This window comes from Astyanax mexicanus, chromosome 18, assembly GCF_023375975.1.
Source record: "Astyanax mexicanus isolate ESR-SI-001 chromosome 18, AstMex3_surface, whole genome shotgun sequence".
In the NCBI taxonomy this organism is placed as follows: domain Eukaryota; kingdom Metazoa; phylum Chordata; class Actinopteri; order Characiformes; family Acestrorhamphidae; genus Astyanax; species Astyanax mexicanus.
Window position 1 is genome coordinate 40,339,985 of NC_064425.1, and position 270,158 is coordinate 40,610,142.

The following is a 270,158-nucleotide window of genomic DNA, read 5'->3' on the forward strand; positions in this document are numbered from 1 at the left end:
CTCTTTCTCTCTCTGACTCACACCCGCCCAGTTTAAAATGATTCTTACGCATGCTTGGTGCAATTATCCATTCTCATCCAAAACTCACATGCTTTTGCTATAAACACCATAAAAAAAATCTATCTATCTGTCGTTTTCTGTAAATCAGTTGAAACTGAGATAGAAATCAAAAATCGTATGCTCTAATTCTCTGAGCTGTTTGGATGCTCCCTTATTGTGACGTCACAATAAGGTAAAGAACTGTATAGCACTGTATAGCGGCACCCTGGCACCACCCCTCACTCGCAGACCTCAACCTCGACCAGAGCCCCACCCACTAGATCAATTAAACATCTGCCATTTAAATCATTTTGTTTAAAAACCTCAGACAGTACACAGCAGGATTATATAGCAGACTTTGTCTGAAGGAGGGATCTGTACCTACTGTCTGTGGCAACTCTAGTGGAAAAAAAAGTAGATTAAAGTATACTAAACATTATTATTCTATAGTGTACTAAAGTGTACTTGTAGCCTAATTTTTAATCAGTATATTTAAATAGTGCTAAAATTGAACTTTTTTGTACTTATTATACTTTAATTGTATAAAAATAGTACAAAAATCTTACTTAAATGGAAACTATTTAAAAATATATACTTCAGTAACATTTAAACCTACTACTTCATGTATGTAACCCCATATTTTAAATATGCTTACAGTAAAATTATAGTACATTTAATGAGTATTAAAACTGTATCACTATTATACACAGAGTATATTAGAAATTGATGTTAAATATATGTAATCTATTTACAACAGAGTACAAATATGCTTTTTGTTCCTGTCTTTTGTAAACAGCACAATTTTTTGCATGTTACAAATTTACTTTAAACACTAAAAAGTTACATGATACATTGTACTTTAAGTGAATTACTGTAACAGTTGTTTTTAACACACTTTGCTAAAAAAAATTACAAAAGTATATTTGGAGATAAGTATTTTAGAAGTATACTGAATTACATTAAACTAAAAGTGTACTTCATAGTTGTCTATTTATTTAAACTACACTTTATTGATAATATATTAAATATGGTAAAAGATAAAAATCCATAATATTAATGTACTTTTAATATATTTTAGGTAAGTACCTAAATATGTTAGTATATTTACAGCATACTTATACATTTCAATTAAGACAAGTTCATTAAGTATATTTTTTTCATCAGGGAAGTCAGAAGATAAAGATAAAGATGCTTTTATCGCAGTTTAGCATGAACTAGCTTGTTTGTGTTTTGCTAACGCTATCATGAGGTAAATGCATAGCGCTAAGCATAGTGGGGCTCAGCAACAGCTTATTTGCATAAAAGTGACAGAGCCCTTTAAACGGCTCATTTTTTTAAAGAGACTAAAACGGGCAAGAATAGAGTTTATAAGATTTATCACTCTCTTTTTATGTGAGAGTGATATTGTGCAAAGAACTTCATGAACATGTTTTGTATTAAAGCCCATAGACCTTTTTTTCTAACTTGTGTAAAAATAGATATATAATATGCCCCCTTTAAATGAAATGAATGCAAATTTGTTTAGATGATTACAGATGTGGTCTATTTAGACAAGAGGGCGTTAAAGAGCTTCCTCCGCTCCCCTAAAAAAAGCTCTCAGAGGCTACTATTTTGGTAGAGATCTCTTGATGAGAGGTTGCTGACTGCTGGACGTGCCTCTATGATGCACTCAAATGCAAATTTTACCAAGTTGACAGACTTTGAAAGTGGGAACACCATTGTACTGAGAGAATTAGGATGGTCATTTAAAAAAATTTACCCGCCTAAAGGTCACACTGCAAACTCATTCTTCTTAGCAAGTGAAATTATCTCATCTCAAGGCAATAAATTGTATTATTTTTTCTCTGATAATAATTTTTTGTCTTACTAAGCATCGTAAGTGTAAGATTGTTTAGGAATAAGATCTTATTCAGACTCACTTAAAATGTTCACCTTATTTTAAGTAATTTGAATCCAAAATAAGCACAAAACGTCAAGTTAGTCAAGTTATTCTGATTCTTCTGTACAAATTTAAGCCAAGAAAATAAGGGATTTTTGATTGATTTAAGCTTATTTCACTCATTTTAATATTCTGTGATTGTTTATTTTAAAAAAATCTTACTAAACAAAATTAGCTCATCCCATTGGCAGATTTGTTTTTCCTTAATTTAAGCACAGGTGAATCCAATTATGAGAAAGGATTAAGGAGCCAATTGTAAGTTTTCTCCTCTTCGCATCTTCTCTGAAGAGCGGCAACATGGAAGCCTCAAAACAAAAAACTCTCAAATAACCTGAAAACAAAGATTGATTAACATCATGGTTTAAAGGAAGGATACAAAAAGCTCAAATCTCAGAGATTTCAGCTGCAGTTTCCACTGTGAGGAACAGAGTGAGGAAATGGAAGAACCACAGACACAGTTCTAGTTAAGATCTGAAGTAGCAGAACAAGAAAAATCTCAGATAATCAGAGGAGAAGGATGGAGAGAACAGTCATAGTCAACCTACAGACCTCCAGAGCTCCAAACACCTACATCCAACCATTACCCTGCTGCAGATGGAGTCACTGTGCATTGTTCACTATTCACTATTCAGTGCACTTTACGCAAGGAGAGGCTGTATGGGAGAGAAATGCAGAAGAAGCCTTTTCTGAGCACACGCCACAAACAGAGTCGCTTGAGGTATGCTAAAGCTAAAGCACATTTGAACAAACCAGCTTCATTTTGGAATAAGATTCTGTGGACTGATGAAACTAAAATTGAGTTATTTGGAGGGGGGTATTTATGCATGGAGGAAAAAGAACACAGCATTCCAACACAAACACTTTACTGCTCCCCACAGTAAAATGTGGTGGTGGTTCATCATGCTGTGGGGCTGTGTGATCAGTGCAGGTACTGGGAATCTTGTTAAAGTTGAGGGTCACATGGATTTCAGTCAATATCAGCAGATTCTTCAGAACAATGTTGAAGAATCAGTGAGAAAGTTGAAGTTAAAGCGCCGGGGCTGGATACTTCAACAAGACAACGACCCTAAACACTAAACACTAAACACTAAACACTGCTCATAATCTACTAAAACATTCATGCAGAGGAACAAGTACAACATTCTGGAATGATCATCTCAGATCATCTCAGTCCCCAGACCTGAATATTATTATAAATCTGTGGTGTGATTTAAAGCGGCTGTTCATGATCAGAAACCATCAAACCTGACTGAACTGGAGATGATTAGTAAAGAAGAATGATACGAAATACCTTCAACCAGAAGCAAAAACAGACACTCAGTGGAAGCTGTAGGAAGAGTTTAGAGGCTGGTCTAGTAAATATTGATGTCATTTTTCTGTTGAGGTTCTCAAATTTATCCACACACCTAATTTAGTTTATAGAATTATTGCACACTTTCTGTAAATCCTATAAACTTCATTTCACTTCTCAAATATCACTGTGTTCTTCTGCTATATGATATATTTAACTGAAATTACTGACCTGAACAACCAATGATTTATAAAGGTAAATCATGAAAAATACCACTGTATTACACAACCCTGTTTACAGGAATCACTGGAATCAGATCATTAGTGCAGTTCAGCTGTCAGTGGTCTTATTGTTATGGATGACTGGTACAGCAAGGTCTATAGATAATGAAAAAAACTTCTGTAATTATGATCAATTATATTATAAACAGCAGTAGATCCAGCATGAATTTCAGAAGTAACTTCACAAACTGCAGGGCAGATATTTTACCACGAGGGGGAGCACACACTCCATCTAAAACTACTGAGAAGTTGTAAGATGCAGCGCGCGCACACACACACACACACACACACACATACACACACAGACACATACACACACAGACACTTAAATGCAGCTCTGGAATTTTATTTTATTTTGTTTGTTTAATTTTTTATAATTTTACCAAATTTTGCACCAGGAGTGGCATAAAATTATCCAAAAGCAGTGTGTAAGACTGATGGAGGAGAAAATGCCAAGATGCATGAAAACTGTGATTAAAAACCAGGGTTTTTCCACCAAATATTGATTTCTGAACTCTTAACTGGACAACTGAGAAAAACACATACATGGTCGTCCCGGACGGGAATAAAAACACAGAGGACCCCCATAAAAGAGAAAATTACCCCAGGACCCCCTGAGAAACTAATCCCGTCCAGATAGGGCTATACTTACATTTTTCAGATTATCAAATACATTTCAATACTAGACTAACATTACCTTATTAAATATAAAAGCAGTTTATAGTCATGTTATTGTGATTGTTTCCTAATTTAAACCAATAAATCTAAAAAATTTTGCTTGCTTTAAGTCCTTAAATCTAATTTTGACATTTTTAGGATTGCTTCTTGTAAGAAATCCATCTAAGAAGAAATGTATTCTCTTATTGGCAGTTTTGTCCCTAATAAAAGCATATACGTGTCCATTTACATATATATACATATATATACATACATATATATATATATATACAGTATATAGCCAATGGATTTTCTTTGATGTGGGCTAAAATCACAAACTGATGACCTGGCATTCTCCTTTAGGATTTTCTGGTAAAAGGCAGAATACCTGCTTCTATCAATTACAGCAAGTTGTCCAGAACCTAAAGAAACAAAGCAGCCCCAGACCATCACACTACCACCACCATGTTATACATTCAGTATGATGTTCTTTTTCTGAAATTATGTTTCAGATGTTTGTTGGTATATGTGAGATGAGCTGTTGAGTTTTTTTTTTTTTTTTTTTTTGTCCAGCAGTGATTATCTTGGAACTCTCCCATGGGGACCATTTTCATCCAGTCTCTCTTAATATAGAATCATTAACACTGAGCTTAACTGAGGCGAGTGAGACTTGCAGTTCTTTAAATGTTGTCCTGGATGAGTTGTTCATGCCCTTTTGGAATAATTCCAATATGCTGGTCTCCTGTAGGAAGGTTTAGCTGTGGATCAACACCAGCAGATGACATGTCTCTCCAAACCATCACTGATCATCAGTAAATTTTACATTTCATTTGTGAATCAAGGGAGCAGAGTCTGGAGGAAGAGTGGAGAAACACACGGTCCAAACTGCTCGAGGTCTAGTGTGAAGTTTCCACCAATCAGTGATGGCTTGGAGAGACATGTCATCTGCTGGTGTTGATCCACTGTGTTTTATTATCAAGTCTAAAGTCATTGCAGTTTTGTTTTCCCACAAAATCTTACAGCATTTCATGCTTCCCTCTGCTACTGACAACTTTTATGGAGATGCGGATTTCATTTTCCAGCAGGACTTGGCACAATGCCCACTGGTTTTTGGGTTTTCATTGGCTGTAAGCCATAATCATCAATAATAAAAGAAGTAAATGCTTGAAATAGATCACTCTGTGTGTAATACACCTATATAATATAGGAGTTTTACATTTTGAACTGAATTACTGAAATAAAGTACCTTTTCAATTATTCGAATTATTGAGAAAAAAAAAAAACACAAAAAGTGAATTTTATAATTGTTTATGCTCTTTATTTGGGGGCTCACAACTCCAAAAAATATATATATAAAAAAAAAAAATACAGGGAGATACAAAAAATGGTCCCTAAAAATGGGTGTGGCTACCAAGGTGTTTAAAAGAGCATGAATCAAATTCTTCAAAACAAAAAATAATAAATTAAAAAATACAATAAAATACAAAAAACTAGCAGTTCCTCAGGAAAGCTGTGAGGAGAACATTTCTGCACAGTTAACAGAGTCTTACTGTAAGACAACGACAATCCAAACATCTGCTGAAAGACTGTGGCAAATTCATATCGTCCAATCAGAGCGTCCGGTTCTGCGACTCTCCACCAGTCAAGCTGGGATCACTTTCACACAGGCCAGCGCTCTCGCGCTCACATTCACGATCTCACACTTTCATTCATAATGAGAGAAATGCAAAATGATGCATCAAACACTGCTTAAAACATCCAAACATCTGAAACGTGAGAACGTAAAGCATCGTTCTGATTAAAAAATAAATAGTAAAAAAAAAAGAAAAAAAAAGATAACCTTACATTCTTTCACGTTCATCAGCTCAACACAGAGAACCATTTAAAAACAAATAATAAAAGAAATCAAATTTTAACACTCTAATAATAACAACAAGCAGCAGCGTGGAAAACAGCGCCCCCTACGCTGAACACAGGCAGTTTAATAAAGCTGAGCTTTGGCTTTAGAACCCACTTTCCCTCAGAACTGTCCTCAAACACTTTAAACAAGACTGAAGAAGAGCCTACAGGGTTTAAAGGTCTACACTGTACTGCAGTAACACGGTTTATCTCCCATTCAGTACATTACATTCATCTTTACTCTTCTTTCTTTAGTGTTGAGCTTCGAGGAATCAGAGCCAATTCACAGTTCTTGCAGGTCTTGGTTTAATCACAGCATTAACCCTGTTCTCCTGTGTGTTTCTGTAACATCTGCTTTACAGCTGAGAGATAAGACTTCCAGGTTTACATCACATACACAATCTAATATACCCTCAATGAGTCTTCAATGAGTTTTTAGAAGGAGTGACCAACATTAAACTGGATTAATATTAAATTACTGTATTATAATACGCTGGAAACATTTGCAGTTCAGACTGAAGTCTGTGTCGAGTTTGAATATTGTCTGGTTGGATCATTAGCTCTTTAGCTTTGAGTGTAAAAGTAAAGAGTAGCACACATACCTATAGACCAATATGTCCTCACTGAGCCAGTCTGCCAAATAACTCAATACTCAAACTCTCAATACTCTTCTTTGTCAATACAGTTCTTTGTCTGAACACGGTGTTTTAGACTGGTTTTAAAACTAGTCACCAACATAAACTTGAAAAAATATTGAGTTATTGTATTAGAATGTTGGAAAGATCTGCTTTTTAGACTGAAGTCTGTGTCGAGTTTAAGGATTGCTTGGTTAGATCTTTAGCTTTGAGTCTAAAAGTAAAGAGCCAATACCCTCACTGAGACAGCCTGCTCAATAATTCAATACTCAAACTCTCAGCATGGTTCTCTAGTGTTTAAACAAAGAACTGACACTGCGTTTCTGTGCATTTGAAGAGAGTTTTCGACTGTTTAAAAGTAGTGATCTGGATAAACTGGATTTAACATTACTGTATTATAATACGCTGGAAACATCGGCTGTTCAGGCAAATAATTCAATAAAACAACTTTAATTATTTGCAGTTCTTAGTTTAAACCCAGCATTAATATTGTTCTCCTGTATTTTTACAAGCCTTAAATAGTTTTAGACTTTTGTAAATAAATAATTTGATGTTAAACTGAATAAAATTAAGTGTATTTGTGTTTAAACCTGAAAACATTTGCAGTTCTGATTAAAGTCTGGGTTGAGTTTGAAGTTTGCTTGGTTAGATCTTTAGCTTTGAGTCTAAAAGTAAAGAGCCAATATCCTCCCTGAGACGGTCTGCTCAATAATTTAATACTCAAACTCTCAACACGCTCAGATCATTGTTTAAACACTGGAGAACAAAGCAAACACTGTATTTCTGTGCATTTGAAGAGTTTGACTGTTTTTAAAAGTAGTGATCTGGATAAACTGGATTCAATATTAAGTATTACTGTATTATAATATGTTGGAAACATTTGCCATTCAGACTGAAGTCTGTCTGGAGTTTGAAGTTTGCTTACAGTGGAATACTTTTTACGGAGCCAGTCTGTGAAATTATTCAATACTTAAACTTTCAACACTTGCGGTTCTTGGTTTAACCTCTTGGTTTAACTCTAGTGATAGAGCCAATATTCCAAACCCACACACTATTGGTAAGTATTAGTTTAGTATTGTGTAGTCCCACAGGTCTCCATTTTAGGACTGAAAGTTATATGATGACTAATATACTGTAGTTATTATTGTAAAAGAAAAAAAAATGAATTTATCCAGTTTAACAACTGAAAATGTGGATGTCTGTTAAGGCTGTTAAAAGTAGAGACAAACCTCTCACACTAAACAACTGTCTTAGCTGACTGACTACTTTTAACAACAGTAAAAACAAACAAATTAATACTTGTTTTTTTTTTTTAGGGATATTTTTTCTTTTAAACTCCACATAAACTTTGACCGCACTGTTCTGAAGTGATCATTTAACTGGTTCACATAGTGATTCTGAAGCCAGTCAGTGGTTTGTGGGAAACTGGTGTCCAACAAGAGTCTCTTACTTGTTCTTAGCCTTCAGCACATCTGAGAATGAGCTTCAATCTGAACACCCTTGAATCCATCAGGGAACTGCAAGTAGAGAACCTGAATACTGGCTTCTGTTGTGGGTCTCTGAAAGCAGACTGAATTAAAGAGCTTAAAACCAGAATTTGAGCCTTTTGTACTTCAAAATTGTACAAAATATTGCATAAACAACTAACTTTTTGTGGTACCTCTTATGATGCTTTGAGGAACATTTTTAATATGCTTGGAAGAACTTTCAGGAACCATTTTCCTCTTAAAATCCTTTGTCCTGAAGATTCTCCAAAGCACCTTAGTGGGTTCTGCTACAGTTTTACACTAAAAAAACCCTAAAAGAATCTTTACAAACAGAATTTTAGAAGAAAAATATATTCCTCAAAGCAGCATAAGGGGTTCCAAAGTTTCAAACTGAAGAACCCCTAAAAGTTCCTTAAGAAACTTAAAGCATTTAACAGTGTGCAGTGAACAAACCAACACTGTGGTCAGACAGACCCTGTTCTAAATAACAGACAAACCTGGTATCTGTATCAGTCAGAGGTTGCATAAACACAACAGCGCTCATCCCAGCGAGTCCAGCAAGGCAAAAATCATGAGGTTATTAATCCTGCTGAACTGAACATCCACCTGAAACGCTGCAGTGGGGTCAGCTGACTGCACCAGCAAGCAGCACTACAGGAGTCCCTTTGGTTTTTCTCAGTTCTTCAGTTTTTTTTGCCTGTAAATCGATTCCCAAAGTCCAGAAGAACCAATCCTGCGATCATTAAAGACAGTCGCTTCTCAAGAACTCCCTTCAAAAACACGGAACTTCCGGGAGATCTGAGGTTTTAATGCGTTTTTTTTTCTTGGTAAGTGCTACAGCAGGACATCCAGACCCCTCCAGCAGAACTGCTCCCAAACGGTTGTGAATTTAGCACAGCGTCCATCTGGAGGTCCAGTAAGATCTACTGTAGGAGAAACTCCGAGATATGCTGCTGCACTGAACAGAGAGGCGCACTGAACTTGCTTGATTTAAATGTGTACAATCATTTTTAAATAAATCAAGAAAATATTGATGCATCAAAACATTAACTTTTTTTTTTTATGTGATAAAATATAATTACATTACAAATTAATCATAGCAAATTAACATAACACTAACTTAACATAATATGAAGATTAGTTTGGAAGTAGTTTGAGAGATTTGTGTTGTTGCTGTAGTGAAATGAACATTTATTACATTTATTATGCAACTATAATAAATAATTATTTATATAATATTAATAAATTGTACATAAAATTCATATTAAGTGAATTAAACATTATTTTGGAATGTCAGTCTTATTAATATAGTTTAATTTAAGGTAATAGACTTATGTTTTACTGTATTAATAAATATTTCATAGCTTTGGTGATATTTTGTGCTGATGTAATGTGTAATATACACATTTAAATCAAGTATATTCAATGCATTGCCTTTTCTTCACCGTATACGCATGCGTAAGTGTCTATGCGCGTGAGTATTCGCGTGTATGCGCGTGTGCAGGTTCATGCGCAGTCTCCCACCACCACCAGCGGGGAGAGTAGCTGGCAGAGTTCGGACGCGCACACCGGGCCGCGGTTCTGGCTGCTGGTGCGGCGGCGCTGTGCGAGGCGGGAGCGGGTGAGGGGAGAGAGGCTGGCGTGGAGGAGCAGTGAAGAGGAAGAAAAGCCGTCCTCATCCTCTTCCTCCTCAAAGTGCAGCTGCTGGAGCTGCTCCGCACTCTCGTCCTGCTCCGCCAGCTGCCTGTTCATCGCCACCGCCCGGCCCGCAAACACCGTCAGGTCCTGAGCACTACCACCCCTGAGAGAGAGAGAGCGAGACAGAGAGCGAGACAGAGAGAGAGACAGAGAGAGAGACTAATTTATTAGTACATACAGATACACATAAAATAAAAACAAGTTATTTTAAACAGCAAGTTAATTTTATACAAATTTATTTATTGGCAGACAAATCAGGTAAACACAGGCACAATAAACATGATCTTGTTCCATCTTAACAATATCACTCTAAATCCTTTCTGCCTCCCCCCCCCCCCAATGAAGTTGCCCATGAAGTACGTATACATAAAAACAAATAGCCAAAAATAATAAATAAATAAAATAAAAGAATAAATCTACCATACCGCTTGTATTACTGGAAAAAAAATTCTAATCTAAATGCTGTAGTCCTTTAAAGTTATGCAGTTAAGACAGAAAAAGGTGAGAGGAACCAACACTTGGGGATACTGGTGAGTCTATTTTATTCCAAAGGAAGTACTTAAATGTCTGAGAAATAAGTTAGGAAGGGAATTTTAAGTTTGATAAAAATTGACTTGCTATTAAATATTCAGTTATATATATAGTGGGTCAGTTAAAAGAGTATATGTATATTGTAGAAAACTGGGTTTTAAAAATTTAAGAAATATATTTGTTTATTTTAATTTCTCATTTTACCAGTTTACTTCCCAAATTGGAAGGTAAAAAAAAAAAGAAATAAAATAAAAAAATCTAAATGGGGAAAAAAAACATTTTCTTTCAAAGTCAATTGAGCACTTGGTGTTAATCTACACAGATTTTTCTTCCTGAAAACTGTTTATTTGGCTGAGTAAAGTGCTTCCGTTTATTTGCAGTAAGCTTAGATTTCCAAAATTTTAACACTGTTAGCAGCGCTCAGTGCTAGCTGCAGTTAGCAGTGCTTAGCGCTTGTTAACGCCACCCAACAGAGCTACACTGAGGAACCCTGAGTGTTCCAGTAACCCCAGGCACCCTCAGCTAGCAGTATGTCCCACATAGCTTGTTTTAACAGGGTAAACACACAGACTACAGTCTAGTATACTCCCCTCTCACATTAGGCTAACTGACGATTTTTGGGAAAATTAAAGGATTTTAAGTTCGACTTATAGTGCAAAAAAAACCCTATATATTTAGAATCTGCCAAACCTGTTATCACTATAACTCTCCACTTCCAGCTTTATTATACAATAAAGAATGCACTACCACCATTACCTCACTGATTCACTAACACTTATCACGTCTAAAAGAATAAACATCTCATGCATATCTGATTATAAGGCTGATTATAAGTGTGTTTATCGTGGTTTGTGTCTGGTTTGCTTTAGTAATCTTATTCAGTTTAAACTGAACTGAACTGACAGAGAGGAAAGATAACAGACAGACAGGATGTCAGACAGCAACTAGATATGAGAAATGTATAAAAGATTTGAATCAAGGTCAGTTCTGCACCACTTCAGCCAAAAATGACCATCCGAACGAGACACTGAAGGTCAATAAACACCACTGGCCTTCCTTACAAGCATGTTATCTAAAGTTCAAACAGAGGCTGAACTAGTTTACACTCAATTACAGATCGGAAGCTGTGACCAATGTAAAAAACAGACTGGAACTCACCTCTGGTTTAGTATAGATGTGGTCACAGTGTTTGGAGCACACTATAAAAAAAGAGAGTGAGGGATTCATTAATAACGTGGAAAAAAAAAATACATCTCTGGAAAAAAAAAATAAGAGACCACTGAAAAATAAAGAGTTTTTGATTTTACCAAACTGAAAACCTCCAGAATATAATCAAGAGGAAGAAGGATGATCACAAGCCATCAAACCAAACTGAACTGCTTAAATTTTTGGACCAGGAGTAAAGCAGCATAAAGTTATCCAAAAGCAGTGTGTAAGACTGGTGGAGGAAAACATGATGCCAAGATGCATAAAAACAGTAATTAAAAAACATTATTCAGTTATTCCACCAAATATTGATTTCTGAACTCTATGAATAAAACTTTATGAATATGAACTTGTTTTCTTTGCATTATTTAAGGTCTGAAAGCTCTGCATCTTTTGTTATTTCAGCCCCATTCCTTTCCATTTTCTGCAAATAAGTGCTCTAAATCAGTTTTTTTCTAAATCTAAATAGTTTATAGAATACCTATAAATAGCAAAAAACAGAAACCGATTCTATATAGTATAAGAAACATTCCAATAATAAAACATTCTAGAAGGTAAATATACTATATAACAAAATGTAAACCTGTATGAAATCCAAAACTAAGCGTTGGAACTGCTACACAAATTCCAGTGCTCAATAGATTTAAATTAGCATAATATAATATTGTATATTTTGTACTGTATTATCTTACTATAAGTTGATGCACCATCAAATACTGTTGGGCTTTTTACTATACAATTTAAAGCTCTGCTATCTGTGGAACAGGAGATTTTCAGTGATTATAGACTGTCCCTCAGGTGTATACTGAAGCAGACGTACCCCTCGCACCCACGGGTGCTGCAGCACCTGCGCTGCACTGAGGCGGCTTTTGGCGTCCCGCACCAGCAGCTTGGAGATGAGGTCTTTGGCGGCGGGGGAGATGTGCGCCCAGTCTTTCTCTGGAAACTCATACTTTCCCTCATGAATGCTCTCAAACAGCATGTTCTGCACAGAACACAACCACAGCCATAGGTTACACGTACTGTAGAGGGAGCCCAGGGGCAAAAAATACCAAATCTCTAATATCCAAAAATAAAAGTAAATAGACACCTGGCAGGCGTGACAGGGTTCTCCCCAGTCCCAGCCACAGTCCGTCCCGCAGCGGCCCACAAACGGAGGGTATCCACTGAGCAGGATGTACAGGATGACCCCGAGGCTCCACAGGTCACAGCGCTTGTCGTAGATGCTGGCTTCTTCACTGAAGGCCTCCACCACCTCCGGAGCCATGTACTCTGCTGAGCCACACTGCAGAAACACACACAAGCAGAATCAGCATTAATGGATTTAAATGTAAATTAAAAGAAAGAAACATGAAGCAACTGTGTGAGTGAGAGAGAGTAAGTGTAAGTGAGAAAGGAAGAAAGCACGAGAGCGAGAGAGAGAGAGACAGACAGACAGAGAGAGTAAAACCAAGTCAATATGACAAGTTAAGCAATCCTAAAAGTGGATTGAAACAGATTTATACAATAAAATAAATTAAAACATGAAATAAAAATACAGCTTACTGTAATTCTGGGGCAAAAAAAAAAAGGGGTCACCCTCTTCAACCAGGCAAACTGCCTCCCCAAAGCACCATATTAACATAAAAGCATCCAGGTCGTTCATGCCTTTATAATAGTTAAAATTAATTTTTATCCTAGCCTTAACCATCCTCAGGAAGATTGGCACAGCATCACAGTCTACATTTTGCTCAATCTTGTTCTTCCTGCTCATGTTAATAGCCATCTTCGCTTGTCCAAGGATAAAATTGATCAGTTGGCACTTGTACCTTTGGCTCCTGGCATACTTAAAACCAAGTATAAAACTCAGGGGCATAAAATTCACATTAGAATTCATAAGAACAGTCTGTAAAAGCACAAAAGGTGGCTGGAGTCTAAAACAGTGCATGAAAGCATGGAAGACAGAAAGGAGAGAGAATGAAGAGAGAATGTAGGTGCAAGAAATTGAGTGTTAGGAGATTTAATCCACATTTTAACATGAATATGTATGTATATATATACGTATATATATATATACGTATATATATATATATATATATATATATATATATATATATACACACACACACCTTCTGAATGAAAACTCAGTTTACATCCTGATCTCACCTCAAAAGGATTATTCCATCCAATGAGAGGCTTTAATACCCCTCTAGCCCACACCTAATATTAGAAATTGTGCTAATAAGTTAATGTTTGTCTGCTTCAGATGGTCCTATTGTTTTGGCAGAATGTTGGAAATCCATTTGCTTATCTGTGTCTCCTTCAGATCACCGCTCTATCATCCCTCTCCTCCAGTCTCCACAGAGGACCGGTCCTGCTCTTTGTTTGCAGTCTAAGCTGTGTGGTCTGATCGGGTTCAGCAGCTACAGAGCCACAGAGTCGGCGCCAACTGTTCCAGCAGGACCCGCAGACTGCTGCTGCCCGACCTGCTGCCTGCGTCATGTGGAAACTAGGCCAAAAGGCTGCTGCTAGATTTGATCTACTGTGAGGAGCTAAACAAGCGTCAGCCTGGGCAGAGAGGTTATATAACCCAGCCGAGCACACGCTCATCCACCCGGAACAGCATGTTAATACTTACAAAACACTGGAAAAACAAAATATACTGCCTTAGGGGGCAGAGCGAGAGGGTCAGCAGTTCAGCAGGCCAGCGGGCACAGCCAGACCCAGATCCAGACCCAGTGATGCTGTAACTCAGCGATGATCGGGCTGAAATCATTTCTCTATGTTACACAACCACATCAACTAAAACACAACAGAGCTGCACTACACTCAAAATCCAGATTTAACAGCATTTTATGTGGCGTCAATTTTGGTGGAAATCTTCAGACAGTACACAGCAGGATAAGCCAGCAGACTTCGTCTGAAGGAGGGATCTGTACCTACTGTCTGTGGAAGGTCAGCAGATGAGGGAGAATTAAATACTTTCAAATAATGGGTTTTGTGCTCTATTACAGTTAAGCATAAACTTGCTCATTCGTGTTTAAGCATTTACCACATGTAAGTGTTAGCATGTGCTAAATGGCTAAACATATACAAGGCTAGCAAAAGTGACAGGTACAGCCCCTTAAAATCTATGATTAAACCAATACACCAATGCAAGTATTTATATTTATATGAGTGGTGTCAATGGCTAAAACAATAACTGTATTAAACACAATTGTAAAAGTAATTTTTTAAGTATTTCTGTGAGTATAATGTTAATTCAGTATGGTGTGCCTGACACAGGCTAGTCTTTTTCTCCTGTATTATGTAAGTAAGTATGTAATGAATTATGTAATAAGTAATTCAGAAGCTTTTAAATTAGAATATTTTAATGAGCTAAGTAAAATTTTAACAACAGATGCCAAATTATTGAGCTAGTAAAATCTGAGATATAATCCATATTTCAGCATGATAAAAAAACTTGGTAATGGGATTAATCTGCATTAAACATTCACGTGTTATGAATCACATACTTAAAAAAAACAGCAATATACCAGATTTCTCCTGATGATGGCCCAGAATTCCAGTATTAACATGACTGCAGAAATGTTTAACTACTCTGCAAGATGTTAAGAGACAGGGCTGTTGGTTGTGGTGTGTTTATCAGCTTATACACATCCACAGAACAGTCTGTACCCTGTGCTCTGATATATTTGTGCATATATAAAAATCCTGAGATAACACGCAGACACTGGCCTTCCAGAGTGCTCTCTGTGTTCCTCCAGACTGTTCAAGGAGATAATGATAACTGACCAATAGGATGAGTTGAACCACTGAACTTTTTGTCTTTAGGGAGGTCTCAATCCATTTTTAGTGCCCTAGATCTGAATCACTGTACCAAGTTTACAAAGTTTACATTCTTTTAAAATGTTCTGAACTGTAGATTAATACTCCAAGTCATCCAAACTATGGCAATATGAAAAAATACGGAATTATTTTGTAACCAGAATATATTTTATATTTTACGTTCATACTTTACTCAAGCAGCACCTCTTGCTTAGATTAGATAGTTTTGCACATCTTGGCTGGATTTTCTCAGTCAGTTTTATAAGGTAGAGTCACCTGGAATTCAAGCTTTCAGTTAACATCGGCTATGTTTAATATCTTAGGACAATTAAATATCTTAAATATCATAAATAGTTATCTAGACACTGGTGTGGTTCCTGCAGTTTTTAAACATGCTGTAGTTACTAAACTTGATGCTACAATAGTTAATAACTATCACTTAATCTCCGAATTGCCATTTTTAAAAAGCTAAACTACTTGAAAAGGTTGTGAACTCAGCTTTTTCTATTTTTAAGCTACAATAGTGTTTTTGAGACTTTATTCAGTCTGTTTTTAAGGCTCTGCACAGCACTGAATCTGCACTCCTTAAGTTGAGCAATGACCTCTTACTAACTGTCGATTCAGGAAATGGCGCCATCCTTATGTTATTGAATCTAAACTCTGCATTTGATGAAGTCGATCATAACATACTTACTGGTCACTTAAGAGTGGGTGGGGCTACAGGGTGTTGCCCTGAGGTGGTTTAAATCCTACTTTGAAGATATAGGACTTTTCCAGTAAATAGGGGAAACGGCTATTCCTCTTCTGCTGACGTGAGGTGTGGTGTTCCACAAGGATCCATTCTAGGACCCATCCTCTTTTCACCATACATGCTACCGTTAGGTCAAATGATTAGAAATGGCTCCTATATGTCACTCAAGAAAGCAAAACAGAGCTCATTATTTTTGGTATTTCTCCTCTCTGTAACGATGTTTCTAATAACCTTGATCACATGTCATCATATGTTAAGTCTTCAGTTAGAAATCTGGGTGTTGTTTTTGACAGACCTCAGATTTGAATAATAATTCAACTGTGGTAAAAAGTAGTTTCCTCCAGCTCAGAAACGTCGCAAAACTGAACTTTTTCTGACATTGAGAAAGTTATTCATGCTAGACTACTAAGAGAAGATATAACTCCAGTTCTCGCCTCACTTCATTGGCTACCAGTTTAATACAGAATACAGTTTAAAGTGCTTTTAGTTGTTTTTAAAGATTTAAATGGTCTGGCAGCTTCTTATATTGTAGATTTGTTCACCTCCTCAGTCTCACAGCTCTCTGAGATGAGCACAGAATCTGTGGGTTATTCCTAGAGTTTGTTTAAAACTTAAATGTGGTTGTACATTTTTGGTGTACTCCCAAAGACAATAGCCTGCCGCCCGCTATTCACCAAGATACCTCTGTTTCAGTTTTTAAATCAGGGTTTAAAAAAAAAAAAAAAAAAAAAAAAAAAAAAAAAAAAAAAAAAAAACTTATACAAACTTGCTTTTTAACAGTTGAAAGAGTTACTGGGTGATTTAGTGGTTTATCAATTTATCCTACATTTCTTATGCATTTTAGTTTATTTGCGTTTTAGCAGTTTTTTTATTTATCTTCTCTCTGTTTTATGTTGGGCTACTTATTTTAATATGTTATTTAATTGATTTATTTTACCTATATTTATGTGACGTCATTAGACTTTTTATGTACAGCACTTTGGTCAGTGTAGGCTGTGTAAAGAGTGCTTTATAAATAAAGATTACTTACTTAATTACTATTTAACTCACATATTTAGCTTATAGAACAATAAGAAAATCACAGTTGGTGGAGTGTTTAATGTAATTATGTTATGAATCACACATTTAATATATTAATAATCTGATTGCTGCTTTTTTCCTCTGTAACTGTTCTTTTCTGTTTTCTGATTTTCTGCTTTACACTGTTGCACTGCATTACCAGAATTAGCCAGTGCTTAAACTCATTAAACTCATGTTGCGTTAGCGTGGCGCTAACACTGTGCTAACATTGCTGTAATGTTATTTGAGAATTATATTAACATTTCATATTTAAACACATTGTACTGAGCGAGTCTCTGCTTCAGAACTCGTGACATCATCACCGGAACTTTAGCTAGGATTCCGTGGTGACATCACCAGCCCACAGTATATAAGCACTCGTCCCTCAGTATTCAAATCAGAGGGTGTGTCTACTATTATTCTAGCAGCACATCAGCGCCTTTTCTCCGTTTTGAGATGGATTTCGCACGAGAGGAGAAGTTTATTTTTCCTAAAATTGCGCCCTGGGTTCACGACCTTCCACTAATGAGGCGCAAGACTAGAGGTGAGCCGTGGTATCTCCACGTGCCCCTCCCACCACCAGCAAAACCTGCTGCCAGAAACACCAGCAGCAGGTTTCCCCCAATCAAAGGGCTGGAACAAGAATGGAGCGGGGTCTTAGGGGACTCCTCCTTTGGAGAGTTCACCTCAAGGCCCCTCCATTACCATCCAACTCCTCCACCAACTCCTCCGCCTGTCACTGCTACCCAGCCAGTGGTGGTGAATAAGCCCCCGGCCTACAATTCACCAGGTAAGTTCCAGTTTTGAGTGTTGAGCCTCGTTAATCCCTTACTAATTAATCCCTTACTAATTAATCCCTTACTAATTAATCAATCCCTCACTAAATCTCACTTTTTCGTTTATTATTGTTGATATAATTACAGGTAGCAGAATACCTATTCTGGACAGGCGGAGGAAGCTGAGGCCAGTCCAAGCTGTGGTGCAGCCCATTAACAATATGGCTGCCCACAGCATAATAACGGACAAACCAGCTCAGGTGGAGAGAGCAGTCAGGAAGAAGCCCAGTAAGATCAGGGCAGCTCCTCAGGCCGTTGGGAAAGGTCAGGGACTGGAGCAGCCACTGGTGCCACCATCCCTGACCAGTGAAAATCCCATCAACAGGCCTGAGGACGCTCTCGGCCAGGCACTAGGTCTGCTGCAGGATGAGGAATGGTAAGATTTCTACTACAATTCTAACGGATCAGTGATATTCCCTGTAAAATAAAGAGGCTCAGACTAGAGTTATAAAAGCTGAAGATTACTGAAAACATTCAAACTGAAAAACATCTTCCAGACATGCTCAATCTATAATTCTCTGAATGTTTCGGATGTGAAACAGGGAAAGGAAGATTGAGGGACTGAGGCTTGTGCGAGCTCTGGCTGAACATCACTCTGAGGTGGTGCTGCCAGAGCTCCACTACGTCTGCAAAGCAGTCATTGCGGAGGTAAGAGTTTATAACACTTCATACACACTCTACAGCAGCTTCTTCTGTGATCTGATACGATTCAGAAACTGATGGGGTTCAACAGGCCGAGGCTTAGTGTGCTGCTTCTGTTGTCTCCACTGTCTCAGGTGAAAAACCTCCGCTCTATTGTCTCTCGGGACGCCATCACCACAATGGCGTACCTTTTCACTCACCTGCAGCGCAACATGGACAGTGAGGTCGAGGGCGCTGCTCACACCCTCCTTCATAAGGCTGGGGAAACCAGTCTTTTTATAAGGCAGGGTGTGGAGCTAGCCCTCAGCACTATGGTGCACCACTGTTCGCCTGGCCGAGTCCTGCGAGGACTGCTGGATGGTGGATTCAGGTAAATATATATTCATGTTACTTATTCATTAATAGATTTGAAATGGAAACTAAATCAAGGAAGTGCCACCAGGTCATGTGATCATGTGTATCTGACTGACTGTGTTCGTTCACTCTCTTGTGTTCAGACACAGAAACCGGGTCTCCAGGGCCGCCACTGCATTGAGCCTGGTGAGGCTCCTGCAGGTGGTTGGAGTTTCTCGTGTGCTGACTGGCAGGAAGAATTTAGCGAGTGAATTCGTTCCTGCCGTCAGCACACTGGCGTTTGATGCAGACCAGGACGTCCGGTAAGAAACTTTAACTCCTGTTTTAATCAATCAGATGAAATCTGATGAAGAATCAGCACTGAATCCACTGTTATCTGTTTTCTTTCTCTACAGGGCCCACGCTCGTGCTGCACTGCGGTACCTGGGCAGCCACAAGGACGCAGAAAGGGCTGTAGAGAAATATGTCCAATTAAGGGACCAATCTCAAGTGAAGAAGTTGCTTCACAATTAATTAATGAATAATTGTTTAATTTATTGTCTGTAGTTGAGATGTTGTTCAGTGTTCAGCTGTTCAGACTGGGTTTGGTGTTGAACGCTCTGTTCTAGAGAAGTTTACAGACTCAGAGCTGTTCACAGTGGTGGAGAACAGGAACTACATCTGAAGAGGTGGATGAGGCAGCGGCTCCACCTTCCTCTTGCCAGAGGGAGGCGGGGTCTCTGCTTGGTGGGAAACGCGCCGGCCCCGTGGCATCAGGGCTTCCCAGTCAACCAGCTGGGAATGTCCCGCCCCCAAACAAGCCCTGCAAAGCTTGTGAGGGGTTCGCCCAGGGCCGGCCGGCGTCCCCCAGTCCACCCTTCAGACGTACGGGTCCCGTCTCAATCACTGTGATCAGCTCTGACTCTGTCGGCTTCTCTGGAACAAAGCATTTCACACCAAACCCACTCTGAACACCTGAACACCGAATAACATCTCAACCACACTGACTAAATTTAATTTCACATAAATTTATGTAACATTAAGTAACTTCATTAATTTACTTAAATTTATCATTCTTTTTTCATTGCAAAATAAAAATCCTTAAAAAAAAAACATTGTCTCTCTCATCATTACAAATAAGGGATATATAAATAATAAGCACAGACATAGACGGAGTTATAAACAGACAGACAGATAGTAAAGGTATTTAGAGATATAAAAATAATAACCACATACATAAACAGTTATAAACATCCTGTTGTGAAAATATTCTTCACAGACGTCCCCCTGAGAAGCTAATCCTGTCTGGATAGGACCTTAGTTAAAAGTAAAAAAAAAAGAATACGAAATTAAGGTCAGTCAATCTGAAACAGTTTAAGAACTTTGAAAGTATGTATCCTCAAGCGCAGCCACAAAGTCAACCAAACTTATGATTAAATTGGCTCTCATCATGATCAGTTCACCCTATAAGGATAAGTTCAACAGAGTTATCAGCCTCAGAAACTGAAAGTTATCAGCTCCCCAGATAAGAGCACCTAAATGCTTCAGAGTTTGGTTTGTTTACCATTTAAGTTTCTACATGATTCCTCATGAGTTGGTTTATAGTCTGGATGACAGAATGAATGAATTCCTGATCACACCAGCGTAGATCTGCACGCTGTTTATTATCCTGAGGTCAGCTCAGGTTGTGTACAGTCACTGTTAGTCATCGGCGTTCATTCCCTCAGCGGCAGCAGTATTTCAGTGTTGACGCTCTGCTGTATGGATGGAAATGAATGAATCACTGGTCGAGGCAGCGTCCCAACAGAAAGCTCAGCACCCAGCTGGATTTCTGTTCTGCATGACCGGCCTCTTACATAACCCTGGCTCTGAGCCGGGTAAGCTTCAGCCGCTCGAGACAGCGCCGTCTCTGACGTCCGTCCACGCCGGCCTCCTCCTGCTTCCTCAGGCTTACAGACACACAGCACCATATGTAGGGTGAACACCTGCTGGAGCTTTACCCCGGCAGAACGCTAATAACGCAGATAAAGCCATTAAATCTGAGGAGTTACTCTGAGCTGACTGAGCCTGAGTTAGGAGAAATCAGTCTACCATAGTGTTACTATTGAACATTTCATACTGGAATAATAATAAGAATAATAATAATAATAACAAAGTTAGTTGCTACAATGCTGGTATAGTTTGTGTAATATAGCAGGGCTTCCCCATGACCAACTAAAGTTCCTGCTTTTAGGGTTTTAGGGTCTGATTTAGTTAACAAGTTCAATATTTTAAAGAAAACATTCTCTCCGCTTATTGGTAAGTACCAGGGGTGTGCAATATTGCCCTAAAATTAGATCACGATAATTTACGGTATTTTTGCGATTACGATACTTTCGGTGATATGAGTAAAATTATTGTAATAAAAAAAAAAAACAATGTAAAGAATACACTACTGAAACAAAAGGAAAAATATTTTTTATCATTGCATGCGATATGATATGGCACACCCCTAACTAAGACATAAAAAAACTAGTATAAAAGAATTTTATCAGATTTGTAACACAAGTCAATGATCTAGAACGTCATGATACTAATAAATCAGGCAGGAGTAAACACGAGGTAACGCATCGCCTTCATCCACATGGTTGGGCACGTGCTTGTAAACATGGGCATGTGTTGAAAGCTGTGCACCTCAGTCCAGCACAGTTTTTTGTGGCACAGATATATCCAGTTACAGCTGAATTCACGCTTTTAATCTCAGAAAAACGCTCTTCTTATTTACCTTTTAAAAAGCCATTTAAATGCCTGATTAAAGGGGCGATACCTGTCTCAGCTCTTGATCGGTCCTGACGCAAGACAGAACGCGGGTGAGGGCGGGGATGGTGACGTTAAAGGGGCCCTTAATTGTTTAATACTGTGATATATATAGTCAAAAAAAAAACTTTTGCAATGTAAATTTTTCTCCAATATCATGCTGCCCAACAATGTACCAATGATTCAAATACACTTGCATTGCTCAACCGTCAGCATCAGGTAGCACACATCTAGCAACCACACTGCAACACCATAGCTAGCAAAACTATGAAAACCACAGCATACCAGTGGAATACTAGAGTACGGTTACAAAGGCTAATCAATCAAAGACAGAACGTTATAAACTTGGTCAGCCTGAACAATCATACAGTACAGGCCAAAAGTTTGGACACACCTTCTCTTTTTTAATGCGTTTTCTTTATTTTCATGACTATTTACATTGTAGATTCTCACTGAAGCATCAAAACTATGAATGAACACATGTGGAGTTTTATGTACTTAACAAAAAATGAGCTGAACCTCCACAGTCACCGGACCTGAACCCAATCCAGATGGTTTGGGGTGAGCTGGAGCACAGAGTGAAGAAGGCAAAGGAGCAACAAGTGCTAATAAACACCTCTGGGAACTCCTTACTTCAAGACTGTTGGAAAACTTTTCATTTCAGGTGGCCACCTCTTGAAGCTCATTGAGAGAATGATGCCAAGAGTGTGCAAAGCAGTAATCAGAGCAAAGGGTGGCTATTTTGAAGAAACTAGAATATAATATATTTTTTGTTAAGTACATAAAACTCCACATGTGTTCATTCATAGTTTTGATGCTTCAGTGAGAATCTACAATGTAAATAGTCATGAAAATAAAGAAAACACATTGAAAAAGAGAAGGTGTGCCCAAACTTTTGGCCTGTACTGTACGATTCAGAAATAAGAAACAAGTAGGTCATGTGCTTTCACACCCAAAACACAGTCAACCTCCTCCCCCACAGTACAGACCAGTGAGCTGGTGGCTGCTATGGAGCAGAATCTTCATTACATAATACAGAGAGGATACTGTATTTACAAAACTGCAGTCAGGCCACGGTCAGCCTGTTTTTAGCAGCATCTGAAAATTCCAGGATATAGAGGAAGCAGCAGACCCAAGTCATGCACTTTACTGTGACCTGATATGAAAATTCAAACATAGCATTACTTTTAATGCATTCTTTGTGTCTAAATATTTGTGGACACTGCCTCTAATGAACTGCATGTATTGCTAACAGAAGTGCAATTGCACACTCACAGCTTGTCTAGTTTATGTATAATAAGCTGTATTCTGTATTCTAATATTTCGATCAAAAGATATTTGTTATGCTGCCATTTTGGGTCCTAATTCCTGTTTTTTCCAGTGGTCAGTAGTGAATGTTGGATAAAATTGGCATCTTACTTTAGTAGAAAAACACCATTACCTTGACAAAGCCCATAAAACAGGTGTTCCTAGATCTTGTGTTGATAGATATCTTGAATGATCATTCTGAAGCACATCTCACATGTTAGTTTTGATTAGTTTAGCTTTGCCTGTGTTTCCTCAGGTTCTACCAATCGTTATGTGTTACTCAGCAGCTCTGAGCATTCACACACAGTTTTTATATTTGTTTTGATAATTGTTTTCTCTAAAAAATATCAAGTATTAAAAAATTGTGTGTAAACACATTATGTCCTTAAAATGACAATATTGTTTATAGTAAGTAAATTTTATAATTTTTTTTTTTTTTATAGCACTCACCGGAGTCAGTAGTTCAGGAGTGGAGATGGGGGAGCTGTCACTGTTCAGCTTGATTCCACTGCCCAGGTCAAAATCACAGATCTTTACTGGAGAAATCTGCAGACAAGAAAAAGAAAACTTGCTTTATAAAGAATATATAACAGAAGCATTTATTTATTTTATTTATTTATTTTATTATTAGCATTTATTTATTTAAAAATGTCACTATGTCCAGTTTAGCTGCTCAGTGGTAAAATTATTTCTAATATTCTAAAATGCTAATTAGGAGTGGGCAATATGCCCCTTAAATAATATCACGATATTTCACGGTATTTTCTTGATAACTATACTTATATTATACTTAAATAAACTTAAATTTTACTATATTATTGCATATAATATATGGCACACCCTAACTGAGATAAAAAAAAAATCTTATATTAATTCTAATATTTATAATCAAAAAAGGATTGTTGAAAAAACAAAAGGGGATCCTTTACAGTCTATTTAAAAAGTCTAGATTTAACAAAATCGCAACTTAAACCATGCAGTTTATACTTTGATGTGCAGGTCACCACACTTTTACCACAATTTCAACACATGTAACATTGGTACAAAGTCATAACTAGTTTTTTTTTTGTTTTACTTTATTTATATTTTTTCATTCATTTAATACTTATTACATTTTCTCTGTAACTAATGTTTAAATTACAATAATTGCTTAAGTAACGTTTACAATAATACAGTCATTTTTTTATTGCTGTCAGAAGCAAAACAAAAATGTATAAGGCTGTGTATTCTCTGGTTTGGAAAAAAAAACCTAAAAGTTTAAGTAATTATTAAATATTAGGCACTTGTGTGGATGTACAGTTTGCTCCATGTTTATTTTTTTAATGAGTATGAGGATATAGAGCTCAACTCACCCTGTCACTGTGCTCACAGAGGATGTTCTCAGGCTTCAGGTCCCGATGTGCCATTCCTACAGACGAGAATCAAATACATTTAGTCTTTAAACAAACAAATATTACAAATTCTCAATAACTCTATTCACTTCCACAAGAAGAAACTTGGAAGAATGCACATATGGAAAAAGAACACCAAGCTTCTTTTGCCATTTAATAGCCATGGTATGCCCTTACAGCACAGTTTTACAAGTTTTAATGCTTGACATGTAGCCTTTAAAACAGGGTGAAAAATCACTTAGGCTACATTCACATTACAAGCCTCACTGCTCAAATCAGATTTTTGCTCAGATCGGCCTCACTTGCTTAAACTGATACGTGTATAAGCGTCTCCTTCTTCACCAACAACAAAAAAACATCATATTAGAGAGACTCGTAGCTTTATAAAGGGAAATGGATGAGTTAGCAGCTCATATGTGGAGCATCTTTTGCTGGAGTGGAGAAACAGTAAACAGCTGATCTGAAGTACATGCTCAGATCGAGGAGATGAAAAATAGAATATGAAATATATGAAAGTGACTCAAGCAGGGTTCATACACTTTTTAACCAATAAATCTCCATCATTTTTCCATATGCCTTCATATGCCTTTCTTTTTTTTCATGACCATACAATTTTTCATGACCAAAAGCATCAGTGCAGACCTGGACAATAAAGCAAAAAGCAACTAAAACTTTAATATAATCAATTATAGTAGGTCTAAAATGAATCTTATACAAAATGCTGACACACAATCTTTAATAATTAAATGTGTCAGATCCTGAAAGCTCCATTGTGTAGGGCTAAATTACTGAATTAACTCTAAGATGACATATTTGTAAACTTAGGCACAAAGACTCGTAGAACAAATTTCCATGGTCTTTTCCAAAACTTTCTGGGTATTTTTATTTTTCCAAAACTTATCCAGGGCTGAAAATTGCTATTGCCAAATTCCATGAGTTTATCAGGTTTTTCATGACCATATGAACCCCGTCAAGTATGAGTTGAAGGAAAAAAAAAAAAACGGATTTGGCACGTTCACACACCCATGAAAAAATCAGATCTGAGCCACACTGAGCAAAAAATATGATTTGAGTCACTTCAGCCTGGTAATGTGAACCCAAGACTAGGTTTGATGCTTTTCTTTTTCCTGTTCTCTTTCAAATCTCACCAATCAAACCCATCAATGTATACACAAGAATCATCAATTGTACCAATTATAAAGTGAAGGAAGAGATTTCTTGACGTGCATGGAAGTCTATGTAAAATTTTATTTTATTTTAAAGCATTTCTATTGGTCCTTTCATCATGGAATTCTGTGTCATTTTGTACAATATAAAGGAACAGCTAATGCATTATGAAGAACAGGGAAAATTGTAAAAGTGATGTAGCTACTCTAAACTCCAGTTGTTCAGTGGAAAGAAGTAGGTATTAAACTGGGACCAGTCCTATCCCAGTAGCGTGTACTGAGGGACAGGGCAGATTTACCTTTGCTGTGCAGGAAGTCCAGAGCACTGGCGATTTCCTGCACCACAATGCTGGCTTCCTGTTCACTAAAGTGCTGTCTTCTGTGGATGTGAGCCAACACTGATCCTACAGACAAACACACACGCAGGAATTAACACCACAGACAGAAAAGTCGGGCTGGAAGATTAGTCTGATATAAGGATAAAGGAAGCTCCGCCCACCTCCTCTCAGCTTTTCAAACACCAAGTAGAACTTCTCCTCCTCTTCAAAGAATTCCACCAGATCCAGAATATTCCTACAGATAAAGAGTGAGATCAGTGTCAATCGATCATCACAATGCTTATACACTTATAATACATTTATCAATACTGCAATACTGATTTAATCAACAGCCATAAACAACAATAAAATAAATAAATGCTTAAAATTGATCATAGTGTGTGTAATACATCTATATAATACAGAAGTTTCACATTAGGAACTGAATTACTGAAATAAAGTAACTTTTCAATGATATTCTATTTTTTATATATATTTTTAGATGAATCTGTATACTGTTTTGACCAAAAAATGAAGTATATCATGATAAAATGCCCTACTAGGGGATTAGTGCGGGGCGATACGGGAAAAAAATCATATATCACGATATGGATTTTGTTTTTATATCACGATAATGATATACATCATGATATACCACATTTGAGTATGTTTTCAGTTATTCTTCAAAAAATATGACAAAATAATATCATTGCTTACTTTTTTTTTCAACTTTATTTCAAAGTGAAGTTAACCAAAACTTTCACAAATGAGAATAATATATATATATATATATATATATATATATATATATATATATATATATATATATATATATATATATATATATATATATATATATATATCAAATGAAAACAGATGAGGTAGATGCAATAGCTAATTTTTTCAAAATTATACAGGTATTTAAAATGAGTTATCAAAATAAACTCAATTAACTTTTTTTAAAGTGTCCGTCAAATAACGTAAAGCAGCGTCATGTCGCAAAACCACATTATGAAGCTTTTTTGCGAAGATTACTTTATTATCACTTATCTAAACAGAGTTTAAGCAAAGTGACCAAGCCAATACATTTTATCGTAGCCTACTTTATATATTTGCATTAATAATTTATTAAATTACTGTAGAAACGATAGGATAGGGACGATAGAAGGTAAGTAGCACGATAGACACTTTTCTATCGTCCCAACGATATTTATCGTCATATCACAGCACTATAGGGGATCACAACCAGGTTTGCTTGAAAATGATATTTTTTTTGTAAAAGTAAAAGTATGCAGAAAATCCAAAAACTTGAGACTAAGATGGGGTTGCACAGTGAAAAAGGAGTAAACACAAGGTCACCGCATGGCCTCCATCCACATGGTTGGGCACGTGCTTGTAAACGCAAATGTCTAAAGCTGTGCACCTCAGTCCAGCACAGTTTTGTGCAGATATTTCCCTTTTTTAAAAAGCCATTTAAATACCCAATTAAAGGGACGATTATTGTTTTGCTGTTTTCCTCAGGTTTTGAGAGCTCAGCGCTGACTCAGCTCTCGACAGACCTTAACCTTTAACCCTGCAGAGCTGAAGTGTGTGCTGCACGTGGCGTACCTGTGCCCCTGACACTGATACAGCATCTCCACCTCCCTGAAGACTCTGCTCCGGCTGTGGCCTGGCCTCTTCTCAATGATCTGGAAAAAACAGACAAAATAAAGCCCACATCAGGAGAGTTTATACAGGTCAAGAGCTTCAGTTCAGGGCCAGAACACACTGCCTCTGTTATCATGGTCAAAAATAGCTCTTCTATAAACACACTGCTGCTTCCTCATCACACACCAGACATTCCCCCCAGTGTTAGACTCTGGCTGTTTGAAGGACAGGGCCACAAAATTAAAAAGGGTTCTGATGCTCAACAATGGGCAAAAAAACGCTATAAAAATGTACCATGTCTGATAAAAACAGCCCCAGCATCTGAATGTTCTGTTTTAGCCACACCTCCTCTAGAATAATTTAATTGAATAGTTGTACAATCTTTGCTAAATATACATATATTTTTGTTTTACAATATAGCTATCCAAATCCATATTGTCATAAACGGGCTGCTGTTTTGAAGGCAGTCTATTCTGGGTTTGTTTTGTTATTTACCAGTACTGTGAAGCTTTAAAAGTATTGTGTATAACTGTATGCTTTTTAAATGCATGCACTATATATTCTGCATTTTGGTACTGTGGTAGATATTTATATTATAATATTTTACTTATTTTATATAAAACCATTCATTTAAATTTTATACTTTGTTTGTACTAAACAGTGAATATATATTATATTACATTAATTTTGTTGCAGTAGATTTTTTTAATTAATGCAATGTCATCACTAAAACACACTGAAATATTCTCATAATTAAGGCAGTTCAAATTCACATTATAATTAATTGCAATTGACTATTACACTCTAGAGGGCACTTTAAAGGATCATTTTACAGGATTATGGATACATGGTTTCCAGCATACCACCCTTTTAGTTTGCCAGTGGGTCCTGTAGACTAGAAAACCTCCACTAGAGTACAGCCTGTCCTAAACATCTCACACAGTGTGTGTGTGTCCCTTCATTGTGCAGGGCTCAGTGAGGGCCCAATGTAAGCGAGGGGATTAGCAGACAGACATCGCGCCATCGCTCACCCATAACAACCCTACAGACCACTGAGTCAGCAGTTTATGACAAAAACATCAGGTCTGTCTGTCAGAACGGCCAACACAAGACACTGAGCACCAGCAGCACCAACAGCACCACCCAGCCCGAGCTGCACCACCCAGCCCATTCGTAACAACTCTACAGTGAAGAGTTCACGGTAGTAAGAGGGTTTCCACATGAAGGTATACTAGTGCATCCCACAAAAATGAGAATATCATTGTAAAGTTACTGTATTTTAGTAATTCAGTTAAAAAAAAAAAAAAAAACTCATATAGATGTATTACACACAAACGGATCTATTTAAAGTGTTTATTTCTTTTATTGTTGATTATGGCTTAGACAATAAAACCCCAAAAATTGGTACTTTTTGGCAGTGTGCCAAGTCCTGCTGGAAAATGAAATCCGCATCTCCATAAAAGTTTTCAGTAGCAGAGGGAAGCGTGAAGTGCTGTAAGATTTTGTGGGAAAACAAAACTGCACTGACTTTAGACTTGATAATAAAACACAGTGGATCAACACCAGCAGATGACATGTCTCTCCAAACCATCCCTGATTGTAGAAACTCAGATTCTGCTCCCTTGATTTACAAATGAAATGTAAAATTTACTGATGATCAGTGATGGTTTGGAGAGACATGTCATCTTCTGGTGTTGATCCACTGTGTTTTATTATCAAGTCTAAAGTCAGTGCAGTTTTGTTTTCCCACAAAATCTTACAGCACTTCATGCTTCACTCTGCTACTGACAAAAAGTACCAATTGTTCTTATACAATGTATTATTCTGCTGAAACAGAATGCCCAGTAGGGATGGGCAATATTATATTGTATACAATATATCGTGACACAGAAATATCATGATATTAAAAATCCATATCGTGATAATAGGGCTGTTCTGTCTTAAAAGTAGTCTATTATTTACTGTGAAGCTTTAGGTGTATTTATTGTATAATTGTTTTAGTTTGCAGTTTATATGCATGCACTAAATATTCTGCAATATTATTTGCTGCATTATATTATTTTATGCTATATTATTTATTTTGCCACATTATGATTATTCTGTTATACTATTATACTATATTCCTGAAATGAATGAATTATTTTAGTTTTCCTATATCGGCAAGTATATCGTTATCGCAAAAATACCCTGAAATATCGTGATATTATTTTAGAGCCATATCGCCCACCCCTAATGCCCAGCACCACTTATTTTATTTAACCTGGTCAATCTGAGCTGACCGATGCTCAGCAGGACAGAACAGACAGCACACTAACACTCAAGAGACCAGACAACACAAATCTGGGCCAAGAGCAAATGAAACCACAATCAGCAGGGCTTACATAATCGGTTACATAAAACAGATTCTCTGCTCTTGAAAAAGAAACACAGGAATGCAATACATACTTTTTTTAACATTCTTTAAATTTGATATATCATACATATAAAATGTAAATAGAAATGTGTAGTGTAATGTACAGCTATTCTTTATTATGGCTGCAACTAACACCTTTTTCAGTAGTCGACTAATCTGACAATAATTTTTTAGATTAATCATGATTATTTTTTGCCATGCACTCCATTTACAATTTATAGTGGTGAGGCTCCTGATTCAATGCATATGTTTCTGCACATTCACTGTTAAACATTTAGGGTCCAAGACCATCTGTACAGTACATTTTGGATAAATTTATGCCTTTACTCCCGGTGCAAAACTTTGAACAGTTCAGCTTGGGTTGATGGCTCCTGATCATTCATCTTCCTTTTGACTATATTCCTGAGATATTCAAAGAACAAATTAAAGAAACTAATTCTCTTATTAAGTCTCTTATTTTTCTCCAGAGCTGTATATTATATAGTTACTATAACAATTCTAATATAGTGTACAGAATACAGTATTTCCTTAACACTTAGCCAGCTACTCTATCTAGCGTTAGTTATGTTAATGAAGGAGTTAATCCTGTTTAAACCTAAACCTTATCAAGCTTTCTGCAGTAGTTTAACCCACCACAAGTCAGTCAGTGTTTAAACTGTGCAGTGAGCAGAACTGTCGTTATTTCACCAGATTTAGACTAGAGCAGGGGTGTCCAAACTTTTTTTTGTTGGGGGCCAGAAGGAGAAATATTTAAAGTCACAGGCCACAGACTCTGTAATAAAAAAAAATAATGAAATATACCACTTTAAATAATACTTTTTTCCTGATTATTTTATTTACACACCATTTTACTTGACTTACTATCTTTATCTTTGACAGTGTTGTGTAAAGTAAGATTTTTCAAATTAATGTTTAATTTCATGATGTCTCTTAATATTAAACTCCTTAATTACGCCAACTTTTGGACTCTTTGGCCCGTTTTTCTGCGCTAGAAATGCGCACCCTCTCCGCCTTTAGACTCTTTGGCCCGTTTTACTGCGCTAGAAATGCGCACTCTCTCCGCTTTTAGACTCTTTGCCTCGTTTTTCTGCGCTAGAAATGCGCATCCTCTCCGCTTTTAGACTCTTTGGCCCGTTTTTCTGCGCTAGAAATGCGCACTCTCTCCGCTTTTAGACTCTTTGGCCCGTTTCTGACACCTAGCGTTCAAACTTTGAACTCACATTATAAAAACCTGCTTAACAGCGGGCCAACTTTCATTCTATTTCTAAAATACCGTAGTTTGGACACCCCTGGACTAGAGTATTGAGGAGGTAGTATTGAGGAGTCAGCATGTAGAATTGAAAATTTGATTCCTGACAAAGTTCTTACGTGTGAAAAAAAATCAGACATAATGAGCTACTCCACCAAACCAGCTCCACACTTCCATATTACTATTGTGAATGCTTTGTTTATCTAAATTAGATTGATATTGCTGAGTTTGTGTGTTTGCACCAGTACTGATAAATTTGCCACTACTGGAAATTCCACAGACAGGGCGAAAACAGACTGAGCACGGCCTCTGTGTTCTGACCCGCCAGCCAGCCAGATAGAACCTGTCAACAACCCACAGAGGAAGCTTCTCTGCTGATCAGGCAGTGCAGGGTTTAAAAAGTGGAGCCACAGTACAGAGGAGAGCCATTACAGCACAGAACTGACCAACACACAAAGAACTGATCATTATCTCAGCTTAACCTAACCTAACCCAACCCAACCCAACTCATATTAAACTCTGTATATAAAAAGAACTCCTGCTTTCTTCAAGCTCCACCTAAACATTATGCAACAGGCTTCAGTAAGAGTTGTATCCAGCCAGAAGTGACATCATTCAGCTATTTTCTGTAACACACAGCCACACCAGCACACGTCCAGCTGCACAGAATCCTAAAACCAGTAACTTTTGAGGAAATTCATCCAGAACAGCAACAGACTGGTGTTGACTAGGCATATTCACACTCCTGAATAAATTAATCAACATCCAGGATCAATTACTGGCTCGAATGGGGGAGGGGTTTATTATTGGTGGTTTGTTTTCACAGACAAGAACTTTTTCTAAATTTACAGCTTCTTAAAGCTTTGTCCGTTTGCTGCTTTTTTATTATTTGGAATTTGTATATGTATCCTCCTGAGTCACGGACTTTTTAATTTTATATATATTTTTCCTAGCTAATATCTCCTAGCTACTTGTAATTAGTAAGACTTAAACATATCCTTTTTTGGGGACAAGATTTTTTTTTTTGTATCCTTCTAGTATTTGCTAAAATGGGTTTAAAATACATTCCATATGAAGATAAAACATAAAATTCAATAAGAATTTTTACCTGGCCCATGTTTATTATTGGGCTGGCTGTAGAAACTTTTGCCTGGGATTGCCACCATCTTTTTTATGACCACTAGTATGGATGGTATGGGCAGTGTTCTCCATATGAAGACAAAGTGTCAAAGTTTCAAAATTTTATTAAGTATCATGATGCAGGGTCTTAAGAGTATATAGAAAGGGAGCACCAGGAGCGAGTAACCCCACACACAGCACAGGGAGCAGATAGCTTCCACACCTGCAGTGGAACACACTACACCAGTCCTCAGACTAGACATCAGTACTCTGGACCATTCTCTGATGCAAAAGCAGCTTTTACACTACATCAAACCTAACATACTCCGAGAGAAAGTGCACTTGGGTCTGAATAAAAGGCAAGTGTGAATACACTTTTACAACCAGCATCTACAGTACTTTGAAACTGTAAAAGAACAGGTGAAAGTAGGTGGTGTTAGAGTATACACAGCTCTGCTCACCTTTACTGCATATTCTTTATGAGTGATCAGATTGATGCAGGTCTGCACAACTGCATACGCTCCCTCTCCCAGCACCTCATCCTGCAGCCTGTAGACATCTGCACAACATTTATAGAAAATACTTTATTAATTAACTGCAAGCCCAAAACAAGTCACTAAAAGATTACTACTAACCGCAGTAAGGCTAACTGTTAAACATTTAATTAATGCCTTATTTTAACATTTCCCCACCAAATATGTTGCATTTATTGAAGAAAGTTGTATAGCAAAGTGTGTAGAATTTTGTCTCATAAAAACAATAACGATATGCAGTTGTTTCAGAAGTGGCTAAAACTTTGACATATGACAGTTTAAATATATCTATTTACATTAAGACGATCAGACTGTTCAAGAGTCTTTGTAATAACTGGATCTGATTAACAACTATATCACAAATCAATAAAAAGACACACATGTTGATATAAAAATCTATAATCCAATATGTGCAGCTCTTTACTTCTTCGCATTTCAACAATAAAAGCTTGACAGGTAAATCAAATGACATTTTATGACAAATATTTCATTTTTCATGAAATGTTCACTAAAAATCACTGAAAAAATGTGTACATAAACTCCTTCCCTGAAAAGCATATGACTGACTAGTAAGGCTTTACAATATTGTATTGTACACAATAATACTGCCTTAAATATTTAAATTTCTTATGCTATTTGTATGTTACATAATTTATTTTTCTTTTTTTTTTTTAAAAGTTGATTTAAAAAAATAAAAATAACGTTAATGATTTGTTTCTACTTTTTATTTTTAATGTTTAAATCTGTTATACTCTAAACATCTAACATTAGTTTGTAGCAGTAGTATATTCTTGTAATGAATACAAATATTCATAATATTATTACTTTAGGTCCACATCTAGCACACCCCTGCTGGCTACAGCCCCTTAAACTCCAGTAAACAGAGATAAAGCAGACGCAGCTTGCCTTCAAAGCGTCCGGTGAAGCTGTCTGTGGCTCTGCATCGTTTCTTCTTCTTGTTCCTCTTCTTGGCGTCTGGGATGTCGATGGGTTTGCTGGACGGCATGTCTAAAAGAGACAGTAAAGCAGAAGTTTGAGGCTCTGGAGCCGTGCATGCTGCAAATACAACTAATAAAAACAGCTGGACTAGCTTAAACTCCACCTGTCTAGTATCACTGACCTCTGCCCAACACTGATAAACTGATAAACTGTCACACATTACCCTGTGGGAAAGCTTACAGTAGGGAGGATCTCTGAACTCTGCATTTATAGAATGTTAAATATACTAGTGCATCTCAAAATATAATTGAAAAGTTACTTTATTTCAGTAATTAGTTAAAAATGCAAAACTCATATTATATAGATGTATTACACACAGTGATCTATTTCAGGCGTTGATTTATTTTATTGTTGATGATTATGGCTTACAGCCAATGAAATCCAAGTTAATATCTCAGAAAATTGGATTATTATGTAAGACCAATTGGTACTTTAGGCAGTGTGGGCAGTGTGCCAAGTCCTGTTGGAAAATGAAATCTGCATCTTCATAAAAGTTGTCAGCAGAGGGAAGCATGAAGAGCTGTAAGATTTTGCAGAAAAACAAAACTGCACTGATTTTAGACTTGATAATAAAACACAGTGGATCAACACCAGCAGATGACATGTCTCTCCAAACCAGCACTGATCATCAGTAAATTTTACATTTCATTTGTAAATCAAGGGAGCAGAGTCTGGAGGAAGAGTGGAGACACACACAGTCCAAACTGCTTGAGGACTAGTGTGAAGTTTCCACCAATCAGTGATGAGAAACAACAGGAAAACAACCAAATCTCACCGGGTCTCTGGTGGTGATCCAGATCAAACGGTAGTTCCAGAGGATGAGATTCTCTTCTGGCGAATCGATCTTTCTCATAACTGTTTTCACCCTGGAAGAGACAGAAATGTAAAAAATTAGGGACTGTGCTCTTTAATTCTTCATATATCAGCTGTTCAGTGTGGCTGAACTTCAGCCGACAGGGACTAACCTTGTAGGAGCAGTGGTATCCCATGACATCTGTGTTTTTGTTTTGCACCATTTTAAATGGACTGAGATGGGCGTTTGAGTTCGGCTGGGTGACTGAACTGCAGGGCAGTAGCTCCGCTCAGATTCAGCAGTGATGTCAGCAGACTCTATACTGGACAAAAGATCAACACAGGATTCATTAAAAAGCATGAATACCCAACATGGATGCAAAAATAAAGAAAATTTGGTTTTAGTGAAAACATGCATGTTAAGTTTAGGGATGCACCAAATATTTCCCAACCAAAATCAATTACCTCAAAAAGGCACTCAAACTGTTCTAATATTTATTACTGAGCAATGAGTATTTGAATTTTTACACATTCAAATGTTTTATTTTTTAAATACACCCAAATATAATCTAGTGGTATTTCAGTTAAGGAAAATACCAGAAGAATCTGAAAAGCACTGCTGCAGAGATTGAGAGTACACAGTGGATCATAATTGGGTTGCAGTAATTATATTTTGATTAACATTTTAATCAAGGACGCACTAAAATTAAAAGTTTGGTTAGAAATTAAAACTAACAAACATGTAACATTTGGCCAAATGGTTATCAATTTTGCCACTTTAAAAACCATCGTGTGTATATATATATTACATAGCATAAATTTGTGTTTTCTTTTGTTACTCTTGTTAAAGCAAATGCAATTACAAGAATTAAGTATAATTTAAAAATATTTATTAACCACTTAACATTTTTAACATCCCAGCAAACAAACATTAACATTGAAAATTGCAACTATAACTTGCAATAAATTAGTAAGGAAAATTTTACATTTAAAATGAATGAATGAATGAATGAATGAATTTCCCCCCTCTTTTTTTTTACATTGGTTTTGGTTGTAAAATATTTGGTGCATCCCTAATTTTATCACACATGTTTTCACTAATGCCTATTTTTTCCTTTCCTTTCAGGAAAAGTGTACAATATGGAAATCACAGGCACACATAATATATATGTAATGCTGATTATTTGAACAAGGCAAAAAAAAAAAAAATATATATATATATATATATATATATATATATATATATATATATATATATATTTTTTTTTTTTTTTTTTTTTTTTTTTTTTACATATGCTTGCTCATTTACACATTTTTTTATTCATAACACACTTACTGCATTATATGCCATGTAACATTATTTACAGATAGCCAGACAGACAGACAAACATATAAATCCAGTATCTATTGATATCTATCAATATGTTAGAAGGTAGGGTATTTTATGGACAGGGGGTTTGCATATTATGTGCTTGTATATGTTGGTATACAGGTTTTAGAGTCTCACAGTACAAAATAAACCAGCATAAACTATAAACACTTTTTTTAAATTATAGTTTAAAATTTTAACTCAAGTAAGAGAGTTATAATCAGCACTGACATTAATTAGAAGGCTGGAAATGACCTACAAAGCAAAAAGGGTTAATTTGAGGTAAAATATATTTAAGTTTAGGCACAGGAAAGATTTAACTAAAACATAACCAATTAGCTACACAACAAGCTAAATAATAAGCTAGCTAGCTGGCTATGTAATTAACTAGCTAGCTAACTAGGTTAGCTACCATATCTGCAGCAGATAACGTTAATTAATTGGGTTAATTTTAATTTAACAGTCATTTAATCTGAGTTAGAGCAAAAACCTTTAACAGAATTAATGCCAACCCAGCAAAACAGCTGCTAAACAAGACAAAAAAGCGGATATCTCACCCCGTTCACTGTTACAGTTCGTGATAATCCAGTTTTTAGTCGTTTTCTGCAACAAAAGGCCTGTATACTAACTGCACCCTCACGCTGCTGCGCTTATAATCAGATCTACTGCTGAACTGCAACGGCTCAGCATTTAAAAACTCCCAGCCCATAGTTCCGCCCATTTTCACCGCGCACAGCCAATCAGCTGGGAGAAAACAGACGCTCGCTTGTGAACTTGGCTGTTCGGCGTTCTGACTCGCAGCTGATCCACAGAGGCTGGAGTCAGTTCAGTTCAGTTCAGTACGAGTCATATTATTGATTCATATCACAAATGATTCTTTATGTATCTCTTTATTTTAATATTCTTATCTCCTTTATATAAAATAAATGAGTAGTGAGCCGTGAGGATAAATTAGAAAATATAAAATTGTGCGCAAAAACATTTTTTTTTCAGTAAAGAACAAATTTATTTCCGGCCCTTCGAAAACAATAAAAATTAATTTCAGGAAAAAAGAAAAGAATAATTTTGCTTGTTTTTCTCATTTTCATTTTTTTATTTAAATTTTTTTATCAGAAAATAAAGTACATATATAAAACATCAGATTTGGTTACAAATTTAAAAATGGAAAAATAAGAAAGCTGATTAAAAATCTTTTTAATTAATATTTTTTATGAGGGGACAAAATAAAACTAGAAAACTGAAAAAAGAACATTTTTTCTTTACAGAATGAAATAATGAAGTTTTGGATCCAATTTTCTTTTTTTTCTTTTCAATTTAGCACAAACTAATCAGACACTTGTGACCATGTGTGAATATTTCAGCTTAATATGCTGAGGAAAAACAGCAAATATAAACAGATATTTGAATAATTTCATACAATTTTATATATTATATTTCATTATTATTATTATTATATATATAATAGATTATATACTATATAAGTTATTCATGTACTGAACCCATTATTACGTATCTATTTCATTTAAAGTAGAAATAATAAATTAGTAAATGTGACGGATTTTACACATTTTAAATAAAAAACTAAACAACAACAAATGCAGTTTAGTTTAGTTTAGTCAAGTTTAGTTCAACTTAAAACTGACTTAACAGACTCGTTCTCAACTGAGTCATATAACTGATTCACAAAAGCATCAAAACAGATATTCCTCTCTTTTTTATATAAATCAGCAATTTAAGTGAGACTAACTACGTCCACTTAATACTATTCATGACCACAAACAAACAACAAAAAAGTTTGTGAAGCTGTATGTAAAATATTTAAAATAAATTGTAAAATAAAAGCTTATTATATAATGTAATTCCTATAAATGGTGATTGTTACATTGGTGAGCTTTGTGTAGAAAGCACACAAAACACAAAATGTAAAAAAAAAAAAAAAGGCATGAATCAATTCGAAGGAAAAATTGATTCAAAAGAATCGATTCGTTATGAGACGGGCATTGCCAGTGCCAAGTGTAGTAAGTTTAGCAGCACGCACGCGCGCGCTGTTCCTCGTGAGGTTCACTTAAAACGAAGTGTACGTGCAGTAGAGCTGTACTCGAGTGTAGCAGATACACTGGCACCTCCCAGCACAGCACTATAATAACATCTAACCTGTTTATCATCTAGAAGAGGATAAAAAAGAACTGTCTGTCTCTCTCAGACTGGTTAATCTTGTTGATCAGCATATATGGTTCATTTTTAATGGATTTGTTGATCTACTACAATGGCTCACTCAACGAAGCTTATCAACAAATATTACCAAGGTGGTGGACTATCATGACCATGCTGGTTTAATCAATCAGTAGCACCAAGCTGGTTGGCAACCATGACCAGGCTAGTTAACAATTGTGACCATGACCAGTCTAATCAATCAGTAGGGCCAAGCTACTTGGCCAAGCCAAGTTCACTAGCAGCATGGGCAGCAGGGTGGCTTAGTGGTTAGCACTTTCTTCTAGGTTCAAGTCCCTATCTGGGTGGAGTTTCCATGTTCTCCCCATGTCTAAGTGAGTTTCCTCTGGGGACCGAAAGTCCAAAACATAGAGATCAGGCAAAATTGAATATTATAATGAAAATGTATTTTATATGCCCAGATATGGATTGGCACTCTGTGCTGAGTCAACTCCTCAGTGCCCGATGCAGTCCTCCAGATGGATGGTTGTTACGGTTAAGAGAATGCTGTGCGCAATTGGCTGCCACTTTGTTAAGTGGAATGCAATTGTAAGCATCCAGAAAGGCGCTATAAAAGTGTAATTGTAAGTAAGTTTACCATTGTGACCATGCTGGTTAACTATCATCAATCAATCAATATGACCACGCTGGTTTAGCCCCATGACTAAGACCAGACTAAACAATCAGTAGGACCAAACTGGTTGACCAACATGACCATTACCAGTCTAATCATAAATAGGACCAAGCTGGTTGACCAACATGACCATGACCAGCCTAATCAATCAGTAGGACCAAACTGGTTGACCAACATGACCATGACCAGTCTAATTAATCAGTAGAACCAAGCTGGTTGACCAACATGACCATGACCAGCCTAATCAATCAGTAGGACCAAGCTGGTTGACCAACATGAACATGACCAGTCTAATCATAAGTAGGACCAAGCTGAGTGACCACCACGACCTTAACCAGTCTAATCATAAGTAGGACCAAGCTGGTTGACCAACATGACCATGACCAGTGTAATCAATCAGTAGCTGGTTGATCAGCAATACTAAGCTGGTTTACTGCCATGACCAGGCTTGTCAACCAGTATGACCAAGCAGATTGTGCAAGGTTACCAAGGTAATTCACCAGCATGACCAGACTAATCAACCACTATGCCACTAGAACACAATGGCCATCATGTCTTTACTGGTTGACCATCATGGCCAAGCTGGAACAAGCTTCATAAATGTGAATAAAATGGTAATATTTCTATTTCAACAAAATTTCACACTAAACATTCACTCTGAATGAGTTTGTTTATCTCCTCCTCTGAATTATGCAGATGTATTTATGAAATGGTGAGGTCATGTGATTAACCCTGAATCACTGCCAGGTCTCGTGCCCAGCACACGCCACCTGCAGATTGAGGTGTTATTAATTCCAGCACATGGCCTGGATTAGCTATCAGAAACTCTGCGCATCATCACGCAGAGCTGTTCTGGAAACTGCAACACACTGTAGTGCAGAATGGACCTGCCCAACCAGCCCATCACACAGGATTAATCTAACCTGAGGGTTTTTTTTACTGGTCCTACCTATTTAGTCTAAATTCTAGCAGGGTCCTGAGCATCTGTACAACACTTGTGTATTGTAATAACTCCATTTCTAAAATTGTTTCTGTTTTTTTATGTAAAATTTTACTTTTTCCAAATGCTTCCTAATCAAATTATCTACTAAAACTAATTTATTATAATCTCAATTTCCTAGTGATTTAGGCTGTCAAAATATTCTTTTTAATAATATTAATTAGGAATGTGCCATTTTGTGTCGTACACAATAACATTGTCCAAAATTCTAACCCTGATAAAAAATTCTATATAGTGATATTATTGAAAACAAGAATATTTACTGTATTTACTTTTAAATGTTTGTTTGTTGTTTATGTGCATGCACAAAATATGCTACAATACTTTCATTGTAGATTTTTGTTGCTATATTACTTTAATTTTGTTTGAATTTTTTCCTTTACGATACTCGTATTACATTACAATATATTCAAATAATACATTAATAAATCTTTCGTGTTATTTTGTTGCAGTATTCTTTAAAAAGTTTTTGTCATATCGCTAAAATACCCTAAAATATTGTAATACAATAATAATATATAATATTATTTTAGGGTCATATCACTCACCCCTAATAATGATAATATAATAATCTTTAATAATAAATAATAAAACAATGTTACTGTCTGTGTATATTTCTTGCAGTTTATATTTTAGTTTTATTTATTTTGGCTATATTTTTATATTTTATCTTATCTTATTTAATACCGACCTACAGTTCATTTAAAGCTATTCCTGTGAACTCATGCAGTAAGCCTAAATAATATACTGTACTTTATGAAACATATTTGGAAATGCATTAAAATGACCTGAAATGTGTTATTGATTTAGGAACTGAACTAAAAATATATATTTGATTTGATTAATTTGTATTTCAAACATTTATACTTACCCATAAATATATTTTCTGTAAGGGAATATGCTTAAGACATTTTGAGAATTACCGATTTAAAAACCATGTACATCTAATCCAATCTTAATCCTAATCCAATAAAGCTAAGACTGAAGTATTTTAACCCTTTCAGACCTGAATTATCTCCAGTGATGGAAAAAAATGTAAGAATGCTGCTTTCTACTATATAATCTTTATAGCAAATAAATCCAATTAACTTAATAATATTTAATAATATTTAATTTTATTTCCATCGCATTTTAAGCCTGTGTGTAGTATTTTATATTTTTAAGTTGACCTTATAATTAATAAATAATCCCTAAACAGTAAAAACAGATGTTTTGTAAAAAAAAAAAAAAAAAAGTGTTGTAAATCACATTAAATTCGTAAAAATCAGTCGTTATTTTGCCTCAGTGGCTCTAGTAGTACTGTTTTCCAGTGTAGTGGGCATCTGGGGGCCAATTTACTGTTTCATTGGTCTATTTTGATGGACAACAGCTCTGAAATAGTGTTATGTGCAACAAATTATTTAAAAATATAGAAAATACATGATGTCCATTGTAATTGATGCAGAGTCTGAAAGGGTTAATGTGTATTTAAATTAAATTAGCTCAGAATTACCCTTTAAATTGAACATTTGTCATGTTTATGAAACTGTTAATAAAAGTTTTTTTTAAAAAGTATCTTCTATATTTATTGTCTTTTACTGCTGTGAGATTATTCTCGCTAACTGAATGAGGACTTGGAAGAGGGATCTGGCAACCCTGGTGTACCGCTGCCCTCCATTCATACATGTGGTGTACAGCACGTATCAGGCAGCACTCACACACACAGATGGAGAGAGAGAGAGAGAGGGGGAGGGAGAGAGAGAACAGCATGCTGATGCTGTGTTGTGTTTCTTTCTCGCCAGTCTTGAGTCTTAATTTGGTCAAAAGTTTGTGGACACTGCTCCTCCACAATTTCTCTGAAATGAAATGCCTTTTATTTTCATTTTTACAATTAGCTTTTTCATTTTAGATTTGACTGTAAAATAGTGGTTGTGAAAATGAAATGGCCATTTTTAATTGCAAATGTTTTAATTTTTGTCATATTTTTACACATGTTTGGAAAAAGAAAGTGCAAAACGGTATTTTCATATTTTCAAATAGGGTTTTAATTTCAGTTTTATTTTTGGCAGGATTTAAGTCTCGTATTAAACACTAGTCTATAGTCCACATGATTAACAGCCTCTACTCATGTAGGAACATTACTGACTAACTGACATTAGATTTTGGATCATTACTGATTTATATATATGTGCAATATATGCATAAAAGTATTGGAAAAGCTGCTTATTAATTGTTTCTTCTGAAATCCAGGCTATTGAAAAGAGTGTATCCTGCTTTTGGATAATAGAGAATCATTTACTTTCACCTATCAGTTTAATTGCATTTAATAGACATGCAGTTGAATGTTAGTTGAATATCAGTTGAGCAACAGTGAGGCCATCAAATGGACCATCTAAATAAAGTGTGTTTTTTAATATATATATAACATTTTATTTCTATATTTTTTTTTACATTTTCTCCCCAATTTACATGGCCAATTACCCAACCCACTCTTTAGGACTCCCCTTATCAGTAATGATGCCCCAACACACCAGGAGGGTGAAGACTAGCACATTCCTCCTCCGACACATGAAGAGTTATCCACCACCTCTTTTTGAACTGCTGCTGATGCAGCATTGCTGAGTAGCATCACAGCGCTAACGCTCGGAGGAAAGCGCAGCGATTCGGTTCTGATACATCAGCTCAAAGACGCAGCCTTGTGCTGGTCGACATCACCCTAGGAGTGATGTGGGGAGAGAGCACCATCTACTGTACCCACCCAGAGAGAGCAAGACCAATTGTGCTCTCTCAGGGCTCCGGTAGTAAACAGGATTCAAAACGGCAATCTCCTGATCATAGATGCAGCGCTTTGCCCCCTCTAAGTAAAGTGTTACCAATACTTTTACTTACAAATGCCAGTTGTTTAATTTTCTGGTACCACTTGCATGAAGAGTGTTCTGCTAGAACTTTCTGGGCTTTATCATTTATGACTGGCAAAATGGTAACCATAAAAAAAATGAATAAGGGGGCGCCGAGTGCCCCAGTCCACTCTTAAACTGAAGCCCAAGCAGTTAGAACTACATTTTCTTCAAAATACTATGAATTTATTCTCGTAATATTATGTAATATTAGGCACGACCTAAACTTTTGTTCATAATGGTATTTTTTTCATTTTATTTTTATTTTATACTTTAAATCATTTTGAAACCAGTACTTTTACACTTTTACTTAAAGAGTAAAAAGCTTGATTTTCTACTTCAACTTCTACAATACTACTTTAAAACACTAGTATCTATCTTTCTACCAACAGAGTAATGAATAGAAATACTTTTCACCTTTGATTTTTTTCTGAACAGTATAAGGTCAATATCAGCTTATAAACTCACATCCATTCCTGCATTTCAGGACGTGTTCACATCTTAAAGTCAGGACCAAGGTTCATGTCTTTGTTACACTGCAAATATTTGAATTCCCAGTCTAAGTATTTGTTTTCATATCAAGCGGACTTAGATTTGGGCACAACGCCTACTCTTATTCCCCTTATTTGTTTGAAGAATGCCGGCATAGTTCTCCCTCTACAGCCCATAATATCGTAAAACTATTCAAGGAATCAGGAGGAATTTCAGTGTGTAAAGAGTAAGAGCACAAGAACAATCTGAACACCAGTATCTCCAATCCCTCAGATGCACTGGATCAAGAACCATCATCCAACAACAGCTGATAAAACAACATAAACAATAGATTACTGTACTCTACACCTTTATCACCAACAACAAGCTCTACAATACAGTTACTATATTCACTAATACCACTTACAGCTTTACTACTGTACACAACACAAGCCTTATGATCACCCTGACCTTTATCACCAACAACAAGCTCTACAATACAGAGTTACTATATTCACTAATACCACTCACAACTTTACTACTGTACACAACACAAGCCTTATGATCACCCTGACCTTTATCACCAACAACAAGCTCTACAATACAGAGTTACTATATTCACTAATACCACTTACAGCTTTACTGTACACAACACAAGCCTTATATTCACCATGACCTTTATCACCAACAACAAGCTCTACAATACAGAGTTACTATATTCACTAATACCACTTACAACTTTACTACTCTACACAACACAAGCCTTACGTTCACCATGACAAAGCCGCTAAGTTGGCAACACTGCCGATAAAACTCGCCTCTGAGCAGTGAAAGAGCGAGCACTTAGCACGGTTAGCGGCTATTGCTAATACTGCTCCAGCTTGGGTGCTGGAGAAACTTTACTGAAACTCCTGTATGTCACTGTACTTTAGCAGAGTGGCTTTACTGCTTCTTACAACCTGATTCTTATAATTCATACATAAGACTTACTGACGATTTCTGAGAAAAGAAAAGTTTGCTTTATAGTGCGAAAAATATGGTATTTAATGTTCCGAGATTGTGCTGTTTTTTTTTTCTTCTTCTTTTTTTAGTGTTATTGTTTGTTTCTTTTTTGCAAAAAAAAAATCCAACACTAATATTTGCATATGTAAATGGTTCTTTATTAAACCTTTTCATTCAGCTGGTTTACATCTAAACGAAAGAGTGCACACTTACAATATTGAAAATATAAATGAAATACATTTTAAATCAGAAAAAAATCAATCAAAATCATACAGAGGCACAGAGAGGTGTGTCCTATTATTATTATATTAATAATAGCATCTTACATTCTATTATTGCCATTTTAGAAGATTTTTAAGCGTTTAAATGATTTTTGCAATGAAATTAAAATATATATATGTTTTTTAATAATAATAACAACAAAAGCAATCATTTATATATTAATATCACAAACCACATTCCACATCGTTATCATAAGTGCATTAAAGCTTAAAGGAAACATTCAACTGTCTGGGTAGATTGGGTAGGGTTTGTGTGAACAGACAAGTGACTATGTAAACTTGTCTGTTAGTATGTAAGTTAGTATGTGAGTATGTAAAATCAGTATGTATTGCACGCAATACAATTGAACATTTCGAAAAATGCAAAAGTGGAGATACAAGGTTTTGGCACGACAGCAACGATGATCATGTAAACATAACTGTAGTGTTGCACCGAGGTGCCTAAAGCTTGGAGTGTTAAACGTCTGTTTTATAGTGATGAGATGATAATTATTCTTTCCAGGACAGGAAGTAGAGCTTCCCCAGCGCATCTCCACACACCAGCCTGCAGGGGTCCGCGGGGTCCACCTCCATCACCTCCACCGCAGCAGCACACACAAACAGACCCACCTACAGAACAACAGTGAGAGAGAGAGAGAGAGAGAGAGTCAGGACGACTCAGCACCAATAGAAACATTATCAAAATGTTCTAAAAAACATAAACTACACGGATATGCCAGAAGTCATGGGACAACCGTTTTTTTTTAAATGATCACAAGTGATACGTCAATTGATACCTCAGGGGACGACTTGGTAAAAGCCACACCCGTTTAAGTTGTAAGGTGTTATCTTGTGAGTGAGGCCAGTATGCTCATGGTAAGGCCAGGTGAATTATGGGAGTTGTAGTGAGGTGTCATAGGTGGTGCAGATGGATGATTGGACATTCATTTCTGAAGTGAAAGTGTGGGTATTTAACATTCCTCCAGCCACAGTATTGTGTGTACCGGTAATAAACAATAGAAGGCTAATATTACCACACACAGTGGACCGCAAATGCAATATGTGTGGTAATGATGGTGACCGGTGGTGTCTGGCTAGAACTGTCCATATAAACAGATAAGCAATTCTGGCAGAAATCTATCCATCTATCCTCCCCATTTCTTTCTATCATCTATTCTCCCCCTTTCTATCTATCTATCTATCTATCTATCTATCTATCTATCTATCCTCCCCTTTCTATCTATTCTCCCGCATTCCAGCTATCCATCCTCCCCATTTCTTTCTATCTATCTATCCTCCCCATTTCTTTCCATCTATCTATCCTCCCCATTTCTTTCCATCTATCTATCCTCCCCATTTCTTTCCATCTATCTATCCTCCCCATTTCTTTCCATCTATCTATCCTCCCCATTTCTTTCCATCTATCTTTCCTCCACATTTCTTTCTTTTTATCCTGCCCTTTCTGTCTATTCTCCCGCATTCCAGCTATCCATCCTCCCCATTTCTATCTATCTATCTATCTATCTATCTATCTATCTATCTATCTATCTATCTATCTATCTATCTATCTATCTATCTATCTATCTATCTATCTATCTATCTATCTATCTATCTATCTATCTATCCTCCTTATATCTTTCTTTCTATCTATCTGTTCTCCTCTCCCCCTTTCCAGCTATCTATCCTCCCCCTTCCTGTATTTCTATATATCCAGGTCAGTGCAGCATTATCTTATCCTTATCTTTCATGGGACAAAAGTCATGGCACACAATCTTAGTTTCTGTTCCAACACACGTGGCATGTCTGTGTGCAGTGCATTAACTGTAGTAGTAATGCAGGCACCTGTTTGTTGGTGGTTCTGTCCCACAGTTTGACGGTTCTGTCGTGAGAGGCGGAGATTATAGTGCTGTCCGTCAGCCGCAGAACACTGATCCTGTCACTGTGAACCTAAAGAGAAAACACAGCACATTAACAGCACTCACATACACACAGACTTTTTAACATTTTAATCCAAAATACTATCACGCAATGCTTTAAAATACACCAGATCATCTAAACATATGGACACCTGCTCTTTCACTGAGTCACGGATTCCAACCCAGTGAACATTATTTAAATGACATCGTAAAACACTGCTCTTTGGTCAAGCATATAACTGACTATATGTTTAACTATTTGTTTATAGTACCTAATCTATCATTTTCCACTAGATTTTAATTACTAATTCTTATTTCTAATTCTGGGGACTTATGCCCCTCTAGCCCACACCTAGTATTGGGCATCTGCTCTATGGAGAACACTTACGGGTCTTCTTGGGCTCCAGCTGTCCGTGTTCGACACATTGTTGAACCACATATTGCCTTTAGAGTCTCCACACACGATAAAATCTGCAGATAAAGAGAAAAACAACTTTAAAAAAACTCAAATCTTATATTAATTGAGTTATCTAACAATATATTTAAACCAGAGACTGTAAAAAAAGATGGACGCCGTGTCGCCGTTCCCTTTCATTCAATGAAAATGAAGCCAAAATCTTCCACCATGTTGGCGATCCTGAAACCCGAGTCTGTAGAGCGCAGTAGAGACCAGAGGAGGGAGAAAGACTGTGGAGTGACAGCCTACTCATTTAAATAACCCCGCCCCTGAGGGCTGCCTCGAGGTCACAGGCTGCAGAGCTGAGCGGAGCTGACGGTCTGTTATTGGTTCCGCCCATAACCAGCCCTTTTACAATAACCACACCTTTTTTGAATAGAGCTGAACAACGTTTTAAAAAATGAATTCTGTGGAGATATAAAACTTTAACAATATAAGCAGAGGTTACACTAGCTGCTGCATTTAAATAATGGAGGTAAAATAAAAGTATATTGGAAAAAACTTAATTGAAAGTTGTCTGTTTTGCCATTGAAACCTATGGGGATGGGTGGGGCTATACACAGTCTATGATTGACACAATATACTGTTTTAAAGTTTGGAAGTTTGGAGCTGAACAGCTGCAATGCTAACAGTTGGCCTCAGCAGAGCTGGAGCCAAAATGTGAAAGATGTGGTCTAAAATGTATCCATGTTACAACTTGTAGACAAACATCAGGCTAGAAAAAGTAAGTGAACCCTTACATTAAACAACCCACAGCTTAAAATCACCTACACCAAATGTTTCCTGTAGCTGAAAATAAACTTTTTGCCCAAATGTTTTAAGAAATAAAGAAAGAAACAGCAAAGACTGGGTATTACAATCCTTTTGTCCATGTCGTGTGTAAATGTGAATAACAGTAATGATAATAACAGAAATGTGAATAACGCACTGTTGTGCATGGTAGCAGCTGTAATGGTGAAAGTCTGCTCTTTCTCCGTGTCCTTCTCATCTTCATCATCACTGTCCTTGTCCCCTCCCACTTTCGCACTCACAGTCGTTGAATTTGAGGTCAGTTCCGCACTGGCACAGAGCTGCAGGAACATCACTCAAAAGGTCAAAGTCCATATCATACTTAAATGTAAAAAAGCAGCTTTTAAATGATAATTTCATTTATTTAGGAACAAAATCTATCCAAACCAATCTGGCCCTTTGTAAAAAAAAGTGTTTAGCCCCTAAAGCTAAAAGCTCAGCAACAACTGCAACCAAGCTTCACTGATAATGATGTCAATGAGGCTTTTACATCCCTGTGGAGGAATTTTATTCCACTCTTTTTTTACAGAAATGTTTTAATTCAGCTACATTGAAAGATTTTCCAGCATACACATCCTGTTTAAGATCATCCACAGCATCTCAATCAGGTTTTAATAGGCCACTTTTTTTTAAGCCATCAGAGGTGGACTCGTTTTTGTGCTTTGGGTCATTGTCCTGCTGCAGAACCCAAGTACTCCTGAGCTTGAGGTCACAAACAGACAGGACATTCTCCTTAGGGATTTCTATAAAGTTCCATCTATTACAGTAAGTTGTCCAGATCCTGAAGCAGCAAAGCAGCCCCAGATCATCACACTACCACCACCATGTTTTTCGTTCAGTATGATGCGCTTTTTCTGAAAATATGTGTTTATTTTATGCTAAATGTAACGGGACACACACCTTCCAAAAACTTCCACTTTTGTCTCGTCAGTTCAAAGAATATTTACCCAAAGTCCTGGGGATCAACAAGATGTTTGTTGGTAAATGTGAGACGGGTGGTTCTGTTGTTTTTTGCCAGCAGTGTTTTTTTTTATCTCTTTCTTATTATTGAATCATTAATAAGTTGTTTAGATGCTGTTCAGAGTTATTTTGTGACCTCCTGGATGAGTTTTTCATGCCCTTTTGGAGTAATTTCGGTCGGCCGAAATTCCTGGGAAGGTTCACCAGTGTTTCATGTTTTCTCCATTAGTGAATAATAGCTCTCACTGTGGTTTTCTGGAGTCCCAAAGCTTTAGAAAAGACTGCTAGATGATCAATGACTTTATTTTCTCATCTGTTTTTTTTTTTTATTTCTTCAGATTGGGGTATAATTTGTTGCTTTTTGAGATCTTTTATCTGCTTCAAGTTGTCAGAAAGGTTTTATTTAAGTGATTTCTTGATTCTACAGGTCTGACTGTAATCAGGCCTGGTTGTGGTTAGTAGTGGAATTGAATTGAAACTGTAATTAATCACATTTCATTCATGTGAGGCAAATACTTTTTTACAGTACCCGGTTGGTTTAGATAAGCATTTAAAGCATTTAAAAAGTGTTTTTTTTTTAATAATTATTCAGTTTTTTGTTGTCTGATATTATTTAAGTAGACATTCAGTATGTGTTTTATGAACAAACCAGGTATGAAAGGTGGATGTTGTCGTTTTCCTCTCCCAGCAGCCACAGGCTGTTTACATCACTCTTGAAAACGCCCATAGTCCGCATGGTGTACTGCCACCTGAAACACCACATACATTACCATTTAAACCAAGCAAGTGTTAAATAAAGCTAAATACTCTGTGAAGCATTTAGGTGCTCTTATCTGGGAAGCTGTTCACTTGCTGTTTCTGAGGCTGGAAATTCTGATAAACTTATCCTGTACAACAGAGGTAACTCCTGCTCTTCCTCTCCTGGGGCGGTCCTGATGAGTTTCTACTAGCAACTAGTTTCACTTGATGATAATTTTTTGAGTTCTTGAATTTTTGAATATTCAAATTCAAAATTTTGAATTTTGAAATACCTTCATTTATTAAAAGTATTTTTTTTTCTTTACTTAGTTGAGTAGTTCTTGTTTCTCATAATCTGGATTAGAACTTTACTCAAATATTCACTATTCACTGTATACCTGTAACTCTACCTCTTCACTACTTTACAACTGATGCTCTCAAACACATTAAGAGACAAGAAATTCAAGTAATTAACTCTTGAGCTGAGTAAGAAAATCCAGCCACGATGTGCAAAGCTGTCATCTAAACTACAGGTGCTACTTTGAAGAATCTAAAATATAAAACATATTCTGGTTTGTTTAACCCTTTTTTAAAAATAATTCCATATGTTTGGATGACTTTAGTAATAATTAAATAATGAAAAAACACTGAATTTAAGGTGTGTCCAAACTTATAGAAACATTAGCCCTATATCAAGGGTGTCCAAGGGTGTTTTCTTGTTGGGGCCAGAAGTAGAAATATATGTGCAGTCACAGGCCACAGACTATGTATCTTGATTACTATCATTTACACACCATTTAAAGCCCCACTAGGAAGGATTTCCTTGTTTTTTTATCTTTTTAAAAAAGTAAAATTACAGCTTGAAACTCACTGCAGTGCTGCGTTGAGGTGTATTAGGAGGAATAGCGGTGCTCTCGTGTCTGTGCCGGAGCTCCTCTGAGCTCAAACCAGACTCTGTAAGTTTTCCGAGGCAGCCGCGACCAACGCTCGCAAGAACTGCGACCTGCTTTCCGACCTTTAGTTCTAATCAAACATTTATTACACTCTGCAACTGTAGGGGGAGCCCACAAGCACAAAATCTTAATCCTACCTAGTGGAGCTTTAATTTGATTTACTTTCTTTATCTGTTTTTGACAGTGTAACGTAAACTAAGAGTTTTCAAATTGATAATTCGCTTCAAATTGTCTCTTAATATTATACTTCTTAATTATGGCAAGTGATTCCTGACGAATTAAACAGATTACACACTTCCCTCTGAAATAGTCATTTTCCCAACGTGCCAGAAATCTTCTGCATTCGCTGTCTATTTTTTGTTTCTTTGGAGTTGCCATGTTCTCCCAATAGCTCAGGAACATGAATGTAGGCGTAATGAAGGACGGAAAGGAGATGAGGATCTTTTTAGATTGGGTTTATGTGATAGCGACACCCAGTGTTCAAATTTTGGATCTCATTAAAAAAAACCTGCTTAATAGCAGGCCAACTTTCATTTTATTTCTAAATTACCTCGCCATTCCAAAAAAGTAAACGGGCTGCAAATGGCCTGCGGACCGTAGTTTGGACACCCCTGACCTTTATGATTGCTTATGTGTGTGTGTGCGCGTGTGTGTGAATGTATTTACGTGTCGATCATTCTTGTATTGTCGGTCACAGTGGAGAAGATGTCGATGACAGAACTGTCCACACACACTCCCATCAGAGTGTTACAGTAACACAGGAAATTCACACCCTTCTCCAAAGTGTACAACGATCCTTTAGTCAAACTGCAAAATAAATAAATAAAAATCACACCATAAACAAACCAATCCCACCATTACATTTTCATACAGAACCACTAACTGCTGAGACCAGACTGCGAATATGTGGGCGGGGTCTCCTGCATTGAATGTGGATGTGAACAATTTCTGCGGTCGCTTTTTAAGTTAAAAGTGTAAATATTATGTTTACACATAGTATTAATATATTAATATTAATTACCAGCTATTAATATTAATAGTAATATTTGCCTTTTACGGCGTATTCCCTTATCTTTGTTACTGAAGAGGATAAAATACTCCTAAATGAGTAAATATCAGGACATATTAAATATATTTATTGGTTTCAGTTTCACAGAATTTCACAACAAAATTCTTCACCACAGGTTAACCTATTCATTTGATTATAGCGCCACCATGTGGAGTAAGGAAGCAGCAACTTTAGTAAGTAATTTGAATGGTGTTTTGGGGGGTGAGTAAGATAAGATAAGATAAGATAAGATACTTTTGATTGTCATTGCACAGTGTACAACGAAATGTAGCAGCAAACCTTAAGGTGCCTGAACAAAAATAAAAAATAAAATAAAAACAGCTCTATGTACAAATACACAAAATTTACAGTGGATTTATGAAAATATATACAATATAAGTAACACATTTTCCAAATAATAAATACAGGAAGTGCACAGTGCGTTGAAAGTTCAGATATTAAGGTTTTTTGGTTTTATTTTTCAGTTCCTTGGTAGTGGTCTGAGAGAGTGTGTGTGTGTGTGTTTTGCAGTGTTCAGTTCCTGTACAGTACTGGGGTAAAACTGTTTTTTAGTAAGAAAATGACAATATTTGAGGCCAGTATTAACGTGTATATATGTATTGCACAAGAAAACAAGAATGATGTGCCTTAGCTTCGTTCTTGCACTAAAATCATCAATAATACAGGCAAATGGGTGATTAAAAACTCTGAACAGCACAGTTTTAAGGCAGTGCTGAAGTTGAAGTTATTGTCGTACCTGGCAGTGCAGTGCTGATGGTCTCTGGTCAGTTTAAAGACAGTCACAGTGTAATCACTGCAGCCCACAGCCAGGCTCTGATCCGGCATTCCGCTCACCGCTCGAATACGACTGTCGCTCACCTACAAACCAAAACCCATCAATATCAGAACATCAGTGGCTGATTACAAAATAATTCATTCTACTAAAACATACCAAAATATTTAAGATAATTCATGCTTTTAGATTTTTTTTTTTTTTGTAGGTATGTATACGTAAGTATAATATTAGGTATACAACATAAAGATATTATGTTGGGGTAAGGTGTCACGGATGACCCAGGCAGGGAGACGAGGAGACGGACGCAAGTGCAGGTAAGGGCGAAATAAATAATTTATTAAATAAATAACAAAGATAAACAAAGAAACAAGTAAACACGTAACAAAGATAATAAACCAAAATAAACGAGGGAGACTAGAGAACATAAACAAACTAGAGATAATAATAATAATAATAATAATAAACAAACAGGGAATATATACAAGGAGCTAAACTAGAAATAAACATAAAGCAGGGGTATATACAGGGAGCTAGGGAACACAGAGCTAATCAAGAAACTAGAAAAAAAAAAATATATATATATAAACAGAGGTAAACACGAAGCAAATAAACGACAAGAGCGAAGAGATACGAGGAAAGACAAAACAACAGGGGAAGGTGCAAAGACCGACGAGGGACAAGTGGCACAGGGGATCTATTTAAAGAAACAGGAAACACACTAGGATTGGAAACACCTGGGGAAGGGGCGGAGCTACAAATGAGACACGTGGTGGAAAACTACTGAGACAGGAGACACAGAGGAGCACAGGTCACGTTGGGAAAAAACACAGAGACATGAGACAAGGCCAGGACGTGACATAAGGTATAAAATAAGAATTTCATGCACTGCCAATTTTCAAGTTTTCCCATATAGAAAGAATGGAGACGTCTGTGATTTTTATTTTCACTTCAAATGTGGAAGACAGAATAAAAAAATCCCATGATGGGCCGTGGCTGGGTCTTCCAGCATGACAATGACCCAAAACATCATAAGAGGCACTTCATTGCTACAGTGTGGGCAAACTTGGTCAAGAACTACAGGAACGCTTGACCTCCAAATATGTTTCTGTTTTTCTACTGTATCAAATACTTATTTTGTGCAATAAAATGCTAATTGATTTTCTCTCAGTTTAGATTCTGTCTCTTACAGTTGAAGCGTACCTATGATAAAGATACAGACCTCTTCATTCATTTTAAGTGGGAAAACTTGCAAAATCATGTACTGTGTATTGCTTGGTCTAAATGGTATACATGTAAGATGTAAGGGTATATAAGGTGTGATTAGGTGTGGTTAGAAATTTCTGTATATAAGACATGGGTATAAGGATAGGGTTAAAAATACAGGCATATGGTCAGTTATAAAGAATGAGTTGAGTGTATAAGTTTAGCTATGTGAAATATTGATATATGGGATATATATGGTTTCCCAGAAAGGGATATTACCAAGTCAGAAAATACATTTTTGGTATTTGTATTGTGTAATCCAGGACCAGTAGCACCAGTATTTACCTTACTGGAGTAGATCTTTAAAGTGTTGTGCCATATCTCCAGTTTTCCTGAGTTATAACCACACACCAGCAGCTTCTCTGAATCCAGAAAACACACTGCACTCACACACTCTTCCTGAAAGGGAGGATTCTCTATTAACACAGAAACACAGAGAGACACACACTTTAATACAAGGTCAGACGGATTAAATTCAACTTACTGACAAAAAGAAAATGTATGAACCAAGAAGAAAACCCTTGCTGTGTGTGGGAGGCTTAGCTCTCTTCCCGCTAATGTTAGCTAGCTCTCCGCTAACATTAGTATATGCTTTCCCCATGGCACTAAACGCACAGTCTGAAAATGTAATGCCTACAGCAAATTTACAGTAAATTTTATGACAATTTAAGACCTTAATTATCCGGATTTTAATTCAAGACTTTTTAAGGACCCGCAGGAATCCTGTAAAAAATACTTATGATGTCATAAAATACGGAATTTTAAAGAAAGTCTCACTGTGTCTCAAAGTGAAATTCTTTTAATCTATTATCAGCAAAAAGGAGAAGGATTTTATTTCAAAGTTTGATGTTTGTATTGTATTGAAATGTATATTTTAATGTAATGTAAGATTTCTTGAAACAATCAATAAATCATAAATAAATCATATGCAGCTACACAGCTTGTACTCAGTAAAATATACAGCAGAACAAATGCAACGGTGGCTGGCTGATGGACGACCTAAAAAAAAAAAAAAAAAATTAATCAAAAAACAACATCCTTTATCTCTTAGTCCAGTGAGGTACCCCCTCTCAAAGTCTGTCAACTGGGTAAAATGTCTTTGAGTTCATTGTAGACTCATGTCTAACAGTCACTGATCTCTCACTAAGAGGTACACTACCTGTACGAACGCTCCAGGCTCGGAGAGAGCGGTCCTCAGACACCGTGAGGAACTGTGGACCTCGTCCACTCGCCAGCGCCTGGACAGCACCGCTGTGACCCAGCAGAGTGCTGCGGTGCTGAACCTGCAGAGAGCATGAGAGACAGACCAGAGTGTTAATCAATCTCTCTGTGTCATATATTTTTTAATTTCTTATATTTTTCTGTAAACATTTATTTATATAATCTTGTCTTTTTTTTTTTTTTTTTTTATCTCTTTCTTTCTTTTAGGGATTTCCAATATTCCAATATATCCAAATATATATTTACATCCTTAAATCTCTATCATTGTATATTTACATATTTTTTATTTATATTTTAGGGATATATATATATATATATATATATATAATTTTTTTTTTTTTTTTTTTTTTTTTTTTCTGGAGTGGTTCGCTTGTAATGAGAACGTGATCTGGTCTCAATCTGACCCTGATATCAAATATACAAATAAGATGGTATGTGCCATCTTCACTGCTTGCAATCGCGACTCCTGTTCTTTAAATGAGCGCCCCATTTCCGATTTATATCCCCTCTAACATACAAGTATATACTAGTATTTTAATTGACACCACTAATATAAATATAATTGCATTTTACATTTCTTACATTCATTCTTTTAATTACATGTAAATAATGATGGTTTGGAGAGTCATGTCATCTGCTGGTGTTGATCCACTGTGTTTTATTATCAAGTCTAAAGTCAGTGCAGTTTTGTTTTCCCACAAAATCTTACAGCACTTCATGCTTCCCTCTGCTACTGACAACTTTAATGGAGATGCAGATTTCATTTTCCAGCCGGACTTGGCACACTGCCCACACTGACAAAAGTAACAACTGGTCTTATATAATATTCAAATTTTCTGAGACACTGATTTTTGGGTTTTCATTGGCTGTAAATCATAATCATCAACAATAAAATAAATAAACGCATAAAATAGACCAGTCTGTGATCTATTTTAATACATCTAATATAATATACAAGTATCACATTTTAAAATGAATTACTGAAATAAAGTAATTTTTGATCAATGATATTCTCATTTTTTGAGATGCACTAGTAAATCTGGTAATGTTTTGGCAGTCTAGTGGTACTGAAGCCTACTGTATGAGCTACAAACCTGCAGAGGGAGCCAGACCTTCACAGTTCCATCATCAGACGCTGTGGCCACCACCAGCTCCTCCACCTTCTGCCCACCTACTGCAGTATGAGAAGAATAATAATAAAAAACCAGCAGATCAGGAGATTAATGTTTAATACTTTATTCTGTTTAGATCTAATGTCCAAAAATACGTCCTTTTACTTTCAACCAGTAGTTTTATCTAAAGGCTCTGGCATTTTTTAAAATGTATTTTTAACATTACAGTGTGTAAAATGTTCCTGCAATTGTAGAATGATCTAAATCAGGGGTGTCCAAACTACGGCCCGCGGGCCATTTGCGGCCCGTTTCCTTTTTTGGAGCGGCCCGCGAGGTATTTTAGAAATAGAATGAAAGTTGGCCCGCTGTTAAGCAGGTTTTTATAATTGAGATTGAGTGAGATTCAAAGTTTGAACGCTAGGTGTCAGAAACGGGCCAAAGAGTCGGAGAGGGTGCGCATTTCTAGCGCAGAAAAACGGGCCAAAGAGTCTAAAAGCGGAGAGAGTGCGCATTTCTAGCGCAGAAAAACAGGGCCAAAGAGTCTAAAAGTTGCCGTAATTAAGGAGTTTTATAATAAGAGACATCATGAAATTAAACATCAATGTGAAAAATCTTAGTTTACACAACACTGTCAAAGATAAAGATAGTAAGTCAAGTAAAATGGTGTGTAAATGAAATAATCAGGAAAATGTATTATTTAAAGTGGTATATTTCATTATTTGTTTTATTACAGAGTCTGTGGCCCGTGACTTCAAATATATTTCTCCTTCTGGCCCCCAACAAAAAAAGTTTGGACACCTCTGCTCTAAATGAACGTGTGATTTTACCAGGTGCAGTGATAATGGTGCTGTGGTGGACACGGGACTGGTGAGCATGGATCTCAGCGATAACTCCAATATCTGATTTCCACACCATCAGCAGACCATCAGCACAGCCCAGCATTACATAATCCTCCTGTTCAAACACCACACACACACACACCATCCTGAATACACACTCTTCAGAAACAGACACAGGTAAGCCAGTGCAGGGTTATTAGACTCACCCAGCAGCTCAGAGCGCTGAGAGATGAAGCAGCTGAAACTTCTCGGAGGCAGCGTCCCGTCTGCACGTCCCACAGTCTCAGCCTACAGTCACTCGAGCAGCTCAGCTACAGACAGACAGACACAGCACTACATACATATCCACTATGAACTATTCAGCATCCACTGTGAATTAATCAGTATCCACTATGAATTATTCAGTATCTACTATTAATCATTAAGTAAAGTGTTGACTATGAAGTATTCAGTAGCCGCAAAAAAAATGTAGAATCCAACATTAATCATTAAGTACCCACTATGAAATATTCAGTATCTACTATGAAATATTGAGTATCCAGTATTATTCATTAAGTATCTACTATGCATTATTCAGTTTCCACTATGAATCATTAAGTATCCACTATGAATTAATCAGTATCCACTATGAATTATTCAGTATCCACTATTAAATATTATTTAGAATCCAACATGAATCATTAAGAATCCACTATGATTTATTCAGTATCCACTATGAATTAATCAGTATCCACTATTAAACATTAAGTAAAGTGTTGACTATGAATTATTCAGTATCCACTATTAAATATTATTTAGTATCCAATATGAATCATTAAGTATCCACTATGAAATATTCAGTATCTACTACGAAATATTCAGTATCCAGTATAATTCATTAAGTATCTACTATGCATCATTGAGTATCCATTATAATTCATAAAATATCTACTATGCATTATTGAGTATCCAGTATAAGTCATGCTACTGTAATTATTACAGTATTAAGTGATATAGAGGTCTTTCATAAAATGGCAAAAAAGATTTAGTCATTTAATTAGTTAATAATTCAGTTATCATTAATCGGCTGTAGGTGTTGTATTTATAAATATTTCCCTCTATTCCCACAAACACAGAGAGTGGGGTTTCACACACTCACCAGAGCTGCTGGTGTCCACGCACAGTCTGTGATCCAGTCTCCGTGGCAGTGAGGAAGAGAGCGAGAGAGAACCGGAGGAGAGGAGTCCACCTTCCACACCATCAAAGCCTGAAACACATCATCATCATCATTATCATCATTATTATCATCATCATCATCATCATCATCATCATCATCATCATCTTCAGTCATAGAAATCTCTCCAATACTTTTGGATGGGATGAGTTAGGGAGCTGGGGATAAGTTGAGGTTGTGATCATCATCCAACTTTTCCCGACCTTATTAACACTGAGCTAAAATCTAAAATCTAGTTCGGACAGTAGAGACAGACTATGATTGGAAGATTGCTGGTTGGAATCTCAGTCATGCAGCTTGCTATCAGCTGCCAGAGTCCTGAGAGAGGACAACTGACCTTGATCTCTCTCGGTGGGTACAGTAGATGGCGCTCTTTCCCCTCATCACTCTTAAGGGTGATGTTGATCAGTACAAGGCTGCGTCTGTGAGCTAATGTATTAGAACCGTGTCGCTGCGCTTTACTCAGAGCGCACTGTGATGCTACTCGTCAATGCTGCATCAGCAGCAGTTTGAAAAGAGGCGGAGTCTGAATTTACATGTGTCGGAGGAGGCATGTGCTAGTCTTCACCCTCCTGGTGTTGGGGCATCACTAGTGATAGGGGTCCTAATGAGTGGGTTGGGTAATTTGCCTTGTGAATTGGGAAGAAAATAGGATAGAAATAGAAATGAATATAGACTGTTGTTCTGTAGTTCTGAAGTATTATTATTCTCCCTTCACCCTGTTCTTTAATACTCAGGACCCCCAAGAGAGACCATTTGTAGAAACAAGTAGCTAGTTCTAATGCCTGATTGGTGTATGTCAGTGTCTTAAATAGTCTACTCATACCTTGTCTTTGCCTCCAGACAGTAAATGGTCTCCGTCTGGACTGAAGGCCAGACACGTGACCCCTCCACTGTGACCCCTCAGTACACTAACCGCACTGGGCTGAACCCAGGGGTCAGAGGTCAGGTCACTCTTCAGCCACAGAGCGATGGTGAAGTCGTCTGAGATAAAAATCAAAAACACATCAGAACTCATTACTGACTACTGACTACTGATTATAATGAGCTAGAGGAACAGAAAACCCACCTGAAGCAGACGCCACGTACACAGAGCTCTGAGCCAATGAGAGGATCCCCCCCTTCTGTACCCCAAAAGCCCCCCTGAGGGTCATACCAGCCCCCTGCCTGCTCCACAGCCGGAGACCACTGTCTAAAGCTCCAGACAAAAGCAGATCCACCCCAGCAGCCTCCATCCATAGCAGGCACGGCACAGACACCCGCAGGTCCTCAGTGGACCACACCCTCTCACCTGCAGCAGGAGGGAGAGAGAGACAATTATCTATTGTGAAATTATGAAATTATTCAGTATCTACTTTGAAATATTTAGTATCTACTCTAAATTTTCAGTGTTCACTATGAATTATTCAGTAACTACTCTAAATTATTCAGTGTTCACAAGGAATTATTTAGTATTCACAAGGAATTTTTCAGTATCTTCTCTAAATTATTCAGTATATACTATGAATTGTTGTTCAGTATACACTCCAAAACATTAAGTATCCACTATTAATTATTCAGTATCCACTATGATTTTTGTATATTCTTTAAAGTGTTCAGTATTACCAATTACTTTTTAGGATATACTCTTAATTACTCAGTATCTACTTTAAATTATTTAGTATCCACAATGAATTATTCAGTATCCACTATGAATTATGTAGTATATACTATGAATTATTCAGTTTTCACTCAAAATTATTCAGTACCTCTTCTAAATTATTCAGCACCTAATTTTTTTCAGTATTCATTATGAATTATTATAATCTACTCTAAATGACTTAGTATCTTCTCAGAATTATTAAGTATACACTATGAGTAGTTGTTCAGTATACACTCCAAAACATTAAGCATCCACTATTAATTATTCAGTATCCACTATGATTTGTTTTAGTATCTCCTCTAAATGATTCAGTATTCCCAATTAATTATTAGGATCTACTCTAAATTACTTAGTGTCTACTTTAAATTATTTAGTGTCCACAATAATTAATTCAGTATCCACTATGAATTATTCAGTATTTACTATGAATTATGTAGTATCCACAATTAATTATTCAGTACTCACTATGAATTATGTAGTATCCACTATGAATTATTCAGTATTTACTATGAATTATGTAGTATCCACTATGAATTATTCAGTATCCACTCAAAAATATTCAGTACCTCTTTTAAATTATTCAGCATCTTCGTTATTTTTTTTAGTATCCATGATTAATTATTATAACCTACTCTAAATTACTCAGTATCTACTCTAAATAATTAAGTATACAATATTAATTATTTAGTATCTTCTCTAAATTTTTCAATATACACTATGGTTTTTTTAGTATATATTCTATTTTTCAGTATCCACTATGAATTACTTACTGTAACGCCACAGACGGGAGTCAGACGCTCGCGGTAAAAACAAAACGAGGCTTTATTACAAAAGCACGTAAGCTGATAGCGTAGTCTGATAACAGGCGTGGGTCAAAGCCAGAAAAACAACCAACCAAAACATCAGAGCCGAATCACAAACCGAAAACGAAACCATAAGACAGAAGCAGAGTTCAATAAACCAGAAAATCACAAACCAAACAGAACAAAAGGGTAAGGCAGAAACGTAGTCGAAAAAGAACAAAACAAAGGTCATACACGGGTAATATAGACGAAAGAAGAACGCTCAGTATATCGCTGGAAATACAGGGAAAACTAACAAAGAGCTAAACTAAACAGATAAGTACAAAACAGGGCTAGGGATATATATACAAAGGATAAATACGTAAATATGAACAAAACAAGGAATATAAACAAACAAGAGATATAAGCAAATAATACAAACTAAACAAAGAACTAGAAACGTGGCAAAACTAGAGCTAGGACGTGACGAGACAGACAACGTTGGAAGGTGCAAAGACCGACAGCAAACGTAGATTAACAGGTACTATATATACTAAACAAGAAACAATGAACACCTGGGGAGACAGGTAACGAGGGGCGGAGCTACAAATTAGACACACGTGACGGAAAATTACAGGAGAAACACAGGGGAACAGAGCGAGACCGTGACACTTACTATCTGCCCTAAAGTATTCAGTATACTCTACTTCCTAAAATTATTCAGAATTGACTATCAATTACTTAGTATACACTCTGTATTATTCAGTATCTAATTATAACTTATTCAGTATCCACTACGAATGAATTATTATCCAATATGAACTATATAATATTATTTAATCAGTATCTATCCCAACTATTAAATGCCTACTAAGAATTATTCAGAATCTAAACTGCTCAGTATCCACTAAGACTTATTACCTGTATGAAAATGAAAATAATGTTCTAACAGTTCTCCTTTTGAGGCATCTCTTTACCTGATTTCAGCTCAAACAGTCTGATACCATCTCCATGATATCCCACAGCAGCGTATCCATGAGCTCCAGCCACAGAGAGAGCGGCACTTTCAGAGACTGCTGCAGCTCTGGACACACTCGACTTCACCGCTTTCTGTAATGATGAGAAATCAGTCTCACCACCACCAACATTATTGTCAAAAAATTAATAAAGAGTTTAAAAACGTGTGTGTTTAATATATCACCGTTTCCTCTCCCAGCACAGAAACAGAGCACCCCAGACCTCCAGACCACAACTGAACCTGTTCACACAACACACAGATTTGATTAAAAACTACACACCAACATACTGATACATATCTGATCATCACTGATCACATTCTATATTCTAGTCTATATTCTGCTCAAGTGGCTTTAAGAATAATACAAATAAAGCAACATGCATTAAATAATAAATGGCTTTTTAGCATTTTGCCATCTTTGGCTGCTCTGAACAGTCTCCAAATTCAGGGGGGTCCATATGGAACTTTCATTTTACACGTAAATTACCATAAAAAGTACATTTATTGTAAATGAACTCTGAAGTCATCCAGACTATGAAGAAATACATAAGGAATCATGTAGTTACTTAAAAGTGTTAAACAAACCAAAATACTCTGTGAAGCATTTAGGAGCTCTTATCTGAGGAGCTGTTAAATTGTGGATTAATTTATCCTGTACAACAGAGATAACTCTTGCTCTTCCTTTCCTGAACCAGTCCTGATGAGAGCCAGTTTAATCATAACATTTTTGATGGTCTTTGCGGTGACTGCACTTTAGGATACTTTTAAAGTTCTCGAAATGTTTCAGATTGACTGACCTTCATTTCTTAAAGTATTTTTTTCTTTACTTAGTTGAGTAGTTCTTGCCATAATCTGGATTAGAATATTACTCAAATAGAGCTATTATTCACTGTATACCTGTAACTCTACCTCTTCACAACTTTACAACTGATGCTCTAAAACACTTTATTAAGAGACAAGAAATTCAAGTAATTAACTCTTTACTATTTCAGCACAGCTGTTAACTGAAAGCCTGAATTCCTCTACCTCATAAAGCTGACTGAGTAAATCCAGCCAAGATAAGCTAAACTGTCATCTAAACTTTAAATAATCTAAAATAAAGCATAATTTATTTATCTTGTTTGCTTAACAGTTTTTATTTACTAAATAATTCTATATGTTTTTTTCTTCATAGTCCAAAATTTGAATGACAGATTGCAATACACTACAGGAAAAGTAGGGGGCACTCTACAATATTCATATGCTCTGTTATTCTGACAGACTGTAATTTACCACATAAATAGTAGGGGGCACTCTATAATAGCCTATATTTCTCGTATGATCCACAGGCTCATTCTGACAGACTGTAATACACTAGATGAATATAGGGGGCGATATATACTGTATACAGGTTTATAGGTCTACAGGTTTCCTCACCATGCCATCGTGTCCAGCACTCAGCAGTGTTTCTCCTCCAGGCAGGAAACTCAGGGCCTCAGTAGAGCCACGGTGAGCCTGATAGCGCCCCACACAGGCCAAGCCAGAGGATGACCACAGAAGCACCTCACCATCCAGACTACCAGAGCACAGCAGAGAGGAGGAGGGAGAGAACGAGACACTGCGCACCGACGACTGATGACCTGAGAGAGTCTAAGAGACAGAGAGAGAGAGAGAGAGAGAGAGAGAGAGAAAAGAGAGAGTGAAATATAGCACAATTTATTAATTTTCTTCCATTAAAGCTTGTCTGGGCTTCCTCATGTTTGATGCTACAGCTCGCTTTTAAACTTTCACTCAACACATTAAAATATGATCTTTTAAAAAACATTAAATCTAGAAAAAAGGCCCAAATACAAGCATTTATACTTTTTAAATAATGACAGTTTAAAAACTAATACAATCATATTTTTCATTAAAATAAATACTTTTTTTATTTACATTTTTAGAGAAAATGTGTAATTAATCAGGATTTATCTGAATATATATATATATATATATATATATATATATATATATATATATATATATATATATATATATATATATATATGTTTTTTTTTATTGACTTTTTTTTTTTATTCATTTCCATTCCAACATTTGGCTCCTCCCTCACCGTCCATCTTTCCTGTTTGATCCAGTTCCACACTCGCACCGTTCTGTCCCAGCAGCCCACCGCCAGCATACCTCCCTCAGGGTCAAAGGTCACACAGTTTAGAGGGCAGGGGGTGAGCAGAGACACCACCTGCTTTCCCTTCTGAGACGACCACACCTGTACACACAACCATTATGACATATTACAACACTGCACAGCTAATACTAACAATTAATTCAATTACTCTTAATCAAAGTGTTATGTAACATTATATTTTAAATATTTTAAAAAGCACTGATATAGTAGGTATAATATAATATACACTGCCTGGCCCAAAAAAATATCACCACCTGTATTTAACTAAGCAAACAGACAGAAGCTTCCTATTGGAAAATTACTGCATGAGTATAATTATGTTTTATCTGGTTACATTATTTAATCCTAACTGATGCAGTGAGTAGCTTCTCATTTGTTAAACAACCGCGTGGAAAGACATTGTGATTATGTGATCATGGAAAAGATAAGTTGTTTTATTTCAGAAGGGTCAAATTAATGACATGCATCAAACAGAAAAAAATATCCACTGAGATCTAAGGTGAAACTACTAAAATTGAGTTAAGAACTGTCTAATGCATTATTACAAAGTGGATAGAAAGTGGGGAAACATCAGCGATCATTTAAACGTTTAGTAAAATGAAATCAAATAAAAAAATTCAGAGATATGTTTAATAGTGAAAGTAAGAGCATTTCAACATGCACAATGAGAACTATTCCAGCCTCTAAAAATCTGAAGAATCTAAAGTTTAAAACATATTTTGGTTTGTGTAATACTTTCTTCATTTACTACATAATTCTATTGGCATTAATTCATAGTTGTGATGTCTTCATTAATAAACAATGTAGAAAATAATAATCACTGAATGAAAAAGGGTGTGTCTGAACATTTGACTGGCATTGTACTTTACAGAATATACAGAATGTACTGTGTACGCAGGTGAATATATATATAGACTATCACACACTGAGTACAGAAGAGGAAAGTGGGTGTGGTCTGTATTCAGATGAAGTGGGGAATGGTATATACAGTATGTGCTCTGCTTGTGTAATGTGGGAATGTGTGCTCTTGCCTTCAGATTGGAGTCTAAAGAGACTGTGGCAAAGTGCTTCTTATCTGAGCTGACATCACATCCTGTGATCCTGTTGGAGTGGGCGTTCAGGTGGACAGTCCTTTAGGAAACAGAACAGAAACACTGGTTACTGGGCATTGAATTGTGTTTGGAAAAGGCGGGGTTACTGTCTGCAGGACCTCATTATTGTAATGTTGGGCTGTCAAAGTTTTTAGTTCATTTGTTTTTATTAAGGCCCTGGCAGATAAAGTGATATAAATAAAGGAAACAATGGAGGTGTTCTAAAACTTTTGACTGGTAGTGTATACAAGTTTTCATATGCTTTATCCTGCAGTGGATGTTTTTTGGATCCTCACCTGCTGCCACTGTTAATATCCCACACCTCCACCTGCCCATCATATGATGTGGTGCTTAGAAATCCGTCATCCAGAAACACACAGCTGGAGATGCCATCACAGTTACTGACCAGTGACTTCACTTCCTGTTTAGAGAGACAGACGTGAAGATGATCATCACACTCAATGCAAAAATGCAAAGATGCAAAGATGCAGATTTAACACCTCCAGAACTCAAGGGGGCGACAGAAGAGTCCTGAGTGTGCTACTGTACTGCTTTTTCATATTTTGTCATCTTACATCCACAACATTAAATCTATTTTATTGAGATTTTAAGTAAAAGCACAGAAATGTGAAGTGAAAATAAATGATTCAATACTTAGTACAGGGGTGTCGAAACTACGGCCCGCGGGCCATTTGCGGCCCGTTTCCTTTTTTGGAGCGGCCCGCGAAGTATTTTAGAAATAGAATGAAAGTTGGCCCGCTGTTAAGCAGGTTTTTATAATGTGAGTTTGAACGCTAGGTGTCAGAAACGGGCCAAAGAGTCTAAAAGCGGATAGAGTGCGCATTTCTAGCGCAGAAAAATGGGGCAAAAGAGTCTAAAAGCGGAGAGAGTGCGCATTTCTAGCGCGGAAAACGAGGCAAAGAGTCTAAAAGCGGAGAGAGTGCGCATTTCTAGCGCGGAAAACGGGCCAAAGAGACTAAAAGTTGCTGTAATTAAGGAGTTTTATATTAAGAGACATCATGAAATTAAACATCAATTTAAAAAATCTTACTTTACACAACACTGTCAAAGATAGATAGTAAGTCAAGTAAAATGGTGTGTAAATGAAAGTAATCAGGAAAAAAATATTATTTAAAGGGGTATATTTCATTATTTGTTTTATTACAGAGTCTGTGGCCCGTGACTTCTAATATATTTCTCCTTCTGGCCCCCAACAAAAAAAGTTTGGGCACCCCTGACTTAGTAGATTCAGCTTCTTTTAAGATTTGTCTCTACCAGATTTGCTCATCTAGAGACTGAGATTTTTGCTTATTCTTCTTTACAAAACAGCTGAAGCTCAGCCAGGTTGGATGGAGAGCTTCTGTGAACAGCAATTTTTATGTCTTGACACAGAAGCAAGTCAAGATTTTGATTGGGTCATTCTAACACATGAATATTCTTTGATCTAATCCATTCCACTGTAGCTCTGGCTGTATATTTAGGGTCATCGTCTTGCTGGAAGGTCAATCCCAGTTTCCTTCCCAGTCTCAAGTCTTTTGCAGCTTCCAACAGGTTTTCTTCCAGGATTGCCCTGTATTTATCTCCATCCATCTTCCCATTAACTCTGAGCAGCTTCTCTTTCCCTGCTGAATAAAAGCATCTTTACACCATGATGCTGCCACCACCATGTTGCACAGTGGGGATGGTGTTGTCACATAGCACTTTGCATTTAGCCCAAAACAGCACCTTCTTCCACATGTTTACTGTGTTCTCTACATGGCTTGTGGCTACAAACTGCAAATGACACTTCTTATGATTAGCAGAGTTCACGATTTACAGTATCCCGTGGACAGATTCTCCCACCTGAGCTGTGGATTTCTGCAGCTCCTCCAGAGTGACCATGGGTCTCTTGGCTGCTTCTCTGTCCAGTGCTCTCCTTGCTCGGTTAGTCAGTTTGGGTGGACCATGGCCATGTCTTGGTAGGTTTGTAGAAATAGTTTTTCAATTTTTGGATGATGGATTGTGGTACAGTGCTCATTGGGATGCTCAAAGCTTGGAATATGTTTTATAACCTCACCCTGCTTCCTGTCTGGTGCGTTCCTTGGTCTTTATGATGCTGTTTGTTCACTTCACAGAACAGCTGTATTTATACTGAGACTAAACTACACACAGTGTAATGTGTGTGTGTGTGCGAGATCAGATGGTGGTACCTGGTTGGTGTGTGTGTGGATGAAGTGTATGGTTCCCTGCTCCGTCCCCACAGCCACACACCCTCCCCCCGGACTCAGAGCCACACAGGACGGCTCGGCCTGGAAGGTGGACACCAGCTCTCTGCACCAATCAGAACCAGCAGTTACACACAACTGAGATACTATCAGACAATCACACACACACACACACACACACATATCTATATATATATTACCACACACAGAATGTCCTAATGAATTCATATCAGGTTAGTTTTACCCAGTTTCCAGCTGAGGGCCGTCGGTGTTGTTCAGGTTCCTGACTGCGTTCACTCCTCCCTCCTCCACCAGCGTGCGAGCCCAGGCGTGAGCAGACGAGCCGGCCGCTTCGTTCAGAGCCTGCTGCACAAACAGCCGCGGCCAGCAGGACAGGAGAGGGGCGTGGCGCTTCAGAAATGAGTGACAGGCCTGAAGCTCCTTTAGATCACCTGTGGAAGATTTACAGAGGGAGATGTGAATTGCTAAATGCAACTGAATTAGGGCTGCACAATACAAGCGCATCTCAAAAAAATTTGAATATCATTGTACAGTTACTTTATTTTAGTAATTCAGTTCAAAATGTGAAACTCTTTTAAATGTAAAATATTATTTTATTGTTGATGATTACGGCTTACAGCCAATGAAAACCCAAAAATCAGTGTCTCAGAAAATTAGAATATTATATAAAGACCAATTGCTACTTTTGGCAGTGTGGGCAGTGTGCCAGATCCTGCTGGAAAATGAAATCCACATCTTCATAAAAGTTGTCAGCAGAGGCAAAACAAAACTGCACTGACTTTAGACTAGATAATAAAACACAGTGGATCAACACCAGCAGATGACATGTCTCTCCAAACCATCACTGATCATCAGTAAATTTTACATTTCATTTGTAAATCAAGGGAGCAGAGTCTGGAGGAAGAGTGGAGAGACACACAGTCCAAACTGCTTGAGGTCTAGTGGGAAGTTTCCACCAATCAGTGATGGTTTGGAGAGACAAGTCATCTGCTGGGTAACATTATGACTCCCCTATGTGGACAATGAGAATTTCAATAAGTCACTACTTGTAAATGTATGTCACTGACTTTAAAACAATTTTCCAAAATCATCCAGATAGAATTTAAATAGATTTATGATGTAATAATATATTTTAACATTTAGTTTCTTTTTTTATAAAAAATTGAAAGATGAAAGCTGCCAACCTGATGTTTCAGTCCAGCTCTGCTGCTCAGCTTCAGTTCTCTTTGCTAATAGAATTAAAGAAGAGAAACAGATATGAAGAACGGCAAACTGTGCAGCAAACTATCTGAATTTATTAAGGACTACAATAAATTTGACAAAATGTATTGACAAATGGGACAAAAAATGTATATTTTTTAGGTAATTGTATTTATTTTGCGTCATTTATTAATAAATACAGGTTAAGCAATTTAAAGAATCTTGAGGCTCAAATTAAATTGTGGAAATTGCATATTAAAATATAAAAATAATATTTAAAAAAATATTAATCTTAATATAAAGACCTTCAAATGACCAGGGATGAATTTATTAAACTATTACTTTAATAGGGAGCACTTGTCTTATAAATATGCGAAAATAATTTAAAGCTTTAAAAAGTTATGAGGGTCAAAAAAAGGCACAGAATTCTCATAATCACCCAACAGAAAGATTCATTTAGGATAAAACACGTAATTATTCATTAATAATTATCCTACCAAACAGGATGTACGTCTCCAGTAGAGAGTGCAGGAGTCCATGGAGCACGTTGGCGAACAGGAAGTAGTAACTAGAGAGCAGTAGGAGCAGGGGCTGCCACTGAGAACTCTCCATCTGTAAATTATAACAACAAAATGATCAGATTTAAGCAGTTCATGATCCTAAAGGAGCTGAGGCTTTTAAATCATAAAGAAAAGAACTGACCAGATGAGCAGGAAGATGCAGCAGAGCATCTGCCTCACAGTGAAGAAATGTGTCGTTACCTAGAGGGTCCGACCGCACCCACAGGTGAGCTGCACAAAATATTATTACACAATTAGACCATTACACGCTTTTACACTGTATTACACTTTTACTTCTGTATCAGCAATAGGTCCAACTCAGGCTGTGTTCATACTGCTAAACCAAATCTGCCTTCAGGCATATCTAGATTACATCCAGTTTAATAGTCTGAATAGCCAAAAACACATAAAATCTGATTTTTTTTTACATACAGATTGATTTTTTTTTTTGTAAGTCTGTAGAGCCATAAAACACATTCAATATTATTTTTGGAACATCTAGATTATATCCAGATAGATGTTTAATAGTCTGAACAGTTAAAAAACACATAAAAACTGATATTTGGAATACCTAGATTATATTCAGATTGAGGTTTGATAGTCTGAACAAATAGAAAGCACAACAAATCAGATTTCTGTCACATTTAGATTATATCCAGATTGAAGTTTGATTTTTGCAAATCAAAGCTAATCTACATTTGGAGGTGGTTTGAAATTCAATAATAATAATAATTCCATGACTCACATGACTGATCACATGACACCTTCCAGAGCAGGGTATTTTACCTGTTCCTCTCACTGTGAATTCACTTTACTTACTTATGACTAATACTAGATTTTGGTTCCCATCTACTGTTTATTCTGTGTTTGACCCATTTAAGTAATTTTGATCACAATTTTGCCTTGTTTTTTATACTGCTTTTCTGTGTTATCGACCTGGACTGGCTCACCATTCCTTGTATTTTCTCTGCTCTTCATTTTTGTTTTCTGGTTTTGACTGTGCCTGTTTTTGACTACAATTTTGGATTACCCTTGTTTAATAAAACCCTTTGATTGTATTCACACTCTTATCCCTGTCTGGAGGAATTAAGTAATTAAGGAATTAATGTTTAGGTGGCAAAACTGAATGAAATTTATATTATTGTCGTCAATTGCTTAAAAAGTAATAGCAATAAATCACAATGGTCCATCACCACGCTCTGTAATCTCAGTCATGTGATTAATTTGTGATAATCGTATGTGTTAATATTGACAGGTCTGGTCATTACCTGCCAGTAATAGGTGTGCTCTGGCTCTGTCCTGATCAGTGGAGAGATACAGCTGCTCAAACGCCAGCTTCACATCCGGGTGGGTCAGGGTCAGGGGCTCGTCGGGCTCATGAGAGAGAGACGGACGGATCAAACTGAAGCGAACAAAGAGAAGAACAAGGGAACACTGTGGTTAAAGAGTGAAGCATATCATAGAAGCCATGCAGTGTTTGCAGGTGAGGCTACTGGGTGCCAGTGGAGCTCTACGCTACACGCTGAATGTGCAGCACACACCACTTACTGGAACTTTTTAGATGGACCTCTGGGCCCAATCCATGCTGTGAGATTAAACTTTCATCAATATGAAACCATCACCAGCATGCACCAGAGCAATGTTGATAACTGGTATCCATGGATTCATGGGATTTGCACCACAAAGGAAGTCACCTGACTGTAGCCAGACACCACTCATCACAATCATAACCCCTACTTCACATCTCCAATAATTCACATTACCCTGGTATGAGCACTGTGGCCAGTGTTCAGTCAGCCTCACTCACAAGAAAACACCTTATAACTTATACATAGAGGTGAACAGAAATGCTGAAGAATTTACATTTGTCTATTGATCATGAAACGTTGACATAATTTCGAACACTCATCATAATTATAATTATATTATATTTAGAATTTTCCCATTTTCTCCCCAATTTACAAGGCCAATTACTCAACACACTCATTAGGACTCCCCCTATCACTAGTGATGCCCCAACACACCAGGAGTGTGAAGACTAGCACATGCTTCCTTCGATACATGTGAAGTCAGCCACCGCTTCTTTTCGAGCTGCTACTGATGCAGCATTGCTGAGCAGCATCACAGCGCGCTCGGAGGAAAGCGCAGCGACTCGGTTCTGATACATCAGCTCACAGACGCCCTGTGCTGTGGACATCACCCTATGAGTGATGTGGGCAGAGAGCGCCATCTACCCACCCGGAGGGAGCAGGGCCAATTTTTGCTCCCTCTGAGCGCTGGCAGCTTGATGGCAAAGCTGCATGAGCGGGGGTTCGAACCTGCGACCTCCCGCTCATAGTGGCAGCGCTTTAGACCGCTGGACCACTCGACGGCCCCATCATAACTTTTTTGATAGGCTTTGGGACTGAACTTAAGGTCCAGTCAATCCAAAAAAAAATGTATTGCCATAATCTGGATTAGAACATTAATCAAATAGAGCTATTCACTGTATGCCTGTTACCAGTGGCGCAAAAAGGGGGTATGCAGCCTATGGGCGCATAGGGGCGCTGCAGTAGAGGGGGCGCCAAATGAAAGCCCCAAATAAATTCCCTCTCCGGAGAAACAGCCAATCAGCTTGCTGGTTTGCGGAGTGCGGTGGGAAAGGATGCTGATGATTTAAAAAAAACGTACCTCCACCCCCCCCCCTTGTGATTTTAAAACGAACACCCCCCCCCTGATCATTTTAAAACGTATCTCTCTCCACCCCCCCCACCCGATTTTAAAACGTATCTCCACCCTCGCTGATAAATCCCCCCCCCGATGATTTTAAAACAATTTCTCCTCCCCCCCGACGATTTTAAAACATATCTCTCCACCTGCCCAGCACCCCCCACCAGCTGCCGATTTTAAAACGTGGTTAAAGAATGAAGCATATCATAGAAGCCATGCAGTGTTTGCAGGTGAGGCTACCCCCCCCCCCCCCCCATGATTATAAAACGTTTCTCCCCCCCCCCAAACACCCCAACCCCCCCCCGATGATTATAAAACGTGTCTCTCCCCCCGGGGGCGCAGATACTACTAAGTATGTAGTTGTGCCCCTGCCTGAAACTCTACCTCTTCACTACTTTACAACTGATGCTCTCAAACACATTAAAAGATAAGAAATTCAGCACAGCTGTTAACTGCATCATAACTCAAGTTTTCTTTGCTATATGACATAACATATAACATAACTCACCCCTGTAAACCCTGTGCCAGCTGAGAGAACAGCGCCATGGGCACACGGCTCCTCGGGCTCCGGGCCGCTGTGAGCGCTCTGTTCCAGGTGAGCTGACCCTGTGTGGAGATCAGGTCACTGCAGAGGTTCAGCACAGCGTACAGATCTCTCTCCCTCAGACCTGCAGAGACAGTAGAGTGATGATATTTTAACTTCTGACCCATCACGGATTAGGGCATCTCCTAATATCACATTATCATCACCAGTTCTGTGATTCTGTGATATTTGATATATCACAAGACAATTCTCTACAATACTTTACAGGATCTGTGTTACTGAAGAGGATAAAATACTCCTAATTAATTAAAAACCAGGAATTCTGGCTTCACTGAATTTCGCAACCAATATTCTTTACTGCAGGTTTTCTCTATTAATTTATTACTGAGCGCTATTCATTTACTTAACTATATTCATTTAATTAGCGCCATCATGTGGAATAATAAAGCAGTACAATTTGTAAAATAAGTGTAATTGGGGCGAGTTTTAAAAAGTTTATAGCGCCTATTATAGGCCTGTCACAATAGGATTTTTTTGTGGACGATATATTGTCCCAAAAATTATTGCGATCCACGATATTTTTGTAATTTTAAGACTATTATATGCCACTGCCATAATGATAACAGAATAGCATATAAAAACAAATTATACAATTTTACTTAGAGACAACTACATTTTAATTAATCATTTAATTATATAAATAATAAGTTATATAAGTTATATACTTATTTCTTCTCATACTTTAGTCCACATTGTGAGTATGGATTATTACTCAGACAGTTATTGAAGCCTGATTGTCTAAAATACTGTTCACTGTTATATATGTGAACAAACATACAAATACAAAAACATACAATAGACGATATCACTATTATCAAAAATGATTGAGGTCATGTTCATTTAATGTGTGATAAATCAATATTGCAATTATTGTGACAGGCCCAGGCCTATGTTTCAATAAATATATCCAAAGTTGATGCCAAGTATCGATACGATATGATTGAAACAATGTGATATATCACAATATCGATAAATTGTCCCACCCCTATTACTGAATGTTAAAAAATAATACATACTTTGCATAAGACGCACATTTGTTGGATTTAAAATTGGGTAATTTTCAACTTAAAAACAACTTAAAAAAAACAAAACAAAACAAAAAAAAAACTGTATGTAACTTTTTGGATGCAAGTGTTTTGAATTATTTTTTTTTCTGTAATTCATTAATGCTATTTTTTTAATGTACTATATTTTATTGTTACGAATAGATATGATGCATTCATTATTTAATGTAATTGGTTATTAAATGATTAGACTGATGTTGCATTATCCAATGTTGCAAGTTTAAAAAAACATAAATATGTATATAATACACTTGGCTTTAATAATGCCGTTTTGGTGAGTTTAATGATGTTAAATCCGTTCCATGCTCCATGATGATGTTTAAAGTGTCAGTACCTGTAGAGCTGACGGTCAGCGCCGCCAGGGTCCAGTCCAGCCCCGCCGCCCCGTATTGAGACTGCAGCCTGAGCAGACTGTGCTGCACCAGCTCACACAGAGACGGAGGAAGAGTCTGCAGGTTCCTCTTCATCTGAAAAAAGAAAACATCATCATATTAATCGTCATCATCATCACCACAATCATCAATATCATTAATGTGCTTCTTTTTGAGCCACTACTTTGTTGCCTTGGCTGTATGTTTTGGGTCATTGTCATGCTGGAAGACCCAGCCACGACCCATTTTTTAATGCCCTGGTGGAGAAGAGGATTTTGTCACTCAGAATTTTATGGTACATGGCTCCAACCATTCTCCTACTGATGAGTTGAGTTAATGCCAAAGAGCTCAATTTTTCTCAATCATCTAGATTTTCATTGGCAAACTTCAAACAGGCCTGCACGTGTGCCTTCTTGAGCAGGGGGTTCCTGCAAGCACTGCAGGATTTTAATCCATTATGGCGTTATGTGTTACAAATGTTTTTTTCTTGGTGACTGTGGTCCCAGCTGCCTTGGGATCATTAACAACAAGTTCACCCGTGTAGTTTTAGGATGATCTCTCACCCCACAAGGTGAGATTTTGCATGGAGCTGCAGATCAACGTTGATTGACTGTCGTTTTCTTACTATTGCGCCAACAGTTGTCTCCTCCTTCTCACTCAGCGTCTTACTTTGGTTTTGTAGCCCATTGCAGAATTTTGCAGGTCTATGATCTAGTCCCTGTGATGTCTGTCTCGCGTCCAGACCGATTAAGAGGAAAACAGCAAAACTACAGTAATCAGCCCTTAAATCAGGCATTTAAATGGCTTTTTAAAAGGTGAATAAGAGCGTTTTTCTGGGATTAAAAGCGTGAATTCAGCTGTAACTGGAAATATCTGCACAAAACTGTGCTGGACTGAGGTGCACGTGCCCAACCATGTGGATGGAGGCTGTGGACAATCTCTTCCGTTGTCCTGCGGGTTCGTTGATACAAAGAAATTGAGACGACACGGAGAATGAGAGTGAACAGTGAAGTTCATATTTATTTCAGAATTCTGGGAAGAGCAGTACACCCATACAGCCTAGTATCCCCAAAACTCTTCAACCTCGCTCTCATCTGACTCAACTTTCATAGCCTGTTATGACGTACATCGGTTGCTATAGTGATTGTCTGGCATGCTGACTGACAGTTCCTGCTTTACATCTGCTTTTTCCAAACATAACTTTGAATTCATTAAAAGTGTTGTTTTCGAAACTATTGGGACCTAATCTTGACTCTATCAGCGTTTTCGAAACGAACGGGATCTAATCTTGTCGCGTCCAGCGTTTGACTTCTCGGAATTACGGTGTTGTTCTCGAAACTAGTAGCATCTAATCTTTGTCGCAATCAGCATTAGACTTTTTGAAAAGAGGAACTTCTCGCTGGAGCTCTGTAGATTAATCCTGTACTCTCTGATTAATATTTATTGCTGCCGAAGCGTGATCACGTTTATTAATGCATGATATATATTGATTAGTATGCATGATTAGTACGTGCTTATATTGATCAGTGCATGATATATATATATATATATATATATATATATATATATATATATATATATATATATATTAATTTTTTTTTTTTTGGCCTCATGCGAAAAGAGGAAGCAAGCCAAAAGTCTCCTGACCTCGAGTTGACTTGCAGGTCGTAAAAGTTCCCCTGAGGTTGAGCTAACTTGTGATCAAATTATTAAGTTCTAACAAACAATGAAATATATGAATATAATGATGATTATGCATGCTGCTTTTATCTATGGATTAATGCTTCGGTTATATGAATTAAAAGCAAATTAGGCTGTTGATTATATGTGTCTTAAAGCTATATATATATGTCTTAAGTAATTTAAGCTGTTTGATTATATGTATCTTAAAGCTAAATTCCAACAAGGCCATTCGGTTGCCTCGTGTTTACTCCTGCCTCCCCCTCGCACTTCTTGCACAGGCAGCAGCAGCCTGTCACTCACACAGACACAGAGACAGCGCTGTGTATCTACTTCTTGTGTCAAGTAACAAAACATTGCAAGATGACGTGTTTGATTTAACTGCCTTAAGTGACATCACACGTCCTGCGATGTGACTATTGCACATGCGCACATTGCAATGGTGATGCTTAAACAATATATCGTGCAGCACTCATCTGTGGACAGGAGTCTTTTATGGGTAGGAGGATCAAATCTGCAAAATGCAAATAAATTTATATAATTTATCCAATGTGATTTTCTGGATTTTATTTTTTAGATTCTATCTCTCACTGATAAAATGTCCCTACCCCTAAAATTATAGACTATTCTTGTCTTTGTAAGCGGGCAAACTAAAAAAAATGCTTAAAATTCATCATAGAAAGCATCATCAATATCTCCAGTGGACAGTGCAGTGGGTGGAAATGATCGTGATTGGCAACGTATGGCTGGAATGGTCAGTGAAAAATTAAAATAAAAAAAAATAAATAAAAAATTGACTTAATTTTTACCAGTTGTAATAATAGTATTTAAAGCAGTAGCACATGAAAAACCTCCACTATCATCATCATCATCATCATCAAGATCATCATCATCATCATCACCATCATCTCACCGTTTCGAAGGAGGCGTAGTTCCTCAGCTCCTCGCAGGTGAAGTGGAGGTAGAGTGGGCTGACGGCTCCTTTCTTCATCAGCAGCGTCTGAAGCTACAGAATAAAACAGCAGGACGGTCAGTTTCCTGTACTCTATCTGCACACGCTCATCCACCAATCAGAAGACAGATCCGAGTCTCACCTGGTTATTAAAGGCAGAGTCACTCAGCTTCTTCCCGTACACACTCAGCTCCTTCTGCACAATCTCCTTCCTGTCCGGCAGAGATAACTGACCCATCCCGAACACCACACACCCCTGCTTACCTGAGAGGGTGGTGCGGAGGGCGGAGCCTCTGGTGACACTCAGAACCAGACAGACACCCTGAGAGAAAGAGAATCAGGAGAAATACATTTATTTCTGTACAAAAGGGCCAAAATCTGGTCTGAACTAAAGAGATGGTTGCAGCCTAGATCAACTGAATCATGATCCGGTTTGTTCGTAGTGTGAATGGACTTTTCTGGCTGATTTAGAATTTTAAAGGACGTTTACAGAGGCACTAAACAATTGAGAAAGTGTACCCCTTTAAAATATTGCTCCCTTATAGAGTTTATAAAGGGTTTATAAAAGAGTTTATTATCGGCTATTAACTATGTTGTAAAACTATTAGTAAGCAGTTACAACTAGGGGTGTGCGATATGGCTCTAAAATAATATCACGATATTTCAGGGTATTTTTGCGATAATGATATACTTGGCGATATAGGAAAACTAAAATAATTTATTCATTTCAGGAATATAGTATAATAGTATAACAAAATAATCATAATGTGGCAAAATAAATAATATAGCATAAAATAATATAATGCAGCCAAAAATATTGCAGAATATTTAGTGCATGCATATAAACTGCAAACTAAAACAATTATACAATAAATACACCTAAAGCTTCACAGTAAATAATAGACTACTTTTAAGACAGAACAGCCCTATTATCACGATATGGATTTTTAATATCATGATATTTCTGTGTCACGATATTGTATACGATATAATATTGCCCACCCCTAGTTACAACCCATCAATAGATGGCCTGGATGCTTATCTTCCTTGGCTTTTCTACCAGTCAGCATTAATATACCTAATAAAATAATATAGAAATAATAGAAGTAATATGTTAGTATACACCACATTATGATTACTGGATAAATCTTAAATTTGGGTAGTTAAATAAATAAAGTTGTTAACATATATGTTAATGCTGATTGCTAAAAAAAAAAATTTACAGTATAAATAAATGTGGAATCAGTATTTGGCAAACAGGCCCTTTTTCCCCTTTCTATGTATTTTTTGTAACTGCGTATTAGTGGTTTTAAGGTATATACAATGTAATTAATGATCATTTATAGACTCATTTATAAATCGTTTATAAATCCTTTATAAAGTAGTCTTACTTTAAAGTGGTATTGAAAAAAAAAAGAATAAAAGAAGCAGTGTTGAGCTGAAACCAGACTTCCCTTGATGTAGTACGCTTACACACTCACGCACACACTCACGCACACACTCACGCACGCACACACGCACGCACACACACACTCACGCACACACACTCACGCACACACACTCACGCACACACACTCACGCACACACACTCACGCACACACACTCACGCACACACACTCACGCACACACACTCACGCACACACTCACGCACAGTATCTTACCTTGGGAATGTGTTGTGGTATCCATTCAGAAACAGCTTGTCCTCTGGGGTCGTGCACAACGTCCGCACCGTCCACCAGAATCACTAGAGGATTCCCTCTCTTCAGCTCAGATATCTGAACTAGGAACTCACACAGCAGCTCCCTGACACCAGACAGCAGCAGATATTTATTCATAATTTTATATATTTCTACGTTTTTATTGATTTATTTCTAAAACTACATGTGATTTCTCGATGACTGTTTGCTATTAGCAACATGGTAATATTAATAACACCTCACCTGTAAGGTGTGCTAGTGACTAACTCCTCCTCCTGTTGTTTCCTCCTCCTCAGCCATTGGATGAGGCAGCGTAGGAGGTGCTCTACGCCAGAAGCTGATTGGCTAGCCTCTGTGGAATAGGATATGACATCACAAACTGGCACTTTTCTGCGCTTATCTGGAGTTTGGAGCGCGTGAGCCAGACCAGCCTGAGAGAGAGAGAGAGAGAGAGAAGAGAGAGAAATAAAGCAAAAAAAGTAATTAGAAATATTAAATTAACTTTTATTTATTTTATTTTATTTTTATTTATTTTTTGTAATTTAATATATTTTATTTATCTAGTTCTTATGTCTAATGGGAGGTTGTATTATTAATAGTCCAAAATCATGGATACTCTTAATCCCTGATCTTGATTGATCTGGTGTGTGTGTGTGTGTGTGTAAGTGTGTGGCATGTATGTAAGTTTGTGTGTGTGTGTGTGTAAATGTGTGTATGACTGTGCCCAGATATGTATTGGCACTCTGTCCTGGGTAAATGCTGTAGTGCCCGATGCAGTCCTCCAGGTGGACGGTTGTTTCCGGTTGAGAGTACGCTGTTCACTATTGGCTGCCGCTTCTCACTGGTGTATGGATGAGTGCTGAGTATGAATAGTTGTGTGTAAAACGTGTAAATTGTAAAGCGTCCTTGGGTTTCTAGAAAGGAGATATAGAAGTTGAACTTCATTCATAATCCTGATTAAATGATTGTCAGTTTTTACCATAAAGGCGGTCTTGCCCTCTCCCTGAGCTCCCTCCACCAGCAGGATGCCTCCTTTCTGCTGGCACTCCTGAATTTTCTCTATTGCTGAGGAAACCAGTTTCTTCCGGCCGTAGAAATGCCGCTGCTGAGCGTCCTGATGAACCTCCTGTTCATTAATCTCCGACATCAGATCAGCCTCGTCTACTTCCTGTCCAGAGATAAAACATCAACTTATTAAATAAAGAGAGAAAAGAACAAAAAACTTTTTTTATTATGAGTATCACTTTTTACCAGCATAAGATTAGAAACAACAATAATAATAGTAGTAATAATAATAATATAATAATGTGCATAATCACAACATAATAATTAATAACACCCTTTCTTCTTCTTAAGATTAAACTTTTAATAGTGGATATTTAGATGGGAATAAAATAACCTATGTTAGATTTAGTATAGTATAGTATAGTATAGTATAGTATAGTATAGTATAGTATAGTATAGTATAGTATAGTATGATAGATAGATAGATAGATAGATAGATAGATAGATAGATAGATAGATAGATAGATAGATAGATAGATAGATAGATAGATAGATAGATAGATAGATAGATAGATAGATAGATAGATAGATAGATAGATAGATAGATAGATAGATAGATAGATAGATAGATAGATAGATAGATAGATAGATAGATAGATAGATAGATAGATAGATAGATAGATAGATAGATAGATAGATAGATAGATAGATAGATAGATAGATAGATAGATACTTTATTTAACCCAAAGGAAATTTAGGCATCAAGCAGCAACAACACAAAACAATAAGAAACATATTAAACATATTAGATGTTGCTAATAGTCATTAAATCATTAACAGAGCAAAGTGCAAGGTGCAATGACATTAATGATATAGAAATGTGTCATATAAAGATGGATATTTAATCATTTTTTTAGATAAGCAATAATAAAGAATAATAATAATAATAATAATAGTAACAATAATAAAGAATTTCTAACCTCCACAAAGAGTTTCTCCAGGGCTTCCCACAGATCCTCCAGAGCTGCTTTCGCAAAATCCTCCAGACCTTTCACATACGGCCTTCCGTCCACAGCCCCGCCCCACTCACACGGGTAACTGCACACACATACAAATACATGAAAAAGCACTACAGCATGACGACTTGAGTAGAAGCATGCACATAATGTGTGTATATAGAGCTGGACAATAATTCGATATTTATTTTTATTGCAATAACAATAACAGTGATATGATTATTTAATTATTATTATTATTTTTTTAAGATTCATTTCTAATTCTTTTCCATTTTTCTCATCAAATTTGGCTAAGCCAATTGTCACACCCATTCAGCTGCTATTTAGCAATAGATCTCCATCAGAGGAGATACCACAAGACAAGAAGCGTGAAGATTAGCACATGTCTCTTTTGGTGATACATGTGAAGTCAGTCGAGTAGCATCACAGCTCTAATGCTCGGAGGAAAGCGCAGCGACTCGGTTCCGATACATCAGCTCACAGACGCAGCCTTGCGCTGATCAACATCACCCTACGAGTGTTGAGGAGAAAGAGCGCCATCTACTTTACTCACCCAGAGAGAGCAAGGCCAACTGTGCTCTCTCAGGGCTCTGGCTGCTGATGACAAGCTGCATGACTGGAATTTGAACCAGCGATCTCCCGATCATAGTGGCAGTAGTGACGTTACTCTTTACGTTACTCTAATAAGCCTCAAATCTTCTGAAAATAACCTCTCATACCAAGAGTGTGCAGATCTGTCCTCAAAGATAAATGTGATACTTGGAAGAATCGGGACCCACATTTTTTCATGGTCGTTAGGTCACGACCCACTTTTCTAGAGTATAATCCTGATTAAATAAATCACTCTTACTCCTCTGTGACTCTGAACTGGTTGCTCCGGATCCATTCTTTCAGATCGCTCATTTTAGCTGCTGATTGGCTCGACTCGGACGTGAAGTCCTCTCTCCACTCCACAGGAACAGAACTGAGCCCAACACAAAAAAAACATCACAGCGGGTCAAATTAAAACAGATAGCAGGTCATTACTGATACTGTTAGAAAGGTGTCTGTAGTGGTACAGATATCAGAACTAAGGATGGCACAATATATCGTATTGTTTCGTATCGTCTCATAGCGACATGTGGGGTCAAATATCAGTATTTTTATTGAAACATCGATGCTCTAAACTCCCAAAAAACCCTGCATTTAAATGTACTTACTAAAGTTACCGCTTCATTATTCCACATGGTGGCATCTATATTTAAATCAATAGGGTAAACCTGCGGCGAAAAACATTTTAAAATTCTGACACCAATTAATCCATAATTCCTCTTATTTGATTATTTAGAAGTTTTTTTTTTATTATCTTCAGTAACACAGATAAAGTCATATGAAAAAGTTTGGGCACCCCTATTAATCTTAATCATTTTTAGTTCTAAATATTTGGGTGTTTGCAACAGCCATTTCAGTTTGATATATCTAATAACTGATGGACACAGTAATATTTCAGGATTAACAGAAAATGTGCAATATGCATTAAACCAAAATTTGAGCGGTGCAAAAGTATGGGCACCCTTATCATTTTATTGATTTGAATACTCCTAACTACTTTTTACTGACTTACTGAAGCACAACATTGGTTTGGTAACCTCATTAAGCTTTGAACTTCATAGCCAGGTGTATCCAATCATGAGAAAAGGTATTTAAGGTGGCCAATTGCAAGTTGTTCTCTTATTTGAATCTTCTCTGAAGAGTGGCATCATGGGCTCATCAAAACAACTCTCAAATGATCTAAAAACAAAGATTGTTCAACACAGTTGTTCAGGGGAAGGATCCAAAAAGTTGTCTCAGAGATTTAACCTGTCAGTTTCCACTGTGAGGAACATAGTAAGGAAATGGAAGACCACAGGGACAGTTCTTGTTAAGCCCTGAAGTGGCAGGCCAAGAAAAATATCAGAAAGGCAGAGAAGAAGAATGGTGAGAACAGTCAAGGACAATCCACAGACCACCTCCAAAGAGCTGCAGCATCATCTTGCTGCAGATGGTGTCACTGTGCATCGGTCAACAATACAGCGCACTTTGCACAAGGAGAAGCTGTATGGGAGAGTGATGCGAAAGAAGCCATTTCTGCAAGCACGCCACAAACAGAGTCGCCTGCGGTGTGCTTTTGTGCTGTTGCATACCTTTTTTTTACCTTTTGCAGAAATGGCTTCTTTCGCATCACTCTCCCATGTCCTGTGATTTACACCCCCCTTTATCAGAAACAAATGCTGCAATATCAGATGTACCTGGCCAGGTGAGGAGATCTGAAGTAGAAGAACATTCTGCCCTGGGCGGAGTCTGGATACACAGCCTGAAACTGACGAATCTCCATCTCTGTGATCGACATCCCATCAGGGGCCGAGTTCAGCTGGGAATGAGAGGAAAACATGATAATTAATACTAAGCACCTAATCCTAACCCTAAGAGAATTCTGATGGTGCCACCTTGTGGTGAATCATTGGTCCATTTAGTCCATGAGATGCTTCCCATTCAAAAACTTTAAATCCTAAACTGAAATAAAAAAGGTAAAAATCGATCTTATGGCGAGTTGTCAATAGTGCACTATGCAGCTTAATTTAGGTTGTGTCTGTGTGCCTTTTATATCATAACGACGGGAAAAGTACACCAGGTGTGCTCTGACTTTGGCGGATTGCTATGACAATGGCGCAGAGCTTCTGTGCTTCTCAGCAGAGGAAACTGACCTGCTCATTCACGCTGTAAAGGTGTGTGAGCAGGAAAGTTATGCAAACGGCAACATTATTTTACTTACTATTCTGATTATCGTTGACGTAAAAGTTGGGTTTGTGTGCTGCTGCACGTCCGTGTGTGTGTAACGAGTATGGGTGTACGCACATTGAGCGCACGGTGTGTCTGATTAGCCAAGAAAGGTATGGATATCTGAGGGATGACTGTTGTCAGGGTTTTAATCAGTCAGTGGTGCAACTGTGTTTTCCATTGTAAAGTTTTTACAAGTTTTTTTTTTTTACTTCGTTAAAATATATGATAGGAAATATTTATTTGACTAAAAGTCACAAAATGTGAAACTGCAGATCAATTTTTTTAATGAAAAATGTCGATGAATTTTACTCTGATTATAAATAATATATGATTTATCATATGCAGTAAATTACAAAACAGTATGTAAATGCTGCAGTTGTTTTTACCATAAACCAAACAACTTCTCTCTGTATGATCTCACATGAGTCTCTTTAGGATTATTCTCTTTAGAACTGTTGTCAGAATCCCCCTTGAGAGGTCTATACAGACCTGGCAACCTATGACTGAATCCCTACGTGTTGCTTCTGCGTGTGTTGACAATGTGGCATTGCTCTGCAGTTTAAACAGCGAAGTCGGGAATGTGTGGGTGGGAACATGGGGCTCAGTGGACCACGAGATTAACACAGGATCACAGCGGCTCACTTGAGCAAAGCAGAGCAGATATTTGTTTTGGTTACCTGTGTATTTTACACCCTACAAGAAATATTATTCTGGTTTAATTATTATACCCTATACATTCCTGTTATTTGCACCATTTATGATAAATCACCCTCACCCAGGTGTACTGAGGAAGCTCAGGAAGTGTAGGTCGAGGTGGCACCTGCCCGTATCTCTCTCCCAGAATGCTGAGCAGCAGCTGGCTGCGGCACACCTCGGACAGACAGAGCTGGATTGCCTGGTAAGACTCCTCCTCGGTTACGCCCCAGCGTAGTTCCACCTCCTGCAGGTAGAGGCAGTGTGGAGCTGCACGGCGCCGCAGCTCCGGAAACACGCTCCGCACCAGGACGTCCCGCTCAGCATGCATGTCCCTGAACGTAGAGGAGATAAAAACACGAACCCCTTGCCACCTGAGGAGACGAGGAGATGAGAAAGACAAGATAGTGTTTCCAGTGTTTCTATTCATCCCTGGTAGTTTTACAAGTATTTGTACAAGTGAATAAACGAAAGAAGTTTTACAATACAATAACTTTCAAAACATCCAAGGACGCTTTACAATTAACACTATACCGTATTTTTATTAATGATTGTCAAATTTCTGGTCTATTTTCATACATAAGGAGCACCGGATTATAATCATATTAAATTTATAAAAACAAGCTATAAGATCACATGCATGCTATGTGAAAAATACTATTTTACAAACTAGAGAGACTATTGCAAGATTTGTGTGTCCTAAAATGTTTTTGAATAAAGAGAGTGAAAAGCAGCCCTGGTTTCTGACTGATTCAATGGCCAAACAGTGGTCGTTACAGTTAGCAGCAGGCTTAAGCCCAATAATACTCACCTCTAAATGGCGAAATAGCTAGCGCTTAGCACGGCTAGCGGCTAATACTAATGCTGCTCCAGCAGTGCCAGCTGGGGTTAGCAGCAGGCTAAAGGCTGATAATACTTAACTCTGAACAGCGAATGAGCTAGCGGTTAGCACGGTTAGCAGCTAATGCTAATGCTGCTCCAGCCCTGGTGCTCGAGAACTAAAATGAAACTTCTGTAAAACACTGCACTTTAGTGGAGTGCTTTTACCGTTCCTTAATACCTGCCTGGTAGAATTCATACATAAGGAGCACTGACGACTTTGGGGAAAATTACAGGATTTTAAGTCCACCTTACAGTGCGAAAAATACGATATAAATTACACAATCCTCAGCAATTAGACTAACATACATCAGCCTATACACTTAAAAGGAAACAACCATCCAACTGGACATATACAATCATACACAAACTCAAAAAATGTGAACTTTTCTATATTTCTGCATAAATATGACCTAAAACATCATCAGATTTTCACACAAATCCTAAAGGTAGCTAAAAAAAAAAAAACCCACCTAAACAGATAAGACAACAAAAATATTATACTTGGTCTTTTATGTTGAAAAATGATCCAAAATTACATATGTATTTGTGAGTGGTAAAAGTATGTGAACCTTTGTTTTCAGTATCTGGTGTGTTTCTAGTCATGCTCTCTCATATGCAGCTGATCTCTGGTAATGAAGTTACCTGAGTTTAGGAGTGACGGGCAATGGGGTGATGTCGGCTGCTCTCTCAGGCTTGGTGGAGCCACCTGCTGGTGGGGGGATGTTGCGCAGCTTGTCGATGCTCTCTACATGATCCAAAAACCTGGAGGAGCCTCTTTCTGAAACAAACCTGCACACACACACGCGCACACACACACATACACACACACACACACACACTTCAAACCTATACTAAGAGTGTACTTACACATTAGCATGGTTTAATTAAATCATTGTGTGTATCTCTACTGTATTGTATCTATATTGTATCCTATCAATAGTGTACCTATATTGTATTGTATTGAGATTTGCGATATTGTATTATTTCATATTAATACTGATACTGCATCATATTTATATTTTGTATTGTATCTATATTGTTTTGCATTGTATTGTATCGTTATCGGATCATCTTTTATATATATTCTTTGCAATACTGCATAAATAAAAAAAAAAACAGATTGGTGCCAGACAGTGGTTTATTTAGTGCTGTAAACCACTGATCCCACTGTTCTAATAGGATAAAAAGTAAACTTTTTATGTGTAAAAATTGTTTTAAATAATAAGATTACATCACTGATGTAAGTTTACCAGTATAGGTTGTGTTATTTTTTTTCCACCTTTACCATCAAAGGCCAGTTTAGACCATCTGAAACCACTACTGGCTAAAACTGTGAAATATATCTATTCTTTAGTGCAACAAAAATGTTTGATTAAACTATTAAACACCATTATTAAAGATATTGATGAACTGTTCAGTAAGGCTGCAATGATTAGTCATTATAATCGATAATGTCGATTATTTAAATTTGTCGACTATAAATTTCATTGTCAACTAATCGTTCATTTTAAAAGTATCACATTACACAAACTGCCGGGGACAGAAGGGTAACGGGAGATGAGTAAATGGATCACTCTCACAGGTTACACTCAACACAACTGGTTACATATTTAATCACTAAATATCAGAACTTTCCACGTTCAAACAACATCCAGACATTTAAATGCCTTTTAAATCGCATGTTTAGCTGTTTCTATCATTTTTAGAGATGGAGGACATGGCAAAAATAATCGCTGACTAATCGACTAATCGAAAAAATAATCATCAGATAATAATTAATTATAAATAATCATAATGCAGCTCCATTGTTCAGAAACTCTTACCTGAGGATCTGCTCACTAAACCCACTCAGATACACACTTCTGGAGTCTCCACCCTCAGAATGACACTTATTCATCCTAAAAAAAAAAAAACACAATAAAGAGATCATCACTGTTCATACAGACTCCGCTGGTCACCATCATTACCACCCACTGCACTGCACTGTCCACTGTGGGCAGTAATGCCTTCCACATCTCACCTGGTTCTCATCATGATATTGACCAGTAGAGGATCACTGAGCGACTCCTTCCTGTACTTCTCCACAGCCTGATCTACTGTATAATACACACTCACATCATTCAGCAGGATTATATTATCCACCTGCAGAGAGAGAGACCAGTGTGGACAAAACCACACAGTATAAATTATTATAACCAATTTCTAATATTAATTATTTATTGCTTATTATTACACATTTATAAAGTCTCCACACTCTTATTTCCTTCTATTTGAATTATCATTCATAATAATTATAAGTGTTAATCCTATAAATAATAATAATGGGTTCTGATGTTGTAATTGTATGTATGTAATCTTCCTTTTTGTTAATTATTATTATTAGTTATTATTATTATTATTATTATTATTATTATTATTATTATTATTGTTTTTGTTTGTTTTCTGTTTTATGCTTTGGCAATAGTGTAGATTGTTACATTCATGCCAATAAAGCACTGTTTAACTGAACCGAACTAAGAGAACTAAGAGTCGTTCTCGGAGAAGAAGCTGAGACCATAACACTATCAGCCAAATACGTCTCAGCTCTACATCACCACAAAAATCAGCTTAATCAACAGACTAATCACAACTCTTCTTAAATAATTACAACATACAACACTGTTATTAATATCTTATTCATTTATTTTCATTTTTTAAATTATTTATTTATATTTACTTTTATATGTAAGATATGTTAATATATATATTTGTATATGTATTGTTATTTATTTATTTTTTATTTTTTTACCTTTTGTATATTAACTTCTTGTTTCATTGCTTTGGAAAAAAGTTGTTAATTGCAATTCATGCCAATAAAGCTTTTTTAAATTGAAAAAAAAAAAAAATGAATTGAGAGAGAGAGAGAGCCAGAGAAAGAGAAAGACAGAGAGAGAGACATACAGAGAGAGAGAAAGAGAGAGATCGAGAGACAGAGAGAGAGATAGAGAGAGAGAAAGAGAAAGAGAGAGAGCGAGAGACAGAGAGAGATACAGAGAGAAAGAGAGAGACAGAGAGACATACAGAGAGAGATACAGAGAGAGAGCGAGAGACAGAGAGAGAGCGAGAGACAGGGAGAGAGCGAGAGACAGGGAGAGAGAGATAGAGAGAGAGAGAGAGAGAGAGAGAGAGAGAGAGAGAGATACAGAGAGAGAGCGAGAGACAGAGAAAGAGAGAGAGGGGGGTTAAATGTTACTCAAATTATCCGTGGTGAAATTAAATGAATGAATCAGCAGAGATACAGAACCTTTGTTTTCTCTTCAGTCAGCCTGAAGAAGAAGCTTTCAAGCAGAATCTTTTCAGAAGAATCATTTATCTCCTGAAACAGAGAACAACAAATCATTATCATCATCATGAAATACCAAAACACATCACTTACTGTTATATACATATATTGTACACAATTACTTTATTACTATTATTATTATTTTATTTATTTTTTGGAAAAATTGCAAGTGCTGTCAATGTTAGCACATTAACACATGCAATTGATCTGGAAACTCTGACGTGTTTCCTCTCCTAAAGCTCTCCGTTAAACATTTACTCACCATGTACCATGTAGATATTATAATAAAATAATAAATATAATATTATAATTAAATTAAAAAGTCTGTACGCCATAATAATTTTTATTTATGTTTTTCTCACAAAAATACAGAAAGTACCAGAATTTATTACTTAAAATCATGACTAATATTTTTTAAGTGACTGAAAACACTAGTTTAAATATGATTAAATTTGGCCAATTTCACAAAATATTTTATGTGTAAATATTTAAATATCAATTTTTAAATGCTTACGTTAAAAAAAAGATTAATCACAATAAATCACAGAATATATTATGATTAATCCAATTAATATTCCTATTTAAAAAAAAATAAACAAAAAAAAAAACTTTTCCAAACACTGTGTACCACATATTATCTGTGTGACAGCTTAAAACATACATACTTTGGGAAAAGGGTAAAAAGACACACTGTGATATTTAACAATATTTAAAAAATATATATACAGTATTGATTATTCATAATAATTAGTTTCGATGTAAAGATTAGTGCCAGATTGTGCTTTATATTGTGTTGTGTTTAACCCCCCCCCCCCCAGTAGACAGCAGTATAGTAGTCTATTGTTAAATCCCACCGTTCTGCCTGGATAAAAAGCAATCTTTACTTTTATCAAGATTTAATAAATATGATTATGAGAGTTTTTCTATAGTATAAAGAATCAAATAAATTGCACCCCCCATAGTTTTCAAACTGCTGTTTTAGGAAATGTGTAGAGTAGGGGTGGGCGATATGGCTCTAAAATAATATCACGATATTTCAGGGTATTTTTGAGATAACAATATATTTGGCGATATAGGAAAACAGAAAAATAATTAATTAATTTCAGGAATATAGTGTAAGAGTATTACAGCATAATCATAATGTGGCAAAATAAATAATATAGCATACAATAATATAATGCAGCAAAAAATATTGCAGAATATTTATTGCATGCATATAAACTATAAACTAAAACAATTATACAATAAACACACCTAAAGCTTCACAGTAAATAATAGACTACTTTTAAGACAGAACAGCCCTATTATCACGATATGGATTTTTAATATCATGATATTTCTGTGTTATGATATATTGTATACGATATAATATTGCCCACCGCTAGTGTAGAGGCATGTCTGAGATATTTAAGAAATTTTACCGAGAGCTCCTTCATCACATGTTTCACATTCTCCAGGAAAACGTCGGATTTGAGCTTGACTTCATGTATGTTATCGAAGTCGTATATCAGAAACATCGGGTGCTCACAGCAGTGGCTGATCATCACGGCCAGCAGCACCGCCGCCTCCTCAAGCTGAAATACATTACATTACATTCATTACATTACATTACATTCATTACATTACATTCATTACATTACATTGCATTATATTCATTACATTACATTACATTACATTACATTACATTATATTCATTACATTACATTACATTACATTATATTCATTACATTACATTACATTACATTATATTCATTACATTACATTACATTACATTATATTCATTACATTACATTACATTACATTATATTTGGCAAACGCATTTGTCCAAAGCAACTTACAATAATGATATACATTTAGGAATAGAGGACATAGAAATTCAGGGTAAAAAAAAAAATAACATTTTTGCAGGGCCTAAAGGAGGCCAAAGGGAAATAGAAGTATAGAAGAATAAAAGAGGGGAAGAAGGAAATGAGGTTAGAAGTAGTTAGTTTGTTAGAGGTGTTATGAATGAGAGTAAGTGCTCTATAAAGAGCTCTGTCTTCAGGATTTTCTCAAAGATAAGTAACTAAAGATAACTAAAGACAAATACAGAAACACAGAAAAAAAAGCTAAAGCTAATTTAGCTCAGCTAACATTTCTATCCTAGCCCTGTACAACTCATATCTTTCAGCTGAAAAACAGACAGATTGTAAAGTGGTATTATTAGCTGGGTAGCTAAGCTGAAGAAATATCCCTACAACAAGTAAAAATATTTGTTAGTTTTCTGTGTAATTTCTCTGCTGGTGGAATGAACGCTAATGTGTTAGCTTGGTAGCTAGCTAGTTCTGTCCATTTCTGTAAACCAAATAAAAATGAATATAATTATCTATATAATTAATTATCTTTCAGCTGGAAAACAGACGGATTGTAAATTAGTAGTAAACTGATATCAAGTGTGATAAGTGATGCTGAATGCTTTATTTAAAAAAAAGCAGATATGTTATTTTTGGGGTCTCTCCTGGTGCAATGTGTGTGCTAATTTATTAGCTAGGTAGCTAAGCTGAGGAAATATCTCTACAACAAGCAAAAATATATATATTTTTTTTAGTTTTCTGTGTAATTTCTCTACTGGTGGAATGGACACTATTGTGTTAGCTTGGTAGCTAGGTAGTTTTGTCCATTTTTGTGGCCTAGATACAAAGAGAAGCAGAGAGATTTATATGAGTAGAGCACACAATGAACTTAAAAAAAGCAGATATGTTATTTTTGAGTTCTCTCCTGGTGGAATGTGTGCGGTAATGTATTAGCTAGGTAGCTAAGCTGAGGAAATATCTCTACAACAAACAAAAATATAAATATATTTTTAGTTTTCTGTGTAATTTCTCTATTGATGGAATGGGCACTAATGTGTTAGCTTGGTAGCTAGGTAGTTCTGTCTATTTTCGGGGCCTAGATACTTGAGTTAAAATACCGAGAACAAAGAGAAGAGAAGAAAATTTGCTCCACATTTTTTAATGAAAGAAGCACATACCATATCGGTTAGCACTGTGCTAACTGCATGCTACAGAATAGCTCATCACAGAACATTATTAAACTAAAATAAAAATGAATATAATTATTGTATAATCATATTATTTTATATTTTATTATATGATACTATATATTCAACCCCAAATTAGAAAAAGTTGTGACCGTATGATGATGATGATGCACTGTTGGCTATATCGTACTGTTTGTTCTATGTAGCATAATAGTTCCAGAGGAAAAAGCGTAAAGCACACTGATAAAAATACAAATGGAGTAAAAGAAGGGGTTTTTCATTCTTACTGAAGCTGACTGGCTGGTGTTGTCCGAGTCTTCTGAAGGGTCTGAAGGCACGCAGATGTCGTCAGCTCCTTTCCAGTTCGGGGCTGGCGCCCAGTCGCTCCTGAAGATGATGATGGTGCGTCCAGGCAGAGGAGGGATGTTGTACCTGCAGGAGATCTGAACAGCTTTCTCCAGAGCCTGACGATAACGCACCAGCAGCTCCGGAGTGTAATTCCTCACTCTATATATAAACAGAAAACACCGTCTTAGAGAGACACCAACCCTGTAGAGTATTTACACTATTTTAATTTTGATCTGTGATACATTGTGGCATCAAATATAAATATTTTTATTGATACATAGGCACTCTAAACTTTTTAAGAATCTCCCCCAGTTTGGCTTACTAAGGTTACTGATCCATGTGGTGGCACTAATCAAATAATTAGGGTTGACCTGCAGGGAAGAATATTATTAGTTCTGTGAAACTGACACCAATAAATTAACAATTTCTTGTATTTGACTATTACAGTATCATAGAATTTTTTCTTATGAAGTATCAAGTATCACAGAATCACAATATTACGATTTCATTGTTATCGTGGACAACCAGTGATGTCACTTAGGAACACGTTTCTTTAATCGGACCATTTTTTTCCCCAATTATTTACAATCCAGTAATCAGATTAAAGTGTGCATTACTTTTTTTCTGGCTCTTAAAGGGAATGGCAAGTGAAAAGTTGATTGGTTTATTTCATGTTATGCCCAAAACACACCCATGATAAATTAAGAGAATTAATACATGCCTGATACATGCCGTGTATCAAGCCTCACAAGGTGTACTTTTCCCATGGTTATGATAGCAAAGACACACTGACACATGCTAAATCAAGCTGCATACTGTGCAGTTGACGTCTTAAACTATAGATCCCTAACATAGGGCCCATAATGTGCAAAATATATAACAGTGACTGCTTCATTCCACCATCTGACTGCACTAATCGCTAACTATAAAATTTTGTATTGTACATATTTGTCATATTTGTCATGCGAAATATCAAGTACTGCAGAATCACGAGAGTGTGAAGTTTCTAGGGGGGCTTTTTAAGACTAATTGTACACACCTGGTAGCTGCACTGAACTTCTTCTGCTGCTTGAGCTTCATCTTGCACATGCCATAGATAACCGGAACCCCCAAAGTCTGCAGCAGCTTCTTCCGGCTGGCTGTGCTCCAGTCATTCCGCCGGTAGCGTCTGCACTTCGGAAGTTTCGTCACAATCTTCCGTAAAATGATGCACTTGCTGATCCCCTGCTGGGCAGGACCACTCACTGGAGAAGAACAATTATATACATTTACACCACGTCACTGCTGTCATGCACAAACTGTGTATCTCCATTTTTTCTGACTTTTGGACATAATTTTATCTGACAGCTGTTATTTACATTGGGTCCAGGAGGGTGTTCTAAATCTGTCCCACCAAGAAAAGAATACGTATTATTCACACTACAAGGCTCACTATCAATGAACGTGTATTTTCTGGTCTATTTTTATACATAAGGCGCACCAGTCTCTTACTACTATACTAGTAAGGAAAAGGGGTGTCGCCATGTTTTCCTATTAATTCAAAGAAGGACAGCTAAAGCTTAGCTAAATAAAAGCTAAGCTAAGTAAACAAAACAAAAGTAAAATGTAATTATTTTAATTGTAATGATTTTTCTCCTGAAAACTGTTTATTTGGGTGAGTAAAGGGCTTTCATTTCCTTACATTAAGCTTAGGATTAGCATTAGCGGCTAACCACTAGTGCTACAAAATGCCACCCAACAGCGCTAAACTGAGGTTTCCTAAGTGTTCTGTTAAGCCAGGGCAATATTAGCCTTTTTCAGCTTCAGCCAGTATGTTCTTATTTGATTTGGGTGGTATATAATAGTAACATGTGTGGGTTTTAGCCTGTCCAGTGCCGTTTCCTGGTCTAATTTCCACATCCCAGTTTGCCAGGTATGGAACACAATAGCTGCCAAATAGTGTGCTGCACCCATAGAAGCTAATTGTACACTTACCGAACTTGTTAAGCTCCATAATCACTTTATACGCAGACAGGAAGCGGAAAGGAAACTGCCTGCTCTGGATCACAGCATTCTGCAACAACAATGACCCTATTAGTTAAACAGGCACTTGTAAATACCTATATATACCTATATATATATATATATATATATATATATATACATAAATATATATACATATATATATATATACATATATATATATATATATATATATATATACATATATATATATATATATATATATATATATATATATATATATATATATATATATATATATATATATATATATATATTACAGTAAATATGGCAAAATTTTGGATATAAGATTGACAATTGTTAGATAACTGGGCACTGCACTGGTATGGGTTTAGAAAAGGTGTGTAAGAGTATTTCATTACTAAAAAAATGGGCATCTTACTACAGCTCTTGAAAAAATTAAGATACCACTTCAGTTTCTGAATCAGTTCCTCTGATTTTGTTATTTATAGGTTAATGTTTGAGTAAAATTAACATTATTGTTTTATTTTATAAACTATGGACAATATTTCTCCCGTATTTCAAATAAAAATATTGTAATTTAGAGCATGTATTTGCAGAAAATTAGAAATGGCTAAAAATAACAAAAAGACGCAGAGCTTTCAGACCTCAAATAATGCAAAGAAAACAAGTTCATATTCATAAAGTTTTAAGAGTTCAGAAAGTCAATATTTGGTGGAGTAACCCTGATTTTTAATCACTGTTTTCATGCATCTTGGCATGTTCGCCTCCACCAGTCTTACACACTGCTTTTGGAACTTCATGCCTATACTCCTGGTGCAAAAATTCAAACAGTTCAGTTTGGTTTGATGGCTTGTGATCATCCATCTTCCTCTTGGTTATATTCCAGAGGTTTCCAATTTGGCAAAATCAAAGAAACCCATCATTTTTAAGTGGTGTCTTATTTTTTTTCCAGAGCTGTATACATGGCAAAAAATGTGAATATATAAGTCAAAAAGACAATATAACTAAACCTGTGTTGTGCACAGGTAAAAAATGTGGCAATGGCCAGAAAACTGGAAATAAATTGGTATATATGGCTAAAAGGCTGATAGAGTCTTAGGGTATGTGCTGCGTATTAAATTTGTTTGTAAATCCTGTCTCTATTACATTTATCATTTGTAAACCATGTGAAAAAATAAAGTGAAAAAAAAATGAAATAATAAAATGAGAAGAAGCGTAGTGAAGAAGCGTAGCTCTTGGCTGGTCACCTTTGAGGTCAGTCGTTTCAGTATGCGTTCATGGTGCTGGTCGCTGATCCCTTGAGTGATCATGTTCCTCAGGTTCCTCAGCATGGCCATGAAGGGTAGAGAGTTATTGTCTGTAACATCCCAAAACATATATTTTTTTAGAAATGTATAGACACAATACATATTTGCATCTCATTTTGAAGCATTCTAAGCAGGGTTTGTACATGTATATTTACTCTTCAGTGGATCTTACACCCTGTGTATCTTACAGGCACGCTGCAATGCTCATTGATATCTTACACCCCGTGAAAAAGCCTTGTGGCTGCATTGTTTAAATAGAACAACGCTTATAAATATATCTACACTGATGGGCGTGGTGTCCCTGAACTGATTTAAACCCTGAAAACAACCCACACCCATATTGGCTACGCATTTGCGCCATGTGCGCCTCAACATGTGTACACCACCGTTCTTTACACAAACACATTACACACACTAGGGGTGTAACAGCAGAGAAAATTCACAGTTCGGTATACACCTTGGTATAAACACCACGATTCGGTAGGTTTTCAGAACGATTGATGGAAAAAATATCAGTGTTTGAGTTCTTTTTAAGAAGTATAAGCATTAGATTGTTAAAATTAAATTATATTAGTGTTGGCAATCACTTAAAAAAGAATTAAAATCATGATTCGAATATTAGTGCCCAACCCTGCGTTCACACTGGAAAGTGGCAGGCGACCATTAGTTTCCTATTGCAGCACAGCGACGATTGTGGACGTTTTCTGCTGTGTTCTCCAGCTTCCAGTCAGAGCTAAACTTCTCAGCGCAGGCTAAAAGTAGTGAGTTGCTAACAGCAACAGTGCTACAGCTACACTACCCGAGTTACGTTCATTGGTTCACAAAACATACACGTAGCGCTAAACCCCTGACGCACACTGTTCCCGTAAATTACCTGCTCACATTCACAGTGTGAATGAGCAAGACAGTTCCCTCTGCTAAGATGCGCAGAAGCAATGCGCTGTCAAAATAGCAATCCATCAAAGTCAGAGCACACCTGCCTAGAGAATGGCAAGTGTCAGTGAAAAATACATACATGGTCGTTCCGGACAGGAATAAAATCACAGAGGAAAAAAATTAAGAAACTAATCCCATCCAGATAGGGCTTTAGAGAGAGAGATAGGTTTAATTTAGACCTATGAGTTTCTCCCACACAGCCGCGTTGTTTCCCTCCAGACTGAGTTTGGTCTCCCAGGTGTCCGGCTGCTTCAGCTTCATACGCTGACCGGCTCGCTCGCTCTCCCACACACCACTTAAACCACTGCTCACAAACGCCCTCAGATCAGACGGGTACCTGCACAAAACAACACACACACACACAATAATTAGTGCCAACACAACACATGGACGATCAACTTTCCTTCACTTACTCTCCCTCATAATGGGTCACTCTATGGAAACTTCCCTAGCCTTAACAGACCTATTGTACCAGAAACAAAATAGAGGTTAAATTTATTTATGGAGGAATGTGGATAACTTTTATTTCACTCTTCTTTCCAGAATTTTGGAATTTTCTGGAGGATTTTTTTATTATTATTTTATTTATAATTTTTCCCATTTTCTTCCCAATTTAGCACAGCCAATTACCCAACCCACCCACTAGGACTCTCCCTATCACTAGTAATGCCCCAAACACACCAGGAGGGTGAAGACTAGCACATGCTTCCTCCAATACAGCGCTAACGCTCGGAAGAATAACACAGCGACTCGGTTCAGATACATCAGCTCACAGACGCCCTGTGCTGCAGACATCATCCTAGGAGTGATGTGGGGAGAGAGCGCCATCTACCCACCCGGAGGGAGCAGAGCCAATTGTGCTCCCTCTGAGCGCCGGCAGCTTGATGGCAAAGCTGCATGAGAGGGGGTTAGCTTTAGACCGTTGGACCACTCAGCCCCTTTGGAGGATTTTCAAGCATGAACCACCTTTTAAGGTCATGCCACAGAACCTCAATAGGATTCATGTCACGACTCTGACTAGGTCACATAGTATTTTTCAGTCCACAGAATATTTTCCTCAACAGCTTGGGGATCATCAAGAAGTTTTCTGGCAAAATTGAAACAAGCAGTTGTTTTCATCTTCTCAATGTTCCAGTCTCTTTCTTATGGTGGACTCATAAACCTTTTTTTTCTCCCTTAATAATAAAAACCTTCATTTAAAAAATGCATTTTGTGTTTGCTTGTGTCTTTGAGTATTATTTAAATTTGCTCAAAAATCTAAAACATTAAAATTATCCAAAACTTTGGAGATCTCCAGTGGGTTCGTATACAGGGGTTTTCCTTTTAAGCAACAACAGACTGATCTGTGACTCCTGAATCATCTGAGCTGAGTCTGAGTGCAGAATTACGCACCTCTTTCCCAGAATGCCCATCACAAACTCTGCAGGCTCTTTAATATGAAGGCGTTTTATCATCTTCTTCATGTTGAACTCGCTCTGCTTTTTATCCACTGCAGGACGCTCAGACATCTCCACCTGAAACACACCATCACACAAACAGGCAAATGAAGTGATTTACATACAGAGAGCAGAGATACAGGTAGACCGTCTCAGTGAGAGACGAGTGAAGCAGAGTAAAAACAGAAAAATCTACCATTTTCTTCATAACGTCAGACTCTACTTTCAGCATCTGTGCCCACTTCTCCCATTGCTCAGGGGTCGACTCCTGAAACAGACAGAAACACAAACTATAAAAAAAATATATATTTCTTTATGTTTTTATATAAGAATATATCATTATCCATGATATATTATCTGTACATTATTATTAAAAGTGTGTCATTATCAATAAGTGTGTATCAGTAGTGTGTTATTATCAGTAGTGTGTCATTATCAATAAGTGTGTCTTTATCAAAAAGTGCCATTATCAATGTCATTATCAGTGAAGCATCATTATCAATAGTGAGTCATTATTAGATTATCATTATCAGTAGTGAGTCATTATCAGTAGTGTGTCACTATCAAAAGTGAGTCAATCTCAGAAGTAAATTGTTATCAGTAGATCATCATTATCAGTAGATCATCATTATCAGTAGAGCATCATTATCAGTAGATCATCATTATCAGTAGAGCATCATTAAATCATCATTATCAGTAGAGCCTTATTTTCAGTAGAGTAATTATCAGTACATCATTATCAGTAGAGCATCATTATCAGTAGATCATCATTATCAGTAGATCATCATTATCAGTAGAGCATCATTATCAGTAGAGCATCATTATCAGTAGAGCATCATTATCAGTAGAGCATCATTATCAGTAGATCATCATTATCAGTAGAGCATCATTATCAGTAGAGCATCATTATCAGTAGATCATCATTATCAGTAGAGCATCATTATCAGTAGAGCATCATTATCAGTAGATCATCATTATCAGTAGATCATCATTATCAGTAGAGCATCATTATCAGTAGAGCATCATTATCAGTAGATCATCATTATCAGTAGAGCATCATTATCAGTAGAGCATCATTATCAGTAGATCATCATTATCAGTAGATCATCATTATCAGTAGAGCATCATTATCAGTAGATCATCATTATCAGTAGAGCATCATTAAATCATTATTATCAGTAGAGCCTTATTTTCAGTAGAGTAATTATCAGTACATCATTATCAGTAGTGTGTCATTATCAAAAGTAAGTCATTATCAGAAGTGAGTCATTATCAGTACAGCATCATCAATAGGGCATCATAATCAATAGTGAGTCATTATCAAGAGAGCATTATTATCAGAAGAGCGTTATTATCAGTAGTGAGTAATAATTACTACAGCATCATTATAAGTAGTGAGTCATTATCAGTAAAGTCTCATTTTCAGCAGAGTAATTATCAGTAGAGTAATTATCAGTAGAACATCATTATCAGTCATTATCAGTAGTAAGTCAATATCAGAAGAGTGTCATTATCAGTACAGTATCATTATTGGTAGATCATCCTTATCAGTAGTGATTAATTAACAGTAGATCATCATTATCAGTAGTGAGTCATTATCAGTAGTGCATCATTGTCAGTAGTGAGATTTACCTTGACTTCACGCTTCTTCTTGTTGTGTTTGCCGCGGAGTTTGCGGGTGTTGTACTTGGCCAGCTGATACTCGCTGAACTGCTTGAATTTGTCCACCAGGGCTTTTTTCAGGCATGCTGGGAGAGACGAGCTGAAACACTGACAGTGAACGAGGACACAATGAGCTACAGCTATAGTGATAAAAGTATAAGTTCTTTCATTTGTGGAGGAAACTATAGAGGAACCTTTTAATGTGCTTCACTGAACCTTTAAAATAAATATTTCTTCTAAAAATATTTTCTTAAAAGTTTCTAAAAGCACTGTGAGGGGTCCACCCATAGATATAAATAAAAGACCCCAAAGAGTTCTTCTCTTATACTTTTAACAGTTAAAACTTGCAGTAAGGTTTTAGGGGTTAAACATATAATAATAAATAAATTCAACTCAGTGTGTATGTAGTTACTGCTCTTGATGTTTTTTCACCTTTTATCCAGAGTTTGAGGGAGTTTTATCACTTGTGCTGAATAAAGGATTCTGTACCCAGGACCGATCTCGTCTGGGGGACGAGAGGAACTTTTTTTCTGAGCTGTGTTTTCTAAGTAAATAATTGCTGTTTGCTGTTGTTTTTCTATTTTACTCAGGTAAAAACAATCATACAGTGAGGAACAGCAGCAGGAGCTCCTCAGATAAAGCGCTGTTCTGATTTCTCTCCAGGTAGGACAGAGCGTGACGACCATTTGACGCCACAGAGCTGAGCTATCATTACTTCAGTGTGTTAGCTTTTTATGCTAACTTGCTAGCATTCTTTGGTTATTACAGAGCAACACATTTTAGCTATTAATGTTAATATGAATTAGAGTAGCTAATAATCTCCTGAAAATAACCTCTTGCATATGTGAATGTCTATTATAAGTTGGTTTCTATTTTTTATAATTTTATGTATTTTTATCTGTTGCTGACTGATGTTTATTTCAGGGAGCTTTGAAATATATAGCAGTTATTCATTCATTCATTTATTCATTTGCTCCATAGCTAAAATTGTATTGAATTGTACAGTTTCAAATACTTTGAAGATGAATGTGATTAAATGTGTTTAAGTAATCAGAGCTTGGAATTAATTTGATATATTTTTAATCACCTTATAAAACTATTAAAAACATTAAAATCCAGAAAAACAGAAAAAAATAATCAAATGTATTTCATAGGAATTCATATCCTACATTAGCAATGTTGGATAATGCCAGTAGGATTGTTGGAGGAGCCTGATTATGTAGATTTAACTCCCTAACAAATCCCCCAGCTTACCGTGCTGAATAGTCTGGTCACTTCCAGCCAATCAGAGGGCAGCTGCACCGCTGCACAGAAGTACCTCCTCAGGTGGGGTTTAGACTCTGGCAGGTAGGCCGCCAGGGCCAGCAGGAAGTTGGTGGTGATGCGGATGTTGAGCTCCTGCCTGGTGTAGACGGCCACCTGACGGAGGAGGAGGAGAAACAGCAGCACACAGATGAGACACTGCACGCTAGATTACACTGAAGCCCTGAACTGTGTATATAAATAAATGTTCAATTATACAATGTAATTTTACACTATAGAGACTAACAAAAGTATTCATTACATGTTGTCACCTTACAACCACAAACGCAAATGTATTATATTGAGATTTTTTCATTGATGGGCCAACACAAAGTAGCACATGCTGGTTTATACCCCTCTAGCCCACACCTGGCATTAGGCATGGTGCCAATAGGTTCTATTATCAGTACTCCTTATCTATAGGGCTGGAATAGCTGTGTGAGTCTGTGTTAGCAATGGGTGCAAATTAAAGTTTTATTTATTAAAAGGGATGTCCACAAATATTTAGACAGTTAGTGTATACAGTATAGTATGTTACCTTAAGGATGAACTCAGGGTCTCTGCGGGTGATCTCTGTGCCGAGGTCTTTTATCCGTGTCCAAACATTTTTCTTGCTGTCCCAGTCGTTCTGGTTCGGAGCACTGCTTTTATTCACCAGGGAGCAGCACACCACATTCAGCAGAATATACTGACAAAACACACACACACACACACACACGCACACACATTTTAAAATGCAAGTCTAGTTTTGCTGTGTAGATTTGTCAATGGCATTTCAACATTGGGGAATTTGGGACCAAAACATATCGCTAACACAGCAATGGCAATGTTTAACACTGGTAACCAGTGCCATAGCAAGGCCAGTAACTAGCGTGCTATCAGTGCAGTAACCATACTGGACGAGACTAGTGCTGCAGTAGTAATGTGAGATGAGGCCAGTAGCCGGTGCGCTAACAATGTGGTTGTTAGGTTGAGCCAACATGCTATTGCCACAGAGGCTTTGGCACACCTTGTCCCTTTTCACACTGTTGGATGAGCCTGGTGGTCATCAACGCACCATTACTGATGTTGGATGAGCTTGGTTGCCAGCATAGAAGCAATATTGGACAAGCCCGGTAGTTGATGCACTAGCACTGCAGTAGTGATGTAGGATGGTCATCAGCCGGTGTTTTGAGGCAGAGAGTCTTTGGCACAACTTGTCCCTGTTCACAACGTTGGATGAGCCCTGAGGTTGTCAATGCAAACTCATTTTTAGTGAAGTTGCATAAGCTTGGTTGCCAGCATTGCTAATTAACTTCTAGTAATGTTGAATGAGTAGGCTCACCATCATTGCTAACGAATTGTTAGCGATATTGGATGAGCCTTGCTGCCGGTGTGCCTGCGCTGTAGTAGTAATGTGGGATAAAGCCAATATTCAAAAATCACTGTTTGGCAAAATAGTGATCCATTACCCAAAAATATCTAGCCAATAGCTGCCATGAAGTAAAAAAAAAAAACTGACCAACGATAAAGGGCTAAATGAGTTCTAAAATCACTGTGTTACCTTCTTTTCCTTTAGTAACTCTACAGTACGGTCTGAGTCAGTGCTGGACACAGTGAACACCTCCCCAACATCCACTGTCTGCTTCTCCTCTTCATCACTCAGTCTCAGATCCAGCACAGGCAACTCTGTGTGCCCAGAGTCCATCTCTACCAGGTCCTCATTCTCTAAATCCTGTTCACACAAACAAACAAACAAACAAACAAACAGTTATAGCGGAGCCTGGTCAATAAAAAGACCTAAATATGTAAAGGTGGTAGAGAATATTCTAGCACATTAGAAGATGGTGGAGGATATTCTACAGAATTGTGAGTTGGTGGGGGGTATTCTAGAGCATTAGAAGGTGGCGGAGGATATTCTAGAGCATTAGAAGGTAGTGGAGGACATTCTAGAGAATTAGAAAGTGGTATAAAATACTCTAGAGCATTAGAAGGTGGTAGAGAATATTCTAAAGCATTAGAAGGTGGTGGAGGATATTCTAGAGCATTAGAAAATGGTGGAGGATATTCTAGAGCATTAGAAAATGGTGGAGGATATTCTAGAGCATTAGAAAGTGGTATAAAATACTCTAGAGCATTAGAAGATGGTGGAGGATATTCTAGAGCATTAGAAAATGGTGGAGGATATTCTAGAGCATTAGAAAGTGGTATAAAATACTCTAGAGCATTAGAAGATGGTGGAGGATATTCTAGAGCATTAGAAGGTGGTAGATAATATCCTAAAGCATTAGAAAGTGGTATAAAATACTCTAGAGCATTAGAAGATGGTGGAGGATATTCTAGAGCATTAGAAAGTGGTATAAAATACTCTAGAGCATTAGAAGATGGTGGAGGATATTCTAGAGCATTAGAAAGTGGTATAAAATACTCTAGAGCATTAGAAGGTGGTAGAGAATATTCTAAAGCATTAGAAGGTGATGAAGGATATTCTAGAGCATGAGAAGGTGGTGAGGTACATTATAGAGATGTTTCTTTTGGTGGAGTATATTCTAGAGAATTAGGAGTAGGTGGAGGATATTCTAGAGAATTAGGAGTAGGTGGAGGATATTCTGGAGCATTAGGAGTTGGTGAAGTACATTACAGAGCTATTTGTGTTGTTTCAGAATGTTCTAGAACAGTGTGAGTGGAGGAGAGATGTGCACAGGGCTGGTACCTCGTTCAGCTCCTCGATTTGTGATGTGGTGTAATCGTTGGAGCTCAGACTTTCCAGCTCGATTTTCCTCTTTTTTAAAGCCACACTCAGCTGCTCTGGCTGAGGAGGATCAGCTACAGCAGCAGAGAGAGATGTGCTGTGGAGCAGAGGGAGGGTGGAGGGAGGAGAGCAGAGAGAGGAGGACAGGGGATCCCGCTTCAGCTGGGTGTTCTTAGTGCTGAGCAGAGAGGAGGAGGAGAACACAGTGGAGGACAGGAGATGAGAGGAGGAGGAGATGGAGGAGGAGAGAAGAGGATGAGTGGTGGAGGTGGAGGAGAGCCAGGAGGGCTGCAGAGCAGAACAGGAGGAGATGGAGGGGGAAGGAGTCGCCCAGGATGGAGTTAAAGCAGAAGCGTGGGGCAGAAGTGAAGAGGCCTGGGCCAGGATCCTGTTCTCCATACCTACGGTATGAAAACATGTTTTTTTTTTAAATATATTAAAAATATCAAAAATATATATTTGTACATAGACTTCCATTCAAAGATATGATGAATAAAATGAGACAGCTGCAACATATACTGTATGACAAAAATGCAGAGGGTCCAACATCATAATTACAATATTACCACATTATCACTTCAGACAAATCAAAAAAAGTTCTGTAGTGTTTCTCCTAATTATACTACATTGAATGTGAAAAATAATGAAGTACAAGAAAATTGAAGTAAATGGAAAACCTTTCATCTCCATTTCTGACAAAATGTATATTTGGCAGTTGATTTGCATATTGTATCAGAATTTGATGATGAATGAACGAATAGAATAATTTATAGAAGTGGCTCAGTATATTAAGGGGCCTCAATATGGGGGATCCTAGGGCAGGGGTGTCCAAACTACGGCCCGCGGGCCATTTGCGGCCCGTTTCCTTTTTTGGAGCGGCCCGCGAGGAATTTTAGAAATAGAATGAAAGTTGGCCCGCTGTTAAGCAGGTTTTTATAATGTGAGATTCAACACATTCAAATGCGGAGAGGGTGCGCATTTCTAGTGCAGAAAAATGGGCCAAAGAGTCTAAAAGCGGAGAGGGTGCGCATTTCTAGCGCAGAAAAACGGGGCAAAAGAGTCTAAAAGCGGCGAGAGTGCGCATTTCTAGCGCAGAAAAACGGGGCAAAAGAGTCTAAAAGCGGAGAGGGTACGCATTTCTAGCGCAGAAAAATGGGCCAAAGAGTCTAAAAGCGGAGTGGGTGCGCATTTCTAGCGCAGAAAAACGGGGCAAAAGAGTCTAAAAGCGGAGAGAGTGCGCATTTCTAGCCCAGAAAAACGGGGCAAAGAGTCTAAAAGTTGCCGTAAGTAAGAAGTTTAATATTAAGAGACATCATGAAATTAAACATCAATTTGAAAAATCTTAGTTTTTAATCTTAATCTTAGTCCTTATGCTGCTTCTCCATCAGCAGCCAGAGTCTGAGAGAGTAGAATTAGTCATGCTCTCTTTGGGTGGGCAGGTGGTTATTGACTTTCACTGAAAAATAGGATGTTTTTGAGCAACAGCAAGAATTGATGTATATTTGTGCATATTTTAAGTTATTACCTTTTTGTAACAGCAGATTTGGGCCGCTGTTGCAAAAACCAAAGCCCTCTGGATTGACCTTGGGGTCGGAGTGGATCAGCGGATTGACCTTGGGGTCGGAGGGGATCAGGGTCGCCGCCTCCATTTCGGCGAACACTGGAGATAACCAGTCACTGTCCTTTCTGCTGTTGCTCTTTTAAAGATGATCTTTAGATTAAACCTGTAGATCAGAGAAAAATGGTGAAGAAAATTTACACATTTGATGTGAGAATAAAGTTAGAATACTAAACAGGTTGCCAGGAATGCTCTTCCACTCCTCCATGATGACATCATAGAGCTGGTGGAAGAGACCTTACTCTCCTACACCTTCCATTTGAGGATGCCCCACAGGTGTCCAATAGGGTTTATGTCTGGAGATATACTTGGCCCATCCAGCTTCTTTACCCTTAGTTTCATTAGCAAGGTAGTTGTCAGATTGAAGGTGTGTTTGGGGTCATTGTCACCTCTTCAAGCTCTGCAGAAATGCTGGCAGCACTCAGGAGTCTATTTTATGAACGTAACCTCTGTATATTACACTGAACACGTGGATTAAACTTCTTTGATCAACCCTGGGGAGGCCTGTTCTGAGTGGAACCTAACATAACCTAACATGTTAAACTGCTGTAGTGTCTTGGCCATTGTGTTACAGCTCCCTTTTATGGTGTCACCATTCTTTGAATACCCTTGGCCATCTTTATGTGGAGCAACAATTCTTTTTTTCAGATCCTCAGTTCTTTGCAATGAGGTGCCTTCTTGAACTTCCAGTGACCAGTATTTCTAAGTTTTCACTGACATTGGAACTGGCACTGTTCTGGTTCGCAAACCTTATTTTGAACTGGTTTGCTGTGTTTACACCAGAACCAGAAGCATTTGTTTGCAGCGGGAACCAAAGTATACTAGGTTCTTTAGCACGAACCGCAGTGACAGCTGTTTGTACAGGAGCACAGCCGCTGTGCAATGCCCTCTGTTGATGACATATAATGTTATGTTTTGACAGTTCCACTAAAACTGGTGGAAACGCAGCCTGGTTCACTAAAAAGCACCACAGTTCTTAGTAGCCCGAATGGAACTGGTTCAAGAACCAGAGTTCTTTTGGTGGAAACGCTTTATAAGAGGTGTACTCATTTTTGTTGACTCTGCTCTCATATTTAATTCTCTGAATGTCTATCATTTTTCTGCATATCCCAACACTTTATGTATGTCTCTTTGTCTTTACAATTCTCAATAAACTTACTTCTTTTAACAATGCTTTATATATAGTGGCTCAACTTGTGAAATTTCCATTACAGCTCTGTGTCTAATTTCCATCACAAAGGTCTGCAAATATTATTGAGTATATATATATATATATTATATATATATATATATATATATATATATATATATATATATATATATATATATATATATACATATATTATACTAATATAATAATAATATATGTATATATATGGTATGAAAAGTGGATAATATAATTATCGACTGCTCCATAGGCCTGAATGTGGGTGTACCCAAACTTTTGACAGGTCGTGTTTGCTCTGTGAGCTCTATATGAAAGAAAGGTGTGTCCTGTGAAGATTCCTGGCCTGAGAACAACAAACTGAGTGGATTAACACAGGCAGGGTGGAGCAAAGGTCTCTGAACATTATTGCTCAACCCACTGTTTACTTACCAAGCAATACATTAGAACTATCTTAACAAACCGCCTGATGAACAGATTCAATCAGTTTACCACCCCCACCCCACACCCCACCCACATCCAGCCTACACACGACTGAACACATGATATATTGTACTTCATAATATAGCACTGTGTCAGCACTGTTTAATTTTATATTATATTTAATAATACAGTAAATATTCTAGAGCTTCATATGACAATATATATTTTGCATTATTTTACTATTTTCATATGGAAAACACATGGAATTATTTTCATAAAAAAATTAAATAAACCAGAATATGTTTCATATTATAGATTCTTTAAAGTAGCACCTCGTGCTTCTCAGTCAGTTTTATGAGGTAGAGTCACCTGGAATTCAGGCTTTCAGTTAACAGCTGTGCTGAACTCATCAAGAGGTAATTATCTGAGTTTCTTGCCTGTTAACATGTTTGAGAGCATCAGTTGTAAAGTAGTGAAGAGGTAGAGTTACAGGTATACAGTGAGTAGTGAATATTTGAGTAATGTTCTAATCCATATTATGAGACGCAAGAACTACTCAACTAAATAAAGAAAAAAATACTTTAAGACATGAAGGTCAGTCAATCTAAAACATTTTAAAAACCTTGAAAGTATCCTCAAGTTCAGTCGCAAAGTTTTTCCAACAAAAGCTGTTATGATGAAACTGGCTCTCATCAAGAACACCCCAGGAAAGGAAAAGCAAGAGTTTCCTCTGTTGCATAGGATAAGTTCTTTAGAGTTACCAGTCTTAACCCCAGAATAGAGCACCTAAATGACTTTTTATGTGTTCCTTTATAATCTGGATGATTTAAGTATTCATTTACAATGTTTCACTGGTAATGTTTCTAAGGAAATATGCTAATTTGACCCATTTTTCACTATTGTCCATTGGCAAAGGCAGAAATAAGGTTCCAAATATGGCGATACAAAACCAAACACAAATTATATGACTAAAACATGAGAACAAAGCTAATCCTACTATTAAGAGTATAATCTCTGTGCCCTAAAATAGTGAAAAGTTCCAGTCAATTTTCCAGCCAGGTCAGCTTTCCTAACATCACACAATTACTCATGCACTATTTGCACGAACGAATGCATTCAGTTGCTCACACTGACCTGCCAAATGTCATGAGTCATGCAAGGGTCTCTTGCACGGAATGTGCACCCAATGCACTGATTTGTCCACTGTGGGTGGTAACTAATGCCGTCTATTGTATAATCCCGGAACACACGTAACAGTGTGGATCTGAGAACATTAAAGGGGACATATGGAAAACTCACTTTTTGCATGCGTTTGTATTTCTACTTGGGTCTTGACTTCCCCTATAAACACTCAAAGCACCAAAAAAAAATCTGTTTTCTGTGCTTCTATGAGCCGTTTGGATGGTTAGTTTCCTAAATGTGATGTCACAATAAGGAAACATGCACAGAACCACCATGGCATCATCCTTCACCAGAGCCCCATCCACTAAATCAGTTGAGGATCCACCATTTCTTTTTGCTGGCTGAGAACCTCAAAAAATACACAGTAGGATTAGGGATCTGTACCTACTGTGTGTGGTGAATCGGCAGATGAAAGAGATTTAAATACTTTCAGAAAATTTGTTTTGCAGCTAAGCATTAACTAGCATGTTTGTGTTTTGGTCAGCAACAGCTTATCTGCATGAAAGTGACAGAGCCCTTATTCTGAAAGGGAATAGAGCTGGTCAGATGCATCCTACTCTTTATGTGAGAGTGATTTTGTGCAAAGAACTTCATGAACATATTTTGTTTAGCCCATATACCTATTCTAACTTTATCTTCAGAAACAGAACTTCTCATCAATCTGCACTATTTGACCTCATTCCAACTCCCATAATTTACGTGGCCTTGCTATGAGCATGCAGTGTTTAATTAATCTCACTTCCAGTACTAGTCAATAGTTTGGACACACATTGTCATTAATACTTTTGTCTTTATTTGTATTATATACAACATTGTAGATTAATGTTGTATATACACATCAGCAATTATATTATCAATTTATCGTACAATAAAAAAGGTCATAACCTAAATAATATTTGATAATATTGATAGTCTATTACGTTTATTTGTATGTTTAGAAAAATGATGATGAGGTGTACAAAAAATGATGTATTTCCCAGACATTAATTAATTGCAGCGTTGTTGTCTTTAAAAGGGTATAATTGCTTTGTTATTTTATTCTATAATCAATATATTAGTGGAATTTGAATGGTCTTAAAATGGTCTATCGCAATAATTTCTGGGACGATATATCGTCCACAAAAGATTTTATTGTAACAGGTCTAAACCTGAGTCTAAACTCCTATAAGACAGTTGGAGATCCACCCTAGGTTCTACTTTATGAAGAGAATTATCCAAGAGTGGGCAAAGTTGGCATCAAAGCAAAAAGCAGTAAATTAACTGAACTATACTGGCCTATAGTTGGCCATACTATATACTGAAGAGTAACTGTTTATTATACCTTGGGTGTATTGACAAATATCTTTCAGTTATGATTACTTAACTTAGTATCTATAATTACATAATCATTGTGTGAAACCTTGTATTTTATATGCATTAACCAATACTCACATTGTATTTGATCATTTTTATTACTCACAGTGTATTTTACACGCATTTATATAGAAGATTAACCAATAATCACAATATATTCTTTACATATATAGTAAAACATTGTTTGATCAGGCATGTGACTAACACAGACTTTATTATGACAAATTAACCCACATGATACATAAGGCATTTACTAACACATAGGATTTATTGTATGGCGGACTAACCACGCGTTACTAACACATTAACATATAACATATGAAATCTATTGTGTGACTTGCGTAGCTCATGCTTGAAGCATTTCGTTCCCTGCATGACCCTAACTAACGGCCATCAATCATCGGCTGGTACACTCTGTGATTTCGACTGGTACGCTCGGTACGGGGCTAAATTGCTACAGAAGAGGCTCTTAGATCAAAGCGGCCTTTTGGTGAGTGAGTGCCTCCCTAAAAACCGCTGCTTCAAAGCGGGGGGTGATGCACACTCACACAGATAATGCCACGTTGTTCCATTCTGGAAGAACACAGTCAAGGTCAGACACTAGTGGTCCGGTCAGACACGTGAAACTTGAGTACTAACACGTGAAATTATGCATATTAACATGAGCTAATCGTTAGCAACGCCTCATCAGAAGGTTTCACGTCATTTGGGGTATAAAACATGGAGTCAGATCAGAGGGGGTCAGAACTTATACTGGGACGGCTGTTAGACGGTCTTTCATGTGTGGGTTCTCCTGAATATTCAGTACTTTGTAATAAATACTTGGTTTGCTTTCAACTTCACTCCACCTGTCTGCGACTCTCTATCAAACGAACACGTAGGGGAGTTGTACCCCGGATGAGGGGTGGGTGTAAACCCACCTTTCATTTCTTTTCTACAACAATACCCAGTAACTGAAAGTGATGGTATTGAAATACTGGTGTCAGTCATTCACAGCTACAGCTAGAGCTCTGAGCTTATATCATTATAATCATGTATAAGATTAATGTAATAAACAGCTGAATACCGTACGTGGCCTACCTGAGTGTGTTAGCGGTGCTGTCAGGCACTGGATCCGGTTCTGATCCCAGTTTCCAGTCCGGACTGATCAGTGATCACTGGTTTATAGGAGAATCCCTGCTTCCTGAATAACAACTTTTACCAGCTGAGCTGAGTCAATACCGTAATTACTACAATATGAGCGCAAATGGGCCAGTGTTCTGTCAAGTTCTGTTACCCATCTAAGTGTGCTACTTTATGTTCTGCGCATGTGTAGACCCAGAAACGTAAACTTTTTCATGTGTTTTCATGATATTTTAGGCTTTCTTGGGTGTCTTTTACAATTGTAACTAAATTGTTATTATTTATTCAGGTATTACAAAAGTGTAAATGGCGATTTTATGGCGAGTTTATTATATTTTTCACACCAGTTGTCTCATAAGTGATACAGGCCTCTAAATGATACAGTCATCGCATAAGAAATAGTGTACAAAATATTCACGTTTGCAATAAAAAAGAGCATTACATTCATTTTAAGGTAGTTTCAGGTACCTCAGAAATCAGTATTTAACTTATTTGCATAGTTTTAGATAGTTAGTTTCAGTAGCTTGCGCGTTATGATTGATTGTGAATGATTAGCTAACAATTGATCATTTGACTGTACAGTGTAATTGCTTGTTAACTGTGAATATGACTGTAAAACTCCTGAATCCTGAATCTTCTGCAGGGGGAATCGGGCGGCTCTATCTGGCAACCCTGCTGCGCAGTTGTCTGAAGGGGGCGGAAGGAATAAACACTGAGAGACAGCAGTGTGTGTGTGTGTGTGGTGTGAGTGTTAGTTATGTTTTATTTTTCATGTTTTAAACACTTTTATTAATTTTGCATTAACTTCTCCCACATCTCCAGTAAGTAAACGTGTGATATATTCCGTGCTAAGTCTATTTGAGGCGCTAAATACCCGCACAATTAGCAAAGACAGCTATGGCTCAGTCTTTGTTAGTAAGCTTTAGCTAACGTTAGCTTAGCCAACATAGCTAGCGTTAGTTAAATAGCTGTATTGGTAGCAGCTGCTGCCATTAAATTAGGATTTCTACCTAAAACAACATTATGGCATTTATTATTATGAGTTTTACTAACTGTTTATTCATAGTTCTTAATAAAATGACAGTCCGCGCGCTATATACGCTACAGAATAGCTATTAGCCTGGTAGCTTATTTGTTTTATCCACACTGTAATAATAAACTGATGTTAACGGACTAGTTAAATGTTTATGTTAAGCTACTAACAGTTTTATTATTATTACTGTTTGTTTCTGTGTTTCTCTCCTATAGTCTGTATTAAAAAGTCGAGAATCAGCTGGTCTGCAGGAGTTCTGCATCTAAAGCCCAGAATCTCATTTCTATCCTGCACTGAAAGCTGATCCACCATGCAGGGTATGATATATTTATTAATATACTCTACCAGTGTCTTAGATCTGATTTGGATTTTGAAGTTTTGTAGCTAAATTTCTGCAAATCTCTCTCTGTCTCTCTGTATATATATATATGTATATGTGTGTATATATATGTGCATATATATATATATATATATATATATATATATATATATATATATATATATGTGTGTGTATATATGTGTATATATGTATATATATATATATATATATGTATATGTGTATATATATGTATATATATATATATATATATATATATATATATATATATAATAAGTATCTTAGAAAATTAGTATTTTATATAAAACGGATTGGTACTTTTGGAAGTGTGTGTGTGAAGTGCTTTAAGATTTTCCGGAAAAACACTGCACTGACTTTAGACTCGATAATAAAACACAGTGGATCAACACCAGCAGATGGTCGTGGCTCTCCAAACCATATTTAGTGCATGCATATAAACTGCAAACGAAAACAATTATACAATAAATACACTTAAAGCTTCACAGTAAATAATAGACTACTTTTAAGACAGAACAGCCCTATTACCTATTATCACGATGTGGATTTTTAATATCACGATAATTCTGTGTCACGATATATTGTATACGATATAATATTGCCCACCCCTAGCTGTAAGCCATAATCATTAACAATTAAAGAAATGCTTAAAATAGATCACTATGTCTGTAATACATTCTGTGTGTAAAACATCTATATAAAATGGTTTTACATTTTGAAATTAGTTACTAATCTATAAATTTATATGTATATATATATATATATATGTATATATATATATATATATATATATATATATATATATATAAATGTATATATTAGTAACTCATTTTGTATTTATTGTGCAACATATAAAAAAGAACTTTGAACTTAAAAAGAGATATGATGACAATTTTAATATGTTATTCTGGAAGCCCAAACCATAACCTGTTACTTATTTATAAGAGGAACAGTCCATGTAAGGACCAATTAGATAAATAAATGTGAAACCAACAAAAATGTTAAAAATTACTTAGTAGATGCCTTTCATTCTATTGTTTGCATACAGTTGGTTAAAAACTAAAATGTAAGGCAACTAATTGTTTAATCTATTTCTAAAGTTATATATATATATATATATATATATATATATATATATATATATGAAACTCTTCTGCAATCTTCTTATGTATATGTATATATCTCTTTTATTATATATTTCCTTTTGACTACAGGCTGCCATCTGCCCTGTTCGCTGTATGGCTGCAGGCGGACCTACACTAAGCCTGAAGCGCTCGCCAGTCACCTGCAGGATCACCATCGGATCCCTGCGCAGTCTCTTCCTGGTACGCTCCTTTATTTATTCAGGATTTTAAACATTTCAGTTTAATGTCACTAACTGCAGATGTTCTGCATCTAAGGTTCACAAAGCTTAGAAGACTTTTGAGATAATGATTGTGGACCACACAAATATCCAATGCTCAATCTTTATTGCTATTAAATCTCACAGAGATGGTAATATTAGGGTGTACTCATTTTTTAGATCTTGTATAAAGTAATTTTGAATATGTTGATATTTATATTGCCCGGCCCTTGTCATTGTTTTTAAGGACATTAGTCACTGTAGTTTATGCAGTTCTTGTGGCAGCGATCACTCACTTTTTTATTTTCTCTCTTCTTTTCTCTCAGGGAAGTCCTTCCTGTGCTCCACAATTGGCTGTGAAGCCACCTTCTCCAGCATGCAGCAGCTGATGGATCATATGAGGCATCACCATAAGCCCAATTGCTTCTTTCTGTGAGTCCTGATAGATTTCTGATCTATAAAAGCTGCTTACATGGATATTTAAGATTTGCATCAGGGATGTTAAATGTTTAAAGTGTTCTACACTGGAGCAACAAGGCTAGCTAACACTAACTTAGCATTTTTATCAGCTCACTACATTTTTGGATGATCAGCAGCACTCCTCAAACTGCATGGAGGTGTTTGACCTCTAATAGATCTGCTAGTTAGGAATGCACTGAAATCCACAGTTTGGGCCGAAACTGATATCAATCAAAATGGAAACATTTGTCCAAAGACTGGTTACCAGTCAAAATGCTGGTCGAAACTTTGGTAAAAGAGTTAATTACTTGAATTTCTTGCCTCTTCATGTGTTTGAGTTGTAAAGAGGTAGATTTAGTATACAGTGAATAGCTCTATTTGAGTAATGTTCTAGCAGCAGTCTGACTCAGAATGGGACTTATAGAGTCAGTGGTGTGACAGTTTGAGTCTGAAACTGCTATTTTAATGGGAAATTGTTAAATAATGCTGCTCTTTGTTTTATTTCAGATGTGAAAGCTGTCGGGCAAAGCTACGCTCGTACCGCACCCTCCTTAAACACCTGCAGACGTGTGCTAAAGTGGCCAAGAAGGCTGCGAAGTTAGAGCCTGGAGCAGGTCCTGACATGGGTCCCTCTGGTGTCCCACTAGCCCCAATGGATATGGAGCTCTCTGGCCCCCTACAGGCCCCAGGTCAGCCTGAGCAGATGGAGATGCAGATGCAGGCTCTGCCCACACTGATGCCAAATTCAGCAGCATTAGTCCACCCCAATCAGCATGTCCAGCAACCTCCAACCAACGGTGCTTCACTAGACCCCGCCTCCTCCAGGCCTCTGTCAGAGTCCATGGCTTCTCTGGAGCCAAATCTACCCCAGAGTGTTTCGGGTCAACTAGAGGGCCCCTACAGCCCTTTCCCACCCAGTCTGTCTCCAATACCCCCACCCCCCCTGCCGGACCTGTCCCAGCCGGAGCAGCAGAACCAGTGGCCCCCCAGAATGGGCCAGCCTGTCCTGCCAGCTTCTCCACCTGGATCCAACGCAGTCTGGAGGAAGAACCAAGGTGAATGAGCTTCACAGGGCTGTGAGACGGCAGAGAGAGTGGTTTTAAACTGGGGCCTGACTGATAGAATACAGATACAGGTTTTAAAGGGCAGTTCCACCCAAATTTTACAGTTTTGGAGATTTAAATTCATCCTGAGTGTGTTTGGTGTGAAACAATCAACATGACTGCAACAGCAACATAGCTCTATATATTTATTATGGTTAAACATAATAAACTGTATTGTTATCCAATTAATATTTACCATTTTTGAGATAATGACGCATTCAGGGCTGTCACAATAACTTTACAAGATTACCATATTTTTTGCACTGGATTATAATGCATTAAGTGATACTGTGTGGTGGTGGGGTAGATTAACTAAGTTAGGTAAAGCTAAGCTAAGTAAACAAAACTGTAAATCTTAACTTTCTTTTAAAGAGCTTCCGTTTATTTACAGTAAACTTAGATTTTAACATTTCTCCAGCTCTAAGGCTGGAGCATTAGCTGCTAGCAGCCTGAGACCACTACACAGAGGATCCTTGAGTGTTCAGGTAAGCCAGAGCGATATTAGTTAGCGGTTCGTCACGCGTAGCTTGTTTTAACACAATAAACGCGCAGAATAAAGTCTGACAATGCCCACCTCTGAACAGTGAAAGAGCTAGCCTAATTTAGCAGCAGGCTACAGGCTGATAATACTCACCATTGAACTGCGAAATAGCTAGTGCGATTAGTAGCTTATGCTAATACTGTTCCAGCCTTAGTGCTCGGTTGCATTAACTTCACAGAAACTCCTGTATTATGCTGTACTTCAGTAGAGTGGCTTTACTACTCCTTAATACCTGACTGGTAGAATTCATACCAGATCATAAAGTGTACTGACGATTTCTAGGACAAGTTAAGGATTTTAGGTGAACCTTATAGTGCAGAAATTTTGTATATGATACATTTACTCACACATGGTTACATTGTTACGTAGAGGGTGTTTTATATAAAGAAAACGCGCAAGGAAACACAATGGTGTCAAGGTCAGCCAAAATTATTTAGGTTATGTCAATATATTATCGATATATTTCATTATCCTTCACAGACAAGACCTAGAGCTCGTATCAAACCAGTAAACCAGTTTCCTTTACTGCAGTCTGCATTACAGCCAGAACCTTTTCAAAATCCTCGTAAAACTATTATTAAAACTGTTTCACACCAAAACACTCCGTTTGTTTACATTCTAACCAACTAATTATGCAGAGATTTGCCTTATAAGGTGCTTAAGGTTCTTAAAATAATGATTGCTATTGCTATTGTAGAATAAGCCCATACAAAATTTTACCATGGCCAAAAAATAAATTAAAAAATCTATTTAAATTAAATGGTGCTTTACTGACTCATGTGACTTTACTATAATGTGGTATGATTTTATTAGTTTTCAGTTGTTTCTCATTTGTTGTTTCTTGAATTCTTGAATAAACATCAGAAACTCCAAAAAACAAATTAAACACTTCTGAGTTGTTTTTGTTTTATTTATTTGTCCCTCACTTTTCTTATGATATAGTAATATATTTCAGTCTTGGATGCATATAAAATATTATATAACACTTGTTCTTTAATCTGGACCTTAGTTTTAGCCGAACCTATCAATCAGTCGGGCCCTATTTTAAACCAGGTGTCCCAGTATAACTCATAATGCTGTATACAGCAGCTCTGGTCCTGTAGGTTGGTGATGTACTTGCTTCTAAGCACGCCTGATTCATGACAGCACATATCAGCTACTGTTATAATAACATTATATGCTTCCTATAGCATATTATAATGTGTTAGAAAGTGTGTATGGGTTAAATAAAAATTATAAAGTGCTCCCAACTCTTCCTGTAATATATTACAATCTGTCAGAAAGTGTGTATGAGCAATTATATAGTGCCCGCTACTCTTCTGTAGTGTATTATAGTCTGTTAGAATGAGCGTGTGGATCTTATGGTTGTTATAGAGCACCCCCAGAGTCCCTGTAGTGTATTACAGTCTGTCAGAATGAACGTGTGGGCCTTACAAGCATTATAGAGCATTATAGAACATTGTAGAGTGCTCCCTGCACCCCCTGTAGTGTATTGCAGTCTGTCAGAATGATTGTGTGGATCATATGAAGATTATAACGCACCCCATATGCTTCCTGTAGTGTATAAGTTTGTCACAATGATCTTGTGGGTCTTATGAGCATTATAGAGTGCCCCCTACACTCCCTGTAATGCATTACAGTCTGTCAGAATGAACATGTGGGTCTTATGAGCATTATAGAGCATTACAGAGCATCCCCTACACTCCCTGAAGTGTATTACAGTCTATCAGAATAAACATGTGGGTCTTATTAGCATTAAAGAGCATTAAAGAATGCCCCCTATGCTTCCTGAAGTGTATTACAGTCTGTCAGAATGAGCATGTGGGTCTTATGAGCATTATAGAGCATTACAGAGCATCCCCTACACTCCCTGAAGTGTATTACAGTCTATCAGAATAAACATGTGGGTCTTATTAGCATTAAAGAGCATTAAAGAATGCCCCCTATGCTTCCTGAAGTGTATTACAGTCTGTCAGAATGAGCATGTGGGTCTTAGAAGCATCATAGAGCATTACAGAGTGCCACATACACTTCCTGTAATGTATTACAGACTGTCAGAATGAGCGTATGGGTCTAATAAGCTTTATAACACATTATAGAGCATCCCCTACACTCCCTGTAGTGTATTACAATCTGTCAGAATTTTCTGTAATGTATTACAGTCTATCAGAATGAGCGTGTGAGTTTTATGAGCACTATAGAGTATCCCCTACTCGTTCGGTAGCGTATTACAGACTGTCAGAATGAACTTGTGGGTCTTATGAACATTATAGAGCATTACAGAGCATCACCTACTCTCCTTGAAGTGTATTACAGTCTATCAGAATTAACGTGTGGGTTTTAGAAGCATTATAAAGCATTATAGAGTACCTTCTACACTTTCTGTAGTGTCTTAAAGTCTTAAAGTCATGTCACTTACACGTCCTGTAGTCTATTATGGTCTGTCAGAAGGAGCGGGTGGGTCTTATAAGCATTAGAGAGCATTACTGAGCATCCCCTACACCTTCTGTAGTGTATTATAGTCTGTCAGAATGAGTGTTTGGGTCTTATTAGCGTTATAGAGCATTACAGAGTGAGCCCTACACTTTCTGTAGTGTATTACAGTCTGTCAGATTGAACATGTGGGTCTTATGAGCATTATAGTTTGCCCCATGCTTCCTGTAGTGTATTGCAATCTGCCAGGCAGTCTGTTGGTCCTATAAGCATTATAGAGCATAATAGAACACCTCCTACATGTTCTGCAGTTTCTTATAGTGTGTTTAAATGATCATGTGATTCTTATGAACATTGTACCTGGATCAGGTGTGTTGTGTTCAGGGTATACACTAAAATGTGCATGGGGCAAGATGTTTCTCCAGGACCAGGGTTGGTAACCAATGCCTTAGCTCACTTCAGCTCTTATCATGAATGTGTGTGTGTGCCCATTAAGAGTAAACTGACCCTAGTCCTGAAGGGAAAGTCTTCACGATTCTGAGTTCACTGTGTTTTGTCATGTTGCACTGTCCTGGCAGACCCGCCCGCGCCCATTTTGCACAGATGGAACTCTCCTCCGAGTCAGGCTCAGGCTTTAAGTAGAGAGAAAGTCCAGGTGAGGCACAGCAAAATCCACACACTCACACTGCCGGATGGAAAGATCCAATCAAATCTAATCAGATGTTTCCGCAAATTTGCTGCTGCTGCCTCCTTACCTGTCCCCGCTCCCTCTAACTATGCTGTACACTGTTTCCTTTGGGTGTGCTTTACTAGTCCAGTCATGTGCTTGTGAATCTCAGTTCATATAGCGGTACATTTTATTCTAGATACTGCGAACTTTGAATTTTTCCACATTTTTATATTTTACACCCACACACTTAAATGTATTTGAATGGGATTTTATGTGGTAGGCATGCGAAAAAAAACGAGCACTGTTCAATCAATCATCCAAAAATGAAAGGAGAATGGTACAACTGCAAACCTACCAAAACATGACCGTCCACCTGATATTACAGACCAGGCATGGAGAGCACTAAATAGAGAAGCAGCCAAGAAGCCCATGGTCACTCTGGAGGAGCTGCAGAGATCCACAGAAATCCACACTACTCTTCTCTAAAGGCCAGATTTGTGGAGTACATGATTAATAGTTGTCCTGTGGACAGATTCTGTGGACCTTTTTTTGTTTAGGTGCGCGGCCATGTCTTGGTAGGTTTGCAGTACTGCTAGAGGTGCTGTGGAGTGATGTGTACAACAGCACCACCAAAGAAGCAGATACAGCTTATCATAACAGGTTAACACACTGGAGTAATAGTAGATGACCTCTGTCAAACACTCTGTCCTGCCTGGAGAAAAATGAGAACACCTTTTCTGAGGAGCTCCTGCTGCTGCTCCTCACTGTTTTATTCGCATAAAATAGAAAAACAGCAAACAGTAATTATTCACTCAGAAAAGAGACGAACGAATGGACAAATTGTGCAATCGATCCACAGCTCAGAGAAAAGTATATTTCATCCCCCAGATGAGCCCAGCATCAGTCTTGGGTGCAGAATCATTTATTCATCACAGGTGATAAAACTCCCTAAAGATTTGGATATAAGGTGCAAATAAACTTCTCTATGTACTTTATATATGTGACTACAGCACTCTATCACATATAATCCCAATAAAATCCATTTTATTTTGTGGGTGTATACTGTCAGGTATAAATATTAGGACATTTTATAAAAACATTTGTCTTTTATATATTTATCAAATGAACATTTGTTTTTCATTTGAACAATGTTAGAATCTATGTTTAAATATGACTCAAAAGACAAGAGGTTGTCCTGGTGAGTCCTTAATTTTTTATATTACTGTATGCTTGCTGGCCACTTTATCAGAAACATCTATTTCTTTGTAGCTTCAGCTTGCTGGTGTAAAATTAGAGACTGTGTTTTTTTTTGTTGATGCACTGAATCAAATTGTGATATTCTAGCCAATGATTTACCCCTTCACAACTTACAGTACTTTAAGGATGGTGGTGGAAGGCAGGTGGTTTTAATGGTTTTAATGATCAGTGAATTTGCATATGGTGTTTCTGATAAATTGGCCAAAGCCTGGCGATACATGGTGGTGGTAAGTGTACCTAATAGACCGGTCTGCTTGGTGTACATCAGCTTGAGGGCTTTACTAACAGATTATACCATGGCATGCCAAAAGTCATGGGACAGGTATACAACTCCTATCGGTTCCCATGGTTTTTGCCATGTCTTATGATGTGATTGATTTATTGTCCTCTCTGAGGATGTGTGTGTGTGTGTGTGCATCACTCTGGCTGGTTGAGTTACACTGTTAAACTGGTTAAACTGGTCAGTTGTGTTTGTCTGTAATGTTCCTCTGCTCTGAACTGTCCCTCACAGGTCAGTCCTTCAGCTGCCGAATCCTATGGGAGCACACCAGGGGGCGCTACAGCTGCTTACAGTGCGGCCACTGCACCCCCGACCGCAAGGAGATGACTACACACATTGAGAGCCAGCACAAGAGCCCAAAACCAAACACAGACAACGGTGACTATATACAACACATGACTATATATGTGCTGTATATATACTATTGCATGTCAAAATATTTGAAAATCATTGAAAAGTTACTTAATTTTAGTAATTCAGTTCAAAATGTAAAACTTAAAATTGATATTATATAGATACACACAATGTGATGTATTTTAAGCAATGAAGTCCCAAAAATCAGTGTCTCAGAAAATTAGAATATTATATAAGACCAATTGGTACTTTTGGCAGTGTGGGCAGTGTGATAAATCCTGCTGGAAAATGAAAGCCACACCCCCATAAACGTTTTTTACTTTAAGAAATGAAAGTCCGACAACTTTTATGCAGATGCGGATTTCATTTTCCAGCAGGACTGGCACACTGCCTACACTGCCAAAAGTATCCATTGGACATGACAGATAAGAGACACCTAAATGCTTCACAGAGTATTTTGGTTGTAATATGAAAGTAAAAGGAAATGCAACAATTAAATGCAACAGTAACTGTTAATAACTGCTAATAACTTTTCATTTAATAAGTTTTACTATTTAAAAATTATTGCTAATACTTGTATTATTAATTTTTTAATACTTGTAGGAAAATTTAACAGCAGTGAAACACAAAATATAGAAAGTACAAAAATAACTGATGCATAAACAATACAGCTATTAAATAATACAACATAAAAAAACACTGCTGTACTGATATTAAATCCTGAGATAATCCATTCCATGCAGCTCAAATTTTCAAGCAGTTTCTGCAGATGGATAGAATCTTGGTAGCATGTCCAACAGCATCAGAGAAAGGTCTGGTAATGCAGCTGGCCATGACATAGTGTCTGTGTCTCTTGAGACGGCAGCAGCACTATGTGGACGAGCATTGTCTTGTAGGAATAGTGTACCAGTATGTGCGTTTATAAAAGGTAGGGCCACTGGCTGCAGGACCTTATTAACGTAACATTGGACTGTTAAAGGGGTTGTGATAAAGACCAAAAGTAATCAAGCTTTGTATTTTTTTGTTATTTTATTAAATTTAAGCACATAATGTTTACTTCTGTTTCTTTCTGTTTTCCCTGCATGTTTGTGTAAATGATTTCTGTGTTTATTAATAACCTGGAAACTTGTGTTTGTGTTCTCTTACAGACGCAGTGGTCAACTCACATTTACAGATGACTAAAAACCAGTCAGACTCAGAAAACTCCAGTTACACACAGCTCTAACTCTACCTTCAGTCCTGAAATAAGTCATTTACAGCCTGGGCACTTGTGTGATGTCTTAACTCAGATCTGTCTTAGTGTACAGTGTGATTGTGGAAAAGCCACACTTGACTGCATGCTGTTTATAGAGAGCTAGCAGCTCAGTGCCGTTTAAAGCTTGTGAAATATTAAAGACCTGTATTTACAGTTTGTGTTAATTGTTATAGCAGAAACATTTGTACACTAATTGCTGTTAGTTCATATTAAACCTATTCTTTTTAGTAAAACTGATGCATTTGTAACTGCAGGTATGATTAATAAGTATATTGTTCATTAATATGTATTAGTGTAATACAGTAATATCTTTTTAACAACAGTTTTTGCATTATAAGCAGATATTCTGGCATGTAGCAGTTTTTCAGTTAATATGTGCATTAATGTCAGTGTAATCATTGTGTCTTTATTTCTTTGTATTGTATTTTCATAATCAAAAAATAAATGTAAAAAATAGCACAAAATGACTCTTCAGCAACGTACAGTGCTGTGAAAGTATTTGACACCTACAGATTTATTTATTTATTTTATTATCATTTTTTATTTACATTTTGTAGATTAACAGACACATTTTAAAGAAAGATATAACCTGAGTAAATATAAAAAGCACTTTGTGCATGATAAGTTGCTTAAATTTTTATTTTTATTAAGAAAAAAATCTATTCAAAGCAACCTGATGATATTATAGTTTCAGAGATTTGATATTGAATCAACCTATGTAATGATATACAACATACACTATTATTATTATTATTATTATTTTATTAATGTTATTATTATTATTACTATTGTTGCTACTATTATAAAACAGTAGTAACAATAGTAATAATAATGATAAAAATAATATTAATGTTGTTAATAATAATAACAACAATGATAACTGTATAACTATGTATAATTATTATGTATTTGTATATTTTAAAACTTACAGGGTCATTAAATTTTAAATATATTAATAATAATAATTTTTATATTTAAAGACCATGTACGTTTTTTAATATTCTATATTTAAAGTAAGTTTTAAAATATACAAACAAATACATAATAATTGTTGTACATAGTTATTGTTATTATTGTTGTTATTATTATTATAACAATAACAATATATAACAATAATAAGGTTATAATTACTATTGTTACTACTATTTTTATTATTAATATTAATAATAATATTTTTTATTTAAAAACCCTGCAAGTTTTAAATTATACAAACAAATAATAATACAAATAATAATATTAATGATGATGATAATTATGATTATGATGATAATATTATTATTATTATTATTATTATTATTATTATTATTATTATTATTATTATTATTATTATATATTTGCTTGTATATTTTAAAGCCTTTAGGGTATTTAATAAAAAAAACAATATTTTTTTCTTGGTAAGTATTTTAAAGGGTTAACTAATTTAGATATTAAAAGTATTTAGTCGGGTTTTTTGTTCTGGTATAAATGATCCGGGACTTTTATTTTGAAGTGCTGTGAGACTCCCCCGCTGTGTGCGGGCTGAGCGGAGCCCCGGTGAGGATGCAGCTCCGCGCTCCAGCAGCAGCAGCAGCAGCAGCTCCTCAGTAAATAAAGCGGAGAGCCGGGGAGCAGCAGCATGGAGAACATGGTAACCGGGCTCCTCCGCTTTCTGCCGCGCTCTGCGGGTCTGTAGGGAGCAGACAGGGGCGGAACTGAGCCCAGAGGCAGGGCCCTGAGGACGGGCAGCAGGCCGCTGTGCTGCCGGGAGGTTTGGCAGGATGTTAGCTGTAGCAGGAGCAGCAGAGCCTGGCTCAGAAAAAGCTGAAATATGAGCAGAACCTGAGCTCTGAGGAGATAAATATAATCTCAGCAGAGCCTCTGTGTTCTTTAACATCACAATAACTAGCTAAAGCTATGAATATATTTTATATGTGTTGAGTTTTGGGTGAACTGTAGCTGTTGCTGTAGTGTCTAAAATATTTTATTATTTTTTTATATTATTATTTATATATTTTTAAGAAAGAATCAGACAGGACTTTTAACAAATATAGTTATCTAATACTCTCTTTGCCAAATATATATACAGCTCTGAAAAAAAATAATAAGAAACAACTTCATTTTCTGAATCAGTTTATCTGATTTTGCTATTTATAGGTAACTTATATGTTTAAGTAAAATGAACATTGTCTTTTTTTACTATAAACTACAGACAACATTTCTCTCAAATTCCAAACAAAAATATTTTAATTTACTGCATTTATTTGCAGAAAATAAGAAATGTCTGAAAAAAACAAAAAAGATGCAGAGCTTTCAGACCTCAAATAATGCAAATAAAACAAGTTCATATTCATACATTTTTAAGAGTTCAGAAATCAATATTTGGTGCAATAACGCTGGTTTTGAATCACAGTTTTCATGCATCTTGGCAGGTTTTTCTCCACCTGTCTTACACACTGATTTTGGATCATTTTATGTTACTCCTGGTGCAAAAATCCAAGCAGTTCATCTTGGTTTGATGGCTTGTGATCATCTGTATTCCTCTTAATTAAATTCCAGAGGATTTTAATTTGGTAAAATAAGTCATAACTCAAAAAAACTCATCATAACAGAGCGGGGTCAGCGGATGCTGAGGAACAGCATAGTGCACAGAGAAAGCAACTTATTGCAGAGTCACTACATTACTACACACCTCCAAACTTCATGTAGCTTCAGATTAGATCAAGAGCTGTAGAATGTAGAGTAGGGGTGGGCGATATGGCTCTAAAATAATATCACGATATTTCAGGGTATTTTTGCGATAACGATATACTTGGCGATGTAGGAAAACTAAAATAATTAATTCATTTAAGGAATATAGTGTAAGAGTATTACAGCATAATCATAATGTGGCAAAATAAATAATATAGCATAAAATAATATAATGCAGCAAATATAAAAAGATAAGATATAATATTGGGCATCAAGTTATACAGGTATGTATTCTGTATGACGTCCTGCAGTACATTTACTTACAGATGTTGCAGAAAGGCCTGTAGATCCTGCTCTAGACAGTCATAGGTTACTGAAGCTGGCCGTCAAGGAGGCCAAGGAAGGCTGCAGTCTTGCAGAGATTTTTTTGGGAAACCCAATTGAAAGCCCTCTATTGAGAAGTAGCAGGAAGTCCTGCACATATCGCTGAGTTGTCAGTGTCCCTCGTATAGCTACTAAGGGTAATCAACTGTCGTATGCGATGATGACTCCCCAGATCATCACAGCATCAGTTGGAGCAGTGTGTATCTCTACAGTAAGAGCACAAATGCTCACCACAAAGCCTTCATTCTCAAAAGCCAACCATCATCAAACATCGACAAACAGAATCTGTTTATACAGTTCCAGTTCTTAGCAATCCAGGTTGTTGTTTGCAACACAACTGCAAACTAAGTGAAGTGAAGTGACCTGACAGTGGCTGACTGATGGATGGTCTAGATGGTTGGCAGGTTGGTTTTTTTAAATGACCATCCTGTTCCTCTCAATCCAGTGATGCTCCGCATCTCAAAGCCAGTCAGCTGGACCAATTGTTTTCAAGTGTGTTGTATTACCATGTCTAGCACTGTTAGCAATCTCTCTCCAAGAGGTACACTACTCAAAAAAATACTGAGTACGGACTGTTTTTGCCAACAACACCCTGCTTGAATCCTTACACAGTTTTAATTCAAAATTGTAGATTTTAGAAAAATCTATGTATTCCCACATTAATGGTGTCTGTTAATATGAGTGCTACTGTTAATAACATGTTTATTACAGGTGGTACTACTTCATCTATTACAATACTGAAACCCTGCAGTTTAGGCAAAAAACTAGTAATTCCAGGATTTTTTAGAGTTTCACATTCCCAGTACGGCACTTGGGTTGGCTGCACTCATTTTTCCCATGATCATAAGTAGTTTGGTGCCTTTCTCTACCTCACCTACCTTACTTACTATACCTCACTCTGCCTTGCTCTACCTCACTCTTCCCCACTATACCTTGCTCTACCTATACCCAACCCCACCCCATCAACACCCCCATACCCACCCCCATATCCATACCCATACCCACCGCCATACCCAACCCCATATCCAAAACCAACCCCTTATCCATACCCAAACCCTTATCCATACCCAACCCCATATCCATACCCACCCCCATACCAAACCCATACCCAACCCAACACTCCAAAAAATACATATCCATACCTGTCCATCTTCATCCATTCCCACCTATACCCACACATATTATGTCACACTCACTCATACTCTAGCTATCTGAAAGCTTTAAAGGTTCCTGACCTTATTAAAGTATTTTGATTGGTGGTTGTATTGGATATATGTAGAACCTTGAAAAAAAAGATTTAAGCAGCACCTGAAAGATCTCAGAACCCCCTGCTCAGCACTGCCGAGAGATACATTAACCACCGAGTCAACACATGCTGGCCGTCCTATCAGCTTTACCTGCTGCTTTCCTAGAACCCCAATCAGCCAAACGTTCACGCTGAAGGTCACGCTCCGGTCTGCAGAGCTACACGACCCCAATCCATTAAAAACACAGGTCAGACACAGGTCTACAGCTCAGAGTAAAATGACTTAAAACTGTGATTCTGACATTTTGATGTTTTAAACATATAGGTACCGGTAATTGACCTTGATTAAACACACCTGATTAAATATATTCATTAAATGTGAGAACTAGAGTGAAGAGCAAGCAGAGGGTTGTGGTGTCTGTACCATCACTAGCTTAAAAAAAAGAAACCTGTTCAGTGTTTCCAAAATATTAACAATCTAATTAAAATGTAATACTTAAATTATACTTTTTATATGAAGTGGTCAGTTTCATTTGCCTTTTAGAAATTAATTTTAAATCGGGTTAACATTTAAAATATGTTTTAGGCTCCCTGCATGGGTCTCCTGCACCTAATGTTGCTTTTTTGTACGCATGGACAATTCTAGCCAGAGACTGCCAGTCACCATTATTACCAAACACTAAGTGCTGTCCACTGTGGGTGGTAATTTTATTCTTTTATGATGTATTCAGTTCATCTCACTGAATTGTGTCAGTACTGCCCAGTGCTGTGGTTTTGTGCTCCTCCTGAGTGGAGGAATGAATTTTTACCTGCTGTCTTTGCCTCTGTTGTGTTTAGTGCACGGTGCAGGTGAAGCTGGAGCTCGGCCACAGAGCCCAACTCCGGAAGAAAGCCACCACCGAGGGCTTCACTCACGACTGGATGGTGTTTGTTCGAGGCCCGGAGACGTGCGACATCCAGCACTTTGTGGAGAGGGTGGTGTTCAGACTGCACGAAAGCTTCCCCAAACCCAAACGAGGCACGTCTGAGTTCCTTAATCTCTGTAACTGAGACATAATGACACATTGCTGTGAGGATTTGATTACATTTAGTGATACCCTCTAGTCCACAACTGGCGAATAAGCATGGTGTTTATCCTCTCCAGAGAGTTTAGACCATTATTATTATTTATTTAATGCAATTAATTACACCACCAAGTTTTACCCAAACTTGCACAGAGAACGTGAATTGGTCTCTATCCAAACCAGCTATTAAATACACTTCTTTTTAATTGACTTAATCTGCTGATGAGGCACATTTTAATCTGATATATTAGCCAGATAATATACTGTTATGAGTTTAGGTTTATGCATGTGTGAAACCAAACCAACTACAGGTGTGAAAACGCTCTTTTATACTCAGCAAATTAAGTTCTAATTTAGAAATACTCACAACAAAGCTGAGATGTTTACCGTTAAGTAAAAAAAGTTTTGTCTATCTAATTTATCATTCATTTTTTAATCCAGCGCCCCATATTGGCTTTATCTTACCTCAAACACACAAGTATATACTAGTATTTTAATTTAAACCACTTACATAAATTTAAAATTGCATTTTACATTTTCTACATTTGTTTTTTTATTTACATTTAATTATCCACTATAAAAACTTGCATCTGTGTGTGTGTGTGTGTGTGTGTATGTATAGTGTGTAAAGAGCCTCCGTATAAGGTGGAAGAGTCTGGATATGCTGGATTCCTTATGCCCATAGAGGTCTACTTTAAAAACAAGGTAAATAAACTCTTAAAACGTATATATTTCACATCATTTCTGTCTTGCAAAAACAGCAACAGAAGTTTACAGAAAAGTTATCTTTATTAACTTTTAATGGAAGTCAATGTAAAAAGTGGGTCTATTTTCTACATTCTAGATTAATATTAAAGACACAGTAACAATTAAGGAACAATATGGAATTACCGTATTTTTCGGGCTATAAGGCGCACTTAAAATACTTATTTTTTCCCAAAAATCGTCATTGCGCCTTATAATGCAGTGCGCCTTGTGTATGGATTTTGCTTGTGTTTACTGACCTCGATTTTCATGTGGTACACGGCGCTCTGTTGTGCAGAATTCCTCACCCACGCCAGAAAAAGATCCCCCTCTTGGGCTAGCGCGCGGTTACCTTTGACTGCCGTACTGCCTCTCGGCTGTGGCTCAGGGTAGCTAGTTTCCACTGTAGCTCCGTGGCCAGAACAAGGTGCCGGTAAACTTTCCTTTCCACCCGTTCTGGGGTAATAGCACAAACTGTTTCTTTTTAGCGCCCACTTCTAAGTAAAGTTAACCTCTTAACACGCGCTGGCCCACCGGCGGGCCAGAAATATTTAATATTTCATAACTGGCTGTGTTTCTGAATAGTTATGAACAGTTACAGGTTCAATATAGACATCCAATATACCATTTTAAAGCTTAGAATCTCTGCTTTTGAGCTATTTAGCCTATTTAGCGGAATATCCTTTCAGAAAATAAACATTTAGGGCGAAATATGCCTTGGTTATGATTTTAATAATTCATAACTCTCATATTTGCGTTTATCGTTCGTCCATATTTCATCGAATGCGGTCATGTCATACACCATTCGAACCGTCTGGCTCTCCGGATTCCAGAACTGTGCTTTTACTGTAGGATGTATGTTTCATGAATTAGAGCTGCGTCAGAGCGCATGTTTCCAGTAATAAAAGGCTCTCCTTTTGTCCTGGGGTAACCTCCGGTCACTGCCGCCACCCCCCGAACACACACCCGCGCTCAGCCACAGGTCCTACCTTCAAAACGCGTCCAGACTAAAGAGAATCCATCAATCCAGTCTCCTGTAATCCACAGTTATATCCAAACAGCGCTGGAAATCACTTCATCCAGAAATGAAACTTATCCAATCTTTATCTCTGTTTTAAAACCGTTTTATTCACCGAATTCGGCACAACACGCTATTATAGTCAGAAGCCTCGCGGAGTAATGCGGTACTTGCTGTGCTTCAACATAATATTATGGTCTGTCGGAGCGTTGCGGCTACCGTTGTCAGGAGCGTCGCGGAGTAATACGTACTTGCTGTGCTTGTTGATTTATTGCTCAGAGATGTTGTTATTTTTCACAGATATTGTGAAGGATTTATTGCTCAGAGTTATTGTTACTGATATAAATAAAGTTTCATTTAGTGCGCCTTATAATCCAGTGCGCCTTGTGTATGGACTAACACTAAAAATAGACCGTTCACTCATCGTGCGCCTTATAATACGGTGCGCCTTATAGTCCGAAAAATACGGTATGTAGTAAACAGTAATAAAAAAAGGTGTTTATCCTCCACATTAATCCCCTGATCTAAACCTGATGACCTGAGATTGAGGTGATTTGAGGTGATTTAATTGGGATGAGCTGGAGCTTCACAGCAAAGTGAAGGAAAAGCATCAGCTATTGTTCAGCACCTCCAGGAACTCCTTCCTTCAAGACGCTGAGAAAACTATTCCAGGTGACTCTCCCTCATGAATACACTGAGATTAAAATCTCACCAAGATCTGTCCTCAAAGAGAAATGTAAAGTATAAAACATATTCTAGTTTGTTTAACACTTTTTATATACATAATAATTCAGCATGTGTTTTTGTATAGCTTTAATATAGTCTTCAATATTAAATTTACAATGTAAAAAAAAAAAATCATAAAAAGAAAGAAAACACACTGAATGAGAAGAGGTGTGTCCAAACATTTGACTGGTGCTGTATAAAGTGCTGTTTAAACTTTAATTAAAGTAAATATTGAGTGTGAAGATTCACACAGAGACCCTCAAGCTGGCTGCTTTTAGCTACAGGGGGGAAGCGGAAAGATAAGTCACGCTGCAGCCTGGTGAAGGTCAAAGGTCACGGTGTGGTTTTCCACTGAACTGCAGTATTTGCACTCTGGGGTGACAGACTGATGGTTTCTCAGACAGACAAACAGACGTAGTGTAGCAGGCAGAGCCTGTACTGTATGTGCTGCTGTACTGCTGCGTTTAGGAAAACTGAAAGCCGAGCTGAGAGGAATATGGTAAGAATTATTATTATATAATTATAAATCAGGAGCAGATTGTAGTAGATAGTAGAATCAGAGTGGATCATAATATACACTTGTATCTATTAGATTTATTTATTTTTTTAATTATTATTTTTATTATTATTGTTATTATTATTATTATTATTTATTTATTATATTTTTTTTGCTCTGCAGTTTGTAGTGTTGTCTTTGATTAAGGTACTAAAATATTGATTTTAGCTTAAACAAAAGTGAATATAAATACTCTCAGTGGTGCAATAATGAGAATATTTTGTTTTTTATCTAAAACAGGAGGAGCCTAAGAAAGTTTGCTTTAATTATGACCTCTTCCTGAACCTGGAAGGCAACCCCCCGGTCAATCACCTGCGCTGCGAGAAGCTCACGTTTAACAACCCCACGCACGAGTTCCGCCGCAAACTGGTGAAAGCTGGAGGGGTGAGTGGGTCTGATCAGGATGCTTGGAGTTTGGCTCTTCTGGTCAGTCAGTCAGTGGTTTACATGTTTTTACATGTTTTACTCTTCCTCTCAGGTGATGGTCGTCCCGGAGGGAGCGGAGATGATGCCGAGACCCAGTCCAGATTACCCCATGCTGCCCACCATCCCACTGTCTGCCTTCTCAGACCCTAAAAAGATCAAATCGTCTCATGGGATAAAGGTCAGTACCTAGATATGTACACAGCTGAGGCAGCGATAAAACATGCACTTGTTTAATATGTCTGCCTTGATATTATTGCTGTATATTAGCTGTAAAGATACTGTGTACAAATACAGGTGCATTTAAAAAAATAAGAATATAATTAAAAAGTTACTTTATTTCAGTAATTCAGTTAAAAATATGAAACTTATATATCATACAGATGTATTACACACAGAGTGATCTATTTTAAGTGTTTATTTCGTTTATTGTTGATGATTATGTCTTACAGCCAATGAAAACCCCAAAACGAGTGTCTCAGAAAATTAAACCATTATATAAGACCAATTGGTACACAGTGGATCAACACCAGCAGATGACATGTCTCTCCAAACATCACTGATTGTGGAAATTTTACACTAGACCTCAAGCAGTTTGGACTGTGTGCCTGCCTACACTGCTCAAAGTATTAATTTTCTGAGATACTCATTTTGGGGTTTTTATTGTCTGTAACACATAATCATAAACAATAAAAGAAATAAACAGTTAAACTAGATACACACTCTGTGTGTAATACATATATATGGTTTAAAATTTGAACTGAATTACTGAAGTAAAGTAACTTTTTTTTATGATATTCAAATTTTTTGAGATTTACCTGAAAGGAATCACAAAAAAATCTTATTTGGAAAGGTAGAAATTACAATACCATTGGTTTCTGTTGTGAGACTGTTTATATATATATATATATATATATATATATATATATATATATATATATATATATATATGCATTTTTATTTTCTCATCTTATCAAGTACTCTATAACTGCACTTAACCTGTCAGACCTCTATTTCTTCTTTTCACTCCTGAAACTCAGTCCAGTGTAAAGCTGACCTAAAAGCTACAGCTGTTGCCATGTGGGTCAGCCAGATGTCTTCCTGTAGCAGTTTTCTCCAGAGTCTTTTGAAGGTGTAGGAATCTGTACTCATCAGCTGTAATTTCTCTAAAGAAAATACTCATATGTGGTTACAGAGTTCTCTGTGTTTCTGTGTCTTTTTCTAGTTATTATGATGTAAGTGTGAATGTGCTGTGTGAATGTGCAGAGTTCACACGGTCATGAAAAATCTGGAAAAGTCATGTAGTTTGAAAATAACAATTTCCAGGCCTGGATAAGTTTTGGAAAAATAAAAATACAGTAGGGCCGGAACGATTAGTCGATTATGAAAAATTGTCAACTCCAAATGTTCAATGTCGACTAATCGGCAGTTACTCCCAATACACAAAGTACTGGGCACAGAAACACAACAAGAGAAGGGTACTGGGCTCACTCACACAGTTTACACTCAACTCAGCCTGCCTCTCCAAAAATGTGCCCAGCAGATTTAAATGATGTACTTTCCACGTTTAAAGGTCAATTGTCTGGACATTTAACAGCATTGTTTCTACTGTTTTGAAGTGATAGAGAAAACTAGAAACAGGAGATGTACCCACAGAAAGCAGAGATGGAGGGTGTGGCAGAAATAATCAATGATTAATTGACTAATCGGAAAAATAATCGTCAGATTAGTCGACTACCAATATAATCATTAGTTGCAGCCCTATAGAAAAGTAACAAATTTGTCAGCTCAGAGTTAATTCAGTTATTTAGCCCTTCACAATGGAGCTCTCAGGATCTGACACACATTTTGTTATTAAAGATTGTGTAAGATATATTTTAGACCTACTGTAGTCAATTTTAATTATACTTTTAGATGGTTTTTGTTTTTATTGTCCAAGTCTGCACTGATGTTTTAAAAATCCAATGGCCATGAAAGTTTGCCTTGAAGGCCTGGAAAAGTCATAAAATTTTTTTTTAAATCTATTCATTTAAAAGTGTATGAACCCTGTAAGTGTGTAAATGCTGCAGTAGAGAGTGCAGTAACACAGTCTGTTCCAGCCCTGCTTTACTACAGACCAAGGCTTTGTAAAATGACATATATAAACAGACATGCTGCACATGTTGTATATTGAATCACAGTACAGTCTGTTTATTTTGCCACAGTTTTAACTGTATAAACTCCTCCCCTCATCAGGAGCCAAGCAAAGATGGAGCAGGAGGAAGCAGTAAAGTCCCTAAACCACATAAGGCAACCAAAGAGCACAAAGAGCGAACAAGAAAAGACTCTGAGAGTAAAGCCTCATCCAGAGAGAGCGACCGCGACGGAGGAAAACCCGCTCGAGAACCGCTGTCCTCCTCCTCATCCTCCTCCTCCTCCAGGAAAACTACAGAGAACCGCGGGAAGGAGGAGAGCAGACCTGTTCCCAAAGCTGCTTTTAAAGAGCCCAAACTCACCCTGAGAGAACCCAAAACTGAGGGAGGAGGAGGAGGAACAACCACAACAACAGCATCAGGTGCAGGTGGAGGAGGAGGAGGAGGTGGAGGAGGAGGTGGAGGAGGAGGAGGAGGAGGTGGTGGAGGAGGAGGAGGAGGTGGAGGAGGTGGTGGAGGAGGAACAAATAAACGCCAGTCAACCACGACAGAGTCGCCCAAACTCAGCACCAAGAAACAGAAGAGGTTCGGCTGTGAGGGCACAAACGATTTATAACAATTCATAAATTCATCCATCATTTATCTGATGTAACACCTCAGCAAACACTTGGGTTATCTTAGAAACACTAATAACAATTTTACAGCAACCGCTTGGGGTACCATAGCATCTATCCTTTTGAACACTTTAGCATCCACTTAGAACTTCATTTATCTAGAATACCATAGCAACACCAGAGCAACCACCTAGGATTTCAATCACTTGGAATACCAGAACAACCACCTAGCAGTTAGAATTTTCTACCAGCCATGTACAGTAGAATACCACTACAACACCTTAGCAGCTACTTGGGCTACCATACCATGGCAAGCTCCTAGTAACTCCATAGCAACCTAGCAGCACCAGAGCACCCAACCACATGGGATACCATGGCAACCCCTAAAGCAACTGGAATCGTATGACATTTCCCTAGAATGCCACAGCAACACCATTGCTACCATCTATTAACACAACAACAATCAACTGGGATTCCATAGCAAACTAGTAACTGCATAGCAACTGCCATGCAACACCATAGCAACCACCTAGCTACTGCTAGCTAGTTATTAGCAGCTCACTAGAAACGGATGCGATTCTTTTAATATGTTAAATCTGAAAATCACATAATTAAAACATTTTATAATTACAGTGATAATATGAGATATTACTATTGTTTGCTCTGTCTGTCTCCTTCAGTATGAAAGGATCTGCTGGTGGAGGACTGAGCAGCAGCTCCCCCCGTATCTCCTCTACCCCCTCCACCTTCCCTGAGAAGAAAGCATCCAAAGAGAAGAGTCACTGGGCCAAGCTGAGGCCAGAGCTGCAGGAGGTGAAGAGACAGCCCGAGTCCGACGAGTCCAACTCAGAGGACGAGGCCTCGTCCAAATCTGAGGTAATGTTCTGATTAGTTCTTGCACCCCACTCTTTTTTATTAGTTGATGAATCTAATGGCTAATTCATTAATTATTCTAAAAAACAAAACTGTGTTTGCATGCTTGATTAACCCTTGTGTGGAGTTCGGTTCTGTGGGACCCGTTTTCATTTTTCATCAAATGATACAAAAAAAATATTTTTTCAAACTCAAACTCATTGGCATTGGCTCATTTTTTGTAAAAAACATATATCAAAATATATCACCACCCCCCCCCCCCCCCCACACACACACACACACACACATTTATATTACATACAGTATGTTTGGCCAAGGGCTAATAAACATTGCTTCATTTGTAAATTTGAAACTAAACAAATTTTCTACTCAAATCTTGAGTTTAATTCATTTTCTTTTACATTTTATTAAAAAACTAATAAAAAAAGAGTAGCACTTTTTGAAAGAAATGTAACATAAGAAAGGTAAAGGGCAAATATTAACCATGTAAGCTGTTTATATTGCTTGCAATTTAGGTGAAGCGAGCATGTGTAAAGCATTTTAATGTAAAATTGCTTAATTTTGCTGAATTAAATACAAGTAACAAAGTAAACGAGTAACAAAAATATGAACACCACACAAGGGTTAATTTATGTGGGTTCAAACACTCTTTCACAAAGGGCTAGACTGCGTTGGATAGTTTTTTCCCCTTAGTAAGTAAAATAATAATTAAAAAGTTATTTTTTTATTTACTCAGATTATGTTTGTCTAGTAAACTTTGTTTGATCATCTGAAAAATGTAACTGCCGATCATTTTAATGCAGATGAATTACTTCCTCGAGTTTGCTTTTTCACATCTGTGTCAGCAATGGATGCAACCTAAAATAGTTAATTGTGTTCATTAGAAACATTTAGAAATATAGTGTACGAGGTTAGTGAGCTGTATTTATTTAAATCTGCTGTATTTAACATTTCTGCTGCTCTGCAGTCTGAAAGAGAACTTTGTTTCGTTCTTCTGTTTATTTGTGTTGTGATGGAGGTGAAGCAAGCTGTTGGCTCGTCAGTACTGTTTGCTGGATGAGGTGGAGATGAGGTGATGTAGGTGGTGGAGGTGGATTGGGTTTATTTATAGGAGTTGTTTGTTTATTTTGTAATCAGTTTTAAACAGTACAGCAGGTGCGTGACCGCAGTGAACCAGGGAGCAAAAGGTTAGTGATCTCAAAGCCCCGTATTTTTAAGGAACAGTATCCGCTAAATGATTTTTGTCATTTTTATATACAGGTGCATCTAAAAAAAAATAATATTATTAAAAAGTTACTTTATTTCAGTAAATTCAGTTTAAAATGTGAAACTCATATTTTATATAGATATATTATACACAGAATTATCTATTTATCTATTATCTATGATCTATTATTTATTTTATTGTTGATGATTATGGCTTACAGCCAATGAAAATTAGAATATTATATAAGACCAATTGGTACTTTTAGCAGTGTGGGCAGTGTGCCAAGTCCTGCTGGAAAATGAAATCCACACCTCTATAAAAAGAATTGTCAGCAGAGGGAAGAAGCATGTAGTAATGCAAGATTTTGTGGGAAAACAAAACTGCACTGACTTTAGACTTGATAATAAAACACAGTGGATCAACACCAGCAGATATCAGACATGTCTCTTTAAACCATCACTGATTGTAGAAACGTCACACTAGACCTCAAGCAGTTTGGACTGTGTGTCTCTCCACTCTTCCTCCAGACTCTGATCTCTTGATTTACAAATGAAATGTAAAATGTACTGATGATCAGTGATGATTTAAAGAGACATGTCATCTGCTGGTGTTGATCCACTGTGTTTTATTATCAAGTCTAAAGTCAGTGCAGTGTTTTTTTCTGGAAAATGCCTGCTCTAGAATTGGTCTGTATAATTATTTAAGCATCACCATGAAAAAAATACTTACAGCATCAAAGGAATAAGCACTGAAATTAAAAACACATCCATGTCATTATATTAATAGATCTTTTATTTAGGATTGTAGAAAACATTTCACCCCATACTACACTACAGTCTAGTGCCTCATTTTAAATGCCTGTCCCTCTTCTTCATTCTACCAATGAAGTGTGCAGATGGGATTATTAATGGTGTAAAAACAGCAATTTTTTGCACGGGTAAAACTATGCCCCTATCTCTAGCATTGTAAGCCTTTTGGGAGCATCAGCTAAAAGCGCTGTATTTGGGACCCCTGGGGAAAAACAGAGGTGGGCTATTTGACTAAAGTTTGTACCCTTTATAATGTTTCACTATACCAAATTACATTTTACACCTGATTTCTCTTTTAATATCTAATCACACCCACGTCATTGTATCAGTTAGTGCAGACAGTATTATACATACTGCTCCTTTAAGTGATTCTGTTTCTGTTCCTGTGATTCCTACAGCCGTCTGCCCAGTCCAGCCCCTCCAGCTCCAGCTCCACCTCCAGCTCTGACTCTGACTTTGAGCCGTCTCAGAAGCAAGGCCAGGGTGAGCTGATACAGGGCCCTATTTTACACCCTGCGCAAGGCGTGTAGCATCTTACACCTTGTCAACAGTTAAAATAGCGTGTTTAAGAATAAATGTACACTGATGGGCACGGTGGTCTGGAAAGTTTTTTCTACCCCCCTGCTGGATTAGTTTTGCAGTTCATGCACCAGAATAATACATACAGATTAAAAATGTTCTGATCCTATCAGTAAGCATATAAAAGTAGAACATTATGAACATAAAGGGAAAAAAATATGTATTTGTATTGTTTGTGAGAAACACATTTCAGACATGATCTAAAAAAACTGAGCTAAGTTAAGTAAACAAAACTATAATTCTTTACAAAAGAAAATTTAAGTCAAAAGAGTGCTGGATGTCAATCTACACAGATTTCACATCTGAAAACTGTTTATTTTGTCTGAGTTAAGCGCTTTCCCCTAGATTTCCAGATTTCAACTATGGCTGGGTGCAGCAGCAATAGCATTAGCGGCTAATGCTATTGCTGTTGGAGAACTAAACTGAAATTCCTGTATAATGCTGTACTTCAGTGGAGTGGCTTTACTGCTCTTTACCACCTAAATTTCATAAATAAGACGCACTGGATTATAAAGGGCACTGATGATCTTTTGGTAAATTAAAGAATTTTAGGTGTGTCTTATAGTGTAAAAATACAGTATGTGATAAATAGAAAAAATGTTATTTAATTTCTTTAATTTCTTTCTTTGTTAAATAATTGGTCTGAGGGTTGAACACGGTGTTGATACTGTGTGCAGGACCTTTACGCTCCATGGTGGAGGATATGCGCTCTGAAGGCTCTGACGACGACAGCAGCTCAGAGGTGGAAACGCCCATGAAGAACACTCCACCCAACCAGGACTCACGGTATGAATCACATGACCAGCTCCAGAGATCTACAAATTCTGATTCTGTCAGTGAGATGGAACTGAGTAGACCTCCACATTTCCTTTACTATTTTAGATATCTGAAAATTTTAATATGTATATATACAGTACCAGTCAAGAGTTTTGACAGCTTACCTTTAGTGTTTTTTCATTATTTTTAAATGTTATGTGTTGTAGATTAATACTAAAGTCATCCAAACTTAAAATTAATCAATAAACCAGATTATGTTTCATATTATAGATTCTTTTGCACATCTTGGCTGGATTTTCTCAGTCAGTTTTATGAGGTAGAGTCGCATTCAGGCTTTCAGTTAACAGCTTTTCCTTTATTGTCCTCTTATTGTGTTTGAGATCATCAGTTGTGTTGTGCATTAAACCACTATATGAAGATAATCATGCAGTAACTTAATAATAATAATAATAATAATAATAATAATAATAATAATGTAGTGGCCAGTTTTTTTTCTTTTGGCGGTATAGTTGCATACAATGTGATATGGCACACCCCTACATGAAAACCGAAAGTTTAATTGATTGTGTTACTGTATTTTCTGTACAGTGCCATATTCAGTATGAGTTTGGACAGTGAGAGTGATGGAGTGGAGGAACCTCGTCCCCCCAGCCAGGAGCCCCCCTCTCCTCCCCACAAACTCAGCACAGCCAACCACAAGGTACTCTTTATATTCATTACCATCATTCTTTATTGATCAAAGTAAATCAGAGCATCCTTACCTTTATATTAGATATTTTCTATCTATAATTTACAGTATAATAAACAGTATAAATCAGGGCTTCTTAACCAGACAAAGTGACGCTATACTGGACTGACTGAAAACTCATCAGCATGCGGTTCAAACGTTTAAACGATGATAAACAACTGTTTCAATAGACTATAACCACTATCTTTACTGAACAGAGCTTTTATTTACTAAACTTCACTTTTTTAAGTTTATATTTGACCAAGACTGAGGCATAATCCCGCCCTCAAGTGTCTCCAACATAGAGTGCCACTGTAGGGGTCGTAAAAAAAATTAACAGGTTCATCTCTAAAAATTGTAATATTATTGAAAAGTTATTTTATTTTAGTAATTTAGTTCAAATGTTAAACTCAAATATTATATAGATTTATTACATACAAAGTGATCTATTTTAAGCGTTTATTTATTTTAATAATAGGGCGCTTTATATAGGGCACTTTATTTATGTTGGTAAGTATGCCTTAAAGCCAATAAAAACCCCGAAATCTGTGTCTCAGAAAATGTTTACGTTATATAAGACCAATTGGTACTTTTGGCAGTGTGGGTAGTGTTCTAAATCCTGCTGGAAAATGAAATCTGCATCTTCATAAAAGTTGTCAGTAGCAGAGGTTCAGCATGAAGTACTGTAAGATTTTCCAGGAAAACAAAACTGCACTGACTTTAGACTTGATAATAAAACACAGTGGATCAACACCAGCAGATGACATGTCTCTCCAAACCATCACTGATCATCAGTAATTTTACATTCCATTTGTAAATCAAGGGATCAGAGTCTGGAGGAAGAGTGGAGAGACACACAGTCCAAACTGCTCGAGGTCTAGTGTGAAGTTTCGACCAATCAGTGATGGTTGAGAGAGTCATGTCATCTGCTGTAACTATTATGATGTCAAACCAACAGTAAAAGATGTGTACATATATATATTTAACAGTTAGTTTAAAGGTTAAACAAATGTATCCATTACTCATTTGTCTGGTATTTTTCCCTAAGTGCAAACATGAACTTATTGACATCATTTCTAATGTGTTTCTTTTGCATTTTCAAATGGAAAATAAATACCTTGCATTCACTGTTTACATATTAGGCAATTCTGTTGAATTTTGAAAGACAATTACAGCATTCTCTATTAAAAAAGCTTTTGTGTTGTGTGTGTAGATGTTGGGGAAGAAGAGCCCAGATTTGTGCTCTAGAGATAAGATGATTAAGAGGGGACTCGACAAGGTAGGAAGGGTAAATAAACTAAACTTACTTCAAAAATACTCCAACTTTATTCAGTCCTGTGTGGCTGCATTACTGCAGTATTGTACATATTGTTTTTGGGTTTGCAGTGATGGTTCAGTATGACCCGTATGATTTGTTTTTTTCCAGGCTTATACAGAGGAGCTGGTGGATCTCCATCGCAGACTGATGGCTCTGAGAGAGAGGAATATTTTACAGCAGGTCAGATTTTACAGCATTTCCACATTATCTTTACCAGGACTGTCTACTGAGATCAGATATTTTATTTTAATTTAATTACGAACAGCAGCACATTCCTATGATAGATGCTGTCTAAAAGGCAGCATGCGTTGCACAGAGAATTTGTATGTACTTTTCTGCATTAATGCACAAAGTTTATGTCTTTCAAAAAGATCTGGAAAAAGTAATTTGTCTGACCACAAAAAAAGCAAAAAGCCGAATTATCCAGATAATATATTGCTATGAACAACAGCTGTCTCTGCTGCTCGATGCTGTTTACACACTGAGAGCGCGGTATGTGCTGTGTTCACTGTTCACATCCGTGTGACTCCATTTAATACATATACGCTACATGTCCTATTGAAAACACTGTGTTTGAATGCGCAGCCTTCTGTGTTAGAGCATCCTCACACAGCACAGGCATACACACTGAATCACAGAATCTTCTCACTATATTTACTTTCTTGCTCCCACACCAGACAGCTCTGACCAATCAGAGGAGATGATGTGCTCGCTTGGTCTATTGGTGAGCATTTTGGTGCGTTTAGGTTTAAACCTGTGTGAAAACAAACCAAACAGAGGGATAAACGCTCCAAATAAACATCATAAACTCATCAACAGATCCGGACCAGAGAAACTTTCACAACTACAGTTGTAAAAACACTCTTTACACTCCGCAAATTAAGTTCTAATTCAGAAATTCAGTTTTCTCTATACAATTTATCATGCATTCTTTATTCTAGCTCCTGCATATTGTTCTTATTTGGGGTTGTAAACAAATATATAGTTTTTGGTTGATGTTACACATTCAGGTGTGTATTTTCTTAAATTAAAAATTGATTATTTGGTCTAATTGTATCTGATTTGTATCTTTTCAGATAGTAAACCTAATCGAAAAGACCGGTCATTTCAACGTCACCAACACCACCTTCGACTTTGACCTTTTCTCGCTGGACGAATCGACTGTGCGGAAACTTCAGAGCTACCTGGAGGCGACGTCCACATGACACAGGGGAGCTTTAGGTCCACCGCTCCCCTCACACTGCGATTAAACCCCCCCTGATCAGACGGGGGGTGCAGACGGACAGGTACTGAATCAGCGTGTAAATGCACCGGGAGCGAGAACAACAGAAGATATACAGTAATACTGTAACACGTCATGAACACGAGCGCTGGGGTGGTCAGGGTTCATCCGATGAAGGCAACACTTCGTTTTTTGCACTAAACCATGAGATTCAAACTGTCGGCACAATACTGTCCAAAGCGGACCAGAGTTTCGCTGTAGGCATTGCAGCTGTATATCAGTTATTGATACTTATTTACAATAAATACAGAGACCCGTTTGTGCCAGAGCCGTAACACTGATGGCGTAGCTATATCTCGCTTGTGTCTCTAAGGGCTGTGTGCAAACATTTCTCAAACAACTGAACTGCATCTGTAGCTGCTCTCATATCTCTCTGCTGCTTGTAGCTCAGAAACTCCTGCTCAGTACGATAAAGTGGAAAGACAGGACCAGGAGCAAAGCTTTAAAGGACTATTGAAGCTAAAAATGCTAATATAAACCAGGTATAATAGCCTGCATAGCCGCTGTTTAGCTTTTAGGGATGGGCATGGCTATTCATAAATACAGTACCAATAACAGAATACAGAATTTAATTCATTCATTCATTCATTCATTTATTTATGTATCAGTTAGGAAAAAGGCTAGTATTTAATCAGATAAGATAAATATAGGGAAAAATCTATAAACCTATTAAAAAATGTAAGTCACATTTAAGCAACACTAGTAAAGATGCCTACATCGGAGTGAGCAAGTTTTTAGTGAAGTTTCTCCAGCACTAAGGCTAACTGCAGCAGCATTAGCATTAGCCGCTAACCACATCACTAGCGGGACGTAAATGCTGCTTGATAGCGCTAGCATTACTGTGGGACCCTGAGTGTTCCAGTAACCCAGGGCGCTATCAGCTAGCGGTTCGTCCCTCGTAGCTTGTTTTAACATGGCAAACATTTAGACTACAGTATACAATATACTCTCCTCTGAATGGCAAAAGAGCTAGTGCTGCGGCTAATGCTAATGCTGCTGCCTCCAGCCTTAATGCTTCACTGAAACTTCACTGAAAACTCATCCTTATAACTCCGTACTTCAGCGGAGTGGCTTTAACACTCCTCAATACCTGACTGGTAGAATTTATACATAAGGTGCACCAGATTTTAAGGCACATTGTCGATTTTTTTTATTTAAATTAAAGGACCTTATAGTCCACAAAATATGGTAAAAAAAAAGCTTATTAATTATTTACATAGGATCATAGCCACTGTCACACAAAAAAAAGCTCTTTTTTCTGTTTTTCTTTTTTTGATGCTTTAATCAAGCATCTTTATTTTGTATCAGAATTTTATAATGAATGGACCAATAGAAATGACATGTTGGAGGTACAATATGTGAAACTGTGCCGGTTATCATTCTGTAGTTTAGCTGGTATTGTGTTAATTCACACGTTATACAAGTACACAAGGTTTTGAAGGGAATATAAAAAAAAATGTTTTTATTAGTCTTAATTGGGTAAAATGTCTACAGAAGTCAAAATTCCAATTTTACTGAAGAGTTTTCTGCCCCTGCTGCTCCTTCCCAATGCCAAGGTCACACGGGTTGCCAGATTGACACACAGTGACATGCGACGATGCGCCTTACTCTGTAGCTAATCAGTGAATATATGATTTTCAATTTCCAAAATTCTTTAGTGGTTGTAATAAATTACCCAACTATGGTTAATGAACCTAAATGAAGCTCAGTGAGTACCTGTTTAGCAAACAAATATACCTGGCAACTCTATAATAAAAATACAGGATTTTAAACAGGAGGTCAATGATGCAACATGTCATGATATTAATAATGCAATCTGTGCATCAATGATTGTAGTAAAATAAATGGATTATATATATATATATAGATAGATAGATAGATAGATATACTATAATCTATACTCTAGTATTTATAATATAAAAAAAAATCTATAATGACAATGCACAAAACACATTCAGCACATTCTCTGATATGACTATTGCATACGTGTACATTGTGATATGGATGCTAAAATATAAATATACTGTGCGGCCCCAGTTCTTGCACTTCTAGCTATAAAAGGCTAGTATCTATGCTGCTACTGAAACTAATAGAGTCATCGGTACCGGTCAGTATCATTATCATATTATGGTATTTTCCATATCATGATTCTTGCTGTATTACAAATATATATATAGGATATTTAAATCATGTTGATTGAAGGAGTTTATAGATATTGTTGTGTAAAATGCCCATCCCTACTAGCTCTTATTCACTGTCTATATATTTACAAGCGTTAGCATTTTAAAAACATATTAAAATGTTCCTTCAATAGTGATTTTTAACTGCATTAGTGCATATCCTTGAAGAGCGCTGTGAAAAAGTGTTTGCCCCTAAAGGTTTTCTCTATTTTTGCACACCTTTCAGCATTATTAAGGATAATTGAGGATATTGGAGGATTATCACCACCTTACTTAATCCTCAACTCCCCAACTCTGTATGTGATTTCAGGTGATTTTAAGTGTTTCCTGTTTAAATTACCTAATTAATTATTTAAATACGATTTTAGCAGAATTTGGTTAATTGAGTAAAGGGGCAGGTATCTTTTTTTTTTTTTTTTTTTTTTTTTTACTTTCTCACTGAATTAAATAATGATTATTTAAAGAGTGTTTTGGGGTTTGCTAGGGATGCACTAATACTACTTTTTCTTTTTTGATACTAATGCCAGTACAGATACAAATTCTTACTTAACTGCTCAATAGGCAGGCCTGTCTCAGTAATTACATTATCAACGTATTGTATAACATATAACCATGACCTCTGAGAGAGAACAGGGTTAGTAGGCTACACACACAGAGAGACGACATAGTTTTACTGCTGCTGTAGTCTTTCCCACTGTTTAATCAAACCAAAAAAATCACAAAAAAAATATCTATGTATAGTAAAAATAAGATGATCCGTGTGTTCCACAAACCAGAATCCTTTTTTTGACCACTATGCCATCTCTATTTATTTTTTATATTTTTTTAAAGGCACTAATATTATTTATCGTAATTCCTGGAACAATAAATTGTTGGTTAAAAACAATCAGTGTGACAGGCTTATCAGTAGCTGTCTACGGGCCCCATCAAGAAGCACTGCATCGTTAAAATAGTAAAAATGCACCTGGTTCTTAAAGGGAATGGTAAATGACGCACTAATTGGTTTGTTTCACGCTGTAGATGCGTTGTTTAATGCCAGTGGGAAAACATATACTATGGTTAGCTGAGAGCTAGCTAACATTAGTGGTGAGCTAGCTAAAGATACTGGGGAAAGAATTAAGGTTAGCGAAGACCTAGCTAACATTAATCAAAAGCTAAATCACATTAGCCGAGAGCTATTTAAGGTTAGCAGAGAGCTAGCTAAAATGCTAACATATTAACTTCTTTGGCGAGCTGGCTAACATTAGCGGCGAACTAGCTAACTGGAAGTCTTGACTAAGACTATAATAAATAACACAGAATTCTAGGCTGCATAATTTTCAAGTTTTAATTTCCAATGAAAAAAAATATTTTCTACCAAAGAAATTATGACTTTATTTTTGGTTCTTAAATGATATTTTAAAAATTGCTTTATGGTATCGGTGCTCTGTATCGCTGATACAGATACTGTGCCAGCATGTGTGCTAATATTACACAAAGTCCGAATTGGTGCAGCCCTAGTTTTACTCCGGCTGTCTTGGTTTTATTTAGGTTTAGTGTGAAGTATATGTAAAGACAGAGGAAATCAGAAGGAGGTAAATACTATTTCACAGTCCTGTTGCTGTAAAAAGAACAGAAAGTCACATTAAACACCCTTAAACTTTATTAGTGTACACCACCGCGGTTTATTCAGTGGGGGAATAAATAAAAGCTATCTGCCTTCATAGTGCCTTCTCTAATATATCATCATTTTATTATTAAATACTGTCTGTAAATCTCTCACTTCTCCCAGCACTACTCACATATTGTCTCATTATCAGGCAAAAACCTTGTATCTCTGTTCTTGCTTTAGCAATTTGGTCTGATAACTCCACACCAACCACCTGGAGTACCATAGCAAGCACTTCGTAACTGCATAGCTAACATGTTACAAACACATAGCCAATAGATACCATAGCAACTACCTAAGAACCACCCCACCTAGTTATCGTATAGTAACCATCGGGCAATTTGTTAGCAGCTATAGCAGCCACCTAGCATACTCCTACCAGCTACTTGCAACCACTTTTAAATTGTTAACCTTTCTTGGCTGCTTTGTTGAGTCAATTTAACATTCCTTTATTAAAGACGAATTCCAGTGTAAAGTGGACTTGTGGTGTAGTAAAACATGATAAGTAGAGTGATATTAGCTAGTGGTTTGTCCCACATAGCTTGTTTTAACACGGTAAACACGCAAACTACAGTCTGATAATACTGAACGGCAGCAGAGCTAGTGTTTAGTATGGTTAAAGGCTAATGCTTACGCTGTGTAAGCAGTGCTAGCTGGGGTTAGCAGCAGGCTACGGACCGATAACACTCACCTCTGAACGGGGAAAAATGGTAGCGCTTAGTGCTAGTGCTAGACAGGGTTAGCAGCAGGTCACAATCAGATGTACTCGCCTCTAAACGGCGAAAGAGCTAGTGCTTAGCGAGGTTAGTTGTTAATACTAATACTGCTCCAGCAGTGCTATTCCGGGATTAGCAGCAGGTTACAGGCTGATAATACTCACCTTGGAACAGTGGAAATTGGAAAGTGCTAGCGGTTAGCACGGTTAGCAGCTGTCTGCTTATTCGCAGCTCGTTTAGGCAGTTAATCGGACATCGCTTCCCCTCTCAAACCGAATGACAAACAACGCAAGATGAAGCTAAAATTTGTCCCGATCAAAAAATTCCGATCTGGCTTTAAATTGGGTTAAAATCACCCAGTGTCTGTCTAGATTTAGCCGATGCTCCGAACAGGCTTAGAATGCTAGCAATAGGGGCACACAGTAGCTTGAGGTAGTTCTTCGGGTGCCACCATCTTGGAATTAAATCATGATCGGCTGACAAGTACAAACAAAACCACAGCTGATAGGTCACATAAATGCTCACATTATTCATTCTCATGAACAGTCACCAGATATTTTCAGCAAAAGTTGAAATTCATGAATTTCCAAATTAATAATTTTGCAGTTCTCCTATCTTACCTATACATTCGTGCTTAATGTTAAGATGGCAGCACTCGAAGAACTACCTGAAGGTACTGTGTGTACAAACAGTGTTTTTTTATTTATTTTTTATAATTTTCCCCATTTTCTCCCAATTTGGATATCCAATTGTCCCACCCCTTTGTGCGTCCCCATCACCGGTGACGCCCGTGACCTTCGGAGGATGCGGACGTGCACACGCCTCCTCCGACACGTGTGAAGTCAATCACCCCTTTTTTCAAGCTGCTGCTGATGAATCACTGCCTGAGCAGCTAGCGCGCTCGGAGGAAAGCACAGCGGCTAGGTTCCGATTCATCTGCTCACAGATGCCTCGTGCCGCCCGGTGCCACCTTAAGTGTGATGGGGAGAGAGCACCATCTACCCACCCTGGAGGGAGCAGAGACAATTTTGCTCCCTCTAAGCACCGGCAGCTGATGGCGGTCTATTCGACAAAAGTTTGTACTTGTTATCATGTTTCACTATATACTATATACACCCCAAGTCCATTTTACAGCGGAGTTCTCCTTTAACCTTCCTAATAAACATTGGGAAGTTTGTCATTTTGCAGATGCTAGGTTTTTGCACGACCCCAGAAATTAACATTACATAAAGAAACGGCTAAAACAAAAGTTCTTTACCGAACCCCTGTGTGTGTGTTTGTGCAGAGTATGCTGAGAGATGTGTATTATAATAATATGTCATTCATTCTCCTGTGTTTCTGACCTACTGTATGTTCAGCGGTTTTATGTCCTGTTTATTTATACAACTTTGCACTTTGTTCGATCACTTCAGTGCTTTGTACTTGTTTAATAACTATATTTATGATTTTTTTAAACATATTAACTGGCAAAAATGTATTGATTTCTGTCAATGTCAATTTTTTGTGAAAAATGCCTATTTTTAAGTCATGATAATTATTCAATTACTAGAACATATGCAGGTGGGGCATTGAAGGGGGTTGGTTTTGTTTTTATTTTGTTATTTTGCTGTCCAGTCTAGGGGTGCACCGAATATTTGGCAACCAGAATAATTAGAAGTTGCTTTCTCTCTTTAGCCAAATAATTCATACCAAAGGATTCTCTTTCAGCAGCGAGGTCAGGCCCACACTGAGTGCGTTCACATGCATGTTCATAATCTGATCACTGTAGTTATCTAATTATTTGTCACATAAGCAGCATACTCCGATTGCTTAGATTAAGGTATGGTCAAATATGAAGTAAAGATTGAGGTTGGTTGTTGTTTCCATGATTTAAAAGCGAAACTAATGTGGGTTAGTTAGAATCTTAATCTATTGAACACAGCTGGTCTGCATGAATACTGCTGAACATGTTCCAGTCTGGTTATATTCTACTCTCAGCAACTAGTAGGAGAAGGCCCCCTCAAGGAGGATTCTGATAACAGTGTTGTATGATCATACTGAGCCTCGAATGTGAAGTTTGGGTTTTACATTATGTTTACGTCCAGTCTTATTCTGTGAGATTATTGGCTGATTACAAAGCAAAAATCTGATTACTGTCTGAGTTTTCCCATTATCTGATTACTCAAGTTCCTGTAATTTTATTACTTACTAACTCAGATTCAACTGTAAACTGTCTTTTTCGCACTATAAGGCGCATCAGAATATAAGGCGTATTATGCAACACTAGTAAGGAACAGGGGTGTCGCCATGTTTTCCTTCTAATTTAGCAGATCTCGCTGTGGGGGGAGGGTGGTAACTAAGTTAAGTAAAGCTAAGCTAAGTAAACAAAACTGTAATTCTTTTTTACAAAATTATTTAAAGTCAAATGAGCGCTGGATGTTAATCTACACAGATTTCTCTCTCGAAAACTGTGAGTACAGCGCTTCCATTTATTTAGAGTAAGCTTAGGTTTCCAGATTTCCACTAAGGCTAGGTGCTGCAGCATTGGCATTAGCAGCTAACCGCTAGCACTAACCTGAATGGCAACATTCATAAGGCGCGCTGGATTGTAAGGGGCACTGGCGATTTTTGGGAAAATTAAAGAATTAAGTGCACCTTGATAAAGAAGTAAGTGCGAAAAATAAAGTACCTAATTTTACATTAGCTAGCTAATGTCTATTTCCTGTATCAGACATTTTAAATTAAAGGCCCTCTGCAGAGTTTTGTAATTGCTGTGTTTAAAATGATTTATACATTATTTTTACATTGTACTTTTGTAACAAAAATATATTTAAGTTATGCAAGGGTGAAAATAAGTGTATTAATTTTGTTTGGTTTTATTTTGTTCGGTGCATCCCTAGTCCAATGATGTTATCAAACACGTCTTCTGCCACCTTGAAGTATTATTATTATTATTATTATTATTATTATTATTATTATAAATATTATAATTATTATTATTATTAATATCATCAGTGCAGTTGTATGTGTGTGTACATGTTGACTGTAAGGACTGTAGCTTTTTTTAAAGCAGATCTTAATGCTTGACATGTTCTTTCTCTGTTGTTGTCAGTTGTCCATCAGTTCTTTGGATATTAAAATGTACTGTAAAAAACGCAGAGTAAACACTGCGTCCAAAGGTGTGTGTGAGGGCATTGATGATGATGATGGTGATGATGATGATAATGTAATGCAAACTCAGTGTTGGTAGCGTCAGAGTTTAGGAATAAATTTATACTGATGGGTGTGGTGAACTGGAAGTGAGGTGTGTTCAGGTGAATTTCTGGTGTTTTTCTATATATTTGGTGGTGGAAAACACAGGAGCTCCACTGACCGAATAAAACCGAGTAAATAACGAATAAAACAATAGTCAACAGTCAAAGTCTATTCCTATAGGTGCTCACAGCGCTCATACACCCACCACTTGTTAAACACACACACATAGATGCAGGGCAGAGCAAAAACCTGACGTTTAACTCAACAATAAACAGCATAAAGAATAAATTAACATTGTTGTTACCTTAAATGAGCTGCTGGTGTATCTTCACAGTGTGAACAAGCAGGTCAGTATCCTCTGCTGAGAGCCGTAAAAGAACTGCGCTGTTAAGATACGAACGCGCCAAAGTCAGAGCTCACCTGCCTCTTAAAGGGAATGGAAACTGGCACACTTATTGGTATATTTCACCCAAAACACACCCATAATTAATTAAGAGTGAATAAAAAGAGGTTAAATAAGAGCCAATCAATAAAATAGGGCCCTCTGGATTGATTTATAAATGCATACAAATTGGTGTTTATGTACGATCCTAACCTATCCTTTCTAAAGGAAAATATATAAAATAAAAATAAATAAAATACATGTAATGCATCAAGCCAATCAATGCTGTGGGAGTTGCTCCAGGAAGCATAGGGTGAAATCACATCAGATACACTTATGGCCGAAAGTGTTGGCACCCAGTAGGGCCTAGAGTGAGAAGAGCTGGGTTTGCATTCTAGGTCATGGGTCTTCCAGCAGGACAATGACCCCAAACATACTTCAAAAAGCACATAGAATTGGATGGAAACAAAGAGCTGGAGAGTTCTAAAGTAACCAGCAATCCAAGTTCTAAAGAGTCCAAATCCAAATCCTATTGATCACCTGTGTTGAGAGATCTTAAAATTGCTGTTGGGAGAAGGCACCCTTCAAATATGAGGGACCTGGAGCAGTTTGCCAAAGAAGAGTAGTCCAAAGTTCCGCTTTAGAGCTGTAAGAAGCTTGTTGATGGTTATAGAAAGTGACTGATTTCAGTTATTGTTTCCCAAAGGGTGTGCAACAACATATGCTAATAATTTTAGTAGAGAATTACTTTATTTTCTGCAAACATTTCAGATGCAAACTCTTTTAGCCATGATTGTATTAGATTACACTGAAAAAGTGACCGCTAGAAAGTAGGTTAGATTTTACCAATTAGATTTTTGTTAAAAGATGCAGAAATAAAAAAGCTAGAAATGAGGAAAAATGAATGAAAGCTTATTTCTTCATTGTACTAAAAAGCCAAAAGAAAGTCAGCATTCAAGGATTCAAAGAAACTTTGTCATTCGCATCACATGTGGTACATGAGCTAGAACGAAGTTGTAATCTCACAGTCCAGTTCCACCCAAAGAGCAATTGTTCTGAAAGATAAAATAAACTAAAATAGTAATAAAATGTAAAAGAAGAATAAAATAGATAAGATAAATACATATAATATAAATAGGAGAGTATTATTAATACTAAATTTTACTAAAATAAAATAAATTTATTTTAATAAATAAGTTTTACACCCACTTTTTTATTTTCAAATAACTAAGCATGCAGTAACTAAAAACTTGAATTTGAATCTGCATTTTGTATGTTTGAATTAAGTAATTTAATATATTCATAAAGTGAATAGGTGTGAGGTGGTGAAAATTTGCAATTGAAAAAAATACATTTTAAAATAACTAGTAGTTTTTAGATACATATCAATACATTTAAAAATATTTTCGGCCAAAAGGTGAAACATTAAAAATATATATAATTAATCATTTACATTGTAGCCAAGCATTTACAACATAAAAGAGATTGAAAATATTAGATAAATTAAATAAGAAAAATGTTTTTAATAAATACACACTTTAAATAAATACATTTAATATAGATGAATGAAATATAATTTCATTTTTATTAATTATTTACAGTTTTCTATTTTATTTACATATATATATATATAATATATATAATGTAAAAATGTAAATAAAATAAAAAAATATTAACACATGAAAATAAAGTATTTATCAAATTTAAATAAAGAAAAATAATAATAGTATAATTAAATGATAAAACAATAAGAATGAAAAGACATTGTAAACTGAATAATAGTAAGGCCATATAAATCAAAGTAAATAAATAATACATTAATAAATAAATTCATTAATAGAAAATAATATAAAAGTATATATATTCAACAAGTTTTGTTTTATGTCTGTCCATATGTATCTCCCCTATTCGCGGACTTTTATTGTGAAAAGCGGAACCGCTGTCCGTAGCCTCATTCAGATTGGGCCGCCGGAGCTGCTGCTCGGTTTACCGGGGTGTAAATCGGATGGAGAGTTTGAGCTGCGCGGTAAAGGTGGGTTTAATCAGAGCGAAACGTTTTTATTCACCAGTTAAACCCGAGTTTAGCTGTCAGAGTGTCGGTTTAATAAGAATAAACCGATAAAACTCGGGATATTCGGCGCTAACCGCTGCTGAACTGCAGGCGCTGCGGCTAAAGCTGTTAGCTGTTAGCTTACGGGGTTCTGACTGAAAACAGCAGCAGCAGCTCGATAAACCCGTTTATATTAAGTATCAGCGCTACTGAGCTCAGAGTAGATACATATATAGTATTAACAGCGTGTGTTTAAGTAGGGTGTGGCTGGTTTTGTCATTAAAACACAAATTAATAAACCTACACTAAGCTCGGGGTTCCTTCAGATAACGTTAATTAACCTAACGTTACCCCAATAACCTACTTTAAACAGCGGTTCTTTTTCTTATTAACTGGAGATAATGTCTTAATCTTATTAATACACTATTGCTATGCTTTTTTTTTATTTTGCTGGAAGTTTCCTCGGTCCTTTCCTTTTTAAATGAAGGGGAGAGTAACCTATAGCGTTATTCACCCCACCCTTCCCCTGATAACAAACAACACTGAATAAATCCTAATTTTTAGTTTTTTTTAAGTTAACCTTGCTTAACTTAAGTTACATCTTTTAAGGTTGATTATGGAAAAACAACCTTAAAACACCCTTTACTTAACAATGCCTGATAGACTTAATTGGTTAGTGTTGAATTTCTACCATTAAACCAACGTTTATTTAAATGTCTTGAAGGTTTTTAATGGTCAGTAGAATTCTGTGACCTATTGTCTATTGTATTCTTGTATATTTGAGGGTACATAAACCAACCAACGTGGAGAGCTGGAATAAAGAATACATGATAAATTAGATAGATTTGTGGTTTTTTTTTTTTTACTTTACTGTAAACATCTCCGGTTGGTTGTAAGAATTTCCTAAATTAGAAGCTAATTTGTTGAGTAAAAAAAAAAACTAGGGGTGTGCCATATCGTAACATACAAATATTTGACACTGACTCTATACACAAACAGTGTAGACTGAAGTAGGGAAAGAAAAAAAATCCCCAAATTATAAATAATACTAATTTTGTTGCCCTTAAAAGGATATATTTGTTTTGTTATGATGTTCTTTTATCATTATATCGATGGAGTTTAAATGGTCTTTCATTGACAGTAATTCCTGAGACAGTATATTGTCCACAAAAATGATGACTGTTCTGTTACATTAATATTAAAGACTTAAAAGCAATGAAGGAACACACATGAAATTAGTTTGTAGACAAAGAAAGTTTGTCATTCACAAACACGGACATAAAAACCCTACCCAGGTGGTTTGGGATGAATTGGAGCACAGAGTGGAGGAACAGCAGTGACCAAGAGCTCAGTACCCCTAGAACTCCTTTAATACTGTTGGAGAACTGTTCCAGGTTCCACCTCATGAAGCCGACTGAGAGAATCAAATGTGCTACTTTGAAGAATCTAAAGTATAAAACATATATATTTTTTCATAGTGTTGATGTCTCTAATATTAGTCTATAATGAAGAAAATTATAAAAAATAAAGACAAAACTATAGAAGAGAAGGGGTGTGTCTGGTACTGTACTTCTGATTTAATATAATATACATCTTTAAGAAAAATGCCCAGTCCTGGTTTTTTTTCTGCTCTGGGCTTGTTTTGAGCTCACTGGATTGGCCGGTTGGTTCTGAGGGTTCTAAAGACTATTCCCTTATATTCACCCATTCACAATCAATCACATTGTTATTGTTATTTTTCCAGGGACATTAATAAAGACAAGCGTTAGGATATCACACAGGTTAGGATCTGTTCTGTTTACAGAGTTATTTTACTGTAGGTACTCAACTACTGAATATGAGCTGGATGGTGGTGGTGGTGATGATGGTGTGTGTGTGTGTGTTTTTTTTTTAGTATCTAATAGAGATAGAAGATGAGTTCTCAGCAGCAATATCCTCGAGCAGGGCTGCCTGCTGGACTGGCCCAAGCCCAGACCCCTGGCCCAAACATTACAGCGGTCCAAGTAAAGCAGATTAACACTGGTGAGTGATGTACAATATATCCTCTAATTATTTAATTTTGTTATCCTTATAGTCAGTTCAAAGTATTGATGGAATTCTTACATACAGAAATAGTAGGGCTGCACAGATACAGATAATGATGAGATGTGTTACTGTACTGTAACACTGAAAATTTTATAATGGTCATTTACACACCAGTAAACTCTGATCTTTTCAGCTTTTTTATATTGAGCGTTGTCTCCATCAAAATAAAACCTATACAAAAATGGAATGCTATACATATCAGTATTTACAAGGATATAAACTTTCCAAAGGGTTAATAGGGGCGTAAGATAATATTGATTTTGTGTTGTGATATTTTGTTTAGATACACAGTATAACTTTTAAGATGTAAAGTCGTGCCAGACAGTCTCCACTTGCAGCCCATGCTAACTACTGCAGATCTCATGGTATGGCACCATCAACAAAAAAAAAAGTAAACTTCCTCTAATATTGTAACATTAAACTGCATGGATAGGAGCTAGAATAACAGCTATAGAGAACAGCTAGATTAGTATTAGAAGAAATAGATTATAAACACTGAGCAGCACTGTGTATAATTTATATGAGAGGAAAATATATATCAAAACGAATTTTCATACCCAATAACAAAACATTTCTTGTTTGCAATTTTTAAAACAACAAAGCAACAGTTTGAGAAAATTTAGAGAGAAAAAGTTAAGTTAGATATATAATACAAAAGGATTTGTTTTGTGCTTTACAATAATAAAATGATAAATACCACAAAGATCATTATAATGTGCATTATTATTTAGTTAAAGAGATATTTTATATTATATGTTTATATTTTAGCATGAACAGAAATGGCGTCACATGTGGGAGGGGAGTTTTTAGGTAATGTGAAGTGCCCAAAAAAAAACCTGCCGTGTGAAGTTAAACATTCCTAATGAGAGGAGAAATGGGCGGAGCTACACATCACACTGCATCCAGTGCTAAACCTGTGGTGGCTTCACTTTTGAGAGGTGTTGTGTCATTGATGCATATATTCAGTCATTAGTGTAAATAAATTGCAGGACTTTGCTAAATTAGTTTGATTATTGACTGTTTATTATAAAGAATAATTTATTTACCCAGTGTTCCATCAGACTGTCTCCAGTAAATGTCCTCAATATCCCAATCTAAGTGAGCATGAAGATTTTAACGGGAAATAATGAAATAAATATAAATTTTATTTTCACTGCGTGAATTCTGCATTTTTTTATTTTATTTTAGGAGGTCATGATGAAAGCCATGCTCCGAGCTCCAGCGCAGCAGCTGGATTAAGAGATGATAAGCAGGAGACGGTGGTGGTCCGGCCGTACCCTCAGCCCCAGGTCCACGGACCAGTGCCCACCGCTCCACCCCAGCTGGTCCAGCACCTTCCTCTGCAGCCTGCACCCACTGCCTCTGCTCCAGCTGCCTCCAACACCTCCGCTCACCTGCCTCAGGGCATCCCTCTCACTTTTGCTGAGTGCCCAAGCAAGGTATGTACCTTTTATGTAAATTATATGAAGAATTGGGATTCGTGCCCATTCACTGTTACTTCTGAAATCTAGGATGTAGGATAAAGGGCTCTAGTCTGTTTGCCAGGTACACCACACTACAATTCTATTTATCACACAAGTACAGTGAAGAACCAGCATTTTAACTTTCATTTATAATTATGTTCATTATATAAATCACAGAATATTACTGTAATTATTTTTTTCAATTGTTTTTTCCCCTCAGACTGCTATGAAGACTCCGATGCCCAGCCGTGTAATCGCCCCCGCCCCAGTGTCTGCTCAGGGTCATCTCGCTGTACCCCACAAGGTGCCCAGCCACATCACAGTTACCATGGAGAGTGCCATGCCACAGGCGCCTGGCATCCCTGTAGCCACCATCAGCGGCCAGCAGGTGAGGAAACCTGCTCGTTTATTGTTTCTTCCGAATTCAAGGGTGTTTAAAACAGTGTGTCCAGAGAAGACTTTCTGCTAATTTTTTGTAGAACTGCTGTGTTGGGCTGGGTATTGAAATTCGATACCAATAAGGCACAGACCAAAATGTTTTATTACTACAGAACACTTTGTAGAAACATGCATTAACACAAAGAGCACGCACAGCGAGGTAAAAACAAAACGGCAGCACCCTGATGCACAGAAATGTGGTCGGTCTGTTCGATGTTGGGTGATCTTTCAAATTGGTGGTCGTTCAAATTGTCAACACACCGCCGTAGTGCTAAAATCTCAGGCGGTTGCTCTGTTTTTCACTAACTCGCCCTCCCTTTCACTCGCGCTGTCTCTCACTAACTCGCGCTGTCCCTCCCTCCCTTTCTCTCACTCGCCCTCTCTTACTCATTTTGTCTCTCGCTATCTCGCCCTCCCTTTCTGTCTTTCGCTAACTCGCCCTCCCTTTCTCTCACTCATTCTGTTTCTCACTAACTCGCACTGTCCCTCTCTGCCTTTCTCTCACTCGCTCTGTCTCTTTCTAACTCGCCCTCTCTTTCTGTCTCTCGCTAACTCACCCTACCTTTCTCTCACTCGCGCTCTCTCGCTAACTCGCGCTGGATTTCTCTCACTTGCTCTGTATCTCACTCACTTGCCCTCTGTTTCTGTTACTTACTGTCTCTCACTGAACTCTTACTTGTGCTCTCTCTAGCTTACTTGCGCACTCGCTAACTTGCCCTCGCTTTCTCTCACTCGCTTATTCTCTCGCTAACTCCTCCTCTCTTTCTCTTACTCACTCTGTCTCTCGCTAACTCGTCCTTCCTTTCTTTTACTCACTTTGTCTCTCGCTAACTGGCCCTCCCTTTCTGTCACTCACTAACTCGCGCTGTCTCTGGCTAACTCGCACTGTCTCTTGCTAACTCACGCTGCATTTCTCTCACTTGCTGTCTCTTGCTCACTCGCCCTCACTCTCTCTCACTTGCTCTGTCTCTTGCTAACTTACTCTGTCTTTCTCTCACTTTCTCTGTCTCTCGCCAAATCACCCTCACTCTCTTTCACTCGCTCTGTATAATAATAACTATAATTTATAATATGTTGTGTAATAATAATCGGTTGTAATAATACTGTAATACTGTAATTATACTGCTGTGAGGATTTTATTTAGCATTTTTAGGATGTTGGCTGATGATCATCACTCCACTTCATTTAACCCCAATTCGTTCTGAAATACTGGACAGAGCAGAACCATCATTCTACAACTCAATGGGGCTGGGGTGCTTTATACCACTTTAGCCCAACTAGCTGACATTATTCATTATTCATTATTATTTAGCTTTTTAGCTATTTATACTGAGTATATGTATATACGGTGGGACACTGTATCTCAGTGGAACGGGTTTGAGTGCTCTGCCATATTTTATAGGTTATAGATTTGTCTTGTTTTGTTTATAGGGTCACGCTGGCAACCTGCACCGCATAATGGCCACAAACGTTCAGATCATCCGCAGTGGAGCACCTGCACTGCAGATCGGATCCTCTGCAGCTCCTCAGCACCAGTTTCCCTCCCATTTACCCAGAGGTCAGTCTGTTTGGATTTGGGTTTGTTTCTACTGTGCAAATGTCACAATGGTTTAAGCCTTAATTGGGGGGGGGGGGGGTCAGAACTGGACAATCCCCCACATTATTTGGGCCTTGCATTATTGTTGTGTGTGTGGTTTACTATATTTTATCCTACAGTCTATAAAATTGTTTCTATTTGTCCCTTCATCATAAAATGTGAATTAAAATTTGTGGTCGTTTTTTATTGTAGGAGCTGCAGCTGCTGCTGTGATGTCCAGTACCAAAGGAGCCACTGTACTGAGACCAGCTGCCACCCCAAACAACGCTGTGGGGCAGCCCACAGTCCAGCACATCATCCACCAACCCATTCAGGTTCCTGTCTCTTCTGGATTTGATCTATTAATCAAATGACCCAGACTCTGGGGCAACAAATGTGATAAGGACGTCCCTGACTAAAAGTTTACCCAATATTAAATATGTTTTAATAGATTGTATTAATGTTGTCTTATAAATAATCACATAATCTGACTTTGTGTGCTTTTGTTCTGTTTTTGTTTTTCAGTCCCGACCCATAGTGACCACTTCCACAGCGGTGATGCCTACAGTAGTGGCACCAGTCACAGCCACTCGACCCCAGTCCCCCGTCATTAGCACAGTGGCTGCTCAGTCTGGAGAACTGGTGCACGGGTAAGAGCTAAACCCCCCAGATCTGCAGCACACGTTTTCACATGACTAACCTTTTTATTATTTAGTAGTAGCACAGAAACACTGGCTCTGTGCTATTTTCATGCAGCATCTTTATCAGTTATTTAAATAAATATTGACAGGGCCTTCAGTTATTTATCTTAACCATTTTAATTTCTTTAGACAACAAATAGTATATATATTAGTTCATCTCAAAAATTTGAATATCAGTGAAAAGTTACTTTATTTCAGTAAATTTATTTCAATTAAAAATGTGAACTCGTATATATTATATAGATGTATTACACACAGAGTGATTTATTTTAAGAGTTTATTTCTTGTATTGTTGATGATTATGGCTTACAGCCAAATAAAACCCAAAAATCAGTGTCTCAAATTTTTTAAATATTATATAAGACCAATTGGTACCTTATGTAGTGTGGGCAGTGTGCCAAGTCCTGCTGAAAAATGAAATCTACATCTCCATAAAAATCAGTGAGGGGGGCCAAATTCTGTCTTTTTTCAGATACCTGTAATTCAGTTATCTAAAGCAGGGCTAAATAGAAACTTTTTTCTCAAAAAACAGCTCACATGGCATTCATTCATACTAGAGACCACAACTAGACATTATAAAATGAATTAAAAAACGGTGTTTTTAAAAGAAACAATAAATGAACAGGTCAACAAAACTATAGTGGCTATTGACTAGAAAAAAAAATCAATCTTAATCAATAAAAAAAAGTATATATATATATATATATATATATATATATATATATATATATATATATATATATATATATATATATATATATTTTTTTTTTTTTTTTAAATATTTGATAGTTATTTATATATAATCATTATTTTCCCTGTCCTTCGGTTTATTTATATCATAGACGTTCAGGCCTCACCATCCACCCGCCTCCTGCAACCCTGAGCATCCAGCGCCCTCCAGCCCGGGACACGCCCACCCGCATCACCCTTCCTTCACATCCGGCTATCGGTGCTCAGAAGCCCCTCCCACATTCAATGGCACAGGTTAGAGGTTTTTTTTTCCACTCTTACAGTACAAATATGTGTTTTTATTTAGAGATGTAAACTCCTCTTTGATGCTTAAGCTCTCCGTTAAACTTTTACTCAGCACATTATTATATTATCATTCAAAAAGCATCAAAGCCAATCTGATATAATAAAGTAAAAAGGCTGTAGTATTAAAAAGCCAAGCTTGCAACACTGTCTCCATCCCATAAATACAGGAACGTACCACCATTTTAATATTTAAGTGATTGAATGTTATGATTAATCTTATTTAATTTTTTTTAAACCGGTTGACAACACAACATACACATGTTATATAATTTGATGCATCCCTCTACTGCAGACTAGAGCATGTTAGACATCCAGGTGGACTGTTGAGGAAACAATTGCTCATAAATACATCAATAAAGCTGCAGTTCTGCAACAGAATCTTTATGTTCCATTAAAGTACATGTACGCATTGTTTATCTTTGATTTTCTTCTCTGTTTTGCAGAAACCGATCTTCAGCACTGTGACTCCTGTAGCTGCAGCAACAGTGGCCCCTATTCTGGCCACAAACACGGCTCCATCCACCACAACAACTGGTAGGACATGTACATTGATATAGTGCAGGATAAAAATTTGAAATTGATATAGTGCTGATTTTTGGGCGGTATGATCAAAAATGCGTATCGCTTTATTTTTCAAGATTCTGGCGGTTTCACAGTATTTTTATTATTCTATTTATTTATTTATTTTGCATGACTGGGCTTTTATATAGGTCTGGGACTTACTGTACTGTTAGGAGTACATATACTATAAAACATATAGTCTTTAAATTAAGGCTTTGAGTAGTATTGGGTTTACCTTGTCCCACAAATTTACACAAGGTAATCAAACTTTATTAGCCGAAAAACAGCTAAACAATGTAAACAGTAGACCTTATAAAGGGAGAAGCCCAGCAGACCAATCACAGCTGCGTCTGTCTGTGTTGTGTAGTTATATTTCCAGAGAGGTGCGAGTCAAACTACGGCAGCTGGGAATGGCAGTATGTGACAAATGCATACGGTTCAAAACTGCCGTACGGTATACCATATGAACTGGTATACCATATGAACTGGTATACCGCTCAGCGCTACATATACCGCTCAGCGCTACATCCACCATTTTTAGCTTTATAAGAAAAGTCCCCAGGCCAGATTGTCTTAAAGAAAAGATGTATTCTCAAAACAATAGAGAACATCATGTTTTTTTTTGTTTTGTTTTTTTGGGACATTGCTTACTTGCTTTTGGATTTAAAGCTAAATGTGCAGAATGTTGAGTCTCATTCACCAAAATCAGAATATTTTTTAATTAGCTGTTGAGAAGTTTTAACGAGGGGTAACAGGTGACGAATCTCATGTTTTTTTGGTTTATTTTTTTTATACTTAAATAAAATCTTGTTCTTTGTTTCCTAAAGATTTGATTCTTTTTACAGGCTCTATTCCTCAGACTCAGATATCTAGCAGTAATATTGTTACAGTGACCATGGCCTCTCATTCCACCCACGCCACTGCAGTGACCACCTCCACCATCCCTGTGGGTAAGCAGCTCATTACCACCCAGGATTTCTTCTGGTTTCCTTTGTAACTCTGACCAACTGGTGTGTTCTCTACCTCTCATCCAGTTTAGCAGTTTTGCTTTTGAAATACATTCTCTGACAGTTTCCTGCCTGATAAAACACAATGTATTTCGAATTATAAAACAATTTTTGTGATTCTTTCTGAGACCTTGCCATAATGTTGGACATTTCTCCGGACCCATTTGACCATTTACAGTTTCTTTTCTGTTGGTTTGTTTCTGTGTCTGATCTCATATTCCCAAACTGATTTCACAGAATTAGCAAGTTAGCATGCTAACCCATGAAACTAAGTATTGAACCTAAATGCTAAATGGACAAATGTGAATTTTCACACTGTAATGCTACCACAACATTAGCGTCCTGGCTACCAGCTCCAACATCGGTACCCTGACTACCGGCCTCGTCCCACATCGTCACCACATCATTAGCACTCAGGCTAAAACAACATTAGCACACGTTCCTACACCTGGATAGCCAGTACGTGATCGCTATGTCATAAAGCTAAACAATACTAAACAATTGGCCATAAGTACAGCTAGCTAGTTGTGCTGATATGAAATGGATTGTTCCCGTTTGTTAATTTTTTTAAGTCTTCTATTTTAAACCATATCTGTGTAAAAAAGCTGTCAAAACGACATGCTGTCTTCTAGCCTCATTTATTGATTTCTATCACTGATTTTATTTTATTTTTTTCTTTCATTTTTTTGTAGCTAAAGTGGTTCCCCAGCCAATCACACACACCTCCCCCAGAATCCAGTCTGAGTTTCCTGGAGAGAGAGGCAACCTCATCCCCATCTCCACCCACCGCTCCTCCCCTAACCCAATCACCATGGAGAACCGCAGCGACAACAGGTACACACCGTCTGGTCCACATTGGTTTCTCAGTGGTTTCACACTCGTTTAGGCTATTTCTATTATTTAAGGGATAAAACTGTTAAGACAAACTTTATCCAACTGGTTTATATTCCACTGACATGTTTATCTTTAATCTCCACAGACAATCTGTTCCTGTGCAGTTTCAGTACTTCCTGCCCACCTACCCATCAGCCCCGTACCCACTGACCCACACCTACACCCCCATCACCAGCTCTGTGTCCACCATACGGCCTTATCCAGGTACCAGACATTCCTGAATCATGCTCTGTGATCTTGCACATAATAGCATATTTTGACTGGAGCTCAGTAAAGGGAAATGGGGCAGGAATAGAGCTGGACAATATATTCATATTTTATCGTATTGTGATAAATATTCTTATCATATTAAAAAAAGCATATCTAGGATTTCATCAATAAGTGCTTGATTTTTTTCTTGTAAGGGCTGTTCAATATTGGAAAAAAAATCCTCTTGTTATTATTCCAATATCGCGATTTTTGTTTAGAATTTACATAATTTACATTCTTACATAATTTTTATTTTTTTATTTTTTTTAGAAACAGACAGCACCATTTAATGTGATTTTACATTTACATTTAACTTAATATATATTTATTTGTTTATTTATTTTACTAGTAGTGAGCAGCCCCCTACAACCTTATATGCAGTTTTATATTAAACACAGAGCAAACATAACCTCCTTGTATTTAGGTTTAGGAAAGGTGTAAAATATGAAAATCACTGCTGTATAAAAGAGCTCTTTGCAAGTTTCTGATAAAAGCAAATGTCTATCTACTGAGATTCTCTCTGCAGCTTCTATGTTAAAATATATACAGTCTCCATTATCGCATTAAGAAAATTGTATTAAAACAAAAAATCAATTAATTTGATCATTCTCCCAGCACTACTCTGTTTAGCTCCAGTTTAGAAACTCTAACATTCAGTAAACAGTATAAGTAGACAGTAGAAGTCTACCAACCAGATGAAACGGACCACATCAGCTCAGTTCTCCAGTATAACCCGCTCTCCTGTGTTTTGCGTTTATTCACAGTAACGGCCCAAGCCCCCACAGCCGGCATGCCGGCCCAGACCAGCGTGGGCGTGGCTTCTGCAGTGCACCTGAACTCCATGCAGCTGATGACTGTGGACAGGATTGCTCAGATCAACACCCAGAACCTACAGCCGGCCACCGTGGCAGCTCAGGGGGTCCAGCCCACGACTCTCACAGCCCAGGGGCTCCACACCTCCACAACCATCACCCCACAGAGCATCCAGCCTGCACCGGTCAACCCCCAGCAGCCCCCTACTGAGACCAAGACTTCAGGTCAGAAACAGCCTTCCAGCCACCTAGTATTAGTTAAAAGGGGTTATTCCATAGTTTTTTTCATTCATTTTAAATTGTATAGTATTGTATAGGTCTCTAGTATGAATGAATGCTGTGTGAGCTGGTTTTTGTGAGAAAAAAAAGTGCTCCGGTGATCCAGTATAACAATGCTTTAGTCTGGTGGAGGAGTGTGGTGGGGAGAAATGAGAGATTTCAGCTCTTGCTCATGAATATTAGTTCATGCAACCATATCTCCTCTGATTGGCTGACAGTTAGAAATATTTAAAAATAAAGACATTTATACTATGAAGACATTCTTTTATATTTACACTAATGTCAATGTCATATGTTACTTTACAACATATGTAAAGCCCTGCTAAATGCAATTCATCCTTTGACCTAGTTGTTTACACTTGAATGCGACTAGTAGCTCGTGTTGCTTGTGGGCGTGTCAAAGCTCCACAGGCATTTATCATGGTCCAGCTTCCGACAAGAAAAAAGACACAAAAAATTGTATTGCTTTAACAGCCCTCAAAAAATATTTATTAAACATATATAAAAACATTCACAATCCAGTAATTTTTTTCCCACATGAAAAATGTACATTTTGGAGGGAAAATATTGTATAAATAAGAAAAATCGCTTGGATGCTTTATTCTGCAGCTATGACTCTTAAGCTTGCTAGACTCTTGGCCGTTTCTATGTGGTAGGAAGGAAATGTAAGGAACCAAAAGTTCAGAGAGCAGAAGCTTGAGGACCTCTGACCGCCTTGTATGTGATCGGTCCAAAGAAATGCTAGAAGCCAATCAACCAATTGTCGCTTCACCGCGTCAAATCATTTGCGTAAAGTTGAGAAAATTTCAACTTTGTGACGCTCTACCACTTTGTCGCTTGTCGCCTCTTAAGTGTTGCGGCGACAAATCGCGCCCTGCCACAGTAAATGAATGGTTGCGTGTTGCTTTGTCGCTTTCCGGTGTGAACGTGTGGTCAGAGTCTGTGTAAAAAGCAAAATCCACCGGAGATCCTATGTAAACCTGTGTAATCACACAGTAGTACTCTCTCCTGGGCTGTCCCTCCAACCCCACCACTGTAAACACACCTCTAAGTGTGTACTCACACTAAGCACGGTTTGGCTGAATCGTGCTGGAGCACGGTTCTGCCCCCTTTCCCCTGGCCTGCACTCACACTGCATTTAAAGAATCCGTGCCCGAGCACACTTACGTCGTCAATCGTTGTTCAGTAGGCTTGCAAATAAATAAACCCAGTTACTACACCCTAAAACTAACCTTTTCTCTCTTCATCTTTTTAGTGGTGTTAGCCGATGGTTCCACGTTGGTGGCTAACACAATTAACAATGCCTTCAGCAGCGGTCAGCCTGCCGCAGTCCAAAATCAGCCTCACCCCCAGGTCAGCGGCTCTGGGGCTCCGACTCTGGTATCGTCTCCTCGGCCCAGCATCCTGCGTAAGAAACCTGCTGGCGAGGGGTAAGTTACCACTGCACTTTCTGCTGACCTCCAAACTGTACTGCTGGCGTTGTTTAACACAGGGTACCTGCAGATCCTTGAAAATTTGTTTATCTAAAAGAAAGGCCTTAGTTTGTATTAAAAAGTCTTAAATCCATTTTCCAAATGTCCAAAACAAATCCACAACAGTAACAGTTATTACAATTTTATTTTTAATTTCTTTCATTTCTTTTCTTTTTTCATTATTTAATCTCATAACTTAAAGGGGACATATTATGCAAACCTCACTTTGACAAACCTCACTTTGTGTGTGCTTTCGTATTTTCACTCGACTGCCCCTATAAACACTCCAAACTGAAAGAGTTTAGTGTAAGGAATCATATGCATCGATATGAGCCTTATTGTGATGTCATAATAAGAAAATGTACATAGAGCAACCATGGTACCACCCATCAACCCCCACCAGAACCACACCTTTTTTTATTTATCAGTTAAAGAAAAATGTTTTTGGTTAGGTTGGTTAAGATCTTAGACAGTAAACAGCAGGATTATCCAGTAGACTTCGTCTGTAGAAGGGATCTGTATCTACTGTCTGTGGCAAGTCAGCAGATGATGTAGATAAAAGTACTTTCAAATAGTAAGTTTAGTGTTTCTATCGCAGCTAAGCATGAACTAGCTTGATGTGGTAAATGCTCTTTGTAAACATGGCATGGCCAGCAACAGCTTATTTGCATAAAAGTGACAGAGCCCTTAAACGGCTCATTCTGAAAGGGACTGAAACTGGCAGCGATAGAGTTGGTTAGATTTCTTTGTGACAGTGATTGTGTGTAAAGAACTTCATGAACATGTTTTGTATAACCCGTAAATCAATAATTGCAATATCGATTATTCGTACAATGAATGAACATGATGTTAATAATTTTTGATAATCGCGATATCGTCTATTGCGTTCATTTGTATGTTTGTTCATATATATAACAGAGAACGGTATTTTAGCCAGTCATGCTTCAAGTAGAAATAAATATATAATTCCCTAATTATAATAAATTATACATTTAATTATACTTTAAAAAGTGTATAATTGCTTTTTTTATGCTAATAGTCTTAAAATTACAAAAATATTGTGTATTATTGTAGCGTTCCTGCTTCTCCTGTTAGTGTGTTTAGGTATATTTTTTTTTACCTCAATTTTAACACTACTATTAACCCCACACCTGTGTTTTGTTTAAAGTGCTGGTGTGAGGAAGAACCTGATCCCGGCTCAGCTCGGTGACCCCGGCAGGATGGACGTTGGAATAAGAGGCACTTCAGGATCCCCTCGACCTGCAGGGTACAGTTCAGCATCTCTGCCTTTTAAATCCTTTTATGGTTTGCAAAGCTCCTTTTCATATGGGTGAAGCTTTTGGTCAAAACCCAGTCCAGTTAAGTCAAGTTTATTATTTGTGTAGCACTTTTTACAACCTGTTGTTGTGAGTGCTATCTGTGCCCAAGCACGAAACAAGGTGATGTCAGTGATGCGACGTTTCTGTAAACAAACATGGCGGTGTTGTGCCGAATTAAGCACCCCAACCAAGAAAAGCACCCCGTCTCAGAAGTGCACACTGTGTCGCTGTGTATGTAACTGTAAGTAAGATAACTATGACTTTTGACATTTATTTTTAAGTAAAGTTAATTTTCTCAACTTTTATCAAGAAGACGGTGCATATGCGCTCTCAAGAGAGGGTGCTTTGCATGGTTGTGGTACTGAATTTGGCACAACACCATCCAGCCAACTGAGCAGTGTGAGTAATGACATAAGTATGCTCAGGCACGGATTGTTTAAACGCAGTGTGAGTGCATGTCAGCAGGGGAGTGGGCAGGGGGCAGAACTGTAAGAGCCTGTGCTGTGCCTATTCTATTGGCAATACTTTTCCTTATCTTAACTACATTGTCCTGTGTTTTTATTGTTCCAGAGTAAAACCCAAACCAGATATCCTGGTGGGTCTGGCTCCTCCGGTGAATCCTGCAGTGGAGGCTCTTACGGGACAGAACCCAGATCAGCAGCAGAACTCTGCTCTTCCTCCGTCTCAGATCCCGGTCCAGCCCGTCTCCTCTCTACTGACCTCAGCCACGCCCACCTCACAGCCTGTCCCTGCTGCCATGGCAGTAACCCCACCCATCCCTTCAATGGCCAACGTTGTAGCCCCACCTTCTCACCCAGGAGCCACTAGCACTGCAGCTTGTCCCATTAGCTCCACCCTCCCGGAGATTCATGTGAAGCAGGAGGCGGAACAAATGGACACATCAAAACCAGGTACCGTGTTTACATGTGATGAGCCAGGGTGTCTGTGGTTTTTCAGAGTTCCTGCGGGTCCTTAAAAAGTCTTAAAATGTCTTATTAAATCAAAATCTCGGTAATTAAGGTCTTAAATTGTCATAAATGATTGCAAATTTGCTGTAGGTATTACATTTCAGACGATGCGTTTAATGCAGGCGGGAAAACACAGTAGCCTATTGTTAACATCTGATTCGGGGAGAGAATTAAGATTAAAGGAGAGCTAGCTAACATTAGCGGCGAGTTAGCTAACATATTAACGTTAGCAGCAAGCTAGCTAACATACTAACTTTAGCAGTGAGCTAGCTAACATACTAACTTTTGCTAGCTAAAGCGAGCTAGCTTACATTACCAGGTATGGAACTAAGGTTAGCAGAAAGCTAGATAACGTTAGCGGCGAGTTAGCTAAGATACTAACGTTAGCAGCAAGCTAGCTTACATACTAACTTTTGCTTGCGTAAACGAGCTAGTTAACGTTACCAGGGATATAACTAAGGTTAGCGCCGAGTTAGCGAACATTAGCGGCGAGTTAGCTAACGTACTAACGTTACCTGGGAGAGAACTAAACGAATTAATGACTACATTTTTGCGTCTTAATTTATATTTATTGAGGTCTTGAAAAGGTCCTAAAAAGCATTAAATTTGAGTTTTATAATGGTGCAAGAACCCTGTGTTGGGGTGCAGGTCAAACGATGATAAAGAACAAACTGTAACCAGCATCTTAACTGAACTTTCATTTTACTAAGCTTTAACTTGTGTATTAATATAGTTTAATATATTAATTATTTTGACAGGTCTATCACCAACGAAGCTCAAATCATGAACCTGTAATCATACATTTCTTAAATTGTACTGTTGAAACAGTGAGTATTAATGCTCAAACTATAGTGATAAAGTTAATCTTGTGCTTATATTTTCTCAGTGGGTCCAGCGCCCCCTAGTGGCACGCCGGCTCTGGCAGTACCGTCTGCAGACCTCACCCCTGGAGCCTCGCCCAGGAAGAAACCTCGCAAGCAGCAGCACGTGATCTCCACCGAGGAGAGCGAGATGATGGAGGCCAACAGCACCGACGAGGAGCGAGTCCTGACTAAACCTCCCAGCCAGCGGCCAGAGAAACGCAAATCCCCACCCAAAGAGTATATCGGTCAGTTCTGTTCACTTTTACTTTCATGCTAGGCTGATTCTCTTCAGGCATGTTGAGGAAGAAATGTTATAAAGTGTTATGTTTTCTCTGAACATGAAAACTGCTTAAGCACAATTAATGTCATTTGTTTTATTGTCTACCAAGTCACCTAACGCAGCTGCTTTAAAAAGTTTTAACATTAGAGGAAACACTGCAGTATGTCTTGGGATAAATTAGTCATTGTTCAGTATAAATGATTTAGAATTCTTTCAGTTGCCAAATTTTTGGGTTGCCAAATATCCTAGATTTCGGATCTTAGACAGTTAAAAAAACAACAAAAAAAAAAACATGGTCAAATTTTTTTTGCCTAAACTCCAGCAACCAAATATCCATTCTGAAACATTTCTGTTGGTTTAGGTTTAAAGGCTCTGTAAAGGCAGCGTATCTACACATACGAATTTCAGCATCTCTACTAATCTGTCTTATTTAGATGTGTGTGAGTTATGGGTGAATTATACGATTTTATCTTTATTGAGATCAATTTATTAAACTTTATGTGGCAAAAATCATTACATTCAAATAAAAAAAATGCTCATGTAAATAATCCTGACTGTTGTTTTCTGGTGTAGACGAGGAGGGAGTGCGGTACGTTCCGGTACGGATCCGCCCCCCGGTCACTCTGCTCAGACACTACAGGAACCCCTGGAAAGCTGCGTACCATCACTTCCAGAGATACAGCGACGTCCGGGTTAAAGGTCTGACCAGTTCCAGCTCAGTTCTGATTACAGTAGATCTTGATCTACAGATGTTAGTCCAGATATTAAAAATAACTTTTTTCTTTTTTTATAATATTAAGTAATAGAGTTATTTTTATTGGTACGTGTTGTATTGTGTTCCAGAGGAGAAGAAAGGCTCACTGCAGGATGTGGCCAATCAGAAGGGGGTGGTGTGTCGAGCTCAGGGCTGGAAGATCCACCTGTGTTCTGCTCAGCTTCAGCAGCTGGTGAGACTCATCTCCATCCTGCTGCTTTACTGCCATCCAGAGGAGCACAAGTGCAATTACACACACATGCGCACACACGCACGCACACACTCAGACTCAGTGTATTATATGTGCTTGGGTTTAGAACAGACACCCTCTGTAAGAACAATGATTACACAAGACGACCCAAACATTTATTACCACATTCCTTATAAAAAAGATTTAACTTATAATATGTTAAATTTCCGGCTTTTGTCATTCATTTGGGCTTTTGATTGCTTGACAATTTTTTGTAAACACCTGAGGTCCAGAACAATGTTCATGTTCTTGTTACAGTGTATACTGTACATTTAGTCCAGTTTTTTTTTTAAAACTTTTTAAATTTTAATTTTAGTTTCACACTGCAGTTTATTGACTCTTGTGTGCAATAACTTTACGATATCACCTATGTGGGTGGAGTCTCCTTATACTTGACACTGATTGGTTTAAAGAATGTTGTCAATTCAAAAAGTTCCTGTTTCAGGTGTTGTGCTGAATTTTACCCCTGTCTCCCTTTGAGTGCAGGTGTATCCTGCAGCAGAATGAGTTCAACAGATTCCCCTCAGATTCCTTTTATTTCTGTTTATTAATAATAAGGGTTAATCTACAGTTACAGTAGATACAGAATCACCAGCACAATCTGTTGTACCCAAACTGCTGCATCATGTGTCTGCACAGGAAGAGGCAAAAACACATTTTCTTTTGTTTAATGGGTGATGATATTCTAACTCAACCTCTTGTAATTGGTCTGAAAACCGAACCATGGTTTAGTATCTCTTGATTGACACCATCTCTTTTAGTCTAAGCTAATTTTGGTTATTTGCTCTGCAGTGTGTTTTGCAGCACATTTCACAAATGCTATTTTAATTCGAAACCAAATTGTAAAGTCTGAAAGTTCAAATGTTACTTTGTCTGAGTGTCCTCTCCCTCTCTCCCTCTCTCCCTCTCTCCCTCTCTCTGCTGTGCTGCAGACTAATCTGGAGCATGATGCCTACAGTCGTCTGACCACTCTGCAGGAAGGACTTGTACCTAAAAAGAAATCTGGCGGTGATGATGACCTGCATCGTATCAGTGAGCTCATACAGGTCAGTCTTTTCAGCTTTTAACAGTAGTTGCTGCTTTTTCTTCAAGCTGAGAAGCTCCAGCTCATCCCAATTAAATCACCTTAAATCACCATCTCAGTTGATCAGGTTTAGATCAGGGGATTATTGTGGAGGACTAACCCTTTTTATTGTTTTTATTTTTTTTATAAATATAAATGTTTTCTATGTAATTTCACATGTGTCCCATGTCTTTAATATTAATCTACAATGTAGATAATAAATTGAATGAATGAGAATGTGTGTCCGAACCTTCGATTGAGAGTTGGACTTGGAGAGTCCAATCCTACTGAGTGGGTGGGGTAATTGGCTTAGCTGAATGTAAGAGGGGCTGGGTATTGTTTAAAAAAATTGATACTGATACGATACTTTGAGTTTGATACTGATACCAAAAGATATAATTAATTTTATTTCGATACCTTTTTCTAAATTTTAACCAAAAAATATATATAATACTCACGACGAATTAAAAAAAAAAAAAAAAACAGCTATTTTTCTTAGGCCCTTTTGATATTAAGTAGTACATAGACAATTTGATCAGTGCCTTTTTGGTATCGAATTCTGATACCCAGCCCTAACTGTAAGACTATAATCTGTGTACACCTCAGATTTAAATCAGTTATATTCTCAACCTTTTTTGTAACTTATTTTTTGCATTTCCTTAATTTAAACTATTATAACCAGTAGGACTTTAGTCTTCATGAAAGCGTCAGTTATAACTGTTTCTGTTGTTCCTGTGCAGGGGAACATGCAGCGCTGTAAGCTGGTGATGGATCAGATCACAGAAGCTCGGGAGTCCATGATGAAGGTTCTGGACCATCGAGAGAGAGTCCTGAAGCTTCTGAACAAGAACAGCAGCACCAAGAAGCTCCACAAGCTGAAGCGTAAAGACCGAGCCTGAGGGAATGGAGAGAATATGCTGAAACGGGCCTCCAGGAGCGTGACACCCAACACGACAACACGACAGCCCCAGCCTCGAATACACACACACTGTAACACCATACCCGGGCTGATCATGTGACTGAGGGACGTGAGAGAAACTGATAAACAGAGAAAAACAGCCAGATCTTCAGGTCCTCTGATGGAGCTTGGTGGTGTTCAGCATTAAGGCTAAGGGTGTGTTCTCACCCTCAGTGTGAAAAGCCTTACCTTCATACTTGAGTTAAGTGTGTGCATCATTTATGCATGAATTAAGTGTATATTGCATCTACACGGTTATTGATTTCAGATCAGTTTCTCCTGTTAATAATAATAGTAATAACTGTGTGAGTGTGATATAACACATTCATGTCAGAATGTGGAGCACATTTGGACATTTGAGTGACTTACAGAAGTTTTGGCCAAAACAGAACAAAATGATTTCGCCACTTTTTCACTATTCAATAAATTAAATAGCTTACATGTATTTCTGTCTTGCTTCTTCAAACAAAAAAGCCTCATTGTTCTGTATAAATTATTCAGTCTATTTACTCATTTGGCTGTGAAAATGCTTTCGATTTTAGTTGCTGAATATTCTTACCTTTCGTTCTGTGCACTACAAGAAGACTAACTTGTGAAAAGTTCACAGTTATAACTCCAGTATATCAGAAAAACAGTGATCTACAGCTTGCACCAACTCCGTGTTCCTGGTGTTGCGTCTCTAGACGCTCTAATCACCAGTTACACGCTGACTAACTATTCTGATCTTCACTAATATACAGTACTGTGCGAAAGTTTTAGTCCCCTGTGTGAATTAGAATAAAAATCTTCTTATATGAGCAATAAGTAGTGTTTATTTACTTAGTTACACCAATGTCATTATAAATAAATAAAATGGATTTATTATTGTGTCCTATAACAATAACCATGTCCTTTGGAAGCTGAAGAACATGGCACTGACCTGTGGACTTTTACTGCATCTCAAAAAAAAAATAATTTCATTGAAAAGTTACTTTATTTCACTAATTGAGTTTAAAATGTGAAATTCATATATTATATACATGTATTACACACAGAATGATCTATTTAAAGCGTTTATTTCTTTTATTGTTGATGATTATGGCTTACAGCTAATGAAAACACAAAAATCAAATATCTCAGAAAATCTGAATATTATATAAGACCTTTTGGTACTTTTGGCAGTGTGGGCAGTGTGCCAAGTCCTGCTGGAAAATGAAATCTGCATCTTCATGAAAATCCACATCTTCATTCTGGGAAAACACTGCACTGACTTTAGACTTGATAATAATACACAGTGGATCAACACCAGCAGATGACATGTCTCTCCAAACCATCACTGATTGGTGGAAACTTCACACTACACCTCAAGCAGTTTGGACTGTGTGTCTCTCCACTCTTCCTCCAGACTCTGCTCCCTTGATTTACAAATGAAATGTGAAATTAACTGGTGGTCAGTAATGGACCCTCTCAGACGTGCAAAAGCATCACGCTGTTAAGATATCAATGTGCCAAAGTCAGAGCATACCTGGCTCTTACAGGGAATGGCAAGTAACACACTGATAGATTCATTTCACTTTGCATCCATGATTATTTAGGAGAGAACTTTTCGAGCTACACAACACACCTAAATTCAGGTGCATGGTGCGCAATTGACATCACACCCGTAGATCAATAAAAAAGGACCCCTAATATTTACATTTTTATATATTTTATACTCCTTCTATTACTCAGATTCATCCATCTATCTGCACGCACCTATAACATTCAAACACATCACCAATCCATACATCCATTCATTCTCACCCCTACTCTTATATGAACTGGCAGAGCTAATCTGCTATAGGCTGAGCATTCTGAAATATGTACTGAAAGCCGTTTAAAATAATTTTTGTCACAGATTAGTTTTTCTGTTTAGACCATAAGGAGTTGGAGAGTGACTGTTTTAAAAGTTATGTACTTTATCAGACTATTTTTTTTATTTCCATTTTTATTAACTTTTTTTTTTTACAGAAGAAGAACCAAGTCAAAGATTTATTGAATTATCACAAAAAAAAAACATTTTATAAGGGTGTGTTAGTTTTCGTAGTAATCTTACTAATACCTGAGGAATCTAGTGAGGTAAAACTATGTTCAGCAAATGATCCCTGGAGCCAGGTATATAACATACGGCGGAAAATAATGCTGAGATAAGGCCGGTATCTCAGGGCGGGACTCTCGTCCTTATGTAAATTATAGTCCACAGTCCCTTCAGCTTTATTGTTTTCTAGAAACTCATCTGTGATCTCCAAGGAGATAAAGCTCACAAGGAAGCAGTTCTGTCATATTTGGTTCTGTTGAAATACAGGGTTTCCTGATCACCTGAGTATAGTTCCTGTATTTTTCCTGTATTTATTTAATATTGAAACAAATATGAAACAAGGATGATGTGGCATGAATTGTTAACAAGGCAGACAGAGAATGTTGATGGGTAAATATTAATACAGTGGCTAATAAAAGTATTCATGCCCCTTTAAACTTTTTCACATTTTGTCACCTTACAACCACAAACTTAAATGTATATTTGATTGAGATTTTAAGTGGTAGACAAACACAAATTAGCATATAATAAAATAAAATCTGAAAAGCGTGACACGCAAAAGTATTAAGCCCCTTTAAATCAATACATAGCAGAGCCACCTTTCTTTGCAATTACTGCTGCAAATATTTTGGGGTTTGTCTCTGCCAGCTTTAAGCATCTAGAGACTGAGATTTTTGCTCATTCTTCATTACAAAATAGCTCAAGTTAAGCCAGGTTGAATGGAGAACGTTACTTTTCCGCCACATATAGCACTTTGCTTTTAAGCCAAAAAGTTTAACATTGGTTTCATCTAATTACAGAACCTTCTTCCACACGTTTGCTGAGGTCCCTACATGGCTTGTGGCTACAAACTGCAAACAGCACTTCTTGCCACTCTTCCATAAAGGCAACATTTGTGAAGCGCACAGCTTGAAAACAGATTCTCCCAACTGAGCTATGGATTTCTGCAGCTCATCCAGAGTGACCATGGGCCTCTTGGCTGCTTTTCTAACCCTTGCACCCTTTCTAACCCTAATCTTTTTCCATTTTTGGATGATGGACTGTACAGTGCTCCTTGGGATGCTCAGAGCTTGGGATATGTTTTTATAACATAACCCTGCTTTAAATTTCTTCTCCATGACTTTCTCTCTATTCTGTCTGGTGAGTTCCTTGGTCATGATGCTGTTTGTTCACTAGTGTTCACTAACAATCCACTAAGGCCTGTATTTATACTGAGACTAAATAACACACAGCTTACGAACTACTATACAACTAACTAAGTGTCTCCTGAAGGAAATTCATTGGACTGTATTTTATTTAGCGGTTTCGGATAAAAAAGATAATCCAAACAGCTGATGACATTATGTTGGTATAAAATCTACACAAACAGATGCAACAGACTTGTTACAGGATACAGGACATTGTTTCTGGAACAGCTTTAAACAAAAATGATCTGGAGGCCTCTAAAGGGTTCCCAAACATCTTAACACCACTGTTTAAACCATCATCTTCACTTCATTAGCGTTTCCCAGCTACTGTAGCCTCCAGTTCATAAACTCCTGACCTTCTGCTTCTGAGCTTTACTGCTTAATTACCCCTTTACCTTCAGTAACTGAGCTGGTGTGTTTCCCCCGCGGCTGGCGTGAAGGGTCCAAAAGGACAATTTCTTTCCACACTGTGAGACGAGACATAAGACACACACAGTTTCAATCTTGTTCCCTCAACTAGGGAAACCACATCTCTCTAGAACCCCCTTTGGAGTTTGGAGGTTCTCCAGCACCAGGTTGGTTCTTGAGGCCTGAAGGCTGTTGGCATTAAGGTGTTTTTATTGGATCTCTACTGACATTATTCATCATCTCACTGGTGGAGGTGATAAAGAGTCGTCCGCTCTTCTTCACTCCAGTTTTGCAACACCAGTTGGCACGCCAGAGCAAAGTCAAAGTGCCATAAAGAGACATACGTGTGTGTGTACGAGGGGAATGACGCCCGTTTCCTTATTCCCAGCCTCGTTCTTGGAAGCTGCTGGCTGTGATTAGGTGCCATCCTCAGATACAGAGCCTCAGAGCTGATGGCTCTTCCTTAATGGAAATTCAAGGAGAACTTGAACTAATATGATGAACGTTTGCTAGTTTTATCTGTAAATTTGATGTTCATTATAATTATTTTGGGTTATTATTTGAGTTTTATATATTTTTCCAAGGATAAATATTGACCACATCTTGTTCCGGTAGCGGAGGACTGTAGAAGGTGTCGTCTTGATGGTGGTGCTGAGTAAGGTATGTCAGGAAAGTACTGTATTTTGTCTGAAAAAAATACAATCAGTGTATTTTAACCCTCCTTTTATGTTCATTTGTCAAGAACAGCTATGGTGTTCCCGGGTCAATTTGATCCGGTGCATGTTTAATTATCGACGGAGCCCCTGAAGGGATGTGGTGTATTTTTTTATGTAAAAAGTGGTGAGCACCACATACTAAGTGGTGAGCACCACCTACTAAGTGGTGAGCACCAGATAATGGTAGCTAGCAAGCTATAGTTTAAACTGGCATATGTTCCACAGTGTAATGTGATTAACTAGCTAGGTTAGCTTATGTTAACTACTTTATTTCAGTGAGGAGTGTTTTAGCTAACGTTAGCTAGGTTAGCTAATGTTAATTAATTTATTTTAGTGGGGAACGTTTTAGCTAAAGTTAGCTAGGTTAGCTAATGTTAACTACTTTATTTTAGTGGGGAATGTTTTAGCGAACATTAGCTAGGTTAGCTAATGTTAACTAAGTTACTTTATTTCAGTGGGGAATGTTTTAGCTAACGTTAGCTAGGTTAGCTATTGGTAACTACTTTGTTTTAGTGGGGAATGTTTTAGCTAACGTTAACTAGGTTAGCTAATGGTAACTACTTTATTTCAATGTGGAGTGTTTTAGCTAACGTTAGCTAGGTTAGCTAATGTTAACCACTTTATTTCAGTGTGAAATGTTTTCGCTAACGTTAGCTAGCTTAGCTAATGTTAATTACTTTATTTCAGTGGGGAATATTTTAGCTAACGTTAGCTAGGATAGCTAATGGAAACTACTTTATTTCAGTGGGGAATATTTTAGCTAACATTAGCTAAGTTAGCTAATGGTAACTACTTTATTTCAGTGGGGAATGTTTTAGTTAGAGTTAGCTAGGTTAGCTAACGTTAGCTACTTTATTTTAGTGGGGAATGTTTTAGCTAACGTTAGCTAGGTTAGCTAACGTTAACTACTTTATTTCAGTGGGAAATGTTTTAGTTAGAGTTAGCTAGGTTAGCTAATTGTTAGCTACTTTATTTCAGTGGGGAATGTTTTAGTTAGGTAGCCGAAGGTAGCTTTAAGCCCAGAGCTAACGATAGCCAGCTAACTCTTATTAGGTGTGCTCAGAAAAAGCTTTTAGGCACATACACACACACACACCAAACACAGTGTCTACTTTCACCCAAGCCTACCATATAGTGTACATTGTACATATATTGATTTCCAAATCTGCACATAAAGAAGACCAGATCTTTAAAAAAAAAAAAAAAAAAGGGCTATGATGCAAATCAACCGTTTTTTTCTCCAAAAGTAAAGACACGTAAGCCACATCCTGATTTACACCACAACAGTGGAATGCTTTTTTTTTTGCAAATACACAGAAGTGTATTTAATGCATATACAGTGTCTGTGCTCAAAGCATCAGAGTACAAGTTTAACAAATAGATACATACAAGTTCACTGTTCAAGATCTCAAGTTAGTTATTTTTTATATTTTTACAGCTTTGCTTTTGTCCAAAAATAGGATTTTTTTTAAAGATTGATCTTGTGTTAATATGAATAGAATGATCTGAATGTAATAATCTATTTTACCTGTACATAGTCATTTCTTTACTGTAATAGTGTGTTAGTTACTATGTGTTTTGGTGCTGTTTCTGTCTGTGTATTGTATTGTATTTTTCCCTGATTGTTTTCTGTGTGAGCTGTTTATATAATCCAGTTTTTCGTTGTGTGAGTTTAAAAAGTGTGATAAGTGTGATTTGTGTTGGTTTTAGGGGGATTATGTCTGGGTGGACTCCAGTATTGGGGTCCCGATCGGAGCCCGGGTTAAAGTCACAGATGGAGAAGAGCTGCGTCTGCTTGATGATGAAGGGAAGGTAAGAAGCTTACATTCTGTTGTTACCCTGGTCTGGATCATTTGAGATAATATCACTATAATTTTTTTAACTATAAAAAAACATTCTGCTGTGAAAACAGTATATTCTGTATTTGTTTTGATATTTACTGTAGAGCCTTTAGGGTATTTTTTGTGTAATTGTTTATGTTTTCAGTTTCTATGCATTCTCTCAGGGTTCTGCACTTTAATATTGTGGAAGATTGTTTGTAATATTGCATTATTTCTATGGTACGTTATTATTATCATTATTTTTTTATTATTTATGGTGGTTTGGTGGTTAGCATGTTGGCCTTCCAATGCTGGGGTTTGCAGTTCAAGTCCCTATCTGGGGGACTTAATAATAATAATAATGTGAATATGTGTTTAATTGTGTATGCGTAAGTATGTATGTATGTGTGTATGTATGCATAAGTATACGTGTGTGTATCTGTGTGTATGCGTAAGTATGTATGTATGTGTGTATGTATGCATAAGTATAAGTGTGTGTATCTGTGTGTATGCGTAAGTATGTAAGTGTGCCCTGGCCCGCTTGAAGAGGTGGGTCAGATCATGGTTCACTTGGATTCGGACAGTGTGAGCATGATCCGTGCCCGAGTATGGAACAAGATGATGTCGGTGATGCAACTTTCCTGTAAACAAAAACGGTGTTGTGCCGAATTCAGCATCGCTATGTCACTATGTATGTAACCGCGACTGAAATAACCGAGACATTTGGTGCATATTTCTAAGTAAGATAAAGTGGATTATCTTATCGCTTTTTTTTTATAAAGAAGACAGTGTGTAAAGGTTCTCGAGAGAGAGAGGGTGCTCTTCATGGCGGGGGTGTTGAATTCGGCACAAAACCGGAAAGCCCGCTGAGCAGTGAGTAATGACATAAGCGTGCTCGGGCACGGATTGTTTAAACGTCGTGTGAGTGCAGGTCAGCGGTGGAGTGGGGAGGGGGCAGAACCGTGCATGATACAACCAAACCATGCCTGTTGTGAGGTCACCCTTATTGCTGTTTGCAGTCCACCAGGTGGATGGTGGTTTTAATGTGTTCCTTTATGATCAAAGGAGCTTATCACACAGACAGTGAGTGCAGACACTAGAAAGTAGTCATAATATTATGAGTGGTCTGGTTTTTGGTTAACAGATTGTTAGGTAATTTGGTTATTTGCAGTTTGTTTTTGAAGTATTTAATTTTTTTGGCAGTAATCACTGAAACTCTGAATGTGTGTATTTGTGTGTTGTGTTAGGAGCTGCGTGTATCTGAGGTTCAGCGAGCCTCCATCAGACACATGCACCCCACCTCTGTGGAGGGAGTGGATGACATGATTAAACTGGGGGATCTGACTGAAGCTGGAGTCCTGAGGAACTTACTGGTCCGCCACAAACAGGGCATCATCTACGTACGTGTGCTTTTTACTCTGTGCACAGAATCTACATTTTATATATATTGCTGTGAGGATTTTATTTAATATTATTTAAATAAAGTCATAATTTTACAAGATTAAAGTTGTAATATTACAAGATTGAGTTCTGTATTATCAAACTGCAACACTAGGGCATAATAAGCAGCAGGTTTTAAATGTAGATAACTGATGATAATCACAGCAGCCCTGTAACAGATCATAAGAAGGAAATGCTGCTTTCCCTCCCTACTGTGAAGATTTTATTAAATTCAGCAGCAAAATCATTCAGCAGTTTTTCTGTTGCTTAGCACAGAGTCTCAGTGTTTACTGATAATCAGCTTTCTGGTAATGCTGCTAAAGTATGAGGGACAATACAGTGATAGTGTAAAACCTCCTAAAGGAAATAATTATGGTTTGTGAATCGCCATGTCAGTCAACTTGGGAGCTTCAAAACTGGCAATGTTAATTAAGGAAACTTAAACTGAATTTCATCATTACTGCATACACTCGGTGGGTGGTATGTGTTAATGATACTGTGTGTGTTCTTGTTTCAGACCTACATTGGCTCGGTTCTAGTGGCGGTGAACCCGTATCAGCTGCTGCCCATCTATACAGCGGAGCAGGTCCGGCTGTACCACGGGCGCAAGCTGGGAGAACTACCCCCCCACGTCTTCGCCATTGCAGACAAGTGCTACTACAACCTGCTGCGCAACCAGCGCAACCAGTGCTGCGTCATCAGGTCAGCTGCAGCTTCTTCCTGCAGAGTGTTTACATTATTAGGCCTGCATGACCTCACTGCTGTATTCTAAATACAACGAGTTAATTAACTGCTTCAACTAGTTTCAAAATAAAAAAGTATGTCTGGTTTAAGCTGGTAAAGTTAAAACAGAATACCATGTTTGTTGCGCAACAAAAAACTTTGTCAAATTAACTTAAAATCTGAACTTTAATTCTTTTTGCTTCGATTTTATTAGCTCTTAGATTATATTAGTCATACTAATATTTGAGTTGAATTTTTACATTGTAGCAAATGACATTTATCAATATGTTTATAAAAACATTTATTAAAAAATAACAGTACAACAATAAACCAGGAGATCCCTTAAGATTATCTTTTTTTAGGGTGACCATTAAATTGTACATTAAAGATTAAAGAATGTTACATTTTAACATTTTTGTGTGTAAAATTACTATGCATTTAAGCAGGTAAAATTGTAGCAGTTTACCAAAGGACATGAAACTACATTTTAACCTGTTATTGTGTAGTTAGATGTGTCTTGATTGTTGATACTTGTGCCCAGTTCAGCACTGTGTTCACAGCCTTGTGGTATTATATTGGAATTATATTGGTATTATATTGGCTTGTAAAAGACAGAGCGCGTTCCTCTAAATGGATGTAGTGTTGGCTGAGGTGGTTCAGCTGCCTTACTGAAAGTGATGGTATGTGAATTGGAGTAATATATTTATCTTATCTGTTAGTGTGTGTTATTACTCAACTTAATGTAATGTCTGTTATTGATTGTGTAACAGTAACGTATTTCAGTATCTTAGTATCTTAGTATGTGTTTTTGAGTGTATCATGGATGTATTCAATATTTGTGATTGGAACACCTCTTGGAACAGTTCAATTATTTGGATGGGTTAGCAAATACTTTTGGCAATATATTGTATGTCACATATTAGTTCTTGAATAATATGTTTAAAATGAAGTCTTTAATAATAAATCTGTCCTGGTCATGCAGCTTGACATCAGCTGCCTGAGTCTGAGAGAGCACAATTGATTGGCCTTGCTCTCTCTGGGTGGGTACAGTAGATGGTGCTCTTTCACCTCATCACTACTAGGGTGATGTTGATCAGCACAAGGCTGCGTCTGTGAGCTTATTTATCAGAACCGAGTCGTTGCGCTTTCACTCCGAGCATTAGCACTGTGATGCTACTCGGCAATGCAGCATCAGCAGCAGTTTAAAAAGAGACGGAGTCTGTGTTCACATGTATCGATGGAGGCATGTGCTAGTCTTCACCCTTCTGGTGTTGGAGGAATATTGCAATTGATTGGGTGGGATAATCAGCATAGCAAAATTTTCAAAGTGTAAAGGGTTCAGGGGTTAAATATTACAACTCTGGGGCTTTTTGTCATGTTCAGTTAATCAAACTTTAATCATAATTAAAAAATTCGAAAACTTTGCGTGATTATTTTTTAATAGACATGTATAAAGTACTATAGACCCAGAGTTGAGTTAAAGTACAAGTGCTCTACCAAAAAAAGACTTTTTTTACTCCACACTTAAGTCAAAGTACTAAAGTATTCAACATTTTTGCACTTAAATATTGCAAGTACTGAAGTACTTTTACTGAAAGTAAAAGTATTGTATCGTTGGTCTTTGCATGCGGCCTATGTGAATTTTGGTAAATTATTTCTCGCCGCTTTTCATCCAAGCCTTCCACTCGGCTCAGAGCACCACTTTAAATGCACGATTCACACTGATGTCAAGTGGCTGCAAATACTTTGGTTGTCTTGATGAGCTCTGGATTAATCTACATACTTGTTTAATTAAAAACAGTTTGTTTGGGTGAGTAACTTTTGTTTATTTACAATAACCTTAGATTTACAATATTTCAATTAAACTGGTGTGTTTTGGAGGCATGAAGCTGGTGCACCTGTGACCAAGACAGCAAGTCTTTGTGATGTATCAAGAGCCACGGTATCCAGGGTAATGTCAGCTTATCACCAAGAAGGACGAACCACATCCAACAGGATTAACTGTGGACGCTGTAAGAGGTAGCTGTCTGAAAGGGATGTTCGGATGCTAACCTGGATTGTTTAAAAAAAACATAAAACCACGGCTGAACAAATCACGACAGAATTCAATGTGCACCTCAACTCTCCTGTTTCCACCAGAACTGTCCGTAACCACAATAAATTATTGTGCTCTAAAACCAGGTGTTTCAGTTTCATTGTCCAACCCCTATATATATATATATAAAAGAAAGAAAAAAAGAAAAAGTAGCAGCTTGTAGTCCGGAAATTACAATATGCCTTTTCCCATCTGATTACAAAATCCAGCCCTAGAAACTGGACTCAGGGTCTGAAACTGAGCACCTTTGTCCTATAAAGATAAGGTACACAGGCGAGTGTGTGTATATAAGCAGTCTTTACTGCACACGAGTGTGTGAGGAATATTTTACATGTGATGTTTTTTCTCTACAGTGGAGAGTCTGGAGCTGGAAAGACTGAGAGCACTAAGCTGATCCTGCAGTTTCTGGCAGCGGTGAGCGGTCAGCACTCATGGATTGAGCAGCAGATCCTGCAGGCCAACCCTGTTCTAGAAGGTACCACACTCTAAAATAACACACACTTTAATATCTCACTCTATTTACTCAACGAAGTCCAAAACAACTGATTCTTCCTTGTTTTTTCTAGGTTTCTATAGTGTTTGACCAGTTTAGTAACAGTAATATCCCCTACTCATCTGTTAAAGCCTTATTCTAGCTGTTGGACCATTGCTGTAAGAATAATTATAATTTGATTGATTCAGCCTCCAAAGATCATTAGTAAGGTCAGGTACTAATGTTATATGATAGTTACTATCATTTATTGAGTGGATCTCCAACTTTATTACCACTGTCGCCCACACTTGCAGTCGGATACAGTGGCTTTCAGACTGTCCAGAGTGTCCTATTCTATTGGTCAGTGCTTTACTATGGAGATTGAATAGCTACTTGTGTGCAGAACAGTTCAACAGCCTATTGTATGAGCAATGTTTCTATCTTAGTAGCTGTAGCTGAATTGCATTCATTCTGAATTGAAGTAGCTGAATTGCATTCATTCAATGTTTCTATTTTACCTTGTAAATGAATACTGAAGTGAGTCAAAGTATGAAGGAACACATAAGGAATCATGTATTAACTTTAAAAAGTTTTAAACAAACCATAATACTCTTTATTGTGTATTATAAGATATGGTGTGTTTAGATGCTCTTATCTGGGGAGCTGTTAACTTGTGGTTTCTGAGGCTGGAAACTCTCTTCATTCTCTTCATTTGCTGATGTCGTCCTGATGAGAGCCAGTTCCATCATAATGGTCTTTTTGTGACTTCACTTGAGGATACTTTCAAAGTTCCTGAAATGTTTCAGATTGACTGACCTTCATTTTTTAGATAGATAGATAGATAGATAGATAGATAGATAGATAGATAGATAGATAGATTTTTATAGATACTTTACTTTAACTGATGCTCTCAAACACATTAAAAGACAAGATATTAAAGTAATTAATTCTTGATGAGTTCAGCACAGCTGTTAACTGAAAGCCTGAACATTCCAGGTGACTCTACCTCATAAAACTGACAGTCCTTATAATAAGTGTATAAGAGATTTAAACAGATGTGCAAATGCACATACACAACTAGTCTAGTCTCTGTAGAGAAGCACTGCTAATGGAATAGGACTCTCTGGACCACATAACTAAACTTAAATATATTTGCACAATGCCATAATGCAATGCATTGTGGACTAGAGAGGTGTAAAGCACCCAGCATTGAGCCGTGGAGCAGTGGAACTGTGGGATGGTGATCATCCATTATCCTGACCACTTTTAAGTTTGCATAGCTGGATGCAATCAAATCCTCAAAGCAATGCTTTAAAATCGACAAGTTCTAGTAGTTAATTCCTCCCTGCACAGTAGAGACGGTTTCTCCATCATAAACAGTATAAACACTGACTAAACACTAAATGAGCATAATGTGTATGTTCAGAGTGTTGTGTTTCTGTTTTTTTATTTATTTCTCTCTCTCTGGTCCTCTCAGCTTTCGGGAATGCTAAAACGACCCGTAATGATAACTCAAGCCGCTTCGGGAAATATGTGGAGATTTTCTTCAATAAAGACGGCATTATTGAAGGAGCTCACATTGAGCAGTACCTGCTGGAGAAGTCTCGCGTGTGCCACCAGGTGAGCCAGTGAAGCTGCTGGGTTTAAAAAAACAATCAACCCCATAATATATTTATTGATCACTACAGAAACACTCTTTCCTATTTTTCTTTTCTTGAAGGCCCCAATGGAAAGGAACTACCACATCTTCTACTGCCTTTTATCTGGGATGGCAAAGGAGCAGAAGAACATCCTGGCACTGGGGGACGCCACACAGTTCAACTACTTGACTGAGGTATGATCATCTTAAAGGCACACTAGGTAGGATTTCCTTGATTATTGATCTTTTTAAAGAAGTAAAATTACAGCTTGAAACTCACTGCTGTGCTGCATTGAGGTGTAATAGGAGGAATAGCGGTGCTCTCGTGCCTGTGCCGGAGCTCCTCTGAGCTCAAACCAGACTCTGTAAAAAACAAAAAATGTATATGCTTGTAAACAGGTATTTATCTAACGCATTTCCATTCACAATGATCATAACTTTGTACACATATGATAAGATGGTCCACTATACAGGTGTAAATCAAAAATATGTAGCCTATATGCTTATAAACAGTTCTCTATCTAACGCATTTCCATTCACTCTCCTCTTCCACTTGTAAACATATATACGAGGAAGTTTGTGCCGGGAGACGGAGAGGATTGGTTTTACGACAGAGCTGTTAACATTTATTACACTCTGTAACTGTAGGGGGAGCCCATGAGCACAAAATCTCAGTCCTACCTAGTGAGTCATTAAAGAGTCACTAAACCCTAAACCATATTTATTTTGTTAATAGCTGAAATGTGTTTCTTTGAAGTAATGAAACATACCAATCCTGCTTAAAATTTTTATAAACATTTCCTAACTTTAAAAACACTGCCTCTGCAGCACCCTCTCAGGTTTAACTGTGCTATAGAGGGTGAGGATGATGTGTTCTTGTACTTTGGTATGCAGACACATCACAATATGCAGATCAGTCAATAATAAATCAGTAATACCGACCTCTGCTGACATTTTAGTGATCTGTAGTAGAGGTCTGCACAGGACTGCTTTTTTTAAACCCGCTCCTGCCCACTCCCATGTGTTTTTGTCCTGTTACCGCCCGCTCCAGGAACCTGGATTCATTAAACTCCCGCTCCCGCCAATAACAATACAGTTTGGTCCCATGCTGCAACATATTCTGACGAGTCTCGCGAGTCCCGCGAGAGTGCAGACCTCTAATCTATAGGTCCATTGCGGCTCGTGCAGCTTTTAGATTTAGAGCATGTTGGTATGTCTTTGGTATCGACATCGCCTTATGTGTCTCAAAATGCACAAAAGTCATGTACAAATTCTCTTAATTAATCATGGGTGTGTGTTGGGCGTAACGTGAAATAAACCAATCAGTGTGTCACTTGCCGTTCCCTTTAAGAGACAGGTATGCTCTGACTTTAGCACGTTCTGTTGATGGGGTGTGAGATAGCAAAGAGCATCGCAAACGCGTCTTGCACAGGGTGTACAATGGGGCCAAATGAATTGTATTGCTGTGAAGCTGTTTAAAGGTCTGTTTCTGATGGTTGCAGGGGGACTGCATCACGTGTGATGGGCAGGACGATGCAGATGAGTTTGGGCGGATCCGTACGGCTCTGAAGGTTCTGACCTTCACTGATCGGGAGAGCTGGGAGATATTCTGTTTACTGGCTGCTATTCTGCACCTGGGCAACATCAGCTTTGAAGGTAATGAATGATAGATATGTGAAGCTGAAGCAGATACACAAACATGAACCTATTAGGACCCATTGCTGGCACAGATGAGCAAATGCACACAGACAGTGTGTCTAGTCCCTGTAGAGAAGTATTATTCTGTATAAGTACTGATCAAACATGAAGCTGTTTGGACTGTGCATAATGCCAGGTGTGGTCTGTGGGGGTATTAAACCCCTCTTGTAATGGAAGATCTCCACCAGACCTCATCATATCTTATATCATCATATAAGTATTAGACTGAGCTGCATCATTCCATTTTCTCCCAATTTACACAGCCAATTACCCAACACACTCATTAGGACTCCCCCTATCACTAGTGATACCCCAACACACCAGGAGGGTGAAGAAGAGCACATGCATCCTCTGATACATGTGAAGCCAGCCACCGCTTCTTTTCGAGCTGCTGCTGATGCAGCATTGCTGAGCAGCCAGCGCGCTCGGAGGAAAGCGAAGCGACTCGGTTCCGATACATCAGCTCACAGACGCCCTGTGTTGCAGACATCACCATAGGAGTGATGTGGGGAGAGAGCGCCATCTACCCACCCGGAGGGAGCATGGTCAATTGTGCTCCCTCCAGATTATGCAGTCATGCAAATTTTGACATGCCTTGCTTACTTTTGAACTTTACCCAGTAATATGTAATTTGGCCAAATTATAATTCCTTTACTTTCAATTCCAAACTATTATGAATTATTTTGCATTGTCCCTGATAAATAAATAAATAATAAATAAATAAGTAAATAAAAATACCAATACAAAAAATTATTGTACTCTTAAGTTTGGTTGGCTGTAGATTGTTGTATTGTTGCTTTTGAAGTTTTATGAAATGTGCTGTACCTGTTGTTGTAAAATATACTGTTGTTGATTTTGACTTTTTGATGTTTTTAGCCGGTGTAGAAAATAACATGGAAAGCTGTGATGTGATGTCATCTGATCATTTCACAATCGCTGCCAAGTTATTGGAGGTAACTCATTTCATACTGTTATGCACAAATATACTTTACAGGAGAAGGAAAATCTTTCTTATCTTTCAACGGAAGTCAATGTAAAAAAAAAAAACTACAAAAAAAATGTAGTTTTGGAGCATTTCTGTTGGTCCGTTCATCAGGACATTCTGGAACAATATAAAGAAAAAGAAAATGGCCAGCAGTGATTATATTTATATTTTTTGTATTTTTTTAGAACCGTATTTTACTTCAGAATATTTTTGTTTAATATTAAAGATATTAATATGTCAAATCTAATGCCTGGATTTGTTATATTCATGTTTCTGCTTTTCTCCAGGTTGATAAGTTGACTCTGGACTTGAGTCTTACTCATCGCTCTTTCGTAACGAACCGTGAGCGACTGACGAAGCCCCTCAGCTCTGAGCAGGCCATCGACTGCAGGGACGCTCTGGCCAAGGTTCACACACAGCTTTAAATTCATTCAATAATAATAATAATAATAATAATACATTAAACAGTACATATCAAATATTTGGACAAACCTTAATTTAGTGTTTTTTGTTATTTAAAAAAATAGTTAAACAAACCAGAACATGTTTTATTTTTTACATTCTTCAAAGTAGCACCTCTTGTTCAGACGATTTGCACATCTTGCCTGGATTTTCTCAGTCAGTTTTTTGAGGTAGAGCAGTGTGGGCAAGACTGGATTTAGATCCAGTGAGGATAAGTTCAGTTTTGTCACTGAATAACATGAGAAAGCTGTGCTTTATCTATTTTTTTTTTTGTTTGTTTAAAATTGATGTTTGATTTAATATTAATATTAAATGGTGTGTTATGTTTCACTTCTCTCCAGGCTATCTACAGCAGACTGTTTATGTGGATTTTTGGGAAAATTAACAGCGCCATCCATAAACACACAGCGGAAAACTCCTACACCTACAAATCCATCGGTCTGCTCGACATTTTTGGCTTTGAGAATTTTGACAAGAACAGGTATAAACAGGATATAAAATGTACACCATAAATTTACCCAATGTACAGTACCATTCAGTTTTCTCAAACCCTCTTCTCAGTGATTTTTCTTAATTTGTATTATTTCCTACATCGTACATTAATAATAAAGACTACAAAACTGTGAAAAAATAATTATGGAATCAAACTGTTGCCAAAAATGTTTTGTCAATCTCACCCCAAATTCACCTCAATCTTACCCCAAGCTCTTCTCAATCTCACCCCAAATTCACCTTAATCTCAAACTCTCTCCAGTCTCACTTGTGTTTTCAGGTGTGTTTCAGGAGTGTTTAGAACAGTGCAGAGATTACAGTGTATGTTGTGCTTGTGTGCAGTTTTGAGCAGATGTGCATTAACTACGCTAACGAGCAGCTGCAGCAGTTCTTCGTGGAGCACATCTTTAAACTGGAGCAGGAGGAGTATCTGAAGGAGGGCATCAAATGGAAAAACATCAACTTTACAGACAACCAGCTCACCATCGACCTGCTGGCTGTAAAACCCCTCAACATCCTGTCACTGATCGACGAGGAGTCCCACTTCCCCAAGGCAAGACCACAGACACGACACGGACAGACAGAGATGACACAGACAGACAGAGATGACACAGACAGACAGACACGACACAGACAGACAGACACGACACAGACAGACAGAGACAGCACAGACAGACAGAGACGACACAGACAGACAGACACGACACAGACAGACACAATACAGACACGACACAATACAGACACGACACAGACAGACAGAGACGACACAGACAGAGATGACACAGACTGACAGACACGACACAGACAGACAAGATACACACAGACAGACATGACACAGACAGACACGACACAGGCACGACACAGACACGACACAGACAGACACGATACACACACGACACAGACAGACACGACACAGACAGACACGATACACACACGACACAGACAGACACGACACAGACACGACACAGACAGAAACGACAGACAAACATGAGTCAGACAGACACATGACAGACACAAAGGTACCGGTAGATGTTAAATGTACTACTACTACTACTAGATGTACTTTTGTTACTGCTACTACACAGATACAGATACAGACACTACAGACAGATAATACAGACAAAACAAAGACAGTACAGACAGACACTACAGACATGACAAAGATACTACAGACACAGCAAAGCCACTGTAGAGACAAAAAAGACACTACAGAGACAACAAAGACACTACAGACACAACAAAGACTCTATAGAAAGTCCCAACAAAGAAACAACAAAGACAATACTGACAGTGTAGACAGTTATTTGCAATATATGTTTATATAACAAGTATTTTAAATCTCAGGGCACAGACAAAACACTGCTGGACAAAATTAAAGAAAACCACAAAAGAAGCAAAATCATGGTTCCCTCCAGAAACATCCACAGCATGCAGTTTGGTATTAAGCACTTTGCTGGAGTGGTCTTCTACGACTGCAGTGGTACTAAATATTTACATACTCCTACTTCTGTAAATCATTCTATGATTAATAATAATAAAATGATACAAATACAGATTGTACTAAATATTACACAATACTGCACTCTAATCTGTATGAAGATGCAGATTAATAATCACCCTGCCTGTTACATAATAATTACACTACTTGGCAGTAGGATTGTTTATTACAGCTGTTATTCATTACAAATTCTGTTTTGTAAGGGTTTCTGGAGAAGAACAGGGATGCCCTCAGTTTAGACATCATCAGCCTCATCCAGAAATCCTCCAGCAAACTTCTCCGACTGATCTTCCAGTCAGAGCTGAACGCCTCTGTATCCAGACCTGCTAAAAACAACAACAGCAGAGTCCTGGTCAACTCAAAACGCTCATTACAGGTACGTGTTCTGCTTTACTACTACTTTACTACTTTTGACCTATAATCCCTTTATTTCCAGACTCATAGATGATCAATTACTTTGTTGTTTTTTCATTTGTTCTTGAATCTCTTCAGATTGGGCTATAATGTGCTGTTTTTTGAGATCTGTTAGCTGGCTGTAATCAGGTTTGGTTGTGGTTAGTAGTGAAATTGAACTCAGCTTTTCAAAAAGTGTCATTCATCAAAGTTAAATAGCTTTAAAAAAGTTATTTTAATATTTACTTAGGTTATATTTGTCTGATATCAAAGTTTTTTTGATAATCTGTTTGATAAAATGTAAGAATTAAAAAATGCAAAAAAAAGTAAATATTTTTTCTTGACACTGTAAATCTCATCGCCCAGTTCTTGTCAATAAGCAGCCCAGGTCGAATAGTGTAGTATGTTCATTAAAAGGGATGTTCTATATTACAGCTCTGGAAAAGCACAGGAATCAGTTTCTCTAATTTTGCTATTTATAGGTTTAATTTTGAGTAAAATGAACATTGTTGTTTTATTCTATAAACTACAATCAACAAAATTGTTGATTTCTCCTAAAATCCTAATACAAAAGTATTGTCATTTAGAGCATTTATTTGCAGAAAATGAGAAATGGATGAGAGGACAAAAAAGATACAGAGCTCAACAGGTTCATATTCATAAAGTTTTAAGAGTTCAGAAATCAATATTTGGTGGAATAACCCTGGTTTTTAACCACAGTTTTAATGCATCTTTGCATGTTCTCCTCCACCAGTCTTACACACTGCTTTTGGATAACTTTATGCTGCTTTACTCCTCTTGCAAAAATTCAAGCAGTTCAGTTTGGTTTGGTGGCTTGTGATCATTCATCTTCCTCTTGATTATATTCCAGAGGTTTTCAATTTTAATCATCATATTTTTAAGTGGTCTCTTATTTAATTACTCTTGTCGTTAAAGTGAATAAATAAAGCTGAATAACTGACGTGTCTCTGTTTTTACAGCAGGGAAATGATCGGAGGCAGATCTCCACTCTGAGTGGTCAGTTCAGACACTCGCTGGACTCGCTGATGAAAGCTCTTTCTCTGTGTGAGCCGTTCTTCATCCGCTGCTTCAAACCCAATGACAGCAAGCAGTCCAATGTATGAACCCTCTCATCTCCATCCCTGTACTCTCATTAACCCTTCACCCTCCTCACTCTCCTCACCCGCTGTGTCTCTCTCTCTCTCTCTGCTGCAGGAGTTTGATAGGAAGCTGTGTATACAGCAGCTGAGATACTCCGGGTTGCTGGAGACCATCAAAATACGCAAGTTAGGATATCCCATCCGCCACAGATTCACAGAGTTCCTGGGTCGTTACCGAGTTTTGCTGAAGACCACAGACTGCGACCCAAACACAGTAAGAAAAAACACTGTTGATTTTGTCTAATTATTGTAATTATAAGTTGGCATTAAATTGTAAAATACACTGTTCTACTATGAGTCTTATGAGTCAGAATTGTATTCTCTTTACATTATAATGGGTTGGGTTTTCATGATGTTCCTTTATAAATCATTGGTTGTTCAGATCATCAATTTCTGTTATATATATCATATAGCAGATGAACACAGTGATATCTGAGAAGTTTAATGAAGTTTATAGGATTTACAGAAAGTGTGCAATAATTATTTTTATCTAAACTAGGCACGTGCATAAATTTGGGCACCCTTGTCATTTAATTGATTTAAATACCTTCAGCACTAATTATTGGGACACAAAATTAGTTTGGTAAGCTCATTGACCATTAACCTACATACACAGGTGAAGCTAATCATAAGAAAGGGTTAATGTGATCAACTGGAAGTTTTTCTCCTCTTTGCATCTTCTCTGAAGAGCGGCAACATGGGAGCCTCAAAACACAAAACTATGACCTCAAATGACCTGAAAACAAAGATTGTTCAACATCATGGTTTAGAGGAAGGATATAAAAGCTCAAATCTCAGAGATTTCAGCTGCAGTTTCCACTGTGAGGAACAGAGTGAGGAAATGGAAGAACCACAGACACAGTTCTAGTTAAGACCTGAAGTGACAGAACAAGAAAAATCTCAGATAAATAGAGGAGAAGGATGGTGAGAACAGTCATAGTCAACCCCAACCACAGACCTCCAGAGCTTCAAACACCTACATCCAACCATTATCCTGCTGCAGATGGAGTCACTGTGCATCGTTCACTATTCACTATTCAGTGCACTTTACACAAGGAGAGGCTGTATGGGAGAGAAATGCAAAAGAAGCCTTTTCTGCACCACAAACAGAGTCGCTTGAGGTATGCTAAAGCTAAAGCTAAAACACATTTAGACAAGCCAGCTTCATTTTGGAATAAGGTTCTGTGGACTGATGAAACTAAAATTATTGAGTTATTTGAATGGCGGTATAAATGGAGGAAAAAGAACACAGCATTTCAACACAAACACTTTACTGCTCCCCACAGTAAAATCTGGTGGTGGTTCATCATGCTGTGGGGCTGTGTGATCAGTGCAGGAACTGGGAATCTTGTTAAAGTTGAGGATCACATGGATTCCAGTAAATATCAGCAGATTCTTCAGAACAATGTTTAAGAATCAGTGAGAAAGTTGAAGTTAAAGCGCCGGGGCTGGATACTTCATCAAGACAATGACCCTAAACACTAAACACTAAAGACTGCACAAAATCTACTAAAGCACTAAAGTATTCATGTAAAGGAACAAGTACAACGTTCTGGAATGATCATCTCAGATCATCTCAGTCCCCAGACCTGAATATTATTATAAATCTGTGGTGTGATTTAAAGCAGCTGTTCATGATCAGAAACCTGAATCAAACCTGACTGAACTGGAGATGATTAGTAAAGAAGAATGATCCGAAATACCTTCAACCAGAATTGGAAGCTATAGGAAGAGTTTTGAGGCTGTTATTTCTGTAAAAGGAGAATGTTTTACGTTTGTAATCGACACTATATTATTTTAGCTAATTGTTGCAGCTATGTACTGTACTTTATCTGAGCATGTGTGTTGAACAGGAGCCTGCAGCAGACTGCTGTGATGCTATCTGCAGAGCGGTGATTAAGGATGAAGATGATTGGAGGATCGGCAAGACAAAAATCTTCCTAAGGGTATTAACAGCTCTTCTGTGAATCTGTGTATTACTGTATACGAGGTCTTTTGACCTCTATATGACCTCATATAAAGAAACTTACTCCATATAAAGTCATAGTTGTCTTTGATATTTTGATATTTTTGGGATTGTAGAGGGCTTATAGTTTATAATAAGAATTTATTCTGCCTGTTTTTAATTGTATTTTTAAGGTTATTGAGTTTTACTGTGTGTATTATTATTAGGATTACCACGACTCCTTCCTGGAGCTGGAGAGAGAGCGAGAGCTGAACAGGAAAGCTCTTATCATCCAGAGAGTGTTGCTGGGCCACAGAGACAGGTGATGATGAAAAAATGGGAAATGGGAAAAACTGTTTATACAACCCTATTTTAATACCATTTATTTAAGTTAGTTTCTCTGTATAATTTGTTTGCTGTTTAAAGGATTATTAAAAAGTTCAGCAAATATTATGAATAAATATTATAGTACTTTACAATCCTATAAATATTAAAGTATTCTAATCCTAACTGTGATCTTTAACCTGTAAATGTAAAGCCCTGTTTGGAAGGGATTCGTTTTACATGAGAAAATGGAGTGAATGAATATTAATGAATAATTTTACTACAGAACCACTGCAAAATGCATGACTGATTTACACTGGATAAGAGTTCTTAGAATAAAATAGAATATTATATTAAGACCAACTGGTACTTTTGGCAGTGTGGGCAGTGTGGGAAGTCCTGCTGGAAAATGAAGTGCCAGTATTTCCACATATTTTTAGAAAAAGATAATTGTTTTTTTTTTTTTTTTTTTGCTTTATTTTAATATTTTACTTTATTTCAACTAGTTTTTTAGGTACTTTTTCATTAGAATATTTTAATTTTGCTAAAATGTTGCCAGACTCTGTAAAAAGAGTAAACTGTGGCAGGAAGCTGGCAGAAAACTTTAAATTAAACTTTCAAATGACAAATTTGCGTTAAAAAAAATATTATTTTTGCCTAATTATGTGTGTTAGCATTGTATTGTGGACAGCATAAAGCAATACAATATATATTTTTGTTCATATTTTAGGAAATCTTTCATACTTTAAAAACATAATTATATGAATAAAATCTGAATGAAAGTAAAAAATGAATCCAAAACCAGTGATACCAATTTTAGTTTTTGTTTAAATCATCATAATTTTTTCTTTCTTTCTTTTTTATTTAAAAGCTTGATAAAAACGAGTTTTATCGATTATCGATTTTAGGAAAATGTTGATACCTGAAGACTACAATCACTAATAAACTTGTGTTAGTTAATAGTGATTATATTACCCCTCCTTTATCTCAAAAGAGCTAAGGGTTAATAGCTCACCTTACAGCCCTTGCTTTAAGTCTAGAGTTAACTCTAGCTGTTCTTTCTGCAGTCACATGATCTGTCCTGAAGCTGTTCTGTGTTCCTCTGTAGGAAGACTTTTATAAAGAAGAAGAGTGCAGCTCTGACGCTGCAGAAACACTGGCGAGGTCACAGAGATCGCAAACAGATAGAGAAAGTAAGTCTTTGGTATACTGTGTCCAAAATACAAGCAGCAACAACTATAGCACTCATTTTTAAACACCCTAGAAACCACCAGAATCAGTAATCCACAGTAACTGCACAGCAATGATCTAGTAAGCATTGGTATACCATATAATCTATACCAATAATGTAAGGGCACATTAGTTAATATGGGAAATACATTTTATGTATTTACTTTATCCAGACTATAAAAGAATCATAAAAGTGTTAAACAAACCAAAATACTCTGGTAACTCTGGTGAACTTACTGTGCAACAGAGATAACTCTTGGTCTTCCTTTCCTGGGGAGGTCCTGATGAGGGCCAGTTTCATCATAGCATTTTTGATGATCTCTGTGACTGCCCTTGAGGATACTTTCAAAGTTCTTGAAATGTTTTGGATTGACTGACCTTAATTTCTTAGTCATTTTTTCGTCATTTTTTTCTTTCTGTCTTTATACTGTATCAGAATTTCATGATGAATAGACCAATCGAAATGCTTCAAAATTACTTATCTTTTACATTGACTTCTATTGGAAGTTAAGGTGTTTTTTTCCTTCTTCTGTAAAGTTTCTGTTTTAGAGAGCTGATATTCTTTGCATGGTAATGATGATGATATTCTGTATTTGCTATGTATTATATTTGAATACTGGATTCACGCCTCACTCCCGCTTCAGCTCCTGCAGGGTTTTCTCCGGCTCCAGGCCACGGTGCACGGCCGGCAGGACGTCCTGCAGTTTCAGCGCACGCGGGGTGCTGTGGTCACCCTGCAATCACAAACTCGTGGTTTCCTGTCTAGGAAAGAGCTGAAGTGTAAACAGGCCGCTGTCATTGTGCTGCAGTCGCACACCAGAGGACTACTGGCCAGGAAACAAGTCCGGCGACTGAGGGATGATGTGAGTTCTAAAATGTTGTGCACCCCTCTTTTCACTATAAGACGAATACTCATATCACTAACATCTAACCAACCAAATAGCAAACACCATAGCAACCACATAGAAAACATTTAAAAGGGTATCTGCCATAGCGACCTCCCAAGATACCAGCAAGAAACACCTTAATATCCAGGTTGTTGTAGCACAGCGACTGCATAGATACCTAGCAAGCACCTGAGACACCATGGTAACCACCCTTGCAACCATCAACCAAGAAACACTTAAGTAACAACCAGGAATATGTTAACAACGGCATAGCAACCTGGGATACTATAACCACCCTCTGACAATCACAGAGAATAAAATTCACTTAGCAATGTTTTAGCAGTCACCAGAAAGAGCAACCACCATATCCACTACCAAGAAAGACCTTAGCAACAACCTGGTGCACCTAGGCAACCATTAGAAACACCACAGCAACTGCAGAGCTCCAAGCTAGCAAGTGACAGACACCCTAGAACACCATAGCAGCCACCTAGGAGAAATTTGGCAACCTCCAGGAATAAAACAGCAACTACATAACAAGAGCTGTCAAAGCAACCACCCTAGCAACCACCAATAAGCTTATTAGCAACACCACAGCAACCACCTGAGACAACATAACATAGGAAACTTTTAAAATAGCATCTGCCGTAGCAACCTCTCTAGCAAAAACATGGGATACCACAGTAACCACCCTTGAAACCACCAGCCAAGAGACACCTTAGCAACAACTGGGAATATTTTACCAACTGCATAGCAACCTGGGATATCATAGCCACCCTCTGACAACCACAGAGAATATACCATAGAAACATCTAACAACAAGCTATCTAACATCTGGGAGTCCAGAGCAACCACTCTATCCACCACCAAGAAACACCTTAGCAACAATCTTGCGCATCTAGGTAACCATTAGGAACACCACAGCAACTGTAGAGCTCCAACCTAGAAAGTGGCTATTGTTTCAGCAATTACCCTAAAACACCGTAGCAGCTGTCTGTTTTACCTTGGCAACCACCAGGAATAAAATAGCAAATAGCAAATAGCCACACCTGGGATGCAATAGCAACCACCAAGAAACACCACAGCACCATAGCAACACCTTAGCAATCACGCACAGTGGATACATTATAATACACACTAGGTTAGTTTTATGGTCTTTATGGTGAATAGACAGTATTCAGGGTACAGAACTGTGTGGTCCTGAGGCTGTTCTGTAATCAGTTCTTGTAATGTTCTGCAGGCGGTCCTGTCCGCTCAGGAGAAAGAGGCTCAGGAACTGGCTGATCTGGAGCGGCAGAGGAGACTGGAGGAGGTGCTCAGCCAATCACAGGAGGAGGACACTAAAACTACTAAATCAGAGGCCAGCGATGAGGAAATTGAGGGCATCTTCGGGTTCCTGCCCAAAGTAGTTGGAGGACAGGAGGGTCCGGCGCCAGAGGGCTTTGAGGTGATGATTCCTGTAAACAATTTGCTTCTATGTTTTCATAATATGAATAGCTATTCTGTTCTAAGCGTCATTGTTCATGTTCCAAACTAAACTTTATTTGTAAAACTATATACATATATTAAGGCTGAGTGATATACCCCATATATATTATATTATATATACAAAATAACTTATGGTAACTTACTAAAACTCAGATTTTATATAACATAATTATAATATAACAAAATTATTTATATAACATAAAAAAAAAATGTTTCCTGAAGTTCAGAGTATTAAGTGTATACATTTAAACTGCAAACATAACAGTTTTTAAAACTTCTACAGCAAAACAAATATCAAAAATATATATAATATATAATATACAGCTCTGGAAAAAAAACCCTTCAGTTTCTGAGTCAGTTTCTCTGATTTTGCTATTTATAGGTTTGTGTTTGAGTAAAATGAAAATTGTTGTTTTTTTCTATAAACTACAGACAACATTTCTCCCAAATTCCAAAAAAAATATGGTCATTTGGAGCATTTATTTGCAGAAAATGTGAAATGTCTGAAATAACAAAAAAGAAGCAGAGCTTTCAGACCTCAAATAATGCATAGAAAACAAGTTCATATTCATAAAGTTTCAAGAGTTGAAAAAATAATATTTGGTGGAATAACGCTGGTTTATAATCACAGTTTTCATGCATCTTGGCATCATGTTCTCCTCCACCAGTCTTACACACTGCTTTTGGATAACTTTATGCTGCTTTACTCCTGGTGCAAAAATTCAAGCAGTTCAGTTTGGTTTGATGGCTTGTGATCATCCATCTTCCTCTTGATTATATTCCATGATTATATTTAAGTGTTCTCATATATATATATATATATATATATATATATATATATATATATATATATATATATATATATATAGTGTTAGTGTGTGTCGAGCTGGTGTGTCACAGCCGCTAAATGTACTGTCTTTGTTTTGTTTGCAGGATCTAGAAGGAGAACTGGTGGAGCTGAAGGAGGTGCAGCTCAATGAGAACAAGGAGGAAGAGGAGGAGGAGGAGAAGAAGGAGGAGAAGGGGAACATGGTGAAGATCGTGGTGACTCCAGCTGATGAGATTGTGTCGTCTGCATCACCGTCAGAGAAGGAGGAGGAGGAAGAGGAGGAGGATGATGAGGAGGATGAATTTTCATTCTCTAAGTTTTCTGCTCTGCATTTCCAGGGCTCAGCTACACACACTCACATCGATCGAAGACTTCAGCAGCCTCTGATCCACCATGAGGACGAGGGAGACACACTGGTGAGAGCAGTTATCATCAAACTGGATCAACAGATCACTGATATCTCCATATTCTTCTTCTTCTGTGTCTCTGTCTCGCCTCATCTCATTTTGTTTGGTCTCGTCTCTCTTTTCTTCTCTTCTCTTCTCTTCTTTTCTGTTTCCTTGTCTCTTCTCTATTCTTCTCTTCTCTTTTTCCTTGTCTCTTTTCTTCTTGTCTTGTCTCTTCTAATCCTTTCTCTTCTCTTCTATTCTCTCCCCTCTTCTCTTCTGTTCTCAATTTCCTTGTCTCTTTTCTTGTCTTGTCTCTTCTAATTCCTTTTTCTTCTCTTCTTCTCTATTTTCTTTTCTTCTTGTCTTGTCTCTTCTGATCTTTCTCTTCTCTTCTCAATTTCCTTGTCTCTTTTCTGGTCTTGTCTCTTCTAATCATTTCTCCTTTCTTCTCCTCTATTTCCTTGTCTATTTTCTTCTTGTCTTGTCTCTTTTATTCCTTTTTCTTCTCTTCTTCTCTATTTTCTTTTCTTTTTTATTTGTCTTGTCTCTTCTAATCATTTCTCTTCTCTTCTTCTCTATTTCCTTGTCTCTTCTCTTCTTCTCTTGTCTCTTCTAATCATTTCTCTACTCTTCTTCTCTATTTTCTTGTCTCTTTTCTTCACTTGTTTTGTCTCTTCTTATCATTTCTCATCATCTTTTCTTATAATATTTTCTTCCTCTGTCTTCACTTCTTCTTCATCTCATCTCTTCTCCTCTGCAGGCATGTGTGACAGTATGGTGGATCATACTGAGGTTTATGGGAGATATTCCTGAGCCTAAACAGGCTCGTCTGTCTGTGGTTGCTGATACTATCCAGAAGAATTTGGGCATGAGGCAAGCAAGGCGTCTCAGTAACCTGGTTGGAGTAGATGAGGTAATCTTCTAGTGTCTTGTTGATGTTTAATCCAGACCATTTAGATGGTGCTGTGTGAACAGCTCTGATGGGATACCTTAACAAATCCATTCCAAACTGTACTTTCAGAAATTTCTGCGGAAAAAGGCCAAACAGCAGGGAAAAGAAAATGGGAAAAGAAAACACTCAACAATTCCTGAGGAGGTCACATATGTTTCTAACCACATTTACCTATATTATATACTAGATTTTAAATATACAGGTTTTATACTCCTATAATGTCTGTAAGTCTCAGTGTTAATATTTTACTGTTTACAGTTAACAGTGGAACCCCCTGAGCTGGATTTCAGAGAGGAGGATGATGTTATGATTGGAGAGGGACCTACCTTTGATCGTCCAATGACACCTTTGGAAAAATTGCACACCATTGTAGGATATGCCATCGTCAAACCAGACATTAGGTAAATTGTCTAGGACTCATTCATTTAAGCCTTTCTCATTATTTTTTCTGTATTTTATTATTTTCTACATTTCATTTTGAAGACACCAAAACTATGATATAACAATTATTACTGATAAGAAAATAAATATCAAATTAATAAAAAGTTAAACAAACCAGAATATGTTTTATACTTTTAATTCTTCAAGGTAGCACATTTTGCTTTGATGCCAAACTTTGCCCACTCTTGGCTTTTTTTTCTTGATCGGCTTCTTGAGGAATACTTCTCCAACAGTTCTGAAGGAATTCCAGACACGTTTCCTTTAGTCTGCCCTCCAACTCATCCCTGACTCATCCCAGACCCACCTTTCAAGTTATCCCCAAACTCACCTCCAAACTTCTTCAACTCACCCCAAACTCTTCCTTTAACTCACTCCCAAACTCACCTCCACACTCATCCACCAACTTAGCCACCAAACTCATCCCAGACTTGTCTGTCAACCCTAAATTCATCCCCTACTCACCCCCAAACTCTTCGCCTGACTTACCCTTTCACGCTCCCCAAAATTCATCCCCAGACTTAACCCCAAATTTAGCACCCAATTTAGCACCTGACTTATCCCCAAACTCATCCCCCAAACTCATTCCCCAACTTATCCCCAAACTCACCCCCCCAACTCAGCCCCACACCTACCCCCAACTCAGCCCCCAACTCAGCCCCTAATTCAGCCCCCAACTCAGCCCCCAATTCAGCCCCCTACTCAGCCACAAACTCTTCCCCAACTCAGCCACAAACTCAGCCACAAACTCTTCCCCAACTCACCCCTAAACTCCTCCCCTGACTTATCCTTCCACTTACTCCAAGCTCATCCTCTAACTCACCCCCAAACGTTTCCCCTACCTGACCTGTCAATTCACCCCAGACTCACCCCTAAACTCTTCCCCCAACTCACCCCCAAACTCTTCCCCTAACTCACCCTTCAATTCACCCCCAAATTTATTCACTGTCTCACCCCCAAACTCAGCCCTTAACTCACCCCCAAACTCATCCACCAGCTCTACTAGTTTTAGGTCAGGTGATTGAGCCAAAACACTTTTTTATTTACTACATAACTCCATATATAATTCCATACATTCCACTTTTTTTTTTTTTTTACCTTTGACTGATACTGTACGTTAAACTGGTTTAAAGCTTTTTTTTCTCTCCCTTCTGTAGAGATGAGATCTACTGTCAGATCTGCAAGCAGCTGACTAAAAACCCAAATCCAAAAAGCTGTAGCAGAGGCTGGGTCCTTCTGTCCATCTGCCTGGGCATCTTTCCTCCCACTGAGCTCTTCACAAAGGTAGGAGCACAGCCCACCTTCTCATATATTTACACTGACATGATACATTCTATAGGATATGTGGGGTCTTCTGCATTTAATGTGAATGTTTGTTTTACTGTAGTACCTGGAGAATTTTATCCGAAGGGGGCGGAGTGAATATTCTGCTAACTGTGCCGAACGCCTCCAGCGCACTTTAAGAAACGGGGAGAGAAATGAGCCACCGTGCTGGATCGAATTAAGGGTAAGTTTCCCCATAAAAGCAGTTTGATTAGGAATATCTGTGAGGAAATAATGAGTATTGCTTGTCTGTGCACCTCATAGTGTCTTTTACTGTGAGGTTAAATGCAGATCCTTAAAATGTCTTAAATTCGTTTATCTAAAAGAAAGGCCTTAATTTGTCTTAAAATATCTTAATCTCCCAAAGGTGTTTATTAATATGTATAAGTTATGAAGAAAATGCAGGTAACCCCAATTTTGCACTGAACCTTATTTTCAATGGATGGACTTCATCAACTGTGCACCATGCAGCTTAATTAGGGGCTGTGTCAATGTGTCTTTGCTAGCGTAACGACAGGAAAAGTACACCTTGCACAACTTGAAACAAGCATGTACTAATTTTCTTAGTTAATCATGAGTGTGTTTTGGGTGTAACGGAAAAAAAAAAATCAAGTCACTTGTACTCCCTTTAAGAACCAGATGCGCTCTGACTTTGGCAGATTGGTATTTTAACAGCGCAGCGCTTCTGTGCTCCTCAGCAAAGAAAACTGACCTGCTTGTTTACACTGTGAAGGTGTGTGAGCAGGTCATTTACAGGAATAGCAATAATATTTTATTTACTATTCTGTGTATTATTGGTGTAAAAGTTGGATTTGTGCACTGCTGCATGTCGCACTTGCATTGCTAATATAGCAATGAACATATGACTGTTGATGTCTGTCTAGGTTGTATTCAGTCAGTGGTGCACCTGTGTTTTCTGTCTTCAGTAAAACACAATATGCCTGAAATGTACACACCTCACTTCCTGACCACCACGCCCATTAGTGTAAATATATTTGTGAGCAACATTACTTTTTAAACAAAGCAGGCGAAATTTTATGTTTGTATAAAAAAATACTATCCCCAATAATGATTTTTTTTATTGTTACTTTGTTTTAATGGTAAAAATAGCTTAAACAAAAATAAGAAACACCTCTTTTTCGTTTCGGCTCCTGTTGTGTGTTCGACAGGCTGTGGAGAAGAACGAACACATGGTGGTGGTCGTGACCCTGATGGACGGCCAGACCCTCAGCCTGCCTGTAGACTCAGCCTGCACCTCGGCCGAGCTGTGCCAGTCCATCGCCCAGAAAACCAACCTGAAGGACACTTTCGGCTTCTCCCTCTACATTGCCCTCTACGAGAAGGTTTGAGAAGCTTGAATGCATCTGGAACAGTGTATCATACACTATACTTTACACACATTACTGACAAAGATGTCCAGCATTTTGCTTTCCATATTTTTTGCACTATAACGCGCACTTAAAATCTTTAATTTTGTGTTTTATAATCTGGTGCACCTTATGTATGAATTTTACCAGTCAGCTTGTAAGGAGCAGTAAAGCAGTTTCAGTTTAGCTCTCCACCACAGAGACTGGAGTAGCATTAGCATTAGCTGCTAACTGCTGAGCGCTATTTCAAAACATCGAGATAAATCTCTCCATCCAGATAGAGTGATTCTGATTGTGATCGGATGTAGAAAATTAATAACATATCCCATTTTGACTCAGCATGTCAGCATACCACCAAGAAGGACTAACCACATCCAACAGGATTAACTGTGGACGCTGTAAGAGGAAGCTGTCCGAAAGGGATGTTCGGGTGCTTATAATCCGGTGCACCTTATGTATGAATTTTACCAGTCAGCTTGTAAGGAGCAGTAAAGCAGTTTCAGTTTAGTTCTCCACCACAGAGACTGGAGTAGCATTAGCATTAGCTGCTAACTGCACAAAGCGCTAACTCTGGTTGTTCAGAGGAGAGTATTATCAGTCTGTAGCCTGCTGCTAACCCCAGCTAGCACTGCTGGAGCAGCATTAGCATTAGCCACTTACAGCGCTAACAGCGATAGCTCTTTTGCCGTTCAGAGGTGAGTATTATCGTCCTGTAGCCTGCGCTTTTACTGTCTTAAAACAAGCTACATAAGACAAACCACTAGCTATAGGAACCCTGGCTTACCAGAACACTTAGAGTTCCTCAGTGAAGTGCTAGCAGTTAGCTGCTAATGCTAATGCTCCAGCTTTAGTGGAAATCTTTCAATCTAAACTTACTGTAAATAAACAGAAGTGCTTTACTTATCCAAATATACAGTTTTTAGGAGAAAAATCAGTGTAGATTAACATCCAGTGTTTGAATTATTTTTTTTTCTGTTTTACTTACCTTAGCTTTAAAGGTGTTGGTTAAAGGCTCAGAGGTTAGACCGGCTAATTTTAGAAGAAAAACATGGCAGCACCTCCGTTCCTTCTACTAGTTACTAGTGTCGCATATAATGCGCCTTATAACCCGGTGCACCTTAAGTATGAAAATAGACCAGAAAATGAACGTTTATCCACATTTATTAACTGCCTTAAATTGCAAAAAAATATGGTAGTTCCTCTAGAGAAGTATTGCCAAAAGAATAGGAACATGAACCTATTGGCACCATGCCTAATGCAAGACATGTGCTACACTAAGGCTTTTAAGGCTTTTAAGCACTGTAGCAGATTGGATACGCTGGGTTTGATGAGTTGGTGACCTGAAGCTATGATTGATTCTCTCTGCAGATATGGTCTCTGGGCTGTGGTGGAGAGCACATTTTGGACGCCATCTCTCAGTGTGAGCAGGAGGAGAGGAGGCAGGGCAGGGAGGAGCAGCACTCACCCTGGAGACTCTACTTTCGCAAGGAGCTCTTCACCCCCTGGCACGACTGCACCACCGACCCCTTCAGCACGGAGCTTATCTACAGGCAGCTCATCCACGGCCTCAAGAATGGAGACTACCAGTCTGATAAGGTCAGTTTGAGTTAGCAAGCGTTCACTGGTACTGTTCCTCTAGCATAAACCTTTTACTTTTACTTCTTACGTTTCACACAATTATCTTAACTTTCTACTCCTTACATTTTAAAAATAGTTACTCCTATGTAATTTCAAAACTCAATCGAGATACATCTCTCCATCCAGATAGAGTGAATCTGATTGTGATTGGATGTAGAAAATTAATAACATAGCCCATTTTGACTCAGCATGTCAGCATACCACCAAGAAGGACTAACCACATCCAACAGGATTAACTGTGGACGCTGTAAGAGGAAGCTGTCTGAAAGGGATGTTCAGGTGCTAACCCGGATTGTATTCAAAAAACATAAAACCACGTCTGATCAAATCACGACAGAATTCAATGTGCACCTCAACTCTCCTGTTTCCACCAGAACTGTCCGTCAGGAGAATAAATGATTGTGGTCTAAAACCAGGTGTTTCAGTTTCATTGTTCTACCCCTGTATAGTGTCATATATACAGTTTAGTCCAATGAAAAGATATAATAAAATATTTACAAAAATGTGAGGAATGTGCACATTTATGTTGGATACTGTATTAGTATGCATTTGACAAATAAACTATAATTTGATTTAAAAGTGCTATTTAAGAACACTGTTTAACAATGTTTAAACAGTATAGTTTATTGACTGTTCATTTACATTCAAAGAAACTTCTAAGTTTTGACTAAATGCTTGTTCTCACCTGCTTATGTATTTTAGTGTTTTACATTGTCATTCTTATGGCTTGTCAGTAAGCTCTTCTTTATCTTGTCCTGTCCAGGAGGATGATTATGTGCAACTGGCAGCAAAGCACTATTACATCCAGTACGGCTCAGAGAGCAGCGTGGAGACTGCCAGGAAAGTAGTGCGGGAGTGTATGAGCCTGAGTCTGATAGAGAGCAAGTCTGAGGGCAAACTGGTTCAGCTGGTCAAGTCAGCCCATGCACAGGTATTATATTATAGGCTTTTAGAATGCTGTTTTATACCGGCTGGAAGTGTTGATTCAAGGTCAAGGTCTGTAATTAAGATCAAAGGTTGTTTGGATAGAGGGATGATGCAGAGATATCATCCTGTGCTTTTATTATATCTCTATCCTCTGTCTCTTAGGGAGCGTATGTAAACTCTAGGGACAGCGCTGATGCAGTGAAAGCGGACATGGTCGCTTATGCCCGTCTGAAGTGGCCGCTTTACTTTTCTAGATTCTTCGAGGCCTCTCAGATTTCAGGTAAACTCTTTACACAATGTTGCATCTGTTCACACCGGGGAATCACAGCCAGCTTGTCCTATACCTTCAGGCTTCACAGTACCACAGTAAATCATTGAAAAGTTACTTTATGTCAGAAACTCATATATTATATAGATGTATTAAACACAGAGTGATCTATTTTAAACATTTATTTCTTTGTTAATTGTTGATGATTATGGCTTACACCCAATGAAAAACCAAAAATCAGTGTCTCAGGAATTTTGAATATTATATAAAACCAGATAGTACTTTTGGCAGTGTGGGCAGTGTGCCAAGTCCTGCTGGAAAATGAAATCCCCATCTTCATAAAAGCATAAAAGTTGTCAGTAGCAGAGGGAAGCATGAAGTGCTGTAAGATTTTGTGGGAAAACACTGCACTGACTTTAGACTTGATAATAAAACACAGTGGATCAACACCAGCAGATGACATGTCTCTCCAAACCATCACTGATTGTAGAAACTTCACACTAGACCTCAAGCAGTTTGGACTGTGTGTCTCTCCACTCTTCCTCCAGACTCTGCTCCCTCGATTTCCAAATGAAATGCAAAATTTCATACTGATGATCAGTGATGGATTGAAGAATATATATTTTGGATCCGAACTTCCTATTGTTGAAATGGCGTTGACAGTTCTATTCAGCCAATGGTGATTCATCAAAACTAGGCTTTCCTGTTTTTTCTATGTATTTACTGATATATATTAATTGTTTTCCTCAGGTCCTCCATTGCCAGAAGACCAGTTTGTGGTTGCTGTCAACTGGAGTGGTGTCTCCTTTCAGGCAGGAAAAGACAGAACGTTCCTGCAGCTCTCCTACCCTGAACTAACAGGAGTCCAGATACTCAGGTACTGTTATTTCAGACCTCATCAGTGGTTTTTGGTTTTTTGCTTTTTTTGGGGGGGTATTTATGTAAAAAGTTAAACAGTTATTGTGAGTATTAGAAGCATCTGTGTACCTAATGACTTTTGCAGTTATTAGGTTAGGATTAGGATCAGCCAATCGTGTGGCAGCAGAGCAATGAATACATATATACATTTATATATCTTTTTACATTCTCTTACAAGTCCTCCAGACTATGAAGGAACACATAAAGAATCATGTAGTAACTTAAAAGTGTTAAACAAACCAAAATACTCTGTGAAGCATTTAGATGCTCTTATCTGGGGTGCTGTTAACTTGTGGTTTCTGAGGCTGGTAACTTGTACTGTACAACAGAGAAAACTCTTGCTCTTCCTTTCCTGGGATGGTCCTGATGTGTGCCTGGTCCATCATTACTTTTTTGATGGTTTTTTTTGCGGTGACTGCACTTGAGGATACTTTCAAAGTTCTTGTAATGTTTTGGATTGACTGACCTTCATTTCTTTAAGTATTTTTTTCTTTACTTAGTAGAGTACTTGTTGCTTCTCATAATATATATTAGAACATTATTCAAATAGAGCTATTCACTCTTCACAACTTTACAACTGATGCTCTTAAACACATTAAGAGCATCAGCAACACAAATTAAATAATAAACTCTTGACAAGTTCATCACAGCTGTTAACTGAAAGCCTGAATTATTATATACAGCTAAGATGTGCAAAGCTGTCATCTAAGCAAGAGGTGCTACTTTGAAGAATCCAAAATATAAAACATATTCTGGTTTGTTTAACACTTTTCCATATGTTTTCTTCATAGTTTGTGTGACTTTAGTATTAATCTACATTGCAGAACCCATTATTCACCATTACTTCTTTGTGTCTTTACCTCTACCTGTGTAAATCAGTGAGGGCAGGACAGGTGAGGTGGTGTGCATGTCCACTCTGAGGGGTGAGTATAAGCTGAAGGCAGTGAAGGCACACAGCATGGTAGAGCTGATCACTATCTTCCTCGAGGGGTTAAAGGAACGCTCAGTCTATGCCGTGACCATGCAGGACATCACCCGACAAGGTACAGTACTCATCTTCACTTATTTATGCTTACTTAATTAATAACAGTGCCCGCAAGCATAAAACATCTGGCGTGTATGGTTGTTTGCACCATAATGAACGATAATAATAATAAATAAATAAATAAAACGCTTCTCTGGGGAGCTTTTGTTTACATTCCCCTCCTGCTGTCTCTCTTTAGCACTCTGCGTGACTTTAGTTTAATTTTCCCGCCGTTCTAGGGCTCCCTATGTCCTTACAAGAGCGTTTTTTTTTCACGATCGTGTTCCAATTCACTAGCCGGGGTGGTGGTAATGTATTGGATGGCGACCCTGAAAATACAGGTTAGATCCCACGTTAGGAGCGGTGTGTTTGTTTATTTATTTATTTATTTTTGGGTTTACCTGCTTTGAGATCAACTGTTCTGCAACTGGGTTCAACAACCCTCTGGGCTGGAGAGCTACTAGTCTCCAAAACAGATTTTTTTTGTGGCCCTGTAATGGCTTGGAAAATACGTGGCCCACGGTCTAACTTAATTGCTGACCCCTGTCTTAATGTATAGTTATATCTCATGCAGGAATTGGGTCTTGCCTCAAGAGGGCGTAAATCCTGCTGCCCTAAAAAAGGTTCTCAGAGCCTCTTTTTGGGTAGTGTTCCTCTTGGTGAGAGACTGTTAGCTGTTAGATGCTTCTATAATGCACACAAAGACTTTTTAGCCAATTGACCGAAGGGCCACATGATCTAACTGATAGAAGCAAGATGGTTATTTCCATATAAAGGGCCTTATATATATATATATATATATATATATATATTTATTTGTATATACGTTTAAAACGAGTAGAAGGCATGTACTAATTCTTTTAATTAATCATAGGTGTGTTTTAGACATAACATGACATAATCGAATCAATTTCAATGTATTTTCCTCCTTTCCTCCCATAGATGATGCAACATATTTGAGCTGTAAAAAGGGAGATCTTCTCTGCATTATTAATGATGGCGAGTACTCTAAAGACGGAGGCTGGATTAAAGGACAGAATGAAAGAACTGGCCAAAGCGGAGCCGTTTCTACAGATGCAATCATGATCCTGCCGACCATGAGCCGACCCTCTGATGAAATACTGGTTAGCTGATCAATGTTAAATTTATACTGGTATCTTTTTGTGAATGAGTAGCTGTAAATTTGTTAAGGCGCTTGTTTCTGTGTTGGTAAAAAAGTTATTTATTCTGTTTATTTCAGACTCTTTTGAGCCCAGGCCCAAAGAAATCTGTGCAGGTCAACCCAGTACTGAAGGATGAGGTGAACGTGGACAGAGTGGCTCTTGTTTCTCTCAAAGAGTATTCTACTGAGTTTTTCAGGTACCGCCATATAATAAAGGTTTTCAGATATCTTTGATAACATTAGGACAACACTTTACAAATAAGAAGCAAACAAAGCTGAACTGCTTGAATCTTTGTGCCAGAGGAGGCATGTAGTCACCCAAAAGCAGTGTGTAAGACTGGTGGGGAGAACATGCTCAGACACATGAAAGCTATGATTTAAAAATCAGAGTTGTTCCACCAAATATTGATTTCTAAAATCACTTAAATATAGAACCTGTCTGACATGAATCAGCTAAAATATCTCAAAAAACTAAATATTATGCTGTGTTCTGAAGAAATTCCAAAACAAGTGAGAAAACAAAATCATTGATCATCTATCAGTCTGGAAAAGGTTACAAAGTCATTTCTAAAGCTTTTGAGAACCACAGTGAGAGCTATTATTCACCAATGGAGAAAACATGGAACACTGGTGAACCTTCCCAAGAGTGGTCGGCCAACCAAAATTCAGTTGGATAGTTTTTTACATTAATCAATGAAATTATATAATTTAAAAAGTGCTTTTCATATTTACTCAGGTTATCTTTGTCTGATATTAAAGTTTGTTTGATAATCAGAAAAATGTCAGATTGACAAAAAAGCAAAAACAAAAATAATATGTAGGGGCCAAATATGTATATATACAGCTCTGGAAAAAAGAGAACACTTTAGTTACTGAATCAGTTTCTCTGACTTGTGATATTTATAGGTTTTTGTTTGAGTAAAATGAACAACAAACTACGGACAATATTTTTCCCAAATTTTGAGCATTTATTTGCAGAAAATGAGAAATGGCTGAAAAAAAAGGCGCAGAGCTTTTAGACCTCAAATAATACAAAGAAAACATATTCATATTAATAAAGTTTTAAGAGTTTAGAAATCAATATTTGGTGGAATAACCCTGGTTTTAATCACAGTTTTCATGCATCTTGCCATCATGTTCTCCTCCACCAGTCTTACACACTGCTTTTGGATAACTTTATGCTGCTTTACTCCTGGTGCAAAAATTCAAGCAGTTCAGTTTGGTTTGATGGTTTTTGATTATCCATCTTCCTCTTGATTATATTCCAGAGATTTTCAATTTTGTAAAATCAAAGAAACTCTAAATAACTTTTAAGGCATCTTTTTTTATTCCTGTGGGGGGCAAGTGTGTTTATGTAAGCTGTACAATTCTGTTCATTCTGGTGGTGTTGTGTTGTGTTGTTGCCCCACAGGGAGGCGAATAGAGATGCTGGCAAACATGGGAAAGGGGGCAAAGAGAAACTGTGGGCAAAAGCCAAAGAACCACTCAAACATCCACTACTAAAGAGTCTACAGAACAATTCAGAGCTCAGCCAGCTGGCCTGCCTGTGCTTTTCTGATATCCTTTCTGCTCATTTAAATCTTTTAGGATGTATCACATCAATCACTTCACAACACCTCAGCAAACACCTGGGATACTGAAACAACTGTCAGCTGTCAAAACCCTAGCAACCACTAAGCTAAATGTTCATTCAAAATACATTCTCTGTCTAGAGGCCTTATTTTATTTTAAAATATCTTAATTCCATCTCCCAACACCAGCAGATGACATGTCTCTCCAAACCATCACTGATCATCAGTAAATTTTACATTTCATTCATAAATCAAGGGAGCAGAGTCTGGAGGAAGAGTGGAGAGACACACAGTCCAAACTGCTCGAGGTCTAGTGTGAATTTTTTGAGAGACTGATTTTTGGTTTTTTATTGGCTGTAAACCATAATCATCAACAATAAAAGAAAAAAAAACACAAAATAGATCACTGTGTGTGTAATACATCTATATAATATATGAGTTTTACATTTTGAACTGAATTACTAAAATAAAGTGGTATTCTACTTTTTGATATGAATTTTTTTAATATGCAAAGTTTGATATACATCAATTTTAGAAAAAACTATATATTTTTTAACAGTTGATGATAGGCCAAGTGGTTCAGCGGTCTAAAGCGCTGCCACTATGAGCAGGAGGTCGCAGGTTCGAACCCCCGCTCATGCAGCTTTGCCATCAAGCTGCCGGCGCTCAGAGGGAGCAAAATTGGTCCTCCGGGTGGGTAGATGGCGCTCTCTCCCCACATCACTACAGGGTGATGTCTGCAGCACAGGGCATCTGTGAGCTGATGTATCAGAACTGAGTCGCTGCGCTTTCCTCTGAGAACGCTGTGATGCTACTCGGAAATGCTGCAGCTTAAAAAGAGGCCGAGTCTGAATTTACATGTATCGGAGGAAGCATGTGTTAGTCTTCACCCTCTGGGTGTGTTGGGGCATTACTAGTGATAGGGGGAGTGCTAATTGGCTGAGCAAAATTGGAGAGAAAAAAAAATACAATTGATGATGAGAGAATGCAATACAATACAATACAGTAAAAACAAAAACTTCCACAGTTTTCCTTAACGTTCCTCCACCTATCCTTAAATATATGGGTGACTACCCCATTAAGAACTTGCGCACCCCAATAGAGCTCACAGACCAGATATATGGTCCAGCCTTGGAGCATCCTGAACTGAGAGATGAGGTGTACTGTCAGATCATGAAGCAGATGACCAGCAACAACAACGGGTAAGTCCAAAATAACTGGCAAAGACTGTGTATAAGAGTTGTTAGGTGTTCTGTACACTGCAATCTTTTATTATTCATATTTAATCTGTGTTCTCTCTTTTCAGGATAAGTCTGGAGCGAGGCTGGCAGCTCTTATGGCTCTGCTGTGGGCTCTTTCCCCCGAGTCAGGGCTTACTAAAACATGCTCAGAAGTTCCTCAACTCTAGATCCAGAGAGCCGCTGTCTGCTGCCTGCCTGCAGAGGATGCAGGGCATGCTCAGGTAAGCTGCAGTTAAAATTTCTGCAGATCATTGTTAAAAAAAAAAACAAAAAAAAAAAAAACACAGCATGATTCAGAAGTTGTCTGCAGATCTTTAAAAAGTCTTAAAACATCTTAAATTTATATTTATATGTAAACCAAAAAGTCCTTAAGGTCTTAATATATAAAAAATATCTTAATTACTGTAATTATCTTTATATTTAAAATAAATGTGTTAAATCCATCCCACCCAGTGGTCGAAAAAATGCCACATATTAAAACAACTCCAAAACAGCTCAGTTCAGTTTGTGTTAACTTTCATATTATTTGTGTTAAAATTATGAAATATTGCTTATCAGGAATTACAGGAATCACAAGCTTCCAATGAGGCCCAATCCCATTTCATTTAGTTCATTTAGTTTATTTACTTCAGTGAGACCTATAGTATTTCACAAAGAACAAGAAAAAATGGATTTTAGCTGAAGGAGATCTTTAAAAACTGAGATTTTTCAAAAACACACTCAAAACAGAGGGCAGGGCATATGGCAATACCATAATCAATATATTACCACAGTTTAACTTGTAGTTTCAATGTTTTATGGCCATTTTCTTCTTTATAATCAGCATAAAAAATTATGCTAGTAGTTCATCTTGGTAGCTAGTGAGCTAGCTAACTTTCCCGTTCCACCTTAAATACTGCAACAGGCAGAAAAAGCTGCAGAATTTAAGGTGGAATAGAAAAATTAAAAAAATAATACAAATTAATACAAACTAATTTCAGTTTACCATCAAAGAGGAATTAAGGTTAATTAAAGGTAACTAGTTAAGCAGCAGCAGCAGCTAGGTTGCTGAACTTTAACGCTCCACTGGTGCATTAAGGGTTGTCCCAATTCTTAAGAAGAGGATTTCACCCCTTCCTCTCAGGACAAGAGAAAACAAGGGGTAGAGGTACAAAAAGAAATGGGATTGGGCTTAATTTGACCATACCTGGAGATACCTGAAGGACCTAAACAACTGTAACCCATCCCACGAGAGGTGGTGGTCTCGGTCTGGTCCCAGCCCAACTCCATATCGGTTCTGTTTGTATTGAAAACATGATCTGACCATAAGCCGACCCACCTATCAAATGTACTAAGCCTCATGCTTGCACTAAACGGCTGTTCAGGTGCAGTTTAACCTGCTTTATTACCCATATAATTGCTGCAGCTATTAACTAAAGCCATCTCTCTTTAGAGCAGAAAAATGATATAAACCAAGTTTAGATGTGAAAACACCCTGAGACTGTATGATCTTAGCTGGTTTTGCAAGCGGCATGACCTCCTCAACTCAGTATTTTCTTTATTTTCAGAATTGAAGCCAGGAAATTTCCTCCTCACCAGGTTGAAGTAGACGCCATTCAGCAGAACAGCTCTCAGATCTTCCACAAAGTTCATTTCCCTAACGACACAAGAGAGGTACGGAGCTAACAGCAGTGTCAGCTGTGAGCTGGGTTATATTTTCACTCCCACCACCAGTGGTCTCACTCTGACACTCTTTATTATTTTTTTATCCAGATATTTGAGGTCACCACCACTACAAGGATCCGGGATCTCTGTCGCAACATCGCCAATTATCACTCGCTCTCGTCTGCAGACGGATACAGCCTCTTCGTCAAAACCGCTAACAAGGTTCCTGTTTTCCTTTGATTTGATTGGTAGTTTTGAATGGCTCAGAAGACGACTGTATACAGGAAGTCAAAAATTTGGATACACCCCTTTTCTTTTCTTTTTCTTTCTTTTTATGATTATTTTTTTACATTGTAAATGTAATACTAATGCTATACAGAAACACATGTGGAATTATTTTGTAAACAAGGTAGCCACATTTATCTTTGAGGGTAGTTCTGCACACTCTTGGTATTTTAATCTCAGTGTCTGCATGAGGGAGAATCACCTGGAATACCATAATTTCTGGGCTATTGAGCACACCTGGAAATGTATACTGCACCATTGGTTTAAAAAAAGAAAAAAAAATGTACATATACAAGCCGCACCAGACTATTTGCCACAGTTGTCCATGTTATATTACATGGCATATTTCCATAGAAAAATGTTAAAGAAACTTTTATTTAAATAGGCTACATACACAAAAAAATACAGTAGCCTTCTAAGAAAAGTCGTGAGAGTTAGGTGATAATATTACGAGAATAAAGTCATAATATAATAGGAAAATGTAGTTCAGATTTTGCCATGGAGGTGTCACCACCATTGTGCTTTGGCTCCATGCATCACAAAGGTTGTGCTGTCCTCTATCACGCAGCAGTCCAGCCTTTCCAAACCTGTTGCTGGTAGTGGATTTTTTTTACACTGCTCCACACTGTCAGGATCCACTGGCATGGGTCCGGTTTTGGTAAATTATTTCTCTCTGCTTTTCATCCAAGTCTTCCAGTCAGCTTGGAGCGCCACTTTAAATGCATGATTCACACAACAGTAAGCTTAGATTTTCAATGTTGGCGTGGCATCTAGCTCGTAGCCTGTAAACAAACAAACAAAAGAATTTATTAGCAGCATTGTTAAATAAGCTGCAGTGTTTAAAGGGTGTTTAAAAAAATTGAGGATTTTTGCCCAGAAATTACATTTCGTTTTCTCAGCGTCTTTAAGGAGTTCCTGCAGGTGCTGAACACCTGTAAAGCTTCAGCTCATCCCAAATTACCGTCTCAGTTCATCAGGTTAAGATCAGGGGATTAATGTGAAGGACTAACACTTTTTTACAGTTTACAACGTAATTCCACATGTGCCCCTTAGACATAGTTTTCATGATTTTAAAATTAATCTACAATGTAAAAAATCCATTACATAAAAAAATAAGCAAAAACACTGAAAGAGAAGGTGTGTCCAACATTTTGACTGGCACTGTACTTTAAAAAAAGGTTAATAGGGACATTAATAGGACAGTGGAAAAAAATCATTAATTAACTTGTATAAATTTGTTGATAATTCAGGTAGTGGGCATGAATGAGCAGCAGTACTTTTTCGACAACCTGAAGCAGTACACAGATGCTCCCAAGAAAGGAAAGAAAAGCAAAGAGGGTGAGTAGTAAAGGTAAAACAGGTAAAAAAAAAGGTGTGTAGAATTAGGTGGTCGATATAGTTGATATACACTGGCATGCCATCTATCTGTGTAGTTCTCTGAGTACTGTTAATGACCCAATGAACATATAGTGTATATTGTGTATCATGATAACAAAATGTATCACTAATCTACATAAATATTGCCATATTATCCTCCTCTAGTGCAGCACATTTCTATTGCTAATATTTGATATAATTGTTTTTTTTTTTTTTATCCTTAGGAACTTCAGCAGTTCTTCCATATCTTGTTCTGTTCATGAGGAAGCTCTGGTTTAATGTGATGCCTGGGAAGGACATTACAGCTGACCTGGTCTTTCATTTCCCCCAGGTAGACTTCTAAACATACTGGCTCTCCCACCCAACCACAGTTTAGCTTTTATGTTTCTCATATACAGTTACAGTACCAGTGAAATATTTGGATAAGTCTTAAAAATAAAGTTTTTTCGTTATTTAAGCAATAATAAGTGAGAGGTAAAGTGCTATATCGCAATATATATATATATAATATATATTATATATATATATATATATTGCAAGTATACCACAGTTCCATTATTGCTGTTAATTGAAAGTTTTTTTTGTTCAAGAGGACCAGAAAATATGATCTGTTTGGTTATAAACACTTGTAAGCGCTGCATCGTTGCTAGATTAAGTGTAATACGTGGAGAGCTTCGGCTACAGGTTACAGTGCATTACCGGCTGATTACAGCACTTATAGAATGCCTTTCAGCCAATCACATTGCAGGGTCAGAAATAAACTCTAATTTCAGATAGTACTAAAGTCATCCAAAAAAATATTATTTAGTAAACAGAAAAGTGTTAAGTAAACCAGAATATGTTTTATATTTTAGATTCTTCAGAGTAGCACCTCTTGATTAGATGACAGGTTTGCACATCTTGGCTGGATTTTCTCAGTCAGCTTTATGAGGTAGAGTCACCTGGAATTCTGGCTTTCAGTTAACAGCTGTGCTGAACTCAAGAATTAATTACTTGAGTTTCTTGCTCTTCTTAATGTGTTTGAGAGCATCAGTTGTAAAGTAGTGAAGAGGTAGAGTTACAGGTATACAGTGAATAGATATATTTGATTAATGTTCTAATCCATATTATGGCAAAAACTACTCAACTAAGTAAAGATAAAAATACTTTAAGAAATGAAGATCAGTCAATCCAAAAAAATAAAAATAAGTAAATCAATCTAGATCTTTGAAAGTATTCTCACATGCAGTCGCAAAGACTCATCAAAAACGTAATGATGAAACTGGCTCTCATCAGGAGCACAGGATAAGTATATCAGAATTACTACCTGGAGAAACCACAAGTTAACAGCTCCCCAGATAGGAGCATCTAAATGCTTCATAATAATATATATATATTTTTCCACATTTAAATTTACTACATAATTCCTTATGTGTTCCTTTATACTATACTATATACATACTATATATTGTATGACATCACTATTCATTTACAATGTAAAATAAAAAAAAATCAATAAATGAGAAGATATGTCCAAACTTTTCACTGGTACTGTGTATAGTTAGTAAACCCTTTTTAATTCCCTGGATGTTGTTTTGTGCTCCAGTTGTTTTGTGCTTTCAAGGTTGTAATCTTTTGAATTGGAACACTTCCTCTGCTTCCTTTTTCAGGAGCTGCCGAAGTATCTGCGTGGATACCACACTGTGTCTAAAGAGGAGATGGTAAACTTGGCCGGGCTGCTCTTCAGGGTGAAGGTGGACACTGACCGCTCTCAGTTCGTCATGATTCCTAAAATGCTGAAGGACTTGGTGCCAGCGGATCAGCTGAAGATCATGTCTTCTGATGACTGGAAGAAGGTCCTCCATACAGAGCATCACAACACACACACACACACACACATACACACTACCAGTCAAAGGTTTTAGAAGTTTTTATCAGTACCGGATTTTTCGCATTACAAGGCACACAGAATTATAAGGCACACTATCAATAAACGTCTATTTTCTGGTCTATTTTCATACAGAAAACACACTGGATTATAAGACGCATTTTGAGGCACTAGTAAGGATCAGGGGTGTTGCCATTTTTTCCTTCTAAATTCAGCAGGTCTCGCCGCTGGGGGATAACTAAAAGATAATGAGTCAAAGTCAATTGACCATTGGATGGTAATCTACACAAATTTATCTCCTAAAAAAACAGTTTCAGAGGGCAAGGCAAAATCATAATAAACAGAAACATTGGTGAGTCACTTTGTAAGTGACAGACTGAACCAGATCACACACTTGGCAGGGAGTGATTTTAGTCTGGAGAGGTTGATGTGATCAGTCATGTATTGGCATGTCAATTCTGTTGTATATTTACATTTTCTCCACTCTTTAAAGAAAAAAAAACTCAGTAGTGTTGGGTCTTGTGTTTTTAATTTTCCTTTTATATAAAATAATTTAACTTTTTTATAAATGTAAATATAAACGTTGGATAACCCAAACCCTCCCAGTCTGTTAGCAGAACAAGACATTATCCAAAAGCCATTTTTATTGCAGTAAATTGATATTGTATCAATTACTTGCTCTCATCACTGACCTTGCGTTTAAAGCCGGTGTTGAGTGAATTCAGCACCCCCGCCAGGAAAAGCACCCCCTATCGGGAGTGTGCACCCACGTCTTCTTGGCTTCAACTTTACTTAGAAAATGAAAATACCCAAGACATATTTTAAGCTATGGTGACTCATAAGGAATAATGAAAAAGAAACGTCATCTGCAGCCTCTCCCGAGAGGGGGTGGTTTTCCTGGTGGGGGTGCTGAATTCTGCACCATAGTAGTGCCTAAATCTGCACCCCTGCCATGAAAACACCCCCTCTCTGAAGTGTGTACGCACCGCTTTCCTTATCAAAGCGGAGATAATTGCTTTAGCTAACTTTAATTAGAAACGCGCTCCAGAGAGTTGGTGCTTTTTATGACGGGGTGCAGATTTCTGCGCATATTTGATCCATGTTTCATTTGAGGTCACTTGATTTTCACTTAATAAAAAAAAAAAGAGAGAAAAATTGGGTTGAAATTTTGAAATTTTTTTTATTAATTTATATATAATTTTTTTTACTGTGTGTGTACAAATAGCGCTAATACAGCTCACCTAATTATATTTTACACTTTTTATCTTGTTACCATGGCACCTAATCTTGTATTTATGAAAATGTACTCAATTTAACCAACGTCTCCAACCTGATTTAATGTAGCTTTTGCAGGATATATTAATAATGATCTATAAGAGGAAACACAGGAGAATATTATCAGACAATAGTTTTCTTATTCTTATTTTACAGCACATCATTAACGCTTACAACAAACAGGCCGGCATCACTGTGGACGAGGCTAAAGTCAGCTTTCTGAGGACGATCTCTGTATGGCCCACTTTCGGCTGTGCTTTCTTCGAAGTGAAGGTACCCGAACTTTTAAACGATAATACATTATTATTTAATAATACATTATCATACATTTATCTTCCTTTTCTACATTTTTTTCTTTATCTAACAGCAAACTTCCGAGCGCAGTTACCCCAGTATTATACAGATTGCAATCAGCAAACAAGGACTGACCCTCAGTGACCCTAAAAATAAGGTAAATGTTTCTGAAGTGTGCAGAATGTACATAGCAGTGTAACGTTTAAAGGATTGGTGTTCAAAAAACATATATAAAGAATGTACTGTGTATTCAGTACCAGTCAAAAATTTGGACAAACATATTTCATTTTTTTATATTTTATCTACATTGTAAATGAATACTGAAGTCATCCAGACTATGAAGGAACACATATGGAATCATGTAGTAACTTAAAAGTGTTAAACAAACCAAAATACTCTGTGAAGCTTTTAGGTGCTCTTATCTGGGGAGCTGTTAACTTGCTTTTTCTGAGGCTGGTAACTCTGATGAACCTATCCCGTACAACAGAGGAAACTCTTGCTCTGATGAGAGCCAGTTTCATCATAATGTATCATGGTCTTTGTGACTGCACTTGAGGATACTTTCGATCTTTATTTTTATTTTTATCTTTTATCTTCTCGTAATCTGGATTAGATCATTACTTAAATAGAGCTATTCACTGTATACCTGTAACTCTACCTCTTCACAACTATACAACTGATGCTCTCAAACACATTAAGCGACAAGAAATTCTATATAATAACAGTTGATGAGTTCAGCACAGCTGTTAACTGAAAGCCTGAATTCCAGCTGACTCTACCTCATAAAGCTGACTGAGAGAAAATCCAGCCAAGATGTGCAAAACTGTCTAATCTAAGCAAGAGATTCTACTGTGAAGAATCTAAAATATAAAACATATTCTATTTTGTTGAACACTTAAATAATATAGATGTTTTTTTTTTCATAGTTTGGACTTTAGTATTACAATGCAGGACATTAAAAAAAACACTAAATTTAAGGTCCAACTTTTGAGAGTCAACTGACAGATTCACATTATGTGCAGAATGCAAAGTTTTAAATGTATGCTACTACATAGTGCCATAATCATACATTATTAAATTTGTTTTAAAAAGAGAGAGTTGAAAGAGTTTTTCAAAAGATTTTTTTTTTCATTTTTTATTTGTATTTATTCTAATATTAGTTTAGTTAGAGAACAAACATGTAACACTTACATATACATTTTTGTATATTTTTATTTGTACATCATTCCTGTCATGCTTAATTTTAGTTACTTTTAGTTAATTGTAATGTATAATAGTTGGTACAGTATTTTGAATATTTTGTTAATGACATCTTTTTTTAAGTGGCCATCAAATAAAGCCCAGCATGTGCTCTGTGTCCTGCAGGAGGTGCTGGTGATGTATCCTTTCAGTAAAATCACCAACTGGTCCAGCGGCAACACTTACTTTCACATGACCATCGGCAGCCTAGTGAAGGGAAACACTCTGCTCTGTGAAACGTCCCTGGTGAGAATAGTACACTACACAGAACCACACACACTTAAATATTATAAATATCAGTATTAATAAATATTATGTGAGTATTTATACATACAAATAATATCTCCTTAACAATGCACTTCTGCATCTGTATATGTAAATTGTCCCTATATACAGCTCTGGAAAAAATTAAGAGACCACTTTAGTTTCTAAAAAATATTCTGTTTTTGCTATTTATAGGTTTATTTTTGAGTATAATTAACAGTGTTGTTTTATTCTATAAACTACAGACAACATTTCTCTCAAATTCCAAATAAAAATATTGTCATTTACAGCATTTATTTGCAGAAAATGAGAAATGTCTGAAATAACTAAAAAGGTGCAGAGCTTTCAGACCTCAAATAATGCAAAGGAAACAAGTTTATATTCGAAATTATGAAATCAATATTTGGTGGAGTAACCCTGCTTTTTAATCACAGTTTTCATGCATGTTGTCATGTTCTCCTCCATCAGTCTTACTCCTTTTTTTTTTTTGCTTTAGTCCTGGTGCAAAAAGTCAAGCCGTTCATCTTGTTTTGATGGCTTGTGATCATCCATTTTCCTCTTGATTCTATGTAGAGGTTTTCAATTCAGTTTGGCTCCTAGATTAGCTATTAGTTTAGCTGCTAGTTCAGCTCCTAGATCAGCGGCTAGTGTAGCTCCTAGATTAGCTGCTAGATTGGTGTTACTTTAACTGCTAGTTTAGCTCCTAGTTTAACTGCTAGTTTAGCTCCTAGATAACCCGATAGTTTAGCTTTTAGATTAGCTACATTAGCTGCTAGCGTAGATTAGCTCCTAGATTGTTTTTTAGCTGCTAGTTTAGCTCCAAGATTACCTGATAGTTTAGCTTTTAGATCGACTGCTAGTGTAGCTACTAGTTTAAGTCTTAGATTAGCCGTCAGTGTCTTTTCAAACATTGTGTGATGGTTTATAGGGGTATAAACAGACAACCTGCTGGACTACCTGCTAGATTAGCTGCTAGTTTAGCTCCTACATTAGCTGCTAAATTAGTTTCTAATTTACCAGCTAGTTTAGCTCCTAGAGAACCCACAAGTTTAGATGCTAGTGTAGCTCCTAGTTTAGCTCCTAGATTAGCTCCTAGATTAGCTTCTAGGTTAGCTGCTAGTTTAGCTGTTAGTGTAGCTTCTAGTTTACCTGCTAGTTTAGCTGCTAGTTTAGTTGCTATATTAGTTGCTAGTTAAGATTCTAGATTAGCTGCTAGTGTAGCTTCTAGATTAGCTGCTAGATTAGCTCCAAGTTTAGCTCTTAGATTAGCTGTTAATGTCCTGTCAGTGACTGTGAGATGGTTTTGTGTTTTTTAGGGGTATAAAATAGACGACCTGCTGAACTCTTATGTGAACATGTATCTGGACGAGAGGACCAATGTGAGGCCCAGAAACCAGCTGCCGGACACCTCCAGAATTCAGTACAGACAGATGCCGTTCATATTTAACTGATGAGGTATTTCAGTCAGACTATAATATATCATTTAAAGACCTCCCATCCATCAGAAACCTTCAGAATGTCAGTAAATATTACAGGGTGTCTGAGGAACCTTTAAAATGGCTTTAATTAATCCATCTTTCAGAGGTCTTAAAAAAGCCACAGACAGTAAAAACAGACAGTCATTTTTTCACATTGCATTCAGCAGTTTCCACATTCCATATGCCATTATCTGGTTTGAGCTAGCAGAGACGGTACTCTAATTTTACAAAAAAAATCAAAAACATGAACAGTTCCATTTTTTTCAACTTTTCTTCAGTAAAAACAAAAATCACAAACTCACAGAAAGTCTATACACTCAATATTGATTCAGAGCTTTTGTCTATTTGTGTAAATGGCTTTAATTTAGTTTTTTGGTGGTCGCTGACTTGTCCGTGGTCCAGGCTAGCTCTCTTTATCAGACGCTGGTCGTCGTATATATATATACATATATATATATATATATATGTATATATATATATATATATATAGGTATATATATATGGAAATATCACCTGTCTGGAACTGTTCTGATCCACAAGCCTCACTCACATTCCCAACCTTCATTAATCAGTGCAGTGACACAACGTAGCCTAACGCTTCCCTCCACTCCACACACCTTTATACCGAGTGTCGTCAGGTTGTGGAATGCAGGTTAGTCGTGAACAGCAGATCACAGACTGATAAGAGAGATGCACTGCAGTGTTTAGTGATGACACATTCACTTTAATTAACCCTTTAACATTTTACATTCCTTACTGACGTATTAAATGTTTAATATTTATTACCTGTTGACTGTTATAAATCAATTGAAGTGTGCACTCATTTTAAATGATTAATTGATGTTCGGTTTATTTTTGATTAATTACTTATTAGACTAATTTAAAACGTCATCTGTCTGTTTGTCTTTTCTGTTTAAACTATTTCTATGCTACTTTTTGTCTTACTTTTGAATAGCATGTAAAAATATGTGTATTATTAAATAAAACTTACCTGATTCTAATCTCACTGAGATCGTCTTGCATTTATTTATCAAATTTTTAAAAAAAATCTAATTTATAGTTTTCAATTTAGTTACTAACTGTATTTCAATACAGTTTGTCAGCCCATGTATCAACACTATAGCATCTACCTATCAGCTATCTAGTAATCCTATACCACCCGAGATACTGTAGCAATTAGCAACATCCTAGCAACCATTTAGCAATTCCTGAGCAACACCCAAGATTTTAAGCAATTTACTTAAGTAGAATTGTTGGTTATCTATTCTTTACTGGAGGAATTACTTTTTAAACATATTTCTGAATGGTTTGCTATGGTTTACCAAGTGGTAGCTATAGTATTTCTAAATGGTTTGCCATGGTTTAACAGGTGGTTGCTCTGGTATTTCTGAATGGTTTGCCATGGTTTATCAGGTTGTCTGGTATTTCTGAATGGTTAAAATGTCATAGACTGGTGTAACATTGTTGCTAAGATACCCAAGGGTGGTTCAATGCGTTTGCTAAATGGCTACTAGGTAATTACTATGGTGTTGTAGTAACGGTTTGCCATGGTTTCTGAGATGGTTGCTCTGGTACTTCTAAATGGTTTACCATGGTTTCTAAGGTGGTTGCTCTGGTAATTCTATATGGTTTGCCATTGTTTATCATCAAATGGCTGCTCTTGTATTTCTGAATGATTTGCCATAGTCGGTCAGGTGATTGCTCTGGTATTTCTGAAATGGTTTGCCATGGTTTATTATGTGTTTGCTCTGGTATTTCTGAAATGGTTTGCCATGTTTTATTAGGTGGTTTCTTTGGTATTTCTAAATGGTTTGCTTTTGTATTTCTAATGGTTTGCCTTGGTTTATTTTTTTATTAGGTGCCTGCTCTGGCATTTCTGAATTGTTTACCATGGTTTATCAGGTGCTCTGGTATTTTTAAATGACGAATTTATGAATTTATGTTTAATTGGATTTTTGAATCAAAATATTGCCTTGGAACTGCATGCACAGTTTATTTTTGGACGCATTCCTGTTGAAATGAAGTCATGTGATCTACACTAACTTCAGATGACACTTCATCCCCCAGTTCTGCAGCCTGGGCTCTGAGCTCACAGAGGAAGCTCTGTTATATGTGTGGTTTCTGCGCTGGAGGTTTGAGCTCTATTCCAGCTGCTCGTTTCTGCTGAAAGCTCTGTGCGGTGCTGCGTTACTGACGTGTTATAGAGTGGTGTATTGTGTTAGGCCCTGATCCAGCCTGTCAGAGGGAAATGTTGATGAGCTTTATTGCAGAAATGGCTGTGGAAACGCTCTGGAGCTGCTGGTTATGTAATGGAAGAGTGATGTGTGGGTTCTTGAGATTCTGAGAGGACAGTAATCTCTGACAGACTCTGCATATCTTTGGTTTCTGTCCTAAATGCTGAAAAAGTGAAGGATTAAGGAATTGATTAGGTGTTCTTCTCTGAGAAAAATAGACTTTATAGCAGAGTCATTATTAGAGGTGGGGTTAAACATCATTCATCTGCAGAGCCAGAGAGCAGCTGAAGTTTCAGACCAGCAGTTCTAAGACAAGACATGTCATAGTTTTCGAGAACATTAGCGAACATTAGTTTTATTCTCACTCAAAGTTACTAAAGCCTGCTAGAATAGCTAAACAAGATGTATCAGTAGAAGTATATCTCACTAACCAGTTACATGAGGTTACTGGATTTATCGGATTTTTTACTTACCTATGTTTATTTCTTTTCTTTTGTATTCATTTGGAATGTACTTAGAGTATGTTTTCTTTTTATGTTTGTGTGTATGTATAATATTTGTGTTTTATGTCTGATGGACCCCAGGAAGAATAGAATAATAGCTGCTATCATTACATGAGCTAAAGGGGGTCCAAATGAAAGAAACAAAATAAACAAATAAACATTAACATTTTCTATTTCACCTTAAATTGCCATTTTAAATTAACTAGTCCACATGTTTCAAAACATGCTGTAGTTTTAGAGATGAGTAGAATTTTTTATTTCACTCAAGGTTACTAAAGCTTGCTTGAGTAGTTAAACAAGATGTCTCATTTTTAGTACATTTATGTCTCATATTATGTGTAACGAGCATTAATAAGCATTAACATTTTTTGTTAGCAGTTTCCAGTCTACTTTTCCACCACTGAGTTGTCCTTTCTATGTGCTGCATGGTTGCTTTGGTTTCTGTGTGTTTTTTTTTTGTTTTTTTTAAGTGGCTACAAGGTGGTTACAAATGTGTAGTATAGTGGGCGCTAAGTGATTGCTATGTTGCTGCTAATGGTAATGGTTTGTTGTTGTTAATCAGGTGGTTGCTGTGGAAGTTAAACGTGTTGTTGATTTGGTCCTAACTGGCTATGGTATCCTAGGTGGATGCTATGGTGTTGCTATGGTTTATTATGTGGTTGCTGTGGTACCTGGTGATAATGGTTTGTCATTCATTTTACCCCCTATTCATTTGTATAGAATTTTTTTCGTAAAAAGCCTTTGCAATGGGGCTTTAAGCGGTCCAGCGGACTAAGGCGCTGCCACTATGATCAGGAGATTGTTGGTCCGAATCCTGGTCATGCAGCTTGCCATCAGTTGCCAGAGCATTTACATTTACATTTATGTCATTTGACTGACACTGGCTGTGACCGAAATGGCTCCCTATTTACTAGTTAGGGCACTATTGAGTATTTCAGCCATTTTTGTTTGAGTGTCCGAATCATAAGGGGGGATTCGAACGTGATTTTGAGGGCACTAAAAACTCCCATAATGCATCATGATTTATAGTAAACATCGCTGCTTACTAAGCGAGCTAAATGTGTCCCAAATTGCATTGCGGTTTTCGCTACTAAGCAACAGACAGCCGAAGAAACGGAGCGGACAGCGAGCCATTAGGGTTGCCAGATTGTTACAGAGGGATTCAGACGAAACCAATTCACTGGGTAAAACGTGTTTTAAATCCGCCAAAATACTGAGAAAACCACCCAAACAGCGGATGTTCATGAAATTAACAATATTACAGGGTTAATTTTAACATGATCTTAACTAAAATAACTTCATTACAAAATAATAAAATCACTAATTACAAAAAAATATTTAAATGAGTTTATCTGCATGTTTGTATTATGTGTTTTGTGCCTTGTATCATGGGACACACGAACCTAAAAAGTAAATACAGTACATAAAAATAATCTTTCAAGCAATGAAAGAAAGTAATACATACAATAATGAACATTAACACAACTTCAAATTTCCATCAGCAGGACTCAAAGCTCTGTCTCTGCCAGATTAGATATCTAACTACAACACTGATGAGTTCAATTTCTAAACTCCTAACACTTGGTAGTTTTGTTGACCTGTCAAATCACAGCGTTTCCTCCAGACGATTTTAGACACAACTCGACATTTAGCATGAAACCACCCAATCTGGCAACAGTGCGAGCCGGTGTACGCTGTTAATTTCAGGTTTTTATTCATGAAGTTCAATAATGTGAGGATCATCTTTTAAACAGTGTAAATAAGCAGATAAGCAGATAAATGACTTCATGATCAGCTCAGAGCTTCACTACCTTTAATTCAGAGCTCAGTTCAGTGTGTTTATGGAGTTTTAAATACGGCTCAACCCCCTCTCTCGCCTGTGTGTGTTTCTGCGACCGGCGCTGGCGCATAGTGTCCGAATACACTCCTGTTTTATCACTAATTAGTGAACTACATAGTGTCTCCCTAAATAGCGCAACACTAATGAGGGAGTAGGGAGCCATTTCGGTCACAGCCACTCTTATCCAGACCGACTTACAAGATTGTTCCTATTACAGAGTTGAGCTAATGTAGTGTTCGGAATCTTGCTCTAGGACTCTTATTGGTGTAATCCAATAGGAATTAAAGCCCACTCTCTTTTATGAGCCCCAGAACCACTGTTGGCCTTGCAGTTGGCCTTGCAAAAAGATATGTTGAAAAATAATCAAAAAGACAAAGTGAAAAAAAGGAAATAATCCAGTCCAATCTTGGTCCTGGTGATCTACCTGCCTCTGATCTTCTACCTGATCCAGATAATGAGGGTTTTTCAGGGGAGGCAGGTGTGCTGATCTGAACTCTCCAGGCTGAGTGACTCACTGTGGTTTCACAAGCTGTACAGATTACACACACACAAACCGCAGTCGTGAAGTGTGTTTTGTTCTGGATGGAGAGAATAGGTTTATTCCTCCCTGCAGGATCAGAGTGTGATTCTGAGAAGCTCCAGGCACTCATTCCATCCAGCCACGGATCAATGCTGCCAACACAGAGCAATCAATCCACTGTCTGAACACACTCTGCTACAATCAGTCACAACGTCTGCCAAACAGAGACACTTTACAGTCCTATCATTTTATATTATAGTTAAAGTGATGACGGGCTGAGCTTTAGAGGAGTTTAGAGTTTAATGAGGTGAATTATTAAAGACTTAACCGCACCACAGTTTGTTGAGATGGGAATTAGAGAGACTGTGACAACACGTTCCTCTAAAATAGGTTTAGGGAGAGTGGGATGTCTGAGTAATGTTCCAGACTGGTGCTACATGGATGCTAAGGTATTTTTGGTGGAATCTATGGTTTTGCTAAATGCTACTACACTGCGTTCCAAATTATTATGCAAATGATATTTTTCCCTGATGTTTTTAAATGCTTGATGCAAATGACAGTCAGTATAATAAAAGTCATCCCCCGTTAGCGTTCTTTATAAAACATCTCCAGTTCAGTCAGATTTGATGATTTCCGCATGATTTAACCCTTTATCATAATTAGATTCACCTGTTTATTTAGGTCAAGGGTCAATGAGCTTACCAAAATGTTTTTGTTCCAGTAATTAGTGCTAAAGCTATTTAAATCAATAAAACGAAAAAGGTTCCCAAACTTATACACCTGCCTAATTTAGTTTAAATAATTATTGCACACTTTCTATAAATTCTATAAACTTAATTTCACTTCCCAAATATCACTGTGTTCATCTGTTTTATGATATATTTAACTGAAATTGCTCATCCGAACAACCAATTATTTTTAAAGGAAAATCCTGAAAATTATCAGGGGTGCCCAAACTTTTTCATACCACTGTAACTAAAGCGAGAGAGCCAGAAGGTAACATAGACATGAATACACCTAAATACACTGGCATTCACTTGTGTCTTGTTTATAACAGTTATTCGTTCTTGATTTAATGCCCAGCTCTAACTGCCAGTAGTTTTAATGTTGTGGCTAATAAAACGTTCAGACACTGTTTTCTTTCTTTTTATGTTTTTTTTTTTACATTGTAAATTTAATATTAAAGACTATATAAAGCTATACAGGAACACATGCTGAATTATTTTGTAAATAAAAAGTGTTAAAGAAACCAGAATACTATAGTTTTATACTTTAGATTCTTCTTTAAGTAGCACATGTATCTTTGAGGACAGATCTGCAGACTTCATGAGGGAGAGTCAGCTGAAATACTTTCGAAGGAAGGAGTTCCTGGAGGTGCTGAACAATATTTGCTGCTTTTCATTCACTTTGCTGTGAAGCTACACCACTTTTTGTACCACCTTTTTGTGGTACCACTTTAAAATGAAGCTCATTCACAAAGGGATTATAATAGTTTACAAATGAATGTTATTAATTAGGTTATAGACTATTAATAAGCAGTTAAATAAATAGAAATAAATAAAAAAGGACATCAGTGGCCTGTTCTGAACCAAATAGTGATTCCACTTTCTACTTTACTCACTTTATACTGTTAAACCTCAGATTTTGACTAGATCTTACTATGTCTTTTCCATCAGTCAGCATTAACATATCTGTTAATAAATGTATTCATTTAACTATTTATAATAAAATTTAAATGACTAACCTGACTCAACTTTTTGTATCATTTTATTACATATGTTTAAAAAGTTATTGTTACTGTTATTCTTTCTATTTGTCTGTTGGTGTAGGTGTTTATTTATGTTTTTAATTATTAATTAAGTATTTTCAACTTTATTTATAACCATTAGTAAACTGCTTTATAAACAATTTATCAAAGGAGCCTTTTTTATAGGGGTACCCTTTTTTGTTAGTAATTTCATGCGTGCCCCTTAACAGTTTTCATGTCTTTCTTAATCTACAGTGTAGAAAATACATTAAATAAAGAAATAAAGACATAAAGTATGAATAAAAAGGTGTTCAAAGTTTTGACTGGTACTGTATATATAACTGCTGTTGATGCTAGTCAGGCTTTTCCATGCTTTTCCACTCAACTTGCACTTGCAGTTCATTGCAAAATAAAGTGTTGATTGGAAATGATCCAAGCTGGAAAATAGAGCAGATTAGCGCGAGCCGCAAACAAGCAGAAATTAGCGGTTGTTGATGTTCCAGCATCTCAGCTTTTCAGCTCAGGTCAGCTCCAGAGCCTTTCACAACCCTCGCGCTCCACTTTCCCCCACTTCCTACGTGCTCAAGAAGAAACTCAAGACATGCCAAAGTGCCTTCAAACCGCTGAGGAATGTTGGCACACTCTCAGTTTTCTGAGCAAGAGTGTGTGTGTGCATGTATGAGTGTGTATGAGTGTGTGTATGAGTGTGTGTGAGCCCAGAGAATGCGAGGCCTGCACTCATAAATGAGATTAATTGCGGTGGAGCTGCTTTGTTGGGTTGCGTACAGGCTGTAGCCATGAATACAGTCCTAAATCTTTTCATTCCGACCAAGAAGATTTTCCCCACTTACATAAGCCTGGCCTGTGCCAAGTCTCATTCTGACCTGGCTCAGAGTTTAAACGTGGACTAGCAGCTCGTCGCTGAATTTACCTGCTAAAATGTTACTCGCTCTGAGAAGGTGTAAAACAAACATGGCATCCACACTCGAGTACGTTCACCCAGATCATGAACTTTGTAGCCTACAGTACACTCACACTGCAGGTGAAATCTGATGTTCTGACATTTGTCTGAACAGTTTACTCACCTAACTGAAATTCATGCACTAAAGAGTGAGCAGAGCTTCGCAGGAAGATTCGGTTTCATCTTCTCCAGCATCACAGGAGCTATCAAGGAGCTCCAATGTCTGCTGCTGTACTGCATTACAGAGAATGTGTTCTAATTTACTGTAAAAAAAAAAAAAAGTACTGAAGGTACAGATGTTGGATAAAGCGAATAGTCGTCATGGCAACACCACACTAATGATGTTTGATGAGGACAGTAGCGTGTAGTTGGAGGGCAATTCGACTAGTAAAAATGTAGGATGAGACGAGTAGCTGCCATGCTAAAACTCAGTATGTACAAATGTACCCATACCTCATGTTGTTTTAGGCTAATATTGTTTGGATGAGTTAATTGTTGGTTGATAATTTGTTGAGTTGACTGTTGTTAAATTCAGTGGATTTAATAGTTCAGTTGATCAATTGTTGAGTTGACTCTTGGTTCAATTGATTAGGTTGAGTTGACTGTTGGTTTAGTTGATTTGGCAGGGTCGACTGTTGATTGATTTGATTGTTGGTTAGGTTGACTGTTGGTTATGCTGACTGTTGGTTGAGTTGACTGTTGGTTGTTTTGACTGATAGTTAAGTTGACTATTGGTTGAGTTGATCACTTGTTGAATTGACTGTTGGTTGATTTGACTGTCGGTTGAGTTAATCCTTTGTTGAATTGACTGATGGTTAAGTTGACTGTTGGTTGAGTTGATCACTTGTTGAGTTGACTGTTGGTTGAATTGTTTACTTGTTGATTTGACTTTTGGTTGATAGAGTTGACTGTTGGTTAAGTTGATCAATTGTTAAGTTGAATCTTGGTTTAGTGGATTTGACAGAGTTGACTGATGGTTGAGTTGACTATTCGTTAAGTTAAACATTTGTTGAGTTAACTGTTGGTTTAGTAGATTTGACAGAGTTGACTGTTGGTTAATTTGACTTGGTTTATTTAATTGTTGGTTGATTTGACTGTTGGTTGATTTGACTGTTGGTTAAGTGGATCAATTGTTGAATTGACTGTTGGTTCAGTTAATTTTTTAGAGTTGACTTTTGGTTAAGTTGATCAAATGTTGAATTGACTGTTGGTTAAGTTGATCAATTGTATGTTGATTTGACTGTTGGTTAAGTTGATTTGATAGAGTTGACTGTTGGTTAGGTTGATCAATTATTAAGTTGAATCTTGGTTTAGTTGATTTGACAGAGTTGACTGATGGTTGAGTTGACTGATTGTTGAGTTGACTTTTGGTTGAGTTGACTGTTGGTGGATTTGACTGTTGGTTGATTTAACTGTATGTTGATTTGACTGTTGGTTAAGTTGATCAATTGTTGAATTGACTGTTGGTTCAGTTGATTTGATAGAGTTGACTGATGGTTGAGTTGACTATTGGTGAGTTAAACATTTGCTGAGTTGACTGTTGGTTTAGTTGATTTGACAGGGTTAACTGTTGGTTTATTTAACTGTTGGTTGATTTGACTGTTGATTGAGTTGACTGTTGATTGATTTGACTGTTGATTGAGTTTACTTTTGGTTGAGTTGACCTATATTTTGGTTGATAATGACATATTCTGCTTGCTTCATCTTGTGGAATGTTTGATTGTGCTGTCTGCCTGTTTGTGGCGATGCAGCAAATGCTTGTCATTCTGTTGTCCATTCTTCAGTTTTCTGATGGCTCCCTGAAACCAGACTGAGCTGCATGTTTCAGATTCCATCTTCAGTATCCCACAGTCCACCAAACTCTCTCACACACCTGCTGAAAAATCCTGTTTAAGACCAGATTCTGCTGGCAACTGGTCCTTCACGATCAATGTAGTTAAAAAGGTGATCAGCCAGGCGAAATTATACCCTATACTGGTAAAGTTGGCAACTGGTTAAACAAATAAAAAACACAAATAAAAACCAGTCAACAATCAAGCTGGTCAACCAAATAATCCAGCTTATACAGCTTTTTGGTGGTTAAGCTTAGTTCTTTATGGCCATAGTGTGTGTTTTCGTTCCAGTTTAATGAGATAATTAAGAGTAGTTTGGTCTGTGAGGGTCAAGCTAGTTCACGACTACTGGTTCATACTGGTCTTCCAATGTGGTTATGGTGGTCAATCAACTTAGACATAACAGAGAACCACAAGATAAGAGAAGGAGAAGACTCAATTTCTTTCAGGTTTGTCAGTCCACCAAAGAGCTTTCCTAAATGAGTCCAAATGGGTTCATATTGAGCAATTGAGTAAAATCTGAACTTTATTAAGTTTATGACGGTTTAAAGTTATAAGCCTTTAAACTAGTGGCTAAAACCTGTAAATACACTTCAGGTCTAGAGTATAGTTTGCCTTTTAGACCCTTTAATGCCCTCATCAAGCAGAAATCAAAATGAAAAAGCAACTTTTTTTCTCAAAAATAATTAACTCCTTGAAAACTGGGTTTATTAATCAGCCATTAACTCTCAGGACAAACTATTTTGAATTATCTGGTAACTGTTGGCTTACCACATTGTGTGGAGTCCCACAGGGTTCTATTTTTGGGCCCATGAAACTGATATTAAGTATCACAGTGATGTAGTTCTGAAAGTGAAGGTGAAGTATCAACTTTTTACTCAAGTAAAATGTTTAAAACTACCTAAAGTAAAAATGTAAGGGGAAAAAATGCCATTAAGAACAAAAGTTTAGGCCGCACCACAGAGTCCTATAGTGCACTAATCAACCCCCCAATTACACATTTTTCTAAAAGCTATAATGACTATAATGTTATATTAAAATGTTGATAAAATGTATAAATACATTAATGTGTTTTAGTAGAATGTAAATATATTAAAGTTAAAGCTTAGTAGAAACATTTGTAGTTTGTCTGGAGTTCTCTTGAGTCTCTGCACGGATCATCTTCATACTAGACTACATACGTCTGCTATGCTCTTGCTGGAGGTTGGGGGGGGGGGGGTGGGACAGGTGCAGGTGTGATGGATCACAGCATAAACCAATATGGAGTCGGAATGGTATATGTTTATACTTCTCTACATCCAATCACAATCAGATTCACTCTATCTGGATGGAGAGATTTATCTGGATAGGGGTTTTATTGAACGATGAGAATCTGTAATTAAAAAAAGCTGAAATTAAATAGGAGTAACGAGGCTATTTTTAAATGTAAGGAGTAGAAAGTATAGATAATTAGGTGAAAATGTAAGAAGTAGAAGTAAAAAATCATCTGGAAAAATTAATTACTCCAGTAAAGTATAGATAACCAACATTTCTACTTAATTTCTACTTATTTAATTGACACCTCTGGCTCTACCAGACAGTGCTTTTAATTGAGTATAGAGGTTTAGGCTACTCTACACACCTCAGGGCATCTATAATGCAGCGTTAACCGTCCACGTGAGCGCTCTTTGTCCAGAGCTCGGATGACACAGGCACATTCCTGCTGATTGTTCTGTAATGGCCTCTTGCAGTGAGAGCAGCATAGCCAGCACATGCCTATTTCTACACACACACACACACACACACACACACACACTCCACACTGCTGCTGTGGCAGGATATGTGGATGGTGGTCAGGCATGCTGTGCTGGTAAAAGTTCTGTGTGGTCTACTCAGAGCTCAGCATGAATAAAGTCACTCGTAGGCCTCACTCATGCAGCTGCTAGTCAACAACATTAGCTATGCTTAAACCATGTTTGGGCGCCCCTGATAATTTTCATAATTTTCCTTTATAAATCAATTGTTGTTCAGATCAGCAATTTCAGTTAAATATATCATATAGCAGAAGAACACAGTGATATGTGAGTAGTAAAATGAAGTTTATAGGATTTACAGAAAGTGTGCAATAATTCTGTAAACTAAATTAGGCAGCTGTATAAATTTGGGCACCACAACAGAAAAAATCAATTAAATCAATATTTAATAGATCCTCTTTTTGCAGAAATAACAGCCTCTAAACTCTTCCTACAGCTTCCAATAAGAGTCTGACTTCAGGTTGAAGATATTTTGTATCATTCTTCTTTACTAAACATCTCCAGTTCAGTCAGGTTTGATTCAGGTTTCTGGTCATGAACAGCTGCTTTAAATCACACCACAGATTTATAATAATATTCAGGTCTGGAGACTGAGATGATCTGAGATGATCATTCCAGAATGTTGTACTTGTTCCTCTGCATGAATACTTTAGTGCTTTAGTAGATTGTGAGCAGTGTTTAGTGTTTAGTGTTTAGGGTCGCTGTCTTGTTGAAGTATCCAGCCCCAGCACTTTAACTTCAACTTTCTCACTGATTCTTAAACATTGTTCTGAAGAATCTGCTGATATTGACTGGAATCCATGTGATCCTCAACTTTAACAAGATTCCCAGTACCTGCACTGATCACACAGCCCCACAGCATGATGAACCACCACCAGATTTTACTGTGGGGAGCAGTAAAGTGTTTGTGTCCCTTCAAATAGCTCTAATAATTTTAGTTTCATCAGTCCACAGAACCTTATTCCAAAATGAAGCTGACTTCTCTTAATGTGCTTTAGCTTTAGCATACCTCAAGCGACTCTGTTTGTGGCTCAGAAAATTCTTCTTCTGCATTACTCTCCCATACAGCCTCTCCTTGTGTAAAGTGCACTGAATAGTGAATAGTAAACGATGCACAGTGACTCCATCTGCAACAGGATGATGTTTGGATGTAGGTGTTTGGAGCTGGTCTGGAGGTCTGTGTGTTGACTATGACTGCTCTCATCATCCTTCTCCTCTGATTATCTGAGATTTTTCTTGTTCTGTCACTTCAGGTCTTAACTAGAACTGTGTCTGTGGTTCTTCCATTTCCTCACTCTGTTCCTCACAGTGGAAACTGCAGCTGAAATCTCTGAGATCTGAGCTTTTTCTATCCTTTCTCTAACAACCATGATGTTGAACAATCTTTGTTTTCAGGTTATTTGAGAGTTGTGTTTTGAGGCTCCTATGTTGACACTCTTCAGAGAAAATGCAAAGAGGAGAAAAAGTTGCCTTAGAATTGGCGCCTTAACCCTTTCTCATAATTGGATTCACCTGTGTATGTAGGTTAAGGGTCAATGAGCTTACCAAACTAATTTTGTGTTCAAATAATTAGTTCTAAAGGTATTTAAATCAATAAAATGACGAGGAAGCCCAAATTTATGCACTGTAAATTTTATTTCATTTCTCAAATATCACTGTGTTCAGCTGCTATATTATATATTTAACTGAAATTGCTGATCTGAACAACGAATGATTTATAACACAAGAGTTAATTTAACATTATTAGTGTTATTGTGGATACTAGGCTTAAAATTGAAGCATAACCCCGGGATTATCAGAGTTTCACCATCCTTGATTATACAAGACCAACTTCAACTTTACTTAATACTAAAATTAACAGATTTTTTATCATGGGAAATCTGTCATAACCCTTGTGTGGTGTTCATATTTTTGTTACTCGTTTACTTTGTTACTTGTATTTAATTCAGCAAAATTAAGCAATTTTACATTAAAATGCTTTACACATGCTTGCTTCACCTAAATTACAAGCAATATAAACAGCTTACATGGTTAATATTTGCCCTTTACCTTTCTTATGTTACATTTCTTTTAAAAAGTGCTACTCTTTTTTTATTAGCTTTGTAATAAAATGTAAAAGAAAATGAATTAAACTCAAGATATGAGTAGAACATTAGTTTAGTTTCAAATTTACAAATGAAGCAATGTTTATTAGCCCTTGGCCAAACATACTGTATGTAATAAAAATGTTTACAGGGTGTACAGGGTGTGTTTATCGAAAATGTGTTTTGATACATGTTTTTCACAAAAAATGTTAGAAAAAATATTTTTTTTAGTATCATTTGATGAAAAATTAAAACACCACACAAGGGTTAACCATGTAATTTCCAGTTATAACTGATTTTTTATAGGTGACAAAACCTAAACTATTTCTACACACCTACACTGAGTAGCTGTGTGTGTGGTATGATCAGATTAGAGCTATTAGACACTGGGTTAGGTGGCCTCCAGTGTGAAATATGAGCTGAGGAATGTTCCTCATTGCCTTTCAGTAGCGATTACTCATCTTTCTAAAGAACCGGTTTCAGTTAGCCGTGTCTGAAACAGAGATCTGAGATATAGACTGAGGGAACAATGTAAACACTTCAGAAACATGTTCACAGAAAACACGTGAGACGGTGGTGTTTCATATATATATATTAATACCTTTATTTTTCTCTTTACGTAATTGTGAAATGTTCCAGAACGTTCACATCTGTTTTATATATATATATATACACATTAATGAGAGCTCAACAAAGCCGTGGTCCGGAATGAAACATTTTTGAAGAGTGTTAACTTCAGTGAAATGTTAAAAAAAAAAAAAAAAAAAAAAAAAGTCTTTGGCGTCAGATCAGGTCAGGTCTTTCTTGGCACTACATTCTGGCTTCAACGTAATATATTAACATATATTAACAAACAAACAAACAGACAAAGAATATGTAGCTTAACAGGGTTCTCTTTAGAAAGCGCACTGGCCAGCAGATGCACTATTGGAGAAAAAAAAAAGAAAAAGACATTCATAGACATTCACAGATAAAATAAAAGAACAAAAAAAAGTTAAGTTAAAGTTAAAAAGGCTAAATAACGTACAACACAACGCCGCTAGGACGCTCCAATTATAATTTGAGCGATCGAAACATGCCGATCCTTTAGACAATAACAGGTAGAGCCTTCCTGATTCCACAGAAAGAACGTAAGAGTGAATATTGCTTTGTTTGCCCAGCCTTCAAGGGCGTCCGAGAGGAGAAAAAGAAAAAAAAAATGACAAGAATGCTCACCGTTTACAACAGGCAGTAAAGGTGGAGCTGTAAAAGCACCCAGATCAATCTGAGCCTCTGGGAGAAATTCAATAGGATAGGAATGTGGTGAGATCAACCGTTCCGCAGCAGCGTGAGACCAGGAAGAACTGACTGACTGAATTACTGACTGAATGACTTTTTTAACAGAGGAATGCTGAGGGAAACGATGGAAAGACTGTAGACTGATAAAAAAGGTGAAAATGTGACATTCAATATAAAATAACTTGGATATTTTGAGCAGTGCATAACTAATTTAGGAGGGTTTGTATTGTACTTTACTGTGCATTAGACCCAAAACATTGTTTATGCAGGCATGCTAAGCCTTCAGCTAAAGGAGCCAATCAGGTTGCTGCTTACAGTGCTTGCGCAGTGGAAGAAAATTAGCATGCTATTAAAGAAACCTCTGCCTTTTCATAGAGGGGATCTGCGCAAGTGCAGTAGCCAGAAAAAGCCGAAATTTGATTTTTTTTGGTGCATAACTGATCCAAATGCTACACACTGTTCATGAGATTCTTTCAATTAAATTTGATCAGGGGATTTAATCATTTAAACACTTTTTTTTAAATACTTATGTGCAGTAAAGCTGTTGGATATCCCAACATCAATTTAGAACACAATAAATTGGCAATGCCTTTTTTTTACTCCTTTTTCCAAGGCGCGAAAACAGTAAAAGTAGAAGTAGTTCAGTGTTGGCATACACTGTGGACCTCTACCTCACTCTGCCTCGCTGTAACTCTGCCTCAATCCACCTCCAGCTTTTCTTATGTCACATGATCACTGTCTAAATTTTGAAGTCATATCACAATAATGTAAAAATATGTATTTATTATACAGTCCTAGCATATGCCAATGCCTGGGCCAAAATTAACATGTGTTAAGATGTGTAAACAGGATAGAGTTACGTCATGAGAGTTGGTGGTAATTTTTTGCACTTAATTATGTGCAAAACCTAGTCTGTGTAGCGCTAAGTCTGTATACACATTCTTGCATTAGGAATGTTTCGGGCCTTTAAGATCCTAAAATTTGAGTTCTGTTCAAAGCTGTAGTCAATACTTGATATACAAACATACGATCGATCACACAATTGAACAGAGGTGGAAAGTAATGAATTACATTTACTCAAGTTACTGTAATTGAGTGGATTTTATGAGTAATTTGTAATGTTTAAAGTAGTTTTTAAAATGTTAAAAAGTTTTTAAAAAGGTCATTTTACTTTTACTCAACTACTTACTTTTGACACAAGTAATTTACTTTGCTACATTGGAAAACTCCCAATTACTGAGTACAAATGATTATGTGCAATAATAGTTCATTAAAAACTATTTAATTTATTATTTGTTTTTTACTTTTTTACATCAAATAATTAAAAGTAACTATGTAACTTTTACTCAAAGTACATTTAAAAAAAAAAGTACTTTTTACTTTTACTCGAGTAGATTTTTCGATGGGTACTTTTACTTTTACTTGAGTAGAATTACAGCAAAGTAAAGGTAATTTACTTAATTACTATTTATCAGTACTTTTTCCACCTCTGCAATTGAATGCTAAATGAATCCAGTAAAACTTCCGTTAAAAACTTCACTGTTTATGGTAGTGAAGTAAATTATCTATAACTGTCCATTTTGTTGTTTAGCAGCTACTGCCAACTGTTAATAAACTGCACTACTGGGTACTACAAGCATTGTCTTGCAGATTGATGAATTTTCCAGCACAGGTTGATTTTTCCCGATGTTTCTTGATCCGTCAAGAACCTTGTCTTTTGTCTCTAGCTGGGTTTAACTTGTGGATTTGTGTGTCCATCTTTTGTCTCTCATCTGTAATTGGTCGATTTGTGTACATCCGTTACAGTTCAATGGGAAACCAACATGGACTTAACTAAGGAAATCACTAAGCACTCCATTGTACAGTCAATGTACAATCTTAAGCATGAACCATCTATACCATGTGTCCCATATGTATTAGGACACTCTAGATGGATAGATGGAAAAAACACATTCTTTTAGACTCTAGCAGCAATGAAACAGTCACAAGCACTCCACACCCGTCCAAATCTCACACCACAAACACTCCACAAACACCTCACGCAGCAAGAAGCTCCAGAAATGTCCAAACACCCGAAGACCAGCTTGAGCGTCACATTCATTTAGAGAGCTGTCCACAAAAGCTCAGCTTTGGGTCGTCCAGTCAGCTCTGTCATCTGAAACTGCCGCATTCCTGCCCTCTGCCGAGGGGTCAGCTGCCATTCCTGTGGCGCCAGTGTCTGTGCAAACTCTCCGGATCATGAAAGGAAGACTGATGGAGCTCATATGAAGATCTCTACCGCCTCAGCCTCCACGCTGTCCAGGCCTCTGAAGGGGTCCGCAGGCTGGGGGGACAGCTGCAGCTGGGTGGATTCTGTAAAAAAAATACAAATAAAAAACAATTTAATTACAGAAATAAGTACAAGAACTTTCTACAAGTCAGAGTCCAAGAGCAGCAGACAAAAATATTTAGATACCAGTACTGAAACCTTTAGTTTTGCTAATATTAAATTCTAAAACCTATAATATTGCACTGCTACCGCACTATGTAACTTTGGTGGAGCTGCACAGTTCCTCTCTCCAGAACTGCGGTTCGCTGCATAACCCATTAATTAGAGAGTCAAATTAGTGTTAAATCTTGTAGTTTTACTACACCGCACGAGTACACATGGTTCTCTCCCTTTAAATGTTATATTCTGCTTCTGGAACTCCTGATAATTGTCAACAAATGCACATGTACAGCGTGCACAATTTCCAATTATTGACTGTAAGGGGGGCTTAGGAGCAAAAAATGCAAATACTTAATATTTATTGCATTTTTTTTAGTTTAGTCTTATGCTGTTTATGGATTTCTCAGCTTGTCAAGAAATGCATGTGTGCAGCATGCCCTTCAGTGGTGGCTCAAGGCATGATTTCCAATTCTTGCCTGTAGGGGGAGTCCTGGAGCAATAAAAAACAATTCTTAATTTTTAATGCTACTTTAGATGAGTCTAAAACCATGTTATTCTACTAAAATGACCAATATGACATCACACCGTGTACACAGTGTAAGTGTGTGCTGTTTCTGATTTGCTTTTTGCTGATTGGTCCAATAATCATACCCATTAATCCAATAAAAATGCTCGTGTACAATGTGCCCTTCAGTGGTGGCTCAAAGCATGATTTCCTATTTTTTGCTGTAGGGGGAGCCCAGGAGCAAAAAATACCCATTAATACTCATACTAGCTATGTCAATCATGTAAGTGCATCGCTTTGCCACAGAAAAGCCGACATGTCAAGCGGTTTATTCCACTTATCACTGACCCGATCTCTTCTAAAGCTGCCTGCCGGAGTAAATCAATGACCACTGAAGTGTCTGAGTTAGTGGAAGCCTCATCAATACACTCCGGAAAAGGCTACTGGGAGACCATTAGACCATTAGATCGGAAACTCTGGACTGCAGTCTGTGTAATGATCCATGGCGAGGTCATGCTATCTGCCTCTCTACCCATAATCCTGTGTCTGTTGTGATGCTGTGTAAAGAGGATATGCATGCTGTGCACTGACCGTGGCTGGGCTCTGTGTTTGAGCTCTGCTCTGTGGTTGTACTGGTGGTGGTACTGGTGGGTGTCGCAGGCTCAGCCTGGATCCTGGCTTTACACACTGCAGCCGCCACACGACAAAGACGAGGCACGCTAGCTGCTGTCTGACCACTCACACCATCGTTACCTGTAGCAGAACAAATATAAAACATCATTTAACCCTTGTGTGGTGTTCATATTTTTGTTACTCGTTTACTTTGTTACTTGTATTTAATTCAGCAAAATTAAGCAATTTTACATTAAAATGCTTTACACATGCTCGCTTCACCTAAATTGCAAGCAATATAAACAGCTTACATGGTTAATATTTGCCCTTTACCTTTCTTATGTTACATTTCTTTTAAAAAGTGCTACTCTTTTTTTATTAGTTTTTTAATAAAATGTAAAAGAAAATGAATTAAACTCAAGATATGAGTAGAAAATTTGTTTAGTTTCAAATTTACAAATGAAGCAATGTTTATTAGCCCTTGGCCAAACATACTGTATGTAATATAAATGTGAAGGGGGGGGGGGGGTGTACAGTGTGTGTTTATTGAAAATGTGCTTTGATATATGTTTTTCACAAAAAATGAGCCAATGCCAATGAGTTTGAGTTAGAAAAAAATTTTTTTTAGTATCATTTGATGAAAAATTAAAACGGGTCCCACAGACCCGAACACCACACAAGGGTTAACACTTTATGGCGAGAGTATAGTGGGAGTAAATGTCTCAACTGTCCAGAGACGACCTTCTACTAGATTTTTTCCACCGCATTGCTGTGAGGATTTGATTGCATTTGATTCCATTGCAACAAGAGCACAGCTTAGTAAAGTCAGAAAGTTTGGAGGATGATCCTCATCCCCACCTCTCCACCTGATCTTAGCCTTTAACTGCTCCACAGCTCAATACTGGGGGCTTTATTCCCCTCTCATTTTGAGTGCGTACCTGTGTTCTGGGCGGGGCTTGTGTCAGACGCCTCCGTTTTCTCCTGTTCCTGCTGGAATCTCTGCTGCAAAACGCTAATCACAGCATCCTTCTCCAGAATCTGACCGTACAGAGAGCGAATTCTGCAAAAATAAACAAAAATATACATGTTAACATAATGTTACATAAAAATATATATATAATACAATAAAAAATATAGTTAATTAGCAGTTTTTATGAACTTCAATACTTCATTGCCTTATTTAAGTAGGGTTTTTGATTATCTATACTTTACTTGTAATTATTTTCCAGTTAACCTTTTATGTCCAGTTAAATTTTAAAAATAGTCTCCTTACTCCTATTTCATTTCAAATTGGCTTTGCAGTGTTTAAAAAAAAACGAATACTTCAACCTATAGAGTAATAAATAGCGATATTGTATTTTACAACAGTTTAGAATCTATTAAATAGTATACAGATTATTTGTTTAAGCTTATTTTAAAGATTTATATTCATAACAATATTTAAAAAAATCTTAAAATGTAATAATTCCAGCAGAGCCACACTTTCCAACTCAAGCATATTTGCATCTGTATGAATCCTAAATGACTGTGATTGACAGACGACTCCCACCTGTTCTCCACCTCCTGGTTCCTGAACTCAGCGTTAGGTGAATCCTCACTGAAGCTGCTTTTAGTGGAATGGCAGGGCGAGTGATTAATGATGGTGGTGTCTCTGCAAAAAAAAAAAAAAAAACGAAAAAATTATATAATGAAAATATGTCACACAGTTTTATACACAATAAATATGTCATATGCATAATGTATACTATATTACAATAAGATAAAATATATACCTCTGAGCTGCAGCAGTGGCCGCTGCGTCCATGGCGAACTCCCTCATGGTGCTCTCCTCCAGGTACTTCTGCTCCCAGCGCGTCATATCGGCCTCCAGGGCCAGAATCCGTTCCTCGCGCTCTCTCAGACGCTCCAGCAGGGCGGCGACACTCGCAGAGGACTCAGCACTCGCTGGACCACTGCTCTGACAGGCCTGGGTCTGCCTCTATATAGGAGATACAGAACAACTGGAATATCAATGACTATCCCCTTCATAATCATCATTTTTAAAGATTTTTTATATTTAAAAATACACTACTGAATTAAAATATGGCACAACCCCAATTTAGACTTTCACTAGATATGATACTATTATATATATATATATATATATATATATATATATATATATATATATATATATCCAGGATTGACAGTGTGAATTTTACTTTTGCTACAAACAGCAAAAAAGTTGGATCCTATTTGTATATCCATATAGCCCTAAAAGTTTGTGCACCCTTCTTATGTCATTATGTCAATGATTCAAATAGGCTTATATTAATTGATAACACCTGACCAACCACCTGAAACACCACAGTGACCAATGGGTATGTCACAGAAATTGCCTAGATTAATCTAAAGAGCAACGCCATTGAAATTCTGTACAAAAAATACATAGAAGACACCATGCAACTATATAGCCCTCCGCCAGCAACCACTTAGAAACACCAGAGCATACACCAGGAATATAACTACAACACTATAGCAATCTCTTAGGATACCAAAACAACCACCTAGCAGCACCTAGCAATATATAAGGTGGGTAGTGTATATATATATATATATATATATATATATATATATATATATATATATATATAAGTGTGTATATACCTGCTGGTTCCGAAGTGTACGTAGCTCCTGCTCCAGTCGCGTCCGCAGTCTCAGCTCAAGCCCCTCCCTCTTTTCACAGGTAGCCTGTAGCTGAGCCAGCGCCCCCTGCAGGCGCTCCACCCGCTCCACGTACGCACTCTTCCTCTGCAGCTCCGCCTGCAGCTGCCGGCTGTGTCTGCGTGCTGAGCTTAGCTCCACCTCCAGCGCCTCCACCCGCCTGCGCTGAGCCTCCACCTCTCGCTCCAGCCGCACGGCCTGCAGCTTCTGCTCCTCCACTGAGAAAGAGAGAGAGAGAAAGAAAGAAAGTGAGAATTTAAAGATATTTAAATATACACCAAATACAAATGTTTGTGATGAACATATACTACATTTAGCTACTTTTAGTCGAACTTATTGCTTATACAGATGTGAAAATGCACACACACACACACACATAGATTGTCTAATCCCTGTTGAGAAGTACTGCCAATAGAATAGGATTCAACTGTCTTAGTAGAAAGCATTCGTTCCTTGGATAGTATAAAAGCAGATTAAACTCTTTTTAATCCTTTTGATTTCAGAAGAAACTAATTTCATTACTGTTCACAATTAAGGAGAGCTGTAGTTTGCCTTTTATCGCCCCCTATATTTCCTGTAAGGTAATGCAATCTGTCAGAAAGGCTGTATATCAATAGATGATGGCTAGAAACTTTGGGAAACTCTTTAAATTGGTCAAGAACATGTGCATTGAGTTCTCAAACCTTAGAAAAAGGCTCTTCATACCTATATTTCTCACAAAAAAACATATTCTAAAGCATCATTTAAAGAACGCTTTGTAGCTGTTTTATTTGTTAACTCTGTACTCAGCACAATGGACTAATCACTGCATTCCTGGAGTGGATTACTAAAGCCGAGTCAATTCTTTAGAAAAATGATCCGGCCTCTTTGCGTGTTTTGATCTCTTGGACGTTCTCCTCACTGCTGAAGAATGCGGTCGCCAATCTAGAATGCCCCCTTTACGCAACAGCCCAAGGAATGTGATGGGACGGAGGGGAGAGGAAGAGAACCGGGGCGAGTCACCCTCCCTCTGACCCACATCCTTCAAAGCCCAACATTCCTTCATCTGTTTCCCACCATTAACCCAAATCTCCCCTGAAGAGTCACCGCAGCGCGGCGGAAAGACGAGCCCAGCAGAACAATGAGCCAACTGTTCGCCCAAGATCGAGCCCTGAGGGTCGCCGGACAGTGCCGGACTGTCCCCCTGCATTCTTCTTCTGCACTAAAGGTCAGGCCTGGTGTCTGATGCTCGGTCAGAGTGCTCTGCCGTACTGAGCCTCTCTCTGTTTTGTGACTCAGATTTCTGCGTTAAAAAATACAGACACTTCCTGTTTCTGTTTTCGAGTGACTCAACAGATCAGCAGCTCTTCACAGAGGTCAGGAACTCATCCTGACTGTATGCAGGTCAGATCTGAGAGATTACAACACACAAGTATGTCACATACTGTGAATTATGTGTCCAAATGTTTGTGGACACTCCTTCTAATGAATGCTGCATTCAGGTATTTTAAGGACGTTTTCACACCAGCACCGTTTGGTCTTGTTAAAATGGACTAAATTGTTTTGTTTGCACTCTTGGTGTCAAATATCAAGTCTTATGTTTGAGCTAAACTGCTGTTCAGGCTCAGTTTAACCTGATTTATCACGCAGATAATTACTGTGTTCAGTGTTAAAGCCGCTTTACACTTTGCTTTGTCTGGAACACAGGACCTTCTTTCTTTATTTACTTTCCTGCTCCCACGACAGACAGCTCTGACCAATCAGAGTGTGGTTTGTTAAGGCAAATTGTGCCTGTGTGAAAACAAACCAAACAGAGGGAGGAAAAGCTCCAAGAAAATGATCTCAAACTCATCTTCTTTTCTTGGACAATAGATACAGTTACTCCAACAACAAAAAGCAGAATAAACTCTTTTTAATACCCTTGATTTTAGAAGAAACTATGAATGGCCAGCTGTGCCAATACTCATTTTGTCCATATAGTGAATGAATCTGTTGGCATCACTCAAATAACACTTAATGTACCTTTAATTTAAAGCCTTTTTAAACCTGTACAGTAGTTAGAACCATGCTAATTTTTGTCAGATACTTGGACCTAATTGGTCCATTTGTTACTGTTTGTATACTCACTCTGCATGATGAGCTTGGAGACCACGTGCTGGTTGTGGTCAGCAGCTTCCACATCCTTTGCTGCCTGAGCGCTGGTGTTCTCCAGGCTGTCTGTAACAATCAACATTAAAAAACACACATTAATACTATTGTACTTATACCAAAGAGTTTATACTACTCGCATAATAACATAATCACGCCCTGCCAGAGCTAGGAGATGTGTTACAAATATTAAATGTCATTATATTAAGAAAAAAGACATTTTCATGATTTCAGTACCTCTGAGCTCCGAGTTGAGCTCCTGCAGCCTCTTCACTTCAGCCATCAGCTTGTTCCTCAGCGTCTGCTCCAGCGTCTCGCGCTTCACGCAGCCCTGCATCAGCGTCTCGTACGCTTCCGAAATGCGCTGGATCTCCTGCTCCAGCTGTCGGACAGAGGGAGAAAGCAGAGATCGAGGGTCTGTGAGCCATAATTATTATATTATCAACTAAACATAAACAATATATGGTAATTTTTTGGACCTCAATATTAGGTACAATGGGGGGTGTGCACCATTCACAATACTGTATCACTTTCGATAATATCGCTGTAATTTTTAAAATACTAAAAAAAAAAAACATATTATGTAAATTGTGGTCTATTATCTATCTATCTATCTATCTATCTATCTATCTATCTATCTATCTATCTATCTATCTATCTATCTATCTATCTATCTATCTATCTATCTACCTACCTTTCTATCTATCTATCTATCTATCTATCTATCTATCTATCTATCTATCTATCTATCTATCTACCTACCTTTCTGTCTGTATGTCTGTCTGTCTATCTATCTATCTACCTATCTACCTACCTACCTACCTACCTACCTACCTTTCTATCTATCTATCTATCTATCTATCTATCTATCTATCTATCTATCTATCTATCTATCTATCTACCTACCCACCTACCCACCCACCCACCCACCTACCTACCTACCTACCTGTCCAAAAAACAGTTGATAGTTACTAGGCTGACTTTTGAGTGACAGACCAGACACAGTATACATCAGCGCTATGTGCTGTGAGTGCCACGCCCACACCTGTCCAGATCTGGAGTGAGGAGGTGTGAGAGCAGACATATGGAAACCATGACAGACTGTGATTCACCTTCATCCAGTTCACACAGGGCAAGCCTCTGTAATTATCATTCCTGCAGAGTGAGAGAACGCAGAGCTGCGCTGATGTAACTCTGCTGCAGCTGAGCTCCGGCTAAACACAGCTAAAACTGCAGAATAATTCACCTCAAACCGTCCAGCTGGAGTTACTATAGTGACCTCATCACTTTAACCTTTCCTTCATCTTTCATTATATACTGTACGTAAACACTACATCCTGTTATATAGTTTATAATTTAGTCTAACAAATTTCTAGGAGAAGGAAAAAAACTATTTTTAAAGAAGGATATTTCAGAAAATGTCTATTGGTGCTTTCATCATAAAGCTCTGATATATAACATAAAAAAACACACTGCAAGATTCACAGCATGGCAAACTCATAAAATATGGTGTCCCATGACTTTTGGCATGTCTCGTACATGCTAAAGAATGCTGCCCCGATCTGTGGGATATGTGGATATGATTTCTTTCACAGTCACTTGTAGTATCTGTTCACAAGGACAATTCCAACACTGTCCACTATGGGTGGTAATATACATGTGACACACGTGACACTATGGAATGTCCCATTCATCTACACCAACTCACCATCATTTCAAATTATTTAATACATAGAATACAATTTACCTTCTGAATCCTGGAGGCTTTCTCCACATGGTCCTCCAGCTCCTGCTTCAGTCTCTCATTCTCCTTCATCAGCAGCTCCATCTGGTTGCAGCCTGGCGTGTACACCTCCCTGCCTGCAGGGGGCGCACTGGAGAACACGTGGCGCACTTCTGGTGACAGCATAGGTGGAACGAACCTAAACGTAGACAAGATAAGATTGTTAGTATATTGGGTAACTGTCTAATCATTTGGCATAATACAAAATGTTGGAAAAAGTTTACATTGCAAATGTTTTTTTTCGACGATATAAAACAATACAGGGCCCATGATGTCACCAGCACCGCCCCCACCCGTGCGTTGTCTCGCGTTCGGACCAATCAAGACAGTCGAGTCAGAGCCAAGCTCTCAAAACCCGAGGAAAACAGCAAAACAACAGTAATCTGCTCTTTTAAACAGGCATTTAAATGGCTTTTTAAAAGGTAAATAAGATCGTTTTTGTCCTGGAATTAAAAGCACAAATTCAGCTGTAACTGGAAATATCTGTGCCACAAAACTGTGCTGGACTGAGGTGCACAGCTTTCAACACGTGCCCAGCCATATGGATGGAGGCCATGCGGTTCCCCATTCCCCCCTCGCACTTCTTAGGCAGCAGCAGCCTGTCACTCACACAGACACAGAGACAGCGCTGTGTATCTACTTCTTTTGTCAAGAATCAAAACATTGCAACATGTCGTGTTTGATTTATTTGCCTTAAGTGACATCACACATCCAGAGATGTGAATATTCGTGACAATGATGATGCTTAAGCGATATATCGTACAGTCAGTGGCTACTATCTATCTACCCAATTCCCTCAAAACCAATCTTTACACATCTCACAGGGCAAATGAAGTCAAATGTACAGCACCCATGTTTAAATAAAAATCAAATTATTTGATGCCACATATTGATACAATACCATATGATCAAACCGATACAATATATCACGATATAGATATATTGTCCATCCATCTCCAATTAGTACCCATCTATACCCATCCATACTGACATCTCTATCAATGGCTCAAATCTTAGTGAAGCGAAATTCACTAGCTCTTAGAAAGTTCTTGCACAATTTCTCACTATACAATTCCACAGTCTAAAGAGTAATTAGTCACTATGACACATTTAACCCACTGCGTCAAAGCCGGAGTTAACATTTCAGTGATTAAATAGTCTGAATATTTCCAACTGATGATTAAAGCTAATATTACTCAATCTGAGTAATATCTGAGGCATGTTTCGAGTTGAAAGAGACAAAGAAATATACTGTATGACACAACTGCATTACATACATTACATATTAAACACATTTAGAATTTTTTCACTATTTTCTCCCTGTTTAGCTAGGCCGATTGTCCCACCCATTTTGCTGCTACTTAGCTGTTTATCCTGCATCACTAGTGATGCCACAACACAAGGAGAGTGTGAAGACCAGAACATGCCTCCTCCGATACATGTGAAATCAGACTCCGCCTCTTTTTTCAAACTGCTTCTGATGCAGCATTGTTGAGTAGCATCACAGCGCTAACGCTCGATACGCAGCCTTATGCTGATCAACATCACCCTAGGAGTGATGAGGTGAAAGAGCGCCATCTACTGTACCCACCCAGAGAGAGCAAGGCCAATTGTGTGTGCTTTCTCAGGGCTCCGGCAGCTGATGACAAGCTGCATGACCAGGATTCGAACCTATCCTCCCAATCATAGTGGGAGCACTTTAGACCACAAACTTGAGATAAGGGTCCCCAGAGCCCAGAGTATATTTTACCAAAAGATACTAAATGTATAGGTAGCTGAATGCATTTGTACTCGTGTTCTTGTGTACTCTACTAAAATTTCTTGGTTAATTGGCTTTTTTTTCTTGGTTAATTGAACATTTTGCACTTTCTGTATATTCCGTACCTGTTGTTGTGCTGGGCGTGGAAAGGTGGTGGGGGTGAGGTGTAGAATTGCTCGTACTCCTGAGGGTGGTATGTGGTTGTTGCCTGGGATTGCAGGGGCAGCGGGTACTCCAGCCACGGACCGTGGTTATCCTTGGGTGCCTGGTTTGCATGGTAACCGGCTATCTGCGGGTAGCTGCTGGAGGAGCTGATGGAGGTCGATGCAGCTTCTGCGGCTTTGCGCTGGAGCGACAGCTGCATCAGTCGCTCGCTAAGAGACCGCGCATGGCCACGCTTGGCATCCCACCTGTCGTCTTCATTATAGGGCTGCACGCTGGTCTCGAAGGCGTAGTCTTTGCAGGGCTGGGCGTTGTGGAACCACTGAGACGCCAGGTACTGGGACTGCTCCTTGGCCTGCTCGTAGGTGGGCAGCTGCTCATGGTGGTGGGAGTACAGCTGGTAGCTTTCTGAGTGCTGGTAGTCGGCCTGGTGCTCCTGGCCCTGCGGCTCCTGCCTGGCAGAAAGCTTGGGGGACTGAGGCTCGTCCTGCGAGAGGCTTTCAGAAGAAGACTGAGATGATCCAGCACCTCCGGCTCCACCTCCGCTGCTCCCTCTCCGCAGGGCCTGCTGCTGGATGGCCAGGAGGGTGCGGGCGTCTGTGGGGTTCCCGTAGCGAAGCTGCTCCTGGATCAGCCGGTGCAGAACCGTTCCTGAGGTCTCTTCGGTTCTCATGTTGTTGAATGAAGGTCTGTGTGGACTTCAGAAGAAGACCTAAAAGACAGAGATATAATTTAAAGTTATACACAATTTAAAACACACTTCTTTAACAAATAGCAAAAATTTATGCTAGATCATTTTAACAAATTAATACAGTAATTAATTGGGATGCAATGAATTACAATTACAATTTGAGGCAGAAACAGAAACTATACAAAGTGTCTATACAAACATTTGCTAAAATTTCATCAGATTTAATTTGATTTTTATCAATTTTGCCACCTTTTTCTTTTTACTTTGTGAAAAAGCATTGAATATTTCACGTTTATAACATCCCAACATGCAGCTGCAAGTGCAAAACCAATCAATACTCAAAGCATTTCCGGTAAAATGAGCCAAAACCAAGTAACACAATCTTACGTTCACAAATGAGTCAACCTTTAATCCAAGGTTATGAAACCCAACATAGATCCATAGACATCAGTGTACTGAACTCAATCAAATCAATTAAAAGCCCCTTTACAGAATTTATGTATATAACAATAATATACAGATTTTAAATATATGAACATATATTAACATTTGCAACAATATATACAACTGCCATATATTCAATATATACTATCAACACACACTTTTTATGTATTAAAAACGTTTATTTAGTTGATACATAGTAAAATGTAAAATAAGTGAGCAACAGCAATAAGGACACTAATTAATATAAAAAAAAAACATGCACACAGATAAAAGTATGAAGAATACAAACAAAATGCAATAAAAAGGGAAATTAGATGTTATAGTTTCATTGTAAATAGACTTTTATAATGAAATAAATACATTTACTAACTTATTTTAAAACATTACTTTTTAAAATATGGAACATATACTTGTATTTAAGCTTTATTTAAACATATTCATATGAAATAGAAATGTATGAAAATGTATTTACAAAGTACATTTGAAAGTGTTTGAAAATGTACTGCAATAGTTTGAAATGCCTTTAAAAATAAAAAAATTAATTAATAATAAATTTTAAATGTATTTGTCATGCAAAACAATACATGATGCCTATATATTTCTTTTTTTATTTCTCAAAAACGTATGTTATGAACATACTGTATGTAATACATTTTTATATCTGTATTATTTAAAAGTATATGTATTATAATTGAGCCTTATAATTGACTTATAACAATACGTGTTTACTACATACAGCCACATAGGTAAATACTTGAATTATCAGTCAAAATTATTATTATTAAAAGTATGATCCATATATTTTGCACAATATATGTGTTTAATATATTACAATTAGCTGCACGTGCTTATATTTTATTAATTATATTCACTTTATGCAAACGTTACCACAATAAATATTATTTATATTATTTATATTATTTTATATAATACATATATCTTAATATATATACTACCATGATATTACTTGTACACATACAAACAGTGCCATATCTCCACCACGGTAATAGCTCTAGTTTAGCAAGGGTTGTCAATACTAAAGTAATTATATTATAGAAATGCGTTAACTTACCGAATCTATTCTTTCTCCGTCGCTATATCTCCTTCCTCTCTGTGTGTTCTGATGTTAATAATCCGGATTATTTTTGTAAAAATCGTTTTATTTCATTTTTCTCTCTGCAGCTCCGCTCCGCCGCGTCCTCTCTGTTCAGCAGATTCAGCTCGACTGAGCGCGCACTCAGCGAATCGCTGCTTTTCAACCGAGTCACCTCAGAGAATCGATTCGAGCAATCCAACTGAATCCAACCATTTCTACACTGTTTTTAGCGTCTCAACAAACTTCACTGCTGCTTTATACCCTAGACACGTCCATTAGGATCCGGATTAAAGCGTCAGTCTATGAGAATGACGTAGAAATAACGCCGAAGTAACATGTGAATCAATGCACTGTTCAATGAATCGATTCGCTCAGCTTCCCGTCAGCGCGCTCCGCTGAAACTGGAATGTGTGGAATGGAATGCGCGCGCCCCCGTGATCAAAGCTGGAGGGGGCGGAGTTACAGCATTTCACAAGCGCCTCCTTTATTTACTTTATTACTTCACTTATTTCTTTCCCCTCCACTCCCCCCCAGGCTTCTCCACTAAAAACCTGTTTCTGAGTTTTTGACACAAACACTTCTGCACTCATACACTTGTGCATGTTAGTTTGATGTAATTGTTTAATTTTTAAGTGTTATTTATGTCTTAAAAACTGTTAAGTTACATACTTTATTGTACTTTTAAATTTTATTTTCCTTAAACATACACAAGTTTGTGAGAGTTGAAAAATGTTTTTTTTTTTAATGTATTTCAAACAGTTGCAGTAGATTAACAAATATTTGTAATCACATATAATTAGTTATACTATAATCGAGGTTTACGTAATGTATGTGCACATATATGTATTTGGCATATTCCTCCAAATCGGCGCCATTTCTGTCCCCAGGAAATTACATGTATAAATGTGCCCACAAAATAACTTTAAAATACATTTTATTATTAAGCATAGTGTCTTGTACATTGACCTAATTGCAAAAGTAACATATACATTTAAAAACAATAATAAGAACTACTTAGAACTACTTGTCCCCACTATCTAACTATAAATATATACTTTACCATGGAATATAATTATTAAAATCTTTAAGAGATGTATTTTATTGCATTGTTGTTTGACTCCCAATCCCATCTATTCTTGAAAAATATTAATCATTTCATAATAATATTCCATTTCATATTTTCATTTTAATACATCCATAACATTTAGGATAAAATACACATTTTATGTATTACATTTTATAATAACACATTACCTACCCCATCTGAAACACCTGAAACGTTCTACAAGTCACATCTACAACATGATAAATGCAGAAGAGCTGCGCTTTTAAAATAGCAATTTACCAAAATCAGAGTGCACCTGGCTCTTTAAGAAAATGGAGAAAGTGACATGCTAATTGGTTTATTTCACATTAGGCCTAAAAAGAAGGTCATACTTTTCCCGTTGTTACGATAGTAAAGACACACTGACAGAATCTAAATAATCAAAAAAAATTAATAAAAGTATTATTATTATTATTATTAGCTAAGAAGGTAAAGGATAACAACATTATTCATGTAGATTACTAATATTGCGGAGAGGGTGTGGCCTATGACAGGTAAATTACAGGTAAATGAGTGCCGGAAGGTAAACTGTTCCTCAGAAAGTGAATCATATTAAAATCTTTCATAATTACTGTAACCTGGTTTCTGATTGTAGTGAACGTTGTTGTAAGTGTTTATCATCACATTTCATCAGCAGTGCAGTAACAGCGTGAGTGTGAGCTGTGTGAATGTGGACAGTGTGTGGGTTCTGCTGGAATGTGGTTATGAGCTGCTGTAGAAAGCTGGTCTGATGGAATGATGATTATATTACTCCTGTCCCTCTATCTTTCTGTTTCTTCTCACCGCACTGACCCTGCTGCCCCAGGGTAAGCTGTTTGTTTACACATCTGTCTAACAAGCTAGTTAGTTGTCCACAACCCCAGTTTTTTATGAAGTACATAATTTACAACTTCAGCAAATAGTTCAACAGTTTAAGAACTAAGTTTTTCAATGTGCAATTGCAAGTAATTTAAAGTGGCAGTCCATATTATTTTGTTTCTAAACTGAAAGCAAAAGCATTTTTAAATGAAGAAGGGACCTGGAGCTGGAACGACCATCCCTGCAAAGCCTAATTTATTCTTTCTAAAAACTGCGGTGTCAGGTCGAGTTCTTCTGGCCACGTCACTCATCTTTACGTACTTACGTCACACGTATAGCCTCTAAAAGTGGATCTGTCTCAGTTTTACTGAACGCGAGTGGCCGGTGGAGCAACGGAGACTTCAGAAGGGGAAACTCAGAGCTTAGTAGCTCATTCACTCATAGTAAAAACAAAGTTTAAAATGATTCTTTCGCACACTAGGTGCAATTACTCATTCCCACCAGAGAGAGCCCTAAATCCCAAAACTTATGGACATCAGATTAAAGATTTCATCATTTACAGTCAGTGTTGGGAGTAACGGCGTTAAAACTAACGGCGTTACTAACGCCGTTACTTTTTTTCAGTAACGAGTAATCTAACTAATTACTATGACTGTAACTATAACGCCGTTACCATTTCCGACACCCCGTTACTGCACGTTACTTTAGCAGCTCTATGAACTTTTTTTTTATTTCGCTTTGCCCTGGTTAACCCCTCCTCTGTCCGGTGAACTTGAGCTTCTGGCCGCTGTGCCTGTGGTTTGGCGTGGTGAAGTGAGGCACAATTGTGACGATTTGCGTGCTCTAATCAATTCAGTGATTGCCGTGGACAACCCAAGTTCCGAATTAAGGACGTTAAGCTCTTTTTAGCTGCTCCGGTTTTTGTGGTGCTGCTGCTTTCTATTTTAGAGCTTAGATTCTCTGCCCGAATCCCACCTGACCTGAGGACCGACCCGAAATCAGGCTCCTATTTTTATTTTATATAAAGCTCTGGTGTGATAATCACAATGTTGCTAAGTAACCAATTATTATTGTTCACTAAAGCGAACGAAATAGCGAAAATTGAAAGTGAAAAACATTTGTGTTAACTGAATCTAATAAAAACGGTAATTAAAAGGAAAAACATAACTATCTCGAACTGTATTTTGTGTTTATAAAACTAACTAAAACGAACTGAAATAACTGATAGAATACCCTCATTTTTGTGTTTAATTTATTTATAAGCGCTGTTGTACAGCGGAGTTGTACAGCGGGAGTTGTTGTGCCGAGCGCGCGGCACTCGTGGTCCGTTAGTTCTTGTGTAAAGCGCTCGCGCTAGCAAGCCCACCCTAAAATGAACAGAAAAAATAAAAACAAAATAAAATTAAACTATAATAAAAATGAAAACTGTAATCACGTAGCTCTGGGCGCACGTGAACGCCTCCGCGTTTGACTTGCAACATTGTGTGTAGCTGTTCTTAAAAATCATTTAAATTAAATAATAGTTCTATGCTTCTATGTTACAGTGTTAATTAACATAATTCTGATTATATTTCGCTCATTCAATCAGCCCGAAAACAGACAGTTTATGGGGCGGATCGGGTCAGGCTCATAATGACAGTTTATGGTTCGGGCTTGGGCAGAATGTGCACGGGCTCCGTCGGATTTTTTGGGCACGATCTAAGCTCTATTCTCTTTTGGTGAAGCTGTTATATTAATACCATTTTAACGGGCATTAAATTGTTGTTTTTGTCCATTATTTTGTTTTATATATACATATTTCTTTTGAGTGTGGCTTGGTTTGTTAAATTTCATCCCCAGACGCGTTTTTCCGCTTTTTTCAGTATTACAAGTTTTAGTAATTTTCTTTGGTTGTGTGGAGAATTTCGTTTTATTTTTTTGAAATTCGTTAGATTATATTTTTGTCAACATTTTGGGTTTATTTTCGTTTGTTATTTTTTGTTATTTTTCTAATAATAATAGTAAATGCATAATTGATTTCCTTTTTTTGACGGGCGAATAATAAAAAGTAACGTGATAGTTACTTTTACTGGTAACTAATTACTTTTATAGTGGAGTAACTCCGTTAGTAACTCAGTTACTTTTTTGGAGAAGTAACGAGTAACTATAACTAATTACTTTTTCAAAGTAACGTGCCCAACACTGTTTACAGTCCATAATATCATCAAAAGATGAAGAGAATGTGGAGCAAATTTTCGATTCTGAGGTAATCTGAGATGGGCTGACACAAAGTGGAAAATGTCTGTCTGTCTGTCTGTCTGCCTGTCTTTCTATGTCTATTTAGTCATGTAGTTGTTTTAACTGTATATGCTGTGTCTGATGGGATACAATGCATCCAGGTTCACAGAGGGCTAAACATCTTACAGTTCAGCATCTCACTGCATATTTAAATTAAAACAGACATATGGTCTATATAAAATAATGCTAACTTTATACTTTAAAATGAGAAACATTTGTTTCATTTGTGTAAAAACACAGCGAAGTCAGCTTACGTAATAAATTGGATACCAATGTTTCCTACAGTGTGCCACACCTGTGTTTGTGTGGTGATCTATAGTAAATGACGCAACTCTTAAATAGACAATATTTCCTACTCCTCTCTTACGGGTAGTAGTGGATGATGCAATAACTGACACACATCCAACCGCCAGTTACTGCCAGGTACTGTGTATTTCCTTTTATAGTCAACAATGGTGCCTTTATCTGTGGAAATCATTGCAAATAGACTAATTTTGGAGCATTTCTATTGGTTCTTATATCATGAAAAAGTGAAAAACAACAAAATTGTGGATACATAAATGCTTCTTTGAGTGGTTATGGGACTAAAGAACTCTTTATTTTAGTATATTTTCTGCAACCCCTAATCAGAAACGATTGGTACAACATGGACATAGCAAAATGTACAGTATAATGCTTAAAAAATAGTCTCTTTCATTTTCTTTGGTTTTTATTGGATTGAAGACAGTATGAACCCAATATAGTTTATATTCTATCTACTCAACTTCATTTAAATTATTCATATTACTAATATACATCATTTTCTGTATTTTGTATCTGTATCTGTATCACTTTTTTTTTAAAGTGGGACGAGCAATTTTGGACCAATAATAGAGTGAAAAACTAAAATAATGATTACATTCACAAGCGTATCTGTGGTTGTATATTCTGTGATGTATGTAGTAAATTCTAAACAGAAGAGTCAGTTCAGTGTAAACTTCAGGAAATAGTGACACCCTTACTCCAACACTTCACTTCCCTGTGAAATTGGTGCCACTCAGGATTGACACCACTCTGTCACACGTGTTAACAGCGCTGTTACGGCCTTTTCTTTCACACTCGCTCTCCTGTTCACAACCACACACCTCCGTTTATCCCCCCCTCCACCCCCAAACCCTCTCTCTCTCTGAAAGAGGACACTGCAGTGTGAATCCTGTGAAGTCTCACCTTCTATCAGATTATCAGACTGCCCCCTCTCACTCTGCATGCCTTTAGACTTTCAGCTTTTTGCCTTCTGCTCCCATTGTACTTCACTTCCTGAAGCTCAGGCGATTTCAGCATGCAAGGGGGTGGGGGGGGGGGATGGTGCACTGACCAGCTTTTCTACAATTACAGACCCTTTTCTCTCACACCATTAACTCACCACCAGGGCTGGAAAACCAAATAATAAGATGTAAGCAATAATTTTAGGTTTTACATTAGATTCCACAGTTGCTATAATAAACACCAATAATAATTTATATGGAAACTTATATCAGAGGCATAATAAACATAAACTAATAAACTCATAATAATGAGATACTCATAGTCATAATTATAAGCTAGTATGCCATAATTATAAGATACTTAGTCATAATTATGAGATTGTAAGTCACAATTACGAGTAAGATGATAATAAACAAGCCATCTCATAATTACCTTAGTATCTCGTAATTATGACTTACTATCTTGTAATTATGACTTTCCAACTCACAATTATGACTTGGCATCTCATAAATATGACTTACTATCTCATAATTATGAATTACTATCTCCTAATAATTACTTACTATCTTAGTACCTTGTGATTATGACTTTCTAGCTTATACTTATGGTTTACTATGTCATAATTATGCCTTATTGTCTCATATTAATGACTTACTCTCTTACTATCTCATAATTCTGACTTCTGACTATCTCATAAAAATAACTTACTATCTAAGGATCTTATAATTATGCCTTACTGTCGTTTAATTATGAATTACTATCTCTTAATAATAATATACTATCTTCATCTCATAATTATAACATACTATTTCACAATTATGACTTAGTATCTCATAATGATCTTAAAAAAATCTTAAAATCTCACAATTATGACTTACTACCTCATAATTATGAATTACCAGCTCTTAATAACAACTTACTATCTCATAATCAAGTTTCAAAAAGAGTCTTCCATACATTTGTGCATATCAAGATATCTAAATCATAAATTATTACATTGGTCATAACTAAAACCAGACCAGATGAGACCATCTGAAACCAGCTACCAGTAAAAAACACAGGTGTTAAAAAATCTGAGTTGGTAAATTTCTCTACAGGGAACAATTTTAACCACTCAGTAACACAGAAATGTTTATAAATAGGTTGACTTGCCAGTTAATGCCCTGGGAATATATTGCAGTAGACATGAGTAAGACAACTCAGTAACACGTACATTTGCACAGTGAATGTTGGAGTTTAGCTCCCATTACTTGCTTGTTAGCTTCATTAGCCTCGTAGCTCCATCACTGTTACAAACTACAGCTACAAACTGTGTATTAACTGATTAAATGTTAGTGTATTTGCAGTAAACAGGGGATAAAAGAGAAAAGTGGGTGTCTTTTCTAAGCTAAACTGTTGCTTTAAGTGCAGCAGAGTGTTAGATGTTAGAAAGTGTGTGTGGATTAGCCTGAGTTCAGATGCTAGCAGCCTGTAAACATTCCAGATTGATGGCGGGGTATTTCCAGGCTTGGCTCAGACAGCGAGTGACTCAGTGGGAAAAAACCACACATATCTGCGCTGCTGCAGGTGTGAGTAAAGAATGCCAGGCATTGGCAAGTCTCTACAAATGCAGAGGATCCCCGAATACACTCCTTTACCCAGAGTGTGAACCGTCTTAACTACTTCCTGCTCGTCCAGGAAGCAATTGTCACTGATCTAAGATAAGCTAATAATACACTATAGCTCATATTTGTAGTGCTTGCTGGCTTAGTGTGTGTCGATATTAATATAGTATATATATATTTTTTTTCTGCCAGAGCAAGATTTACTCATACATATACATAATATATTTCATTTACTTTGACTTTTTACTTGATTGCAGACTGTCATAGTGTCAAGTAATGTAGTACAAGTACTTTTACTTAAGTAGAAATGTTGGTTATCTATACCTTACTGGAGTACATTGCATTTTTACACAATTATCTTCTTTTGACTTTCTACCTATTTTAAAAATAGCCTCGGTACTTCTATTTTATTTTAGCATCACAAAAATAGTTCAGTAAAACCCCTATCCAGATAAATCTCTCCATCCAGATAGAGTGAATCTGATTGTGATTGGATGTAGAGAAGTATATACATATACCATTCCGACTCCCTATTGGTTTATACTGTGATCCATCACACCTACACACAACCAGTCCCCCCCACCCCCCCCCCCCCACACACACACACACACACTCCAGCAAGAACATAGCAGACGTACGTAGCCTAGTATGAAGATGGTCTGTGCAGAGACTCAAGAGAACTCCAGACAAACTACAAATGTTTCAACTAAGCTTTAACTTTAATATATTTACATTCTACTAAAATACATTCATTTACAATGATTTTACATATATGCAGCTGAAACAGGGAACAGCCTAGTGCATTCCAAATTATATTATCAACATTAACATTTTAATATAACATTATAGTCATTATGTCTTTAAGAAAAATGTGTTTTGTTTTGGGGTAGTGCACTACACTAAGGAATCCTGAGTGTTTAGGTAACCCAGGGCAAAATTAGCCAGCAGTTCGTCCCATGTAGCTTATTTTAACACAGTAAACACGCAGACTACAGCCCAATATACTCACTGCGAAAAAGCTAGCTAGCGCTTATCGCGGTTAGCAGTTAATGCTATTGCTGCTCCAGCAGTGCTAGCCAGGATTAGCAGCAGGCTGCAGGCTGATAATACTCACCTCTGAATGGCAAAAGAGCTAGCGCTTAGCGTGGTTATCGGCTAATGCTTTTTACTGCTTCAGCCTCAGTGCCTTGGGCTAAACTGAAACTGTATGATGCTGTATTTCAGTGGGGTGGCTTTACTGCTCCTTAATACCTGACTGGTATAATTCATACATAAGGCACACTGTCAATTTTGGGAAAATTATAGAATAGGATTTTAAGTGCACCTTATTTTATTTACCTTATTTTATTTAATGTTTTTATTGTACAGTAAAGATGGTACCACTTTTCAATAAGACTACCTTCATAAAGGGTTTATAAAGGGTTTACAATTAATGTATTAACGGTTACTAATTAGGTTGTAAATGCCTTAAAAATCATTAATAATCAGGTATAACTCATACGTAGAAAGGGCAACAATATAGATGGCTGTGGGTTCACTATTTGGCAAACAACAGATCATTGTTGCCCTTTCTACGTATGTGTTATAACTGATTATTAATGATTTTAAGGCATTTACAACCTAATTAGTAACCATTAATAAACTAATTGTAAACCATTTATAAACCCTTTATGAAGGTAGTCTTATTTTAAAGTGGTACCGTTAAGATATCAAATAAACTAAGTTTATGTATATTTATTGATTAGATTTTTAAAATGTGATGTATTTGAACATCTCACATATATTCTTTCCTGCTGTCTACACATCTCCTATAGTGGTTAACCAGCAGTTTACACAAGCCCCAGATCTAAAGCTTTCTCTTTCTGAGCTCCCACTGAACATTAGAGCTGTTTGTGTCTAAGTGGATGAGCTCATCATCATTATCATCTTAAACCATAATAAACCTCTATCGTGCTGTTATACTGGCTGAACTGGAACACCTCCATTCCTCCTGTCCTCTCATCGCAGATCAGTTTAGATCAGAGCAGATCAGACCAGGGCCTTCTGAGGGGAATCACAAGATCAAACCCAAAGGTCCAAACAGCTGCGGAGAAGAGCCTCCAGTCCAGCAGGGATTAGCTGTGGTTAAACTGGGGCCTTCAAAGCAAATTCCCCAAACCAGAGCCACCCTTAGCTGGGGGCAGAAACAGTGCTCTCTATTCCCACCACAATTCTGCTTTTATTTGCTGCATACTTTCATGGCGTTTGTCTGATTTAAGACTCGGATTGAAGTGTAGCTCATTGGAATATCAGACAAAGAGATGAGTTGTTTAGTGACCCGAACTGCCCCAGGCTTTAAACATCTAAAACTAGACAAAAAACAGCAAAAACTTTTATGATATTGATTTGATATATATATTTTAGAAACATCTTCATAGTAAACCGATAATCACTAGTGTTTTTTTAAGCCAAAATATTAAGAATAAGAATGCTAGACAATAGGTCTGTCAAATGTGCTATACACACTAAGAAAAATAAGTACAGATTTGTACTTAAAAAGTACAAAGCTTGTCGCTGGGGCTGTATCTTATATTGAGGTCCAGTAGAGTACCTTTCAGTGAAAGATTATAAAGATTATAAATAAATCATCAAATGAATGTGTGTCAATAACTTGATGATTCACAACTGTCTGGCTTTCAAATAAAAAAACAAACAAACAAACAAACAAACAAAAAAAAAAAAAATATATATATATATATATATATATATATATATATATAGCTACCTGTTCCAACACTGCTGAGCCTGCCTGTTAGCATGCTGACTCCAAACCTCTTGATGTTGGCTGTTAGCACCATGGCTAACCCTATCCCTTGTTTTCCCACTTGGAACTGAGTTACATGAGGAAAAGGGTGATATCCCACACCCCCCAAGAACTAGAAGCTAATACACCATCTAAATAAATACATTAATAACAATAACTCTGTCTCATTAGCAGCTACTTGCGGCACTGTTTAGGCCTAAAAAGTAAGTCAGTATAAAGTTAGAATTAACTGCATTTGTGTGACAACACGTTGTCAAAACTATTTTTTTTCCTGCAATACTTACAAAATACTTAAAAAAAAATAATAATTAAACTCAATTACTTGTTGTGGAGGAATTCATGTATGAAAATTGGTTAAGAAACATAACGAAGTTCACATTCTACTACAGTTATGTTTAGGGTTACAATAACAGTAAAAAAAACGAGTTCAGAATCCAAGATGGCTGCATCGCACATCAACAGTAGTATCAATCTATTAACTGTGTATCAACTGGTATTGCTAGCAATGCTAATTTGGAACAAAAAAAATGTGGGGCATATTTTGGTTAGATTTGCCATGAAACACTAGTAAATTATTGTTAAACCAGTTGTGGTAAACTCCAAAGTCTTTCCATAATTGTTTTTAGGAATTAAGAATGCAACCGTCTTGAATTCCAGAGTCTATTCCGACTTTCCAAGTAGGAAATTTCCGGGTGTGTACCAGAATGCGTAACATTTTCTACTTTCAAGCTGTCTGCCTTGTACTTGAAGAAGAATTAAGAAAACAGTGTTGCTTATCTCTGTTATGGAGCTTCTACAAAATGTATTAATAAATGTAAACTCATGTAGAGACAGTATGAATTTTGCATTCCACTGCAATACTGTTATATTAATGTAAAACCATATTGAATTCTGAATTTTGTGTTGGTGAGGCCTTACCAACTTTCTGAGTAGGCAATCCAACTTGTGGGAGCTTTCCAATTATTTTTTTTTACTTGAAACTTGACCCTTTTTATAGTTTGATGCTTCTGGTAATTAGACCAAAGCAGAAATAAATGCTGTTTGTTATTCCTTCTCTGTTGGATAGTTGCTGTTTTTAAGGTTTTATTGCCACAGCAGTGAAGTTTTATTGTCATGTAGAGCAACCAGAACAGTTGATTCCACCCACACACAGCTATCTAGGCCAGTACAGACCCAGTTCTTATGATGATTACGTTAGCTCTGATTGAAATAGCTAGTCGATACACCACAAGGACACTAAAGAGCAATGCAGTATTACATCAGAACTCAGCCTGACACAGTTTATCCCTTTTACTGGATCAGGAGCATCAGACCTGCAGAGGATCTACAGCCCAGCCTGTCTAGGGCCATGCTTACCATTGTGTAGCATCTCCTCTTCTGTTAGCAGCAGTGTGTAAATATGTGGAAAGTGAGAAAAGCAGTTTCTGGAGTTTTGGGAGGGAAATGTTCTCCTGTGCACGCAGTATGTGACTTAGCATTGTCTTTTTGAAATATGCCCTTTCAGGCCTTCCCTGAAAGAGACTTTGATAATGCATTTTCGGACATGTAAGCCACCCACACCATAGGCACTAATGCAACCCCATACTAGTGCTCTGCTGGATGATCCGATATACCAGAGGGGAAATCAAAACTGTATGCTTTTTTCAAACACTGCCATTCCGCTAAAGCCACTATGGAGCGCTGTGTAGAACAGCACCACCAAAGAAGCAGATACAGCTCGCTAGCTAACTCTAGCCAGTTAGCATAACAAGCTAATACACTGGAGTGACTGTAGCCCAGCTCTGTGGAGTCAAACGCTCTGCCCTGCCTGGAGAAAAATGATAAAGATAAACAGCACTTTATCTGAGGAGCTCCTGCTGCTGTTCCTCACTATATGAGTGTTTTTGTCCACATAAAATAGAAAAACAACAGCAAACTGCAATTATTTACTCAGAAAAGAGAAAAATGTAACTGTGCAATCAATCCACAGCTCGGAGAACAGTTCCTCTCGTCCCCTAGACGAGCCCAGAATCGGGCCTGAGTACAGAATAATTTATTCAGCACAAGAGATGAAACTCCTTAAATCTCTGGATATGAGATGCAAAAAAAAAAAAAATCAAAAACATAAAAATAACTACAGCCCTATGTTATTTAATATATTACTGTAGCTTGAAGTAAATTATAATGCACACTGAATTGAATATATTTGTTAACTGAAAAAGAAGGGAACTTTGTGTGACTGATTTTAATAGTGTAATACCTCTAATATGCTTCAATAATAACATTTGTAAATTGATGTTAAACTTGTGTGTTACTTTTGTATGCAATAGAGCTTTTAAGAAATATCTATTTGAATACTATATTTTAGGACCATTTATAGTTATTATGAAACTGTTTAAAATATTTTGTTTTGTAAAAGAAGCAGTTAAAGTTAAAGTTATATCTCTTTTTAAGGTCTATTAATTACATTCTTCAGCTGTTTTTCTGCTAATGTTATTTTATATATTGTGTAATTTTGTTGGATAAAGTAAACCCAATAGTAATCAAAGCCTTAATTCTAAGCCTTAATGTTTTGCTGATTGCTTAATTAATCAATAAACAAAAAGTGTTACACAAACCAGCATATGTTTAATAACTTAGATTCTTCTAAGTATCACATTTATCTTTGAGGACAGATCTGCACACTGTTGGTATTTTATTCTCAGTGTCTTCACGAGGTAGAGTCACCTTGAATACACCTTTATATAGTTTTATATATTATTATTATTATTGTACAGAATGATGATGGTGTTATGAAAAGTGTTCTGTGTCTTGTGGACTGAAATAGAGGCTATTTTAAGTGAGATTTAGAGATATTTAAGGTTAATAGCTGGAGTATTTAAGGGTGAACTCAGAGTCAGCTGAGTGAACTCGAAACAGCCGTTTATCACTCTGAGCTAAAGAGAGCTATTGTGTGCCTGCACTGCACAGCTATTTTTACTACTGTGGAGGAATTTCCTCCAATACAGCCTCTATTTCAGCTGAATTCAGCCCAGAGTTTAATGATAATGAGCTGCAGTTGGAATGTTTCTAAACAGGCATTAAAATGCTTTAAAGGCACACTATTTCTAAAATGACTGCCACAGGCTAATTTCAAAATACTGAAAAGAGTCGTTTGCCCCGCCCCCTCCTCCAATAGATGCAAACTTTGGTTGCTAGTTTGAAGATACTGAACTTACATGAACAAGAACAAGATGAGTTCAAAGACTTTTGCAATGGGTGAAAAGTGCTGTCAAACTCAGGTCAAACTGTCTAAGTTAGCCAACCAATATATAATTTTTAGTGTAAATTTTTTGATTTAGCTGTTTGATAGCTTGAAGGCACCACAGACAGCATTATCTGAAGTTAAATGAGTTGTATCAAAAATCCCATTGATCCAATATATATATATATATATATACAGTATAAGCTTAGCTGAAGCTCAATGTTAACCTGTTTAGGAGAAAATGAACAGCTTGGTATCCGTCTTGTAGTCCTTCTAGGCTCAAAGCTGTCTCCGTCTATTAAATGTCCTGCTAATAATAATGAGTCTTAAGCCCTATCTGGATGGGATTAGTTTCAAATGGGTTTCTGGGGTGATTTTCTATTTTTATGGGGGTCCTCAGAGATTGTATTCCTGTCAGGAACGACTGGCTATGTATGTGTTTTTCTCAGATGTCCTCTGAGACAATTACAGGCTGAATTATCTACTGTTTTTCGCTGAACTCCGTGGTCCTCTGGTAATTTTAATCCCGTCCAGATCGGCAACTGTGAGTTTCGTCACCTCGCATTTAATAAAATAGCTATTTGTCCACTGCCGCGCACCGTAATTACAGTTTGGGCGCGCGTTTCCACGGAGATCCATGTAAAACACAACAGTGTGGAAATGAAGAAGCTGCGGAATGTGATGTCATGCCAAAAATCCACTGGTCCTCCTGTTCTTTTCAATTGCAGTCCAGATGCAAGAGTTTTATCACTGAGTAGAAGTGTAAAATATTTTTCACTGACATCTTCCTGAGATACTAATCTCGTCCACATACGGCTTAAGTTTAGCTGAAGCTGAATGTTAACCTGTTCAGGAGAAAATAAACAGCTTGGTATCTGTCTTGTAGTCCTTCTGGGCTCAAAGCTGTCTCCATCTATTAATAGCCCTACCAATTTTATTGTGTCTTACTCTGTCTCAGTTCATAGAGCTTTTTAGAAGAATGCTGAGACCTTTAGTTTGAGAGCATTTAATGCTATTTCTGCTAAACCCAACCATGCTAGCTCACTTTATGGCTGCAGAACACTGTGTTTTTTGCCTGCAATTGTGTTTCATACCTGGCAACCTGGGGTGTGGACTGGAGGAGGTGAGAGTTGCAGTGGATGGAGAGACAGAGGCTAAAACACAGATTTTCTTTCTATAACAAACAATTAAAATAAGAACATGCTGCGTAAAGCTTAGCATGTTTCCACATATGCACTTCGTTTTATCAGTTATTACAGAACATTTTAGGAATGCGAATCACAGAGTATGCTACCTATGATAACTATGATATCCTGATACTGTGATTTTGCGATAGTTGATATATTACAAGACAATTTTGTACAATTCTTTACAGCATCTGTGTCACTGAAGAAGATAAAATACTCCTAAATATTCAAATACCTGGAATTATGGATACACTAGTGTCAGTTTCACAGATTATATTGTTCACTGCAGGTTTATACTATTCATTTGATGAGTGCCACCATATGGAGTATTGAAGCAATGACTTTAGTTACATAAAATCGGGGGTGTGTCACACCAGGCACCAAAGACACTGTCTTTCCTCCTACACATGTGTCTACCAATGATTTCCCAGCTCTGGACTTCATTCCCCACAATGCACCACACACCTACATCACTCATTCACTCTCTCACATGACTGATCACATAAAACCTCCTAGATCGCAATCACCTGAGTATTGATTCACCCTGTTCCCTTCACTATAAATACCCCTGCATTTCACTCACGCTCAGCCGAGTATTAGATTTGGTTCTGTCCGCCTGTACAAAGACTTTATTCTGTCTTCCCATGACCAGGATTCTTGGTATGTTTTCAGATGTTCATGTTTGTTTTCTGGTTTTGACCCTGCCTGTTTTTGACTATGGCTTTGGATTGACTTTTATATATATAAATATATATGAAGTAATTTTATTGTATCAGGGCTTGTTTCATTTCTGTCTGGCCTGACAGGTCATGTTTAAGAACATTTATAGCACCTATGTTTCAATTAAAATATCTATATTTCAAGAACAATGTGTATAAAAACATGGGCTTAGAAACAGGGACTTAGAAAACTATTAATACTGCTGTCAAGCGATTGAAAAAAATATTAAATTAATTACATGCTCTGTGATTATATCATCTAAATTAATCATATTATCATATTAATCACTTTTCCAAAATGCATTTGTTTTCATTTTTATTTTATTCCATTTTCTCCCCAATTTACAAGACCAATTACCCAACCCACTCATTAGGACTCCCCCTATCACCTCTTTTCTCACTCCGCCTCTTTTCCAACTGCTGCTGATGCAGCATTGCCGAGCAGCATCACAGCGCACTCGGAGGAAAGCATATCAGAAGCGACGTGGTTCTGATACATCAGCTCACAGATGCCTTGTGCTGATCGACATCACCCTAGGAGTGATGAGGGGATACAGGGCCATCTACTATACCCACCCAGAGCTGCATGACCGGGATTCAAACCAGTGATCTCCTGATCATAGTGGCGATGCCTTAGTCTGCTAGACCACTCAGAGCCCTCCAGGAAAGTATTTTAAACTGTACAGTTCAATTCAATTTTAGCTGATCACTACCAAGTCATCCTCAACTATCCAACTTATTTAATCCATAAGTATTGGATCGAGCTCCATCATTCCAGAGAACGTACAGGGGTTGGACAATGAAACTGAAAGAGCTGTCATTTTAGTGTGGGAGGTTTCATGACTAAATTGGAGCAGCATGGTGGCCAATTTTCATTAATTGCACATTATTGCACCAGTAAGAGCAGAGTGTGAAGGTTCAATTAGCAGGGTAAGAGCACAGTTTTGCTCTAAATATTGCAATGCACAAAACATTATGGGGGACATACCAGAGTTCAAAAGAGGACAAATTGTTGGTGCACGTCTTGCTGGAGCATCTGTGACCAAGGCAGCAAGTCTTTGTGATGCATCAAGAGCCACGGTATCCAGGGTAATGTCAGCATACCACCAAGAAGGATTAACTGTGGACGCTGTAAGAGGAAGCTGTCTGAAAGGGATGTTCGGGTGCTAACCCGGATTGTATCCAAAAAACATAAAACCACGGCTGATCAAATCACGGCAGAATTCAATGTGCACCTCAACTCCACTTCCACCAGAACTGTCCGGCACCACAATAAATTATTGTGGTCTAAAACCAGGTGTTTCAAGGTTTCATTGCCCAATACTGGAGGCTTTATACTCCTCTAGCCCACACCTGGTATTAGGCAATTTGGTGCTGATAGGTTCATCTTTGTTTATCTGCTCCAAAGAGACCAATTTATTTTGGCAGTACTTAACATCTACTGGGTGCAACTTAAAGTTAATATAGCTGAATGCTTTATTCATTAAAACGGGTGTCCACAAATATTTGGACATATAGTGTCCTGACACTATATGAAAATGATGAATAATGATAAATAAGCCTGTGTGTGTTTATGTGTGTGTGTGTGTATCTGGCTGAAGCTGTGTTTATTTGAACTATACCAGTGAGGTCTGGTCTTCGTGTTCTGTTTCTCTGCAGTGGAATGAACACAAATTTAATGACATTTCACAGACGCTGGTATTGATGTCAGTGCGCTGTTACGTAAGCGAGTGTGCTGGTTTGCTGTGGGCAGAGAGTGGCTGGCATGAGCTCCACAGGGCATTACGGCAGCAGCGTGCCCTCGTACCTTTAACCTCTCCAGCTGTACAATAATAAAAGCAGGCTGTACTGAGATATGAATTATACCTGAGAAAAACAAGTGCAGAAAGTGTGTCGAGAGGGCAGATTGTAAACATTCATTCAATCCATATCATATCCTTCTTTCTTCACACTGTAAAAAAATGTAAGTCACTCCAACTTAAAATCATTAAGCAACTAATTTCCTGACTTTTTTTAAATTTAGTATAACTTTATGGCATATCTTTTGCATTTGTCTGTACTTACAAAATTAAGTTGACCTAACAAGTCTTAATTATTAGCAACTGAAGTACTGAATATACAGGGGTTGGACAATGAAACAGAAACACCTGGTTTTAGACCACAATAATTAATTGTGGTGACAGAGAGTTCTGGTGGAAACAGGAGAGTTGAGGTGCACATTGAATTCTGCCGTGATTTGATCAGCTGTGGTTTTATGTTTTTTGGATACAATCCGGGTTAGCACCCGAACATCCCTTTCAGACAGCTTCCTCTTACAGCGTCCACAGTTAATCCTGTTGGATGTGGTTGGTCCTTCTTGGTGGTATGCTGACATTACCCTGGATACCGTGGCTCTTGATACATCACAAAGACTTGCTGTCTTGGTTGCAGATGCTCCAGCAAGACGTGCACCAACAATTTGACTTCTTTTGAACTCTGGTATGTCACTCATAATGTTGTGTGCATTGCAATATTTTGAGTAAAACTGTGCTCTTACCCTGCTAACTGAACTTCCACACTCGGCTCTTACTGGTGCAATAATGTGCAATTAATGAAGATTGAACACCAGGCTGCTCCAATTTAGCCATGAATCCTCCCACACTAAAATGACAGGTGTTTCAGTTTTATTTTCCAACCCCTGTATTTAGTCGAAGTAATTGAAGGTAAAAATGTAGGTTAGACTTGCCAACTAAAAATGTGTTGAAATGAGTTGCTAAAACATTTTAAGTTATATTGATCCGTCTTTATTTCCAAATTTTTTATTTAAAAAATTAGTAGTTTAGTAGTGTTTTTCTGAGGCCATGTACAACAAAACGTCTAAATTGGTTAATCTAACTAAAAATGTTTAAGCAACTTATTTCAACACATTTTTTAGTCGGCTGAACATAATATATTTAGTCGAGGTAATTGAAGGTAGAAATGTATGCTAGACTTGCCAAATAAAAAAATGTGTTGAAATTAGTTGCATTAAAACATTTTAAATTAGATTGACAAACTCAAAAGTGTTTGTTGTACATGTCAACAAAAAACACTACTAAACTGAACATTTTTTATAAAAATATAGAAATAAATAAAGAATGATCTATATAACATTCTATTGGAGTATTTTTTGTTTTATTTATTTTAGAGTAAAATCACTTTTCTGGACTTTTGCAGTTCACACAAGGCAGCTGCATACAAAACAAAGAAATAAAAAAAGTAAAAACACAATAAACTGAAGTGTATTTAAACCAAGCCAACGTACTGTGACAACGAGGAACACAGAATAAAGGTAACTTGCTCTTACAGCCTACAACACTGAGGCCTGGCAATCAACACATATATTATAGTGATATGTCGATCGTTCACCATCGAGCTGTAAGAGCTGTCTCTTTGAAATGAACGACGGGAGATGGCTTACTGTCAGAATTCTTTTTTTTTTTTTTTTGCCGCACGTGATTGGTGTGTTTACACTGAGCAAGAGCGGAATGGAAAGGGGAGTGTGCTGGATAAACGTGGTTTATTAGTTACAGTTATACAGAGTGAATCTCGTTGAGTTATAAAGTGTAATTATCGGTTATATATATATATATATATATATATAAATAGAGAAATATTAACAAGAGGCCAGTGAAAGTTCATCATAAATTCTTACAGTTTTTAGGCATTTCTTTTGCTTAGCAATTCTAAAGGATTTCAAAAGTAAAGTCCATTAAGAGGATATCAAATTTTGTTATTGAAGTCAAGTATTTACAATGGTGAATGTAGTATTTAATCAATAAAATAATTATATTAATAATATACTCTATATCAAGGTCAGATTATAAAAAAAAACAGAATCAACCCCTGAAAGATGAACTCTTTCAATTTTTGCTAAAGTTTGCAAAAGACATCACCTGGATGCTTGGGTTCTTTTTGATTTGCACATTTATTTTTTATTTTGTCGAGTGACACTTTGTTGATGTTGTTTGGTGCTGTTTGTTTCACTGTATACAGTTGCAAATTTACAAATAATATTTAAGATTTATAAATTATAATATGGATTTATAATAATAAATAATAATATAATTTAGAGATTGGACCTGTTTGTTTAGTTGAGATGGGCCTTTGTTTTTGTTTCAATTCATTATTTATTTTTGTATAAATAAAGCCATATAAATAATACATATTTTATATAATGTATGTTTTTACATTAGTAATTCATTTTACACATAATTTGGTAATAAATTAATTGATTTAAGTCTAGAAAGAGCCGGAAATTCCCATCACTAATATATTATAATGCTACATGCCTAGGATTAGGCAGCTTTGGGTAACAGACAACACAGAGATGGTAAGTAATGTACACATGTAGTATACTATATACTAAAAGTTGGTTGAAATTGCTTTTTTTTTTTGCTCAATACGTTTTCAGGTTGAAGTTCTCTGAACTCATTTTATTGAGTTGTACTGTTCTCCTGACTAAAACACTAAATCACTTTTTAACGCACCCATTGTCCATCTTATCAGCTCCACTCATCATACAGGACACTTTGTAGTTCTGTAATTATAGACTGTAGGTCAGGAACCTACAGGATCTTCACAGAGCAGATTTTATTATTATTACTATTATTTGAGTTGTGGATCGTTTATTCTCAGCACTGCAGTGACTGAGATTAGAGTGCAGATTGAACTCAGGTCACTTCATTGTGACCTTCTTAATCACTATGGCACCCCGAACACCAAACAGGACTGTGGCAGGAAGGGGTTAAATTTACTTCACTTTGGCAAAATGTTAAATGAAAAAACGGACCTGCTGAAATGAAAGAATGAGCGAGAATGTTTTCTCAGATGGAGCATGTGTTCTGAATTTGGTCTGATCTGCTGGAGTCTAATTGAAAGTGTGTGTGAGGATCGGTTACAGTGGGTAATGTAAGATAACCTCGGTGTAAACGGCTTTATTACATACCTCGTGGCTGTTTCGCAAGGTCCTGAGGAATGCAGATAGCTCTATAAAAAGCCGGAGTGGAGGAAGTTGCATACCTGCGGCTGAACGGCGCTGAACGGCATGCCAAAACAAACAGCAGATCATCAGGAACTTCATGCCTGTCATTTCTGCTGTGTTTGTTTAAGATAAAGGCCAGATTAGGCTCCGTCTCTCAGCTCTGCTTAACTTGTTTTTCACTTGTTGTTGTAAATGGAGAGGACATTTAGGAATGCTGTAGTAATCATGTGAATCTGTCATAACATTAAAAACACCAACCTAAAATTATGTAAAACCCAAATCAGTAAATCAGGACAAAGGCTTAAAGCAGCACTAGGTAGGATTTCCTTGATTATTGAACTTTTTAAAGAAGTAAAATTTCATCTTGAAACTCACTGCAGCGCTGCATTGAGGTGTAATAGGAGGAATAGCGGTGCTCTTGTGTCTGTGCCGGAGCTCCTCTGAGCTCAAACCAGACTCTGTAAGTTTTCCGAGGCGGCCGCAACCAACCCTCGCGAGAACTGCGACCTGCTTTCCGACCTTTAGTTCTAACAGTTCTACAAGGACTACTGGTTCATTCTTTACAAACTAACATACAGACACTCTGGCAGAAGCTGGAAAGAGACCGAATACGTCTGTGAAAGCCACAAAACGAGAAAGAGAAACTAAAATCGGCCTGAAACATTTATTACACTCTGAAATTGTAGGGGGAGCCCACGAGCACAAAATCTCAATCCTACCTAGTGGAGCTTTAAGTCAAACCATGCGTTTACTCTTACAGACAACCAAAAACAAAAGAAATCTGTAAGGGGCAAATACTTTTTCACACCACTGTAACTTAATATAACTAAACGTGTTCATTAAAAGGGTCTCCACAAGTGTTTGTACATGTGCATACTACATACATCTACTATTAGTGCTGGCCCATTTCATCAGGCCTCTCCTCTTCTTGAATACTTTTGGAATGATCATGACTGTTTTGTTGCCTTCAGGTTCACCCGGACTCTCTGTGGGCTTCCTGTGGTCTGTTATCAGCCGTGTCCTTCACATTCCTCCATGTGTTCCCACGCCTCGCGCTCACAACACGCCTCCGTGGAGCATTCCCATCATGTTTTTGGACACATCTGAGCAGCTCTTATTGTTGTAAAGTGGATATGGAGTCTTCCCCACCCTGACCTCTCTCAGGAGACCCAACTCAAACAAAAAGTGATAGCATGTAGGAGTGATAGACGAGTGCTTTTATTTCTTATTTTTATTCACTGAGCACTGATTGATAGGGGTGGTGTGAAGGACAGGCTTACAGGTGGTTTCAGTGGTGCACTTTGGTGTATCAGTGTAATGTTATTATAATTGATGAGATTGCCAAACAATTACAGTATTACCCATTAGCAATAATGAAACCCAGTCAACAGTCAGTAGCAACGCTTCAAACCAATCAATAGTGAATTGAAGTATTACCAAACAATACCAGTCAGTCCTAAGCAGCAGTAATGACAACCAGTCAGTACTTATACCAGTAGCACCAGTCAGAACAAAGTAGCACTAATTCCAACCAATCAGTAGTGAGTAGCAGTTATGCTAAACACTCCACATCAATTAATAGTAATGCCAAACAATCAGTATTTATCACATTGATGTCACCCAATCACAACTCATTACCAGCATTGTCAGCCAATCAGAACTCAGTAACAATAATGTCAATCAATCGGTCCTAACAATGGCAACTAATCAGTCAGAACTAATAATTACAAGCAATCAGCATTCAGTAACTATAATGCAAACCAATCAGTACTAAGTATAAATAATTCCAAACAATCAATTCTAAGTAGCAATTATGCTAAACATCTGTATTAAGTTACACATTAGTAATAAAGCCAACTAGTCCATACAAAATAGCAGTAATGTTAACCAAACCTTATTAGGTAGCCCCAGAGACAACCAATCAGCACTCAGTAGAAGAATTGGCAACCAAGCAGTACTCTGGTGTAGAAATGCCAGCTAATCAGTGCTCAGTAGCAATAACGACAACCAGTCACTACTTATAGTAGTAGCACCAGTCAGAACAAAGTGGTAGTAATGCCAACCAATCAGTATTAAGTAGCAGTGATGCCAACAATCAGTACTAAGTAGCAGTAATGCTAAACACTCCACATTAAGTAGTAGCAATGCCAACCAATCAGTATTCTTCCCCTTAATGTCATCCAATCACAACTCATTAGCAGTATTGCCAGCCAATCAGAACTCAGTAGCAATAATGCCGATCAGTCAGAACTAATAATGGCAACCAATCAGCATTCAGTAGCTATAATTATAAAACCAGCCAGTGCTTAGTATAAATACTGCCAACCAATCAGTACTAAGTAGCAGTAATGCCAACCAATCAGTACTAAGTAGCAGTAATGCTATGCTAAACATCTGTATTTAGTATATGTAGTAATGCAAATCAATCAGTACTCAGTCACAGTAATGTTATCCAAACTCAACTCATTAGCAGTAAAGTCAACTAGTCAGCACTCAGCAGAAAAATTGACAACCAATCTGCACTCAGAAGTAGTAATGTCAGCCAATCAGAACTCAGTAGCAATAATGCCAACCAGTCAGTACTTATAGCTGTAGCACCATTTACAACAAAGTATTAGTAATGTCAACCAATCAGTAGTGAGTAGCAATAATGCCAGCCAGTCAGTACTATAACAATAGCAACCAATTAGCATTCAGCAGCTACAATGCAGCTATAATGCAGTAATGCTAAACACTCCACATTAAATAGTAGTAATGCCAACCAATCAGAACTCAGTAGCAATAATGCCAATCAGTCAGAACTATAACAATAGCAAACAATTAGCATTCAGCAGCTACAATGCAGCTATAATGCAGTCAAGACTCAGTATAAATACTACGAACCAATCAATACTAAATAGCAGCAATGCTAAACCAATCAGTACAAAGTAGCAGTAATGACAACCGAACTTTACTAAGTAGCCCCACTGACAACCAATCAGAACTCAGTAGAATAATTGGCAACCAATCTGCATTTAGAAGCAGTATAGCTAACCAAGCATTACTTAGAAGTAGTAATGCCAGCCAATAAGAACTAAGTAGCAATAATGCTAATCAGTCAGCACTAATTATGACAACCAATCAGCATTCAAAAAGCAACAAACTGGACCATGGTTTAGTTGATCCCCTCCAAACTTTGGTCCATCCCAAACACATTAGGTGTAAAAGCACCCTAGCTTAGTTAATTTTGCGTTCAGCCCTTTAGCGTTAGCGGGTTATGTAATTGAGGTATATTTAATTGTATTTGATGAGCATTTGTTTTGTTTATACTGCAGGATCTTCAGGACTGTTTAAAGATACTTAATGTGCTGCCAGCTCTGCCCAGAACATCTCAAAACATTTCCTTCATGCTCTGCTGAGAGTTACTGAGTGCAGTGCTGCATTCCTCGCTCTCAGTTTGTTGGGGCTTAAAGTGAAATGTAGCCATAGTGACTGTTAACCATTTCAGAAATGCCTGGCGCCCTGCCTGACACAACACCTCCAGAGTGAGAGAGAATACCGCCAACTGATAAAACCAGACCAGAACCACGGCGGCCCACGACCCTGGACAGATCAGTACCGCTCTCAGCCAATAACACTATCAAACTAAAAACACACTATTCACAACACACACATGCTTATTATCAGTGATGGTATAGTTACTTTGAAAAAGTAATCCGATTACTGATTACTGATTATTCCTTTAA

General features: G+C 37.4%; 8 protein-coding genes across 11 annotated transcripts; 5 read left to right on the top strand and 3 right to left on the bottom strand.

Moving 5' to 3' along the window:
- Window positions 1-5,499: 5,499 nt before the first annotated feature.
- On the bottom strand, window positions 5,500-36,864 carry mknk2a (MAPK interacting serine/threonine kinase 2a). 2 transcript variants are annotated; one of them, XM_022672492.2, is made up of 14 exons: window positions 36,748-36,864; window positions 34,995-35,139; window positions 34,805-34,895; window positions 33,937-34,038; window positions 32,959-33,056; window positions 27,678-27,757; window positions 26,252-26,325; window positions 26,052-26,156; window positions 24,548-24,603; window positions 23,646-23,741; window positions 12,754-12,948; window positions 12,484-12,648; window positions 11,616-11,656; window positions 5,500-10,029 (listed from the first exon to the last, which is right to left on the bottom strand). In XM_022672492.2, exons 2-14 carry the CDS (start codon window positions 35,043-35,045, stop codon window positions 9,735-9,737), a joined length of 1,449 nt encoding a protein of 482 aa, XP_022528213.2. In that variant the 5' UTR covers window positions 35,046-35,139; window positions 36,748-36,864; the 3' UTR covers window positions 5,500-9,734. The 2 variants fall into 2 exon arrangements, with proteins under 2 accessions (XP_022528213.2, XP_022528174.2); XM_022672453.2 differs by having other exon boundaries at window positions 34,995-35,144.
- Window positions 17,432-20,195, top strand: LOC111193163 (TOG array regulator of axonemal microtubules protein 1). Its single transcript, XM_049466851.1, has 5 exons — window positions 17,432-18,070; window positions 18,204-18,492; window positions 18,659-18,764; window positions 18,893-19,128; window positions 19,256-20,195. Exons 1-5 carry the CDS (start codon window positions 17,737-17,739, stop codon window positions 19,416-19,418), a joined length of 1,128 nt encoding a protein of 375 aa, XP_049322808.1. The 5' UTR covers window positions 17,432-17,736; the 3' UTR covers window positions 19,419-20,195.
- A 7,672-nt stretch (window positions 36,865-44,536) lies between the features above and the next one.
- On the bottom strand, window positions 44,537-109,101 carry tep1 (telomerase-associated protein 1). The gene is made up of 57 exons (XM_049466844.1): window positions 108,974-109,101; window positions 103,678-103,876; window positions 102,114-102,553; window positions 100,965-101,135; window positions 99,960-100,109; window positions 99,374-99,538; window positions 98,090-98,227; window positions 96,654-96,725; window positions 96,414-96,535; window positions 95,201-95,358; window positions 94,026-94,135; window positions 92,767-92,845; window positions 91,832-92,036; window positions 90,732-90,951; window positions 88,847-88,999; window positions 87,387-87,458; window positions 86,124-86,245; window positions 85,927-86,001; window positions 84,746-84,892; window positions 83,304-83,595; window positions 81,997-82,118; window positions 80,580-80,693; window positions 79,694-79,811; window positions 78,688-78,876; window positions 77,952-78,139; window positions 77,673-77,814; window positions 76,154-76,333; window positions 75,973-76,065; window positions 73,343-73,475; window positions 71,849-72,008; window positions 69,900-70,033; window positions 68,774-68,862; window positions 68,569-68,683; window positions 68,056-68,100; window positions 67,095-67,302; window positions 66,836-66,956; window positions 64,943-65,067; window positions 64,587-64,686; window positions 63,481-63,636; window positions 62,808-63,020; window positions 61,575-61,631; window positions 61,351-61,483; window positions 59,019-59,240; window positions 58,776-58,933; window positions 57,875-57,982; window positions 56,943-57,047; window positions 56,725-56,851; window positions 55,880-55,959; window positions 54,724-54,847; window positions 53,850-53,980; window positions 52,263-52,384; window positions 51,124-51,264; window positions 49,416-49,515; window positions 47,946-48,087; window positions 46,949-47,031; window positions 46,487-46,591; window positions 44,537-45,274 (listed from the first exon to the last, which is right to left on the bottom strand). Exons 2-57 carry the CDS (start codon window positions 103,799-103,801, stop codon window positions 45,155-45,157), a joined length of 7,818 nt encoding a protein of 2,605 aa, XP_049322801.1. The 5' UTR covers window positions 103,802-103,876; window positions 108,974-109,101; the 3' UTR covers window positions 44,537-45,154.
- A 583-nt stretch (window positions 109,102-109,684) lies between these two features.
- znf414 (zinc finger protein 414) lies at window positions 109,685-120,500 on the top strand. 2 transcript variants are annotated; one of them, XR_454399.4, is made up of 8 exons: window positions 109,685-109,836; window positions 110,264-110,365; window positions 111,618-111,728; window positions 112,072-112,177; window positions 112,712-113,259; window positions 116,860-116,936; window positions 118,720-118,866; window positions 119,991-120,500. XR_454399.4 is itself a non-coding variant. In XM_007245073.4 (7 exons), exons 2-7 carry the CDS (start codon window positions 110,359-110,361, stop codon window positions 120,065-120,067), a joined length of 996 nt encoding a protein of 331 aa, XP_007245135.3. In that variant the 5' UTR covers window positions 109,685-109,836; window positions 110,264-110,358; the 3' UTR covers window positions 120,068-120,497. The 2 variants fall into 2 exon arrangements, 1 of the variants encoding a protein (XP_007245135.3); XM_007245073.4 differs by lacking the exon at window positions 116,860-116,936 and having other exon boundaries at window positions 119,991-120,497.
- Window positions 120,501-121,599: 1,099 nt separating this feature from the next.
- Window positions 121,600-147,065, top strand: mllt1b (MLLT1 super elongation complex subunit b). 2 transcript variants are annotated; one of them, XM_049467097.1, is made up of 13 exons: window positions 121,600-121,724; window positions 125,232-125,412; window positions 126,081-126,163; window positions 128,743-128,886; window positions 128,981-129,106; window positions 131,161-131,642; window positions 132,352-132,547; window positions 134,959-135,043; window positions 135,817-135,925; window positions 136,505-136,616; window positions 137,857-137,931; window positions 138,070-138,141; window positions 139,038-147,065. In XM_049467097.1, exons 1-13 carry the CDS (start codon window positions 121,713-121,715, stop codon window positions 139,164-139,166), a joined length of 1,806 nt encoding a protein of 601 aa, XP_049323054.1. In that variant the 5' UTR covers window positions 121,600-121,712; the 3' UTR covers window positions 139,167-147,065. The 2 variants fall into 2 exon arrangements, with proteins under 2 accessions (XP_049323054.1, XP_049323055.1); XM_049467098.1 differs by having other exon boundaries at window positions 137,857-137,922.
- A 2,283-nt stretch (window positions 147,066-149,348) lies between these two features.
- sap130b (Sin3A-associated protein b) lies at window positions 149,349-168,925 on the top strand. The gene is made up of 21 exons (XM_007245074.4): window positions 149,349-149,435; window positions 151,348-151,475; window positions 152,727-152,977; window positions 153,222-153,389; window positions 154,871-154,997; window positions 155,229-155,350; window positions 155,541-155,665; window positions 156,559-156,700; window positions 157,195-157,285; window positions 158,158-158,262; window positions 159,012-159,153; window positions 159,299-159,417; window positions 160,227-160,499; window positions 161,809-161,983; window positions 163,194-163,292; window positions 163,915-164,255; window positions 165,199-165,420; window positions 166,029-166,154; window positions 166,299-166,402; window positions 167,392-167,505; window positions 168,263-168,925. The coding sequence occupies exons 2-21, from the start codon at window positions 151,367-151,369 to the stop codon at window positions 168,419-168,421; spliced, it is 3,114 nt and encodes a 1,037-aa protein (XP_007245136.3). The 5' UTR covers window positions 149,349-149,435; window positions 151,348-151,366; the 3' UTR covers window positions 168,422-168,925.
- A 3,341-nt stretch (window positions 168,926-172,266) lies between these two features.
- myo7bb (myosin VIIBb) lies at window positions 172,267-218,374 on the top strand. The gene is made up of 47 exons (XM_022672202.2): window positions 172,267-172,791; window positions 174,558-174,659; window positions 175,915-176,067; window positions 176,625-176,809; window positions 179,279-179,400; window positions 180,875-181,017; window positions 181,118-181,231; window positions 182,539-182,692; window positions 183,611-183,687; window positions 184,007-184,126; window positions 184,523-184,662; window positions 185,016-185,226; window positions 186,018-186,153; window positions 186,375-186,547; window positions 187,545-187,682; window positions 187,780-187,938; window positions 189,578-189,670; window positions 189,897-189,991; window positions 191,102-191,186; window positions 191,868-192,086; window positions 193,351-193,557; window positions 194,532-194,843; window positions 195,577-195,729; window positions 195,838-195,912; window positions 196,027-196,169; window positions 197,364-197,490; window positions 197,594-197,713; window positions 198,699-198,872; window positions 200,265-200,492; window positions 201,298-201,465; window positions 201,624-201,741; window positions 202,480-202,606; window positions 203,527-203,690; window positions 204,614-204,795; window positions 204,912-205,030; window positions 206,245-206,390; window positions 207,453-207,606; window positions 207,711-207,866; window positions 209,193-209,298; window positions 209,398-209,511; window positions 210,825-210,912; window positions 211,176-211,282; window positions 212,601-212,786; window positions 214,250-214,366; window positions 214,461-214,544; window positions 215,753-215,872; window positions 217,207-218,374. The coding sequence occupies exons 1-47, from the start codon at window positions 172,774-172,776 to the stop codon at window positions 217,339-217,341; spliced, it is 6,567 nt and encodes a 2,188-aa protein (XP_022527923.2). The 5' UTR covers window positions 172,267-172,773; the 3' UTR covers window positions 217,342-218,374.
- A 13,091-nt stretch (window positions 218,375-231,465) lies between these two features.
- Window positions 231,466-246,799, bottom strand: amotl2b (angiomotin like 2b). The gene is made up of 11 exons (XM_022672171.2): window positions 246,447-246,799; window positions 244,203-244,951; window positions 242,283-242,457; window positions 240,773-240,917; window positions 240,515-240,604; window positions 238,352-238,626; window positions 237,478-237,683; window positions 237,255-237,356; window positions 236,644-236,765; window positions 235,685-235,846; window positions 231,466-234,512 (listed from the first exon to the last, which is right to left on the bottom strand). Exons 2-11 carry the CDS (start codon window positions 244,910-244,912, stop codon window positions 234,421-234,423), a joined length of 2,079 nt encoding a protein of 692 aa, XP_022527892.2. The 5' UTR covers window positions 244,913-244,951; window positions 246,447-246,799; the 3' UTR covers window positions 231,466-234,420.
- Between the last annotated feature and the right edge of the window lie 23,359 nt (window positions 246,800-270,158).

Bases quoted from the DNA above. Each gene is read 5' to 3' on its own strand.
- LOC111193163 (XM_049466851.1), top strand. From the start codon at position 17,737: ATGGATTTCGCACGAGAGGAGAAGTTTATTTTTCCTAAAATTGCGCCC. The intron at 18,493-18,658 runs GTAAGATTTCTA...GATGTGAAACAG, and splicing joins CTGCTGCAGGATGAGGAATG to GGAAAGGAAGATTGAGGGAC. The intron at 18,765-18,892 runs GTAAGAGTTTAT...CCACTGTCTCAG, and splicing joins GCAAAGCAGTCATTGCGGAG to GTGAAAAACCTCCGCTCTAT.
- tep1 (XM_049466844.1), bottom strand. From the start codon at position 103,801: ATGGAGGCGGCGACCCTGATCCCCTCCGACCCCAAGGTCAATCCGCTG. The intron at 96,536-96,653 runs GTAGATTTTTCT...GGTGTGTTTCAG, and splicing joins CTGACGTTATGAAGAAAATG to GTGGAGATGTCTGAGCGTCC. The intron at 65,068-66,835 runs GTACCACCATCT...CTCTCTAAACAG, and splicing joins TCCACACACACACCAACCAG to GAAGTGAAGTCACTGGTCAG.
- mknk2a (XM_022672492.2), bottom strand. From the start codon at position 35,045: ATGGTGCAAAACAAAAACACAGATGTCATGGGATACCACTGCTCCTAC. The intron at 26,326-27,677 runs GTACGCCACGTG...CTTTATCTGTAG, and splicing joins TATCAGTGTCAGGGGCACAG to GAATATTCTGGATCTGGTGG. The intron at 12,649-12,753 runs GTGTCTATTTAC...TGTTCTGTGCAG, and splicing joins AACCCTGTCACGCCTGCCAG to AACATGCTGTTTGAGAGCAT.
- sap130b (XM_007245074.4), top strand. From the start codon at position 151,367: ATGAGTTCTCAGCAGCAATATCCTCGAGCAGGGCTGCCTGCTGGACTG. The intron at 159,418-160,226 runs GTACCAGACATT...GTTTATTCACAG, and splicing joins CACCATACGGCCTTATCCAG to TAACGGCCCAAGCCCCCACA. The intron at 165,421-166,028 runs GTCAGTTCTGTT...TTTCTGGTGTAG, and splicing joins CCCACCCAAAGAGTATATCG to ACGAGGAGGGAGTGCGGTAC.
- amotl2b (XM_022672171.2), bottom strand. From the start codon at position 244,912: ATGAGAACCGAAGAGACCTCAGGAACGGTTCTGCACCGGCTGATCCAG. The intron at 238,627-240,514 runs GTGAGTATACAA...TCTCTTTCTCAG, and splicing joins CTCCAAGCTCATCATGCAGA to TGGAGGAGCAGAAGCTGCAG. The intron at 236,766-237,254 runs GTGGGAGTCGTC...TTATTTTTGCAG, and splicing joins AACCAGGAGGTGGAGAACAG to AATTCGCTCTCTGTACGGTC.
- znf414 (XM_007245073.4), top strand. The intron at 113,260-118,719 runs GTGAATGAGCTT...TGTCCCTCACAG, and splicing joins AGTCTGGAGGAAGAACCAAG to GTCAGTCCTTCAGCTGCCGA. The intron at 118,867-119,990 runs GTGACTATATAC...GTTCTCTTACAG, and splicing joins AAAACCAAACACAGACAACG to ACGCAGTGGTCAACTCACAT.
- mllt1b (XM_049467097.1), top strand. The intron at 125,413-126,080 runs GCACGTCTGAGT...GTGTATGTATAG, and splicing joins CTTCCCCAAACCCAAACGAG to TGTGTAAAGAGCCTCCGTAT. The intron at 129,107-131,160 runs GTCAGTACCTAG...TCCCCTCATCAG, and splicing joins AATCGTCTCATGGGATAAAG to GAGCCAAGCAAAGATGGAGC.
- myo7bb (XM_022672202.2), top strand. The intron at 205,031-206,244 runs GTACCGCCATAT...GTTGCCCCACAG, and splicing joins TATTCTACTGAGTTTTTCAG to GGAGGCGAATAGAGATGCTG. The intron at 206,391-207,452 runs ATATCCTTTCTG...ACGTTCCTCCAC, and splicing joins GGCCTGCCTGTGCTTTTCTG to CTATCCTTAAATATATGGGT.